This window comes from Sciurus carolinensis, chromosome 6 (genome assembly GCF_902686445.1).
Source record: "Sciurus carolinensis chromosome 6, mSciCar1.2, whole genome shotgun sequence".
In the NCBI taxonomy this organism is placed as follows: Eukaryota; Metazoa; Chordata; class Mammalia; order Rodentia; family Sciuridae; genus Sciurus; species Sciurus carolinensis.
Window position 1 is genome coordinate 111,463,129 of NC_062218.1, and position 272,379 is coordinate 111,735,507.

Genomic DNA, 272,379 nt, shown 5'->3' on the forward strand with positions numbered 1-272,379 from the left:
GAATCTCTGAAACCATGAAACAAAATAAACTTATCCTCTTCTAAATTATTCTTGTCAGGTATTTTGGTCACAGTGACAAAAAGCTGACTAACACAAGAATGAATCGTAAGATTGTATAAGCAAACAGGAAATATTATTCTGGTTTAATATGAGGAGGTCTATTGAGGGGATTTGCAGGTGCATGTTATCTGGGTCTCCTAGAAGATCAGGGGAAAATAAGACTAGTATTTCTAGTGTTAGGATTAGGAAATGAAAGCCAAGAATATCTTTAATTGTATTATAGGCATATCTGAATCCGAACTTATTCCTGGTGGATATTTTTATCTTGTTTCATGAAGGAATAGAAGGTGAATTATCACTAGCCTTGATACAATAAATGGAAAGAAGTGGAAAACAAAGATCATGTTAGAGTGTCTTTGTTGACTGAAAATCCTCTCAGATTCATTCTACCAGATTAGTACTAATGTAAGGAATAGCTGAGAGAACATTAGTAATGACAGTTGCTCCTCAGAAAGATACTTGTTCTCATGGTAGGACATAACTGACAAATGCTATGACTATAACTGCAAATTGTAGGGTGATTCCAGTATTTCTGGCTTCTAGAAAAGTATAGGAGTCATTATAGAGGCCTCTGCCTGTGTGTAAATATAAGCAGGTGAAAAATATGAAGGCTCCATTTGCATGGAAATATCTAGTACTTCCACAGTAATTTGCCTCAACAGGAATGTCTAACAGATGAGAATGCAATTATTGCATCTGATGTATAGTATGTAGCTAGGAATAACCCAGCAATGATTTGTAACACTAGGAATGCTCCCAATAGCCAAAATCTCACCATACTGGGATATTTGATGGGTCTGGTAGGTCAATGAATGAATGGTTAATAATTTTAATTAAGGGGTAGGTTTTTCAGATGTTGGTCACTAAAATTTCTATAGTTGAAATACAATGACCATTTTTCATGTCTTTTAGTTACCTCTGATGAATTTGGATTATCGTGGTGGGACTGGTGGTGAGATTGTTTTAAATTTTGATGGGTTGTTTTTGGTTTTGATGATGTTTCAGATTTATTTAAGAGGAATAGTTGTGGCATTTGTGTATACCATGGCAATAGTTACTGAAGAGTATCCTGAGACTTGGGGGTCTAGTGCAGTAATTTGAGGTGCAATTAATTTTGAATTTTTCCAAGGAATTATTTATGATTATATGGATAATGAATTATGATGAGGTAGAAATTATTGATTTTAAGAATATGGAGGATTGTTTTTGTGGGTGAACAGGTAGGTCATCTTTGTGAATTTTTCATAGATGTAGCTATGTTATACAGCTGTGGAAGTTGATTAGTGGTTGTAGTGATTGATTTTTGTTAGTATTGTGTTGTAATTGAAATCTCGTGTGCTAGCTAGGAGGAGTGAGATTAAGACACAGAAGAAATAAACCAGGAGCAGTGACACAGTTCTTTAATTCCAGCAACTTGGGAGGCTGAGGCAGGAGGATCCCAAGTTCAAAGCTAGCCTCAGCAACTTAATGAGGCCCTGTCTCAAAATAAAAAATAAAAAAAAAAGGGGGCTGGGAATGTGGGTCCAAGGTTAAGTGCCCTTGGGTTCAATCCCCCATATCAGAAAGAGAGGGAGGGAGGGAAGGAAGGAAGGGAGGGAGCGAGGGAGGAAGGGGTGCTTGCCTGTAATCCTAGCTGTATGGGATGATTGCAAATTTGAGGCCAACTTGGGTAATTTAGTGAGATGCTGTCTCAAAATATTACTATTACTACTGATGAAGAAAAGGGCTGAGGGGGTAGCTCAGTGGGTGGGTGGCAGAGCATCCCTAGATTCAATACCCAGTACCCCCCCACCCCACTCCCCAAACACAAAGTAATATAGTTTGACTAATCTCTTTTGGTCAGAAATAGTTGTCAAAACTGCTTTTGAAGGTGGGGGGATAATGTGGGGGACTTTTTCTAATCAGATTAGATCTAAAAGAGTAGATACTGTATTTTGAGTTGCTGATAATTTTGTGAATGGAAGTAAGGGGTGAACAATGGTTGGGAACAATTTTAAGGGGCTTGAGAATTTAGAGGTGAGGAGAATTAAACTTTAACGTTCCACCTCATTAGGTTAAGCTCAATTGCTAAAGTGAAGCCTAAATTAGTTACAGTAAAAGCTGGTATTTTTAGATAAAATGATACAGTTAATTGGGGCTTGTTTATAGGAATAAAGTTGTTGGAAATGAAAAATCCAGCAAAAGTGCTATCAATCACAAGATATTGATTGAATTTACTAGGAGGGGGTTGTTTCATTAATGTTAACTAAATCTAGAAATCAGGGTTGTCCTGAAAGTGCAAAGAGAATGTCTGTGCCAGCTGTTAGAGAAGTGGCAGTGAGGATCATTAATAGGGCTCAGGTGTTGCTTATGATGTATTTGTAGGTTCAATGATTAGATCTTTAGAATAAACATCTGTAAGAAAGGGTATACCTGTAAGTGCCAGGCTTTCAATTATTAATGAAGAAGCAGTAAATAGAATGGCTTTAAATAAATCTATTTTTGGAATATCTTGTTTGTTGTTAAGGTTGGGGATAATAGATTCTAAGCATACAAATAGTATAGCTTTAAAAAATGCATGTGTGCAGACATGGAGAAATGCTATATGTGGTTGATTGGTGCCAATAATTAATCCTAGTTGACTTGAGGTAAAAAAAAAAAAAAAAAAAGTGAACTGTTTTAATGTCATTTTGTTGAAGTGCAGGTGATTAGCATGGTAATAGTGGGTATGCATATTTACATTCAGATTGTTTTGTTATCTTATATTAATGGATAGAAGCAATTTAAAAAAAAAAATCCTGCTACTTCTGAAGTTCTGGAATGAAATACAGCCGATAACCAGAGTAGGCTCTTCCATTGCCAAGGGAATTCATGGGTGTAGGCAAAACTGGGCTGATTTACCAGTTGCTGTAGTATTAATAGTCCAATTAGAAGGAGAATATCAGGCTCATGGGTGAGTGTATTTGTTGAAGTTCTCATGTATTTTTGAGTATATTTAAAATCCTGCTATGGACAGAACAAATCCAGTATCTTCAATATAAAATATAAAATTGCTCAAAGAGCTGCTGTATTTGTATCTGGTCATATCATCATCCAATTATCAGGAATGATAATACCTTCTTCTCATTGGATAAAAAGTCAAGATTGTTGAGTGTAATGAATTAGTATGCCAATAAGGGAATATAAGTAGATACTTAAACAATTAGATAACATATAGATCTATGTAGAAAACTTTGACCATGTGACAAAAAGTTACTGGTATATTATTGAAAAGTAATCTAGTTTGTAATGGAAAGTTATTAAGAGTTTGAATAGTTATTCAGTGTCAAATAATGATTTCATGACAAATAAAAAATTAGAGTTGGAATTAGGTTAAACATAAAAGCATGAGATGGAAGTTTTTATGTAATGATGGTAAGATTATCTTTCTATTATAGTTGATAGGTAATGTTAGGATAATAAATGACAGTATAATAGAATACATTTATTACTTTTATTTGCAGCAGCACTAATTTTTTGGTTCCTAAAGCCAACGAATCATTTCCATTCTTTAAAAAGCCATATTGTGGGGAGATCCAAGATGGCAGACTAGAGGGAGGCTGCATTCCTTGTTGCTCCAGACTTGGGATTCAAGCAGAGGAAATACTGTTTCTTTGTGAGGCAGTTGTCCCTGCCCACTCATTCCCTTCTTTTTACCCCATTTGCCCACCATGATCACAGGCCCTCTGTCAGCACATCGCCTGTCTTTTGAGGGTAGATCACTCACTGACTTCCACCTATCATCTGCCATTTGCCCATTTGCCTGCCTCTTGCCTGCCCAATGCCCACTGCCCAATGTCCACATGCCAATACTCTGCCATTAACCTGCAGACCACCTGCAGATTGCCTGCTGCCCACTGTTGCCTGGAAGTCCATTGTCACTGTACCTGCAGGTTTGGTTACATGTGACTGCCACCATTTGGGGACAACAGTCAGGACCTGTAGGTTTACCACCACGGCCACTGCCATCTCAAGGCACGGCCACCTTGGTCTCAGGACTCAGGCCAGGGCCTGGAGATATATTGGGGCACCTGCAGGTCTGGTTGCACCTGAGGTCTTTCTGCTGGGTGTGCTAGTGGCTGCCATCTGGCTGCCTCCTTGCAGGGTCACTACTTTGAGTGCATGCTTGGTGGTCTCTCTGCAAGTTGAAAGGGCATTTGTATCTTGGCATTCGTATCTGCACAAGATAGGGTCTGGGGAAGCCGAAGCCCAGGTCCACCAGATTGCAGCTGGGTTTGCATGGGCTACTATGGGTCTGGCAAGTCTGAGGAAAGTTGGACAGGGGGCAGTTCCCTGGGGGAAGGGAGGTTGAAGAAACGAGAAAACCGGGCTCTCTACAGCTCAGTGAGTCCTGAAGAATGCAGGGACAGAAGGGGCCAGCAACAACTGGTGGGAAGACTGTAAGAGGCTGTGAGGGTATCTTGCTTGGCTCGCCCACCAGTGGTCCCACCGGACTGGAACTAAGATCAAACTTCAGACAACCCTGCCTATCTGTGGAGAAGGGAAGCTGAGAAAATGTTTGAAAGTCAACAGAAGCAATCAATTTTTGACTGAGACCTTCCTCCTTTTTTTTTTTTTTTTTTTCACCCTCTCTCTCACACTTCTACCATCTTTGAATTCAAATATTTTTTTATGCATCAGTTTGTCGAGGAATGGGATATTTGAATAGTATATGATAGTTTTCTTGTGTATTCCTGTATTTTTATTTTTTAAAAAATATATACATATTTTTTTCTCTCATCTGTCTCCCTGGATTCTCTTTCTCACATCTCTCATACTAACAGCCAACCTCTTATTAATTTCTCCCTCACTCTTACTATCAATTTTTACCTCTATCTTCTCTCCCTCTCCCTCATAAACATCACATCTTACACTACTGTTCCCTCATTGTCCATCATTTGAAACGGTAAACCCTGTTGGGGGCTGTGCCATGTGGGCTGTGCAAGGATGGCGCCTGGCAGCCAGCCAGACGTTGTTTTCATCACATTGGCGGTATGCGTGCACAGGTGTTCCCGAGTGCTCCTGCTCACGCCTACTCGTGATTGGGCAGCTGGCTCCTCGCCTGATCTCAACTGGCGTGGCCCTGCCCTCCGCCTCCTGGAGGGAATATAAGCAGGCAGTAGGTAGAAGGTAGAGAGCAGCAACTAGCAGAAAGAAGCGGAGAGAAGCGACTAGCAGAAAGGAAGAAGAAGCAGCAGCAAGCAGATAGAAGCAGCTAGCAGAGAGAAGCAGCAGGCAGTGGCGAAAGGCAGATCGCAGAGCAGAGAATTGAGAACACACCTCTAGATCACAGATAGGCAGATCGCAGTACGTGGGACACATCACCAAGAAGCAGCTCAGATAGATGCACCCTTAGTTCACAGGATGCAGGACGCACCTCTAAGAAGCAGCAAACCTTTAAGAAAGCGTAGCAAGCCTGTCTTTCTCTAAAACTTCCTCTCAAAGCAAATAAGTCTCATTTCCTCTATCCTCTATAAACAAGCAAGCAAGGAAGGAAGCAGCACAGAAATAGAAGTAGCTCAGTTAACAGTCCACCACCCATAAAGACCCGTGCAATTGTTGCTACGGGCGGTGACAAAACCCTTTAGCAAACTTACTGTTTCTATTGTAAGTAATAATTGAACACTCCATTTCTGTCTATTGTGACAAAACTGTAAACACCTTAATAGGAATCACTTGGTTTAAGGTGGCATATTGTTTGCATTGGGTGCTGTTAATATTGGTCTCCCCCTTAAAAGTGAGGTACTGGAAGCCTTCAGGGACACTAAAAGACTACAGAGTAGAATCTGTACCGCCTCAGCTCCATACCGCCAAATGAGAAGACACACAAACTACATGAATAAACAACAGAACAAAGTTCCTCAAACAAAGATGTTCCAACCATAGACTCCATTGACAACACAGTAGAAGAAATATCAGAGGAGTTAAGAAAACACATATTTGGATTGTCTTTGAAATAAAGGATGGTATTGGAGAGAAAATATAGGATATGAAAGATCACTTCAATAAAGAGGCAGAGATTATAAAAAGGTATCAAGCAGAAATCCTCAAAATGAAGAAAAACAATAAACCAAATTAAAAATTCAATGGAAAATATCACCAAAGACTACTTAAAGACAGAACCTCATAAAATGAAGGCAAAATATATACTCTTAAAAATAAAGTTGACCATACAGAGAAGATGTAAGAAATCATGAACAAGACTTCCAAGAAATATGGGATAACATGAAAAGACCAAATATAAGATTTATTGGAATAGACAAAGGTGTGGAGATACAAACCAAAGGAATGAACAATCTTTTCAATGACATGATATCAGAAAACTTCCTAAATCTACAGAATGAAATGGAAAATCAAATACAGAGGCTTCCAGGACTCCAAATGTACAAAATTACAGCAGATCCACACCAAGGCACATTATAATGGGAATGACTAACATATAGAATAAGGATAAAATTTTAAAGGCTATAAGAGAAAAAAAATCAAATTACATATAGGGGGAAACCAATTAGGATCTAAGCTGATTTCTCAACCTAGACCCTCAACACCAGGAGTTCCTGGAATAACATATCAATCTCTCAAAGAAAATGGATGTTGGGGGTGATCCAAGATGGCAGACTAGAGGGTGACTGCATCTCTTGTTGCTCCAGAACCCAGGATTCAAGAAGGGGAGGCATTGAGAGACTCGGACTAAAATAGAGCCACGTGGTGAGTCTCCCCCACTGGGTGAAGCTCCGCCTGGGCGGCAGGCATGGATGGGGCGGCTTATCAGAACCTGGCAGGGCAGCTAGAGTCTTCCCCAGGTAGCCCTGCTCACTCCAGCGATGGCCTCCTCCCACACCCAGCTTCTCAGAGCAGGACCCCCAGTGAGAGCCTTTCCACAAAGAGCCAGCTCCAAGCCCTGGAACCAGTAGCGGGCTAGAGGCAGCTTTCTTCAGAAGCACTGCATTATCAAGTTCCTCCAAGACTTCAGGCTACTGAAGGCTGGGAGGTGATATACTGGAAATCTACAGGAACACTATAAGCCAATAGAGGAAATCTGCAATATCTCAGATTCCCACTGGCATCTGACCAATATGAGAAAAGAAGGGAAGAAAATGTCCCAAAAAAACCTAGATACTATATCAATAAAACCCAATGACAGCACAGCAGAAGAAATGTCAGAAAGGGAGTTCATAATGTACATAATTAAAATAATCAGGGAAGCAAACAAGGAGCAAATGCAGGCATTAAATGATCACACCAATCAACAGTTAAAAGAGCAAATACGGGAAGCAAGAGATCACTTCAATAAAGAGCTAGAGATACTGAAAAAAAACAAACAGAAATCCTTGAAATGAAGTAAACAATAAACCAAGTTAAAAACTGAAAGCATAACCAATGGGATAGAACACCTGGAAGACAGAACCTCAGACATTGAAGACAAAATATTTAATCTTGAAAACAAAGTTGACCAAACAGAGAAGATGGTAAGAAATCATGAACAGAATCTACAAGAATTATGGGATATCATGAAAAGGCCAAATTTAAGAATTATTGGGATTGAGGAAGGCTTAGAGAAACAAACCAAAGGAATGAACAATCTATTCAATGACATAATATCAGAAAATTTCCCAAATCTGAAGAACGAAATGGAAAACCAAGTACAAGAGGCTTATAGGACTCCAAATATACAAAATTACAACATATCTACACCAAGGCACATTATTATGAAAATACCTAACATACAAAATAAAGACAGAATTTTAAAGGCCACGAGAGAAAAGAATCAAATTACATTCAGGGGGAAACCAATAAGAATATCAGCAGATTTTTCAATCCAGACCCTAAAAGCTAGAAGGGCCTGGAACAACACTTACCAAGCCCTGAAAGAAAACGGATGCCAACAAAGAATTTTATACCCAGCAAAACTTACTGTCAGATTTGACGATGAAATAAGATCCTTCCATGATAAACAAAAGCTAAAGGAATTTGCAAAAAGAAAGCCGGCATTACAGAACATTCTCAGCAAAATATTCCATGAGGAAGAGATGAAAAACAACGATGCAAATCAGCAACAGGAGGCGCTAGCCTAAAGGAATAGCCAAATAAAGGAGAAACCAAATCATGTCAAAAAACAAAAATGAGTCAAATGACTGGGAACACAAATCATATCACAATAATAACCCTGAATGTTATGGCCTGAACTCATCAATCAAAAGACACAGACTGGCAGATTGGATTACAAAGAAAAATCCAACAATATGCTGCCTGCAAGAGACTCATCTCATAGAAAGAGATACCCATAGACTAAAGGTGAAAGGATGGGAAAAAACATACCATGCACATGGACACAGCAAAAAAGCTGGAGTATCCATCCTCATTTCAGATAATGTGAACTTCAAGCCAAAACTAGTCAGAAGAGATAAAGAAGGACATTACATACTGCTTAAGGGAAGCATAAATCAGCAAGACATAGCAATCATAAATATCTATGCCCCGAACATTGGCTCATCCATGTACATCAAACAAATCCTTCTCAATTCTAGAAATCAAATAGACCACAACACAATAATACTAGGCGATTTTAACACACCTCTCTCACCACTGGATAGATCCTCCAAACAAAAATTGAATAAAGAAACCATAGATCTCAATAACACAATCAACAATTTAGACTTAACGGACATATATAGAATATACCATCCAACAAAGAACGAATACACTTTCTTCTCAGCAGCACATGGATCCTTCTCTAAAATAGACCATATTTTATGCCACAAAGCTACTGTTAGCAAATACAAGAAGATAGAGATACTACCTTGTACTCTATCAGATCATAATGGATTGAAATTAGAAATAAATGACAGAATAAAAAACAGAAACTTCTCCAATACCTGGAGATTAAATAATACATTATTATATGATGAATGGATAACAGAAGACATCAGGAGGGAAATAAAAAAATTCTTAGAAGTCAACGAGAACAAGGACACATCATATCAAAATCTCTGGGACACTATGAAAGCAGTACTTAGAGGAAGATTTATTTCATGGGGCGCATTCAACAAAAGAAGTAGAAATCAACAAATAAACGACTTAACACTACAGCTCAAAGCCCTCGAAAAAGAAGAGCAGACCAACACCAAAATTAGTAGAAGACAGGAAATAGTTAAAATCAGAGGCAAAATAAATGAAATTGGAACAAAGGAAACAATCGGAAATTATTAACAAAATAAATAGTTGGTTCTTTGAAAAAATAAACAAAATTTATAAACCCTTAGCCATACTAACAAAGAGAAAGAGGGAGAAAACTCAAATTACTAAAATTTGGAATGAACAAGGAAATATCACAACAGACACGAGTGGAATACAAAACATAATTAGAAGCTATTTTGAAAATCTATATTCCAACAAAACAGAAAAACCTCGAAGACATCAACAAGTTTCTAGAGACATATGAATTACCTAAACTGAACGAGGAGGATATACACAACTTAAAGAAATCAATTTCAAGCAATGAAATAGAAGAGGTCATCAAAAGCCTACCAAAAAAGAAAAGTCCGGGACAAGATGGGTTCTTAGCCGAGTTCTACAAAACCTTTAAAGAAGAGCTCATCCCAATACTCCTCAAAGTGTTCCATGAAGTAGAAGAGGAGGGAACCCTCCCAAACTCATTCTATGAAGCCAATATCACCCTGATACCTAAACCAGACAGAGACATATCGAGGAAAGAAAATTTCAGACCAATATCCTTAATGAACATCGATGCAAAAATTCTCAACAAAATTTTAGCAAATCACATACAAAAATATATTAAAAAGATAGTGCACCACGATCAAGTGGGTTTCATGCCAGGGATGCAAGGTTGGTTCAACATCTGGAAATCAATAAATGTCATTCACCATATCAACAGACTTAAAGTTAAGAATCACATGATTATTTCGATAGATGCAGAAAAAGCATTCGATAAAATACAGCATCCCTTCATGCTCAAAACACTAGAAAAAGTTGGGGTAGTGGGAACATTCCTTAACATTGTAAAGGCCATCTACGCTAAGCCCATGGCCAATATCATTCTAAATGGTGAAAAATTGAAAACATTCCCCCTAAAAACTGGAACAAGGCAGGGATGCCTTCTTTTACCACTTCTATTCAACATCATCCTTGAAACTCTAGCCAGAGCAATTAGACAAACCAAAGAAATTAAAGGGATACAAATAGGAAAGGAAGAACTCACACTATCCCTATTTGCTGATGACATGATTATATATTTAGAGGAACCTGGAAATTCCACTAGAAAACTTTTAGAACTCAAAAGTGAATTCAGTAAAGTAGCAGGTTACAAGATCAATGCACATAAATCCAATGCATTTTTATACATAAGTGATGAATCTTCAGAAAGACAAGTTAGGAAAACTACCCCATTCACAATAGCCTCGAAAAAAATAAAATACTTGGGAATCAATCTCATAAAAGAGGTGAAAGACCTCTACAATGAGAACTACAGAACACTAAAGAAAGAAATTAAAGAAAACCTTAGAAGATGGAAAGATCTCCCATGTTCTTAGATAGGCAGAATTAATATTGTCAAAATGGCATACTACCGAAAGTGCTATACAGATTTAACACAATTCCAATTAAAATCCCAATGATGTACCTTACAGAAATAGAGCAAGCAATCATGAAATTCATCTGGAAGAATAAAAAACCCAGAAGAGCTAAAGCAATCCTCAGTAGAAAGAGCGAAGTAGGGGGTATCGCAATACCAGATCTTCAACTCTACCACAAAGGAATAGTAACAAAAACGGCATGGTATTGGTACCAAAATAGACAGGTAGATCAATGGTACAGAATAGAGGACATGGACACAAACCCAAATAAATACAATTTTCTCATAGTAGACAAAGGGACCAAAAACATGTAATGGAGAAAAGATAGCCTCTTCAACAAATGGTGCTGGGAAAACTGGAAATCCATATGCAACAGAATGAAATTAAACCCCTATCTCTCACCCTACACAAAACTCAAATCAAAATGGATCAAGGACCTTGGAATCAGACCAGAGACCCTACATCTCATAGAAGAAAAAGTCGGTCCAAATCTTCAACTTGTTGGCTTAGGATCAGACTTCCTTAACAGGACTCCCATAGCACAAGAAATAAAAGCAAGAATCAATAACTGGGATAGATTCAAACTAAAAAGCTTTCTCTCAGCAAAGGAAACTATCAGCAATGTGAAGAGAGAACCTACAGAGTGGGAGAAAATCTTTGCCACTCATACTTCAGATAGAGCGCTAATTTCCAGAATATATAAAGAACTCAAAAAACTCTACACCAAGAATACAAATAACCCAATCATCAAATGGGCTAAGGAAATGAACAGACACTTCACAGAAGAAGATCTACAAGCAATAAACAGATATATGAAAAAAAGTTCAATATCTCTAGTAATAAGAGAAATGCAAATCAAAACTACCCTAAGATTCCATCTCAACCCAATTAGAATGGCGATTATCAAGAACACAAGCAACAATAGGTGTTGGCAAGGATATGGGGAAAAAGGTACACTCATACATTGCTGGTGGGGTTGCAAATTAGTGCAGCCACTCTGGAAAGCAGTATGGAGATTCCTCAGAAAGCTTGGAATGGAACCACCATTTGTCCCAGCTATCCCACTCCTTGGCCTATACCCAAAGGACTTAAAATCAGCATACTACAGAGATACAGCCACATCAGTGTTCATAGTTGCTCAATTCACCATAGCCAGATTGTGGAACCAACCTAGATGTCCTTCAATTGATGAATGGTTAAAGAAACTGTGGCATATATATACATTGAATTATTACTCTGCCATAAAGAATGATAAAATTATGGCATTTGCAGGCAAATGGATGAAACTGGAGAATATCATGCTAAGTGAGATAAGCCAATCTCAAAAAACTAAAGGACAAATGATCTTGCTGATAAGCGGATGATGACACATAATGGGGGGTGGGGGGGTTAGCGTTAGGGTTAGGGTTAGGTTTAGGGTTAGGGTTAAGGAGGATGGCAAGAATGGAGGAAGGAAGGACTGTATAGAGGGAAAAGAGGGGTGGGAGGGGTGGGGGGGAAGGAAAAAAATGACAGAATGAATCAAACAACATTACCCTATGTAAATTTATGATTACACAAATGGTATGCCTTGGCTCCATGTACAGAGAAACAACATGTATCCCATTTGTTTACAATAAAAAAAAAAGAAAATGGATATCAATCACAAATTTTATATCCAGCAAAAATAAGCTTCAGATTTGAAGATTAAATAAAAACCTTCCATGATAAACAAAAGTTAAAAGAATTCACAACTAGAAAGTCTGCATTACAGAACATTCTCAGCAAAATATTCCATGAGGAGGAAATGAAAAGAAAAAAAAAATCACCAAAGGGAGGAACTACACTAAAGGAAAGTTCAATCGAAGGAGAAACTAAGTAGAGTTAAAAACCAAAAATAAACCAAAATGACAGGGAATACAAATCATATATCAATAATGACCCTGAATGTTAATGACCTAAACTCGTTAATCAAAAGGTATAGACTGGCAGATTTGATTTTTAAAAAGGACCCAACAATATGCTGTCTTCAAGAGACTCCCCTCCTAGGAAAAGACATCCACAGACTGAAGTGAAAGGTTGGGAAAAAACATCACTCTCATGGACTGCATAAACAATCAGCAGTTTCCATCCTCCTATTAGTAAAAATGGACTTCAAACCAAAGTTAGAAGGGCTAAAGAAGGACATGTCATATTGCTTAAGGGAGTCATACACAAGAAGACATAACAATTGTAATATATATGTCCCAAACAATGGAGCATCTACGTACATCAAACAAACCTTCTCAATTTCAAGAATCAAATAGACCACAACACCAGAGACCCCTCATCTTACAGAAGAAAAAGTAGGTCCAAATCTTAGGATCAGACTTCCTTAACAGGACTCCCATAGCACAAGAAATAAAAGCAAGAATCAATAACTGGGATAGATTCAAACTAAAAAGCTTTCTCTCAGCAAAGGAAACTATCAGCAATGTGAAGAGAGAACCTACAGAGTGGGAGAAAATCTTTGTCACTCATACTTCAGATAGAGCGCTAATTTCCAGAATATATAAAGAACTCAAAAAACTCTACACCAAGAATACAAATAACCCAATCAACAAATGGGCTAAGGAAATGAACAGACACTTCACAGAAGAAGATCTACAAGCAATCAACAAATATATGAAAAAAATATTCAACATCTCTAGTAATAAGAGAAATGCAAATCAAAACTACCCTAAGATTCCATCTCACCCCAATTAGAATGGCGATTATCAAGAATACTAGCAACAATAAGTGTTGGCGAGGATGTGGGGAAAAAGATACACTCATACATTGCTGGTGGGGTTGCAAATTAGTGCAGCCACTCTGGAAAGTAGTGTGGAGGTTTCTCAGAAGATTTGGAATGGAACCACCATTTGACCTAGCTATCCCACTCCTTGGCCTATACCCAAAAGACTTAAAATCAGCACACTACAGAGATACAGCCACTTCAGTGTTCATAGTTGCTCAATTCACCATAGCCAGATTGTGGAACCAACCTAGATGTCCTTCAATTGATGAATCGATAAAGAAACTGTGATATATATATATATATATATATCACATATCCATAAAGAATAAAATTATGGCATTTGCAGGCAAATGGATGAAACTGGAGAATAAATATCATGCTGAGATAAGCCAATCTCAAAAAACCAAAGGACAAATGATCTCGATGATAAGCGGATGATGACACATAATGGGGGGGTGGGAAGGGGGCAAGAATGGAGGAGGGAGGGATTGTATAGAGGGAAAAGAAGGGTGGAAGGGGTGGGGGGGAAGGAAAAACTTATAGAATGAATCAAACACCATTATGTAAATGTATGATTACACAAATGGTGTGCCTTTACTTCATGTACAAACAGAAACAACAGGTATCCCATTTGCTTACAATAAAAATAAATTTAAAAAAAAGACAAGGGAATAAAAATTGCTTAGAAATTAAAAAATACAAATTAAAAAATACAAGTAACAAAATTGTTGGCGAGGATGTGGGAAAAAACGTACTCTCATACATTGCTGGCAGGACTACAGATTGGTGCAACCACTTTGAAAGCAGTATGGAGATTCCTCAGAAAACTTGGAATGGAACCACCATTTGACCCAGTTATCCCACTCCTCGGTTTATACCCAAAGGACTTAAAATCAACATACTACAGTGAAGCAGCCACATCAATGTTTATAGTAGTTCAATTCAGAATAGCTAAACTGTGGAAGCAATGTAGATGCCCTTCAACAGATGAATGGATAAAGAAATGTGGTACATATAAACAATGGAATAATAGCCTTAAAGAATGAAATTACCACATTTGCAGGTAAATGGATGGACCTGGAGAATATAATGCTAAGTGACATAAGCCAATCCCCAAAAACCAAAGGTCAAATATTTTCTCTTATAAGCAGATGCTGATCCATAATGGGGGGATGGGTAGGGAAGAATGAAGGAACTTTGGATTGTTCAGAGGGGAGCGAGGGAGGGTTGGGCCAGGTGGGGATGGGTGGATTGAGATGGACATTATTACCCTACATACATGTATGAAGAAAAAATTTTTAAACAAACAAAAAAAGAAACCATATTGTTATATATGGAGGAATGAGGTAGCAGTTCTTGTATCTTTTCTCAGTAAATAAGGAGTTTTTAGCTTCTATTGTTAGATTTACCATCTAATGTTTTGTTTAAACATTAATATTTATATTGTATATTTATTGTATATGGCCCTAAAATAATTTTTTATTAACTGATGGGGAAGGTGTATAAAGTTATTTTCTTGTGAGAAGGATGGAATATTGTTAATGTGATATGTAAAATTTCCATCTTGTGTTGTAATTGGTATATAATGAGTACAAGGCTGTCATAAGTACGTTAAGTCCTATTAGAATAATTGTGAGGTTAAAGATCAAGGATCAGGATTCAAAGTTGCTGGAGTTGCTTATTAGTCCTAAAAATACCCAGTCAAGCAAGTGGATAGTTGGTTAGTGGAGACTTTGTTTACCAGAAAAAACTCTAGCTTGGAGGGAACAAGATTCTAGGACTTTTTAGAGAAGTCTCAGACCTCTGGACCATAGTAATAGCCAGTTTGAACCCCAGGGAAGGAATCCTTTCTACTACACTCAGCTGTAGAAGACAATGGTGAGGGATGACCACAGAGTAGAATCTGGGTAGGCAGTAACTGATCATGAACTCACTTTAAGGCCAAGTTTCATTTTTCCTACTGAGTGTCCATATAATGACTTTCATTTGTTGCGCTCCCTAATTCTACATAAGCTGGAGGCAGTCCAGCTGAGTGGTTAAGAACACAGGGCCAGGTATATTCCCTAAATCTGGATCCTAGCTTTCCACTGTGATCTGAATTCACGTAATCTACCTCATAGTTATGAGGATTAAATGCCAGATATCTGGTACTAAGAGGCATTTTATAAACACTAATCATTATAAGATGTATTGTTGTGAAAATATTCAGCATTCACAGGATTACCAAGAGGCATATTTGGATTTGAACATCATAAATTCTGAATTCAGGCAAGTGTCTGTAACTATACTTCAAAGGAGATAGACAACTGAAGTTTTCTCCAACATTCAGTTGAAACTGGAGCAGCATTTAGAGCAAACCCAGGAGTAACAGGTCACAACTATCTATGAGTTTAGTCTTCCCAGTCTCTCTTTCTTTTCAACAATTAAATTCTCATTTTTATAGGGTTCACTGTATATCAAGTGAGCACAAGATTTGTGCTTAATCAGTGACATGACTGAATCCAAGGGATCAGTCCTAAACTGAGTCCATTGGGAAGCTTCCCTAGTCTTTTTCTGCCAAAATTTATTGAGACACATCAACTTTTGACTTCATTTGTTGCTAAACTCCTGGGACTGAGTTTGGTTCAGAAACCATCAAGCAAGCTGTGTGGTTGAGTTTACTTTGAGAATTAAGTGAAGCCTTGAAGTGCAAACTAGAGGAGAAGGATAGTTGAGACAGAGCCCTAGTGAAGTGGTGCTGCGTTCCTTCTTCTACTAGCTGGAGTCCCTGGAATCATTTGCCCCCCTGGACTTCCTTGTTCTGTTAGCCTGCTTTGGGTTCCGTTCTTGCCATTGACAAAAGCCTAATTAATAAAAAAAAAACGAAAACAATACACAATCAGAATTCACAGTTACTATAAGTGATGAAAAACATCTGAAAGGAAAATGAGGAAAACAACTCCGTTCACTGTAGCCTCAAAAAAAAATAAAATACTTGGGAATCAATCTAAGAAAAGAGGTGAAAGACCTCTACAATGAAAACTACTGAACATTAAAGAAAGAAATTGAAGAAGACCTTAGAAGATGGAACGATCTCCCATGTTCTAGGATAGGCAGAATTAATATTGTCAAAATGGCCAGACTTCCGAAGGTGCTATACAGATTTAACGCAATTCCAATTAAAATCCCAATGGCATTTCTCACAGAAATAGAGAAAGCAATCATGAAATTCATCTGGGAGAACAAAAGACCCAGAATAGCCAAAGCAATCCTGGGCAGGAAGAGTGATGCAGGAGGTATCACAATACCAGACCTTAAACTCTACTATAGAGCAATAGTAACAAAAATGGCATAGTATTGGCACCAAAATAGAAAGGTAGATCACTGGTACAGGACAGAAGACACAGAGACAAACCCACATGAGTACAGTTATCTCATACTAGACAAAGATGCCAAAAACATACAACGGAGAAAGGACAGCCTCTTCAACAAATGGTGCTGGCAAAGCTGGAAATCCATATGCAGTAAAATAAAATTAAACCCCTATCTCTCACCCTGCACAAAACTCAACTCAAAATGGATCAAGGATCTAGGAATTAGACCTGAGACCCTTCAAACAGAAGAAAAAGTAGGCCCAAATCTCCATCACGTTGGCTTAGGACCAGATTTCCTTAACAAGACCCCCATAGCGCAAGAAATAAAAGCAAGAATCAATAAATGGGATAGATTCAAACTAAAGAGCTTTTTCTCAACAAAGGAAACAATCAATAATGTGAAAAGAGAACCTACAGAGTGGGAGAAAATCTTTTCCACACACACCTCAGACAGAGCACTAATCTCCAAAGTTTATAAAGAACTTAAAAAACTTCACACCAAAAATACAAAGAACCCAATCAATAAATGGGCTAAGGAACTGGGCAGACATCACAGAAGATATACAGGTGATCAACAGATATATGAAAAAGTGCTCATCATCCCTAGTAATTAGAGAAATGTAAATTAAAACCACCCTAAGATTTCATCTAACTCCTATTAGAATGGCTATTATCAAGAACACAAACAATAAGTGTTGGCATGGATGTGGGGGAAAAGGCACACTCATACAATGCTGGTGGAGTTGCAATTTGGTGCAGCCACTCTAGAAAGTATGGAGATTCCTCAGAAAACTAGGAATGGACCCACTATTTGACCCAGCTATCCCACTCCTCAGTTTATACACAAAGGACTTAAAATCAACATACTACAGTGATGTAGCCATGTCTATGTTCATAGCAGCTCAATTCACAATAGCTAGATTGTGGAACCAACCCAGATGCCCTTCAATTGATGAATGGATAAAGAAACTGTGGTATATATACACAATGGAATATTATTCAGCCATAAAGAATAATAAAATTATGGCATTTGCTGGTAAATGGATGAAGTTGGAAAATATCAGGCTAAGTGAAACAGGTCAAGCCCTAAACACCAAAGGTTGAATGTTTCTGATAAGCGAATGAAGATATAAAATGAGGCGGGGGGGGGGGCCGCTGGTGTGTGGGGGGAGGGAAGAATAAAGGAATTTTGGATGGTGTAGATGAAAATGGGGTGGTAGGGGGTGGGGGACAGAAAGATAGTAGAATGAAACAGACAATATTACCCTATGTATATGTATGATTACATGAATGGTGTGAATCTACATTGTGTACAACCATAGAAATGAAAAGTTGTACCGCATTTGTGTACGATGAATCAAAATGCAGTCTGTAAAAATTTTTAAAAAATTAAATAATAAAAAAAAAGAATTCACAGTTGCTGTTAAGGAAGATGGAAATATAGGTATACCATGGAAAAAAGAGCAAAAGCAACCCCAAAGAAGGGGTTATATTGAAAAACAGCAAAGGTGATGACTTTCACTTAGCACAGAGATTATATGACAAAAATAAAGTATGTTTTGCTTTTTGCAGTGCTGGGGATTGAATTCAGCTTCTTGCACATGCTAGGCAAGCAATCTACCACTAAGACACACCACTAGTACTAAAGTGTTTGAACGTGCTTTCCAGTTAATTCTGATGTACACTAGTATTTGAAAACCTTGTTCTAGTCCATGTTTCAATACATAACACACCTGTGCTTCCTCACCATCACTTTTCCAAAAAAAAAAAAAAAAAAAAAAAAACCATGTGTGAAATCTATGTCAACAATGCAAACCTCACAGGTGCATAAAAGGCAAACAAGGGATTACCGTTACAGATAGAAAAACCATAGAAAGATAGACTAGATGTAGGTTATAGTTCTGAGATTGGGACATGTAGCTAAAAGATCCTGACTGGGTCAATAGATTTTAAAAATTCAGGAGGAAGAAGTAACTTGCTTCTTCAACTTGCTGTTCCCCAAAAGGAAATATGTCTGAGACTTTTAATTAGAGACAAAATTTTTTAAGATCCACGAACCTCGTTTGGAGGTTCTAGCAGAGGAGCGTAGTCACTTGTATACCCTTGACTGAAGAATGGTGCTCCTCCATCAGGGAAGGTGGTCCTCTCCCACACAGCATGCAGCTTCTGGAGGGATGCGCACAGAGCCGTGAGGGAGGAAGGGGACAACCACCTAGCCAGCCAGATCAGCTGAATTGACCCTGGCATCAATGGGGTGACATATGTTACAGTCAGGTCACCCTCACATCCCATGAACCTCTTCTTGGAGCATAACTTTTCATCCCATGGCCACTAGCCTTCTCCCTCACTCCTAATTTTTTTTTTCTGAATTTCTTAATCAGTAACATATTTTAAGAACCCAAAGCATTTTCGTGGATTAAGCAAAATTATTATAGACTTAATCTGTAGCTTACTGTTTATTCAGAAAAACTCCTATGGATTGTTGCTAAGTCATGACTACCTCTTTTAAAAATCCTCTTCATGCACCTGTAAGTTTAGAGGTGTTGATATAAATTTCAAGTGGTTAATTGGAGCTTAATTTTAAAATTTAAGAACACAGAGTTATAACTTCCAGTAGTTATATGCTATTATATGTACCTATGTAAATATGAATACTGCTTGTGTAATTTTAAAACTGTCTTTTTGGGTATTATCCAATATTAAAGATAAAAGAGCTGAATATAAAGTTACTCCATAAATTGCTTTTCTTTAAATTAAGTTTTCCCAGACAAAATCTTAACAATTCTCTACCACTTCAGTAGTATTCTAAAGAAATTCTGATAAGTACTGAGTCAAGTTTTCATATCCAATATCCATGGAGCACTGACCCGATTTCTGGATTTTAAAAAGTAAGTTTATTTTCATTTTAGCTCTGGGTAGAATATATTGGTAATTTGTATACCAACTTTGTAACAAACAATGTATGTTGACAAGATATTATTTCAGGGAAGGCTCCTCACCTACTGTAAGGACCATAGCTAGAGGTAAGGCCACAAATTGAGGCAGTCACATTTTCCCTACAAGTTTCTAATCCTTTGTCTAACACAAAATTCAATGTTAGATATAAGGAGTGGGAAATGGGCTGAAGTTCTTTAGCTAACATTTAATAGACTTATCTGAAATGCCTACCACACATTTGAGACAGGTCTGTGATCACTGCCACCAGATCTATAAAAGGCAACAAGCTAGATATCTGAGTACTCTTGCCCTCAAAATATTAAATTGGCTACCACACCAACATGTTTTGTAAATCGAGCTTTCTATTAGTGTATCCCAGGATGTTTGTACTATCTTTACCTAAAGAGCTAAATATCACTATCTATTCTTTTGACCCTACAAATATCCTGTTGCTACAAAAACATAGGGACACATACATTTTTTCTTCCTAGTGAATGAATAAAAAAACCCTGTTGGTTCAAAGATGTATTTCTGTTTTGAAAACTGCTGGATGGTCTGAAATTTGGAAATGTAAATTTCACAGCTGCCTTTGAATTCTTTTAGGTACCCATAAAAGGGAATAAACTGACCTGAAAAGAAGTTTAAAAGTAAGTAAGAACAAAGACCATACAATGGACATTTACATTTGGTTTCATATCTCTTAAGGCAGTATGTACTGTTATTTGCAGTACTTAGTGCAGACTTGGTGGGCAGATGGGGCGAGTAGTTGGGAAATGACCAATCTACCCCAATCATCTACCACAGATCAGAAAGCAATGAAAACATACTGGCGGAATCTCTGGAAATGAGAGATCTGTGTTCTTTGTTGATTTACCATGTCCTTGGAAAACTTCCTAAATTGCTCTAACCTGCTTTCTCCAGGGTAAGATAAATAACTGTCCTGTATACATAACAGCTATTGAAGGGTTCAAATGAAAAAGGGAAAATGCTTTGCAGAACTATAAATCAGCTTAGCAAAGAAATCTTAGGAAGAAAAGAATGAGATTAAATTCAGGGACTATGAATCCCTTTTAATCTTTTCGTTTCCTCATTCATAAATGAGGGATTTAGCCCAAAGATAAAGCAGAATTAGAAAAGCTAAGTCATTTTTTGAAAAATCATAATGAACTGTACCTTATACAGTTCACATTATCAATAGTGATTATTCCAAAGGCTTAAGGAGAGAGAATGAACACAAACTTTTCCAAGGCATAAACATTAAGGTAAAAACCATTTAAAAAATTCAGACGTTAATGAAATAATGCTTATCTAAATGAGATGAAATCACAAAGCTGGCACCGATTTATAAAACTGGTAAAATACAAGAGTAGACAGTAAATAGTTTTAATGAATCCACTTCCTTTATTGCAGTAACCTCTTTACAAAGCAGCAACTGCAATACTCAAGGTTAAAACATTAGAAAAGCATTTGTGTGACAGTTATAGTACAGTGTTATCAAAATATTACATTTTCAAACTTAGTAGATAATCATCCACCAGAGCTCAAATCTTTAAATTATTTATTTCCATAGTCTTAAAAAACATGTAATATCAGAAATCAATATAAAAAGGATGTAAAAGGAAACCTAAAATACAGAGGAAACAATGTAACAAATAAATATTTGATTTTAATTAACTGTTAATAAATCAGCTTAACACCAACATTCTCTCTAAACCCATTGCATTCTTACCTATAGGAATAATTAATTCCAATGCCCCTGTATAATTATCACCAATGATTAGACTAAAAAAAAATTTGGCATTCAAATAATCAAATTCAGCATAAATAAAGTAGAACAGTGTTAACACTAGCAAGCATCTCAAGAATTGCTGAAATTTTTTAGAGCACTACAATAATCTTGAAAATTTTTGACCTGATGTTTAGTGTTAAGTGAAAGTAATGAATTCTTTTAAGTGAAAAGCTTCTTACATTATTTCACAGACAATATTACCCTCCCCACATTATGCATATTTAGATATATTTTATGTACTTTATACACACATGTATGATGCATGACATTTGGTTCCTGTAGTACAGATCACAATGTTGTTTTCCTGAATGGGAAAAACAAAACAAAACAAAACAAAACAAAACAAAATAAGTGTACCTGTGCATATTTCAAAATAGCAGCACTCAGGCCATGCCCTATTATCCATTTAAAAAGTTCACACATGATATTATTTACTGAATAATGTGACAATTCTACTGTCTCCCCCGCAACACTGTGAAACTTGAAATAAATGGAACAATGTTGGGAGTTATAATAATGTAGGAAATAATTTTTAGAAAATTGATTACTTCCTTTTCTTAATATTCTGAATTTAAATTATCAGACTTCAATTTCTGTTTAGTTTACACTTAAGCAGTAAAAATACTGCACCACAGAAAATAATTTTATAGATTTCTAACAAGATTCACAAGAACCTGCAAAAATTCTCCACCACTGAAACTTGACAATGAACCCACTGAAAAGTACTTTAGATGAAATGTTCTCCATTTTCTAACTGGATGATAATTGTGTGAAGTTACACTATGCCCCTCAAATGATCACCTCTGTTCTTTATGAAACCTGTAATCTGTCAACTTGTTTTTCAACACGTTTACTAAAACCAGAAGTTTAATATAATGAATATTGATCACTTTAAAATGCAAAACACCAGCAACATAAATTTCATTACATATACACATATGTATCTGTGTATGCATACACATATACACACACACATACAGATATGTAGACATAAATCCCTTGAAATGTTTTTAGGAAATCCTTCCTTGAATAAAAAACAAATGAAAAAAATTCACATTAATAACTATATATAAAGCTTTTAGTAACAGTACATATGCACTGTCAAATTGTACTAGTAGACTACAATGTCAAGAGGCATTTCAAATGCACAAACTGGCAGTTTTTCTTAACACAAAAAGTTTTAAAGTATTAAGAATGGATTAAATTTCAATGTTCAGAATAATCTGTTCAAACCTGAGTGTATTAAGACTAAGTGTACTTGACAATCGAATGAATTAAGCCTAAAAACATTTCACTAAGAAACCAGTGGTCCATTTAACCATTTGGCGAAAAATTATTTTAATGATTTATAAAGGATGGTACAGTATAGTAAAATTCCACATAGTGTTTATTGAAATATTCTACTAAATGACATTGCTGTGTCTAAATTTCCTCCAGAAAAATCTGTTAGCATTTCTTAAAAGCCCCTCAGATTTGAGGGAAATTTTTAAATTAGGACAGATCTCTCTTAAATACAAATGATCTTGAGGATTTTTATTTAAAGGATAACGTGAATTTTCATCATGGTATATAGAACTACTGGGTAAATCTTCAACCTTTCCCAAGGTTTCAAAAAACAAAGATAGAAACAACATTCAACTGGAAACTAAACAAGGTGTTTTGGGCCTTTTTTTCCCTAGCTCTACATTTACATATACTCATATAAACCCAATGCTGGAGTCTACTTTTTGGTTATCAACCCCACTTTTTCCCATTTTTTATTAGCCTGCCCTAATTCTCACATTTAATATCTAACAGATACTTTTACAAAAGTAATAGAAAACATACAGTACTCAACATTAATTGGTCAATGGAAGATGAAAAGCAGTGTCCATTTTGTTTTAAGGTGGAAGAGACTAGAAATAAAATAATATCCAAAGGCAAAGTTTGACATTCTATAAATTTATAAAAGAGGATATATATGGATGAAATTTGGTTAATTTCAGAAGGCACCTCAAGGCTAAAGGCTTTTTGTACTCCTTTTATCAATCAAAAATAACACACTTTTATTGCTATTCAAGTAGCAAGGGAAAACTTTACTTTCATATGAACTTCAGTCCAATAAGAATCATCATTAAGACTGAGATACAGAACTGACTACAACTGAAGTCTTCATATACTTATCAATGGAGCAACTTTCCTGTGTGCTTTCAAATTAATGAAATAGTGAAAGAAAAGTCACAGTTTGCCATTGTGATGTTAATGTGTCATTGAAGATTTCAGTCACTTCACTAGGCACTGAAGTACCATTCTGGAGGGCAGTCCACTGTGTAGAACACTTAAGAATAGAAGGTAAGGACACTCTGATGATTCCCACGAACTAGTAGGATTGGTGGGAGGTCCTTCGATAGAGCTTCTAACCATGCCATGTAAAGGGCGCTAGACACAGCACCTTTGCGAGCAACTGGGAGACTCCTAGGATCAAAAAGAAAAAGAATGTTGAGTGATGCTTTTAAGTTGAAAAGAAAATGTAACAAATATCATACATTAACATAATAACTGTAACTAGAGCTGGGTGTGATGGTGCGCACTGTAATTTCAGTGACTCTGGAGTCTGATGCAGGGGGATCTACAGTTTGAGGCCAGTCTTAGCAATTCATTTGGCTGAATTGAAGTTCATATGAAAGTAAAGTTTTCCCTTGCTACTTGAATAGCAATAAAAATGTGTTATTTTTGATTGATAAAAGGAGTACAAAAAGCCTTTAGCCTTGAGGTGCCTTCTGAAATTAACCAAATTTCATCCATATATATCCTCTTGCAACTTAGCAAGACCCTGTCTCAAAGTAAAAAATAAAAAGGGCTGGTGGTGTGGCTCAGGGGTTAAGTACCCCTGGATTCAAATCCTGGTACCCAAAACAGTAACAATCACAAAAAAAACCCAGTAACTAGAAATTACTATAATTTCAGAATAATTCTGAGTACAGGGAAATTCTGTATATGGAATACCAACTATGTTCTCATGTTACCATTCTCATGTTTTCAGGTTTCAATAAAAGATTTTTAAATATGTATTCATAAGGATTGGGAATAATGATTTGCAGAAACTACTACTACTATATAAAAACTGTCTTTGAATCTCAAATTTACCCTTCTTTAATAAAGACAGAATTATTTCAGAAGAAATGGATGTTTCTATCAGAACTTAGAATATGGAAGTTACCTATAGATAATGAAATTCATACATCATTAATGCTACATATTTTTGTCATGAATTTTAATTTCTATTTATACATCGTGTAGTAATGACCAGTTGATCTGTCAGTTTCTCTCCAAATTTCTATGTTTTAGCATCCTCCAATATAGTATTTGCTCATCAGTAATAAAACTTGAACTTAATGAAATAATAAGTATTTGTTTTTTTGGTACTGGGGATTGAACTCAGGGCATTCAACCACTAAGCCACATCCCCAGCCCTATATTGTATTTTATTTAGAGACAGGGTCTCACTGAGTTGCTTAGCATATTGTTTTTGCTGAGGCTGACTTTGAACTCTTAATCCTCCTGCCTCAGCCTCCCAAGCTGCTGGGATTACAGGCGTGCACCACCATGCCTGGCAATAATAAGTGTTTCTTATTAATCAAACTAACAATCTTTTGGTACTACTTCCTTTCAGTTGGCATGATTTTTGGAGATATGAGTTTTCCCAGGTTCCAGGACTAAGAAAATTTGGGGTCAAGTATTATCTCACTAACCTATTGCAGTAGAGAAGCCAAAGTAAGATTCAATGCAAAACAATGTGTCCATATATCAAGTTTATGTGTGAGACTTGTGAGTTTGGAGAGGAATCATTATTCTAATTTTAATCCTCATAACATTATGGGGTTATTTTCATGAGGAAGCTGCCCAGGTTTGAATTTTAGTGTGGGGCCATTCTATCCCACAAATGTTTAATGGCTAGACTATAATGTTTTCAAAACTAAGGAATTTTGAAAGAAAAAATATTCCAGAATTGCTCATTATGATAAAGGATTACTTAGATTCATATAAGCTTAACATTAAGGTTTTGTCTCTCCTCCGAACTTCATTGACTTCTCAATTAAAGTACATTCAAAAGTTTGTTTTTCCTTTGTATAACTATTATGTCATTAAGGAGCACTATATAGAAAAGTGCTTATAATAGAAATAAATCAAATACATTATCATAAAATGAAGAGCCAAGGAAATCTTAATACAAATATTACTTACATGACAATAATGTTAGCTGTGCTTGAATGTTCCTTTAATAGTTCGTTTAACCTAATCTGCCGGTATGTCTGAAATGAAACAGGACAATCTAGCATAGTTCATAAAACAATAAGTAAACAACAACAAACCAAAGTGAACCATGGAGTGATAAAAATATCTGTTCCCTGTTTAGAAATAAAATTGATGCCTCCCACTATTCACATATAAATCTACTAAGATTTAATTTACACAACTGGTTTCTCTCATGTCAAAATGTAGGCTTTTATGTTTATGTTTTAAGCATTTTTTTAAAAAAAATCACATGAAAGATTAATGAAGAAAGAAGAGAAAGAATACCTTGGTCTTATAAAGCTCAAGCTCATTGTCTGTTATTCGCCAAGGTTCATCTTCTTTCATTTTATCTGCAATGTCTTGTTCTTTATCATCTTCATGAAGTCTGTATGGCTCAATCATTTCATCAAAAGCTACAATACTTAAGAGAACCAAATTTTAAATTACAGAAAGATCTTAAATAGTAAATTATAACTTGAGAAGTTAGTGTTTATTTCTTATGCTTTCCTCCATACCCCAATTACATTATCTTGACAATTTATTTAGAAAGCAGTTTCTGGTCTCTAGAACTACAATGACAATAATAAAATTGCAGCTAAAGCTGATCCCCCTGTTTCTACCCTTGTCCCTGTGCCCACACTGCAACCTAAAATTCTATCACAGTGGCCAAAATGATTCTTTTGACTAATAAGACAAATTATTTTACTACTCTGCTCAAAATACCAAAAACTTTCCCAACTACCAATAAATACAAGTAGTCTTACAAAATGTAGCAGAACATTCTGAAGGAAGGAAAGGGTGGAAAGTAAAAATTTAAGAATTTCTACATTCAAAGATACTTATTAGGACAAAAGACAGTGAAAGAATATGAATGACATTTTAATGCCCCATATATATGAAACATTTTCAGTATCAAATGTGGTGTATATTATTCTGTAAGAGGAAGTGATCTCTCCCTGATTAAAACTTGACAATATATATCTTGCTATTTTCTATTAAGATGAAATCTTGGACTGGGGAGATAGCTCAGTTGGTGGAGTGCTTGCCTTACAAGCACAAGGCCCTGGGTTCAATCCCCAGCACCGCAAAAAAAAAAAAAAAAAAAAAAAAAAAGATGAAATCTTTTTAACAGCTTCATCATTTATTCAACATTTACCTAAGAATAATCTGATGAAATAAACACAATCCATTGTAACAACCTCTATATATACCATTTCCAGGGAGAATATCCCAAGAATAGAAATTTTCTGCACTAAAAGAAGAATTTTGAACCAACTATTGTAGGCAAATCTTTAGATTCTCCTATTTAGCAATAAAGCGAAACAGTGGAAAATGATAGGTATGAAAAGAGGGCACAGAATTGCTACATGTGGGCAGAAAAAAATGGAAATTTAAAAAAACATCTAGAGTCATTTCTGTGGTACTAACAATTTTCAGAAAGCATATGTAAAGCAGTAATTAAAATACTCTATGAAAATTGAAAACTCTAGGACATTACTTCAATATCTGCTACTGGCATGCCAATTACCAGTTGGCTTCACATGTAACTAACAGCAGGGAAAATAATTAGTTGAAGTTGAATTATTTGTCTAGTTCATCCATAAAATGATTGGATGTTTGTACAGAGTAATTTATCCAATAACTTACTTTTCTTTCTTTGGTTTGGTATTGATATCGCCTAGGACCATGATATCTGAGAAGTCTATTCGGAACTTGCTGAGCAAAGTAGCCATCCTAGAACAAAAATAAATAGCATTCAGGTATGTGAAGGATGTATATATGTCCTTTTATTATACATAGGGCTGAATTTATATTTGAACAGGATGACTTATTGAGGATCCAGTGTTTTTAAAAAGAAAAATTCATCTGGCCCACTGCAGAGGCACACACCTATAATCCCAGTGGTTTGGGAGGCTGAGGCAGACTCAGCAACTAAGCAAAACCCTTTCTCAAAATAAAAAATAAAAATGGTTGGGGATGCAGCTCAGTGATTCAGTACCTCTGGGTTCAATCTCTACTCCTACCCCACCAAATCTGAATTAATTCATACTATTCATCCCCAAAGAAGACATTTAAATTGCCTGAGTAGAGCCTCCTGTTGTTTTTTTTTTTTTTTTACATTCTCTTATTCTCTTTTTAGTACCCAAATTATAGGTAGACAGAGAAAAACACTAATGATGTAATCTGAATGGCAACCAGTTTTTTAAAAATGGTTAATTTTATTCTAATTACATTGTTCAGTATATAGATTTAAGTAAAAACTAGTGAACACTTCAATGAGATTTTATGTTTAATAAAATAACATTTTTAAAAATCAGGATGAGACATTAGAAAACTGATGACCTACAGGTTTAAGTAATAAATTCATTAATAGCATTTCTTGCATAATTCACTGTTGGAAATGAAGAAACAGTTGACTGGATTTTGGTATTTCCTAAGTGCCCACTATTATACTATATGGTAAACATTATAGGGTCCACAAAACTCAAATTTAAGAAAATAAATACAAGCTGGAAAGTGATGAGCAGTATCAAATTTACAGTGATTCAGGAAGAAAGCATAATAAGTTGGGGTGGGGGAAAGGGGGCAAAAATAGGGCCCTGCATTCTGAAGAACAGAACTCAGTTTTGATGAATGGAGTATTTTAAAAGAAGAGTGGTGGAAACAAGTGAAGAGCTACAACAGTAGAGGTGACAATAAGCAAAGCAGTAAAAGCCTGAAATCAAATATGTTTGGCAAAGGTGCAAAAGTGTACTTCAAAGTACAGGGCCTATATGGAGGAAAAGGAGATAAGGACAGAAAAGGAACAATGGGCAGATCTTTAAGGTCCTTGAATGCCACATCAGGATAATTATACATACTATGATAGTTCATGGAGAAATTGTTAAAATATTTTGGGTAGAGGAGTCAGATGGTCAAAATTTTGCTTTCCACATAAACCTGGTGCATGGTGTGCAAAATACAGAAGAAAGGTCAACACAAGTGTACTAGAGTGCAGGAGAAGAGAAGTGAAACCGGAACCGGAATTGTGGCAGTGCAGACAGATGACAATGGCATCCTGCATTTATTGTCTAGAAGTCTACAAAATATATCCCATATAAGAATAAGTAAATTTTGTGTATTTGCAACCCTGATTAAAAGAAAAATAAGCTACTTAACACTTTACTGTTGCAAGTATTTAATAAAGACCTTCTAAAATATCAATGTTAAAAAACATATCTAAGTCTATGAAAAAACAAAGTAAAATTGTTTATAACTTGAATATGAAGACCAAATTAAAGAGAATGAAATTTTAATTACCTAGAATATTTAGCTTCAGTGTAAAAGCAATATAATGGAAATGTTCTGGAATGTCTAATTTTTTATCCCATCAAATCTACCAATTGTGGTAATGAGGTACTATTAGGTTAATGCCCTTTAAATTAAACTTACGCTCTTCGGTCGTGGTCTATTCTGTTTATTTTTCCACCAATGAATACTCTGATCTTACAGTCTTTCCACTTTTTCTTGGTAGTCAGAAGATAAGGTATCAATAAGGTCAAACCTGAATTATAAAAAATAACATCATTTATTAAATGCCAATTTCTCAAAACTTGTTAATAAAACTTAGTTTCTAAAGGAATATTTACTGTCTTTTGAGCTGTTATTTACTACAACTCAATGTAAAACAAAATTCTTCCTCTGTTCTTTTTTGATAATTCAGTGAAAAAGCCATTAGGCAGGCCTGAGCAAGAAGGGAGGCCCATTACTGATAGTTCTTTGAGGCAGGCAATAAAATGGGACAGTAGCTTGGCAGTCAGAAAATTGGTTACATTCAGAAGGACTGAGGAATGAATTTATTCCTAATCCTAATGGGAACCAGGATTCACAGTGAAATGAGAAATGAGGGAGAAGCTGGACTGGACTTGGTTTTCAATTTCTACCTATATATACAAAAATATACACACACAAAATATATATACTTCCACCTCTGTCCACTAAGAGGGCCTGGGAGCAGTGACACCCTCATAGCCACAAGTATCTAATGCCCTTATTTATTTAAATTTCCACTCCAAGAAACCAGGGATCCTTAGATAAAAGGTCCCATCTGTGGCTAGTATAGGGAAAATACAAAACTACAAAACTGAACCTGAAACATCATCTTATGTCAGAAAGTGACTCCACAAATGACTGGGGCAGGCAAATGGCACAAAAGTTAGCCTAATAATTTTTGCTGGATAAATATGGAAATAATAAATTATATCTGCTGAGTAAAATAAGAACCAATGAGCCTACACTAATAGAAATTAAAAAAAACAAGGAAAACTCATCCTTAAAGTAAAATGGCAACTAATAAATGAGGAAGAAATACGTGATTGGGAAATTGTCATTTGACAATCACAACAAAAATAACAATAACTTTAGGCAGAAAAATCAGTGATAGCTAAAAATATTGATAAAGGCTACATAGCCTCAAAGTAATCCCCCAACATCTGTAATTATAAAGCAGGGGGCAACTTTTCAGTGGATAAACCTGGTGGAAAACACTCTAAAGTTAACTCCACCAATGGTGGGATAAATCAATATCATATGCCACCTGAGAAGATGTAGCCTAAAAAGAACAAAGTATCAAATCTGTGATATTTCTGCTAACATATAACTTGGGACTAATTTTGGTGAAACATCAAATATCATTCCAAACTGAGTGGCATTATACAAAATGGCCCAATATTAAAATAAATGTTATGGTCATGAGGCTCAGGGAGGTACTGAGCAATTCTACACTGAAGGACAATGAAGAGACAAGACAACTATGCCCGATTCTGAAACTAATCTGTTCGTTGTGTGAGAATGTTGGCAAAACTTGGAATGGGTGAAAACTGCATGCCCCTTCTTGGCACTATTTTTGGATCTTCAGTAAATTTTAAATATTTAAAAAATATATTAATGATCTTACCTCCATCATCGAAAAGCCACCAGACATCAATAGTATTCTTTCCTTGTTTTTTCTGAAACTGTGTACTAGCTTCAAGAAGTTTTTGGTCAGCCACATTTAAAGGTGCAACAGGGCCTTTGGATTCTAAAAAATTAAGGTTAAAAAAAAAAAAGTGTAAGGAAGTAAATATTGTTAGTTCTTTTAGCTGAATTCCTATAACTTCCTTTTTCATAAACAAATAATGCAGATAGGGCATATATACGGCATTTCTATTAGTTGTTTATAATTTAAATATACTTAAGAATGGCTATGAATAAATAATTCCTTATAATAAACTCATCCAACTTTCCTTGTCTAATTTCTAATATTTTGAAGCATTCTGATGAATGTAAGAGAATCATAAGTACCAATCAAAATATACTTGAGTGCTAGATTTCCCCCCGCCAGACCCCCTGGAAAACATCTGTTCTGTGAAAATATTTCTTCTGTAATCTGGTAACTGAATAATTTAAAGCTCAAAAAAATTTTTAAATAAAAAACTGTCTGCAACAAATGACAGAGGGGAGTTGAAGACATACAAATAACAATCTTACAATTATCAGAATGAAATCTTAGCCTAAGGTAAATCCCTGATCTATAATCTTTTATATTCTCAATAAGTGATGCACAATTCTAAGGACCACCATATCTTTCTCTGAACACAAAAGAGGAGGGAACTCCTTGGAAGGGCAACCATTTGCAATAGGTTTATAGGGCAAGAAATCAAAAGTAGTTCCCATTTTTCCCCAAGAATTAAAAAAATAATAAATTAGCATTGGCTCAGTGAACAAGGAAATGACTATTATGAAACTCCTATCCTAAAATTTTAAAAGCAGAAATCCATAAGAGGAAATCTGATCACTTCTGAAAAATGTCTCTCACTCACTTTTCATGCTGCCATGATGTATGCAAACATGACAAATGATTCTGCATGATGAAATATGGCTACCAAACCACACTGCTCCATAACTCTCACCTCTATCTCCTCCTCATAAAATTCATGTATGTTGACATGACTGTATCTCCCAAACGCAGCACGACTGTGAGAAATATTATAATTTTTGAAATGAAAAATATATTAGTATCAAAATTTAGGACTTGGTTGGGTACAACTGATGGTAAAGAACGCAAGCAATACCATTTCAGTGTCCCTACATATCATCTAAACCATGCAGTTTAAATTAAAAAAAAAATGCCAACTTTTCATGTTCGAGTATTTTAGAAATGCTATAATGATCTAAATTCTTATAGTAATAAGAATTTATTTGAAATATTTCACTTTGTCCCAGAAAGATTTAATTCTTTAGTTGGACCAATAACTTCTAATCTGTGTTTAATAGGTATCTCACCATGGAAATAAAACTTAACATGGAAAAAAAAAAGAAAATAATAAGGTTAGAGTTAGAGTTAATAGTATGAAAAAAGGGATTAAAATAAAATGATGAGAAATGCCTGCCTTTTTTCAACAGTGGTTGAGTTGGAGTCTTGCCATCCTCTTCCTCATCTAGATTATGTTTAAAAAACACAAAATATTAAGTTAATTGCTTTTATATTAATAAAATGTAAATAGAGCACATTTTAAACAAAATAGCATGAAGCAACAGTCCATGAAAAGTGATCAAGACTGAAGATTAATATTTTCTACACTAATGTTCAGGTTTTTAAAATGCCAACATATTTTAGACCCTATAGGGTAAATAATTAACACTAACCCTGAAATTTTATTCTAATAAATTTATGTAAAAAAACTTCAGCAGAATTTTTAAGCTTTTACACTTGCAATCAATTGAGAAGATATAAAACTAAAGCTTGCAGAGTAGAAAATAAGACATTACAAAATTAATTTTGCAGATAACATATTAAATATGCCACCGCACCTACTGTGCAAATGACTAACAATTTTAGAACTAATTAGTAGATATTTGGTGTATGTGAAAGTTAATCACTATTTGAAATGTTAAGAAATTTGAGCAGTGATGGGGTCTTTTGCTTTATATAAATATCAAGTTATACAAGAATGGTTTTCTTCAATTTACATATAAATGCATGTATATGTGCATGTATTCATCCATTTATATTTAAGTATTCATCAGTTTTTTCCCCCAAGGGTTTAGTTTTCCTAAACCCATGTCTCTTCTAAGTGTAAGCTTATATTATTTGTTTAAGGTTCATAAAAGTTTGTAATTGGACAAATACTGGAGTATACTGCAATGGCCTCTTGAGTTAGACGTCCAGGATTCTAGTATTACCTCTACTTCTTTCCTAGCTGTGTGAGTTTGAGTTGATTATCTAACTCTTAGGTTTCATCATTTGTAGAGTTAGGAGTACCTACCTCTTAAGGTTGTTATATTGCAAGTACTGATGCAATGAGCTCAGGGTTTGGTACAAAGCAAGCATTAAAAGGGTGTTGTCTCCTTGCACACTGTATGCCTCAATAATCAAAACAGACATCACCAAATGCTGTGACTATACAATAATTACACCAGAATGTTTCCAACTCTTAAGACTTTTTACATTGTATAAACTTCTCAGTAGTTTGCTGATTCTGAGACTTGACCAAATAAAAAGCAAACACAAAATAAATCTAATATTGTATCTGAATGCTATCTTTATGCATATTATAGAATGAACCAATTATTACATTTAATTTTATAGTATTAAATATTACTGTTCTTATAAAGTAGATATTTAATAGTATCTACATTTGATAATTAAAAAATCATAACTATGATATTCTGTATTCACTTACAAGAGCTCAGAAATGTCAAGAAAATCTTGACATTTAAAATGATTTAAACTAAGCATGTAGGTTTTAACAAAAAAAGAGGAGTAGAGATGTACTGATCCAGTTTCCTAGTTTACAAAAATAATGATTTCATAAGACTAACTCACATTAATAAACTAATGCATGGATAACATAGATTAAAAGACTCTGGAGAGAAAGGATCTATTTTAGGCAAGAGAGATGAACAACAACAAAAATAAAAGGAGGAGGAAATTAAAGAATGTACACCATAAATTAAAATAAATGTAGGAGCAAAAGTACAGTTATCAGAATCAATTCATGGAGTGTTGAGGCAAAATAGAAAATTATAATCAAACCAGCAAAGAACTGAAAGGGAAAATGGGTGTTGACTACACTTTCAACTACTGTTTCTCTAAGTAAACAAGGTACATAAGAACGGATTTAAAAGCAACACTAATACTTCTAAAGTAATCTAGAAGAGATAAACTGCATAAACACAATGTTTCTAATGTTTCAATTTCAGAAAAGGTAATCATTTTATAGAAATCAAAAGTATACTATGTTTAGATGATTTACAGTGAAGATTTTTCTTTTTCTTATATCAGCTAGGAATAGGACAGATGGAGATACTAGTCTGAAGAGAGGTAGGAGAGTGAGGGTGGGAGAGTAAGATTTGGAAGTCATCCCTTGTCCCTTCTCCCAAATGAGATATATGGGCTTGTAGATAAAATTTTCTGAAAGTCTTCTCTGTTATTCTAAAATTACCATGCTCCTTCAAAGGTCATATTTAACCTATGCTTCAAATTAAAATGATTAATTTAAAGCAAATATAAATGAAAACACACAAGACCATGTTAGTAAATAATTCATTAGCATAGTTTTTGTTCTATGATCCTCTTTAACACCTCAAAACAGCTAGTCATTCTACAGCCATTTTTGAAAGTCATAAATTTTATCTAATTAGAAATGAATGGTGGCAAGTTTGAGAACAGGCTGTTTTATAGTATATAACAAAAATCACTTCCCCCCAAATTGAAACATTACCATTAATAAATTTTCTTGTTTGAGTGCAAATTACCTTTATGTGCAACAGATTTTTCACCAGATGTTTTGGAAGTATCTAAATCCGATTTTTTACTATATTCCACATTTAGTACCACATCCTTGGTGCCAGGAGATTTCTCTTGAGATGACAATAATTCTTCTGTAGACATGAAAGCATTTAAATAGTATCTAAAATATTTTAACAGGTCAAGAAGGCATCAGGGTTTAATAATTAAATGACATTTTAAAGCAATGTTAATTATGGAACAGCAAATTTATTATAAATGATTTCTTATGTCAACATTTGGTAATGTTTTATGTGATAATCTGTTTCATTAATCACATAAATTTATTTTGACTATTCACTTAAATACAGAAGCTCAACCACATAGCTAAGGTATCTCAATTAGGTGCTAGAGAACAAGTAATGAGTGAAATTCACATAACAGTATAACCTAGAAGAAAAAAGAATGATATATAGTATGGGAAACAAAACCTATTCTCAATGTTACAAATATTTAAAAAAATTCATCATTCAAATATGAGATTGATAATCTGCCCATAATCCTCATCACTTATTTGTATGAATGAAGAAAAGCAACAATAGAACTATGGAGTCCACTGACCAGTGCTATGCCAGGAGCTCACAGGCCTTATCTCTTCTTTAATCTTTATGATACCCCTGTAGGGTAACTCTGTTCTAACAGACAAGGAAAAGGGATCTGGAATTCAGCAAACTTGCCCAGACCACAAAACTAAGGGAAAAGGTTGGGTTTAAGAAATCTATTTGGTGGAATATTACTCAGTCATAAAGAATAATAAAATTATGGCATTTGCAGGCAAATGGATGCAGTTGGAGAATATCATGCTAAGTGAGATAAGCCAATCTCAAAAAACCAAAGGACAAATGATCTCACTGATAAGCGGATGATGACACATACAGGAGGTGGAAAGGGGGCAAGAATAGAGGAAGGAGGGACGCTATAGAGGGATAAGAGGGGTGGAAGGGGTGGGGGGGAGAAAAAAAATAACAGAATGAATCAAAAACTATTACCTTAGGTAAATGTATGATTACACAAATGGTAAGCCTCTACTTCTTGTACAGAGAAACAAGATGTATCTCATTTGTTTACAATAAAAATGAATTAAAAAAACAACAAAACAAAACAAAACAAAAAAGAAATCTGTTTGGTTTCAACACCTGTGCTCTTAATTCCTACGCCAAATCATGTTCCTATGTGCAAATCTCAATGATGAATCAAATTCTCAAAAAAAATGTAAAAAGTATAAATCCATGAAAAGTACTTTGAAAAAACTTTTGATCACATTCAAACCTCAGCCAATTATAGAACTATGTAACTTAATAACCAAACTGTGATATTTCCTAGTGAAAGGGAATACTATATAATTACGTGGAGTTAACAGATGTTAAGTTGGGTACCCTAAACCTCAATCACTGTTAGAACAAGGGAAAATTGAGACAGTATCTTTGCCAGGCCTTCCACAGAATAAGATATACTCTTTTGTTACATGGCTAAAGAAGTCAAAGTGTTTCTTTCAAAACTGTAGAATACTCTTAAAGGGAAAGAAGGTGGGAAGATTAAAACAATTTCAATACAAAACAGGTGACAACAGTTCAATATATGCCTCTTGACTATTTAAAGTTAGTTAATTCTGATTTACTTAATTTACAAAGGGGAAATGCATATTAAGTTTATAGTATCTTTTAATCTATGAAGAAATTGTTGGAGGATATAGACAGTTTCATGGTTTTAATAAGTTGACAAAAGCAGCGATTACACCTTAGTTAGGTTTTAACCTTCACTTTAAAAATGCTATGAAAGTGACATATTCTATTATACATGTAATACTGTAGACATGACCAAATTACTAGTAATGAGGGTCAGGGAAGAAGTGTGGTGATGGTTATAAATAGGGAATGTGGGGGGAATCTTTATAGTGATAGAATACTTTGTATCTTGACTATGGTGGTAGCTGCACAAATAATGTGATAAATAAAACAGAATTACACACTTACACATGCATCCAAGTGAATGTAAAACTGGTAAAATTGGAATAAAATCTGTAAACTGTTTCTTGGTTGTGAGTTACTACTCCAGATATGCAAGATGATACCAATGGGGACGGGATTAGATGAAGAATATAAGAAGACTTCTCTGTACTACTTTCTGCAACTTCCTATGCATCTCAAATATTTTTAAATGGCAAGTTTCTTTTTATAAAATGGTTCCTTTTTGCAGACAGAAAAAACATTATGACATTTAATCTTTACTACTGTGGCTATGTATAAAACATTACTTTCATAAACATGAAAATATATAATGATTTAGTAATCATTTAAAAAAGTTTCTCACACATTACTTATGTACTTTCATAAATTTGGACCTACACAATCATAACTAACATCTGCTTCTGTTAACATTATGCAAATCAAATTTATTTTCTCCATTAATAATCAGTAAACATCATCCAAGCTGACACAAAGAAAAAACACACTTTGGTGGATTCTAAATAGATCTAATTTTAAAATGCCATACAATAAGTCTGTGACAAAATTGATGGTAATTATGAAAGTTAATGAAGAATGTAAGAATCATATACAATTTTCTAACAAAGTAATTTATATATTTGAAATAATAAAAACTTATTTCAAATGATATTTACCTTGTCCTTGAAGATGAGATATGTCCAGGCCTTCTTTTAGGCGGATAACCACTACTCCATATTGTATGTCAAAGGCATCACTATAAAATTTGGAGATCACAATTTATGTTCTCCATAAAATGAAGACAATCACATATCTCTAAAATCACTTTCAGTCTTAAATATGTTTTCTTTCATATATTTTAAAAATTAATTGGTAAGATATGAATGTTACTTTCAAATCCTCTATCTTCCCTTTCCTATCTTCCATAGTACCCTTGAAAACTACTTAAGTGTAGATCTTCAAAGCAGAGGCATGTGCCACACAACATTTTGGTCAATGACAGACTGCATATACCAAGTACATATATAACTACATATACTAAGTAGCCTAAATGTGTAGTAAGCGATGCTACCTGGATTTGTGTACATATGGTCTGTGGTGTTCACACAACAACAAAATCAGCTAACAATACATTCTTCAGTGTGTATCCCTGTCACTGTGACACATGTACTTACAGTAGCTGTTTAAAAAGTAATAGTATTTTTACCCTGCAAAGTAAAATTATGGAAAAACAACTTTCAGTAATCCTACTCTACTTATATTCAGGCTATACCCTTAAAGCCAAGAGAAACTTATGAAGAAATCTATGAATATATAAAGTCTACTGAGAATGATAGCAGATTGTAGAGTATGAAAAAATTTCTGAAAGGAGGGTATTTTAAAATAATTTCAAAAATTTTTACAAAATTGGCTTAAAAAGTAGTTCAGAGATTTTATATATACAAAAAACCCTGAAGATGGTTCTAAAAGTATAAAGTCTAGAAACTTGTTAAGACCATAAATCAACATTTTGACTTAAGTGTTCCCTTAAATCTTCTGTAAAGATAAATTTCAAAACTTAAGTTGTTTTCAATAAGTGGCAATGGGATTAGCCTTTATCTTTAATTAAGCATTGAGCAAAAAAAGTATAGCCCATAACTCATGGGTTTTATGGTTTATAGGTTACATGATTTATTCTTTGTTTCTGCTGTATTTTCTTCAGTCCCCCTATATATAGAGTTCAGAAGTATGAAGTTAGGATGAGATTTTACTTTTTAAAAAAGTAATAAACCCCAAGTCAAATTGCAGTCACAGCAAAACAAAATCAGCAGAGCTTTAATTTTAACTAAAAGCATTTAATAATTAGTTGAGAAATTTTGTTCATCATAAAATCAGTATAGAGATTTTTCAAAAATAGAGTAAGATCTGGATATTTCCTTAAAGACCTTTCAAATGCAGCTATGAAAATATGTGAGACAGGCACATAACCATGTTGTATCTATTGAAACAATAGGAGTTACAGTAAGGTAGATAATGCCAGTGTTGTTTGTTGTTTTTTAAATTTAAGGACAATTGTACATAAAGATATACTTTAAAGAAGGAGAGAAGAGCTCTATGTCATCAATAACTATGACCAAAAAAAAAAAAAAAAAAAAGACTACTCTTCTATCAACTCTGGCATATTGAGAAGGAATGCCTATCCTCAAGGTGAACAAGATAATAGATTTGCTTAGCAAATCCTAAAGTACTAGAGAAAGGAAGTACTTTACAAGATTTAAGAAGTAAATCTGGCAAAAAGAAGAAGTTCTAGTTTTTTAATTCAATGACTCAGTTCCAAAATCACAGGTAGCAGATTCCATAAAAAGGTACATACACAAAAATCCATGAACCTACAGTAAAAACAAAGACGAAGAAACAAAAGAATTTTAAAAACCCTATTAGACAACTCATCAGAGGAAAGTTACAGTGATATAAAACAGAACTAGGATATAGGATAAGATGATTGAAAATACCACTGAAAAAGGAACAGTAAACTCAGAACTTAATGCTGCAAGGGGGTGAAACAATGAATGTGTACAATGAATCAAAATGCAATGAAAGAAGGAAACATGTAATATATTTAATAAAAGACGTTTAAAATAACTTCATGTATGAAACAAAAAACTACCTACAAAATTAGTTTGAGAGGGGAACAAAACTAAACCTGTGAAGTTGAGATTATGCTAGAATTATATTCCTCAGCACAGGACATCATAATGACATAGTTTAGAAGGCGATGGAACTGACAACATTTGAGAACTCTGTTCAGCAAGAGCTGGAGGGATAAGAAGTGGGAAGCCAGAGTACCACACACACACTCTCTTGAGTATGTTTATGTATATATATGTATATGTAGAAACACAAAGATAAAATTGAAATATTTCAAACAAATAGATCACCAATTTAAAACCCAGACCTTTTGTATGATTCCTTTTCACTCTTAAGCTTCTTTTAGAAGATACTATATAAAAAACAGTATTCAAAATTTTCAAACTTAGCATTTTCTAACCAACTAAATTACTTAATTGAAAAGATACTTACTGAAATAAGTTTATATACATATCCACATCCCTCATATCTGCTTGCAACCAATCTTTCTTAAATCCAAGAACAAGTGTGTTTGGTTTCATACGACCAAGGCCAGCAGCCTAAAATATACAAAAAATACAATTTCAAATATATACTACTCAACAAAATAGTTTTAAGAGATGAAAATCCTCCAAACTGACAGTCTCTAAATATTATATGGCCTTATCAACAAAAACTCTCCAGCATGCAATACATGGATACTGACTTATAAATTACATATAGGACAATGATCACATATTACACAAATATGTACTTCTATAATTTACCAAAATTTTTGTATGTATTTACTAAGAAAAATATTAAATTCACTTAATTCTTTAAAAATTCTAAAAATATAGTTGTATTCTCAATTGCATGTTAAAAGTCCAAATGGGGGTGGGGAGGTAGGAAAAATGATGGAATGAGACAGACATCATTACCCTACATACATGTATGATTACACAGAAGGTATGAATCTACATTGTGTACAACCAGAAACGGAAAGAAGATGTACCCTATTTGTGTACAATGAATCAAAATGCAGTCTGTAAAAATAAAAAAATAATTTAAAAAAAGTCCAATTGTAAACCACAATACTAAAACTTGAATTCCTTCTAATCAATCATGTAAGTTTCTGCTGAAATTTGGCTAATTTCTGTCCTCAACTTTTTCACTAATCACATTTTTTGCAATTTCATCAGGAGTTGCAATATGATATGTTAAACAAATTTGCCCAAAAATCCAACAAAATCTCTTGACTTACTGGAAAACTATGAGATTGTTAAAAGCAAGAATCAATAAATGGGATGGATTCAAACTAAAAAGCTTCTTCTCAGCAAAGGAAACAATCAATAATGTGAAGACAGAGTACAGAATGGGAGAAAAATCTTTACCACATGCACTTCAGACAGAGCACTAACCTCCAGAATTTATAAAGAACTCAAAAAACTTAACACCAAAAATACAAAGAACCCAATCAATAAATGGGCTAAGGACCTGAGCAGACATTTCACAGAAGATACATAATTGATTAACAAATACATGAAAAAATGTTCAACATCTCTAGTAATTAGAAAATGCAAATCAAAATTACTCTACGATTTCATCTCACTCCAATTTGGCTTTTATCAAAAATATAAGCAACAACAGGTGTTGGTGAGGATGTGGGGAAAAAAAGGTACACTCCTACATTGCTAGTGGGATTGCAACTTGGTTTAGCCACTCTGGAAAGCAGTATGGAGATTCCTCAGAAAATGGAACCACCATTTGACCCAGTTATCCCACTCCTCGGTTTGTACCCAAAGGACTTAAAATCAACATACTACAGTGACGCAGCCACATCAATGTTTACAGCAGCTCAATTCACAATAGCCAGATTGTGGAACCAACCTAGATGCCCTTCAACAGACGAATGGACAAAGAAACTGTGATTTTATATATATATATATATATATACACACACACACACACACACACACACACACACACACACACAAATGGAATATTACTCAGCCATAAAGAGTAAAAGAATGGCATTTGTAAGTAAATGTCTGGAGTTGGAGAATATCATGCTCAGTGAAATAAGCCAATCCCAAAATACCAAAGGCCGAATATTTTCCTTCATAAGTGGATGCTAACACATAACGGGGAGTGGGGGTTGGGGGGAAGTGGGCAACGGAAGAATGGAGGAATGTTGGGTTGTGTAGAGGTACATGAGGGGAGGGGAGGTTTGGGGGGAAAGAAAGGTGGTCGAATGACACAAACATCACTACCCTATGTACATGTATGATTACACAAATGGTGTGACTCTACGTTGTGTACAATGAATCAAAATGTATTCTGCTGTCATGTATAACTAAAGAGAATAATAATAATAAAAATAAAAGACTGAGTTGAATTTTGTAATTGAGCTGAGACAGAAAACTCAGGAAGGCCAGAGTAGCAATAGAGCAATTTTGGAGAGTTTTATTTATGATTTCAGTTGCTAAATTCTTTAAAATATGTAATAGCGCCCTGGCTTTCTCATCTGGAAATGTTATTAGAATAAATGATCCTTAGCAGCCCTTCAAAAAAAAAAAAATCAAGATAACAAGTTAAAAAAAAAAAAAAAACTGTCATTTTAGACCTTTTGTTTTGTTTGGTACCAGGGACTGAACAAAGGGGTGCTTAACCACTGAGTCAAATCCCTAGCCCATTTTTTAATTTTTTAGACAGAGTCTTGCCAGTTACTCAGGGTTTCCCTAAGTAGCTGAGGCTGACTTTGAATCTTTGACTCTCCTCCTTCAGTCTGCCACCAAGTTGCCAGGATTAACAGGTATGTGCTACTGAGTCTGGTTTAAAGCATTTTCAACAAGCATTAATTACGTTCAAAAAGATTTACATCTAATACCACTATTTATTCCCAAAATGTTTTCATCACTCCAACACAAATTCTGTAACTACCAAGTAATAACTACCTATTCACTCCTCCCACCAGCCACTGGTAACACTTAATCTGCTTTTATCTCTATTAATTTGCCCGTTTTATGAGTTGAATCACAGAATTTGTCCTTTTGTGCCTAGCTTTTTTCACTTAACAGAATGTCTTCTAGGTTAATCCATACTGTATCAAAATACCATTCCTTTTTATAGTTGAATAAATTTTATCTTATATATACAGATTTTATTTACGCATTTATCACATGATGGGCACTTGGGTAGTTTCTAATTTTGGTTATTGTGAATAATGCTGAAAAAAACACCAGCATACAAATCTGTCTGACTCCTTGTTCTTAATGTTTTAGGTAAAGATCAAGGAGAACTGCTAATCATGGTACTTTGCAGCTCAGCTTTTTAAGGAATCATTCTCATGAAGTATACTCACACTATTTGTAGGTTCTCATTTTTCCATGTTCTCCTCAAAACATTTTCCAGTTTTTTAAACTTGAATTACACTAGATAAATTAAGTGGTAGCTCATTGTGGTTTTGATTTGCATTTTCCTAATAACTAAAGATGTTGAACATTATCTCATGTACATACTGGCTATCTTTATATCTTTTGACAATTTTTAAATTGTTCTTTGTTACTATTTTAGAAGTTTTGTATATGTTCTGTATATTAAGCCTTTATCAGATGTTTCTGAATGAATATTCTCCCATTCTGTAGGCTGTCTTTCTACTTTCTGTATAACATTCTCTGTAGCACAAAACTGATTTTGACAATACCCAATCTTTTGTTGTTGTTGCTCATGATTTTGGTGCCATATCAAAGTCTACTGCCAAATCCAAGGTCATGAAGACTCACCTCTGTTTTCTTCTAAGAGTTTTATGGGTTTTTTCCCCATTTTTTATATAACAATTATTTTAGTTCTTTTTGTTTTTTTTCTAATTGAGTTTTATGGTTTTAACTCTTTTATGTTGCTGATCCATTTGAGATAATTTTTGTATATGGTTCTAAAGGACATAATAAAATCAATGTTTTGCATTTTTAAATTAATCCAAGTATTTGTCAAAGGCTGACTATGTGACATTGTTCCAAGTACTTGGAATAATTAAGGATAAGAAATACTTTTAATCCTGTAAAGCTTCCATTCATCTTCAAAATATACAATTCATGTACAAATTTCTTCAGAGATTTTTTTCTCTACTCAATGCTAAAAACAACATCTTTGCCTTGACGAAACAGCTAAAAACTTCGTGTTTTTTAACTAATAACCTGGTAGTCACTATCATATAGCACATTTTAAATTTCGAGTGAGATGGAGTGGAGATGGACCGTAAAAGAAAACCAAGAATTATATTTAGATTTTATAGCTCTTTAAAGAACTAAGTTACAAGACAACCATTAATTTTTTTAGTTATTCTTTTTAGTTATGGATGACAGTAGAGTGTGTTTTTTGACATATTTATACAAACATGGAATACATCTTATTCTAATTAGGATCTCATTCTTGTAGACGTATACAATGTTGAGATTTACTGTGGTGTATTCACATATGTACACAGGAAAGTTATGTCAGATTCATTCCACTGTCCTTCCTAACTTCCCTCCCTTCCCTTTATTCCCCTTTGTCTGATCCACTGAACTTCTGTTCCCTGCCACCCCTTGGTTGTATGGTTGTATGTTAGTATTCACAGAACAAAGATCATTCAACTTTTTTTTGGGGGGGGGCCCTGGTTTATTTCACTTAGTATGATAATCTCTAGATCCTTCCATTTACTAGCAAATGTCATAAAGTTATATCTCTTTACGGCTGAGTAATATTTCACTGTGTATATATACTGTATTTTTTTAATCCATTCATCTGCTGTGGGGAACCTAGGTTGGTTCCAAAGCTTAGTGACTGTGAATTGAGCTGCTATAAACATTGATGTGACTGTGTCACTGTAATAGGCTCATTTTAACTCTTTGGGTATATAGCTAGGAGTGGTATAACTGGGTCAAATGGTGGTTTCCTTCCACATTTTCTGAGGAATCTCCATACTGCTTCCTGGAGAGGTTGCACCAATTTGCAGTCCCATCAGCAATATATTAGTGTACCCTTGTCTCCAATCCTTGCCAACATTTATTATTGCTTGTATTCTTGATAATTGCCATTTTGACTTGAGTGAGATGGAATCTCAGTAGTTTTCATTTGCATTTGTCTAATTGCTAGAGTTGTTGAGCAATTTTCCATATATTTGTTGATCATTGTAATTCTTCTTTTGCGAAAAGTCTGTTCAATTCTTTGCCCCTTTAATCCTTTGGTTCTTTCGGTGGTGTTTTTTGAGTTCTTTATATATTCTGGAGATTAATGCTCTATTTGAGGTGCAGATGACAAAGATTTTCTCCCATTCTATAGACTCTCTCTTCATGTTCTTGTTTCCTCTGCAGTGAAGAAGTTTTTAGTTTGATATTATTCCATTTACTGATTTATTTTACTTCTTGCTTTACTTTCCATCATTATGGAAATTTGGGCCTACATTTTCTACCAGTAAAGAGCTGCAGGTCCAATGCCTAGGTCTTTGACCCACTTTGACTGACAGATAGGAATTAAATTTCATTTAACAGGATTTCAAGTTCTCCCAGCACCATTTGTTGAACAGGCTATCTTTTCTCCAATGTATGTTTATGGCACCTTTGTCTAGTATAAGTAAATGTATTTATAGGAGTTTGTCACTGTGTCTTCTATTCTGTTCCATTGGTCTTTGTATCTATTTTGGTGCCAATATCATGGTGTTTTTGTTAGTATATTGATCTTTAGTATAATTTAAGGTATGGTATTGTGATGACTCCAGTTTCACTTTTCTCACTAAGGATTGCTTTGGCTATTGAGTCTCTTATTTTTCCACATGAATTTCATGAGTGCTTTTTCTACTTCTATGAAGAATGTCACTGAAATTTTACTTTTGGTGGTATGGTCATTTTGACAATATTAATTCTGCCTGTCCAATAACATGGGAGATCTTTCCATCTTCTAAGGTCTTCTTCAATTTCTTTAGTGTTCTGTAGTTTTCACTGTAGAGGTCTTTCACCTCTTTTGTTAGATTGATTCCCAAATACTTTATTTTCTTTCAGGCTACTGTGAATAGGATAGTTTTCCTAATTTCTCTTTCAGTTGATTCATCACTGATGCATAGAAATGCATCCTGCTACTTTTCTGAATTCATTTATGAGTTCTAGAAGTTTTCTGGTAGAGTTTTTTGGTCCTCTAAATATAGAATCATGTCATTGGTAAATAGGGATAATTTGGGTTCCTCTTTTCCTATTTGTATCCTTTTAATGTCTTTCTTTTGTCTAATTGCTCTGGCTAGAGTTTCTAGAACTATGTTGAATAGAAATGATGAAAGAGGACATCCCTGTCTTGTTCCGGTTTTTAGAGGGAATGCTTCCAATTTTTCTTCAATTAGAATGATGTTGGCCTTTAAGCATTAACTTCCTGATGGGCCAAAATTTGCTATAATTCCATTATAATCCAAAGGTTTATTTGTGCATTTTGGGGGGGCTGGGATTGAGTCCAGGGCCATGCACACATTAGCTATACACGTCATCATTGAGCTACACACTCTTAACCCCCTAAAGATTTTATTTTTTATAAAATTAACAGTAACATTCTGTTTTACACTCTGTGCCACTTCTGCTTCCAACTTCATTACTAAGATAACCTTCCCCAGAATGAGTGAATGAAGAAATTTCACATGTATCACTCTCATACCTAAATCCTTCACAAATTCTAGTCAAAGTAGTTCGTTTGTTAAGAGGGTCATGTTTTCATAGTTTCCAATATAAAACAGGATGTGTATTAGGGAAATAATTTATTACAGAAAACATTTCTGCTCCAGAACATATTTCTCTAATGGTTGACAGAAAATCAGTTCTTCACGAATTCCTAATTGAATCTGACTTAGCGAAATGCAATCATTTGAACCTTATTACAAACACTCTTACCATATGTTTCCCCAAATCTCTAGCAATGTTTTCTGTGCATCTTAGGCCACAATTTATGGTAAGAAATGCATTTGTTATTATAATCTTCTATGTATCATTAACAAGAATTTTTACTATAGCAGGAAGAACAACTGTTTCCCCAAATGTGGTTTTTCATTTTGTCTTTCACTATTAAGTAAAAACATTTTCAAATATTATGGTTGCCTATTTAAAATTTAGTTAAGTTCTGATATGAGATTTCCATTACTTTAAAAATCACTGAAAAAACACCAGTTTTTGCTACATGATCTGGATGATTAGTTTTGAAAAGTTCAGTTAATAACAATGGTTTCAAATTATAATTAATAATCTCATGGCACCATCTATACCTAGATCCAGGCTATATGAATATAAATGTATATTTCAAATATTTTTATTGTCCATTTAGACTTCTTTTGGGTTCACTAATTTGAGAATTTTTTTTTAAATCACTGTTTATTTCAATATTTAATGAAGAAATGTCAGGAACACACAGTATATACCACCCAAGACAATTCTGGACCATTTTTCAGGAAAAAAAAAAAAAAAAGAGTTATGTCTCCATTGAAATACTACATAGGATTCATTTGATTTAATGGGCCATCAGTATATAATTCGGAATTTTCATTAAGAACATTTTCCTATTTAAAATAAAGGTATAAAATTGGGTTGATAATCAAGAGGCTGCTGTCTTGGAAAAAAAGAGAAAAAAAAATAAAAAGAAAACCCCAAATATGCAAATGAAGACATTAGCAGTGTTATGTCTCACTGCCTAAGGATTCTTTAAACAAGCTACTAATAAGACTCAGGATCTAAAAGTGAATCTTATTTTGTTGTGGAGGATGGATGTTCAAATGTATGTTGAATGGTAAATTATAATGGTATGTAGGGAGGATGGATGTTCAAATGTTTGTTGAATGGTAAAATATTATAATGATACATAGGGACAGATACAAGGTCTAGTAAAACAAATAAGAGAACCATATAAAAAACACCTTTAGGACTGTAGAATACTGCTGGACATGGTGGTGCACACCTGTAATCCCAGCAGCTTGGGAGGCAGAGGCAGGAGGATCGATAGTTCAAAGCCAGCCTCAGCAAAAGTGAGGCACTAAGCAATGCAGTGAGACCCTGTCTATAAATAAAATACAAAAAAGGGTTGGGGATGTGGTTCAGTGGTTGAGTGTTCGAGTTAAATCCCACATACATGTCATTTTATGTAGTAGGTTTCAAGAAGGTATAAGGTAAAAATAAATACTTTCAGTGAAAATTTATATTACAATATCAATTAGTCCTACAGGGGCAAACTGACACCTATTAGTAAGGACATTTCATACTGTTTCTCAGATAGCTCGCCCACTAGACTCTTCCCAGGGATCTTTGTAAAGGGGTTGAATTTGTAGGGTTTATAGGGCAATCTGAAGATGATGTTGTTCTATTTACCTTACTCTGCCCTTATTGATAAAATTTTCAGGATGCATGGAAGTTATGTTCGGTTGATGAAAATAATTAAGAGGATGGATTCTGATTCTTGCCAAATAAACAATATTGTCATTTATACCACAGAAAACCTTTAGGAGAGTGTCACCAATTAGCATGACATTCTGACAGGTGAGCAGTTCTCTAACTGTTCTCTGAACTGGACCACCATCAGCAACAGTATCTGGAACTTTATTAGAAATGTAAATTCTTGATACTTGCTACAAACCACCTGACTCATTCTGAGCTGGGACCCAGGAATTATTTTAACGAGTGATTCTCACGCTGAAGTTTAAGAACCACTATTTTATCAAAGAATTTTCCTTCATGCCCTTCATAAAATTTATTACATATACAGTAATCACAATGTTTTGATAAATTGTACAAAAGCAAGCAAGATTTACCCACTGGAAACAACCTTATGACCAGGGGTAGCATTATAGCTGAAATATTTAAATATATCATGTACAAAAAAGGATTAGTTTATAAAATCATGTATTCACCACTCAACTAAGAAAAAAACAAACAAACAAACAAACAACATACAGGAAGTACCCTATGTATCTTCATGCCCATTTTTCAGTACTGGGAATTGAATCCATGATTGTTTTACCATTAAGCTATATCCCCAGTTCTATTTATTTTTTACTTTGAGACAGGATCTTGCTAAATTGTCCAGAATGGCACCTCGAACACTCAATCCTCCTGTCTCAGCTTCCCAAGTTGCTGTGATAGAGGTACGTGCCATCATGCTTGGCTTCATGCCTGCTTTGTACTTTACATATTCTATTATTTAGGAACACATACCTATAAAAACTTATGTATTTAAAAATACATATCCTTCATATATTTAAGTTACTGTTTTTCCTTATTTTCTTTTTGATGTTTATCCTGTTGATAGAACAGTTTCTTTTCACCACTGTATAGAATTCCACTGAATAAAAATTATAGTATAATTTTCAGTTTTCTGATTGATGACTGTTAAAAGTTACTTTCAATTCTTTTTCAACTATTACAAATGATGTTGCTCAAGTTTCATATAGTCTTCACATGTGAAAAGTTTCTCTAAGATATATAATGAAGAATGAAATGTCCTAGAATGTTCATTGCTGGGTTGCTATCCAAAAGTGGTAGTTAAAAAAAAAAAAAAAAAAAAAAAAAAGTGGTTGTTCAATCTAAATTAGCACAGCAGTACCAAGATTTCTAATTGCTTTATATAATTTCTAATCTTATGTACTGACAAATATAATTTTTGGTCAATCTGATAGGTATGGAATTAAATCATATTGTGGTTTTAATTCTTATTTCTGTCATTTATTGCTCCTCCTCTATTCATATCTTTCACTTTTTGTTCTTTCTTTTACTCATTTACTAGTATTCTTTATATCCTCTGGACCATTCATAGCTGGTTACATGATAGGATTATTATCCTTCCTTGGTCTGTACCCTCCTTTTTAATTTTTTTCATATTTACTTTAAAAATTAATCTATTATTCATATTTCACCTGTTTCGTTAAAAAGACTTCCCTATATCATAAAATTATTTTATATATTAAATGTTTTAAAAAACTGTGTTTTGCATTTCAGTCCTTTAGTTGTCTGAAAATTATTTTTGTGTGGTCTTTGTAAGGATCTATTTTATTATTTTTTCCATGTGAATAATCAATTGTTCCAGCTCATTCTTTCAATTTCACCTCTGTCATTTGTTTAATTTCCTATGAGTAACTCCATTTTTTTTATTCCACTAGTCTAATTGTTTATTACTGCTTGAAGACCATAATGTCTTAATTACTTAGCACTCCCTAACTGCTGTTTTTCCTGAAGATTGTTTAACTATTCTTAAGTTTTAAGAAATGTACAAAACGAGCTCAGAGTACAATACTCTCAGCTTCCCATCTTTAACATAGTAGCTCCAAAATTAGAGTGAACAGAGGAAGCTTATGGTCGAGCTACTTTTTTTTTTTTTTTAAGATGGGGAATCCTGTGAAAATGATGGAAAACCCTATCTAAACCCATTTATTTCTCCCTACAAACTTTAGGATGAAAGGGACTGATATTCATAGAGGTTATTTGTTCAGTCTGAAATCATAATAAGGAAACAGTAGTGCTAGCATTTAAACCTAGGAGTGATTCTACATCCTCTATTCTGGTCAATCTACTACAAAACTGAAACAAATATAAATTTAGTACTAGCAAATACAGGAAGAAATATAAGGGACTGAGATTTTCAAAAAGTTAGATAAGGACTATATAAGTTAACATTCTTACAAAGAAAACCTATGGGATGCAGCAAGGAGTAGATGGAAACATTTTATAGGAGAGTAAGAGGCTAAGATAATTTTCAAATAGATTCTTGGCTGTCAGCCAAGAATATCTATAGTACCTTTGGTTCAAAATTATAAAATGTAGTCTGCCATAATTAAGATATTTAAAAAGATTTACCATTTGTATGACTTTGAAGAAAGAAATCTAGAATGAAAAATTTTTAAGAAGTTTATACAAAACTAAAATTTAGACACTTGAGGGGCTGACACATTTACCTGCATCAAATACTGTGCACCCTCTCTCAAGTCATCTGCATGAACTGGAGCATAAAAAGCCTTCATTTTGTTTTTAATAAGCCATCGTTGATATTTGGCTTGATCAATGGACATCTCTTTCATGGCTTGTCTTCGAGGACCCTTTATATAAAAAAAATTAACAATATATTTAATTAAAAGGTAATCCATTTCACATCTATAAAAACTAACCTATTATACAAGTTTGGAACAAGGTGTCTAAATGTTGGTGTGGAAGAAGTCTAATAAAAGCATTTTATTTTCATTTAACTAAATTCTTCCTAATACTTAAGAAGACAAAAAACCATAGTCAATGGCACAGGGTATACCAGTAGAAGGAAGAGAAGAGGAAGAAACAGATTTTAAAATAAACATATCAATTCAAAATTCATGAGATAAGTTACAAACTATTAAAAATGAGGAAGAGACTACACAGAGCAAAATAAGAGCTTTCCACTTTCATATAGAAAGTTTCCTAGTTTGTTTGGCCTAATTGTTTTTAATTTTTTGTCACACTTCTGTTAACAAAATAAGAATCTGTGACCTTAAAGTTATATTTTGATCCTTATAAGCAACACTAAAAATGTGTTATATACAAATACACAAAGCAAAAATCTAAAAATAGGGTTGGGGTTGTTTAGTGGTGGAGCACTCACCTAACATGTGAGGCACTGGGTTTGATTCTCAGCACCGTATATAAATACATTAATTAAATAAATAAAGAGGTCCATCGACAACTAAAAAAATTTAAAAAAAAATCTAAAAATATGTTTACTAGTATATACCTTAAAGAAGATTAAGAAAATATCTTCCCTGGTAGAAAAATTGCCTCATTTGTAATGTGGTATGCTTAAGAGTTTCAGACAAACTGGAAAACTCCACATATTCCAAGTGAGGTCAGTGTTTCAGTGTATCCTTCTACCCACGTATACACATACACACACCCTTGACTTTTCCACTATACAAGTAAAAGAGCAACTCTAGAAGAAGCTGGGACATGGGGGCATACAACACACATTTTCAGCACCAAAATAAGATGAACAATATAGCTCCGGAGAAAAGGAAATCTGACAAATATTTCAATTTCTTGTGCAGAACAAGTTAACCATCATCCAGTGATTGTTCTCAATATCCAAGATGCCAATAACAAAAAAACTACTTTGGCATGAACATTTTAAATTATTTTCTTATTCCTGTTTAGTAAAACAGTGAAGTTTCAAAATGTCCAAATTTTTCTAAAAATGTTATATTGATACTATTTACATGCAAAAACATTGTAAAGAAAACTACCTAAAAAAAAAAAAAACAACAAAAATTTGTCAAGTTGCTTTCAATCTAAAAAGTTCTACAAATTACAAGTTGTATACAAAATTAAAAATGTTTTAATTTAGAAAACAAAAATTGGTTCTTACCATGTGAACATGGCCACAAATCATCAATCCAACATTTTTCGTGAAATCATGAACAAGATGAAGTAAAGCTGGGCGTGAGTTTGGAGAACCTGTCATAACAAGACACTGTGGCCTAATTTAAGATTAAAAAGATAAAATTAGAGAAATTTGTGATTTGGACAACAAGAACATGATATTTAAGCTGTTTCTCTAAGAATAAAATATTACACTAGAACATTTATGCTATTATGGACACAGGTCAAAGGATTCTCTTAAGAGGTAACTCTTATCTAGACCTTTTTGGTAAATGCAAAAACCAACTCTTCTTGGAACATACATGATGCCAATGTCCCTCTAAGATAATAGGTAATATTTTACATGAAGTTTCTGGTAGTACAATAGGAGAAAATTATTAGACTAGTTAAAACTTAGGTTAACAACTTTTCATGTTCAAAATGTGATAAATATTCCAGTTCCTTCATAGAACTTGGAAAACTTAAGAGCACGGCTTGCCTTTAAATATAAAAAATGTAATTTCCTTCTTAGCTTGATCTCATCGTAATTACCTCTACTTCATGCTATCAGTCCTCTCTAGCTTAATTTTAATGACTTGCCATATAAGTAAAATCACCTATGGCAATTTGAACTAAAAATTGTTAATTGTAATTAATGATGTTGTGAAGGCCAAAAGTAAATTCACCTGTCCTTATAAACCTGAGAAATGGTGGTATGACTTTCACATAATAACTTGAATTTTCATTGACCAAAGAGGAAATCAATCTCAATTAATAACAACAAAAAAAATTCAGGTAACCATTTTATAAGTTAAAACAGATTAGCAAAAATTCTTGAGAATAAGAATTTCTATAATCAAAACAAATATTAACAGAAAGCAAAGAGTATACTATAATATTAACTTAAACATTATATCAACATTTAGAGTACTGCATAAAATAAGCATGATAACCTGAACAAAGACTTTTAAAAATATTTATTTATCATTTTAACAAACTAACTGAAAAATCAATTCTGTCTGGGAGAGTTGCTTTGGGGCAATTAAACAACATCATGTCCTATGGCCCAAAACACCAAGTGCCTTCCGTTTCTGAGCCTTAGCAGGTTACATGGTTCTCCAGCTACAAAGTACATTTCCTAGCATTCCTAGGAGCTAATCATGGTCCTATGGGTAACAGCCCAGAGATGTTCCTACTCCCAGGTCATGTCCTTTAAAAAAGAAGTTGGTATCCTTCCATACTTCTTTTTTTTTTTGCCCCTTTCCTGTAAGCTAGACCATGGGTATGGTCATGACTTTGACCACCTGACAAAAACATTTTTTAGGGAATGGCAGACTGACAAGACAAAAGTAATGTGGGTCTCCAATGACTAAATAGAGCAAGTCTTCTTACTTGCCACAAAAGATCCATTTAGACCATCACATGACACCAATGTCTCTCTTGTTTTAACTACTACATTTTTCAGTGTGTTGTTATGGTAATCTAGCCTATACCATAACTAACATAACCTATTACTGTGGGAAATTAACTTATTCCTATCTTTGCTAACTAGTAAACACATTGCAAAGGCATAATTTAGTGCAGTTTTATGACACAAAAAAGTATAGTACAAAATATATCATGGATGACTAACAGCGTTACAGCAAACATTTGCCTTGATTTAAATTCCTCAAAAATCCCACGTTACATATTTTTTAAAAGCACAAAACCACAAACATGAAGAACAAAAGAGAAAACAGCATTGAAATATTGAAAGCTAGAAACCAACTGGAAGAACAGTAAAGGATAGATAGGTAAATCCCACAAAGGCATGAGAAAACTGTGAAGCTCTCTGATTTTATACCTAAAAATCATTAAAATGCCTAGGAAATGTATTAGATATCTCTAGAAGTGGCAGGAACATTGTGATAAAGAAACAAAAGTAAGGAGAATTGGTTTCCAGTCTGCATAAGAAGCAACTAGAAAGACTCAAACACTTCTATTAGTATGATGGGCAACTGTCCCTGTTATCTCCCCAGTCCTAATTGGCATATTTGCTAGAGAGAGAACTTCACGTCTGGAGATATCAGAAACAACTAAGGGCAGATGTAGGATATTTGAAATAGAGTAGTTAGAACATTTATACATTGAGCTGGGTGTAATGGTGCATGCTTTATATCCCAGCGACTTAGGATGCTGAGGAAGGAGGATCACAAGTTCAAAGCCAGCCTCAGCAATTTAGTGAGGCCCTAAGCAACTTTGCAAGATGCTGTCTTAAATTAAAAAATAAAAAAGGGCTAAGGGTGTGGTTCAGTTGTTAAGCGCCCCTGGGTTCAATCTCTAATACCAAAAAGACAAACAAAATAAAATAAAACAAACAAACCACATTTATATATTGAAACCTGAGAGTCCCAAACCACTTCCCTTTCTGGCTCTCACAATTTTGGTAGCAAGGCAAGCAGAAGATTAAAAGATTCATTTCTGGGAAATCTAATCAGATCAAAAAGAAAGCCTTTAAGATGACTTAAATTCCTCAAAGAACAAGCAAAGCCACCTTAATCTACATTAAGGATTTAACCAACAAGACCCACTCACCAATACAGAGCTTCCTTGCCAAGAATTACAAATACTTTACTTCAGACAAAGCTTAATTCAAAAACCCAACTTAAAGAAACAGAAAAAAATGAGAAGGAAACTTCAAGGAAACAGTAACTACAAGATGAATAAACAAAATCTGGCAAGTTTGGTGAAGGCTGAGATATTAATAAATACAAAGTTTAATAAGAAAAAAATAAATTCAGGGAAAACAGAAAAACCATACAGCCAAGAAAACTGTGCAGCCAAGAAAAAGTTATTATAATATACTACATGGCTCAGCTGTGTCTCATGTTTGGAGTCCCCCGTCCCCTGCCAAATATCCAAATATAATCTAATCAAAATGAGAACATAAAAATATATTCGAAGGTAGGGTAAAGAGAAGGGAGCATGCAAGTATTGGTCTCGGGTAGATAAAAGACATTGATAAAGGCTAAAATTTAAAATGAGGTTTATGAAATAAATACTAAAAAATCTGCCTAAGTTGAAAGTGGTTGCTTGTGGTGTACAGGGATACCAAGAGTAAGGCAATCATTGATTTTGATGACAAACCTTAAAAATCCTATATACTAATTTCTCCTCAGAGTGCTCATATGCAATTCTAACAAAAAATTAAGTGAAAATTGGATTCAATATTTTAAAAATGTTCCCATTACTATAAGGCAAAGCAACAGGTATTTTTCTGATGGGAAATTAACTTTGACTCATTCATACCCTCATTTATGAGATACATTTTACATAAAAGGATAGTTTGTATTTTTCTGTCATAGTTGACATCAACTATTCAAAATATGCTAACTAAACTTGTCTTCCCAGGTTCTCATTCCTGGCACTTTCCCTTTCGTTACTGACAAACATGGACTTCTGTGTTAATTATACAGAAGTCATTAAGAAATGAGTATTTATGACTGAAGAAAGTCACCTGTTCACAGCCAGAGTTAATTTGAAGAATTTAAATATCACTAATGTTCTGTTTTTGAAAACAACAAACTTAGTTTTAACCAAGTACACATAATAACCTATAATTTTTTAAAATCCATTGTAAGTAAATAATATTTACAGATTGAACTGATTCTTTATTACAACAGGTTTTCAGTCACTTATGTGAGTAAATAACACAAACATATTTAGTGTTTTAAAAGTAAAATTACAAAATAATGTCAAAAATCTATGAATTTTTTATATATAAAATAATATAATATTCAAATGGCCATAGAAAAATTTTCACTCTATTAAAATTATCACTTAGAAGTTTTCAAATAAGGAACCTCCAAAACTTTCATAACCCTAAGGTAGATAATTTTTCTTTTCAGACAATTTGGTTTTAAAGAATTAAATTGCCCAAGACTGACAAAAACAAAAATGATATCCTATTCTTTTGGAGAACTTTTTATGGAATAACAACATATGAACATGTTACTGAATTTAAGACCAGGCTGGTCAGCTAACATAAAATGTTTCCATGTTAACATATTACCTACCTAAAGTTTTTCACATGGTCTTCTACTCCAGAAAGACGGATTGAATGCTGCAGTGCATTCAGATAAGTCAAGGCCTGTGTGGAGGATCCCCAGTTCACATCTATAAAAAGACAACGTTCATGCAACATAATGCCAATGATAACTTCTCAACAACCAATTTGAGACTCACACAGAAACATGCTTTCATATTTTAAAAAGGCAATTGCTAAAATAAACTACTGTACTCATAACTTTTAATAATTCAAGTATATAGCATGACACTACTACTATAAGCACCTTAACTATAATTGCATTTAAAGTATAATTTTAAAAAGACCGATTGATAGTACTGTAGGTATTGGTCTCAGGTAGGTAAAGAGTCTTTCAATAAAGAAAACAGTTTTAGAATTACTGTTTATGTAGCCAAAGGTCTAAACTTTCCAAATCTTCTCAGATCTTTTTCTGGATCCTGGAGCAATTCCAGTATATCTTAGATATCATCATCTTGTGCAGAGACATACATAACCATTACCAATATGGAACACATATAATCATTAATTTCCCAGTTAAAACATGTCTGTCCATTTTTCCTTGCCACATAGTAATCTAATGGGAAAGATACTATGTCTTCTAATATTTTGTGAATTCTGTCTTACTTCCTATAGTTCTAAGATCAATACAGGAAATATGTATGCTTAATAGGCTAAAAGGTACTACAGTTCTACAAACCTGAATTCTTTCAGAGTAATTTTAACATAGAGTGCAACAGAATGTTAATGATATTGATTTATTATTAATAGGATTAAATTGATTTACTCCTATTAGGATTAAATTTAATTTATAGGTAAGAATAAAATTGCACAGAAATAGGCTTAGGTAATTATTTCATTACAACTCCACATGTACGTGCCTGCCTCTATCCCAGATACTTTGGAGTCTGAGGCAGGAGGATTGCAAGTTCGAGGACCAACTGAGCAACTTAGACCTTGTCTCATAAAACAAAAAGGGCTAGGGGAGTAGCTTTGTAAAGCACCATTGGTTTCAATACCTGGTTCAAATAAAAACAAAAATGTAAACAAAAACAAAAACCCTATAACAGAACAGAACAAAAATGCTATGTATTTGAAAAATTACAGCAAAAAACTGTGCATACTGGGAAACAATTTTAGAGTTTACATGAAATAATTTTCAAATATACAAATACTAAATAGGAAAGGCTACTAACCTGGTTTTTTGTAGGTAACATAAATATATAGTCCAAGAACTATCACATATGTTAGCAATGCAGCCCACCAGTTAATGACAAACATTACTATGCAACAAAGAATTGCTCCAAGAAGTGATATCCACATGTTGTAGTATTTGAATGCAGGACGCCATCCTAATGATAAAGATGAATAAAAGTCATTCGAATTCCTCATCAACTTTATATAATGGTACATATGTATGTTTGTACAAAAATTACTGTAGCTGCCTCACTGAGAGAATTGTTTAGTGATAGTAATAAAATCAGGTGATACCTACTGAGAAATAGTATCTGTAGTACTTTATACATTCATCTGATTAGAAAGAAACTAATAGTATACCAAGCAAAGTAACATTCTGTTAATTTAATAATTCAATGTTTAGAACTAAGACTACAAATGCGCCAAGTTCTACATTAACACATCTTTATTATTCCTATTCTACGACACTTAGATCCTCTGAAGAAACAATATTTTTGTTCTATTAGTTCTATACCTGATTTCAAACTGTTATCACAGTTTATAACAAAAGTTTCATACACTTTTTCAGTTGTTAGAATTCCACCAAACTCATTGTGTTAAAAACATCTCAGGGGCTGCGGATAAAGCTCAGTGGTAGAGTGCATGCTTGACATGCGTGAGGACTTGGGTTCAATCCCCAGCACCAAGAAAAACAATTTTTTTTTTTTTTTTTTTGTAAAAGGTAAACTATATCATAAAAATGTTCTTAGAACTGAAACAGAATCAGTTCAACAGTACAAAAGACTTGAAAAAATAGAACTCACAAAATATTTTAAATGCTTTGAAAATAATAAACAAAATATTATCAAGGACTGGGTTTGTAGCTCAGTGGCAGAGCACTTGCCTAGCACAAGTGAAGCACTGTGTCTGATCCTCAGCACCACATAAAAATAAATAAATAAAATAAAGGTACTGTGTTCATCCACAACTCAAAAAAATTTTTTAAAAAAGGAATACTATCAGTAAACTTCAAGACAAAAAGATATTTGAAGGCTTAACTTGATTTAACTGTAAAGTACAACTGAGTATTAATAAGCTAATACCACACATGCCAACTTTAAAACTATGCTTAAGTTTTGTTTTCTCTGAAATCAAAGACATTAATATATTTACAAAACAGTTTTTAAAAACATAATTATCACCTGGAGATTTTGCAAGTGATGCGTGGAATACTGAAAAATTGATCAATGCATATGATGCAAGGAAGAAGTTAGAGATAATTGGAGCAATAACATTTAATTCAGCTGCAAAAGAGACATAAGTAAATTTAATGAGATATTTTTAAATGTAATATTATGAAATATTTCAACATTTAGATATTAGCATAATGAACACTCCATAGTCACTATCTAGATTGCGTAAGTAGTTACTTTTTGCCAAAATGCAAAATAAACTTTACTTTCAGGAATCCAACTTTATGTACACAGTTGAAACCCTGTTTATAGCTCACTATTCCAAACTTGGTACATTCCTTCCAATCATAATTATATATGTGTGTGTATATATATGTGTATATGTATATATATGGTATATATTAACTATGTATTAAACTATATATATAGTTTTACTACATATGTATAGTCTTGTATTACACAGGACTGTTTGGGGTATTTTGAAAGTATTTTACATAAATAATATACTGTATCTATCACTCTTCAATCTAATCTTTTAGAAAACTCTGCAGTCCTATATTTATTTCTTCTGGGAAAATCTAGGAGCTTCCTCTAGCCCCAATAAGGACTTTTTAGCAGAGGTAATAAATTCAGGAGCTATCTATTGAGAAATAATATCTGCAGTACTTTATACACTAATTCATTTGATTAGAAAGAAATTATTGGTATGTACCATGCAAAGTGACACTTTGTTAGTAATTTAATTATTCAATGATAAAAGCTAATACTACAAATGGGCCAAGCTCTACATTAGCACATCACTTATGTAACTAACCAATTAAGATGAATCCAAGTGCAATTAAAAATGTTAAGATATAACCACGAAGAGGTTCATTATTTTTTCCATAACCTTTAGCAAACATCTGGAAAGCTGGGTAGATGTTGTCCTTACAAAGAGCCTAATGAAAAAATGCAACATTAGAATATATAAAAATTAGATATACAATTTGCTTATAGCTACAATAGGTTAATAAGGAATGGAGCCCAAGTTTCTAATTCCCAATTCTCTTTCTTTCCTTTCTCATGGTGCTTCCTTCACCTACTAACTGTTTAAGTGATTAAGACATTTCAAATATTGGAAATGATAGGTAGTTTAGAAAACCTCTTAAATTTTCTCTGTTTTATCCCATTCCTATGTTGAAATCCTTGTATTTATGAAGAATCAGAGAAGCAGGTATAAAAATAAAAATATAGGGCTGGGGTTGCAGCTCAGTGGTAGAGCACTTGCCTAGCATGTGTGAGGCACTGGGTTCAAGTCTCAGCACCGCATATAAATAAATGAATAAAATAAAGGTACATCAGCAACTTAAAAAATTTTTTTAAATATAATAAAACAGAAATTGGAATCTTGATAAGTATAACTTAGGGGTAACCTACGTTAAGAAAACCAAGTCCAAACCCTAAACTTCAGATAAAAATCCTAATTATGGCATTTCTGTTAACCTGGACATGACATTTCACTGCTACTTTTTTTTCCCCCCTCCATGTTTGTAGTACTGAGGGTTAAACAGGCCTTGAATGTGCTAGGCACAATGTGCTACCATTGAGCTACTCTCCAAGCCCTGTACTTTACTACCACTGATTTATGATTTATTACATTCCTAATTCTTGGTAAAGATCATAAAAATTTATGCTAGGTATGTCAAAAAGCAAAACCCATCATCATTTCTTAAAAAAACAACTCAGACTACTATATCTTGATAGTGAGTAAATGCACAAAATGTATACGTATGTGCATCTTATACATAAAATGTACACCATGTTATGTGCACATGTATATATCATATACTTGAGGTTGATAGATGCAACTAATTTAAAAATAATAACAATCCCAAACTGAAAAATATCATCTTAACTCCCTCTTCAATAAGGCTTGCAATATGAAATACTTACCTGAAATATTTTGGGAGCACTCACAAGAGATGCTAATGCTGAAGAAAGAGTGGCTGAAAAGATACCTGCAGAAATTAATGGTGCAAATCCTGACACCATGCTCATTACCTTAAATAAAAGTGACAAAAAATGGGAAATAAGTCTGAAAAATAATTTGGAAAAGGACATAATATATAGTCACAATTTTACTCTTATAAATGTAACAGTTCTGGGTATAATTTAATGATAGTAAACAATAACAATGTGCAATAACAATTTGCATTATGAATTTGTGAATTGGATTTACAACTAGTCACCTTTTCATTTTGTAAAATTTCAAATGACACACAGAAGTTCATAATGAATCACCATTTATCCATTACCAGGTTTCATCAGTGATCAATATAAAGCCAATCTTTGAATTATTTTACAAAAAAAATCACAGATACTTAATGCATAAATGTTTCGGTGAGTATCTCGAACAGGTAAAGAATTCTGAAAACTGTAATGACAATGACACTATTCTGGCTTAAAAAATTAATTTCTTAACAGTACTACATATCTAGTCAGCATTCAAATTCATCTCTTTTTTCTTGACCCCTTAAAACAGTTAATTTGAATTAGGATTCAAAAAAGGATTACATTTATTGGGTCGATGTATCTCAGGTTTTTTTCAATCTACAAGTTCATACTTCCTTTTCATTTTGTTCGTTTGCTTTATGCCATTTCTCCTCTAGAGAGCCCACACCCTGGCATTTGCTGACTACATCTCCATTGGGTTTAATCTGTTTGTCATCTCTATATTTTCAGTAAACTGATTGTTAGATGTAGACAGCTATACTGAGGCATAAGAACTTCCATCAGTAAAATCATTTCTTTTTGTGATGTTAAGACAGCATTGTGGTTATTATTTAAAAAAAATAAGTCCTTAAGAGTTAAACATGGAAATATTTCCAGCTGAATGGATATAATATAAAGTCTTCAGTTTGCTCCCAAATAAACTGGGATGTGGAGAGAAAAATGAACAAAAACTAGGCATGCATTAATAACTGATGCAGTCAGGCAATGTGTACATTAGGTTCATTATATTGCTTTCTGTGTTCAAATATTTCTTGGTGAGCACCTTTTTAAATTTTTTAAACAATGACAAAAAGGACTGATCCTTTGGCTTATGAGAAGACAACCAGATAAATTCAAACGAGGGGTACAATACAAAGCATCTTTGCTCCATTGTTCAAAATGTAATGTCACAAAGATTAAGACAGGCTAGGAACTGCCATAGATTAAGTGACATACCAAATGTTGGAAAAAATAAAGTACATTACTGGAACAAGTGAAATAATAGTATATCATCAATGCTAACTTTCTTAAGTGGGAGAAATGTACTATGCATACACAGAATGTCTTACTTCAAACTGATTATTATGTTGTGATGTCTATAACTTATTCTCGTAATTGAGAAGAAAAATATACAGAGAAAGATAAAACATTCATCAAAATATAAACAACTAGTAAAAGACTGTTATTCAAATATTCAAGGTGGATTCAAGTATTGTCAGTCTGATCCATCCATTCTAAAATTTCCCAGCAATGAATGGTGATCATCACTTAGATTCATTACTTCACTAGTGAAAATTCTACCTTTTGTTTAAATGCACAAAGAATATGCCAGCTGAGGCCAAGGAGATTAAGGAAATTGAATAATCAAGTTAAAGTTGTTTGTGACCTTCATAAACTTGACTGTAATACTGTAAGAGCACGGTTCCTGGTCATGAGGCATAATTATGATTTCATGTATACATAAACCACCTTGTTTTACTTAAAATATCTTTCCCTGTATCTTACAGTAGACTTGAAGAATTTTATAAGAATATAAAGAATTCTTATCTTAACATTTCAAGACTTAATTAGTATTGACTTGTCTGAGAAGCCTGGGGAGGAAAAAACTTGAAAAGATGATTCTTCTGTTCTGCCCTCTAGTAACAATTTAGCAGTTTCACATATGCCATCCATTCTGCATAAGTACTATTTATTATGGCAATTATTAAAGCTAGATTATGTAGCATTGTCAACCCTACCTTTAAGAAAGAGGTTGTAAAAGACACAGAAGACAAGCAACAATTAAAAATGAAGAGCCATAACTTCAACTATGTATACAAGATTTTACACATCTATAATGATCTCAAAGTTAAATTAAGTGCAAATACAGGACATAAATGAAGGAAAAAAGTAAGGAATAGAGAATACAGCACATACAATGTTGCTGAGCTAAGGCAAAACTGATACCACCAACATCACATCATAATAACCTCCAGCTTTCAATGTGAAAGAAACTGCATTTTCCCAGCTCTGCATTGAGGCAAATAATGTTCTATGCTTAGCATCTGGAAATATTATGCTACACAGCCTGCTAGGTTTCTGGTTTTCCAGTTAAATATTTACCCAATACCCTCTGCATTTCCCAAAATTTAATGTTGAAATATGAGTAAGGATAATGATGTTGAAAGCAAATAATGGTACTATCAGTGCTGCCCACAATATATAGTAGAATCAAAGATGAAAAACAAGATGGTTTTGTCTCTAATAAGGGAAAAAAGACAAAAGCATAATAAAAGGTGAAAGGTAAAAAGAAAATGAATGGCTAAGTGGGGTGTGTGTATTAGTGCATGGCAAGCAGAGTGAGGTACTGAATAAAGGAAGAAAGTGCAGTAAACCCTTGAGCATGCACATGTATACAGACACACACCATGACTGAAATTGACTAAACAGATGGAAGTGGGACTTAGGAGATAAAGGGTTTTGACTAAGAAGTGTACATTTTGTTATTAGGCAATGGTAAGTAAAAGTTTTAGAGGACATTAAAAAGTGAAAACAGAAAAACATAAAACTACATATAAAATCAATAATTGAAGACAAAATATCCCAAATTACTCCCTTAAAGTACAGAAAGTCTATTATATGTAAAACAGTACTATAAAGTGTGGCCTGTATATATTTTATGATGGAGACTCCAATTAATATACTTCTTCGTTGTAGTCTTCCATCATCTTTATATTCTAAAAGACAAGTGATCTATATTTTTACAGGATTTTTTTTCATCATTTTGTATCATTTTGCCAGTTTTTTTTTTTTTTAAATATTTACTTAAATTAAAAAGCTTGGGCTGGGGATGTAGCTCAGTGGCATACTAGCACGTATGAAATTCCTGGATTCAATCCCCACCACAACAAAAATATTTTCAAAGAAAAAAAAATTAAAAAGCTTTACTTACACCAAACTCCTCTTTGCCTGAATGAGTTCAAAGTAGATTTGATAATGACAACACACTTTTGTATTTTAAGGCAACAATGTACAAATCTGACTGGCATTCTCACTCACTGGCAAAGGCTAGCATTTGTGCCTTTCATACAGAAAATTAATGTCAGAACTGGCCTGAATCATTAGTTGGACATGAATACTTTCTTTCATTCCTATAACTTTGCCTAGTCTTATGACTAGAAAACACAAACTCTATTACATAATTGGGTCCAATATTTATAATTACTGAAAGAGTGGTCAATTGATTGAAATCTTACAGTAAAATTTACATATTCTACATAATAAAGAATTCTACATATATTCAGATTCTCAATTATTCTGTTTATTATGCTTACATAATACTGGAAAGAACTAGTGGACTGGTATGGTACTGGTGGTAGGACAAACACAAAACTCAATGCAACAGAATACAGAGAATCCAGAAACAAGACTGCTCTAGTATGATTACATGTGAGATGCTTCAGATGCTTGTTTTCTAAAATAGTGTACTTATAAACTACATATACACACACTATAAATTATACTTAGTTAGAAAAGTGTTACCCTCAGGGTCTTTTTATTCATGAAGAGTCTTGAATTTTTTCACCTTTTCATATTTTTCTGTATGCCCAGTTAATAATTTAGGGTGTATAAGGTAACAACATCCCTGCCTTCTAATTTATAGCTATACTATGAGTAGTCATATTTGACAGCAGTCTAATTCCTAGGTAAGTGCAGATTGTCTACATAATATAAATTCAATGCTTACCTGAAAGTTGTTCATTAGTCCATAGGGACAAGGATTGATTTTACAAGAAGAAAAGTCAAAGTTTAATTTGCAGGCTGCAGAAGTACAGTTTGTCAGTTCAGTTACAATGGTGTCATTAATATTTCCGGTGGCATCCCGAACAACACAAGAACCTGAAGCACAAGTGACAATGAGAATAATATAGCTAAAATCTATACTGATTTTAGAATTACCTATACTCAAAAAGAAATAAGAATATTGACAACATATATGGCATATGCTGCATTTACAGTTAAGACACTTTACTTTGAACAAATTTGGAAGGTATCACGGTCATCAGTGTGCAAGTAATGAAACTGAACCTTTTATAAATAGTATTTATACATAAATACTTAAAAATCTTATAACTCGAGTTGTGGAAAATAGTACATTAGCAAAATTATCTCACAGCCTATTTGGTTAAGATGTCCTTAAGTAAATATAAAGACATTGTGCTCAACCAAATAGAAAAATGTTTTCCTATATTCCAAATACTTTACTTTTGAAGCATGGTCAAAGGTGAGACCAGTAATATTAGTTTTCTGTGAGAGAAAACAATTTGAATATTACTGAATTAAAATTTTATTTAAACCTTTGTCTCAAATATGATTACCCTGAACTGGGTACAGTGGCACACACCTATAATCTCAGTGGCATAGGAAATTGAGGCAGGAGGATCACAAGTTCAAAGACAGCCTCAGCAATTTAGCAAGGCCCTAAGCAACTTAGGGAGGACCTATCTCAATATAAAAAAGAATATTTTTATAAAAAACATAAAAATATAAATTTTTTTTATTTTTATAAAAATATTAAAAGTGATGTGGCTCAGTGGTTAAGTACTCCTGGGTTCAATCCCCGGTACTACATAATTCTTTATCCTTCAGTTTCTTGCTCTACCATTTGACCAACATTGCAAACCAGGTTTCCTAGTGGTCCCTCTGAAACTTCTGGGGGATGGGGAGCCCTGTGATTCCTGTTAGCCCTATGGCAGCCTATGCTTTCATGTGCTTCATGTTCCAATGTTCTGTACCTGTAATTGTCAGAGTGAAAAAGGTTCCATTGCTTTAAATCAGTTATATAATCATCGAGACAGAAACCGTCTTTACTGGTCCAACTACTGAACATCAGGGAGAAGGGGCTACCTTTGTTCCAAGGGCTAGTATACACAGTATGAAATAAATACAAGCGCTCGTAGCAGTTTTAGGGGGTCAGATAAAAAAAGAAAATGTTCATCTGTGGTAAAAAATTATTTAAAAAGTTGAAACAAGCAGTTATATCATTCTTTAAAACTAAATTTATTAAGCTAGCTTACATATAATGGAAATAAGCAAGCTTGGAACTTTAAGGAAAACAAATCTTGCTGTGTGTGTGTGAGTGTGTGCGCACGTGCACACACGCATTTCTATACAGAGAGACATATGTCTTATCTATCAATCTATACAAATATATGAATTCATTTTTTTCAAAAGGAAATTCAGAGATTTATTTATGGATTGTTAATGATAAATGAAATCCAAAATTCTTAAATGCCAATTCAGCCCACCATGATAATGATTAAGCATTTCTAACTTTTGTTTAGTGAAATTTCAAAGTTATATTAAATAACAAAGTTTGTAAATATAGATGTTGTTATGTCACAATATATCAGTAACATAAGGCAAAATTAAAATATTCTTACTGAAATACAATGAAAACTTCATATTATAAAGTCAATGAGTTTGGAGTTTCTATTGTTTTTATTCCCCCTGATGCTGGGAATTGAACTCAAGACCTCATCCACACTAAGCATGCACTATACCACTGAGCCATATCCTAAACTTGAATATAAAATGTCACCACTAGTTTTCCTAGAACTGTTTTAGAATTATAACAGGCAATTCTTTTTATTGAAATACTTCTGAATTAGAAGTCAGAAAATATTATGAAAATATTTATACAATGTATTATGAAACTTAAAACATAAAAAATAGAAGGTTATTTACCTACAGATACTGCAATTCCTATGTAAACCACTGTAGTAATTAAAATGGCTAAGAGTGTTCCTTTGGGAATGGCTGACTGAGGATCCTAGAAGACAATAATAATTTTTTAAAATTTATCTTTTAAAATACATATACCAATTTTTTAAAATATATGATACTGTATTTTAAAATACTTACTGCAAGGTCACCTGAGATGTTTGCTCCAGCTAAAATACCAGTTGCAGCAGGAAAAAAGATGGCAAATACAGAAAAGAAAGTCTCTTCATCTCGAAAATCTGGTCCAAAGTTTTCATTAAATATTTCAGCTACAGAGAACAAAATATTTTTGGAAAATGATAGCAGATTAGACAGTAATATTTTATGGTCAAAAGTAAAACTGATACATATGATCCCCAACTTTTCTTTAAGAAACTGGCAGTTTATGTATATTTCCCAATTCAAGTATTAGTATTCCTCTGTTCTTGTATGAGGGAATTATGTACAGTCAAAATGATGATGTGACTTGGGTCATGTCCTACTTTTGTATACCTTACCAATAATTTTTTAAGAGTCTCTGACTTGTTATCACTAGTCAAAATCAAAGTGTGGAGAACTCCTCCCTCTCAGAGGTCAAAGAAACATGAAAGAAAGTAAGGAAACAAAATAAATTTCATACTAATCTGGAATCAGTACCCCTGCCCCTTACTTTCAACTTATGTTAGCATCTGTGTGGGTTTGGGTCCATATCTTTACCTATTTTGTAGTGGTGACCTGTGCCAGATAATTTAGCTATGGTACCTTAAGTAAAGGTTCTTTTTTTTTTTTTTAATTTATTTTTATTGTAAACAAATGGGATACATGTTGTTTGTACATGGAGTAACAGCATACCATTTGCGTAATCATACATTTACATAGGGTAATGATGTTTGATTCATTCCGTTATTTTTTCCTTCCCCCCATTCCTCTTTTCCCTCTATATAGTCCCTCCTTCCTCCATTCTTGCCCCCCTCCAACCCCCCCATTATGTGTCATCATCCACTTATCAGTGAGATCACTCATCCTTTGGTTTTTTGAGATTGGCTTATCTCACTTAGCATGATATTCTCCAATTTCATCCATTTGCCTGCAAATGCCATGATTTTATTATTCTTTATAGCTGAGTAATATTCCATTGTGTGTGTGTGTGTGTGTATATATATATATATATATATATATATATATATATACACATATACATACATACCACAGTTTCTTTATTCATTCAGCAATTAAAGGACATCTAGGTTGGTTCCACAGTCTGGCTATTGTGAATTGAGCAGTTATGAACATTGATGTGGCTGTAGCTCTGTAGTATGCTGATTTTAAGTCCTTTGGGTATAGGCTGAGGAGTGGGATAGCTGGGTCAAATGGTGGGTCCATTCCAAGTTTTCTAAGGAGTCTCCACACTGCTTTCCAGAGTGGCTGCACTAATTTGCAGCCCCACCAGCAATGTATAAGTGTACCTTTTCCCCCACATCCTCTCCAACACCTATTGTTGCTTGTATTCTTGATAATCGCCATTCTAATTGGGGTGAGATGGAATCTTAGTGTAGTTTTGATTTGCATTTCTCTTATTACTAAAGATGTTGAACATTTTTTCATATATCTGTTGATTGCTTGTAGATCTCCTTCTGTGAAGTGTCTGTTCATATCCTTAGCCCATTTGTTGACTGAGTTATTTGTATTCTTGGTATAGAGTTTTTTGGGTTCTTTACATATTCTGGAAATTAGTGCTCTATCTAAGTATGAGTGGCAAAGATATTCTCCCACTCTGTAGGCTCTCTCTTTGCATTGCTGATAGTTTCCTTTGCCGAGAGAAAACTATTTAGTTTGAATCTATCCCAGTTATTGATTCTTGCTTTTATTTCTTGTGCTATGGGAGTCCTGTTAAGGAAGTCTGATCCTAAGCCAACAAGTTGAAGATATGTTACTACCTATTTTACATATAATAAAATAAATGTGGAAAAAAGATAAGAATAAAAGTGTTCATCATTGAATCCAGGTGAAAGGTATAAAGAATTCATTTTATTATTTTTGCAAGTTTTCTACAGGTTTGTCTTTTTTTTTTTTTTTAAATAACAAGGAATAAGTGGGAAGCGAAGATGTGAGAAATTTGTATATGAATGGTAATTAGAAAAGAGAGGATGTAAGAAGAGGGACTAAAAGATAACTATGTGATATAAAAAAAATGATGTGAAAAAACCTCTCATTACTAGAAAAAAAATCTAATATATTTAAAAGAGCACAAAATTTAGAAAAATTATCTAATTGATGTTACTAATTTTCATTTCTGGCATGCCTCTTCCACTAACTTAGGAAAAAATTTAAAGCCCAGTTTGAATTAGTCATACACACTAGCAATCAGAACAGAAACCACAACAGTCACAAATATTGGGTGTCCCTGGTTGAGGTAAAAGCCTAGAAACAATGTGTATCAGAAAACTGCTCAGCCAACTAAGTTAGTGTTAGGTACAAGTCACACCAGTACTATGTTCTAGTCAGTAACAAAATTAGGGAGCTTACCTTAGATTATAAACCAACAAGATCTCTAAGCTCCAATTTAGTTAGCTAATTTTATCTATCTATCTATCTATCTATCTATCTATCTATCTATCTATCTATCTATCTAATTTGGGTTCCAGTAAGGCTTTATGAAGGAAGAAGTGCATTTATTCATATTCTGTATGTTTTCACAGATCTGCATAAGTAGTTCTGGGGAAAAAAACTCAGGGAAACTGAACAAGGTCTTTGCTTCTAAGGTTTAAAAATGAGGGTTTTAGCCAACTAGAGATAAGCCTCTTGGATACTACAGCAACTAATCTTTCCTACTACCTTAGAAACAGGTCCAGAGTTAATTAGGTCAACAGAGGATGGAGAGGACACTGATATCATGTTAGGAAAGAATAAAGTACTAGACAAGTTTATGTCACCAGCAGTTAAAAATAAAAAGTTTATAAAATATAAAAATTAAGGAAAATTCTCACATAATTAATATAAATTGCAGGGAAACTTAAATGACACTTATACCAAGAAACCAAGATATTTTAGTTGCTTTCACAATCTTAGGCACTTTTAAATTGCTGTGTTTGTAAATAGGTGCCAAATAATGAGATTTTGGTCAACAATGGAACACAAATAGACAATGGTTCCATAAGATTATGTTGCCTACCAACACAGTATGTACCTTAATTATATTTTGATATCTGCACAACAATGAATTCAATTCACAACAAATTGAATGCATGCAATTGATTTACATGTCAATGAATGATGTTTCTCACAAAGTGTTCCCATATTAAGGGACACATAAGTTTACATCTAACATAATGAAAAGTTGGGCAGGGGGATGTGGCTCAGTGGTAGAGCATTGGGTTTGATCCCTAGGGCTACAGAAAAAGAAAAAGTCATGTTAGTTACAAATTGCCTTGAAAGTAGATATCAAAAGCACCTTTTCTCAGTACATCTACATTCTATCACCTTTTGTTGCTAATGCTGAAAAATAAAAGATGTAAATGGAAGTGATTTTATTCTAATTGTACAGACTATATGAAGGGGACAAAAAATGAATTAAGAATGAGTGTGAATCAACAGACCAAACTCAAGTTACATTACAAAATACTTAAAATGACTTAAATTTATTTAACAGTAGAATGCTATAATACACATCCTTTAAAAAAGTAGTCAATCTTTTTAACTTACATTTATAACCAAAGAATCCTTTGGGCTTCTTGCTCTCCAATGAGATAAATGTTCCTATGACAAAGTCAGCAATGGCAAGAAGTAGAATCACCAAAAGAACAATCTGAGCCTGTAATTTTAAACATTAAAAATCAAATGAAGTATCTCGTGTCTATATTTTCAGGTGTTCCACTAGAATATATCTTTCATTAGGGAAAGGATTTTTTGTTCTATTTTGTCTGCTTCCCCAGTGCCTCAGAGTGCCAACCACAAAGTATGTGCTCAATAAGCTTTCGTTAAATGAGTAAATGCCTCTTTAAAAAACTGTTTCAGAATATTCAATATACTGGGTGTTAGTGGACAGCAAAAGTAGGATTATGCCATACATATCAAACTCTAAAGCACTAAAAATTTTACACACTGTAGGCTTTACCCCCTATGTAATTCTTTCTTGTTTCCTTCAGCTTTGGATGACATTCTTTAAACGGAGAACAAATTTAACATACAAGTTTTATACCAGGTCCAAACATATGTTAAACATGTGACTTCTATAGGAAAAGAAGAAAAAGTAAACAATGTAGAGAATATGGAGGAGGAGAACTCAAGAGGCAATAAAACTTGAAGGAAAGAATTTTTCTCCAATTTTGACTGTCAATAAAACTGAACAAATACTCATAGAAAAGTATATTATCAGCTGGGCACAGTGGTGCACACCTATAATCCCAGGGGCTCAGGAGGCTGAGGCAGGAGAACCACAAATTCACAGCTAGTCTCAGCAACTTAGCAATATCCTAAGCAACTTAGTGAGACGCTATCTCAAAATAAAATATAAATAGGGCTAGGGGTGTGGTTCATTGGTAAAGTGTGTCTGGGTTCAATCCCTGGTACAAAAACAAAATAAAACTACATTACCAGTGGGAACAAGAACTACTTATATGCTAATCAAGTCCTATGTAGAAAGAAATACTATTCCTTTCAATAAAGTCAACGTGTTAAAAGTACAAATAAATGAGGGGTTGGGAGTGTAGCCCAGTATGAGAGCACCTGCTTAGCCTGAACAAATCCCTGGATTTGACTCCCAGCACTAAAATATATAATTATATAGATAAGATTTAATTTTATTGTAGTATGACTTAAATGCTTAGAAAAAATATTCTTCCACTTCTCTAATTTTCAGTTCAGTAACTATTATCACTTACAGAATAAATATACAACTTTTACAGAATCTATAAAAGTAAACATGAAAAACTTGGAACTTCTGAGTTCCTGAACATCTTTGTGGATATCCACGACTCAGGAAACTAGAATAGTACTATAACCTATCTGATCCTCAAAGATCCAGTAACATTTCTGTATGCTTTGCTATTAAGTTTAATGTGTGACTTCAGTAACACTGGCACTAGTTGATTTCTGAAGATTCCAATAGCAAGGAGTAAGAATAGCTTCTCTAATCTAATGTGGACACTTTTTAGTCATTGCCCCAGGTTTATTGTTAAACTGAACTTTTAAATAAATTATAAAGTCATTTATTAAACTGTGGTTACCTGATATTGACCTGAATATTTCCATGTAAATAAGACTGAAACATAAGTGAGGAAGTAAGAAGTTCAAAACTTAGGACAAAATGAAATAAAACAAAACATAAAATGGGCTGGGAATGCAGTTTAGTGGTATAGTGTATCATGCTTATTATGTATGAAGCCCTAGGTTCAATTTCCAATACCACAAACAACAACAAATTCTTTCAAAGTGTTGTGTTTAACTGAATCCTAAACTGGTTATCCTCAAATATGCCCCCACCTTAACTAGGGAATTTCCTTATACATAAACTTTTGTGAAAATGGCCAGATAGATACCACTAGAATCTGAAAATATTTCTACACTTTAGAGAATTCTCAAGACAACCTCTAAACCAGGTGTGGTGGTGGGGCACACCAGTAATTCTGGCTGCTCAAGAGGCTGAGACAGAAAGAACATGAGTTCAAGGCCAGCCTCAGCAACTTAGCAAGGCCCCAAGCAATTTAACAAGAGCCCGTCTCGAAATCAAATAAAAAAAAGAGTTGGGGATGTAGTTTGGTAGTTAGGCATCTCCGGGTTCAATCCTTGGTCCAAAACAAAAAGCAACAAAAAAGACAACCTCTAAAAGTCTGCATATTAAACATATATAGATACCCCTAACATGACTTACTTTTGCTTCCCACTCCATTCCAGCTACTGAGATTCCTAAAAGAATCACCACTGTAATGGCTCCAATAATTCGGATATCATTGATTTCATCTATCATAAGTATAGAATGTTCCTAGAAAAGAAAATTATAAAGAGCAACATTGCATTACATGTAGATGGTGAATAAATGCTTATTAAACGAACCTATGAGAGACATAAGGAAAGGAATGAATTACTGCTAAGATGTCATTTAAGCATCTGATAATCTAATATCAAATGTATGATTAAATTATTAATACTTGAATATGTGATATAGATTCAATGATCAAAAAAACCAAATATTGACCAAGTGATCTGCTAATTAGATTTTTTAAATGACATAGCAGAGATATAGTTCATATTCAATCTCACTAGGGAACTCATACTTTTGATGGTCTTTTATGCTGTGTGAGGAAAAGAGATGAACACTCCTTCATGTAGTTTTGAAAACCACATATTATTCCCATTATACAAGCAAAAATTATTTGAATTTAATATTCATACATTTTTTAAAAAGTTTCCCTGTAGATTAAAATAAAAAACTATGATACCTTAATCAACCTAATAGCTAAGTATGAATTACCACTTCTCAAATAGGTTATAAAAAAGACTTAAATACCCAAAATATCTATTTATTTTGATAACTTAGAATGACTACATTATGATTGAAAAAAATTATAAAAGATTATAATTTTCTTATGAAGTTGCTTTTTAAAAAAAAAAGCCTTCTTATTAAAGCTTCTTTAAAACTCCTTCATAAAAATCAACAAGGGAAAAATCTGTTTGGATTTTAGATAGATGAGCTTAATATAAAAATTAGGGACAAAAATATCCCAGGCTCCAAAGAGATTTTTGCCAACCAAAGGCATAATAAGTGTTAATATTGAACCAATAAAACAGAAAAAAAAAATTCAACTTTTTTTAAAGGACCCCATTTGATTTCATAAAATGATACCTATTTTTTTACTTTGTGAAAAAATTTTAGCTATAGATTTTAAATTTTAGTTTGATATAACTTAACTTAATCTGATATTTCCTATAGCATCTGGATAATCACACCTGAGAATTACTTATAGAAGGAAAAAAAATGATAGGAGTGCAAATATATATCTATTGGGTCTGTTTTTACATTTTAGATTCATGGTCCATGAGTACAACAGAATAACAATATTTTATATATTAAATCAATTTATATATGTTTCAATTTTGCTTGGATCTAACTTTTCACAAAACAAAATCATTTCTAAACTCTAATTAAATACTCTGATATTTAATTTATTTTCACAAGATAAACCTTAAACTGAGTGGAAAATAAGAACATAAACTAAATTAAACATTAAAAGATTATGAACTTCAATGACTATATTGCTTCTTTACTTTATAGCCTTCCTTTTCTCCATCTTATTGGCCTATGTAGGCAGAAGTCAATGCAATGTAGTATCAGTCTTTTTCAGATTTTATGCTTTCTAATTTGCCATAAACAACTGTAGAAGAACACCTACAACCTAACATAAATAACTACATGTGTCATTGGAGGTTATACTCAGTTAATAACATGAAGGAATCCTACTTCATTCTTATTTCTTTAATGGCACATATTTCCATAACTTTTCTAACAAATTCTCTTCTGAACTCCAGAGCACTACTATTGACTGCCTTCTAACCAGTGCAATCTGGATATTTAGATACCAGCTCTATTTGGTTCCTCAAATTAGCACATCCAAAATTAGGTTGTCCTGTATTCTGTGTCTCACAATGAGTGGATGGCATTGCCTTCCAACTAAATCCATTAGTCAGACATCTGTGTATAAACCTGAAATCCTCATTTATCTTTCTTGAATTTCCCACATAGCATTAATCATGAAGTCTTCATTCAACTACATTAAAATATCTCAAGATCACCTCCATCTCTCCAACTCCACTGGTCATTATTACAATAAAAGTCACCATCTCCACTCCCAGGACAGCTACAATAAACTTTGAAATGGTCTCCGTTCCAACCTGTGATCCTTCAAATCCATTCTCCATACTGTGGTCAGATATTTCTCTAGGCCCCAAATCTAATCTTAAGGCCCACTTTAAGACAAACAAGACTCTTCTTGATTTGATCCTTTGATTTAAATGTCTTGCCACTTTGTGCTTCAACCACAGTGAAATGTTTAGTTTAACAAACCATACTCAACACTTTCCAGGTCTTTATTTCCTTTTCTTCCCTGTTCCCTCATAGCAGACCTTACCTTTCCTATTTGCCTTCAAATGCTAACTCTCTCCCTCTAAGAACCTTTCTCAATACTTCTACTATGCCTATTCCCAGAGGATCACGTAAATGCACCCCCTTGCCCCCAATTTGGGTTGCCAATGCCTCCTACAGTATTCCACAGCTGGCATTCTAGCATAATTTTTTTCTTTGTCTATCTCTCATACTAAATTTCTTGAAGGGTGAGTTTCTAGGTTATTACATCACAAACTTACTAATTCCTAACGTGATGAGGGGCACACAGCACTCAATAAAGACTTCGCAAATGGATGACCAAAAGAAAGGTGAATTACCTTGAGCAACTCTACCACAGTTTCTGCAAATCCAACCACATACATAGCAACTGCAACAGCATTGGCAAAAGCAAATATCAGGCCAATTGCACCACCAAACTCTGGCCCTAGACTTCTTGATATTAAATAATATGCTCCCCCTAAGGAAAAGAAAAGAAAGAAAAAGAAAGGATTTAAAATGTCAACCAAACCTTTTAAATACATGAAGAATTCACAAAACAGATGCCTCTAGTAAGCACAGCAGTTGAATTAACAAATGGGTGAATATATTTTCAGGAACACTCAAAGAATTCTTCACAATCCACTTCACTCATTAAAAATACCCCAAATTAGAAGAATTCTCCCACACCAAATATAAAATCATCCTATTTTAAGTCTCTACTCTCTCTTTTCAAGCTTAGATTAAAATGGGCAATAGCCTTCTCCCCATATTCACAGATATCAAAATCATTTCCCAATGATTTTCCAAGTAATATATTAACTTAAAAAAAACAGTTGACATGATTTCAATCGCTTAACTATTATGACCATTTGCACGTGGTGTGAATATCAAGGCAAAACAAAAGAAGCCGCATAACAAACTGCAAAGAAAAGCATATAATGGCATCCCAAAGAAGTAATTTGTACTCTAGTAAATTCTGCCTAAAAGACAGAATAAACAAGACACTACATGGACTATCACAAAGCAAGTATCTTTCTAATCTAAAATAAGCAGTACTATGATTTGGAGTCAATCTAATGTAGTCCTGAAATCTCTAAAGAACTCTTCTTAAATTCTGGTTTAAATCTGGTCTCTAGGTCATAACCAAATTATTAGTGTTAATTATTCTGAAGCTTCATAATATAATTTTTGTATACTAAAGAAAGGCTTAATTTTAAGACCATTTAATGAAATGCTATTAAAAAGAGGAATATTTGTTTCTATTATTCACCCAGTATAAAGATGATAAATGGAAACGACAAAATTCTACCATTTGATAAGATACTAAAAATATAAATTTCATTTTGGAAATACCTGTAACAAGTTTTACAGTTCATTTCTATTTATTCTCTCAAAATATTCTACACTTTAAATCTATCCAACCAAAATTTCCTTAGGTACCCTTTTTACCAATTACTTATAGAAATCCTAAAGGAAAAAAAAATAAGCAATCTTACAATTTAATGTCTCATAATTCGGAATGAAAATGACTTAAAAATCTTCCCAGAAATATTTCTGAACACTAAAATGTCCAATAAATTTATATAATAATAATTTTTAAGTCAAATTAAGATCTTATAAATCATAAAGAGTTAAATCACATGAAAATTAACCACAAGGAAAATCCCTGGAATATATTATGTCATAGCCTATAAACATGTATGCTTTCAAAATTAATAGTTTTTCCCTTATTTTCAATACCAAAAATGAATTGACAAGTGTTATTCTGATTTTATAAACAAAAAAATTAAGTCACAAAGAAAGGCTAATTGCAATCACTTAACCATTTATGTGTTTCCATAGTTGAAAAAATAAACTTTAGAATGAGAACTATCACCAACAAGAATTCATTTGTTATGTGCTCTAGAATCTTGATTATATAAAATGTCAATTTTGACATTCCAAAATGATTTCAAAATCTTCCACAAACCTAAAACTTAAAACCCAGTTTGTTACGTGAGAGAGAGAGAAAGAAAAAGATAAAAGCATCTATTTATCCTCTTCTATTTTTACTCCTGACAAGCAAAAGTTGTACCCTCTAGTCCTCTCCATTTCCATTCTTGCTTCCTAAAGGTAATGTAATTTATGAATTGCTTCCTTCCTTCTTCTACTAGAATTACCCATTCTAGTAAAGTACTATCTTTGTCTTCATTTTATCTATGAGAAATAAGGCTTAGAAAAGTTAAGTAACTTGGTCAAGGACATAACTTTGGGTGCTTACCCAATACAATATTTATAATGAAATCTTGAAACTCAGTCTGTTATGGAAAATGCTAAAGAGTATAATAAAGAACTATGTTCAATTAATAGGTATCAAAACAAAAATTAACTACTTTCTTTCAAAAAAATAACCTATTACTCAAACAACCACAGAAGTCAATATTGGGGAAAAATCCTCATGAGGTCTCATAATCTAGCCATAAACAACCTCAATTCCCAAGTATAGAAAATGTATTCATTTGCCAGGCACCGCAGTGCACACCTGCACTCCCAATGACTTGGGAGACTGAGGCAGGAGAATCTTGAGTTCAAAGCTAGCCTCAGCAATTTAGCAAGGCCCTAAGCAACTTAACAAGACCCTATCTAAATAAAATTTAAAAAGGGACTGGTGATGTAGTTCAATGGTTAAGTATGGGGAAAAAAAAAAAAGAAAGTAAAAAATAATAAGATGTCAGAAATGATATGTAGTGATAATACCACACTGAGTTCTCTTATTATTCTGTATGGATTTACAGATCTGTAGCTCTTAATAAATCCCAAATCAGAGCTGGGTTTGTGGCTCAGCAGTAGTGTGCTCACCTAGTATGCGTGAGGCCCTGGGTTTGATCCTCTGCACCACATAAAAATAAAGGTATTGTGCCCACCTATAACTAAATATATATATATATATATATATATATATATATATATATATATATAAATCCCACATCAACCATAAATTCTAACTAGGTTAATCAAAGGCCTAAGAATTAGTGTTAACAAATAAATTTCATAAAACTGAAATGACATAGAAAGCATTGTTGACCACAGCAGAATTTCATTGTAGAAGATCCTTAAATATCTGTATTATGTAACACATGTCTAAATAACCTGGTGGTTAAATGGGAGATCATTAAGTAAAAAAATCTAAAAACTAATTATAAAGCTCCTAGAAGAACACATAGTTAACTTTATGACCTTAGGAGAGGCAAAGATTTCACCAAATGAAATAAAAGACATGGATAAATCTACCATAAAAGAAAATAGGAAAAACTGGACTTCATCAAAGTGGTAAACTTCTGTTCTTTAAAGACGATCAAGAAACTGTCAAGGCAGACCACTAACTGGGAAAAATTACATATAATACAACACATGACATGGTGCTGTGGGCGTACTGTGTTAGATCTCTTGCCTAACACACACAAAAGTCCTGGTTTTGATCCCTAGCACTGCAAAAGAAAAACTGAGGAGGAGTATGGGGGTAGGAAGGATAGCAAAATGAATCAGACATCATTACCCCACATATAACTATATGACTGGTGGTATTCTACATCAGGTATAACCAGAAGAATGAGAAATTATACCCCATTATATATAATGTATCAAAGTACACTCTACTGTCATGTATGTCTCATTAAAACAAATTTTTAAAAAGGCAATTAAATCTATGTTTTTGAAAAAACAAACAAACAAAAATTTTCAATTCAAGACCAGCATCTAACATCTACAATGTGAAACAGGTATGGTTATGACCCACATTTCTCACTGCTACAGCACTCTCGCCATACACTTCTACAGTGGTTAGTGTGCGTCATTTCATGGAATCCCAGTACTAGAAGAGATCTCAGAGCTTATCAGATCAAACTCCTCATTTACATACAGTAAGCTGAGATTCCCAGAGAGCTGCAACTTCAAGCAATAGGTGAGTAGAAAAGCTGTTAAAAGACTTGTTAAACATTATAAGAGATTATTGGTTTGGTCTACGCTTCTATACTGGGGCCTAACAGACCAGATATCAAAATTATTAAATTAAATATCAAAATTGAGTTGCTCATGGTAAAGTTCCATGTCATCAAAACAAAGCTTAAACTATTCATCCTACCTTCTAAGAAACCAGGGTAAATGAGATACAAATTTCCCAAACAGGTCAGTTTCAAATTTTTTTTTGCCCAGACAAGTGTAATGGTGCATGTCTAATTCCAGAGGATATGGGAGGCTGAGTCAGAAGGATTGCAAGTTCAAAACCAGCCTCAGTAACTTAGCAAGGCCTTAAGCAACTTAGTGAGACTCTGTCTCAAAATAAAAAATAAAAAAAGGTCTGGGGATGTGGCTCAGTGGTAAAGCACCCCTGGGTTCAATACCCAGTACAAAAAAAAAAAAAATTATATATACATTTTTATGTATCTGTATATTTCTGCATTAATCCTTACACAAGGAAAGGTAACATGTACTAACTTCATGTGAGTTAGTTATTTTTCTGTTGCTGTCTGTCTGCCCTCTCCTAAGAGGAAATTACTCTGAAATGACCAACCTGCTTTTTGATCTTTGTTTCTGCTTTTTTTCAGCCTATGTCTATAAAACCACCTTCCTCTTCATGGCTCATTAGAACACGTTTTCTATTTTGTGTAATGAAGTGTTGCCTGATTCTGGAAATGAAAATAAAGCCAATTAAGATCTTCAAATCATTGAATTTTGTCATTTGAAAGAATTAAGTGATCTGTTACTTAGTTCCATAACTAAAATCCAAACTAAAATGACTACCTTGCCTAGCTCTTACTATTGTTGAAAAGTTAAATTATTTAAAACTTGTTAGAAAAAAAAAAGTCTTTATTACAATTACATTCAATACTCAGAGAAAATACTAAAAATCTTTTCTTTGCCATGATGCTATGGTATTTAAAAAAAAAAAAAAAAAAAAACTTGGTCCTTGTCCCAGTTTCCTGGAACAGAACTTCTAAAACCCTTGGCACTTCCTGAGTGATAAAGTGAGGTAAGAGGCATTTTTTGTTATTCATAATAAGTCCCTTTCCACCATAACTGAGTTTATGCCAACAAGGCAACTCTTTGTAGTTCTCCAGATAGCTTCAAAATGAGAGCTGGTTGCCAAAGAAATAAGAGGATTGGAGCTTTCAGCTCCAGTCCCTAAACTCAAGGGAAGGGACAGGAAAGGAACTGAAGATCGATCCAATCACAAGTGACTAACGATTTAATCACTCATCCCCATATAATGGGACTTCCAGGAAAACCCCAAACAATGGGATTCAGACAGGTTCCAGGTTGATGAACACAGAAGTGCCAGGAAGGTTGCATCTGTAGAGGACATGAAAGCTGTTATACCTTCCCCTATACTATGCTCTATGGATCTCTTCTATATAGCTATTTCTGAGTTGCAGCCTTTATAATAAAGGTGATATAAAGTGAACTGTTTTCCTAAGTTCTATGAACTGTTTTAACAAATCATCAAGCCTGAGAAAGAGGTTGTGAAAGCCTCCAATGTACAGTAGGTCAGTCAGAAGTACAGAATGCCTGAACTTGCAATTGGCATCTAAAGGGAGGATGAATAACCCCATCCTGTGGGGTCTGCACTAACTCCAGATATTTAGTATCAGAATTTAAATTAAATCACTCAGCATGTAATGATATCTAGAGATTTGGAGAGCTGGTTGTTGATGTGCAAAATCTGACACATTTGGTCAAAACTTCTGCTACGTAGAAACAGATCCTAGTAGTACTTTCTATTACCTAATGCACAAGAGTTACAAAGGTTTTTGCAAAGATGAATGGAATAATTTAGTGTCTAGAAATAGATCCACAGATGTAGGATCAATTAAATTTTGACAACAATCACAAAGATAATTAGAGAAGAGATAATCTTTCAACAAATGATACTGAAATAACTAGATATTCTGATTCATATTGTACACCATAAACAAAAGTTAACCAAAAATGAATGATGCATCTAACATACAGCCTGAAGCTAGAAAACTTAAAGAAGAAAATCTTTGTGACTTAGGCTAGGCAAAGATTTCTTAGATATGACATGAAAAACTGATCCAAAAAAGAAAAAGTGATAAACTGGACATAGTCAAAACTAAGAACTGCTCTTCAAATTAAGCCGTTGAGGGAAAACAAAGATAAGAGACATACTTAAAGTAACTGTGCATCCTGTCTGATGAATACTCTTTCTCTCTTTTCTTGAATTCTCAAAACTCAATAGTAAGAAGTCCAAACAAAAGGAAATAAATGACCCCACCCCCAAAATGGGCAAAAGATTTGAGTATACACTTACATATAAGGGAAGATGTCCAATATCTTTAGCCATTATGAAAGTGCAAATGAAAAACACCATGGACAATAATATACACACATTAGGATGACAAAAAAATTAAAAGACAATACTAAGTACAAGTGAGGATATCAATGTGGAACAACTGGAGCTCACTGGAGCTTATAATCAGTACTAAGGTAAAATGATACAGGCATTAGAAAATAGTCTGGCAGTTTCTTTTACAAAAGTTAAATTTGAGCCAGCAATTTTACTCCTTAGCATTTACCTGAATAATATAAAAATCTACATTCACACAAAACACTTCTATACTTGCACCAACTTTATGTGTAATACCTAAAACTTCCTTTGCAGGACATGGTCCATACACATAATAAGAATCATCTCTATATTTTATGATATCCACAGATACTTCGTAAAAATAAAGTTCAGCTGGTATACTGAAGAAGGAATCAAAGGGTGAAAATAACAAAAATGTAATAAAATTATCAGAAGAAAGAAAACTACTTAGATATTCTACTCAGAATTCATCTACTGTAATTAACACACATACTCAAAATCCTCTGCGAGAGAGGCAAACTACCTACTTTACTCTCCCCAGAAAAAAGCAACCTTGTGTACAATTCTGAGGAAAAACTCTGGACATACAAAAGGATTACAATGGACCTAACATTCATGTTGCATTAATCTTCTAGAAAATATATTCTAATGAGCTGATTTACAAAAAATTACTGTGCAGTGTTATTAAATCAAATAAGGAAAGGTGAAGTGACAAATATGACATCTTCAGACCAGAACTGGATGCTATCTATCATTGCAAATGAGCACCAGAATAATTCAATTAAATTCTGAAACCAAGTTAAAATATTGCTAATATTACAGAAAAAACCTATGTCAAAAATTATTCACATAGAAGAAAAAGTAAGCCCGAATCTCCATCACATTGGCTTAGGAACAGACTTCCTTAACAAGACACCCATAGTGCAAGAAATAAAAGCAAGAATCAATAAATGGGATAGATTCAAACTAAAGAGCTTTTTCTCAGCAAAGGAAACAATTAATAATGTGAAAAGAGAGCCTGCAGAGTGGGAGAAAATCTTTTGCACACACACCTCAGACAGAGCACTAATCCCCAGAGTTTATAAAGAACTTAAAAAACTTTACATCAAAAATACAAAAAACCCGCGGGCTGGGGATATAGCTCAATTGGTAGAGTGCTTGCCTTACAAGCAGAAGGTTCTGGGTTCAATCCCCAGCACTGCCAAAAAAAAAAAAAAAAAAAAAAAAAAAAAAAAAATCAATACATGGGCTAAGGAACTGGGCAGACATTTCACAGAAGATATACAGGTGATCAAGAGATATATGAAAAAGTGCTCATCATCCCTAATAATTACAGAAATGCAAATTAAAACTACCCTAAGATTTCATCTAACTCCTATAAGAATGGCTATTATCAAGAACACAAGCAATAGTAAGTGTTGGTGTGGATGTGGGGAAAAAGGTACACTCATACATTGCTGGTGGAGTTGCAAATTGGTGCAGCTACTCTGGAAAGTAGTATGGAAATTCCTCAAAAAACTGGGAATGGACCCACCATTTTACCCAGCTATCCCACTCCTTGGTTTATACCCAAAGGACTTTAAAATCAGCAAACTACAATGATGCAGCTACATCAATATTCACAGCAGCTCAATTCATAATAACTAGATTGTGGAACCAACCGAGATGCCCTTCAATTGATGAAGTCATAAAGAAAAATAAAATTATAGCATTTGCTGGTAAATGGATGAAGTTGGAAAATATCATGCTAAGTGAAATAAGCCAATCCCAGAAAAATCAAAGGCCGAATGTTTTCTCTTGATAAGTGGATGACGATATATAATGAGAGTGGATGGTGGGGGGTGGAGGGGGTGGTGATGAAGAGAATAATGAAGGAACTTTGGATGGTGTAGAGGAAAATAGGGTGGTAGGGGGTGGGGGGACAGAAAGATAGTAGAATGTAACAGACAGTATTAGCCTATGTATATTTATGATTACATGAATGGTGTGAATCTACATTGTGTACAACCATAGAAATGAAAAGTTGTACCCCATTTGTGTACAACGGACCAAACTGCAGTCTGTAAAAATAAAAAATTTTAATTAAAAGAAAAAAAAGAAAGAAAAATTATTCACTTGCCAGGAATGGTGGGGCACGCCTATAATCCTAGCAGCTGGGCGGCTAAGGCAGGAAGATCATGAGTTCAAAGCCAACCTCGGCAACTTAGTGAGGCCCTAAGCAACTCAGTGAGACCCTGTCTCTAAATAAAATACAAAAAAGGACTGTGGATGTGGTTCAGTGGTTAAATTTCCCTGGGTTCAATACCTGGTACAAAATGTGTGTGTGTATGTGTGTGTCTGAGTTACCTATAACCTACAAGTAGTGTTTTACTGAATCGAAAACATGCTATATGTAAAACTAAGAAAATCTCATGAAACTGTTGTAGAACTACCTCTTGCAGCCTTTTCAAACATTTCAACAATCTGAAAAGTTACAATTTCAAATGAATTACTTTTAACAGACAAGAAGTTTAAAAAAAAAAAAAGAACTATGAAGCTGAATTATAACAGAGCTTCTTGCTTGGGAATGCTAGAAATTAACAGTTAATAGTTTTGGATGAAACAAAAAAAAAAACAGTGATAACCTGTTTTTACCAATATTAAAAGCACTTTTTGTCAAAATGTGAAAAATGTTTTTCCTCACTTCCAATGTTTTGCAACAAAAATGAGGAGGTCTTCAATTATTTTGGAAAAAGGAAAAAGATGTAGACATTTAAAAAGGATTCACAAGCAGAATATGCATAACATTTACTTTTACTGGAAAAAAAAGATGTAATTTTCATTTTTGCTCTCATCTATATATGTGATAACATTTATCAAAGCAACATTGCAGAGAGCCTTTCTGACCAGAACAAGCTCCGAGTCCCAGAGCCACCGCAGCGCAGCGTACTCCGGCAACGAACCAGCAGAGAGCCTCGATCCGCAAGCAGCCTCTGGGATTAGGGCAGGGCAGCCAGAGACCTCTTCAGGCGGCTCTGCCCACTCCGGCTGCAGGCTCTCTTCACGGGGCGATCCAAGATGGCGGCCTAGAGGGAGACTGCACCCCCAGTCGCTCCAGAACCCAGGAGGTAAGAAGGGGAGGCATTGAGAGACTCGGACTGAAATAGAGCCACGGGTGAGTCTGCCCACTGGGTAAAGCTCGGCCCGGGTGGCAGGCCCAGATAGAGGTGGCTTATTGGAGCCGGGCAGGGCAGCTAGAGTCTTCCCAAGGTAGCCTTCCACACTCCGGCAGTGGGCTCCTCCCACACGGCCAGCTGCACGGTGCAGGCCCACAGTGAGAGCATTTCCGCACAGAGCCAGTTCCAAACCGTGGAACCAGTAGGGGGCTAGGGGCAGTTTTCTTCTGATGAGCTGCTTTATCAGATTCCTCCAAGACATCAGGCTACTGAAGGAGGTGATACACTGGAAATCTACTGGGACACTATAAGCCAATAGTGGAAAACTGCAATATCTCAGGGTCCCACTGACAACTGACCAATATGAGAAAACAAGGGAAGAAAATGTCCCAAACAAACCTAGATACTACATCAATAAAACCCAATGACAGCACAGCAGAAGAAATGTCAGAAAGGGAGTTCAGAATGTACGTAATTAAAACGATCAGGGAAGCTAATGAGGAGATGAAAGAGCAAATGCAGGCATTAAATGATCGCACCAATCAACAGTTAAAAGACCAAATATGGGAAGCAAGAGATCATTTCAATAAAGAGTTAGAAATACTGAAAAAAAAACCAAACTGAAATCCTTGAAATGAAGGAAACAATAAACCAAGTTAAAAACTCCATAGAAAGCATAACCAATAGGATAGAACACCTGGAAGACAGAACCTCAGACATTGAAGACAAATTATTTAATCTTGAAAGCAAAGTTGGCCAAACAGAAAAAGATGGTAAGAAATCATGAACAGAATCTACAAGAATTATGGGATATCATGAAAAGGCCAAATTTAAGAATTATTGGGATTGAGGAAGGCTTAGAGAAACAAACCAAAGGAATGAACAATCTATTCAATGAAATAATAACAGAAAATTTCCCAAATCTGAAGAATGAAATGGAAAACCAAGTACAAGAGGCTTATAGAACTCCAAACATACAAAATTACAACAGACCCACACCAAGGCACATTATTATGAAAATACCTAACATACAAAATAAAGACAGACTTTTAAAGGCCGCGAGAGAAAAGAATCAAATTACATTCAGAGGGAAACCAACAAGAATATCAGCAGATTTTTCAATCCAGACCCTAAAAGCTAGAAGGGCCTGGAACAACATATACCAAGCCCTGAAAGAAAACGGATGCCAACCAAGAATCTTATGCCCAGCAAAACTTACCTTCAAATTTGACGATAAGATCCTTCCATGATAAAAGCTAAAGGAATTTACAAAAAGAAAGCCAGCATTACAGAACATTCTCAGCAAAATATTCCATGAGGAAGAGATGAAAAACAACGATGCAAATCAGCAACAGGAGGCGCTAGCCTAAAGGAATAGTCAAATAAAGGAGAAACCAAATCATGTCAAAAACAAATATGAGTCAATTGACTGGGAACACAAATCATATCTCAATAATAACCCTGAATGTTAATGGCCTGAATTCATCAATCAAAAGACACAGACTGGCAGATTGGATTAAAAAGAAAAATCCAACAATATGCTGCCTGCAAGAGACTCATCTCATAGAAAGGGACACCCATAGACTAAAGGTGAAAGGATGGGGAAAAACATACCATGCACACGGACACAGCAAAAAAGCTGGAGTATCCATCCTCATCTCAGATAATGTGGACTTCAAACCAAAACTAGTCAGAAGGGATAAAGAAGGACATTACATGCTGCTTAAGGGAAGCATAAATCAGCAAGACATAACAATCATAAATATCTATGCCCCGAACATTGGCTCATCCACGTACGTCAAACAAATCCTTCTCAATTCCAGAAATCAAATAGACCACAACACAATAATACTAGGCGATTTTAACACACCTCTCTCACCACTGGATAGATCGTCCAAACAAAAATTGAATAAAGAAACTATAGATCTCAACAACACAATCAGCAATTTAGACTTAACGGACATATATAGAATATACCATCCAACAAAGAACGAATACACTTTCTTCTCAGCAGCACATGGATCCTTCTCTAAAATAGACCATATTTTATGCCACAAAGCTACTGTTAGCAAATACAAGAAGATAGAGATACTACCTTGTACTCTATCAGATCATAATGGATTGAAATTAGAAATAAATGACAGAATAAAAAACAGAAACTTCTCCAATACCTGGAGACTAAATAATACACTATTATATGATGAATGGATAACAGAAGACATCAGGAGGGAAATAAAAAAATTCTTAGAAGTGAACGAGAACAAAGACACATCATATCAAAATCTCTGGGACACTATGAAAGCAGTACTTAGAGGAAGATTTATTTCATGGGGTGCATTCAAAAAAAGAAGTAGAAATCAACAAATAAACGACTTAACACTACAGCTCAAAGCACTAGAAAAAGAAGAGCAGACCAATACCAAAAGTAGTAGAAGACAGGAAATAGTTAAAATCAGAGCCGAAATCAACGAAATCGAAACAAAAGAAACAATCGGAAAAATTAATAAAATAAATAGTTGGTTCTTTGAAAAAATAAATAAAATTGATAAACCCTTAGCCACACTAACAAAGAGAAAGAGGGAGAAAACTCAAATTACTAAAATTCGGAATGAACAAGGAAACATCACAACAGACACGAGTGAAATACAAAACATAATTAGAAGCTATTTCGAAAATCTATACTCCAACAAAACAGAAAACCTTGAAGACATCAACAAATTTCTAGAGACATATGAACTACCTAAACTGAACGAGGAGGACATACACAACTTAAATAAACCAATTTCAAGCAATGAAATAGAAGAGGTCATCAAAAGCCTACCAACAAAGAAAAGTCCAGGACCAGATGGGTTCTCAGCCGAGTTCTACAAAACCTTTAAAGAAGAGCTCATTCCAATACTCCTCAAACTATTCCATGAAATAGAAGAGGAGGGAACCCTACCAAACTCGTTCTATGAAGCCAATATCACCCTGATACCTAAACCAGACAGAGACACATCAAGGAAAGAAAATTTCAGACCAATATCCTTAATGAACATCGATGCAAAAATTCTCAACAAAATTTTAGCAAATCGCATACAAATATATATTAAAAAGATAGTGCACCACGATCAAGTGGGTTTTATCCCAGGGATGCAAGGTTGGTTCAACATTCGGAAATCAATAAATGTCATTCACCATATCAACAGACTTAAAGTTAAGAATCACATGATTATTTCAATAGATGCAGAAAAAGCATTTGATAAAATACAGCATCCCTTCATGCTCAAAACACTAGAAAAAATTGGGGTAATGGGAACATTCCTAAACATTATAAAGGCCATCTACGCTAAGCCCATGGCTAATATCATTCTAAATGGTGAAAAACTGAAAGCGTTCCCCCTAAAAACTGGAACAAGGCAGGGATGCCCTCTTTCACCGCTTCTATTCAACATCGTCCTTGAGACTCTAGCCAAAGCAATCAGACAAACCAAAGAAATTAAAGGGATACGAATAGGAAAAGAAGAACTCAAACTATCCCTGTTCGCTGATGACATGATTATATATTTAGAGGAACCTGGAAATTCCACCAGAAAACTTTTAGAACTCATAAGTGAATTCAGTAAAGTAGCAGGTTACAAGATCAATGCTCATAAATCCAATGCATTTTTATACATAAGTGATGAATCTTCAGAAAGAGAAATTAGGAAAACTACTCCATTCACAATAGCATCGAAAAAAATAAAATACTTGGGAATCAATCTCACAAAAGAGGTGAAAGACCTCTACAATGAGAACTACAGAACACTAAAGAAAGAAATTCAAGAAAACCTTAGAAGATGGAAAGATCTCCCATGTTCCTGGATAGGCAGAATTAATATCGTCAAAATGGCTATACTACCTAAAGTTCTATACAGATTCAATGCAATTCCAATTAAAATCCCAATGATGTACCTCGCAGAAATAGAGCAAGCAATTATGAAATTCATCTGGAAGAATAAAAAACCTAGAATAGCTAAAGCAATCCTCAGTAGCAAGAGCGAAGCAGGGGGTATTGCAATACCAGATCTTCAACTCTACTACAAAGCAATAGTAACAAAAACGGCATGGTATTGGTACCAAAATAGACAGGTAGATCAATGGTACAGAATAGAGGACATGGACACAAACCCAAATAAATACAATTTTCTCATACTAGACAAAGGTTCCAACAATATGCAATGGAGAAAAGATAGCCTCTTCAACAAATGGTGCTGGGAAAACTGGAAAACTATATGCAATAGAATGAAACTAAATCCCTATCTCTCACCCTACACAAAACTCAACTCAAAATGGATCAAGGACCTCGGAATCAGACCAGAGACCCTGCATCTTATAGAAGAAAAAGTAGGTCCAAATCTTCAACTTGTTGGCTCAGGATCAGATTTCCTTAACAGGACTCCCATAGCACAAGAAATAAAAGCAAGAATCAACAACTGGGATAGATTCAAACTCAAAAGCTTTCTCTCAGCAAAGGAAACTATCAGAAATGTGAAGAGAGAGCCTACAGAGTAGGAGAATATCTTTGCCAACCATACCTCAGATAGAGCGCTAATTTCCAGAATCTATAAAGAACTCAAAAAACTCTACACGAAGAATACAAATAATCCAATCAACAAATGGGCTAAGGAAATGAACAGACACTTCACAGAAGAAGATGTACAAGTAATCACCAGATATATGAAAAAATGTTCAACATCCCTAGTAATAAGGGAAATGCAAATCAAAACTACCCTAAGATTTCATCTCACCCCAATTAGAATGGCGATTATCAAGAATACAAGCAACAATAGGTGTTGGCGAGGATGTGGTGAAAAAGGAACACTCATACATTGCTGGTGGGGTTGCAAATTAGTGCAGCCACTCTGGAAAGCAGTGTGGAGATTCCTCAGAAAGCTTGGAATGGAAACACCATTTGACCCAGCTATCCCACTCCTTGGCCTATACCCAAAGAACTTAAAATCAGCATACTACAGAGATACAGCCACATCAATGTTCATTGCTGCTCAATTCACCATAGCCAGATTGTGGAACCAACCTAGATGCCCTTCAGTTGATGAATGGATAAAGAAACTGTGGCATATTTATACAATGGAATATTACTCCGCAATGAAGAATGATAAAATTATGGCATTTGTAGGCAAATGGTCGAAATTGGAGAATATCATGCTAAGTGAGATAAGCCAATCTCAAAAAACTAAAGGACGAATGATCTCGCTGATAAGCGGATGAGGACATATAATGGGGGGTGGGAGGGGCTAGCATTAGGTTTAGGGTTAGGTTTAGAGTTAGGCTAAGGAGAGCGGTAAGAATGAAGGAAAGAAGGACTGTGTAGAGGGAAAAGAGGGGTGGGAGGGGTGGGGGGAGGAGAAAAATAAACATCATTACCCTATGTAAACTTAAAAAAAAAAAAGCAACATTGCATTTGACAAGTTACTGTTTATGTCAAAACCATGGAATGATCCTAGCAGCTAGGTCTTAGAAAATAACAGTACTATTATTATCAGAACAAAAGCTCAAGAAAACTGGATCTTATTTGACTTACACTGTTATAAACCCAGTGTCTATCACAAAGTGCTCAAAAATTATCTGCTGACTGACTGAAGTACAGGTAATATAAAACTTCACCTTAGTCATATACGAGGCAGGTTCATACTGATTGGAGATTTTTCAGAACTACATGTCTGAAATTTGATGTAATTTGGGTTTTTAATTGAAATGGCACTGATCTGTTGTTAAATTAGTTAAATGTACCAAAACACAGTGGTTGAAGAATCTTTTCCTTCCATTGCTAATTTATTCATTCATTAATATAGTATGACTCAAAAATCAGAATTCATACTATGTTCATCTTATACGTGTTCAGTTCCCTGAGGCTATCCTCTACTCTCTTTAAGTGGGTCTATATGCACATTATTAGTTGAGGATGAGAGTGTTGGTTTGTGTAATCTAGGAACTGTTGATATGAATAGTCAGTACCATCTAATTATAGAACCACAGCAGGATTCATACAAATTATGTAAAACAGAAGCTCTCAAGAACACTGACTGATTTGCAGAACAAGAAAAACTCTTAGACACCCAGCAGGCTGAAATAATTTAAAAAGTATGAATGTATCTTTCAGGCAAAGCAGTATGCCAGAGATGAAGGCCAATTCCATCAGTTAACTAACTGGCACTAGTCTTCTTACCCTGTAGGAGGCAAAAAACTGAAGGGATGATTTTCTAACCTGCTGCCAGTGACTTTAAACAGCATTCCAATTGCAATTACAATCTAATCAGTCTGAAACTAAGTATTTTTTATTTCCTAAATTTTGACTTTTCCAGAAACCATGTTTCCATATTAATTGAACATTATTATAGTTGTTTGCAAGTTGGCAGTATAAATTCATTGTAAAGAAACAACTACAACTTTTCTAGACATCTGTTTAATCTCTAAAATGTATTATTTAAGCCAATGCTAAAATTAACCAAAAATATAAAATCTCTATGGTAAAAAGTATACAACCCTAGGAAAAGTAAAGATTTCACCTATTTCCAGAGTTAGAAACAACCCTTTTACAAAAAGAATAAGATATTCACTATTAATAAAATACAAATAGATGTCATAATTCAGTTAAGAATCAAGATAACTAAAACTGTTGAGCACTGCCTCAAAATAGTTGTTAATTTTTTATAAAAGTAAGAGTAAGCATCCAGTTTAAGCAGGGACTCTTCAATTTAAAAATACTAAGAGTGTTTCCCAATCTTTGAATAATATTTTAGGTATAACATTTCCTTATCAATTAACTTAAAAGTTTACAGAAAAGCTTAGATGGGTCCCCAGATATCACTATTACCATAGCATTCCTCCATTTCTTTCTTAACATCTTGATTCTCTGGATTGTTTCAGTTCTATCACCCTCCACTAGTAACCCTTACAAAGCAGGCAGTCAAATCAAGTATCCAGTGGCTGGGCTGTAGGAGATCCATTCCAGGTACTCTTGATAACACCCTAAAGTACTGTTTATGGTTAATGACCAACAGAACTCTTACCTATAGACTGAGTCTCTTCAGTTTTACACCTTCATATTTTTTGTCCCTTGAAAATTCTGTTGAACAAAAAGCATTCCTTTTTCCATAGAGATTCTCAGGGTAGACCTGCTATTATCATCCTGTATTGTCATTTAACTCCCGTGAGTATTCTACTAAATGTTTTTTGGAGTTATCATCATGTAATTCAGATTCAATTTGTTAGGAAATAGTACAGGTACTTTTATCAAGTAAAGAATTTACAGAGTTAAAATTTTCTCATTCTCTTCCATTCTTCACTTGCTGTTGTAGAATTACTACCAAATGAACAAATCTCTTATCAATTTCTTTGTTACTTTACATTTTGGTAAGAAAACTTTCATTCAGGAAAGTTTGATTGAACACAAAACCATTCAACTTTATCAAATTTCAAGCTGGTTCCCTAGTGTTTCTCAAAGGTAAGACATGAGGTTTTTTATGTTTTTTTGTGAACTTATGGATTTTTATCATATAGTGTTTTTATTCAAATTGGTTATTTCAAATATTAGTGTTGTTCAAATTATCCAAACTTCAGCCAGTGTTAGCTTCTTAAAGAAGAAGCTGGTTCCTTAAGCTGGCTCCTAGGTACTTTTGATATAACTAGTAGCTTCTGTTATCTTCCTTACTTTTGGATATGAAGTGACTAAGACCATTTCCTGTCCACATCTGGAATTAGTCATGCCTCTAAGGTTCCCTCATTCTTTTCAGGGGAAATTCACAACATGAGACTAGGGATGCTTGCTGCTACTGGGTTAGTCATTTATTACAAAGTCATTTTAGTGGAGAGAGTTAAAAATTATATACTTGTGGGATAAAAATGCATGATACTACATATATAGTATTTCCAATCATGCATATGGGGTGCAGGTTACCTTGGTTTTATAATCTACTATCTCCCATGTGGGGAATACTAGTTTTCCATGATACCAAGACACTTTGTTGGAGAGCTACAAGTCTATGAGTCAGAAACTCAGGAAACAGAAGGTCTTACAGTAACTGAAAGAATCTTGAGGAAATACTACAGGTGAAGCAGCTCAATTTCTATTTTGTAAAGACCAGTCAGGTGTCTAAAGTCACTAACAAGAAGTGAAAAATAAATGCCTTCTAATGTGTCATATCATTTGGTCCTCTCTTAACTTTTTCTTTTATCTTCTTTAGGACTATTTCAGCAAATGTGCTAAATTTTTATTTATACAACTATCTGGTAATAGAAGAATTCCAAATTTTATGATATAATGGTCTTTCTCTCTAAAGGGTCTTCCTTTGTAAACTTCCATTTTGAGTAAACATTAGTAAAATTATAAAACATATGAATTTGTTGGAACAGAGCTTCACTGTTTTTCACACTTTCCCTGGTATCCAATATAGAAAACATTGGATAGTCTCCAAGGTAGATAAATTTGTGACTATCTGTATATATGTAAAGTATTAGTAGTAAAGAAAAATGAAACGAATTTTGGGCACAATCCAGGAAAATCTATACTTTCCAAGATTCAGATTCAAATGTAAAACGGTCCAGGGTTCATGCTGCCGGTGGTTTCAAGGTCCATTCTCATAAAGGCTCACAAACTAGATGCTAAGGTTTGAGGATATGGAGAAATTCTTTGATGACTTGCTGATGCCCTGCAAATACCCAACACCACACCCTTTTCTCCTCCTACTTTTAAACCCAATAATGTCAGATAGAAATGAAGCATTTAGTGTTGTCTGATTAACTCTGTTGGATAGATCCACATTTTGCACTCTCGTATACTTCAATAAGACTAATACAAACATAAAAATTCAGGAAACAATGATGCTTGCTCAACATAGTGATAATTATATCGATATGAGCTACCAGCTTCCCAGGGCTTACTGATTTGAATCCTCTGGTGTCTAAAATAGATGAAAATTATGGTAAAAATGAAAAGCTCAATGTGGCTCTCTGCCTCCCTCACAAAAAATCTAATGCAGCTAAAGCACAAATTTTGTTCACATAATGTCAAATAGGTATATTCAAATAAACAAGTCAGATGGAACAGGTGGATTCTATTCTAAGTCGATTTGCTATGGACTTCACAGGTGCTGGTTAACATTCTCTGCCCTTCCTCCAGGGTTCTCCTCACTTCAACTGGATGGTAAGTTTGATTTGGAAAATAGAATTCTTTTCTTTTCTCAGGGGTTTCAAGGTCATTCTCTTGTTTTCTGAGGTGCATTCTCTGGGAAAGGCAAAATCACATAAGGCAAATCTTGCAGACTCCAATGAAAGAGGCCTCAGGGTGTTCACAGAAGACAGCTAGACTTGAAGATATAAATTCAAAGTCCCAGGCACAACTCTCACAAGCTCTTAGAACATGGGGAAGGTACTCTATATCAGTTTCAATGAATGGGAAAATAAGATTATACTTGTACAATATTGACCAAATACCAGGATGCATGGTTTCTGATCCAACGGCTAAAGCTTAGGAGAAAGTAACAAGGTGCAGCCCAGTTTAAAAAAAAAAAAAAGGCTACTTAGAAGCTCCATCTTGCTACCAGACTCACTGAACGTTTTAGATATTTCAAATCATACATGTATTGTAAGAAAATGGTTCAATATAAAACTTTATATTCAAATATAATAGGTAGTGCTCAGTAACAACTTCCTTGCCTATATACACCTGGTATATTCCTTCTATTAAGGCAAAAATAATTAAAAATAAGATTTAAATCTAAATCTATTTAACAATTATAATATAATGAAGTGAAAATGACTGAATTTACCTCCTCTTACAAATCCATTAGTAGCTATTGCTGATGTAGACAATCCTGTGATTGTTGTCACAATAGTGGCCATTGTTATTACAAGGACTGACAGACCTTTAGGGAGAAAGGAAAGAAATTGAGAATACATGTACTCTTAATTAAACTTGCCACTGGCCTGAATATTTTAATTTACAAGTTAAAAATTAGCTACTTTTAATCCCATTTTTGAAAAATCAAATCAGAATTATGAAAAAGTAAAATTAATTTAAGAATCTTGATAATAAAGGAAAATATCACTCAGAAGGACTACTTTGAATTTTATGAGATTGAGAACTCATAGGAATGTGCTATTTTATTTATTGATTATGCTCAAATCATGTAAGTAAGTAACTTCACTTACCTATTCCAGCTTGACCCACAATCCATGACAACCTAATAAAGAGCATCACACCCCAAATGTTCAACATACAACGTACCTGGGAGGAAAAAAGAGACCACATCACAGATGAAGGAAGTAATCAAGAATATAAAGTAGAAGAACATACCCTGGAAACTATAGAAGATGTATACATTTTAAATCTAACTTCTCCTTTGTAAAAGCTTAATGAGAAAGCTTACTGTTTAGTTAAATATAATGTAACATATAAATGCATATGTATAAACATATGTGCTCATCACAAATATCAGAAGCAGGAGAAGCAACACAAGAAAGGTACCAAAAATGCTATGACTTAGCAATTAAAAATAGTTCACATTCCCTTTAACATAAGTTTAAATTTTGCTTATTTTTTTTACAACATCCTTATTTCATGAGTAGTTAGCAGATTAAACTATTACATTGTTTTAATACAAAATGTCAATTGTTCACACGTTTTTTAAAAATTTATAGTCTAATTATTCCACCATGCTTTAGGTTTTTTTTTTTCTGTTTAAATTACTTCTGAAAGTTTCCTCATTATCAAGAAAAATTTGGTTAAATTAATAAGTATCCTATCTCCTCTATGGAATATCAAAAAAGAAAGGAGGCACATAAGATAGGAGGCACATTAATTTGGTCTTCTATAGACTCATATACATAGTTAAAACAGAAAACAATTCTCTTGAGAATCGATGATAATATTAGGTAGGTTTTATAAACAACAGAAATGCTGTAACTCTCAAATTAAGTCTATTAATACATACTAAAACACCCTTGATCCAACCAAACTTCACGACTCCTTTACTTTCTGCAGTGTATGTGACCACAGCATCTCTGGTTGGAGTACTTTCTTCCCCATTTGCAAAGCCATCCTCAAAAGGTTCCTAGTCATAAAGAGAAATGTACATTATACTTAAGAATTATTAACTGTGACTGATATATGCATACCTATTTTATAGCAGCACAATTTACAACAGCCAAACTACGGAAACAACATAGATGTCCATCAAAAGATGAATGGACAAAGAAAATGTGGTATATGTACACAAAAGAATTTCATCTAGCCATAAAGAAAAATGAAATTATGGCATTTGCAGCAATATGAATGGAACTAGAGACCATCATGTTAAGTGAAATAAGTCAAACTCAGAAGATCAAAAGTTGTATGTATTCTCTCATATGCAGAAGCTGGAGAGGAAAAAGGAAAAGGAAGGTGATGGATCTCCTAAAATTAAAGGGAGATCAGGAGAGGAAAGGGACCAAGAGGTGAGAGGTGGAAAGGGATGTGCCAGGGAGTGATATTGGCCAAATTATATTGCTATACTGTGTGCACGTACAAATATGTAACCACAAATTCCATCATTATGTATGACTATGATGCACCAATTAAAAAAAAAAGTGGGAAGGGGTTGTGTACTTCCCTCACACACCTGAGACACTGGGTTCAATCCTCAGTATCACATAAAAATAAATAAAATAAAGGTATTGTGTCCATCTAGAACTAAAAATGTTTTTTAAAAAGTAGGGTAAAGAAGGAATTATTAACTATGAGTTAAAGAAACTTATTTTCTTCCTAAGTAGCCTGGCTCTAGGTATTTTTGCTATGGTAATAAAAAACTGACAAATACATAAAGTTTCTGAATATTTCCCCTGACAAAAATGTAAAGCAATGAACTCAAAGTTTTAATCACTCAGATTTCTTAAAATTTAAACTTTGTCATGATAAACCAATTTTAATAATTTAAATTTTACAGCACTTGGTGAATACTGTCTGCAGAGTACAAGTCAGCTAGGTCAATCAATTCAAATCTTGTCTCTCAAGTCACAAATCCATATTACCTACTTGTCACCTTTCCTACATATGAAATTCAACATCTGCAATTTAAAATTCTTCCTCATCATCTATCATAGTCCACGACAGCAGGATTCACAATATTCATTCATATCTTGGTGTTTTCCTTTGTTAATTTTTAAAAATTTCTGACATGAATTGGTTGAAACAATACATTTTCACAACCAAATAGGTAATGTTTCAGGTCTAATTCTGTAATTCTTAGTGTTCGTTCCCTACCTTCTCTCTTTCTCAGTTGTTTTCAACTTTCCTTCCGTCCCAAAACACCAAAGGAATATGACATGTTTCCGAAGCAGAACACAAAGGGAGGAGGGAGATGGCTTAAGATTCAGAAGATGTTCTAAATATTATTCCCATGATTCCTCCTCTATTCATATTCTCAAGAAGAAGGAACAAATTACAACTATAGTTTGGACTTTCTTTAAATGCAAAAGAGTCAATAAAAATTTTAAAACCAATTTCAGAGCAAACCCATAATGAATTCTGAATATAATTATTTTAAAAGAAATGAACTGTAGCATTACCACAGGTCAAAATCTACTTAATAATACAAACTTACCTTTGTCTTTAGGTAGTCTATTGCTATTCCTTGCTTTGCTTAGAATCTCCTATGAACATGATAACCACTAAACATTAAAGTTGTTCGAAATATATATAAGTAACAAAGAAAACCAAAAAAAGCCTGAAAAAACTGACCATAGGTTTATATAACTCAATCACAAGAGCAACCCTACTTTGGTTTTACTTAGATTGTTAAATGTATTCCACACAATAAATAGTCAATAAATATCCCAAATAATAAAAATGATTCCTAAAAGGAATTGAAGACTCAAATGTTCAATTATTTAAATAAAGTAGAACAGAAAAAGTTTGCCTGTTAATTCAATTAACTTTGAAGTAGACAAAAGTGTCCTAGTTTTTACTCTAGGATGTATAGTCTCTTTAATTAATTTATGAAAGAAGACTTTAAAATATTACATAACTTCCAAGTGTTACAAGAAAATATAATGTTTATAATATGCACAGAAAATATCTCTCTTTCCAACTCTATTTAAAAAAACTAAAGATGTGTGCAACCTTATGAGTTACTTTTTCCAAGGCTAAGTATCAATGTGGGTGTCTTTTTAGCAATGCAAAAGTATGCAGGCACCCTAAAATTTCTGCTGTGGGTGTTTATCAGCATTCCACCTCAAAGTTGAAGATCTAGCAATTCTACTAGTTTCCACCATTACTACAACTATGTTCAAAAACAGACTTTCCAGAGGCTGCGATTGTGGCTCAGTAGTAGAGCATATGCATAGCATGTGTAAAGGGCACTGAGTTCTATCCTCAGCACCACATAAAAATAAATACAATAAAGATATTATGGTCATCTACAACTACAACAACAAAGATTTCCACAGTGTATGAAATGAAGATGCAACTACACCAAATTAAAAAAAAAAAATTCTAATCATCTTCTGTTAGCTTTAAGAAGTTTTAGTTAATCTCTAAAATACAATAAATACAATAAAAGTTAAAAAATCAAATAAGTATGCTATTTGTAGTTCAATTATCAAACTTAAATATAATGAAATTGAGGTCATAATTGAATTAATTTCCTGAAATATCAGGAAACTAAAATGAATACCCATATTAATCTTTTTGTTGTTTCTCTTGTGTTTTGTTGGTGCTGGGGATTGAATCCAGGGCCTCATACAAGGTGGGCAAGTCACTCTACCACAGAAGCACACATATATTCAGCTATTTCTTTAAATATATTAGCTTCAGAAGAATAAACCATCCAATATGTTCACTCCCACCCGAAAAAAGAAATTATATAAAAATCTCATTAAGAAAAAGGTCAAATATGCCAAATACTGTCAAATATTTACATATGAACTATAAATTAGGCTAATACAAAGGTACATAAATGAAAATCTTCAATTTACCTGACATTTATATAGAAATGGGATTATGTTTCACACTGTTTTTCTACACTAGTACATAAAATGTAAAGAACATAAATGTTTTTATGGATAATGCCATTTAAATGAAGTAGACCAAATTAATTCAGGAAAATAATCTTCCAAAAAGTATCACAGTGATCTTGAGTCTACCAAGTTGGGACTAAGGGTGGGGATGAGAATAGAACTAGAAAAAGAGGGAAAGACAGGAAAACATTTGGAAGACCCAGATAAAGCAGACCTTCAGTAAATAAAGATACTCGTAAATTATGTCATCCTGAAAAGAATATATTGAATTTGAGGAGCCAGAAGACAATTAAAGACCCTATAAAGCAGCTGAAAAATTCATGAGAGGACCTTAGTACAGGGGCTGAGGATAAGGAGTCAGTGGGTAAAACTATGGAAACAAAATTGAGAGAAACTTAGAGAAAAAACATGGGAACTCAACATTTCCCCAAGTATTATGTAAATTACAAGAAGAGAATTCTGGTTTCCATGATTATTATTTCTTTACAGAGGGTTAAGAAAAGGAAGTTTTTATACTGTGGATGACGTCTTCTGTCCCCTTCATATTCAAAGCACTACCTCAACTCGATTATTCTTTCTCCTTTGATCATGGTCAACTTTTTATTGCTTCCTGCCCCCAGCCAAAGTCAATAAATGAGTAGTACAACACAATCTTACATTAAATGCAAGTCAACCTGGTTTTGCCCCACTACCACATCAAAAATTTTTATTAAGACATGCAGTGACTTCTCTGCTTCCAAATCTAATATACATTTTTGCTGGACTTCTCAAGCTGTATTTGATAGTATAGACCATTCCCACTTTCTTGAAACACCACTCTTTCCCAGTTGCTTCTATCTTATAAGTAAATGTTAAAAGAGTCTTTTTTCAGTGTTTAGTCCTAGACTTGTATCCTTTTCTCATGCTATATTTTCTTTCTATGGTTATCTCACCAGACTCATAGTTTTAAATACCATCTACATGTGACAAGTCAAAAGTGATGGCTCAGTTTCCAGATCAGACTTCCCCACTAAGTTTCAACCCTCTGTAAATACTGACAATAGCACTTGGATGCTTCAACATTTACTAATTTTTTTAACTAGTTGTGGCAAGCTTTTATTTTTTTGAAGGTCAAGGCAAATTAGGAAGATGAAAATATATGCTAACTTGAATAGCCAGCTAGTACAAGACACAATATGAAAATTCCCTTTCTGATATCCTCTAAGAGTTGGATTCCATTTATATGCATCTTTTTTTTTTTTTTTTTTTTTTTTTTTTAAATAAAAGTTCTCTGGCAAGTTTTTTTTAAGGAAAAGTCTTACATGGTTTACCTGTCACCAGTCTGTTCTGGCATGCTTCTAATGATATCAGAATTATCTGGATCAATGACAGCTAGTTTGCATACTTTGTAGTATCTGCTGCATGCTAGGCCCAATTCAATATTATTGTCACCAGCATCAGACATCAGTCTGTGTAAGGTGTTTATTCTATCTCAAATTTCCTCAAAGCTGCGCAGTCATTAGGGTGGGCAATTTCATTTTGCCCTGTCTAATCACCTTCAGAGTCTGCTTGTACTCCAGCACATACTTTCCACTTTTCCTAACAAGTTGGAGCCTAAAGCTGATCCACTCCAGACACTTAATCTTCTTTGCAGTCATCATCTTCCTGCCTTAAATTCGGGATAGCTCCACTATGCTTACTATTCTAATCCTTACCAAAGGAGAAAAAGAAATGGTCGATGTGCTATAGTAGTGACTTTCTAAGTGAAAAGAAAAGAGTTTTTCTTTTTTGGATATAATTTTTAGTTCCTGAAGGTTTCAGTAAAAACTAAGAACTGTCAAAAAAAAAAAAAATACTGGATCAAAAAGGCAGAAAGATTTAAATCCTTTTTACAAAAATTAACTTCTTTTTGGATCTACTAATTTATATTTTACATATTAATGGTCACATTTCAATTCTGCTAGACCTAAAACACTGCTCATGAAACATTTGCTTATTAGCTTAATATTGATTTTTTTTTTTTCCAGTGAAACAATTTTGTTGTTGTTGTTTTGTTTTGTACTGGGGATTGAATTAAAAAATGCTGTACCACTGAGCTACATCCCCAGCCCTTTTGTTTTTTATTTTTGAAACAGGGTCTCACTAAGGTACTTAGGTTCTTGTTAAATTGACCAAGCTGGGCTGAACTTGCAATCCTGCCCAGCATCCCAAGTTACTGGAATTATAGGATGCCACCATGCCCAGTTCAGTGAAACAAGTCTTTAAATATCAAGTTATTAATTCTTACTTAATACTAAATTTTTTTTGGTATTTTAGAGCAAACTATTGTGTAACCAGATTTCTTTCTAAAACAATTACATTTTTCAAGTTTTGAAGGAAAAAGTATTATTTATTTTTTTAAAAAATCATAAAAAAAAACCTTGGCTTTAACTAGCTCTGTAACATAGACTGTTGGATTGTCTCCAATGTGTATTCTTATCAGTACAAAAATATGCATATCAATGCACTTCACATTTTTAAATATGCATGACATTAATAAATTATAGTTCCTTCTCTTTCTTTGGTTTTCACATCACATGTACAATGTAACAAATATAGTCTTTATGTTGTCACTGGACAAGGATGGCAATACCCAGAAAAGTGACTGTGCTATATCACCAGAATGATTTTGGATCATGTGTTTTTTTCTAGAGTAGGCTGATAAAGTGTTTTTCTCTATGTGAAGAAAAATCAAGATGTTTAAACAATCAAACTTTGCAGTACAGTGAAAATACCAATAAAACACATTTCTGGTAATTTATTATCAATCTATTCACTTTTAATACAAACTTATTTTCCTTTTACAATTAACCTGGTAAAGGCTTGGTAAAGTGTCTTTGCTCAGTGATTTCAGGCATAATAGGCAAAACAACAACCTACTAATGTTGGGAGGAGGGGTATATCTTGTTGTTTTATTGGGATTTTAAAATCAACTGAACAGAGTTGTACTAAAATTTCTCTTTAGGTTCTTCTAGGTTGACACAATATTGTGTCCAGGGAAACTGAAGAATGCCCAAAATAGCAGTATCTTTAAACAGGAAAATGTTCCAATCCCTTAACCATATTTATAAAAAGTCTAAAGTAAAAAAAAAAAAAAAAAAAGTCTAAAGTAACTTCTGATGTTGTTCTACTGTTTGAAGATGCTGCATTTAATTCTGGGCATAAGACAGAATCAATGCTTATTCATTAAGCAAATATTTATTTAATTCATTTTATCAAGCACGATGTTAGGCACATTATAGCCCTCAGCGTTGCTATTTTTTCAGTAGAGGCTAAAGATAAAAGACAAGTGTTCTACCATAAGTCAGGATATTTTTCATTATATAAAGCAGACTCTATTAAATTAGATATTTAATCCAGTCAAATGCTGCATGAAAATCACTTTATCTTAGTGTGGTAGCATGCACCTGTAGTCCCAGCTGCTCAAGAGTCTGAGGCAGGAAGATCACTAAATCCCAGGAGTTCAAGACCAGCCTGAGTAACAGAGCAAGGCCCTATCTCAAAGTAGCAATGATAATAACAATAGTACCCATTTTACTTTTCAAGTTATAATCCCACTCTAAGAATCAGTTTATTCTTCTGTAAAATAGAGATAATCCCTTCCCACCAATATTATTCCCTTGGGGGGGTCTTAAGGGTTTCTAAATAAAGACCAATAAAACAGCTATCTAAAGCTTCTAGCTCTTGGCTATTAAACTAACTGATACTAGATTATAAGACAGCAGTTTAAATTCAAGTGCCAGTGTCAAATTTGGAATATGAGACAGTGACACATTTATTCAAAAGAATTAATGGGAAACTTACTCTACGGTGGCCTGACTTTTCAATTCCTGGACACTCTTTGGTAAGAACAAGGTTGTTCCACCAGCTGACCCTGTAAGAGCAAAGGTAGCAGTTTCCCTGGGATTACATCTACATTCAGTGCCCAGTCAATTTTATACCTGCTCTAACTGTTCAGAAGTTCTGACCTATCACAGTATGAGAAGGCAGGTACACATACTTAACTACTATTGCAACTGGGATCCTCTTATTTTAATACTCTCAAAAAAGTCTCTGAAATACCCACAGTGTAAAGTTTTTTTGTTCTTTCCCAATTAAAATCACATTTTGGTTTATTTCCTACCAGGCTTTATTCTATGCATATATTAAGAAACATTTATTTTAAAAAAAGATGTATACACACATACAAATACAATTATTCAGCTCAATATCATACTGCATATACTATTATGTGACCTATTTTTTCAATTAAACATTTTCTTGTCAAATCAAAAAATTTTTCAAATATACCCTTGCTTTAATTTTTTTTCTTTTTCTGTTATTTTTTCCTCCCTCCCACCCCCCACCCCTCTTTTCCCTCTATACAGTCCCTCCTTCCTCCATTCTTGCCCCCCCTCCACCCCCCATTATGTGTCATCATCTGCTTATCAGCAAGATCATTCGTTCTTTGGTTTTTTGAGATTGGCTTATCTCACTTAGCATGATATTCTCTAATTTCATCCATTTCCCTGCAAATGCCGTAATTTTATTATTCTTCATGGCTGAGTAATATTCCATTGTTTAAATATACCACAGTTTCTTTATCCATTCATCAATTGAAGGACATCTAGGTTGGTTCCACAGTCTGGCTATTGTGAATTGAGCAGCTATGAACATTGATGTGGCTGCATCTCTGTAGTATGCTGATTTTAAGTCCTTTGGGTATAGGCCAAGGAGTGGGATAGCTGGGTCAAATGGTGGGACCATTCCAAGTTTTCTAAGGAATCTCCACACTGTTTTCCCAGTGTCTGCACTAATTTGCATCCCCACCAGCAATGTATGAGTGTACCTTTTTCCCCACATCCTCGCCAACACCTATTGTTGCTTTGTCAATACAAAATTTAAAGCAAAGGTTGTAAAGTAGTGGCCAATGAACAGGTTTGATTGGATTAGTATTCAATGGTGTGAAATTGAGAAACAGGGGATCCTGTGATATGGCCTGTGGTCTGTTTTCACATAGTGTAAAGTTCTGACCATGTTTCATGAACCAAATGCAAATCTGCTTTTATGTAAATGTCCACTTATTTAAGAACAAATGTGCTTTTAGCATCATCTCTGGAAAATTATCCTTAAATAAGCTAATTTACATGATTAACAAGGAGACCATATAAGGCATCTGCTTATCAAAAGAGCAAGGATGTTGCCAGGAATGTGGCACAAGCCTGTAATCACAGCAGCTTGGGAGGCTAAGGCAGGAACACCGTGAGTTCAAAGTCAGCCTCAGCAACTTAGCAAGACCCTGTCTCAAAAGAAAAAAGAAAAAAAGGGCTAAGGATGTGGCTCAGTGGTTAAGCATCTGTGAATTCAATCCCTGGTACCAAGGTGCCAGGGAGGGAAGCAAGGATATTTATTATAGATGAAGAAAACTGAATAGAAAGAAAGCTGAATATGAGAGAGTTTTAGTTTTACAATAAGACAAAGTTATGTACACTAGAATGTGTTGTCACAAAATATGTCAAATAGTCATGTACCCTGCAAGATGAAGACTAAAGAATTATATGGAAAAGCTTTCTCATATTTTGACCTATGAAATAAAAATTCTATCCCAAATACAAATGATGTACCCTTTTATATTGTAAATCAAACCTTAACAAATAGTCTAAAGAGTCAGAAAAGAAACATGAAAAGAGATAGAAGAGAGGGGAGATGCATCACTATAAAGATTTTATTCATTTAGGGCTGGGGATATAGCAAGCACAAGGCCCTGGGTTCAATCCTCAGCACTGAAAAAAAAAAAAAAAAAAGATTTTTTTCATTTAATAAGTTACTTCTTAAGATGATGGTGCTATGTACTGGGCAGTAGTTATGGCAGAGAAGGTAGAAATTTTAAAAACAGAAAACTGTTTACCTGGATTCAGGTTAACAAAGTTTAAGTTATTCTGGCTCCCTGTATCATCTAAATGCTAAAAACTTCTGGTAAATAGAAGTCACCAAAAAAGTCACAAGTCCAACATTAAAGGAGATGACACATAGATAAAACCAAAACAATAATTCTTCTAGGAGTTAAGTTTTAAATTACATCCCAAATTATAATATCTGCTAAAGAAAATGAGATGAAAACATTTATTTAGTAGTGTAACAAGCTGCCTTCCTAGTTAAATATTTTGTTTTCATGTTTCTGAGATATTCGTTTAATATTTCCTATAAACAAATACTTGGAATAATGTAAGAGGAACAGATACAAATTTTTCTGTATTACTCTTAAAGATTCCAATTCTAGATAAGAGTTTGTTTGTAGGGTGAAGAATAGCTCAGCTTCTCATATTTGGGTTGGGGTAAATCATGGCATAAAATCCAACCAGACAAAAAAATTTGTGTAATGAGATATATACCAGATTTTTTTGTGTTAAGCAATACTGCAAGATACAAAGAAATAGCTTTCAAAAAAAAAGATCCTTATAAATATCATGCACATAATCTAGGTGATTACTTGTGACCTATGGGATAAACTAGTAATTCTTAGTATATAAGACCCTCATAATCCAGCTGGCTAACTTTAATGACAATCACCATTTTCTGAATGCCCACTGTGTCAGACATATCCCTAAGTGCTATTCCCTAAATCGGCATATCTTAGAGACATAGGTGGTATTATCCCAATTCACAAATGGGGAATAGCCTTTTGAGAGGTTAACTTGCCAAAATCATGAAGCTTATATTAACATGGCAGAGAAGATAATCTTCTAAACGGACAAGAATTCTACATATTCCAGGGAGTCAAGGTAAATTATTTTAGGAATCTACTTTGGACATGGGAATGAAAGACAAGCAACTCAGAAATCTATTCTGCTCAAACTTCCCAATTCCCCAGCTATTTTTGCTCTTCTACTTGCTTCATCTTTCCCTCATTCTTTTGTTCCACAGAAAGTCAGGGCTTTTAGCATGGTTCTCATAAAAAGAATAACAGAAATTCTGTACTGGATGGTCCCACGGGAAGTTTTTTGTTTGTTTTTAACTTTTCACACTTTTTAGAAAGGTTCCCCAGGGTATGGGTACAGTGTCTATGAAATCCCCTCCCAGACAATGGTAGCAGACAACTGTACTATATCACCTGTGGAGTAGAAAGAATTGCTTTAGTACATAGAAATCCATCTGCGAAGATATATAATGTTTAAGTATGAAATGGAGTTATATATATTAATTATCTTTGGAAGTTTATTTGGAAGCTATTGCAATAGAGATGGTGGTTAAAATATACCCATCATTCAATTTCTATGTTATCTAGGATTTTCTTTTTCCAATGAAAAATCCTCATTAGCACCTCAAGCCAATGTTTCAAATCATACAAGGTTTTTTTTTTTTTTTTAATATACTTTCCCTCTGCAATTTCTGAAACCCAAGGCCCAACTATACACTTATGCCTTTTTTAGGAAAGCTTGAAAAATAAAAATTATCCACATAAAAATCTTTGGATTTATTAGCATTTTGTTATCATAAATAGTTAAGTCTTGACAGGATTATAGAAAAGAAAAACATTAGTCTGCTTGTTCCAGATATAAAGTTCCTTTGTTTTTCCAACCATAGATCACTTTTCTATTTCTATTAAATTTTCTTGAAACTTCTTATGCCCCCTCAAACTGATACTTTAATTTGGAAAATCACTGAGTTCTAATTACAGCATTCAATTTGATAAAATTTTACTTTTTTTTTTTTTTTCAAAAAAAAAAAGCTATTTTTCTCGTAACGGACTTTTGGTTTGCTGTCCCCTCTGCCTGTAACGCACTTTGAAGAAGGCTGATTTCTTCTCATCCTTCAGTCTTGGTGTAGCCTCCTCCTTCTCATACAACCCTACACAGTTTCTTATCAGTGTCCTTTTCTCACCTTCATGACACATATAATTATCTTTTTAATGTAGTTTTAAAAATTTTATTGGTAATCTACATAACTCACCTTCACTCCAGTAATATATATTAAATGGAGGCTCTAAAGCAGCACAGACCTTTCCTGTCGCTTTTATCAAAGATATAGTAAATGGCTGGGTGCTGTGGCCCATGCCTATAATCTCAGCAACTCGGTAGGCTGAAGCAGGGGATCACCAAGTTCAAGGCCAGCCTCAGAAACTTAGCAAGGCCCCAAGCAACTTAGCAAGACCCTGACTCAAAATAAAAAATAAATAAACAAAATAAAATAAAAAGGGTTGGGGATATGGATCAGTGGTTAGGCGCCCCTGGGTCCAATCCCCAGTACTACCCCAAAAAAGGGCAACATAGAAATATGAAATATACTAAATGTGGTAAATGAATATTCAGTTTTTATTGTTACTTCTTCATTTTCTAAATATTGCCCTGAAACAGTAGAGTGAAATGAGAAGTATTAGCTCCCAAGTCAGATCTAGGTTCAAGTCCCAGCTGCTATCACTCACTAAGCTATGTTATTTAACTTCTCTGGCCCTCCTTTTCTAAAACCATGAAATGGGGATATTACTTACCTTATACTGTTTCAGAAGACAAAGTGAGAAAATGATTATATAGAATACAAAAATTCTTGTATATTGCTGGTATGAATATCAATTGGTAAAAAAAAAAAAAACTGGGGGGATAAAATGGGCATTATTTGCAACTTGAACAGATGTATACCATTTAACCTAGCAATTCTATTCACAGGTACATCACTAGAGATATATAATACTTCTATAAAGCAGCATACTTATATAAAAATATTCATATCAGCACTGTTTAAAATTATTCCAAACTAAGAACAATCTAAATACCCACAAATGCAGAATAAAGAAAGTATAGTATATTCATACAATGAAAGATAAATGGCAACAAAAATGGATGAGTTACAAATACAGTATAACTGAACGTCATAAGCTAAGAGAGAATAAAAGATAACAGTTGTCAGGCATTGACACAGTAGTCCCAGTTACTCTGGAGGCTGAGGCAGGATGATTGCCTGAGCACTAGTTCAAGACCAAACTGGGCAACAGAGCAAGACACTGTCTCAAACAACAAAACAAAACAATAAATATTTCAGGGCTGAGGATATAGCTCAGTTGGTAAAGTGCATGCCTCACTACACAAAGCCCTGGGTTCAATCTCCAGCACCACAAAAATAAAGAATTAATTAATTAATAAAAAATGAATATTCCATTTATGTAAAGTTTTAAAGGAAGCCAAACTAAATTAATAGCCTTCAGGAATATACAAAAAATGTTAAAAAAAAAAAAAAAATCAAAACCAAGACCCAAAGATGTGATCACCATTAAGTCAGGGCAGTGGCTACGTTGAGGGACAATTAGAAAGGGGTGCATAGAGGTACCAGCAAGTATAGTTCTTGATCTGGATGGTGATTACATATGTTTCCACTAAAAAAGTTATACATTTATGCTTCATGTTCTGTTTTTATTCCCAATAAAAGAAGATTCTTTAAAAATTAAGAGAGAATGTTTTAAATACATAGTACATTACCTGACATTAACCTAGTGTTTAGTCAGCTTTTTCACTGCTGTGACAAAAAGATCTGACCAGAAAAATTTTAAAGGAGGAAAGTTTATTTGAGGGCTTATAGTTTCAGAGGTCTTAGTCCATAGAAGCCTGGCTCCATTCCTTGGGGCTCAAGTTAGGTAGAATATCATGAGGGAGGTGTGCAAAGGGAAGCAGCTCACATCATCAGAAAGCAGAGTCTCCACTCAACAGATACAAATATATACCCAAAGTCATGCCCTAATTCCCACCTCCTCCAGCCATACCCTACTGCTTTGGTTACCACTCAGAGGATTAAATCACTGAGTGGATTAAAACTTTTACAGTCCAATTACTGCTCCTCTGAACCTTCCTGCATTGTCTCGTGAGCTTTTGGGGGACACCTCACATCCAAACCATAACACCTAGTAAGAGCTTAAAAACCTTTGGCTATCACTACAAGCAACTAATGAATGATGAATTAGTGCAACTGACCATGTGAGTTTAAAACTGGATGTTAAACAAATTTATAAAAACGAACACTGTAAAACATCATTAATGTAGACTCTACTATACAGCTTCTATATTATAATTTGATACTGGCAAAATTTAAAATTATCTGTATGAATAAAACAAAAGCACTGTTTTTCACATATAAATATGATGTCAACTTCTGCATGGTAGTAATAAAGAACTTATCACTCATGTCATCAGCAAGTTACAGGGTACAGTGCAATGTATGTGGCTTTGAAAACCAATGACTGCACAGCTAGAAATACTTTGCAATTTTTGGGGCACAAAAATATGTACTCAACAAATGATAAACTCCTTCCTTCCCCATTTACCTTAGTGGCAAATGACATATACTTTTATGGAAGCATCTATACTAATGCATTAATACATTTATTTTAAGAATGATTAAGAAATACTAGTCAAAACTTCTGAGCTCAGCATTATTGAAGCAAATTGAATCAGTTTCTGATTGTAAGAAGAGTAGAAAACTTTACTCCAGGGTACTGTTAATATACAAAAATGTATTACTATTTTTGACTGGGAGCTTATTGTTGATTTAAATAAACCCCAAAATCATACACAAAAAATGCAAAAGTTCGCTGAAAAAGCTATTTACATCCTAAAAGCAAACTTTTTGACTAAAACATTAATAAAAAATACTTTATCAAAATTTCTCATAGTTTAATAACAACTGCCATAGTAAGGTAAGCCAGAAATTAATATCCTGAAATACTTGATTGAGCAACTAAGAATATGTGTGCATACATATGTAAATTTGGATGACAAATTGGTGGGCTTATTCTAACAATTGTTCTAACAATTTTTTTTTTTTATCAAGTACTAGCAAATTATATCATCCCAAAACTACCAACATTTCCTATCCGTGCTGTCGGTGATTGGTGTATTCAGTGTAATGCTCCCCATACAGACCACTCTTTCAAAACAAAGTATTGTTTTACAGGAATCCAATCTGCTCTGGTTAACAATGCTCTATTAATATCCAGTGGCATTAATGCAAAGCTCAAAACTCAAGTACCAGAGATAAAAGTGGATGGTGTGACCATGTGACTTTACAATGAACCAAGTCAGAACTGCTGATTGCAGTCAAAGAATTCAGTCCTCTACCTAGCCTATCATGCTCTTTACTAACCATTCAAGAATGAATTACAATAGGATGCATTAAGAGTAACATAATTTGTGCTTTGCTTCAAACTCCACACAACTTCCTAATGCCGACAAAGTAAAAGTTTGAAACATTTTCATTCAAATTGCCAGAAAATTTATACATTCTGGTTCCAATTAATAATACAGCTGTGTGATTTACATTTCAAATCATTGTATTTTAAAATAATAAGAAAAACAAAGTGGGGAAAGAGAAATACATTACTAGCAGCATCTGAAATAGAAGCACCATTTCTAGCATCAGTAGTGGAAAAACAATATGCATGGAAAAACTGATAACAAAAACTACATGTAGTATAAATCTGATACTACCATGCACTTGGTATTTCATGTATTTCTGGTAGGAATAGATAATACATCTCAATAAGTATATCATCTTTCCTGTTTTCAATTAAGGGAACTAAAGTCAGAGATGGGAAGTTCTTCTCCTACATGTCACAGACTATTAAATGGAATAGCCAAGTTTAAAATCCCTAGTTGACAGCTCAACTACATGTGCATGGATACCCAGGACAAATGGAAAATGCAGGAAAAGAGAGAAAATACAAAAGATTTACCTGCATTTGAGTGAGAACATCAGTTAGCTGCTTTTTAACCAAGTATCTTCCCCAATTGTGTGTAGCTTAGATGGCTGACAGTAAAGCCTTACTAGCTTCAACTACCAGAGATCAGAGCCCAAAGTCAGGAGAGGAACTGGAAATTAAGAAGGAACTTCTGGAAAAAGTATAGGGTACATCATCCCTCCCACCCTGCCCCCAGACTGGGGACTGAACCCAGGGAAACTTTACCACAGAACCTTAACCTCAGCCCTTTTTATTTTTTATTTTGAGACAAGGTCTAAGTTGCTTAGGGCTTTACTTTATAAATTGCTGAAGCTGGCTTTGACCATGTAATCCTCTTGCCTCAGCCTCCCAAATTCCTGTGATTACAGGCTTGTGCCACTGAGGCCAGCAAGTTCCCAAATCTTAAGTGGCCACTAAAATGCACAAATGCAGGGAGACCCTCAGGGGCCAGACTAAAAAAGAAGTAGCCAGAAGAATTTCAGAAGGATATATTTTTAAAAACCAACTGAAAGTTACTACAATATGTTAGCTGCATATATAGCTTACTTCCAAACTATTACTAGTTATGCAAATAAGCAGGAAAATGTAACCTATATTCAGGAAAATTGGTTATTAGTAATAAATTCCAAGTGGGCCCTGATATTGATTTCTGGAGACAAAGACTTCATGATAGACACAACAAAATAGGCCCAGTAGAACATGCCTGTGGTCCCAGCTATGGAGGAGAGAGTTGGGAGGATTAGTTAAGCCCAGGAGTTTAACTCCAGCCTGGGACAATATAGCAAGATCCCATCAACATATATACATACATACATAAATACATACATATATACAAACGTATGTAAACACATACACATTCATAAATTTAAATATAAATATAAAGCACTATGACAAGTATGTTCAATAGTCAAAGCTAAATATGATTACCAATGAGTAACAGAGAGGTTATCTCAACAGAGAAATGGAAGATACATTTTAAAAATTAGAAATTCTAGCCAGGCAAGGTGGTGCATGCCTGTAATCCCAGTGGCTAGAGAGGCTGAGGCAGGAGGATTTCAATTTCAAAGTCTCAGTAATTTAATGAGGCTTTAAGCAACTTAGTAAGACAGTAACTCCAAATAAAAAATAAAAAAGGCTGGAGATTTGGCTCAGCAGTTAAGCATCTCTAGGTTCAATCCCTGGTACCAAAAAGAAAACCACATATCTGAAGTGAAGAATTCAGGGCTGAGGCAAGTAGCTCTGTGGTATAGCAATCGCCTACCATGCATGAGACCCTATGTTCAATCCCCCAGAACCACAAACAGAAAAAATGAAATATTTACTAGATGAACTTAACAAAATGGAAAAGGCAGAAGATAAAAGTAGTAAAAAACATTAACTTAAACATCCTAGAAATTTAAATGTAAATCGGACACATGTAAAAAAAAAAAAAACCCTAAGTACAAACTGCTAAGTCAAAGACAATGAGAAAATCTTGAAACAGAAAAAGAACACATCATGTACAACTGTCTGACTTCATACCAGAAATGAGGGAGGCTAGAAGACCCTGGAACAATATGCTCAAAGGGCTGGAAAAAAAAACAAAACACTGTCAACTAATAAGTTTATATCCAGCAAAACTACCCTTCAAAACAGTTGGGTGCAGACTTGTAATCCCAGAGATGGGGAAGGCTGAGGCAGGACAAGTTCAAAGCCAGCCTCAGCAACTTAGTGAGGCCCTAATCAACTTACGAAGATCCTGTCTCAAAATAGAAAACAAAAAGGGCTGGTGATGTGGCTGAGGGATAAAGCAACCCTGAGTTTAATAGTTCAAATCCCAGTTAAAAAAAAAAAAAACAAGTAAAATTAAGACATGTTCAGAGAAATAAAAATTAAGAGAATTTGTCAGCAGCTCACCTCTATCACAAGAATTTAAGGAAGCAGTATCAAATGGAAACACAAATCCCTAGGAAATGAAAAGACATGTGTATGTGTTTATACGTACATATATTCTTTTCTCTCTTTTTTAAAGCTATATGACTGCTTAAGTCAAAGAATACATAAAAAGTATTACTGGGTTTACCATTTACACAACAAGGGTACTAAGGAAAGTTTTCTGCTTTAAGATTCCTATATTTTAGCCAAAGAAATTCAATATTCTCTATTTTATATATAAAATTTGAATTTTTGGAAACTTTAGCTGTGTCATCAACTTCGGAAAAAGTATCCCAGTTGACCGTGTTGAGTTGGCATTGTACAGAAATTAGCAGCCATATTGGTCTAGAAATGTTAAACTTAATTTTTTCCCATTTGTAGAAGGGTAACCCATTGTATTAAGTATGTAAGGTCTTATCTACATGGGTCTGATTACAGAACCTAATAAAGCATTCCCTAAATAATGAAAAAAAATTTATATTCTCTCTAGTAGAGTAAGCACTAAAAAGAAAAATGCAAAGAGATCACTAGGAAGTCAATAGAACTAAATGGAATACTTATAAATTGATCAGCACAAAAGATGGCAGGAAAAGGATTAGAGAAACAAACAGATGAGATAGCTAACTTAATTGTAAGTAAATCACAACAAATGTAAATGAACTAAACAGTATACAGAGGAAAAGGCAAGTTACGGAACATGTACTTGAGAGTAGTTTACAAATATTCACCTAAAGAGAAGATTACTATAGGTGATATACAAAACTTTCATTACTTATTTACTACTGAGTGCATATTTAGTGCTTGATGGGAAAAGTGGGATATAAAATTATAGTTTAAAAATTTACACAAAGGAGCTGGGGATGTAGTTCAGTGGTTCAGTGCTTGTATCCATAAGGCCCTGAGATTTATCCCTCAATCCACAAAAACAAATATACATAAAAATGCTAAAATGTTAAGGGTTTGATGTTATTTTCTCTATTTTCCAAACTCGCTCTATTATTTTTCTCTCCATAATAAAAAAACAATAATCATCTTCTTATGGTCTGGATTCAGAATGTCCCCCAAAGTTTCATGTGTTACAGACTTGGTCCCCAGTGCAGCAATGTTCAGAAGTGGGCTTTTGGGGAAGGAATTAGGATACAAAGAGTGTTAACTTCTCTAACCTCATCAATGGATTATTCACTGACAGATTCACAGATGAATACACTATTGGGAAGTGATGGAAAATAAGGGAGGTGGGATCTTGGGGGTGTGCCTTTGGGAACTATATCTTGTCCCTGGCCACTTCCCACCCCCACTCCCTAGCTACATTACATGTGGTTTCCTATACTATGCCTTTCTGCCATGCTATTCTACATCACCTCACATGCAAAGTAATGGCGTCAGTTGACCATGGATTAAAATCTCTGAAACCAGGAGCCAAAATAACTCTCCTCCTTTGTTTCCTCAGCTGTTTTGTCACAGTGACAAAAGGCTAATTTACACATTTTAAGTACATTTCCCCTTTAAGACACATCTTTGCAAATGCTTTAAGCATACAATCTTTGTGATATTTTTAATTTAAACTAAAATTCTGAGACTAAAACTGTGGACTAAAGAAAATCAAATTGATATTTTAATTTCCAAAGAAATTCTTCCTATGAAATCGAGAATAATTTATTATAAAACTTGATTTCTAAAACAGTAAAGCTGAAATGTTTATGCCTGTAACCATTAAGCTGTGTATGACACATGTATCAATACACAATAATTTCAAATGAGTTCATCAGGAGTTAAACTCAACAATTATTACTTGTAAGTCTGACTTCTATAAGGGATTTTAATAGGCCACTTTTTAAAAAAATACATGTTTTCCTTAATACCTCACCTTCCCTAATATCCTATGTCTGCCACTTACGTGCTATGAAACTTCAGTTAAATTGCTTCTAATCTGGGTTTGTCTATTTGTAAAATACCTGGTTTGCAAGGTTGTGCCTAGCCTAGAGAGAGCTTCTGAACATGGCACATATTTAATAATTAGTAACAATTCAATTCAGGATATAGTTATCTAAAAGTTAAAACCAGATCTCTAATAGTTATTACTTGTCTATTGCCTGTCTATATTAGAGTATCTCAAATTTGAAATCAACACAAAGAAAACAATGATGTACTTCTTCTATCATAGGGACAAAATTCTACATTTTTATCATGTATTACAAAGTTCTACACTACTAAGTCCTCACTACTCTCCCATCACCTGTCTCATCACTTCAGTTTTGATGACCTTTAACACAAACATATTCCCATCTCAGTGTCTTAGTGTATACTCCCGTGTCTTGAATGGTCTTCCTGATTTTTGCATGATGTTGTGGTTTAGACAGTAGTCACCTTCCCAAAAGTTCATAGGTAAGACTATACAAGAACAGTCAGAGGTAAAATGATCAAGTTATGAGTCTTAACAATCAATGTATTAAACTACTTGAATGGGTTAACTGGTGGTAACTGTAGGAAGGTAGGGTGTGGCTGGAGGAGATGGGTCACCAGGGCTATGCCTTTGGGGCTCATATTATTGAGTGTGTTGAGCTGAGTGCTATTGTGCTTCCTGATTGCCATGTCCTAAGCTGCCTTCCTCTGCCACATCCTTCTGCCATGATGTTCTACCTTGCCTTGGGCTCAGAGTAAAGGTCCTGGTCATCTATAAACTGACATTTCTGAAACCCTGAGCCCCAAATAAACTTTCCCTCCTCTAAAATTGTTCTTGTCAGGTCTTTTGGTCAAAATGATGAAAAAGTTGACTAAAACACATGGGATGATCTCTCACTCCCTTCTAGTATCTGCTCCCATGTCAAAGAGGCCTTCCTCAACTACTCTAAAACACCACCATCACAGTCATTTCTATCCTAGCCATCTTTTTCTTTATCCTGCTTTAATTTCTTCACAGTACTACATCTGATCTATTTGTTTATTGTCTCCTACAACTAGAATGAAAGCCCCATGACTTTGTTTTGTTCACTGCTATATCCCCCAACTTCTAACAGTGCTGCTGTTGATGATCAGGAAGGATTTGATGAATAAGAGAATTCACATTCATCTCAATTCAGCATGGAACCAACTTGATTAGTACTATGGACTTCCCAAACACACATATGAAACATAATTAAGAATCACTGAAAGCAAAGACACTTAATCTATAAAAACCAAGAAATTCAATTTTGGTGCTTTAAGTTCCAGTCTCATAGGACTGGAACGCAAGTACATATAACGAAGACATCGATTATGATTAGAAGCATAAAGATATTTTTGCCATATTTTATATTCCCAATTTTTAAAAAATTGATTATTTATATGCAGTGCTGAGGCTTGAACCATAGATGGGCCTCACACATGCCAGGCAAGCACTCTACCACTGAGCCCCATACCCCCAAATTTATTTTTCCTTCTACCCAAGCAGTCAGTTGGTATGTATTTAGGGAATGTATCTGGTTTGTGTTAAGACAGACTTCAGTGGCCACTGGCATGGATTTAGCAGCCTGTAACAAAACTGTAAAACAAGACAAATCTGACTTTGCCCCACACAAATATTTCTTATAAGGGTCCCAGCTTTACTAAGTCTGGAAACTACTCCTAGACACCTCCCCATATGTGACATATTCTTATTCCTCTAGGGTGACCTTCAAGGAATCAAGCCATATCCTGAAGTAATTAGTAGGGTGTAGAATTTCTTCTCCAGAATCAACACCACCCACCCAGAGAAGGTGTTACCACAATTGTTTAGTGTTAAGAAAGGCCAACCCTGATCCCTTCAGGGAACAAATCTTTTAAGTGCCTATTCTCCATATGGAAATAAATGAGGCAAAAGCTCAGATTCCAGTTAAAGAGTTAGTTGCAGTATCAATTACATCACCCTAGGTATTCCTTATTTCTGTTATGTAATCATTCAACTCAGGGTGTGGAGGTGAAGGGGTGTTGGTGACATCTCCACCTCAACATCCCTGCCAGACTTACAGCAAGTCTGGGTAGTAGGAAAATAAGAAAGAAGAATCTGGAGACATACTCTTTTTGCCTTAGAGTCAGAAAACTCAAGAGTGAAATCCAGCTCTACTACTTTTAATGAGTGGCTATTAAGCAACATCTTCAGTTTCCATGAGACCACTTACTTTATCATAAGCAAAATGTGTCATAAGTAATTAAATGAAAAACACCAACAACCTCAAAGAAACATTAAAAATAATACAGTTGCCTTCTTTACCTTTCCCCTTTATTAATGAGAAAGGCAAAAACAGGCCATGTACAATGACTCGATATAACATTAGCAAAAGATTCCCAAGTCTAGGCCTAAGAACAAATGCAAAAGCAGTGCAACCTTTAAATAAAAGAAAGCTTTAATAATGCTTTAGGGTTGGGGTATAGTTCAGTGGTAGAGCACTTTAAATCTAGTAAGAGCTAGTATGGATGTTCATCACTCCACTCTTCCATGCTTGATAATCACACATGTTAAAGTCGTTCATCAAATACTTCACTGTTACTCCCCACTTTTTTATTTCTTCCTATAGAAGCAGAAATCGCTACTTTGGTTTTACTTTTTGCAGTTTTGAAGAATTTCTACCTTCTTTAAAACTCTCTTCTCTCTAGGCATGGTAGTGCATCCCTATAATCTCAGTAGCTGGAGAAGTGAGGCAGGAGGAGGGTAGCAAGTTCGAGATCAGCCTCAGCAACTTAAGAGGGCCCTAAGCAACTTAGTAAGGCACTGTCTCAAAATAATTTTTTTTTTTTTTTTTTTTTTTTTTTTTTTTTTTTTAAAAAGGGCCGGGATGTGGCTCAGTGGTTAAGTGCCCCTGGTTTCAATCTCCAGACAGCTATTTGTCACAAGTCTGGCAACTCAATATCACACCTTTAAGTGTTCTGAATATCCAGTCCCTATTCTCTTTCCTACCCATTTTCCCTAAACACTTTTGTCTATGACTGTTAAATCTATATACATACACACACACACACACACTCTATATAGACACCTATATGTACATAATTTTTTTTGTCCTCCTCCCAATGACTCTTTAGAATAAGAATGTCCTACAGTCTATTCAAACAATTCCTTCTCTCCATCACTCCAAATCTATTATTCCTCCTCCCATCTTTCCTACCTCAGGCAACAGTACCACTACCTATTCAGTTACTCAAGTTCAAAAAACCTGGGAGTCAGTTTCTCTCTCTCCTGCATTCAATTCAGTCACATCCAATTGGTTCTGTCAACAACTCTTATTATCTCTCAATGAGTCCTCTGTGACAGTTTTGACTCTCCCTGCTTTCATTTTTCCCTTACCAATCCACTCTACTCCCAGCAGCCAGCAAAGTGGATCATGGTGCTCCCTCACACATAATCCTTCATAGCTTCCCATTACATTTATAATTACACTAGCTTTTTGTTAGGTCTTTGAACATATCACAATTTTTTACCTCACTATCTTTACATATGCTGTTTGTCTAGTCTTTTCACCCTATCATCAGGTTCATTCAGGTTCCAGCACCAATGTCACACTTATACCTTCCCAAAACCCAACTGAAATTAGGTTCTACTATATCTTCACTAGCAAAGTTTACTGTTCTTTCATAGTACTGAAAAAAATAAGTTTGTAACTATGTTATTTGTTCAACTACTTGGTTAATGTCTGTCTAGGCAGAAGCCCTATTTGTTTTGCTAATCACTGCATTATCCTTCATCCCATGATATCATAGCCATGTAGACAACATCTAAGACATCCCTTCTCCCACAAAATATTTGATAAAATAGAGACCTCATGAATCTTGTCCTACGATGGCTGCCTAACACAGTAAGATACACCAAGGATATTTGTTCCTACAGCTGAACATTTAGGCAAAGTACTTTTAAAAGATCAGTGCTGAGTAACAAAAGAAATTCAAGTGAAAGACAATATAAATCTTTTTCCTAACAAGTTTTTGGAGCACTTACCTTTGCCTTCTTCCATAGTTCCTAGCAGAGTTAGATCCATGATAGAAACTAAAGCATTTAGTGACCAAAGAAGAGTATTAACAATCAAATGCTAGAATTAAATGTTACAGAAATTCTCAATATTTTAACTTGCTAAGGAATAGAAACATTAGAGAACGTTTTACAGAGTTAGAAGTCAATCTAGTTGTTGGAACAACTTTTGGGAATCTAGACAACCCATTTTATCACCACTCCCTTGCCTGCCCCTCCTTCAACAATGGTGTTCAGCCATATTTGTACTACTTAACATCACATCTATTTCTTTAACCCATATGCTAAAATTCTAAGCAACTTATTTTTAATATGTGTTTATTAGTTTGCCCAACCAAACTCTTCCAGCGTCCAGAAAGAATCTAAGTGAGGACTGAGGATGTAGCTAGTGGTAGAATGCTTGCCTAGCATATGCAAAAGAAGGTAAAAAAAACTAAAACATTAGCCAGGCAGGATGACTCATGTCTGTTAATTCCAGTGGATCTGGAGGCTGAATCAGAAGGATCTAAAGTTCAAAACCAGCTTCAGCAACTTAGTGAAGTCCTAAGCAACTTAGCAAGACCCTGTCTCAAACCAAAAAAGAGATGGGATGTGCTCAGTGGTTAAGCACCTATGGATTCAATCCCTGGTACCAAAAAAGGAAAGAAAGAAAACTAAAGAATTCATTACACCACCTGTTGCATAAAGCAAACTCTAACATTTTAGATAATATATTCATCCCAATGACTTGGAAGGCTGAGCAGGAGAATTACAAAGTTCAAGACCAGTTCCAATCTGTCTCCAAGAAAAGAAAAAAAAAAATCTACGTCTAGCTATATGATATGAATATACATATTCATCTAAAAATGTAGGAATTAAGATAATATAAAATTGATGTCTTAGAGTTTAAATTTTGCCCTTTCTGAAGGGACAATATAAGAGAACAATAACTGCACTAGCCATTATTTTCAGGTGCTGAACATGGCCCTCTATTTTCATTGCACCTTTTCCCTAGTTGAGAAAGCAGAGGCTGAGGGGTTGGATGACTTCTTAAACTATCATACAGCTAACAATACCAATACAAATGCTCTGTTTTTTAGATGCTCTAAATTGAATAAAAACACCAAAAACAAAAATGCAAATACAATCTCAAAATAAATCTAAATTCTTGAAGAATCTGAAATGCTTTGTTACTGACAGAATTTTAAATGAAAAAAAAAAAAAAAAAAAAAAAAAAAACTTCCGGAGCTGAAGAAATGGCTTCTTTTGGAGAGCGCTCGCCTAGCATGCCGAAAGACCGAAGGACCGCGGTTCAAATCCCCTGCCCAGAAGATGACAGAAAAAAAAAAAAAAAAAAAAAAACTAGGAAAAAATTAAAAAAAAAAACTTCCAATTTTAAAGTCTTCCTATAACTTACAGTTTAAATAAGATGGGTCTGATTACTAAACTACTTGCATTTAGTGAAATAAATCTGAAACATAATTGTATTACATTTTCAATAGCAAAAATGCTCCAAGAAAAGGAAAATTACCAACCCCCATATCTACTTTCATTAACACAGATGTGAAGTGCTGAAAAAATATCTGAAACGCCAGAAGTTAAAATGAAAGAAGTGTTAAGAAATTGTTTTGCTTTTGATATGACAAAATACCACAATGGAACAACAGAAGTAGTATTATCTAAAGCTAAATGATGTCAGGCTTTTAAATAATCAATAAGCTGTCAGAGATGGGACCTATGCAATTATGTCAAACTGAATATTACTTTAACTTTAGGACAAGTACAGTCTTGTATAAAATGAACATATGCAATCAAATAATAAAATCCAAAAAGAAATCACATACTTAATAGATTTAAAGTTTTCCACACTATGATCATTTCAATCTATGTGGTATCAACTCTGCCCAAACCAAATTCCATCAATGCAGTCATTATACACTTGTAAAGCAGACTTCAAGTAATTCCCACCCATAAAAAAGTTAAACATTAACCTAGTCTCAAAAGCATCAATGTTATTTCAAAATAATGTGAACCCTGAACAAATGTCTAATGGGCTCTTAAAAAATATAATTACTGAAGTCACCAACAAGTGTAAGGGCATGGTTTTTGCTTTATAAAGTATGACTGCTTGTGCAAAAACTCTAGACGGTCTTTCTGAACATTCTCTAGAGAAAATCAATTCTCCTGTCCCCTCTCCTTTTTTTTTTCTTTAATGACTCGTTCGTTTGCCAATTTTTTCTGATAAAGCCCTCTCCCAAAAGGTTAACAAAAAAATTAATTTGCGCCATTATCAGGAATGTCATATCCCAAGATTCAAGATTCCTATAATCCTTTGAACATTCAAGATTGCAAAATTTTGAGCTTAATAATTCATAGACCACAAACACAACCTATTAAGATTTTCCTTCAAACACCACCAACTCAAGGGATCTCTAATGGGTGTACATAAGCCTTACACTGCAATCTAAAAGGACAGATGGTAGGTGCTCTCCGCCCTCTCCCCAGAGAAATCCTCACCTAAACCTCCTGCACACTCCCTTCTCAGGGCCTACAAACACAACTGTAAACTCGGAGAGGTGGTAATTGTCCAGCGTGGGTGAGAAAGACAGTGTACACGGTGTAACTGGACGGGGAAGGCTGTTAAATGCAGCCTCTCCAGTATCACGTAACCAGCCTAACCCGCTGCAAACTTTTAAGAGATTAAGTTACATTCCACTGCAATTCCACCCTTGACAGCTGAATCCAGAGATGCCAGAGGGCCAGGCGGTCCATTCCCGCCACCTCACCCAGGAGAGTCAGTGGCCACATCCTGCGGTCAGCACGCACCAGAGGATGGGAGGTGGGGAGAGCTCACCTTTTCCAGCTCGTCGTGGAGCTCTGCCAGGCTGGGCCGGAGCAGCTTCTCGCCCAACTGCGCGGCTGTGTGCCGGTAGTGGTCGATCCTGGGCACAGCGTCCATGGTGTTGTGGCCGAAGGTGCGCAGGTAGTAGGTGTTGGTGTGGGTATCATAGTAGTAGTGCTGGTGGTGCCCACTACCGCCACCCGAGTGCAGACTGCTGCCCTCGCTCAGCACTGTGTCCCCGCCGTTCTGGAAGCTCACGTTGGGCCCATCGCCTCCGACCCCCGCCGCATCCGACAGGCTGTCGTCCGCAGACGAGGAGGCAGCCGGGTCCACGAAGTTCACGCGGAAGCGGCCCTTGGCTTCCTCGCTGCCCTTAGCCGGCCCGCTCTCACCGCTGGCTTTCCCGTCCGCTGGGGTCTCCTTGCCCCCTGCCCCAGCTCCAGCCGCTGCGGCTGCGGCTGCTGCGGCCGCGGCCGCCGCCGCGGCCCGCCCAGCGTTCTCGGAAACTAGGTCCACCTGGAAGCGGCTCTGGCTCGGGGTGGGCCCCAGGGGTCTCCCCAGCCCGTCCCCGGCCGCGGCAGCGCCCTCACCGCGGACCCCGCCGCCGCCCCGGCTCGCAGCCGCAGCATCCTCCGGCACCGAGGGCACCGCTGTGCCCGGCAAGTCCACCACGGCCGCGGCCAGCGGCGTCTCCCCGACCCCCGCCAGCCTCGGGGCGCCGGAGGAGGGCGCCGTGGGCCCCGGCTCCATCGCCGCCCGACCCTCGGCGGACCTGAAGAGTCTGGCGAATGTCGCGGGCTGTTGCGCGCCTCCGCGACCCTGACCCGCAGTGGCTGCGGCTGCAAGGTAAGGCGAGGAAGCTGCTCTCCCAGCCAGCCACTCGCCCGGGCGGGAACGTCAGCCGCCAGCACCCGAGCCAGGCGCGAGTGCTGGGGCGCTGGGCGGTCCGCTGTTTAAAGGCTCGGCGGGGCCGCAGCGGCGGCTCCGGCTGCAGCACGCGGGAGGCGGGGCCCGAGGCTCCTCCGCCCCTCAGCCCGCCCACCCGCGGTCCCGCAGTGGCGCGCGGCAGACGCTCCCTCAGCGCCGCGGCCCTCCCGGGTTCCCGCGCGACCCCACGCGAGAGCCGCCCTCGTGAGGGTGGCTTTTGGCCTCTCGGCGTCGGCCTCCGGCAGCGCTAGCAGCGCGACAACGGGGCAGGCGGAGCTACACGCCGCCTCACCGCGGTGGCCGGGAAGATCTCCGCGCCGCTACCTCCTCTTCCGTCGCCCTCCTCCCACCTCTCCACCCTCCCCCGCCGCGCTCGGCGAGGAAGAGGAGCGGGCCCCCCGGCCGCCTCCCTCTCCCCGCCCCAGAGCTGCGCGTCAGCGGGCCGGCAACTCAGGCCAGAGGCCACGGACGGCGTGCGGGCCCCGGAACGTTGGTCGCGGATGCTACCTCGGCAGCTGCCACCACAGCGACGGCTTCAGGGATTCTTCTCGTTTTTCTTTTTCCTTTTTTTTTTTTTTTTTTCTTTTAATTCTGAGCTCGCAGTACTTGGGCTAGGCTAGCGAAATCTCGCGAGATGCTGCAGGGCTACTGAGCCGCTTCCCCTCAGGCGCATGGTACCCGAGGCCCGGCTGCTGCTGCTGCCGCTGCCCGCCGGCGCGGTTCCCGCGGTGATGCTGGGGACTTTCCTGTGGGGCCCGCGGGCGCTTCCGGAGGCACTAGCCAGTGCGTCCCTGGCGAGGCCTGCTCGGGGCTTTGACCGCCCGCTGCTCCCTGCTCTCACTTGGGCCCTGAGCCTGAGGAAAGACAGCTTCCCTCCTTGCGGCCTCTTAGCCTGACAACCAGGCAACCAGGCAGTGAGATTTGCATTATCAGAGATTAATTCCAGTCGTGATGCAGCGGGTGTGTCCAAACTTCCAACTACACTTTTATTTTAAAGACTGATATTTGAAGGTGAGAAAGGAGCTTAGTTGTAATATTGTTTAAAGACGATTCTTAATTTAAATGATAGGCACTTAGTTCTCAATACCGGGGTGACTGCAGTAATTAACAGTGGGACTTTCATGGTTTGGGTAGTAAAGAATTACTCGGTTTTAACAAACAATATGGTACTCTTATGCTCTGGAATCCTCAATTTTTTTTTCTTATGTAAAAAATAGGGGAAAATAACTATTTTCCAACTTCTTTTAGCTTTGGAATCAACAAAACCAATATAGTTCTACCCAAACCCCAAGTAAAAACAGTGAATGGCAAAAGAGGCTTCCTCTGATTGCTTGCCTTTTTATTATATTATTACTACACTTATGGATTTTTAGATTTTAGTTATGGGGAGTAATACCCATCTCGTTGGACCCTTGAAGCATGATCCTCATTAGTCTCAGACTTTGCAAAACTGAAAATACTGCGAATAAAAGCAGCCAGGTAATTTGCAAAACATTGTCATGGTCATGATCTTATTTGACCTTGATAACTTATCAGATCATTTTATTGTCTGTATTTTAAAGAGGGAAATAGAAAAGAAGAGCTCTTGGATTGTGGTGACAGGCTTCTAAAGCCCATCCCAGAAGAGGCAGAAGATCAGTGTCCTTTTAGCAGTGCAGTTTTCTACTAGGGTAATTGTTACCCTAGTTGGTCTGTATGGTAGCATTCAGCTCTAAAGCTAATTGCTGGCTGTTGGAATTCAACATTAATTAAGCTGAACAAAAGTTGAGTGCCTACTATGAGCTGTTCTGTGTTTGAGGGATTTGGAGGTAAGCAAAACAAACAGTCCCTTCTCCTGGAGCTCATTCCAGTGAGAGAAAACATAAGGTAAATATATTAAAAAAAAAAAAAAAAAAAAAAAAAAAAAAAAAAAACCTGTATCAGAGGAATGAGTTCTAAGGAAAAGAAAATGGGATATGTGTGAGATAGAGAGTGGTAAAATTTTAAATAGGATGGTTTCATTGAGAAGGTGACATTTGAGTAAGGATGTTAATGATATAAATATTTGGGAAGGATTGTTCCCAAGCAAAGGAAGAGTAAAGTCCCAAAGGTGGGAATATGTCTGAAATGTTCATGGAATTGCATGTAGGCCAGCCTGACAGGAGCTGCTTTAAAAAATGGGAAGAATCAAAGGCAATTATGTCAAAGTTTGGGGATGTGGAACATGATAGACTAAGATGTGTAGGACCTTTTTGGCTATTGGATATACTTTGACTTTCTCTGAGTGAAATAATGTTTTAGTGAACTCAGGTTTCCCTGACAAAAGACCAGAGACTGAGTAGCTTACACAAGGGAAATTTATTTTCTCACAAGTCTTGAGGCTGAAAAGTCCAAGATTGGGGTCCCACCATGGCTGGCTTCAGGTTAGTTCTCTGGTTTGTAAACAGCCTTCTCAGGGTATCCTTACCTAATGGACTCTGGTGCCTCTTCCCTTTCTCATAAGGGCACTAGTTCCATTGGATCAGGGCTCCACTCTTATAACTTCATTCAACTTTAGTCACCTCTTTAAAATGGCTGCCCCCAACAGTACCTATCTGGAAATGTATGGCTTCAATATGTTTAGGTGACCCAATTCAGTCCAGAGCAGATGGCAAGTCCAAGATTTTCAGTAGAGAAATGAAATGAACTGACAGTTTTGTGCTGGATAATGACATTTTAGGAAGATATTCCCACAAGATCATAATGGAACCAGAAAAAATTCCTAATATTTTCACTTTAGTTTTTCTGTATTTACATATGTTTATGTAAACAGACACCATTGTATTAACAATTGCCTTAAGTATTTAGTACACTGATAATGCTGTACAGGTTTTTAGCCTAGGAGCAAAAGGCTGTACCACATAGTGTAGGTGTGTAATAGATAAACCATCTAGGTTTTGGTAATTATACTTTGGTGATTGCATGTGACAAAATAACCTAACAATGTATTTCTCCTATTGAATCTCTGTTGGTAAGTGACACATGATTGTATTTAAAGGATCTAACGGCCATGTTGCAAATAGGCAAGAGAGTAAGTGGCAAGGAAAGAAGCAAGATTTGTTAAGAGGTATTGCAACAATCCAGAAAGTGATGGTATGGCTTATACTATAGAACGTCCAGTGGGAAGGGCACTGAGTGGTTGAATTCTGGGGAGACTAGAATTTGGGGATGGATGTGGAGTGTGAAAGATTTCAAGGGAAGAATAGTGTTGCTCTTTTCTGAAATGAAAGAGAAGGTGAAAGGAACACATTTGGGATGAGTGACAGGAACTCAGTTGGCAATGTCTTTTGGCGGAACCACTTTTTGGCATTGATCTGAAGGACACTTAGCACCAAACTGTAACTTGCAGGAGGTTTCAAACAAGGGAAATACTGTGGATAAAAGCCCTCATGGAGTGAATATGGCATATAAGGATCTCGAAGTCACTTTGGTTAAAGCATAGGGATTACAGGGCAAGATTTATTCTAAAAACCCCATAAAACTATTAATGGGTTTCAAGGGAGACAGAGGGGTACATGTTCAGATTTACTTTTACTGAAACTCTCTCTAGTTAAATTGTATACAGAAGAGTGGAGGAGGAAGACTAAGCAAGATAAGGCATGACACAATTTTAGTAATCTAGTCATAAGATGATAATAATAGCTAACATTTGCAGAGAATTTATGTCCTGGATACTGAGCAAAACTGTAGATTCATAATCTTACTTAATTCTTATAACACTATGAAGAAAATCGAGGATCACCCCTATTTGTAGGATGAAAACCTTGGCTAAGTAAAAATGTAATTCCAACATTTCATGACTTAAGACCTACAAAGGACAGATAAAAGGAGTAGCCTGAAAGATGAGGAAACCACTGGGTATGGTGGGGCATGCCTGTAATCCCAGTAGCTCTGGAGATTGTGGCAGGAGGATTGCAAACTTGAGGCCAGCCTCAGCAACTTAGCAAGAACCTGTCTAAATAAAAAGGCATGGGAATATAGCTCAGCGGTAAAGTACCCCTGTGATCAATTTCTGGGACCAAAGGAAAAAAAATAAGAAAACCATATAAAGGCATGTGGAAGTAGAATCAGCAGTGTTATATTGGGCCAAGAAGCATAAAAAGATGAGAGTTGAAGACATATTGAATTTAGTAACATATATAAGTCAATAGAATGGGAGAGGGTGGAAAGACAGGACCAGAAGAACTAATTAAAATATACTCAAGAAACTTGTAGAAACACTGTTAGGAGGTCTTCTTTACTTAATGATTAGCACTCATTTGGTTATCAGATGCCAATTTAAAAACTAACCATCATGAGAACAAACTCATTGTCAGTATTGTGGTGGAGGACCCCATTTATTTTTCTCTTTTACCAAAAGATCAGCTTTAGACAGTGTATGTATTGATGAATTTAATACTGTGTACTGAATATACTTAGATTTTAGTACTAGACAGGACTTAGGTTGTTGTTATTCTAAGACTCTTATTTCACTGATAAAATATCGTAAAGATGTAAATTAAGTTAGATCTACAGTTTCTCATATCTGTAGCATTAGAACATGTAAGGTTCAAAACCAGGTAGAACTTTTTGTTTAAAATCAGTATTTTTAATTCTTTTTAGTTATACATGACAGTAGAATGTATTTTGACATATCATACATACATGGAGTATAACTTCCCATTTTTGTGATTGTTTAGATGTGGAATTACACTGTTCATATCTTCATATATGAACATAGGAAAGTTATGTCCAGTTCATTCTATCTTTCCCATTCCCATCCCCTACCCCCCCCCCTGCTTTGTCCAATCTGGTGTGCATTTTTTGGTTTGTTTATTAAAGCAGTATGTTAAGACATGCAGTGTACAGTGCTGCCATTCTGCCAGGTTATGGTTTTGCATTTATTTAGGTACTGGGGATTGGACACAGGGACGCTTTACCACTGATCTATATCCCCAGGCCTTTTTATTTTCCATTTTAAGACAAGGTCTTGCTAAGTTACTGAGGACCTTGCTAAATTTCTGGGGCAGGCCTGAAACTTAGGACTTTCCTGCTTCAGCCTCCGAAGTCACTGAGATTCTCCTGCCACAGAGCCTAGCTAGTAACCATTTACATTTTTACTAACTGACATTCATCATGAATTAAGTCAGTGGTATTTCCCTTGAGACATTAAGTGATCATCTATCATGGAAAAAAGTTCCTTGGAGAAACTTGTTTTCTTACCTGTCCCAATTACTTTCTTCTTTAATTAAAAATCACAGATTTTAAAGTCAGTGGTGGTATCAATCATTAATTAAAACCTTACTATGCTTTTTTCACTACACAATATTTAAACTCATGTTTCTAATTACGTCTTTATAAAAGACAACCTGAGTTTGTTTTTAATTTAAATTTTTTATGTATTGCTTATCCAAATTGTAAGTTCATGAAAATGCTTTTAAAATAAACCTAGTTTCTTTCCTCATTCCCCATTTCCACCTACACATGATTTGTCATAGAGCTAGTCAAGGAAATCTCTTCCAACTTACGGTCTGTATTTGGAAAGTTATTTTCCTTCTGTACTGATTTATTTTTGTACTTCTAACTATAGGCTGTGAACGTTGAGAAATTTTAGAGTTCACAATTTATCAAATATTAATATATGAAGTAAATACTTTTACATAGTAGCTCTTGAGTACAAACTTGAACACAACCACCAGACTAGATTTAAATCTCAGCTCCACTATTTACTAGTTATGTGACTGTGGGCTAGTGTGATTTCTGTGCCTCAGTTCCCACATCTATAAAATGGAGGATAACAGCAGTAGGGGCCTTGTAGAGTTATAAGATTACATGATTATTATCCTCAAAGTTTAGTGTCTGACACATGGTAAGACCTACTGTTTATAACATTAAATAAATATTTAAAACATTAAATATTTAATTCACAAAAGAAATAGTGCTAAGACAAAACTTTTAAGTAGCTCAGTGGTAGAGTGCCCCTAGGTTCAATGCCTAGTATCCAAAAAAAAAAAAAAAAAAAAAAATTAGTTGTTCTACTTTTGACTCTTTATTTTTAAGAAGAGAATTTTTTCCCTTGTAATAGTCTAATGGTTACATGTTTTTACACCCATAGCATTGGATATGTAATGATCACTCAGATACTTAAAGAATGTGACATTCTTCCTAATGGCTAACCTAAATTATTCTTAAAACAGTTAAAAATTTCTTCTTATTCTTCAGAGATTATGATAACCCATAAAATGTAGGGTAATTTTCAATTTTATTTTATTAATCATTTCCTCTTGCATGTCATTATGGAGCCCAATTTCTAAGTACATAATTATTTTTATTACTTTCTTCTGGACCTTTTCCAAGTAATTTAATCTTCCTTTAAATGTGGGCCAAAACTATTAGGTTCAATATTCCAGTTAAAAAAAAAAAAAACAAACATACTGATGATTAAACAGGTAAAGACAGGTTTTCACAGTTCAAATAATTGTTTTTATTTAACACTTGGCTAACAGATTGGTGGTATAGCTCAGTGGTAGAGCTGCTTGCCTGGCACGTATCAGTCCCTGGGTTCAATTCCCAATGCCACGTACCAAAACAAAACAAAAACAAAAACAAAAAACCCTTAAATAAAAATTTGAGTAGCTCCCTGAGTATTAGCTCTTCTGATTACTCATAAAAAGTTTTTTTTTTTTATATTAACAGGTTTTAATTAAAAGTCCACCTTTTGCAACCAGTGTCTGAAAAAAAATTCTAGAATCTTTATAAAAAATTTCATATCTATAAGTAATTAGATATTTATTTATAATATTTTTCTAATTATAAAAGTAATACATGTTTAATGTAGAAGTCAGGAAAAAAAATGCTGTCACCTCAAAATAACATTTAACTTTTGGTCCTGCTATTATGAAATTATTATATGTTTTGTAATTTTTAAAACATCAATAACATCTTTTCATATATAAAGCTAATGATTATAATGGCTTCATAATATTGCATCATTTAAAATTATAGTTTTACTGAATATATCACATTTTTAAACATTTCTTTCCTTATAAATAAAATCAAGCAATGCATTGTGTATCTCTGTAGGTACATATAAAAATATAATTTTATTTATTTATTTATTTTGAGGAATCTTACTCTGTTGCCCAGCTGGTTTCAAACTCCTGAACTCAAGAAATCCTTTTCTCTCAGTCTCCCCAGTGCTTGAATGGAAATATACCACCATGCCTCATTCTTATGTCTCTCTTCTCAATTGATTTTTCCTTAGAATGAATTCCTAGAGGTGAAATTGCAGGGTATGTATGAACTGAAACTTGGCATATGTTACAAAATGGATTTTCAGAAAAATTACATCAGCTTATCCTATCGGCACTGTTTTTGAAGTACCGGTCTTCTAACCTCATAGAATTGAGTAAGACCTTTCTTGCTTTTTCATCAATTTGTTGTTGTTGTTGTTGTTTTGGTTTTTTTTTTTTAGGTACTAGAGATTGAACCCAGTGAAACTGGAGTTTCTCTGCTTCTGCTGGCAGGTGGGGTCTGCACTAGCTGCAAGCTTTTGAAGCCAAGAAATGTGTTATATCTCTTAACACTCAGGTCATGCCCTCCAGTATTACAGCAAACCCCAGCAACTCACCATCAATTTATTCTTTCTCCTCTGTTCTTATCTAATGAATTCAAAAGATGGATTCCACAGACCTGGATGAATGAGTGTGAGAGTAGGATTTATTCATGTGTGCATAGAAACAGAATTCTCATAGGGCAGGAAGGAACCCAAGAGGGGTTGCATCTGAATGTGCTATCCTAGGGGTTTATATAGCACATGGGTCAGTGTTATTTGTCCAAATGTATACTAATCAGGGTTTGACAAAAATACCAATGCTATTGGTCCAAAAGTATGCTAATTAGTGTTTAGAAAAATACAAACAGTGTTAGCCCTGAATCCTATTTAAGTTTGCCTTCTGTTTTCTCCCAGCTTCTTGGTTAGCTGGAGGTTGAAATCAGTGAATCCCACATACTAGGTTGAATATCTGCAGCTGAAGCAGTGCAAGAAGCAGGTGTATGCACTGGGCTGGGCCAAGCCATGCCTGCATGACAGTTTGGTGTACCTTGGCTCAACTGCAGTGCTGGCCCACTGTGCCTCAGGCCTACACTCCAGCCTACCCAGGTTGTTGCTCTGCTGCTCTACCAATTATTCGGATGCCACTTCTTGGCAGGGTTGATTGAACTGGCTGCGTGGGTTGGCAACCAGGGAGCCATGTCACTAGGGGCATTTTACCAGTGAGTTAAATACATTCCAGTCCTTTTTATTTTTTTATTTGGAGACACATTGTCACTAAGTTGAGGAACCTGACTTCAAACTTAATCCTCCTGCCTCAGCTTCCCCAGTGACTGTAATTATACATGTGTGTGCCACAATTGGGTTGTCCTTTTAGATTTTATTATCCAAAGAAAGTTTCATTTTCAGACCTTTGCTAGTGAACATATACTTTTAAAAGTTTATTAGCAAAGCTCAGTGGTACACCTGTAGTCACAGCTATTCAAAAAGCTGAGATGGGAAGATTGCTTGAGTCCAGGAGTTTGAGGCCAACCTGGGAAACAGTAAGAACTTGTCTCAAAAAATAAAAATAAAAAGTTTATTATTCATTTACATACCTTTATTTCTGAATTGCCTGTTGATGCTTATTGTAGACCTTTACTGTATTGTGGAAGGCTGACTTGTATTCTGTCTTGATTTGGTAAGAAAGTGCAATTATTTATTTATTTATTTATTTGTTGCTTTTACTGTTTTTTTCAGTAGGATGGAGAATTACCTCTTTGTACTTGCCTGCCCCAGCCAAATTGTGAGCACATGACCAAATGAACCAATCTGGCTCTCTGAAGCATTTTGAATTTCAAGTGTTATAAAGAAAAGTTCAAAATTTTTGTTGAAACTATTAGCTTCTTATGTCTCACAAAGGAACTGCCTGCCTGGGGGTAACCCAAGGCCATTGACTGGTTGACGGTAAATACAATTTAGGATCACTCTAAAGGGCCATTCCAGCATAAGCACCCTATAAGAGCAACTGAGGTTTCATCTGCGTTCTCATCATGCATCTGCTTCTCCCTCTATCCAATCCTGCCTTCCTTCCTTCCTTCCTCAGAGATGTATCTCCTGAGAACACTTCCCACCAAACTTGCTGTCCATCACTGTCTACCTCAGTCTATTTCCAAGGTGCTATTTATTTCCAGAAGCAACATTCAGAAAAGATTACACAGTTTTTTCTGCTACTAGGACCCTCTGAAACTACTCTTGCCCTTTCTGCATCTGGTGGTTCTTTTAGCTTTTCCATGTAATCCTAGTAATTCACTTAAACAGTTGGGATCTTTGGCTTACAATCAGGGATTGGTGTTGACATAATGTTCTTTACCGCTTTTCTGGTGTTTTCTATTTAACCATTTTTAAGAACATTTTATGTATTGTAAACATAAACCTTAAACTGAATTGGTTTTCTCCAGTTTGTCAGTCGCATTGTAAGTTTGTTCATCATAATATTGACATACAGTTATTTAGAAAATGCCATAAATTTTCTAGGTATTTTTCCTTGTGATTCTTAACCTTTGATAAATGCTTAGAGAGGCTTTTGTTATCACAAGATCATATAAATAAAAATATCTACATATTTTATGGTTTTATTTTTATCCCTAATTCTTATGACAAAAATGGAAGCCTTCATTTGTTGTTGTTTTCCAATCAGTGGGAAAGGGTAACTAGGAAGTAGAAAACAAACAGCTTCCTTAACTCTCTGTTTCCCTCCATCCCCCACTCTTTCTCTCCCTCCCTCCCTCTCCTTCCTTCTCTCTCTCTCTCTCTCTCTCTCTCACACACACACACACACACACACACACACATACACACACACAGGAATAGACGTGCAAAGACATTCTATCTTATATGCCATACATAAGACACTTGGGGTATGCATAGCAGATTGGGAAATAAAATGTGTTTGTTGTTATTGCTGCTATTGTTTTGGTGCTAAGAATTGAACCCAGGGCCTTGGACAGAAAATACAAGTTTCTCCCTAATAATCCTTTGGCCAGCCAAAATGCATAGAGTTAAGGAATCCCCCATAGTCATGAGGCCTGCCAGTGGGTAGAAACCTCTGTTTTAAAGGATTATAAAATATTTTAAAATGGTAATTGTGTTGAACATGGAACTAAAAATGTTTCTACATAAGTAAAAAGTAACACATACATAACGTTTTACAAGAATTTTCTCCTTAGAAAATGGGGTGTATTGTATGTGTATATTATAACAAATCTAAAATTATCTTCTCCACCATCACTACCATATGTTTGTTTTTTAAGTAGACTCTTGATAGTCTTATACTTTTTTAAATCTTTCTTTCTTTCTGCATAGGTGACATAAATATGAGTAATGAGGATAAGGATGTATTAATATGATTTCTTAAGATCATTTGTGATTTATGAAATTTATCATGAAATGTAATATTCTTTAAAATGAATGACCCATATCTAATTTAGGAATGAATGTTAAAGATTTAATAGTGAAATAAGAATTATAAATTCCATTTTCTTATCTAAATATAAAATCTGTTCCTGGAACTGGTACTTGATCTGTTTCATGATCATTTGGACAGAGTTCCATATTTAGTCTCTCTCTATCTTATTTTTGGATTATAAATGCCCAAACCTTAGAATTTATTCTGCAAGCCTGCTAATGACTCCTTGGAAAATTTCCTTGGAATTATAGAATATTTTCTTTGTGAACCATTGGTATTGACTTTTTAAATTTTTATTGATATATACATATAAACACTATACATATCTTATGTTTATATATAAAATATATTTTATATGTAACAAAAAATATATATCATATATATATGATATATATGTATATTTTGTAGGTGTGGGTGTGGTGCTGGGCTTTGAACCAGGGCTTTGCATGTACTAGGCACATACTCTACCACTAGGCTATTACCCCCGCCCTATTTTTTATTTTTTTCCTATGATATGTAACATATACACAGAGACTGATATAGAACAGATAAATGTGTTTTGGTGGAAATTAGAAAGCAAACACCCATGTAAATCACCATTTAGTTCTCAAAATTTTTGGGAACTCACAAAAGTCCCTACTTTTCTCTACTTATGGAAAGTTTATGATGGTTGTGCCTTGATTTTACTGCTCATCCCAAAACATAGTAAATAAATGGATTCATATTGCATGAAACATATGTTCAGCATATGTTTATACATTTAACTCAGGTATATGTGTTGTAGTGTTCTATTTTCATGATAAAGCATTGCCTTGTATTCCTATACCACACAATCAATACTTTTATAGTTTCCGGAGTACATTTTGTGTTTATTTTAGTTTTTCATAGGGATGAGTTCAAACCCTTTACCATTGAACTCTACCTTTAACCCCTCATCCCCTGTGAACTTTTGTTTTTGTTGTGAAGCTGTGAACATTTTTGTGCAAGTGATATGGTGAATATGTTTTTGTAGGATATGTATCTAAGAAGGAAGGTTTTACTGGTTTTTAGGGCACGTATACAGTCCCTTTCAATATATGGTGACACATTGTTTTCCCAAATGATCATAAGCATAATGTTATTTCAAAGGTTTTTTACCGTGCCTTCAAGCTTTTGCTAAAAGTTTTTTGAAAGTAAAAAAGTAGTTATACTATGGTATTGGATTTTATTTTAAATATTACTTTAAAAATTACATCAAGATATAAAAGATGAAAACCCATTCTTTTTTAATCATTGGTTTGAAATAATCATTTCATCTCCATGGTGGATGATAAGAATTCTGTACCATACTTACTATTGAGTGATTGAACTTAATAAGCAATTTTTCATGTGGTTTCATTTCTCCAAAATATCATTTGACAGTACCACAGAACTTTTTAAAGATATGTTATGGGGCAGAAAGTGTAGCTTGGTGGTTAGAGGCTCTTGGCTCAAATGTTATTAGCACCTCCCAAATGCACGCGTGCACACACACACGTATGTGTGCGTATATAAAAATAGTATATATACATGGTAAAATTAAATTGAAATTAGGCATAAAGGTGTAAAAATGTCTCTACTAATTCCTCTGTCTAATGTTCTGCTTTAAATACCTAATTAACAGTTTCTTTTGTTTGCTTATTGAAATAAACTATAATTTCCTTATGTACATAAATGGATCATAACATTTTTTCACTTTAACATCATGTATGATTCTCTTTTTAATGCTAAATATTAAATGGAACCAGGCACCATAGCACATGCCAGTAATCCCAACTCAGGAGGCTGAGGTAGGAAGATCTCAGGTTTAAGGCCAGTCTCTGCAACTTAGCCAGACTCTGTTTCAAAAACAGCTGAGGATGTAGCTCAGTGGCAGAGTATCCCTGGGCTTGATCCCCAGTACTGCAAAATAATAAAAATAATAATATTGAATCAATTTGGTATTTAATAATTTATCATAGACTAAAGTAGATAGGTATTTGAATCACTTCCAAGTTATTGTTACTACTAATAATTGATCATTAAGTATTTTGAACATATACCTTGTTATTTTTCAGGTAGATTCCAAGCTATAGGCTATTTATATTTATTCCAAGCTATTTATAGCTCTTTTGTTTCCAGACTATACAAGCATAAATTTTAATAGTATTACAAAATTACCCTCCAAAAAGTTGATTGAATTAACATTCCTATCAAATACTCTTTTCCATCACTGAATTATCAGGATATTTTATCTTTACTGTTCTCATAGTTGAAAAACAGATTTGTTTATATTTATTTAATTATGAGTAAAGGTGTTTATATTTATTTAACTGTGAGTAAAGGTGAGTATGATTCCATTTTTTTTTTCATAAAACTGCCTGTTAATATGATTTGACCTATTTTTCTTTTACATTGTTATTTTATTTTTCCTTAATGATTTGTAAAACTTGTAAATTAAGCTACCTTTTCTATATGTTACAAATATTTTTCCATTTCATGATTAATTTTTACACTTGGTTTATAACTTTTTGTACATAAGTTTTAATATATGTTTTCTTCAGGTGTATATAACTTTAAAATTGCTTAGAAGATTATTTTGTGGTTGCCATTTATCTTGTAAATTTATGGCACATCAGTTTAGTTCTCATATTGAGTTCAGCCTTTTTTGTTTTTTTGCTTTTCCTCAAAGAAGTCTGTGAGAACTTCCCTAGAAGAAACCATTGAAACCATTATAGACCCATGAATATGTGAGTTTGAGTTGGCAAAAAATATATATATTTAACATTTAAATGACTTCTATTTCCTTCTTCCTTCAGTTGTCCAAAAAGTCAATGGTGTGCAAGTTTTATTTAAAAGACAGTATCTTATCAAAGATTTATCATCTAAGAAGACAGAAAATACATTCTGTTCAAACTCCTGTCCTCGTTTTACCTGAAACACTAATTAAAGGTTGACAGAATTTCTTATAAATGTATCCATGGCTAAATATCGAATTCCAATAAATTAATTTATCAATTTTTTCTGAATAGTGTATTTGCTGACCTTGAACTTGGGATCCTTCTGCCTCAGCCTTCTAAATTCTTGGGATTACAAGCACGTGCCACTGTTTTTTTTTTAAATATGCATTTCTCATTACATTCTGAAATAACTTGAAAACAACCATTTGGACTAAAGTATTAAAGTCGAGTGGGGAAAAAAAAAGTCAAGTGGGGCATTGGTATAGTGTGTGCCTCTACTGAAGAAAATGTAGAAGAATGAGATAAAAACTTGTGTAGTACAAAGAGCAGGTGTGTTTATTACTGATTATAAAAGATTCAGGCTTTCTGAGCTCAGGATTCTTCTTCCCCTATGACAATTCCTATGCATGCAGTTGTCATCTGACTCTCTACATATTGCCCTGTGGGAAATGAGATATAAGGAACTGTTGCAAAGACTGCTATTGCTGTAACAAGAGCAGCCTTTGATTCTGCTCTTGGAGTCTTCTTTCTTCTGCCAGTATCCATGTAAATGGTGGGCTAACTTGTTAGCTTGCAAGTAGGGTTAAAATCTTAGAACCTTCTCTATTTTTTGTACTAGGGATTGAACCCAGGAGCACTCAGCCACTGAGCCATGTCCCCCAGCCTTTGTATTTTTTTAATGTTTTTTGTTATTTTGAGACAAATTCTTATGAAGTTGCTTAGGACCTCACTAAGTTGCTGAAGCTGGCTTTGAATTTCTCTCCTGCCTCAACTTCCTGAGCCACTGGGATTACCAGTGTTTGCCACTGCACACAACACCTCTTTTTTTTTTGACTAGATGACATAGAGCAAGGGTCATCAAACTTTCTACAACAGGCCATACAGATAACACATGGTCTGTGTCATACACTTCATAAGCTTTGATTTATTTTTTCTTTTGTTTCAACCCTTCAAAAATGTAAACCATTCATAGCTTATAGGTCATATACAACCAACCAGTCTTTGGGCTAGATTTGACCTCTGGGCCATAGGTTGCTGGCATTTAATGTAGGTCATGGAATTAAATGACTGTTCTTTTCCAACAAGTTCTCCAGAATTTCTCTCCAAGCCATGAGAATTTGCTTTTCAAAATGCATTTCTCATGACTTGTAAAATGAAGCTTGTGCTGTTGCATAGCTGCATGGAAGTAGAATATGACTGAAAAATTAGATGATTAAAAAAACAGTACTTGCTAAATTGTCTTTTAGGAAATGTTCATCCTCACTATTGCTCTTGGAAATCAGTTGATCTGTTAGGCAAATAACTCTTAATTCATTTGACACTAACAGTAGGCTATAGGCAGCTTTTGTCTGTGTATTCCTTCTTCATTTAGCATACCGCTTAAAATAAAAACTTACGTTGAGATTTGGGGGAGGGACTAAAAAATCTATAAGGTATTCCTCATACTTTTATCCATAAGATTCTTATGGTTTGTGTGAACAGAATTTGTCAAGAAATAAACACTGGATCTAGATTGGCCATCTAGTATTGATGTGTTAGGCTATTTTAATCAATCTTCGTTCTGATAACTTAAAAACTGCTTAAAATAATGTCTGGTGTGTTGTGCATGTGCCTGTAACAGCTTTGGAGGCTGTGGCAGGAGGACCACAAGTTCAAAGCCAGCCCCAGCACTTAGACCTTGAGCAACTTGGTCAGACCCTGTCTCAAAATAAAAAATAAAAAAGGCTGGGGGTATAGTTCAGTCGTTAACCTCCCTCCCCCAGTACCAAAACAAAACAAACAGCATGAGGGCATCTCACAGTTAAGAATTATAGGCCAGGATTTGGAGGAGAGTGGAGACTTCAGGGAAGTGGCTTGGTAATTGGGACTGCTTTTCCCCTGGGAATAGAGATGAAGAGACTGGTCCGTGGTTTTCAGGCTGGAATAGAAAAATAGAGAGCATCCAGGGTCCATCAATTAGTGATCACCAGAAACTATTTGTCCAAAATTATATGTTAGGACCTTAAGGGTTATATTTTGGAAGCAATGGAAAAACCTGACACAGTGGTACATGCCTGTGGTCCTAGCAGCTCAGGAGACTGAGGCAGGAGGATCATGAGTTCAAAATCAGTCTCAGCAATTTAGTGAGGCCCTGTCTTTAAAGAAATTATAAAAAGGGCTAGGGATGTGACTCAGTGGTTAAGCATCCCTGGGTTCCATCCCTCTTGCAAAGAATGGAAGGACACACATTTTTAGGGACTGCCACTCTGCTTTAAGTCATCTTAGTCTCCTGTTTTGAGGTTATCCTAAGTTGTAGTACTGCCAGAAACTAGAATTAATTAATTATAAACCCTCTCTTGGGGAAGATAATAGCATCCTGAGTCTCAAATTATTTTTACAAGCAATTTTAAGTGAGGTGGCAAGACAACATGGTAATATATATGTAATAAAAAGCAATGGAAAGAGAAGAAACATACATGAGAGCTTTGCATAGTGGCGTTATCAGACACATACTATGTATATCAGATTATACTTTTGATTTTTCAGGAATAAAAAAGATGAGATTTTGTTTTAATTGACCCCAGGGATTGAACTCAGGGGTGCTTAGCCACTGAGCCATATACCCAGCCCTATTTATTTATTTATTTATTTATTCTTCTTGTCACAGATAGACACAATACCTTTATTTTATTTATTTATTTTTATGTGGTGCTGAGGATTGAACCCAGTGCCTCACACGTACTAAGCAAGTACTCTACCACTTAGCTATAACCCCTGTACCCTTTTTATTTTTCACTTTGAAACAGGGTCTCCCTAAGTTACTTAGGGACATTACTAAACTGCTGACACTGACTTTGAACCAGTGATCCTCCTGCCTCAGTCTTCCGAGCCACTGGGATTACAGGTGTGTGCCAATGTACCTGGCAAGATTGATATTTTTAAATTCAAATTTTAAAAAAAATGGAAATTTTAAAATTGAAAATAAAATAGCTGAGGTTAATTAGGGCTAGGGATGTAGCTCAGTGGTAGAGCACCTGCCTAGCATGCACAATCCTGTATTCAATCCTGACACAATAAAAAAAAAAATAAATAACAAAAAAGTAATTTGACAGATACATCATAGAAAATTAGTTAAGTGAAGTATAGGTCAGAATACTCAGAACAAAACATGGAAAACTAAATACACTGGAGAGAGACTGATAAAGTTTCTAGAACAAATTATAAAAGAATGGGGAAAAAAGTAAGAGAGGAAAAGAGATTTAAAATATAGTGAGAAGGTCTAAAATCCTTCGAGTCCCAGAAGAAAAGGAGAGGAAGAATGGGGTAAAAACAATGTTTAAAGAGATAATGATGGAGAACTTTTTGCAAATTAATAAAGATAAAGCCTCAGTTTGAAAGAATGTGTAAATTCTAGGCAAAATAAATAATAGGCCTATCTCGATGTAATATATTTACATATCAATGCTGAAACCAAAACCAAAAATTTTAGAGCACTCAGGAAAAAAAGTTGTACTTAAAAGTATAAGAGTTTGTCCAAGAGCTGACTTTTTTATTGTGGTAAAATATACATAACATACAAATTAGTATTTTAACTACTTTTAAGTATATTTGTTCAGTGGTATTAACCACATTCACAGTATTATGCAATTATTGCTACTTTTCCCAAAACAATTTATCATTCCATTTAAACAATAATGCTTCATTCCTTCTTTCCCCTTGTTCTGATAACCTGTTCTACTTTCTATCTTTATGAGTTTACCTATTTTAGATATTTCATGTGAGTAAAATCATACAATATTTGTCCTTTCGTGACTGACTTGTTTCAATTAGCATGATGTGTTCAAAGTCATCCATGCTATAGCATGTATCAGAACTTCATTCCTTTTGTGACAGAATAATATTTCATTTTATGTGTATACCATATTGGGTTTATCTGTTCACTTCTTTTTTTTTTTTTTTTTTTTTTTTTTGCAATTCTGGGGATTGAACCCAGGACCACATGCTTGCTAGGCAAGTGCTCTACCACTGAGTTTGTTCACTTTTGGGTGGGCACTTCCATAGTTTTCAGTTTTTGAATATCATGAATAATGCTATTATGAACACTGATGTGTAATATTTGTTTGAACCCTTGTTTTCAGGTCTTTGGCATATATACCTAGAAGTAGAATTGCTAATTTATAGGGTAATTCTATGTTTATCCTTTTGAAAACCTGCCAAACTGCTTTCCAAAAGCTGACTTCTTTTTTTTTGTCATAGGTGGACACAATACCTTTATTTTGTTTTCTGTTTTAAATCTCATTTTGGGGGGGGGGGGGGGGGTTCTTGGTTTTTTTTTTTTTCTGTCTTTTTTGGAACTGAGGGTTTAACCCAGAGATTTGAGAATGTGAGGCAGACACCTTGCCACTGAGCTACATCCCAGCCCACAGTTCCTTTATTTTATTGATTGATTTTCATGTGGTGATCAGGATCAAACCCAGTGTCTCTTATGTGTGAGGCAAGTACTCTACCATTGAGCTACAACTCCAGCCCCAAAAGATGACTTCTTAAAAAGAAAAAAAAAAAGGAATTATATCTCCTAAACGCTGAAGAAAAATAACTACAGAAGTAGAATTATGGGACTAGGCTAATGGGAGTAGAGCGCTTGCTTAATATGCATGATACCCTGGGTTTCAGCCCCCGCGCCATAAAAAGAAAGAAAAAGAGTAGAATTATATACACGATGAAAATATCCTTTAGAAATAATATTTTCAGATAAAAATTGAGATTTCACCACTATCCAAACTGAGCTAAAAGAAATACTAAAGGGAGTTTTTTAGAGAGTCTCAGATATAAGACAGGAAGGAAAGAAAAACAATGAAGTAAATGTGAGGAAGAAATCTAATATTGACAGTATAAAACAATAATAATGTTTTGGGATTAAATAAAGTGAGAACTGTAATACCTGATAAGAATGGCATATAAATCAGGAAGATGTTAAAAGTTTTTTAAGAACTTTGACTTATCTGGGAAGAAAGTGAAGCTACTAAATAACTAGAGTTTTTAAATCAAAGTGTGTTGTTATCTTTAGGAAAACTGTTAAAAGAATAGTAAGAATATATAACTGATGATAATTCATAGGCCAAAAGCAATAAAAATTCTAATAAAAAGAAAGAAAAGAAATAGAAAACTTCATCAATTGTAGATTTAAACACAAATATTACATTCAATATGAAACAATGAAATGCTTCATTAAACAACAAAATCAACATACAATTTGCAAGGATAATATTTATTCTGTTTATTTTTTTGGATTCTGAGGATTGAATCCATGACCTTATGCATATTAAGCCTGCACTGTCTGAGCTTCACCTCCAGCCTACAAGCATGATATTTAAAGTGTGAAGATGTAAGAAGAAAAATATATAAACACTAACCAAAGAGATGGGAGTTATATTAATTAATAACAAGGCAAACTTTAAGAAGAAAAACATTTGTAGAAACAAAATGTATGATTCCTAATGATAAAAGTGTTAATCTGCCATGAAAATGTGTTTATGTGTGTCTTGTACATGTGTCTTATGGGGTGAAGGGATATTTCCTCTCTTCCCTCTGAAGGGTCACTGAAATACACTGACCAAAAAAAAAAAAAAAAAAAGAAAGAAAAAAAGACATACAAGTATATTGATGTACAAAAAAGGAAAAATTATGTAACAATCATATTAGTCTAGGGTCCTTCAGAAGATTATATAATCTTATATAATAATATATAATAGGGGTGGTAGACAGTTTTGAGGGATTCTGAATGATAGTTGAGAGGAATAAGAGTTTAACTTGTAAAAAGATTCTTTTTGGAATTTGAACCCAAGGGACAGATGTTGTCATGTAAGAAAAGTCAGTCCAGGAGTGGTTACATTCTTCAGTCTTCTTTTCTGACATAGATAAAGGGATTTCAGAGGGGGTAGAAAGCAGTTTTGTTCCCTTCTGCAGTTTGGTCTTAATGTAGACCATTAAGGGAATTACAGAGCAATCTTTTCCCTTTACATCAAAATGCTCAGCATATAAAATATCCTCCATATTTGGGAGGATATCATTCTCTAAGTCCCAACAGTATCTATTATATAGCATCAAAATATATAAAGCGTAAATTGTTATAATACAGGAAAAACTGAACAAATTTAAAATCATAGTAGAATATTTCATTTCCCCTCTCTTGGCAACAGAAAAAGCAAATTTAAAACTGAGTGTTTGTGTGTGACTGTGTGTGTGTGAACACATGCATGTGTGTGATTAGCAAGGATTTAGAAGATTTGAACAAGATTAGCAAACTTGACCTAATAGAAATATATAGATCACTATACCCACCAACTGAAAAATCTAGGGCCAGATGACATACATTTAAGAATAAAAATAGGCTCACATAGGCTTTTTCAGAAAAGGAAAAAAGAAGAAACATTACTTAATTTGTTTTCTACGACGAGCATAATCTTAACACTTAAAACTGATAAGAAGTAGCTGGGTGTAGTGCACCACCCTGTAATCAAGCTAGCAAGACTGAGGCAGGAGGTTCAAAGCCAGCCTCTGCAACTTAGTGGGCCCCCTAAGCAACCTAACAAGACCCAATCTCAAAATAAAAAATAAAAAAGGGCTGGGAATATGGCACAGTGGTAAAGTGTCCCTGGGTTCAATCCCGATACCAAAAAAATAAAAACTGATGAGCAGATAATAAAAAGGAAATTAAAATTAATTCACACATGGTTAGTGTATAGATTTTGTTTATTTAAATTGATATAAAATTTTACACATTTCTGGGATACAATAATAGATGTATATTAATGTAAAGGATTATACAAGATGACAAAATTGGGTTTATTTCATGATTTAAAGATTGAGTTAGTATTAGAAACCCAATCAAGCCTGGCACACACATATAATCCCAGTGACTCAGGTGCCTGAGACAGGAGGATCTCAAGTTTGAGAATTGCCTTAGCAATTTAGCAAAACTTTGTCTCAAAACAAAAAAATAAAAAGAACTGGGGATATAGCTCAAAGGTAAAGCGCCCTTGGGTTCAGTCCCCAGTACCAAAAATATGAAATAAAAAGGGCTGAGAATGTTACTCAGTGGTAGAGCAACTTGCCTAGCATGCGTGAGGTCTTGGATTCATTCAATCCCTGTGCCATGTACAAAAAAGAAATGAACAAAAAACCCACAATCAATTATTTACCACATTAACAAGATAAAGAAAACATAATTGTATAATAATCTCAATATATCCTAAAAAGGTGTTTGATAAAGTTTAACATCCATTTTCTGATTAAAACACCAAAAACTACAAATAGAAGAAATATCTCCCATAATAAAACATGTAAAATGCTGTAGCAAACATTATAATTAAACATTATACCTAAAGTTTTGAACACTTTCCTCTTAAGATAGGATAAGAGATAGGAATATCACATCTCATTGTATGGTACTTCACTGGATTTTCACATGAAAAAGAAAATGTGATATTGTCTCACACTGTACATAAACATCTCAGTTGGATATTAGATTTCAGTATGAGAGTCATAACAAACCTTCCAGAAGATAATGAATAATTTTATAAGTTCCTGTTAAGGAGTGACTTCTTCAATAGGACTGAAAAATATATTACTGGCAAAGACATAAACTAGTAAAGTAGACTACATTAAAATTAAGAACTTCTGTCCACTGGGTGCAGTGGGGCACACTTGTAATCCAGCAGCTCGGGAGGCTGAGGCAGGAGGATCATGAGTTCAAAGCCAGAAGCTTAGTGAGACTCTGCCTCTGAACAAAAAATATTTTGACAAGGGCTTAGGATGTGGTTTAGTGGTTAAGTGTCCCTGGGTTCAATCCCCAGTACAAGAAAAAAAAAAAAAGTTGAGCATAATTATGTTTATGATCTGTGATTCTATTGCTAGGTAGGCACTGCAAAAGTGCTTGCAAATGTGTACCAAGAGAAATGTATAAGCATGTCTGTAGCAGTATATTCATAATAGTAAAAAACTAGAGACAATTCCCATGTCTAGCAACAGTACATTTATATAATAAAATATTTAACAGAAAAGATAATGAATTGAGTTACAGTTATATGCAAGAACATTGATACATATCACAAACACATTATGAGAAGCCAAAATTACACACATACTAAGTGATTCTCATCCTGTAAAATTCAAAAACAGGCAAAATTTTCTAGTGGTTAGGCATGCCTTTTTAAGTGGTAAAACCTTAAAGAAATGGAAGAAATTGATTACTTAAAATGTCAGTACAGTGGTTACCTTCAGTGAGCACAGAGAGATTAATGATCAGAAGACAACAAGCAGGCTTTTGGGTTGCTAATAATTTGTATTTCAGAGATACAATAATGGTTACACTCATTTTGTGTACTTTTTCTGTGTGTTGTATTTAACATGCACACAAAAAAGGTTTAAACTGTGATTGGAAGATGGAAGTGGGGAGAAACAAGCTATTCCAGATTTTAAAAATTGGTTCTGGTGTTACAAAAGTTTTAAATGCTCATTAAATTAGCCAGTGCATTTTGGTTGCAAGTAACAGAAATCCAACTCAAATTGGCATGAAATAACTTCTATAGAACATCTAATACAAACTCCAGTGATCCAGGGGCTCAATACCAGTTGTCTATTCCTAGCCAATGTATAATAAGTAAGTACTATTAAATGAAAATCAATGCTCTTTCTTCAACTCTATGTTTTGTTTTTCTTCATATGTTAGCTACCTTTCTTATAGTGAACAGTTCCTTCCTGCAGACAAAATGATACTATAAATCATTCTTGACATTGCCCTTTCCAGTTTACAGTCATAGAAGGGAATTGTCTTTCTATTTATTGGCGGGAATTTCTCAGGGAGGTCTCCATCAGGCTCTGCTTCAATCACATGTCTATGCCTGAACTAATGTTTATGAGGGTTTGTTGTAAAGGACGAATTACTCTGAACTTGGTCCAGTATACACACCTAGAACTGGTGATGGGTAGATAGAGACAGGGTCAGCCTCACCTGAAGAGAATGATTCTCCAAAGGGATATAGATCCTGGCAAACAAACTGAAGACCTGCATCATGAAATTATTTTCACTTCAATTGGATTTCTATAGTTGTACTTTTCAATTTAGGCCTTTTAAAACTACTGATGCAAATACCCATGTATATAATTAACAGCAGCCAAATTATGGAACCAACCTAGGTGTTCATAAGTGGATGAATGGATAAAGGAAATGTGGTGTACATACACGATGGAGTTTTATTTCTCCATAAAGAAGACTCAAAGTATTGCACTTGCAGGGAAACGAATGGAACTTGAGAGCATGTTAAATGAAATAAACTCAAAAAATCATATGTTAAAAAACAAACAAAAAAATAATTCATATGTTTTCTCTCATATGTGGAAAAAAGGCAGGGAAAAGGAAAAGAAATAGGGGATGGGGGATCTCATGAAAATAAAAGGGAGACCAGTAGAGAAAACGAACCAAGAAGATGGGAAGGGAGAAAAGGGGAAATAATGGGGAATGATATTGACCAAATTTTATTGTTATATCATGTGCATGTAAGAATATGTAACAACAAATCCCAATATTATGTATAATTATAATCTACCAATAAAAAATGAAAAACATTTTTTAAAAAGGAAAGAATAAGTGAGTTAAAAAATACTTCTATTCATATAAGTTTTTGTATACTTCTTCTTAATTCTTAAAACACACACACACACACACACACACACACACACACATACACAGAATGTTGATGCAGAGATACTATCCTAAACCAATCATGACAGAATTTCTTTGGGAGGGGGAAAGTCACCAATATTATTTAAGCTCTCCAAATGGTTTTAATGTGCTATTTCAATCACTATTCAGAAACACTGAGTTACTATGTAAATCATTTAAGTAATATTCAAGTTATAAAATATTTACATGGTATTAATCTATTTTATCATCTGAGATCTATAACTACCTAATATAAAATTAATATAAAAATTCATGTCACTACAACTTATGATTCCAATTAAAGATTTAAAAAACAGTTACTAAAAAAAAAAAAAAAAAAAAAAAAGTTACTTATTCAAGTACTGGTTTATACTACCTAAGCCAGAAGCAAATGTAACATTTTTATAAGCTCTTGATCAGCAAGATTATCAAAGTTAGGTTAGCTACATGAACTCATGAAAAAGAGTCAACTGGTTTATAACCTGCTTTAAACCTGTAGGAATTGAGTTCTTTAGCATCTCCTAGATTTGAAATTGGCAAACACCATTTAATCAGTAAAATGGGTAATAGATGGTGCTCTGAAAGGAATTATGTGAAAGAAACACAAAAGTTTTGTATTCTCCTATTTTCTCATTAGTTATAATTGTATTTTAAATGCTCTCAGTTTTAGCCAGCTTTTTCTCTGCTGTGACCAAAAGACCTGACAATAACAATTTTAAGGAGGAAAAGTTTATTTGGGTGCTCATGGTCTTGGAGGTCTCAGTCCTTAGATGATTGAATCCTTTACTTGGGGCATATGATAAGGCAGAACATCATGGCAGAAATGTGTGGCAGAAGAAAGCAACTGGTGACATGGCACCAGGAAGCAGAGAGAGAGAGAGAGCTCTGCCCAACAAGAACAAAATATATACCCTAGAGGCACACCCCCAGGGACCCACTTCCTCCAGTTATCATTCAGTTAATCCCTTTCAGGGGATTAATGTACTGATTAGGTTAAGACTCTCATAACCCAATCATTTCACCTCTAAATTTTCTTGCATTGTTTCCTACATGCACTTTTGGGGAACACCTAATAACTGAACTATAACACCATCTTTTCTTTTCAAAAGCCAAAATTTCCTTTCTGGAGGTGCAAAGGATCAAACTTGTAATAGTTCAGACAGGACTGTCATGTGATAGTTCTATAACTTTATACAAATCAGTTTGCAAAGGTATGAATATATCAATAGACAGATGTTAATATTGTGTTAATCCAAAGTGTCTATGCTCACCCTTTGTATGTGGTACAAATGCCCATTCTCTCTTTTAATATTAGTATGATTATGCTTTTGGAAGCAGTAACATGGCATGACAAAAGGTAACAATTAGGATCAGATATACCTGCAATTAAATTCTGTCTGCTATTATCAACTGTGTTCTTGGATAGGTTAACTTCTTAGTGACTCAGTATCCCCAACTGTAAAATAAGAATATGACCTATCTTGAAATGTTATGAGGATTAGGAATGACAACTACCATTCTTCTGCCATTTTGCTTCAGAATTTTACAAAATTATGCAAGTAAATTTTTTTTTAATTAAATAACAAATGTAGCTTTTCCTTACCATAATACCCCTTCCCATCTTGCCATTGATAACCACTAATATCAGTTTGGTGCATACTGAGAGACTAAATATACAGAAAAGGGACAGCACATATATGCAAATAGAACTCTGACACAAAAACCTCTGCAGCAACCAGCCTGGTAAAACAAATCACAAACTCTGAAGCAATGGATCCAGAATGTGAGAGCTTGGTCAATGAGTGTCTGCATCCAACTCAGGACTAACCAGAGAAGGTCAAGTTTGGTCCCCAAACCAATCACACGATATGCCCCATCTGGTCAGCCCACCTCTAGTTTCCTGGGCCAATCACAAAATACTTGAAATCTTCGCTTTTTTTCATGATAAAGCTTTTTTACACTACTCCCCTGCCTGCCTTTAAGTGTCTGACATACACAAGTGATGGTGTCTTATTCCCTTGTTATGGAAAGCCATGAATAACTAGCCTCTGATTATTCTCATTTGGGTGGTCTTTGTTTATTTCCATCATGTCCTTCCAGCCTTTTTACTACTCATAGACAGGTGGACATTTATACATACCCTTGAGAAATATGTACCATTTTGTAACTTTTTCACTTTATTTATTTTTTTTTTTCAGGGCCGGGATATGAACCCAGGATCTTCTGAATACTAGATAAGAACTCCCAATACTTCCAGTCCCATTTTATGGATTTTTAAAAACAAAAATAGGTATATATACTTTTCCATATCTTGATTTTTTTTTCCCCCTTAAGAATGTCCTGGAAATATATCCTTGTTAGTTTATTATATTCGTTTCTACAGGAGGGATGTGGTAATGTTTATCCTGGCTTCTTTGACACAGTCAGCTCTGTGATGCTACCTTTTCTAGTACTTCACAGGATACTTGTTATGTCTACCATGGGGCCTTTCTTTCTTCCTTTTGTAACTGAATCTCACTTCCCTTTTACTCTTATCCCCCTATCTTTTCCCCTCTAACCCTCATTTTCTGAGTTGAAGTTGATTCTCCATGACCCTGGCTAGTTGCCTTCATTCACAGCTGCTAATGATGTCTCTTCCAGGGCTATTTCTTGGAGCATGTTTGAGAGTTCAGAGGCTTGGTCTCCTGTTGATCTATGTCCTGTGTGTTGTCTGTTCAGCTTCCTCATTACTGACATGTGACAAAGTGCAAGTCTTACTCATGCTGAATTCTTTCACCTTGACTCAGTTTTGCAATTGTATTTAAAGAATTTCTTTTTCCAATGAATTATAAACATACTAACCTTAGAAACCAGTTTGTGAAGGAAGTACAATAAAGATAAATGCTTCATTTATCTTTGCTTTTACCAAATAATTTGGGTGTAACTTGCAGTCACCCATATAATGTTCCTCCTAGTAAATTATTAAAACAATCAGAATTAAGACACTTGATAGCAGAGTTTCTTTTGTTTGTTTTTTGTGATGCTGCAGATTGGACCCAGGGCTTCATGCATGCATGCTAAGCACACATTCTACCACTGAGCCATATACCTCCAGTCTCAGAAGACTTACCTTTAAGATCTGACAGTTTGCAGGAGTTACCAGAGGCTCTTACACTTAATATAAACAATTTAATGAAGTGATACTATCATACATTCTGGTGGAGCATAGCCCCCTGTGTTTGAATCCTAGCTCCTCTTGTTCGGTAAACTTGGGAAAGCATTCTAACTTCTATGAGTCTAACTCTATGATGAAGATGAGATTACTTACAGGGTTTGTTCAGAAGGAAAACTTTACCCTCTTACGTTCATTTCTTGGGGGCCTGTGATTGAAACTGACAAAAGACAAACTGGCAAGAGTAAAGGCATATTTTACTCACATAGGAGCACAGAGAAAATGTGATTCTCCAGAACAGCTGAAATTAGGCATTTCTATGCCTAATAGAGAAGAAGGAAAGAAAAGTTTTCTGTGAGAGGAAACTTTTCTAGTTCCTGGGGGGAACAAAGAAGAGAAAGTTTGTTCTAATGTCCCTTTATGCAGGTACAAGTTGTCATCTCTGCTTTCTTGCCAGCAAGACCTAGAGAAGATTTTATATATAAATGCACATAAACACACACACACACACACACACACATACACTCACCAGGGATTAAACCTAGGCGTGCTTAACCACAGAGCCACATCCCCAGCCCCCTTTTTAATTTTTTCATTTTGAGACAAGGTCTTGCTAAGTTCTTAGGGCCTTGCTAAATTGCTTAGGGTCTAGCCAAATAGCTGAGACTGGTTTTGAACTTATGATGTTCCTACTTCAGTATCCTCCCAGTCACTCAGATTATGAAGCTCTGCCACCTGGACCAGCTCAGAAGGGATATTTATAGCAATCTCATTCCCGTCAGATCAGAAAGAAACCTCTGAAAAGACTTTTTCTGTATTTGTTCAATCTCAAGTGTCTTTATTTTTTAGTACTGGGAATTTTACCCAGGGGCACTTTACTACTGAGTTACATCCCCAGCCCTTTTTATTTTTTTATTTTGAGACAGGGTCTCTCTAAATTGCTCATAGCATCACTAAGTTGCTGAAGCTGGCCTCTCACTTGAATAACAGTGGGCAGCTTTATGCTTTGAACATAGCCCTTGCTGCTCTGCCATTGTGACATTTTTAAAATAGACATGTTTCTTTCTCTGCCTCTCTCCTTCCTCTTTAATCTCTTCCCCTCACTAATCTTAGTGGGGTGACGGGGGCAGGATTACCTTTCTTCCCCATCCTAGGCACAGTTATCTGTCCTTAAGCACAACCACTACAGGAACCGAAGGTCTCAGAAATGACTGTCTCCCAAATTAACAAGTGAATTACAACTCTGGATAGAGAGCACATGGAATGTAGCTTTTGAATAAACTCTTAAAACCCACCCTATTCCCCTTGATGGAAAAATCACAGGCTTAGGGCCAGGAGTTCCTATGTTTCTGCTTTGCTAGCAAAGCAATAAAATTTCTTTTTCCTTTTTCTCTAAACCATGTTCCTATTATTGGATTGGCACTGGGGACAAGGACCAAGCTTTTAGTAACACTTGAAATCCTCCTGCCTCAGCCTCCTGAGTCCCTGGGATTTCAGGTGTACATACCACTCCTGGCTTCAGGCTTCAAGTGTCTTTAGTTTAAAATAATCTTGGCCAAGAGGACCCACACAAGAGTTTGTGACAATAATTAAAGTAATTTGGGAAAGCTCTTAACACAGCACTACATAAATATGTACTTTTTAGTCTTTCTACCGTGACACAATAGCAGATGGAAAATTATGGTGATTTTTATTTCTCTCTCTCTCTCTCTTTGACTAAACTAGGGATTGACCCCAGGGGTGTTCTATCACTGAGTTATATTCCTGGTCCTTTTTTTTTTTTTTTTTAACAATTTTTTTATTTCGAGACAGAATCTGGCTAAATTGTTGAGACTGGTCTCAAACTTGAGACCCTTCTTCCTCAGCCTCTCAAGTCCCTGGGATCACAGGCATGCACCACTGTACCCAGTGTGATAATTTTATAAATATAGTAAATATAGTCAGCCAGTTTCCCTATTTCCTGGATCAGCATTTCCTATCTAGCTATTCAATTTCTGATTCATCACTTTTTGCTATATTCAATTCAACATACCTAACTTTTCCAAATTAATTTCTTCCTCACTTAGAATTCATTACAGTTGTCCTAAATAATTTGAACAATTCCAGAAAACTGAAGGAAAGTGGAAATATTTGCTTTACGACTCAAGTGTACAATGATGGGGAAGGAATAGGTGTTCTTTCCTATAGATTTATTAGAATCTCCCTTTATTAGTCAAATAAAAGGAGAAAAATTCAATATTAAAATAGTTTAATTATTCATATCTGGCATATACATAGCTTCTGAAAAACAAATTTTTGGGAAGGAAAGTATTATGAAATTCCCAAACAGAAAAATAATGGACTTTATTCACACTCTTTTTTTCACTGGTTAGTTTTGCTAATTACTTGAGCCTTCTGGCAGGAATTTTAAAATGAGAATTTTATCAGTATAGTCACCTTTTGTCTTTTGTGAAAATTGAGTCATTGACATGATAAATCCATCTTTGCCTCACTCCTTTGGATGACATCATTAAATAAAAATTATAGGAGAAAAAAAAAAAATTATAGGAGGCCATTGCTTCAGACTCAGCTCCTGCACCACGACCCAACAGAGCAGGCTGAAAATCAAAGTGGAGGTCACTCAAACTAAAGTTCCACCAAGCTAAAACTAAGCTGTTTATCTGACCTTCATAGTACTAAGGATTAGAGAGATTAGGATTAGAGAACCCATATGTCCTAAAAGGGCCTATTTCAGTTGGTATGATAATGAAGTTCCCTCTGTCTTAATCCTTTAAAAAATAAAAACAAAAACCCCAAACCCTGATATTAACTGCTCAGTTATTTTTCTACTGTTCTGTCTCCCCGTCCTCAACTTAGTGAAAAGGAAAGTAATTTTGAAATTATCAGTAGGGGTTTTTGGTTTTTTGTTTTCTGCTTTCTTCTGCTTTCCCTGCTTTTTAAATCAACCTCCTTTGCTTGGTTCATTTGAGCAGTGATTCTGTTTTATGTAGTGAAGTGTTGTCAGATTCTAAAATAAAAAATGAAGCCAACTGAGATAGTTAAAGCGAATTGTTGGAATTTTTTCCTTTGACAAAGCGAACCAAAGGAGTACAGATATTCAAAACTATTGCCACCATATGTGCTTCAAATGATACCACATAGGCAATTTTCAGTAGTCAGGATAAGTATGAATGTTTTGCTTGTGCCACCAAATTCCATTTCTAATTAAACACCAAAGTGTATTGTCTTGTGGTGAATACAGAAAAACTCTTCGTGTGTGTATTTGTGTTACTGCTGATTGAATTCAGGGACACTTTACCATTGAGCAACATTCCCAACACTTTTTATTTTTTATTTTGAGACAAGGTCTCTAAATTGCTCCTGCAGGCCTGAAACTTGCAATATTTCTGTCTCAGCCTTTCTATTAGCTGGGATTGCAGGTGTGCATCACCATGCCTGGTTTGGTTCAGTTTTTATAGGGTTTCTTTGTTATCGTTGTTTATTTGTAATTGCAGATTGAATCCAGGGGCACTTTGCCACTGAACTCCATCCCATCCCTTTTTTACTTTTTAATTTGAGACAGAATCTTACTACATTACTGAGTGTCTTGCTAAATTGCTGTTGCTGAAGCTGGCCTCAACTTGTGATCCTTCTGCTGCAGCCTCTTGAGTCGCTGGGATTACAAATTGTGTCACCACCTATGGCTTGGTATAGTTTTTAATGAGGCTCATGAATTACACCCCTAAATATTTTTATTAGTGTTACTGAAATCTTGGTCCTTGTCCCCAATGCCAATGCAATAATGAGGACACCATTTTGAGAAAAAGGAAAAAGAAGGTTTTATTGCTTGCTACCAAAGGAGAAACACAGTCCATCAGGGGAAACAGGGGACTTTTAAAGAGGTGATTCGAAGGTTACATTCCATGTGTTCTCTTTCAGGAGTTGTTATTCACTTGTTAATTTGGTAGATAGTCATTTCTGAGATCTTCTGGTGCCATCCCTAAAGTCTGGATTACTTCATTCCTATAATGGGTGTGTGTCCAAGGATAGATAACTGCCCATGATGGGGAAGAAAGCTAATCCTATTTTCCTGAAGATTAGGGATGGGGAAAGAGTTTAAGGGGGAGGGAGAAGAAGAGAAAGAAACATGTCCCTTTGAAAAATAAATTCCTGTGGCACACTCCCAGAATCCCAGCAGTCTGGGAGGCTGAAGCAGGAGATTTGTGAGTTGAAAGCCAGCCTTAGCAATTTAGCAAGGCCCTAAGCAATTTAGTGGTACTCTGTAAATAAAATATTAAAAAGGCTGGAGATGTGGCTCCATGGTTAAGTGCCATTGTATCAAAAATAAATAAATAAATAAATAAATTGCAGTGGCAGAGTAGCAAGGGTCATATTCAAAGAATAAAGTGGACCATGATTACATTAGCACATGATATGTCATCTCTTAGGGTAGATACCATGAAGAGTGAAAAAAGAGGAAAGTCTACCTGAATTAAGACTCTTTAATTTTATTTTTTTAACCTCCAATTTGTTCCCATGGAAGGCATTTTTTGAGGGGATTCTACAGAGAAGCAATGGAGACATCCATTAAAGGTTAACAGTGTTTCCTTGAGTGATGTGATAACAGAAACTTTTATGTTTTCCAAATTTTCTGTTTGTTCTGCAGAGAATATTTTTAATTTTGTCTAAGAGGGAAAAAAAACTATTTTTGAAAGTAGTGAACAATTTATTATAGTGCCTTTTCACATAGAATGCTTAATAAATATTTGTTAAATGAATGAGTACATTCTTTTTTTCTAGTACCTTTAAAAATATTAAGGACATTTGTTTCAGATCAAAATAAATTCCCAAATTTTCCTGCCGGGGAGATATTCCGTTAACTTTATTTTCAACATTTGAAAACTCCTGACGAGGAAGGAAATAATTGATCAATTTTACGAATGTTATATTGTACTCAGAGGATAAAGAATTTGTTTGTCCCCTTCTAATTTTTAGAACATTATAAAAATCCTGTTCCCAGTAGGGCATAAGCATAATTTGAGTGTCATCATCTAACTTGTACTTAATAGCAATTTCTAGACTTTCAACCCATGGTAATAGAATAGATTACAGAAGAAAATGCAAAAAATGTTTATCTAGATCCTCAGAGTGGCGCGGGGAAGTGTGTACTAGGGATTGAACCCAATTGGTGCATGTGAGGCAAGGGCCATGCCACTCAGCTACATCCCTAACCTGAATCACCAGGATTAATGAGGTCATCTCCACCTTCTGACTGGAAAAAGATGGTCAACGTCTTGAAAAGAGTGCTTCTAGAATGCGATCCTGCCGTGAAGCAATTTCTACTATACTTGATGAATCCAATGCCCTGGGGAAGAAGTTCATCATTCACGATATCGATGATACTCATGTCTTTGTAATAGCAGAGTTGGTTAATGTCCTCCAGGAGCACGTAGGTGAATCAATGGACCAAAATGCTTTTTCTCTTACCTAGAAGTAAAATACTTGATATTGACTTTTTAGGAATTATAAGCAACAAATAGGAAAGACTGCCCCCCCATCCCCTTTGAGTACCTTATGTGGTGAGGAGCATGCTTTGGGAAAGACTGTAATCATTTGTTCAGACAAAAACCCCTGAACTAATTTTTGTTGTACTTCAGAATTTTTTAAAAAAAAGTTTTAACAATTGACTGTAATTTGACTTTTATTATCCTTTAATAAAATAAAAACATACATGTTTTTCCTAAAAAAAAAAAAAAGTCTATCTAAGCTATAAAATGTAAATGTAGATAAATAAATGTGATTAGAATAAACCTTAAATTCCTAGAACAATTTGATGTTAATCTAGGGGTAGAAGACTTTCAAACATGTTTGTAAGTTTAGCTTAGTTGGCTGAATTGAAAGGCTAATGAGCCTAGTACTCCAACTTTACATAGCCAACTTGCTTTAGCCAGTGATTGTGTTGCTAAACTGGTCAGGTTTTCTGCATAGATGTTTTATTCTCTTAAGGAAAACAGATAACAGGAACACAGCGCCATCATAAGAAAACAACTCAAGATACTATATTTAATATGAGTAGGAGGGGAATATTTTGATGTCAATATTAGGAGCAGAGTTGAAATAAGGTGGTAATTGTTGGTAGAATTCCAGGGAGGTGAATACATGGCCCAAATTCCATAAATCAATCAATATATTGGGAAAATGGAACTGAATTTAAGCTTTAACATCATGAGAAAATTGAATGTGAATAATTGAGTGATCTATTTAGCAAGTATTTTAATTATACTGAATAAATACATCACTGAGATATTTAGAGATTAGAAGAGACAAGACATACTGAAAATTAAATAACAAGGTATAGTATATGCCTTTTAAAAAATACTCTAGTCCTCTTTGTATTATATATTGCTCTGGTAGCAACTACAGTAATTTGGGACCAACATCTTGTAAATACAACTGGACAACAGTCACCTAAGCTCAAAATATTAACCTGTCACTTTCTGCAGAGTTTTTCTAATGTCATGGTAGAAGCTAGCAGAACTGCACAAAGTCATGCATGTTCAATCAGGAAGCACAAGGGAGTTCTTTTCAGTAGAGTCATCTATAATCAGTGGGAGACAGGAGCTCATAAATAAATATTTTCTCCTTTTATTGCCCAGGTAGATTGTCTGAGATGCATTTTAAGATCCTGGTAAGTATCACTTACTTAGCCATAAGGCATCTTTAAACTCATTCTCTTGCCCTCTCTTTCCCAATTCCTTGGGGTCTCCATCACACTTCTTGAGAATCACTGCCCAAATAAACTTCCAATATGCAATCCTATGTCTTAGCTCTTATTTTAAGAGATATGATGTCAGGGAAAGGCAGGGAAAACTCGATCAAGGACATAGTCAAAGAACAATTAGTACAAAGAGATATGAAGAGATGAATGTGAGAGAGACTCAAAAACTGAATTGATAGAATTTAGTAATTAAACAATGCAGAAATTCAACAGTCATCTTGGAGAGCCAGATGATAGGTTCTATTCTAGATAAGGCCATAACTTCATAGTAAGTTGGCATTTGGGAATAAGATACAGGAATCAAGTGAATGTTGAAATCTTGACAGAGAATGAGTTTAGGGCATGAGTAAGGGCAGTTGAGTGGGAAGAACATGTAATTCAATTCTACCATCATGTCAAGACCAGACTAAAGAGGCTCAAGACAGAAATAGATATTAGATGGGGTAGAGACAGAAACAGTTGTATAGATAGGTCACTATTCAAATTAATATAGAGGGAGACAGTTCATTACTGACAAGTAACAGACTTGCTAAGTGCCAACTAAAGGAGAAAAGTTGGAAATTTGTGGATCAAAATATATTAATTTTTTCAGGATCTAAGAAAAAGTAGAGGAAAACTAGTGGAAAGATTTATATTAAAAATTCAAAGTTTGTCCTATTTTCAAATACATTTTATTGAAATTAATCACTGACTACATATAAAATCTGATATTATCTTACTTTTACACTATAAAATTTTATACACTTTTTATACTTAAGATCATTCCTTAAAAAAAAAAAGAACATTCATGAGTACTTTCTCTAAGATGTTGGTCCACAGAACAGCATTATTGAAAAGTAACTCTCTTCCAGAAAATATTGGAAGAATTCTACTTGAATAAATATTGCATAACTCAGTGCCTACTTTTGCATACCCATATTTGTGGTAAGCTAATCCTAGTTTCCAAAAAAAGGTTTTTGTACAGTTGAAAAGCATTTCTGAAATACTGCCAGCTCCATCTTGTGATTAAAGTTGTGTGGTATAAAATAGGTTGTTAGAAGGAGTGAGATGCCAAACAGGTATTTAGAGAGTTCAATTTTTATTTTTTATATTTGAATGAGTCATTGTTTAAATAATCTGTTTTTGCAAAAACATTTTCAAAACTCAATCTGATCATTCTACTTTTCCATTGAATATTTTCTTTTTGAATATTTTCTTTTTGGTACTTTTTAACCATCTGCTTTAAATATAAATGACAGTCTATCATAGTGTGCTTAGATTTTAGTATACATTATCCCTTCAGGATATATTTGTTATCTGTTTGATTTGCACTTTGTATTAAACAGTTACTATATGAGTGATATTTGAGACAGTGACTAGTTGCCCACAAAGAATGAGTGAACCCTTTACAAACCACATCTTGTTTATCTAATTACTTGTTATAAGCCTGTTTATCTACATAATATAACTGTGACAATCAAATTATAATTCATTTGAAGCGTTGTTTTTTTTTTTTCTTGTTTCACATTCTCATGACCATCATACTATCTGGTTTCATTTAATGTTATTACTGAACTTTTTTTTTTTTTTTTTTTGATCAGTAATTTTTCCCCCTAGAAAGTGGGCTGAACTCTCTTTTTTAACTTTTGCATCTTTCAATTTTCTTACAACTATGGGTCAACAAATATTCCACCTATTATTTTAATGCTCATTTTGGTGTGAAACTTCATTTGTTTTTTAATAATTGGTAATGCATATTAATTGTACAAAGTAATGGGTTTCATAGTGATAATTTCATACATGCATATAATGCACTTTGATCATAACCATTCTCCCTTATAACCTCTGTTCCCTTAGTACCTTTCCCTTCCTTAATAGTCCCCCTTCTACTTTCATGTAGCTTTCATTTTTTTCTTTCTAGATTCTTCATGGGAGAGAAAACATGCAACACCTGTCTTTTTGAGTTTTATTTTGCTTGATGATCTTTAATTCCATCTATTTTCCTGCAAATGACATGCGTTCCTTCTTTTCTTTTTAAATTTACATATGGAATGCTTCACAAATTTGCACGTTATTCTTGTGCAGGGAACCATGTTAACTTTTTCTGTATCAGTTCAATTTTAGTATATGTACTGCTGAAGCAAACACAATTTCATTCTTCTTTATTGCTAAAGAATACTCTTATGTATATATATCATATTTTTTTTACCCATTCATTTATTGACAGGCATCTAGGCTGATCCCATAACTTGGTTATTGTAAATACCACTGCAACATGCATGTTTATCTACAGTGTGCTGACTTTGATTCCTTTGGATATATACCCAGGAGTGATAAAACTAGATTGCATGGTAGATCTATTTTTAGGTTTTTAAGGAACTTCCATACTGTTTTCCATAGTGGCTGTACTGATTTACAATACCACCAGCATTGTGTAAGGGTTCCTTTTTCCTTTTAACCTTTGTTTTTTTGTTGTTGTTGTTATCTGATAACAGCCATTCTGATTGGTTGGGTGAGATGTCTTGTGTGTGTGTGTTTTTTTTGGTGGGAGGAACCAGGGATTGAACTCAGGGGCACTGGGACACTGAGCCACATCCCCAGCCCTATTTTGTATTTTATTTAGAGACAGAGTCTCACTGAGTTACTTAGTGCCTCGTTTTTGCTGAGGCAGTCTTTGAACTTCAGATCCTCCTGCCTAAGCCTCCTGAGCCTGTGCTACCATGCCCAGCTCAATATAGTTTTGGTTTGCATTTCCTTGATGGCTGAAGATGTTGATCATTTTTTCATATTATTATTGGCCATTATGCTTCCTTTGAAAAGTGTTCATTCAACTTTTATAAGCATTAATTAATTGGATTACTTTTTAAGAATTTTTATTTTATTTTTTATATTTTTTGAAACAGGTCTTGAATCTTTGCTCAGGGCCTTGCTAAATTTCTGAGACTGGTTTTGAACATGAGGTTCTCCTGCCTCAGCCTATAGAGTTGCTGGGATTACAGGTATGCACCACAACACCCGGCCCTCCTTGATCCTTTTTAAGTTGATTTTTTTGGGAGTAGAACTAGGAATTGAAACCAGGGTCACTCTACCACTGAGCTACATCCTCAGCCCTTTTTATTTTTATTTATTTATTTTTATTTTAATTTATTTTTTAAAATATTTTTTAGTTGTAGATGGACCCTCTTTATTCATTCATTCATTTATTTACTTGTGATGCTGGGGATTGAACCCAGGGCCTTGTGCATGCAAGGCAAGCACTCTACCAACTGAGCTATATCCTCTGTCCAGCCCTTTTTATTTTTAATTTGAGATAGGGTCTCACTAAGTGGCTATGGCTGGCCTCAAACTTGTGATCCTCCTTCCTCAGCCTCCCAAGTTGCTGGGATTCCTACGATGTACCATCAGGCCCAGTTTAAATTGATTTTTGTGCAGGGTGAGAGTTAGGGATCTATTTTCAATCCTGTACCTGTGGAAGTTCAACTTTCCCAGCATCATTTGCTGAAGAGGCTCTCTTTCCTCCAATATGTTTCTGGCTCCTTGTGTTGAGAACCAGATGGCTGTAGATGTATGGGTTTATTCCTGGGTCATCTATTATATTCCATTAGCCTATGTATTTATTTTTATGCCAATACCATGCTGTTTTTGTTACTCTGGTTCTGGAGTATATTTTAAAGTCACATATTGTGATGCTTTTGGCCCTGTTCTTTTTGCTTAGAATTGCTTTGGCAGTATGGGGTCTTTTATGCTTCTGTATGAATTTTTAAATAGTTTTTTTCAAGTCCTGTAAAGAATGTCATTGACATTTGGATGGGGATTGCTTTGAATCTATAGATTGTTTTCAGTAGTATGGCCATTTTGCTATTAATTCCCCTAATCCATGAACATAGAATGTCTTTCCATCTTCTAGTGTCTTTTTCAATTTCTTCCTCTAGTATTGTATAACTTTCATTGTAGAGTTCTTATACCTCTATGGTTAGGTTTATTCCTAGGTTTTGATCGTTAGTTTTCTTTGTTTTGTTTGAGGCTATTGTGAATGGTTTCATTTTCCTGATTTTTTTTTTTTTCGGCAAGTTCAAGCTCATTATTGGTGTATAGGAAAGCCAACATTTTTTTTTTTTAAATGGTTCTAGGGATTGAACCCAAGAGTGCTTAACCACTGAGCAACATCCCCATTCCTTTCTGTTGTTGTTTTGGTTTGGATTTTTTAGTTTTTTTGAGATAGGGTCTCATTAAGTTGCTTAGAAACCATGAGTTTTTGTATGCTGATTTTGTATTTTGCTACTTTACTGAATTTATTTTTTAGTTCTAAAAGATTTTTGGTGAACTTGACATTTTACTAGGTATAAAATCATATCATCTATAAACTAGAATAATTTGACTTCCTCCTTTCCTATTTGAATTCCTTTTATTTCTTTCTCTTGTCTGAATGCTATGGCTAAAACTTCAAATACTATATTGAATAAGAGAGGTGAGAGTGAATACCCTTGACCCATTCCAGATTTAGAAAAAATGCTTTCATTTTTTTCTCATTCAGTATGTTGGCAGTGTTTGTATTATATAACCTTTACTATGTTGAGGCATGACCCTTCCATATCTGGTTTATTTAGAGTTTTTGTCATGAAGGAATGTTGGATTTTACCAAAGGCTTTTCTGCATCTATTGAAATGATGCTGTGATTTTTATTCTTTATTTATTTATGTGATGTATTACATATATTACATTTATTTATTTACATGCCTGAAGTGAAACCAACTTGATCATGGTGTATATTCTTTTTACTTCAATTTCATTTGCAGGTATTTTATTGATGATTTATTTATTTTTATTTATTTTTGCAGTGCTGGGAATTGAACCCAGAGCTTTGCATAAATTAGGCAAGTGCTATACCACTGAGCTACATTCCCAACCTTACTGAGGATTTCTTTTGCATCTATCTTCATCAGAGATATTGGTCTACAATTTCCCTCCCTCCTTCCCTCCCTCCCTCCCTTCCTTCCTTCCTTCCTTCCTTCCTTCCTTCCTTCCTTCATCTTTCCTTCAGTTCTTCCTTCCTATCTTTTTTTTTTTTCTTTTTATTATGTCTTCATCAGGTTTCATTACCTGGGTAGTACTGGCTTCTTAGTATGAGTTTGGAAGGGTTAATTCCCTTTGTATTATATGGAATAGTTTGAGGAGTATTGGTATTAGTTCTTTTAAAGTATGGTAAAATTCAACTGTGAATCTATCCAGTCCTGAGCTTTCCTTGTTTGGGAGACTTTTATTACTGCTTTGCTCTCATTGCTCATTATTAATATGTTTAAGCCTTTTATATCCTCTTGGTTCAATTTTTTAGGTCATATGTACCCAGAAAATTCTACATTTTCTAGATTTTCCAATTTATTGGCATATAAGTTTTCAAAATATTCCCTAATTATCCTGTGGATTTCAGTATCTGTTGTAATACCCCCGTTTTTGTCTCTAAACTTATTTATTTGGGGTCTTCTCTATCTCTTTCTTTTGATTAGTTTGGCTAAGGGTTTGTCAATTTTTGTTTGTGTTTTCAAGAATCAACTGTTGAACTTTCAGTCTCTATTTCATGTATTTCTGCTCTGATCTTTATTATTTCTTTCCTTCTGTTGATTTGGGATCTTGTTTGTTCTTGTGTTTCTAAGGTCTTGAGGTATATCATCAGGGTTTCTTTTTCTTTATCTCTTTGTTTTACTAATATAGACACTTATAGCTATAAACTCCCCTCTTATAACTGCTTTCACTATGTCTCATGAATTCTGGTAGGTTGTGTTTCCATTTTCATTTGATTCTAGGAATTATAAATATTTTTCCCTTGATTTCTTCACTGTTTGTTCAAAAGCCTATTGTTCAATCTCCATGTATTTCTATAAGATCTTCAGTTTTTCTTGCTATTGATTCCTAATCTCATTCTGTTATGGTCTAATAAGATGTAAAATTTTATTTACATTTTTCTCTATTTGTAAAGATTTATTTATAACCTAAAATGTGACCTATTCTGGAGAATATTTTTTTAAAATTTATTTTTATTGTGAACAAATGAGATACATGTTGTTTCTCTGTACATGGAGTAAAGGCATACCATTTGTGTAATCATACATTTACATATGGTAATATTGCTTGATTCATTCTGTTATTTTTTCCCTTCCCCCCACCCTCCCACCCCTCTTTTCCCTCTATACAGTCCCTCCTTCTTCCATTCTTGCCCTCTCCCACCCCCATTACGTGTCATCATCCACTTATCAGCAAGATCATTCGTCCTTTGGTTTTTTGAGATTGGCTTATCTCACTTAGCATGATATTCTCTAATTTCATCCATTTCCCTGCAAATGCCATAATTTTATTATTCTTTATGACTGAGTAATATTCCATTGTTTAAATATACCACAGTTTCTTTATCCATTCATCAATTGAAGGACATCTAGGTTGGTTCCACAATCTGGCTATTGTGAATTGAGCAGCTATGAACATTGATGTGGCTGCATCTCTGTAGTATGCTGATTTTAAGTCCTTTGGGTATAGGCTGAGGAGTGGGATAGCTGGGTCAAATGGTGGTTCCATTCCAAGTTTCCTGAGGAATCTCCACACTGCTTTCCAGAGTGGCTGCGCTGATTTGCAACCCTACCAGCAGTGTATGAGTGTACCTTTTTCCCCACATCCTCGCCAACACCTATTGTTGCTTGTATTCTTGATAATCACCATTCTTTGAAAACTGATGAAAAAAATGTGTATTCTGCAGCTGTCAGATGAAATATTCTGTAGATGTTTGTTAATTCCATTTGGTCTATAGTACAATTTTACTCTGATGTTTTTTGTTGATATTTTGGCTGGAAAATCTATCTACTGGTGAGAATGAAGTATTGAAGACACCCATTTGTCCCGACCTGCAGGAAATCAACGAGGACGGCGAACCTAAGAGAGAAGGAATGAAGGGACAAGAGACACAAGGAGTGACAGCAAGACAGGAGTTCTGATCAAGCTGCAAATTTTTATTGTTCACACAGGGGTATTTATGTGCTGAGGGAATGAGGGGTGTGACGAGGCGCAGGCTGGTTGGCTGTGTTCTGCTATTGGGCTCCTGATAGGGTGCAAGTTCGTGGGGGGGGGGTAAAATCCCGGAAGAGAAGCAGGGACGGGCGCCATATTGTCAAAACTATTAGCTGGGAGCGGGAGGGGGCGCGCCATATGAAACTGTCAGCTGCAGGATGTTCTAGGAAACTAGCCAACCACAAGATGTTCCTTAGACTATTTCTCTGTAAAGGTCAGGTTGTTCTTAAGAGAAGAATTTCCTTTTAGTCCCTGACACCTATTAGAATTATATTGGGACTTATTCCTCCCTTAAAGTTCTGTAGTATTTGTTTTATAAAATTAGGTTTTATAAAATGCTCTGACATTCAGTGCATATATATTTATAATCATTATATCTTCTTGATGGAATGTTCCCTTTATTCATATGTAGTGACCTTCTTTGTCTCTTCTGATTGATTTTAACTTGAAGTCATATTTGTTGAATATGAGTATAGCTTCTCCTGCTTGTTTTCAGATTCCATTTCATCAGAATATCATTCTCCCTCCCTTCAGTTTTAGTCTGTGTATGTGTTTGAAGGTAAAGTGAGTTTCCTGCAATCAGTAAACAGTTGGGTCTTTTTGAATTTTTGTTTTATTATTATTATTATTTGCTACTAGGAATTGAAATCAAGGGTGTTTAATCACTGAGTCACATCCCCAGCCCCTTTTTATTTTTTATTTTGAGACAGGGTCTCACTAAGTTGTTTAGGGCCTTGCTAATTTGCTTAGACTGACTTTGAACTTGTGATCCTCCTGCCTCAGCCTCCCAGCTCACTAAGGTTACAAGTGTGTGCCAATGAACCTGGCATGGGTCTTGTTTTTAAATGCAGTCATCCAGTCTACATTTTAACTGGAGAATTAAGAATATTTACATTTGGATTATTGAAAAGTAGTTATTTGCTCCTGTCATTTTGTTGTTTTTCTTTTGGTTGTTTTGAATATTCTGTTTCCTCCTTTCATTCATCTTAGAGGTTTAATGTTTTTCTATATTAATAATGTTTGATTCTTTGCTAATTCTCATTTGCTTATGTATTCTTCTAGTAGATTTGTTCTTTCCTGTGCTCTTGACATCATGTTTCTTCGTCTTTTGGGTGTAGAATTTCTTCAAGTATCTTCTATAATGCCAGTTTAGGTGACATGAATTCTATTTGTTTAAGTTTATCATAGCAGTCTTTATTTCTTCTTCAATTCTGAAGATTACTTTGCTGAGTATAGTAATCTAGGTTGGCAATTGTTTCCTTTTAGGACTTGAAATACATCATTCCATATTCTCCTGAACTTCAGAATTTCTTCTAAAAGAAAGCTGCTGTTAATCTGATGGGTTTGCCTTTTAAGTGTGACTTGGTACTCTTGCAGCCCCACCCCATGGGGCACTTTACCACTGAGCTACATCTCCCACCCTTTTTATTTATTTATTTTTTTAATTTTTGAGATAGGGTCTTGCTAAGTTGCTGAGGATCTTGCTAAGTTGCCCAGGGTGGTCTAGAATTTGTGGTCCTCCTTTCTCAGTCTCTGGAGTTGCTGGGATTACAGGAATGCAACATTTGCCCAGCTTCTTGCAGCTTTTAATATTCTTTCTTTGTTCTGTAGTAGTGGCAGTTTAATAAGTTATGGAGAGTTTCTTTTCTATTCATGTCTATTTGGGGTTCTAAACTCTTTTAGTCCTTAGATTTCATTCATTCCCAAGATTTGGGAAATTTTCTATTATTATTTCACTGAATAGATTTTGTATGCTTTTAGTCTTTTCCTTTTCTCCTTCTTCTATACCCATGATTCATATGTTTGTTTTCTTTCTAATCATGTCCTTTTGTTCATGTATGTTTTGTTCATTCTTACTTTCTTTTTTAAAAAAATATTTTGTTTTAGTTGTAGATGGACACAATACCTTTATTTTATTTTTATGTGGTGCTGAGGGTTGAACCCAGGGCCTCACACATGCTAGGCAAGCACTGTATCACTGAGCCACAACCCCAGCCCATTCTTACTTTCTTTTTATTCCTGTCCAGATGTGCTACTTTATACATACCTTCTTCAAGTACTGATAGTTTTTCTTAATAGTCTATTGGTGAGGCATTCAACTTAGTTTTTTACTTGACTTATTGAACTTTTTATTTATAAGATATTGTTCTTTTTCATAATCTCTCTTTATTGTCTTGCTTTTTCTTTTTTCTTTTTTTATCTTTTGGTAGTACCAGCAATGAAACCCAAGGATGCTTTACCACTGAGTTGTATTCCCAGCCCTTTTTATTTTTTGTTTTGTGACAAAGTCTCATGAAATTGCTGAGGCTGGCCTTGAACTTGCCATCCTCCTAACTCAGCTTCCCAAGTCACTGGGATTATAAGTATGCATCACTGTGTCCAGTTTATTGACTTGTTCTTTAATATTCTGCTTCATTTTCCTTAACTTAGTCAGTTCTTTATTTGTGTCTTTTTTGAATTCATTGATCACCTTTATGATCAGTTTTTTCAATTTCTTTTCCAGCATTTTATCTCTTTGATGAGTTCTATGAACTCAGTTACATGAGAGTTATGAACTTTTGGAGGAGTCATGCTGCCTTGTTTTTTCATGTTTCTTGTGTTTCTCTGTTGGAATTTGTGCATCCATTGCAAAGGATGTCTCTTCCACTGTTATGTGGAATATTGGTTTGTTGTGTAGTGTTGAGTTTAATTCTTGGTGGACTACATATTATACAGTTCTCCTGTGGCTTCTAGGGCTATGCTTAGTGGATTTTGACTCTCTGTGACCTGTGTCAGAACCTGAGGTACTTGCTTCCTCTGCAGGACTTGTATAAGTGGAACCCTTTTGCTTGTTCAGGTAGGCATGACAGTGGAGTATATGAGGTATACTCACTGGGGTTATTCTCATAGTCTATAGTCTTGTCAGCATTGTGCAGTCTGAGATAATTTGAGAGCAACCTATACTAGGGCTCTTTGGGGGCAACAGTTCTGTTATTTTTCTCTGTTGTTGTTGAGGGAGGTGATTGTTTGGGAGTGGATCTTTAGACCTTTTGTGCCTATTTGGGCTGAACCATCAGCTAGGAGTCTTTTTCCTCCCCTATTTAAGTTAAGTTATCCATCAAAATTTGAGCAAGACTAGGTTTTGGATGGAGTAAGGTACAATTTCTTTCAAGTGTGTTGGAGATAGAGCTCAACATCAAAGCACCCACCCAATATATTCAAAGTGCTGAGTTCAATTTCCAATACCACTTTCAGAGGAGTCAATAGGCCATCAGTGATAGTAACAACTTATAAGCAAACCAGATATAGATGTATTATAAAAACCTATTTAAGAATATCTACATTATTGACCATAGAGATGAAAGGGGCAATAGTAACATAAAACAGACTGAAAAGTTAAACATTTCATTAAAATTTAAAATCAAAATTAAAATTTCACTAAAATTTTAAAAGGTAGAAGGACAGAAAGACATAAGAAGAAATGAAGAGAGAAAGAAATAAAAGGAAATAAGATTGAGAAAGATGAAAAGAAAAAAAATTTTTAAAATAAAATTAAATTAAAACAAAATTTAAAAAATCAAAATGTTAGATAAAAGTATGCAAAAATAATGGAAAACAAAACAACATAGAACAAAACAGAAACAAATGGAAAAAACAAACAAATAAACAAACAAAATCCCACAAGGATTCTGTCTTGCTAAGATTTTTTTTTTTAAATGGAGACATTTATTTCCAGGAGCTCTAATTTTACTTTTGAAATTCACCAGGTATTGGGGGTAGGGGGACAGTTCAGTCAGCCTCAGCTGCAGTTGGTGTGCTCTTTCTCAGCTCCAGGTCAAACAAGGTACCAGTTAGGGTAGTTTGTAGGCTGAACTCTGCCCTCCTTGCCCACCTATGTGGGCTGAAGCAAAAATGTCCACAGCAGGTGCAACCATTCTTGCACATGGGACAGGGGCACAGCAAGAGTAGGAGCTGCCGACCAGCCACTTTCCTAGAGTCAGCAGAATGATCTAGTTTGTGCTCCCATGGTTCTGAGACCATGAGTCAGTGTTTGGAGGTGTGACAAGTGTCCCACCATGGCAGAGGAGCATATCCTCTGAATGCCTCTGAACAAGAGGGAGTGTCTGAGCCAATGGGATCTGTGCTAGGGTGGGGAGCGTAGGAACCAAGAGATCTGCTAGTTTCAGCCCAGTGCTTCTAGCCCCAGCCCCCATGAGAATCCACTCACAGCCGGTCTCTCTTAGTCACAGAAGCCAAACCACCAAGCACCTTCTACTTCCCTCCCACTCCAGGACCAAACTTCCCACTGCCTAGACTACTGAGTGGATTTGTGTTATAGTTATTTCCTTGGGACCAAACTGATGTTGGGGTGGGTGCCTGCTGAGCTAGGGAAGAGGTGACTGGATGTTGGAGATACAAAAAAAAAAAAAAAATGAAGTGGTCTGATCTCCCAAGCCGTAAGCACAGATGATAGGACCCTTCTTAAGATGGTTCCTCACCGGGGCACTGTATGAACACAGTGGGAAATGCTGAGAACTATTCCCCTGCACCAGCTTGCTATTCACCCAGGCTTCCTTGTCTGTTTCGCCTGCACATTTGTCAGGTGGCAGAATCTGCACTACTGGAGATCATAGGAATGAACTTTCAGCCAGCTGATAGGGCACTTCCTCTCCCCTGTGGAGCTGCCAAGTTAGTGTTGGTGTTCTATTTCTCCATCCACTATAAAAACCAATATGTCTGGGTTTCTTCTGGTCACTAACTCTCTATGGTGGCACTCCAGCACTTTCCTATGTCTCCCCCACCACCCACCTCAACATGCAGCTGCACAGTTGTTCGTTCAGATTAGTGCTGAGAGCCTCTAATGGGCCATCTTCCTCCTCTTAACTTCCAAATACTGAAAATATTCTTCATTTATTTTTAATGCACAAAAAGTGCAAATTCATTATTGCAAACAGATTTTTTTTTTTTTTTTTTTTTTTTGTACTGGCAGAGCTTCACACTTGTCTGTCTAGTACTTTGGCACTAAGCTACATTCCCAGACAGTCCTTTTTATTTTATTTTGAGATAGGGACTCCCAAGGCAACCTGGAACTTGCAGTCTTCCTGCCTCAGCACCTGGAGTGTAACACGGAGGGTATATGGGTGGGTTCTTTGTCTCAAAACTTCTAAGAATTAAATCCATGCACACAAAGTGAAATGAAAGTAATAGAACTTATTAGAGTAATAGAAAGAAAGCAGAGCTCCTCAGGAAGTAAGGGTCCCAAGAGTGGGATGCCAGTGGGTGTCTGTTGTCTAAGTTTTTGTGGGCTTGATCTGTCTCCATAGATGATTGGTGGGTATAAGATTTAGAAAGGGGGCCAACCAACTCTCTCTGTTTTGCCTTTTCCAGCAAATTTGGAGAAAAGTGATTTTTAAGCCTTAATCATCCCAAGAGTTGGGGTGAAGGTCTTTTGGCACAAGAGGAAGTAACTTTTGGGATGGTTGTGTCTAGGGGATGTTAAGGAACTGACCTTGTGGCTAGGAATAGCTGGGGTCATAAGTTTGATTTCCTAATCCACTCTTCCTCATTTTCTTCTTCAATACCCTTTTCCTAGCTGCCTATGGGTGATCTATCTTTTTGTCTCAACAGGTGTGCACCACCATACTTGGTGAGGTTTTTTGTTTTTTAAAGAGGAAATAAAATTTTTACAATTCCACCCTTCAGAGAGAAACACTGTTGACATTTTTGTTTATATAACATTATCATTGTTATGCCTGTATATAATTTAAATACAAACAGATCATATTGGACAGAACCTTCCCTGGGGAGTTTTTGTTTTTGTTTTTTCCTGGGCTAGGGATTAAACCTAGCTTCTGACATATGCTAGTGCTCTACCACTGAGCTACATTTCCAGCAGAACACAACCATCCCAAACTTGCTTTTTCATTCACATGTATTATATACATATCTTTTTTCCTTCCTTCCTTCCTTCCTTCCTTCCTTCCTTCCTTCCTTCCTTCCTTTATTCCCCTTTGTATTCAAGGTAATCAATTGTAGTTTCACCCTACATAGAGATTACTTTCTTCAAGCATTCCTAAAGCATTGGATTTCATCAGATTTCTTACATTTTGATCAGTGGTCTAAATCTTAAATTGTACATGTTTTATGTATTTAATTTTTTGTTTTTTAAACCAACAGGATGATTGACTCTCTATATTCAAGATTTCACTCATTTATTCATTCATTCAACAAGTACTTATTATAGCATTGTACTTTTTTTTTTTTTTTTTGGTACTGGGGATTAAACCCGGAGGCACTTTACCACTGAGCCTCATCCCGAGCCCTTTTTATTTTTTACTTTGAGACAGGGTCTTGCTAAATTGCTCAGGGCCTCACCAACTTGTGGGGCTGGCTTTGAACTCAGATCCTCCTGCCTCAGCCTCCTGAGCTACTGGGATTACAGGTGTGTGCCACAGAGCCCAGCATTCTTTCTTTATTCTACTATGTAACTCTTGGGTTCTATCCTCTTCACCTTTATTTTATTTTTTGCAGTGCTAGAGATGGAGCTGAGGGCCTTGTACATGGTAGGCAAGCGCTCTATGACTGCACTACATTCCTAGCCCTCCTACCTCCCTCTAAATAATAAAAAAGCTTTATCGAAATATATTGTTATATCATATAATTCACTCATTTATAGTATAAACTCTTTAGATTTTATTTTTCAAGACAGATATCCTTAAAATATCTAAAATTGGGAACTGTCTACATGAATCTAGATTCTGACCACCCTTTATATAGTTTAATAAGAAGATTCAATGCTAATTGTTTGTGGATATGTGTTCTGCTTCCAGAGCAAACAGTAGACACAGGTGCCTTCTTTTTTCTTTCTGTTACTGTTCTACAGAACTCCCAAAACCTGAAGCGTTGGTGTCTGTGTAGCAAACAGGACCAGACAAACAAATTTGGTGCCCTGATGAGCAATTTACCCAGAATAATTTCTCCAGTCACAGCTTTATCTTTTTATCCCCAAGCACAGATTACAAAAGCCCTGGTAGTAATTATCAAAGACTGCTTACCAAATTATTAGTACACACCCAAATGCTGCTTCTCTGGGTAACAAGTATAAGTTGTATTTTAACTCATGATATTTCAAAACATAAGGGACATTTACACTTTGGGTGTGTGTGTGTATGTGTGTGTGTGTGTGTGTGTGTTACTAGAAATTGAACCTAGGGCCTTGCACATGCTAGGAAAGTGCTTTACCAATGATCTACATTTCCAGTCCTTTTTAAACATTTATTTTGAGATAGAGCTCATTTAGTTGCCCAGTCTGACCTGGAACTTGTGATCCTCCTGCCTCACCTTCCCAAGCAGCTGAGATTATAGGCATGTACCATATCTGCTTATATTTATAAAACAATCATGTAAGCAAAAAGGAAGCAGATGTTGAACTTAAGGTAAATGCAGTTTATACTCTTTTATTTCTCTCCTTTGGAATAATTTGTTGTGGTGGTTGTGGTGCTGGGGAATCAAACCCAAGCCCTTGTGCTTACTAGGCCAGTACTCTACTACTGAGCTCTACCTCTGACCATTGAATAATTTTTAGTTATTTAAAAAACAATAACACTAATACATTTATACCTCAGAAAAATTTAAAAAGACACAATGGCAAAAGAATAAAAATTATTATAAACATTCATAATTCTGTTATCCAGAAATAGCCTGAATAAAGTTTTGGTGTTTGTCCTTCCAAATAATTTTTTGCACATATTGATATAAATTGAAACTGTGCTTTGAGGCTGCCAAGTATTTCATGGACCTCAAAGCAATATTGCCCGGGCTGTGACATTAAAGAAAACAGCTTCTTCAGTTTCGTGGAGCTCAGTTCCCAGTCTCCTGTCAGCAAGCCTGCAAAACACACATACTCTCTTTTATTTTTATTTTTATATATAGATTTTTTATTTTTTCACATACTCTTACCCACAAAAATAAGTGACATTTTTAGGATAGGGAGATCTTAAGCCAAACAAAATATTTCTCTCAGAATAAAATCTGTCACTCAGTAAGAACTCTTAGCTTCCTATATGGACAGGCAGCCTCTTACATTGTGAAACTCTCTGTACTAAAACATCCAAGTTTGGGGGATTCCATCCCGCATATTCAAATGAGGGATCAGTTCAATGCTTACATCAGAGATAGCCTCTTTAGAATGTTCAGATCAAAGGGGCAATCAGCCCTAGACATAGATTCAATAACTGCCAACAAACTTGTTGACAGATTCCTATGCTTTTATCTTCTCAATCTGGGTTTCAATTGCCAAATTTCAATAAAAATACAAGTTCAAGGTTCTTGCTTCTTGATTAGCAGTCTCAACTCCAAATCTGGTTCCTCTGAGGAGTGTCTAGAGAAGAGGAAGAGATTGGGGAGGGGGGACTTACCATTTCATTCTCTTTTCTTGTTTTAAGACAGAGTACAGATTTATTGAAGGTGAAGGTAGCACTCTGTTAGGTAGAACTGAGTGGGGTGAGTGAGCAAGAGAGGTTCAAGGGCCTCTATTTAAAAAATTCTTGAAACAAATATAAAATTTAAAGTTGTTGCAATAAGAATATATTCATACATTGGTCACATAACTTTTAAAAATAAAAACTACCAACATCATTATCAAAAAAATGACAGTAGAGACCCTGTCACAAATATGTTGAAGCATTCAGCACCAAAACTTTTTGTGGCAGCATGATACAGTGGGAAGACTAACCCACAAGGCAGCACACCTAGCTCTGTAACAACTGTGCAGCTCTTAGGTTCATCATTAAATCTCTGTTTTCTTTCCATCCAGTGTGGTTTGGAATGTGGCAGCATCTTGGAACTCCACCATTCTGTAGGCTATATACCTTTCACTTGAATGTTCTGATTGTAAGAATGTTATATTCTTTTATTTCTCCAAATAAAATCTAATCTTCTCTGAGTTCCCTTTTAATGGGTTGAGGTAAAAGTCAATTGTCATTTTCAGATTTTCCTTCCCTGCTTCAGGGTTTTATTATAGTCCCAGGGTCACTGTGTGGTCCAACTTCTAGGAATGGGCCCTCTGGTCTCTATTTGATACAAACCACTATTAACTTCTTCCCTGTCCAATCCTCAAGGTTTTTTGAAGGGAGTTAGTTCAACTTCTTTTTTTTTATTTATTTTTTTATTGTGAACAAATGGGATACATGTTGTTTCTCTGCTTGTACATAGAGTAAGGCATACCATTTGTGTAATCATAAATTTACATAGGGTAATATTGTTTGATTCATTCTGTTATTTTTCCCCTTCCCCCCCACCCCTCCCACCCCTCTTTTCCCTCTATACAGTCCTTCCTTCCTCCATTCTTGCCCCCCTTCCTAACCCTAACTCTAACCCTAACACTAACCCCTCCCACCCCCCATTATGTGTCATCATCCACTTATTAGCGATATCATTCATCCTTTGGTTTATTGAGATTGGCTTATCTCACTTAGCATGATATTCTCCAATTTCATCCATTTACCTGCAAATGCCATAATTTTATCATTCTTTATGGCTGAGTAATATTCCATTGTGTATATATATATATATATATATATATATATATATACCACAGTTTCTTTATCCATTCATCAATTGAAGGACATCTGGGTTGGTTCCACAATCTGGCTATTGTGAACTGAGCAGCTATGAACATTGATGTGGCTGTATCTCTGTAATATGCTGATTTTAAGTCCTTTGGGTATAGGCCAAGGAGTGGGATAGCTGGGTCAAATGGTGGTTACATTCCAAGTTTTCTAAGGAGTCTCCACACTGCTTTCCAGAGTGGCTGCACTAATTTGCAGCCCCACCAGCAATTGTATGAGTGTACCTTTCTCGACACATCCTCGCCAACACCTGTTGTTTCCTGTATTCTTGATAATCGCCATTCTAATTGGGGTGAGATGGAATCTTAGGGTGGTTTTGATTTGCATTTCTCTTATTACTAGAGATGTTGAACATTTTTCCATATGTTTGTTGATTGCTTGTAGATCTTCTTCTGTGAAGTGTCTATTCATTTCCTTAGCCCATTTGTCGATTGGATTATTTGCATTCTTGGTGTAGAGTTTTTTGAGTTCTTTATAGATTCTGGAGATTAGTGCTCTATCTGAAGTATGATTGGCAAAGATTTTCTCCCACTCTGTAGGCTCTTTCTTCACATTGCTGATAGTTTCCTTTGCTGAGAGAAAGCTTTTGAGTTTGAATCTATCCCAGTTATTGAATCCTGCTTTTATTTCTTGTGCTATGGGAGTCCTGTTGAGGAAGTCTGGTCCTAAGCCGACATGTTGAAGCTCTGGACCTACTTTTTCTTCTATAAGATGCAAGGTCTCTGGTCTGATTCCGAGGTACTTAATCCATTTGAGTTGAGTTTCGTGCATGGTAAGAGATATGGGTTTAGTTTCATTCTGTTGCATATGGATTTCCAATTCTCCCAGCACCATTTGTTGAAGAGGCTATCTTTTCTCCATTGCTTATTTTTGGCCCCTTTGTCTAGAATGAGAAAATTGTATTTATTTGGGTTTGTGTCCGTGTCCTCTATTCTGTACCATTGTTCCACCTTTCTATTTTGGTACCAATACCATGCCGTTTTTGTTACTATTGCTTTGTAGTAGAGTTGAAGATCTGGTATTGCAATACCCCCTGCTTCACTCTTTCTGCCAAGGATTGCTTTAGCTATTCTGGGTTTTTTATTCTTCCAGATGAATTTCATAAGTTCTTGCTCTATTTCTGTAAGGTACATCATTGGGATTTTAATTGGAATTGCATTGAATCTGTATAGCACTTTTGGTAGTATGGCCATTTTGACAATATTAATTCTTCCTATCCAAGAACATGGGAGATCTTTCCGTCTTCTAAGGTTTTCTTTAATTTCTTTCTTTAGTGTTCTGTAGTTCTCATTGTACAGGTCTTTCACCTCTTTTGTGAGATTGATTCCCAAGTATTTTATTTTTTTTGATGCTATTGTGAATGGGGTAGTTTTCCTAATTTCTCTTTCTGAAGATTCATCACTTATGTATAAAAATGCCTTAGATTTATGTGCATTGATCTTATATCCCGCTACTTTACTGAATTCACTTATGAGATCTAAAAGTTTTCTGGTGGAATTTCCTGGTTCCTCTAAGTATATAATCATATCATCAGCAAACAGGGATAGTTTGAGTTCTTCTTTTCCTATTCGTATCCCTTTAATTTCTTTGGTCTGTCTAATTGCTCTGGCTAGAGTTTCAAGGACGATATTGAATAGAAGTGGTGAAAGAGGGCATCCCTGCCTTGTTCCAGTTTTTAGGGGGAATGCTTTCAGTTTTTCACCATTTAGAATGATATTAGCCATGGGCTTAGCATAGATGGCCTTTAAATGTTAAGGAATGTTCCCACTATCCCTGTTTTTTCTAGTATTTTGGGCATGAAGGGGTGCTGTATTTTATCAAATGCTTTTTCTGCATCTATTGAAATAATCATGTGATTCTTGACTTTAAGTGTATTGATATGGTGAATTACATTTATTGATTTCCTGATGTTGAACCAACCTTGCATCCCTGGGATGAAACCCACTTGATCATGGTGCACTATCTTTTTAATATGTTTTGGGATGTGATTTGCTAAAATTTTGTTGAAAATTTTTGCATTGATGTTCATTAAGGATATTGGTCTGAAATTTTCTTTCCTCGATGTGTCTCTGTCTGGTTTAGGTATCAGGGTAATATTGGCTTCATAGAATGAGTTTGGGAGGGTTCCCTCCTCTTTTATTTTATGGAATACTTTGAGAAGTATTGGAATGAGCTCTTCTTTGAAGGTTTTGTAGAACTCAGCTGAGAACCCATCTGGTCCTGGACTTTTCTTTGTTGGTAGGCTTTTGATGACTTCTTCTATTTCATTACTTGAAATTGGTCTATTTAAATTGTGTATGTCCTCCTCGTTCAGTTTAGGCAATTCATATGTCTCTAGAAACCTGTTGATGTCTTTGAAATTTTCTATTTTGTTGGAGTATAGATTTTCAAAATAGCTTCTAATTATGTTTTGTATTTCAGTCGTGTCTGTTGTGATATTTCCTTGTTCATTCCGAATTTTAGTGATTTGGATTTTCTCTCATCTTCTCATTGTTAGTGTGGCTAAAGGTTTATCAATTTTGTTTATTTTTTCGAAGAACCAACTATTTATTTTGTCAATTTTTTGTATTGTTTCTTTTGTTTCAATTTCATTGATTTCAGCTCTGATTTTAACTATTTCCTGTCTTCTACTACTTTTGGTGTTGGTCTGTTCTTCTTTTTCTAGGGCTTTGAGCTGTAGTGTTAGGTTGTTTATTTGTTGAGTTTTACTTCTTTTAGTGAAAGCACTCCATGAAATAAATTTTCCTCTAAGTACTGCTTTCATAGTGTCCCAGAGATTTTGATATGATGTGTCTTTGTTCTCATTTACCTCTAAGAATTTTTTAAATTCCTTCCTAATATCTTCTGTTATCCATTCATCATATAATAGCATATTGTTTAATCTCCAGGTGTTGGAGTAGTTTCTGTTTTTTACTCTTTCATTTATTTCTAACTTCAATCTATTATGATCTGATAGAATACAAGGTAGTGTCTCTATCTTCTTGTATTTGCTAACATTAGCTTTGTGGCATAAAATATGGTCTATTTTAGAGAAGGATCCATGTGCTGCTGAGAAGAAAGTGTATTCGCTCTTGGTTGGATGGTATATTCTATAAATGTCTGTTAAGTCTAAATTATTGATTGTGTTATTGAGATCTATAGTTTCTTTGTTCAATTTTTGTTGGAAGATCTGTCCAGTGGTGAGAGAGGTGTGTTAAAATCACCTAGTATTATTGTGTTATGGTCTATTTGGTTTCTAAAATTGAGAAGGATATGTTTGACATACATGGATGAGCCACTGTTTGGGGCATAGATGTTTATGATTGTTATATCTTGCTGATTTATGCTTCCCTTAAGCAGCATGTAATGTCCTTCTTTATCCCTTCTGACTAACTTTGGCTTGAAGTCCACATTATCTGAAATGAGGATGGATACTCCAGCTTTTTTGTTGAGTCCATGTGCATGGTATGTTTTTCCCCATCCTTTCACCTTTAGTCTATGGGTGTCTCTTTCTATGAGATGAGTCTCTTGCAGGCAACATATTGTTGGATCTTTCTTTTTAATCCAATCTGCCAGTCTATGTCTTTTGATTGATGAATTAAGGCCATTAACATTCAGGGTTATTATTGAGATATGATTTGTATTCCCTGTCATTTGGTTCATTTTTTAATTTTATTTATTTATTTATTTTTTTGACACAACTTGGTTCCTCCTTTATTTGACAGTTCCTTTAGGATAATTCCTCCCTTTGCTGATTTGCTTCTTTGCTTTTTATCTCTTCCTCATGGAATATTTTGCTGAGAATGTTCTGTAATGCTGGCTTTCTGTTTGTAAATTCTTTTAGCTTTGTTTATCATGGAAAGATTTTATTTCATCGTCAAATTTGAAGGTAAGTTTTGCTGGGTATAAGATTCTTTGTTGGCATCCATTTTCTTTCAGAGCTTAAAAAATGTTGTTCCAGGCCCTTCTAGCTTTTAGGGTCTGGATTGAAAAATCTGCTGATATCTGTATTGGTTTCCCCCTGAATGTAATTTGGTTCTTTTCTCTCACAGCCTTTAAAATTCTGTCTTTATTTTGTATGTTAGGTATTTTCATTATAATGTGCCTTGGTGTGGGTCTGTTGTAATTTTGTGTATTTGGAGTCCTATAAGCCTCTTGAACTTGATTTTCCATTTCATTCTTCAGATTTGGGAAATTTTCTGATATTATTTCATTGAATAGATTGTTCATTCCTTTGGTTTGTTTCTCTAAGCCTTCCTCAATCCCAATAATTGTCAAATTTGGCCTTTTCATGATATCCCATAGTTCTTGGAGATTCTGTTCATGATTTCTTACCATCTTCTCTGTTCAACTTTGTTTTCAAGGTTAAATATTTTGTCTTCAATATCTGAGGTTCTGTCTTCCAGGTGTTCTATCCTATTGGTTATGCTTTCTATGGAGTTCTTAATTTGGTTTATTGTTTCCTTCATTTCAAGGATTTGTTTTTTTTTTTTTTTCAATATCTCTAACTCTTTATTGAAATGATCTTTTGCTTCCTGAATTTGCTCTGTTAACTGTCGATTGGTGCGATCATTCAATGCCTGCATTTCCTCTTTCATCTCATCATTCAATGCCTGCATTTGCTCTTTCATCTCATCGTTTGCTTCTCTGATCATTTTAGTTATGTACATTCTGAACTCCCTTTCTGTCATTTTTCTGCCATGCTGTCGTTGGATTCTATTGATGTAACATCTAGATTTGTTTGGGGCATTTTCTTCCCTTGTTTTCTCATATTGTTCAGGAATCAGTGGGTCATTAAGATATTGCAGATTTCCTCTTTTGACTTATAATGTCCCTGAAGATTGCTAGTATATCCCCTCTTATTCTTCAGTAGCCTGAAGTCTTGGAGGAAGTTGATAATGCGGTGCTCCACAAGGAAGCTGCCTCTCTAGGGCTGGTGACCCTCAGGTGGGGTATATCCCCTGATAGTGGGCAGAGGTGCCCCACTTGTTGACCAATGATCATTCAAAGGGGAACTAGGCTGCGGGCTGAGGCAAGGCCTGTTTGTGCCTGTGTCTCTGGTTTTACCATCCTTGTGGGAAAACCTCACCCGGCAGGGAAGACTCACCCAGTGGGGAGGTCTCGCTGGTCAGTTCCCCTCCTAGAGGTTCCCCTCAATCTACAACTACCGCCTGGGCTGGGCTACCTTCCTCTGCAATGTTCCCAGGGGCCTGGACCTACCTCCTGGGCCTGGGAGCCTCACCCTTCGCAGGCGAGTCTCCTTAGGCTGCCTCTCCTCAGAGAATCTGCCCGCAGTCCTGGAATCTTCACTCCGCCCTAAGCGTGTCTCTGTGCGGCTCTTTCACCAAGAAGCCGCCTAGGTCCTGGGACCCTGCTCTGCACCTAATCGCCTGGCTATGCGGCCCCTCCTCTGAGCTGCCACCTGGAGCCCCGTACAATAGCTCCGAGACCCAGAGACCCACCACACACCTCTTCCTCTGGACAGCTGCCCTGTATTCCGACGCAGTCACTAGGAGTCCAAGCAACTCACTTCGCGTCTCCTCCTCCCACCAACTGCCCGGAGCCCTAGGCAGTCACTCCGAGTCCAAGTGACCCACCCTGTTCCTCCTCCTCCTCGGGGTAGCCCCCCGGGTGTTCAGGAGTGGTTGCTCGGAGACCAAGCGACCCACCATGCTCCTCCTCCACGCAGGCCACCTGTGTTCAGTTGCGGTCGCTTTTAGTCCAAACAAATCACCACTCGCCTCCTCCTCTGGCAACCGCCTGTGACTCTGATGCAGTCACTCCTACACCAAGCGACCCGCCACGCTCTTCCTCTTCCTCTGGGCAACCTCCCAGTGTTCAGAAGCGGTCGCTGAGTCCAAACAACTCGCCATGCAGCTCCTCCTCAGGCAGCCGCCCGGAGCCCCAGTGGTTGCTCCGAGTCCAAGCGCTGTGCTGAGCCACCTCTTCTACAATGTTCCCAGTTGTCCGTGTTTACCGCTCCAGTGGGGGCAGGGGCGTCTCGCTGAGCAACTCCACTTCACAAAGTTCCCTGCGTTCTGGGGCTACCGCCCCATCCGGGATGCCTCCCCAACAGGAGAGACTCACCCGGTGGCTTTGAGTTGGTCCCAAGTCTCTCACTATCTCCTCTTTTGAATCCTGCGTCCTAGAGCAACATGAAATGCAGCCGCCCTCTAGTCCGCCATCTTGAAACCCCTCAACTTCTATTTACTTTATCTTGGCCATAGGATCCTTTAACAACCCTCCAAGTCACTTCACTTTAAGTTCAATTTGGAAATGAGTTCTCTTAAAGTTCATTACTGCTTTGCCTTTCTGTGCTCTGTTAATATTCTAAAGGCCTGGAAGCCTGCAAATTCCAGTTTCCAGACTCCCTCTCCAGCAGGCTCCTGGTTAGGCACTAATAGTGCTAATTGGCACTGGCAGAACTTTGACGACAGAAGTGGGGAGAGGGATTCACCTATGATTTCAGTTTCTGACTGTCTTGGGCAGCAATGATGACATTTGTTGCACTAACAGTGTTGCCAAAGTTCTATCCCTGTTTGGGGCGATACCTGATGAGAAGAGCCAGAGCAGACTCTTACAGTGTCTCCACCAGCACAGTGCCAGGTACAGGCTTCTGAACACCAACTCAGAGGCATCAGCAGTTTCTATTCTCTGGGTATCTCTCTTCTTGCTTTCTGTCATCCATCACCCCTGCCTTCCCTACTGTCTTTCTTCTGTTACTTTCATAACCAAATTCTTGAATCAAATTTTCTCCAAATGACACACTTAGCATATATATTTTTTTTCTTTTTTTTTTCTTTTTACTGGATCCTAAGTATCACCCACCCCTCATATTCCCTTGCCTAGCATCCTTAAGCCACCACATCATAGGTCTGCTTACTTCTTATAGGACTCTGTAAGGGTAAGAGGCTATCCCTGCTATTCTCAGATCCTATAAAACTCTAGTCAGGATTCTTGTGACTTCAAATACAAGAAATCCAATTGAAGACAAATAGAAAATGTATTATCAGACTACACAAATGTGAGTCATGGAACCCTATCTCTGGGATGTATCCAGGTCTTCAGAACTACCAATGGGAACATTGCAGGCATCTGTAATAGTTAGCTAACTATTGCATAACAACCCACCCTTATAACAAACATTTATTATTTTTCACAAGTTTATGTGTTGACTGGACAGTCCTGCACATCTAGGCTAGGTTTGGATGACCTCAAATAGGCTTCTTGTCTCTTTGGTCAGCTTGTGGGTTGGCTAGGATTGACTTGTTAGAACGACTTTGGTTGGGGCAACATGGCTGTGCTCCTATCCCTCCAACCAGCTAAGAAAGCATGATCTCATGGAATGGATAGGTCAAAAAGAAAAAGTGAACATGTATACTATAGTTGGGATCATGAATGTCCCCCAAAGACCCATGTGTTGAAGGCTTGGAACTTTTAGGAGGTGAGGCATAGATCACTGGGGGCATGTCATTGAAGGAGATGCTGTCACCTTGTCCCCTTTTCTCTATATTTTGCTTCCCAGCTACCTTGAGGTAGCAACTTTCTCTGCCAGATGATCCCTCCATGATGTATTTCCTCTCCGCATGACCCAAAGCAATGGGCCAACCAATCATGGACTGAAACTTCCAGTACTGTAAGCTAAAACAAAACTTTCCTCTTCTTAAGTTGTCTTAGGTATTTTGTTACAGTAATGGTAAGCTAACAGAAAATTGGTATCAGGATTAGGACTATTATTTGACTATATCTGAGATGATTGGAATTGGTTTGAGTTAGGAATTTGGAAAAGTTTGAAGGAATGAGCTAGAGAAAACCTAGAATATTGTAAGCATAGATTAATGCACAATTCTGGTGAGGACTCAGAAGACCAGGATGTTGTTAGAAATGCAGTTGTAAAGATTATGCTTATGAAATTTTAGTTGGAAATAAGAATGCTTGGGAATTTGACTAGAGGTCATCCATGTTACATTATGGCAAAGGATTTGACCTCCTTTCTCCTTTCATCTATGTCCTGAGTCTTTGTGGGAGACTGAATTTAAAACTGATAGACTAGTTAATCTGTCAGAGGACATTTCAAGGCAATTCAGCATTCAGTCAACAGCAGGCATACTTATTGGTTGTTTTTAATCTGGTTTATAGTGAAAATCAGAAGCAAAATGTACAGAAAGATTTGAAAAATTTGCAGTGTGGTAAGAAAAGGAGTGATTGAAGGTGTAGCCAAGGAAGATACAGTTGCTGAAGAGATTAGCACCATTAGATGGAACCCAAGCATTTTGTCATAAGGTATAAAGGTATGAGCTTGTTTCAGATATTTTCATTTGTGAAGAGAGTCCTAGGCACTTGAGGTACACAGAGTGCTGCATTGTTCAGCCATAAGGACACTCAGAGGCCCCTGAAACGATGGTTCAAACAGGTCCCAGGATAACTTGTCCTGACAGCAGATCTTGGTGTCATCCAATTGATGCTGGTTTTTTAGGCTTGCAGAATGCAAGATTTATAGGGTGATGGAGGTTTCCATTGAGATATCACTGACTTTCATTTGTTTTTCTTTTTCAGTACTGAGGTTTGAATCTAGAGTCTCACACATGCTAGGCAAGTGCTCTACCTTTGAGCTATATCTCCAGCCCTTTCCACTGAGATTTCAAAGGAAAGTCTGGAAGACCAGGAATTGTGTGGCAAGGTTGGAATACCTGCAAATAGAGCCTATCAGAATGATGCCTGAAGCTGTGGGAGTGAAGCTGAAGCAAGCAGTAGAGACTCTCGGAGGCTATAGATGCCAGAAAAATGGAATACTTGCTGAGGGAAGCCACATGCAGCTAGCAGAGGAAGCACAACAGAGTGGCCAGGTGGACTGTAACCAATAAGGCTGTAATGGATGCCCAAGGCCTTGGGAACCCACTTTCCATTATAGTGTACCCCAGATGCCAGACATGGAACATTAGTTCAACATTTTTTTTTTTTTTTTTTGCGGTACTGGGGATCGAACTCAGGGCCTTGTGCTTGCAAGACAAGCACTCTACCAGCTGAGCTATCTCCCCAGTCGACATGGAACATTAGGATTTGAAGTTTGTCCTGCCCTGCTTGCTTTCGGTCTTGTATTGGTCCTATCTTTCCTTTCTATGGCTCTATTCCTCCATTTTGGAATGGGAATGTTCATCCTGTATCATTGTATCTACAAGTAGGTAACTAGTTATTTTGATTCTTGCAAGGACTCACAGATATGAGTTTGCCTTTAATCTTAGATGAGATTTTGAATTTGGGGTTTTGAGCAATGTTAGAACTGTTAAGACTTCTGGGACTCTTTGAGATGGACTAAAATGTATTTTGCATTGTAAGAGGGACATGAGTCACTAGAGACCAGGGATGGGATGCTATAGTTTTGATTGTGAATGTCCCCCAAAGGTCCATGTGTTGATAGCTTGGTCCCCAGCCCATGATACTATTGGGTTGTGGTGGAACATTTTAGGAGTTAGGGCCTAGTGGGTTAGGCCACTGGGGGCATGTCCTTGAAGGAGATGTTAGGATGCTGGTGCCTCCCCTGCTCTCCTTTTGCTTCCCAATCACCATGAGGTGAGTAACTTCTTTTGCCAAATATTTCCACCATGATGTCCTGCCTCACCACAAGCCCAAAAGCAACGGGTCAACCAACCATAGACTCCAAAACTGTGAGTCATAATAAGCCTTTCCTCATTCTAAGTTACTTATCTCAGGTTTTTGTTATAGTAATAGAAAGCAAACTAACACAATGTTCAAGGTTTCTTGTGATCTAAGACTTGAATTGCTTCTCTTTCACTTTTGTCAAGTCAGAAGAGCAGCCCAGGTTCAAGTGACGGGACATTACACTTCACTTCTTGATGGGAAAGAGCTACAAAGTCATATTGTAAAGAGAATGGCATATAAGAAGAAGAGTAAAGAGGTGGAGTCCGTTATTCAATCTGTCTGCTATAGGATCATGGGGAATTGTGTATTCTTTTCTGGGAATCTTTGTTTTATTTTCCTTTCATTAAAGACAAATTTTCTCTTACCTGATGCCTGTGATAGAAAATGGCCATTACTACCAGCTTCCAAGTTATATTTTCAGTGTTTAGAAAGCTTGTCAGGCTAAAACTGAAAACTCAACCTGCCCCTTACATACTGGACAGGATCTTGGTGGCTAATCTGGAGAAAGAATTGATCCATTTGTGGATCAATAAACTATGGTCTAGAGAACAGCGTCAAATTGATCTTTCCACTCTTTGACACATGAATGCAAGATTAGAGAGTGCCTACTAGGGAAACAGAAACACAAAAGGTTATTCAGATAGTGCTACAAAATTTACAAGTGGTTTCAGTGTGTATTCAAATTTTTAAGGAGAAATATTCTTTTGTAACTGCAGCTTGGGTAATGAGCAAAGGAGGAATATTGGTTAGTATGATGAACAAGAGCATGAGAACAAGACTTCCTGTGTTGATATCTCCCATGTGCCACATTATGACTGTGTGACCTTGGTCAAATTTTTTGCCTCCTTTCGGTCCAGTTACCTTAGTAGAACTAGGAAGGAAATGATTTCTACTTTGTAGGTTGTTGTAAAGATTTAACTAGAAAAGACCTAAGATTTGTATTTGTGTGTGTGTGTGTGTGTGTGTATACACATAGATATAGATATAGATATTCATACACAGTAAATGTTTAAGTAGTGGTTCTGTTATTACCATTGAATAAAAAGTACAAACCACTGAGTTTAAAATTCAGTAGTATAACACTTGTGATTTCTATTAACCCTTAATAGAAATTAATAAAAATTATTAATTAATTTAATAAATTATTATTAAATAAAACTGTTAGGTTTATTTGCTAGATAATGCTAGAGATATCTTATATGAAATTAGCTTGAAATTAAATTTACCATAGACTGGGTTCAGCAACTCATGCCTGCAATCTCAGGGACCCAGGAGGCTGAGCCAGGAGGATCACAAGTTTGAGGCCAGCATCAGCAATTTAGGGACGTCCTCAGCGATTTAGTGAGACCCTGTCTCAGAATAAAAAATAAAAAGGACTGGGGTGTGGGGGTGTGGCTCAATGGTAAAGCACCCCTGGTTTAATACCCAGTACCAAAAAACAAAACAAAACAAAACAAAAAACCCAACGACCAACAAATAAACCCCACAGGATACCCCCATTGGAAATCTAGATACTTGTTTATCATCCTTTTAATCATCTTTTGAAGTCTTTCCCCTGGGTTTTTAATGTATGTTCACAAAAGTCACAAAAGTTTAAGTAAAAATATATAAAGACCAAGAAGGCCAATCTGTCAGGAATAGGAAAATGAAGTTATCAACCATCAGAAGAATAGGGACCAGAACATAATTCTGTCATAGGTTATTTTTTTTTTAATTTCTTTATAGTTTTAGATGGACAGAATGCCTTTAGTTTATTTATTTTCATGTGGTGCTGAGGATTGGACCCAGTACCTCACATGTGCTAGGCAAGCACTCTACCACTGAGCTATACAGACCCAGCCCATGCCATAGGTTATTATATGTCAGAAAAACATAGAATACTGCAGGAAAAAAAGTTATCTCTATTTTTATCTTCTAATTTCACTTAAACTGTCACACAAAGCCCAGAAACCTAGACAAGTTAGTAATTGTAAGCCCAATAGTCTTTGCCAAAATGGAAAAGAAAAATATTTAAATATTGAAGGATTCGTTATCACTAATTTAAGTCATACAACATAGAATCATATGGATAGTAGTTTAAAGAATGCCAGATCAGGAATGTATTTTAGAAAAAAAATAGAATTGTCTATTAAAAATATTAAATTTTTTTATTATACTATTTTTGAAGGTCATATTGTAGTAAACAGTTTCAAAGTACATGCAAGATGTTATTGAAATGTATTAAAATAACCTCTTCTGTTTTATTAACCACACCTACATTCTTTGTGCATATTCACATAGGAAGTAGCTAGAATTGAAGGCAGGCAATTCCCTTATAATCTTATCAAAAATAGAAGCCCATAGTTGTAATGACTCACTTGTTTCCTTCTGCTTTCAATCCTTATCTTGGGACCACAGATTGCATGAAGTTGGTAAGTCATTGTACATCTTTTGTGAAGCACCTTGAATTGTTATGGTGTGATAATAAACTGGTCATGTTTTAGAATTCCTAAACAAAGCTAAGTTTGACTGAGTCATTTAATGTAACACTTCATACTGTGGAGGACCTGCAATGAGTCACTCAAAAAAATCAGAGCCAAGCATTGAATAAAGAAAATAAATTAATTTAAAGAAGTGATTTCCCTATAGTAAAATCTATTTTTGCCATTCTTTTCTTCACTATAAAATATACAAGCTGGGCGTGGTGGCATATACCCATAATCCTGGTGGCTAGGGAGGCTGAGGCAGGAGGATTGCAAGTTCAAAGCCAGCCTCAACAATTTAGCGAGGGTCTAAGTAACTTAGTGAGACCCTGTCTCAAAATAAAAAATAAAACAGGTTGGTGATGTAGCTTAATGGTTAAGTGACCCTGGATTCAATTGCTGGAAACAAACACAAAAAAGATGAAATTACTATGAATACATAAATTCTAGGTAAACCTGATGCTTAGAGATTTTACTTTTTTTTTCTATACCATCCCTGATTCCCAGTTTATTTTTTCTCTGCATGTAGTCTAATTGAGTGGTTTAAAACTATGAATAATGTCAGTATGGGTGTGGTTCCAACTGATATTAAGCCTGGGACAACTGATTTGATCATTAATACAATGTTAAAATGTGTGCAGTGAGTGTGGCAGTAGACTACTTTTAGTTGTTCCCCAAATCTATTTTCCACATACTCTATGTTAATAAAGATAATGGTATTCATCTGGGCACAGAGCTTCCCCAAATCAAGGCTATTTTCTTAGCCTCCCCTGCAGATGGGTATGGCCAAATAATTCAGCTCTGGATGATAGGATTTAAGTAGAAGTATGTATGATTACCTCTGGATTTCCGTGTGAGAGAAATAACCCTTATTACCCCCAAACCCACCACCCGCCTGCATCTTAATCAATAAAGGGATAGTAGGAGGGACAATAAAGTGAATTCTTTGTCATTAGGTATGACAGAAATAAAAGTCCATAAGAGGGAACTGACCATATGTCAGTCTGTAATTAGAATGACAGTCCCGAGATGTCGGTAGCATACCAAATTGCAACAGAAACAAATTCATTCTTACAAGTACAAAACATATGGTGCTTGCTTGTCTACTGGGGGTTTCACATATTATAATCCCGTGTTCTACTTCTGTGAAGGTGAAAGATGAGAATTGAATCCAAACCATGGCAAAAGAGATTTGTATTATAAGGAAAAATTTAAATATACTAAAGATGATAAAAAGTGAAAAACCTAAATAAAAGAACTTACTTTGGGCTATATTTGAAGACAGAATAAACAGCTGCAACTTTAAATTCTAATGTCTTCAATTCTCTTCCTGATATAGAGTTATGTGCCTATTTAAAATTATAGAAGCACTTTTCTGTGAAAAAAATACAGTACTTATTCTTATATCTTGCTAGTGAGCATTAACTTGAAAAAATAGAATTCACATTCAGATGTAAGTAATTCTTAAGGGAAGCTAAAAACAAAAACCCACTGGCTTACATTTTCATTTTTGTCATGTAAAAGATAGTTAACTAGATGTATGTTCAATAATATCAAACCATCCAGTTAAACTGTAATTTCTAAGTCATTTTACAGGTCATGCATAGGACAAAGATTCTTCCTTGCATACTGTAAATATCTTGTTTAGATCATCAGATAAGATTGTCTATAATTATAGGTTTCTTTCTTAAATTTACAAGATTATCAGCCACAACACACATTCACCCCACCAGTCACGTTAATCAAGTCCGAAAACCTCAGGGCAAACATCATTGCAATCAGTTATCATGCAGGCCTCAGGGACAAATATGCTTAAGCAAGTCTTAATTCTCTTGGATATGAGAAAAGGAACAATTATGGCTTATGCAAATTCTTGACTATCACCATCTTCTTTCATTAGGAAAACAAAATGAGGCAATTGATGAATTTCTGCTAATCCTGCTAACCCTACAATGACAGCAAAATTGATCCTAAATTTTCTATTATTGCCTGAAAAATGTTTTCCAGAACAGCCATATTTCTTTAATAAACACTTATATCAGGGTAGCTAAATCCCAGAATTTTTCCTAAGTTTACAAACATATAATCAAGACCTGAGAACCATACTCTCATATGTTTTGACTCTTTTCTGTATTCTAATTTTATTTATAGTCCACTCACTGTGAATAAAATAAAATTAAACGGAATAAAATAGATCATCACTGTAGCATTTCTTCCAATATCTTAGCATTAAAGTATTTATTTATAAAAATTATTTCCTAGTAAAGTGTGATGCAGCAAAATGGAAGATGGACAAGGGGTTAGGAGATATGGATTCAATTTCTGCCTTTGACCAAATTTGCAGTGTGACTTGGGGGAGTCAGGGAGTTAACATGCATCCCTGTCTCACGTGTGCCAGGAGGAGGATTAGACTAAAAGATCTCTAGGATATTTTTCTCTAATTTACAATATGTTAAAGGTATAATTTAAACAACCGTTTAAAAATATTTACTGGTATACTCAATTTATGTAAACATCCCTGGTTTTTGTTTTAAAAACTATTAACCTTAGAAATGGTAGCACTTATGGGACATTATTAGTGGGAATGTAAAGTAGATATTTGCTGCTGTTTAAAAATATTAAATATATATATATATATATATATATATAATTTCTTTAAATGTATGTTTGGATTGAATGCTATTATTTTATACTTGAGAATTTAAATATAGTATTAGTAATTATAATGTAAAGTTACATGTGGAGTAAATTAAGCAAGTCTATAAATTCATTTCTAAAGCAATATTTTTGTGTAGTATTCTGTGTGTTTCACAAACTTCACTAGTATGTCCTCAGATTTACCAATGCTTCACTTTTTAGTGAAGAAATTTAGCATTATAAGAACCTTTATTCAGAGTATTGGAAACTGTAGAAATCAAAACATTACAAGGATGAGCTAGATTTCATTATAAAAGAAATTTGGACATTAGTCATTTTTGTAGCCCACTGTGTTATTTTTTGTGTTCAGAAACCATTAGTTTACCTTCTCAGAACCACTCTCCTTCTAATTTCTACTATTAGGTCCCTCCCCTGCCCCACAAGCCACTCATTCTGCCTCTGTACCATCGTTTAGTAGAGTAGTTCACTCTGACCTTTCACCAGCTGCCGCACTGAAACATCTCAAGGCAGCAGTCTGTCTGACTTCCACAAAATTTCTCTTTTGGTTGGTTTTACTGCAGAGCATTCATCCTTTGTCTATAATAGATGTTGTTATTTATGTTTTATAATTAGCATAGTTAATAGACTTTATACAAGTTTCAAATTTTCACGGATTTCATCCCAATCACATCATCAGTTCACATGTTTTCTTCCCGGACCCTCAAATAAAAGCAGTTACCTAAAAGCTGACATAAATCAAAATCAGGCGTAAGAGACCTATAATTCATTGAGTTTGCCTCAGGATTTTTATTAACACTTTCTTAATTCTCTGCTGATTTATATTGATTTTACAATTCTGCTGAGAAGTGTCAAATTATTTAGAAGACAGGGTACAGTTTCATCAGCTGCTAAGTGAATATGAATAAGGAAAGGAAGAACTGTAATTTAAGGAGAACCCTATTTTTATGCAGATTTTTATTCAGACTGACCACCCAACAGATTTCTTCACTATTCTGAGGAAAATCATAGGATCATAGTTGCCTGACTTTGGTTGATTGATATGGAAATCAGGGATAGGTAAACTTTAGGTAACCCAAAACTGTAGAGGGTTAATAATCTAGGGCATTCTGAGTCATGTGTAGCTTGAAACTAGAAGCTGAGCAATGATTAAAATAAGCAAAATTTTTGTGATGTAGAAAAATGTAGACAAGAAAAGAAAATTAGGTAAGCAGAAAATATGTAGACAAACATTGTTAGAAAGCATGCCTAAACTGACATCGATTAGCTGTTTTTGTTCCTACACTTACCAGATGTACTTGCAAAATATACTTCCAATTGGTATATATCATATTTTAGGTGAGACAATCATAGTTCAAACACTGTCTTGATTTAATCACATTCTGTTGGAGAAGCTGGAGAAAAATCAAATTTTGGGGTCTTTTCCTTTAAAAACAATGTCTAATCAATTCATAAAGAAGAGAATTCAAAATGTTGAAAATGATGTAATATGAACCATCTAATTTCCAGACTCGTCTTTAAATTATTTGATCACTCTGTTAGCAAATGTATCACATTTAATTTTAAGATAGATTTTTTGACACAGTACAGCTATATTCTGCTAGTGAAAGCAAATTATTTAATAACCTGTCACCAAATTCTTTAACCAATTCATCATTTAAGATTAAAGTGCTAAATGCTCATTCTATTGCTGGGTGGGTTTTCTCCAATATAACCTGAGAAATCTTACAGACAACAGACAAGATTCTTCTAGCTTTGTAAATGCGTCAGTGTGTCAGTATTAAAATTCCTTGCTTCCATTGAATTATTCATACTACTGTCATCCAATTAACAATTCTGCCTTCATTTTGTTACATCAATTCATTTTTATGTCACATGAAAAATTTGTAATAAATGAGTGATGTTGGATTAGTTTTATCTTTAAGGTCCTTTGTAATACAAAAGTTCTACAATAAAACGTTAGCATTTTTTTAAAAAAAACCTAACACTTTGGTGCCTATATCTTTTTGGGGGGTGCAGGTGGTACCAGGGTTTGAACCCAGGAGCGCTTAACCACTGAGCCACATCCCCAGCTCTAGTTATTTTTTATTTTGAGACAGGACCTCACTAAGTTGCTGAGACTGACCTTGAACTTGCACTCTTCCTGTCTCAGCCTCCCTAGCCACTGGGATTTCAGGTGTGTGCTGCCATACTTTGCTTGTTGCTTATATCTTAAAGAACACTGTTAATAACCACATACCTTCAGGGACTATATTATTTCAGTTCTTGTTACCGGCTGGAATTTAAAAAAAAATTTTTTTTTAGTTGTAGATGGACACAATATCTTTATTTATTTTTATATGGTGCTGAGGATGGAACCCAGTGCCTCTCACGTGCAAGGCAAGCGCTCTACCACTTGCTACAGGCCCAGCCCCACCAGCTGGAATTTTTGATGTTTCTGACATTGCTTGAAATGAAGGAACAGCTGGCCTGTTGCTTAGACATCCTTGGATTGCCCAGAATACTAATTAAAGAGGATTTCTTTTTAAATACAGAATTTTAGCTACCCCTGTAAGGTGATTGAAATTGGTTTGCAAGCTACACAAACTTGACACAGTTTGTACGAAGAAAGATTCAGTCCGTTTTGTGATTCCAGCAGAATCATGGAAAGTGTAGATCTCAAGTCCCACTCTCTGGTCTTATAATTTTGAATAATAAATAACTACCATGGTACTAGAATTTTGATTTAATGATTTTATTCTACCTCAGATGATAAATCTTCTTCACTAATTAAGTAAATGTCTGGATACTTAGGGAGGTTTAGGACTAAACATGGATATAATAAAATAAATCAAGCCCATGGTATTTAAGCTTACATAATCATTAGGGAAATGTGTTTGTTATTTAATGAGAAATTACACTTGTGATTTTCATTTGAAATATGTATTTGGTTTAGATGTGTGACATAAGCGAAAAAGTATAATAGAATTGAATAATTGTTAAAATTATTTTGGAAATTTAAGAAAATTATGGTTCACATTTTTATAGGTATAATGTATTAGATACATGAGAGTTATATTAGAAATGAGGAAGGCCTTATTTGGGTTGTGTATTTGTGCAAACATTTGAAATGCTTGCAAAAAAATACTACATTAAATTTATCATTTAAAATGTGGCAAAATGGAATTTTTTTTTTTTTTTTTTTTTTTTTTAATAGTTGGAATTGAACCCAAGTCCTTGTTTGCTGGGCAAGAACTCTACCATTAAGCTACATCCCAGTCCTATATATAACTAAATATTTAAATAGAAATACTTAAGTGATTTTAATCTATTCAAATGAGTTAATTGGATTCATGTTCAATTAAAAGAGCAAATAAAATAAAGTTTTAAAGTGAGTATTCTTTTCTTTTTGGTGTTGGGATCAAACCCAGGGCCTTCTTTTGTGTGTGTGTGTGTGCGCGCGCACACACACACACACACACAAAACATACTGCGATTATTTTTATTTTGTATAAAACAATAAGATTTTTAGGTGGAAGATGTGGATGTTGGACTCAAGGACTTAAAAAATCTCTAAAAACAGGGGATGTAGCTCAGTTTTAACCACTTGGCTAGTATACATGGGTGGTTTAATCTTAAGTACTGCAAGGAAAAAAAAAAAGTTAAAACACAAACTCTAGCTTTTCTAAACACAGACTAAAGCGTTCAATCCTTAAAATTGCACATTTTCCTTAAACTGTTCTTTACCAACTGTTCTTTACCAAACCCTTCCAAGCCTGGTGAATTTCAGAATTATCTTCCCCCAAATCCAGCTGTCAGTGATCCGTTGTTGCTTTGAGCTTTTAGGACTCTTTTTCTCTGCTTCATTCCTTTTAGACTTAACTGTAATGCTCTTTCATTCAGAACAATATCTCTTTTCCCACTTGAAAGGAATATCTTTGCATGTTTATACCTTCTGGTATAGTACTAGGCAGACAATTGTTTGCATCAAATCTTACACTGGGTGACTTAGTGTATTTCAATAACTCAATAAATTTTTTATTTGTAACAGCTTTATTGAGGTATAGTTTTCAAGCCATAAATTTTTTCCCATTAAAAGTGCACAATGCAGTAATTTTTTGTAAATTTATAGAGGTGTTCAACCCTTGCCATAATCCAGTTTCAAAACATTGCAATCACTGCCCCAAATTCCCTTGAGCCTGTTTGCAGTCCAACTCCATTCCTGATTTTTTTCCTCTATACATTTGCTTATTCTGAACACTTTGCATAAATGTAAACCTACATATCACACAATATGTAGTCTTTGTGTCTGTTTTCTTTCACTTAACATTCTTTAAATTTTCATCTATGTTATAGTATATACATAGTATATATATATATTTTTTATAGTATATACATAGTATACAAAGTATACGTAGTAATATATATCAGTATATTGTTCCTTTTTATTCAAATAATATTTCATTTTATGAATATTGTACCATTTTGTTTAGTCATTCACCAGATGAAGAGTATTTGGACTGATTCCATTGTTGGCTATTATTAATAAAGCTGCTAAGAACATTTGTGTATATGTGTGTGAATATGTGAATATGTTTTCATTTGCTTGGTTAGATTCTTAGGAATGAAAATGTTGGGTCATATGGTAAGCTTATGCTTAATTTTTAAAGAAACTGTCAAACTGTTCTCCCAAGTGTCCCTGCCATTATATTTCTACAACAATAAATATTCTGAGGCTTATTATTTTTTTCTCTAGACTGTGTTGGTTTCTGTAATTTATAACACAAATATTTTTATTTTTTATTTTTTATTGCTACTGGAGATTGAACACAGAGGTGCTTAACCACTGAGCTGCATCCCCAGCCTTTCTTTATTTATATTTTAAATTTTGATACATGTTCCCCTACGTTGTTTAGGGCCTTGCTAAGTTGCCGATGCTGACTTTGAACTTTTGATACTCCTGCCTCGGCCTCCTGAGCCGTTGGGATTACAGGCATGTGCCACCACACCTGGATAATCTTTGCATTCTTAAGAGCTCATAGTCTAATACAAATGTTTTGTATTGTCACAGACTTGTTTTCTTTGGCCCTATAGAAGATAGGAAGTTGTAATCACATAATTATATTATGTGATTATATTAATTATAAGTACATACTTATCATCAGTATTTTCATTATTTTGATTTTAAGAGACAATTATCCCATATGACAAGAATTCTAAATATAATTATTTTTACTTGGGGGGGCAGCAATTCAATGATATAATCAGTGACCATTGCTCTCTGAACCTATCCCTTCTGGTATCTTTTCATTAAACTTCATTCTGGCCAAGGAAGTTTTCAATATAGTTGTTGTAGCTCCAGGAATTGTATCTTCAACCTATTGTCTTTATAGTCAGAGAAGATGTAGTTCTCCTTACTGTTTCTCTTTTTTCTCAGGATCAAAATCCCTTCCCCAAATCATTCCCCACAGATACTTTCTCCTTTATATCTGGTTAACTGTTACTGGGTCATATGCCAATTCCTAACCCAATATGTATCAATAAGTGAGCTTAGACCAGTGATACTCTATACCTAGACTTCATCACTGTGACTGATTTGGTAATACAAGTCATATTATTTGGATCTCATTATTATCATGATTCCTTTGATAACCTTTAGAATCCATGTTGGGTGTATTACTTGAACTCTCAAAGCCTCAGTTTCCCAGTCTGTAAAACAAAGGGACTGGAGTTGAAGTAGGGTCAGAAAAATCTCTGAAGAATCTTCCAGTTCAAAAGACTCATCAAAGTGGAGTTTCTCAAAATTATTTCTTTTCCATTCCAATGGATCTTTTTCATTCCAATGACCTTAGTGCCATTCTTACTTGATTCCTACAACTGCAATCCAAATACAGAAGAGAAATAAAGAAGACATTTTTCTTCTCCTTTATCTTCAGTCAAATTCACTTTTTTCTCCATCTGACTGTCCTTGGAGTCAATTTTCTACTATTTTGGATCTGAATATACTCCTATTAAGAAGTATATTAATTATATTAATATATTAATGCACTAATTAAAATACTACTAATAATAGAAAAGATCAGTAGGGGATAGAGGAGGGGAGGGAAAGGAAAAGTAAAGGTGAAAGAGATTGATCAAATTATTATCTCTATGTATGAATATAGCATAATGAATTCAACTGTTATGCATTATTATACTGTACCAATTTAAAAATTCACCTGCTTGTGGTGGAGATGGGTGGGGTGCAGGGGACAATAGCATTGAAAAAATTGGAATTATGGTCTTCGATACCAAAACCTCCAGGTTTAAAATGTCATTGGGGTTGACTTATCTGCTATTTTTAAAGCACCATGATACTTAAATATTCAGCTGCTAATAGGACAGGTGTCTGATGATCCTTAGAACAGTCCTATAAAAATAGAACTTCAGCCTGGAATATATTCTCTAGCACAGTCTCAGGCAATAACCACAATAATTAAACAGATACCAGATAGTTTCTTTTCTGTCTTTTGTTCTTTTTTTTTTTTTTTTTTTTGGTGAATGCTAATGCAGCATGAGGAGACTTCCATTGCTTCAGAAAAAAATAAAAAAAAACTTGGTTAATTCTTTGGTATTAGAGCCTTGAGATCTAACTTTGGGGAAATTTTCCAGTCTACTGGAACAAGGGTAAGGCAAAAATACTGTAGCACTTGTAAACATTCCTCATTTAATAAATGATTTGAAAAAGACAATTTATTTAGCCAGTCCCATCCTGACGGACGTTGGGTTATATTCAGTTTTTTGTTTATTACCAACCATTTTGCAATGTGAAGTTACACTGCAGGTTAGCAAAGCTTCAGTACTTATGGGGTATATACAGTCTTCTTTTTAGTATTGTTAGATTAACTACATGTGTTTCTTGCTGTCAAAGGACTCATCACCTTGGTAAGTGTAGCTGACTGGTAGTGAGTTGCCTGCATACAAGAACCCAATGCAATCTCCTCTCCTTCTCCTCCTCCTTTGCATGTGTGTGTGTGTGTGTGTGTGTGTGTTGCTGGGGATTCAACCAAGGACCTTCCACATGCTGTATCACTGAGGCACATCCCAAGCCTCACCTTTTCCTATTTCCAAATTGCTACTTCACTTAAAAATTCAGTATTCTCTTTCTGATAGGTTTATGGATGGTAATCCCTTTGGTGGTCCCTTTATATCTCTTTTTTCCTTAATATATGTTTTTAATCTGTAATTGATACATAATAATTGCACATAGTTATGGGGTACAGTATGATATATAGACATACCTGTATGTCTGTATGTCATATATGCAATGTGTTATGATCAGAGGATAGTAATTGTCATACCAATCACCTCAAACATTTTTTATTTCTTTGTGATATTAGCATTCAAAATCCTATTAGTTATTTTGAAGTATCCAATTAATTATCATAAACCATAGTTACCCTACTATGCAACTGGAGACGATATGTGAGCTCTACCACCTTTGAAATAATGTATCACCAATATGAGAAAAAATTTGGAGGCACAAATATCATTATAATATGTAATGGGCAAATGAGGAAAGATATGCCCATGAATGAAAGTCCTGTGAATATAAACCAAATGTAGGTAAATATAATACAATATATAACAAATATAATCAAATAATGATAATGACACTAACAAGATTTCAAATGTACTCACTAATATATTTTAATACATAGTATCCAATCCACTTAGATTATTGGATAAATAAATAATGCTTTGGAAGGAAAACTTTCAATGCTTTGGAAGCAAAATTTTGTTAGTGTAATTTCAAGGAAATAAAGTTAAACCTGAAGGGTTAAGAATCACAGAATTTTAGTGCTAGGAGAAAATTGACTGTTGGATCAAGTGATTCTTAAAATTCATGGGTCTTAAATCCCTTTGAGAATCTGATAAAGGCAATAGTCCCTCTCCATAGGATATAAATATTTATAATATAATTTTGGAGGGTCCACTGATGCCCTGAAGCAAAAAAATGGCCCTCTCAAGCAGCCTTTTGTTGTATTTTTCAGCAGCTTTATTGGGATATAAATTACATACCATATACTTTAATGCTCAATTTAATAACATTTAGTAAATCTTCAGATTTATATAACCACCATCACAATCTAATTTTAGAACATTTCCATCACCCTACAAACCAGTCTTAACTCTATTTATAGTCACTCCTCATTGCTATCCCCAGCCTTAAGCAACCACTAATTTACTTTTTGTCTCTCTATATTTGTAGGGTAGTTTTAAAAACATTTTCCTTCTATCCACAATGAAAACAATATGTGAACACACAATTCATTAGGTGCATAACAGCCTCAACAGAAGTTTACAGAACAATACTCTCTTGTTCTGTGTAATGTTCTTACACATTCATTCATTATAAAAATTGATTTTATGACCAACCAGTGGGTTACAACCCCAGTTTGAAAAACTGTCCTACAGTGTCTACCGTAGATAAAAAACACACCAAACCCTAAAGTAGATGGCTCCTATTTAATGTCTGAAGAAAGAGGCCCAGAAACATGATTAGCCCCAAGACAGGTGCCAGGTGGTAACAGTCAGGATTAGAATTTAGTTCTGTTTTGTCCTAGGTCAGTTCATTACTTATTCTACTTCTGATTTCCATAACCTAAGAACACATACAAAAAACATTTATATAAGTCACAAAAAAATTGCTACATGATCAGGAAAAAAAATTATTTAATTTGTTAATATAGTTTCAGGCAGGAGAGAGAAACTTGATTCTTTCTGGGGAAGGTGGGAGCACGGACATCCCAGTGTTGTGGGGTTGCTCTGGATCACAGTATAAATGCCCTCTTGTTGCAAAGTGACCTAAAGCATGCTTTGAGTCACAGCCTGAGGCTAATTGCCCTTCACCGTGTTCAGGTTATTAGAGCTGAAGCCAAACAGCCTTTCCACGGAGACGTCTCCTGTGGCTCTGTTGCCCTGGAGGTTCTGGCATTAGCTAGGATGTTTATAATCTTCTGCAGTGACTCTGCAGCCAGGCTAGAGCTCCTTCATTTACTTTCCAGAGTGCCTGCAGACTGTCACCCCATCTGTATTCTGAGCACATGCCTACAAGTGCATCGTCATTCCTGTTTGCCTCTGCTGCAAGTTGAAATGTTAGCTCTCCATATAATGCTGAATATTCAGTGTGAAAACTGTGAAACCTATTACTCGCCATCCATACTTTGGGAAGCAAGTGGCAAATTGGAAGGTGACAGTAGATGCTAGTGCTAAGAATTCAGGTGTTCAGCAGACAATCACAAATAGCTGAGGACAATTGAGAAAAGGCTTTTCAAGGAATGATACAGTCCCCATTCTACACTCCTGATTGAAATTACTTAACAGGGCACCTGGTCATTCTCTGTTGAATGATGAAATTCAAACTTTTAATCATTATAGTTCACAAAATGAAAGAGAGAAGGGAATATTTTATATGTATGAAGGGCCCCTAAACACCTTCCTCCTGAGCTTTAAATGTGGTTATTTTCCAAAGTAGATGAATGAAAGACAGTGGGAAATTTTCAGAGCAGGTACCTGGTTCTTTGTCAGGAAAATGCATGACTAACCATTTTGTCAATCAAGGCAAGTAGGAGTCACAAAGATGAGATTCCAACTCAAATTCCAATTCTAGCAGGAAGAAAAATGGAGCTAAGGGGAAGTAGGACAATGTGTTCTATCTACTTGCCAGAGTGCAGAACCAGACATTTGGGAACTAAATGCAATCTAACTTGAGTGTGAAGGGACTTGGAGAATGGGGGTGGGGCAGCATGTAAAGCTCTCATAGAAAATTGAGTAAATAAGAAAACCAGGAAATAAAGGATTGAGACAAGGGGGAAGAAAATTGAAATGTGTCAGGGGAATAAAAAGTAGAGGAATGTGACAAGAGGAAGAGATGAAATCTATTCTAAAGAGAGGCAAACATAATAAATGTGAGCCTCTTCTTACAGAGCAGTGCGTTGTAGTTTGGTCTTCCTTGGAGAAGAAGTACTGTGCGCACTCCTGAGAATAGCAGTGAGCTCCCCCAGAGGAACCAATATCTGCCTCATGAGAAAAAAGAGTGGAAGAATGCACTTGGAGGAGAGAGAAAGAAACAATATGAGACAACAAGTAAAATGCTGACCTGAGGAGGTTTATGAATCATCGCAGAAGGCTTTAAGTTTTGGGAGAAATTAACCTTTTTTTCTTTTTCTTTCCTTTCCTTTCCTTTTCTTTTCCCTTTTCCCTTTTCTTTTCTTTTCTTCCGCTTTCCTGTCTATCCTTGTTGCTGGAGAAACAAGGATATAGGGAAGAAAAACTAACATATTTGATTCATAGGAAAATTGTCATTTGCATTTTTTTTTCTTTTAGTACTGGGTATTGAATCTAGGAGTACTCTACCACTGAGCTACATCCCCAACCCTTTATTTATTTATTTTTAAAATTTTCAGACAACCTCTTGATAAATTGCCTAGGCTTGTGATTATTCTCCCTCTGCTACCAACTAGCTGGGATTAAGGGTATGCCCTGCTGCACCTGGCTGTCATTTACTTTTTCCAATTAACTTCTGTGACTTTGGATTAGTGATTAGGATTTAAAACATAAATAGGGGTTACTAAGATGGAATCTGAGAATGGGGAGTCTCTAAATTGTGATTACAATTAATAATGAATTTTAAGCTAGGCATGGAGCACATCTTATTAAAACAGAAAAATGTATTTACACAATGTAGCATTGTATGATGTGAATATGTTGGCTATGAAGAGAGGAGGAAGAGAAACACCCAGATTCACCCTCTGGTGAAGGGTTTGGTGACATGAAGGTTATGGGAACTTCTTAGGCTTTGACAAGTTGAAATTGGCAGGGGAACTAAAAAACACTTTAAGCTTTAAACATTCATTCCTTATGTGATATGGATATAGAGAGTAACATGATGAGCCTAAAACCAAGAACAAGCCTGAATTTGGATGTATTAGTCTGTGCCAGAGATCCTGATTGGAGAAGTATACTGGCCAGGGCAGAGGAGGAGAGGTAATACGTGTCAAGATGCTACATATGTGGAAGGATTCCTTCTTTTCGCTGGTGCAAGCACACTGCAGAGCAGGAGAGGGGATGAAGAAAAAGAAAGGCATTCCATCATTTTACACGCAGAGTCAAAGTCATCTGGTGAGATGGATAAAATGAATAATGCATTCCAGATGCAGATTCTCAAGTTGTCACAGAGAAAATAACGGTGGTGCTGGAGAGTTTCAGCAAGCTAGTCATCACTCTGGATAACTTGACTGAGGTTAACCAACTCCAGCTTTGTTGACAATTACATTCAACAAAGCCAGGCAATTCTACAAGTCAGTGGTACTATTTGTCATTCAGCAAGGATAATTTGATGCCTTCAGCCCATTTGAACAGTATTTTCTATGTGGAGAATCATGGCTAATAAGAGGTTGCAACTCCCCCAAGCTCTCAATAAAATTTGTATCTGATAGTTAACTAAAACAATAGAAATAATCAAAATGTTATTTTCCTAATTTAGTAAATTCTCTTCTATCACTCAGCTTCTCGAGTCTGTTCTCCCCTTTTGCCCTAGTAAAGGAGGAAGAATTATGATTTTTCCATTCGCATTATATGAAATGCAGAAGATGGATGAGAGGAAAGGCAATGAAGGAAGGGGAAGGGTGTAGGTGACATGGCTCTTCAAAACAGTGTGATAATAAGGAGATGAAGTGCAGAGGTCAGTTTGACTGTAATTGGCGCTAGGTTGCCTTAAGAAGAGAAATATTTGGAAGTCAAAATGTGGATGCCCTGAGCACCAAGCTAAGTTGGCTGAATCTTATATTCAAGATGTTGGAAGTCTCGAAATGTTTGGGCAGGAAGTGTTACATGAGAATGATTTTTGGATGTCCTAATCTAGTTGTCATAGCTAGGGTCAATTAAAGGGCCAAAGGATTCTGCAAATAGGAATGCCAGATATAAGTAGCATAAGCACAAGATGAGAAAGGCCTGAGCTAGATGGATGTTAGTGGCAATGGAAAAGAGATTCTGCAAAGGAAGAATTGTTAGGATGTGGTAAAGGAGAAAAGGGAGAGGCGATATGCTAATGTTTTTAACCCAGGTGATCAGGGTAAGGAAAGAAAAAATGAAAAATGAAATCATTGATATACAACTTAATGGTGATGGCAGAAATTAGAAGTGTAGTAGTTCAGGAAACAATCTGAGTTGAGGGAGGGCAGAAGGGACCAAGATTTGGAACTAGAAATGTAAATTTAAAATTCATTTTCATAGAGTTAGTAGATGATGCTAGAGGAATATGAGTTTTTACTAAAACATTCGTGCTGTTAGAACTATTTTGCTATATTTTTTTCATTAAACAAACATGGTTTAAAGTAGTTTTCTTCATGTTCTCCATGCCTTTATTATAAATCAGGGTTCAATTGCAGTCAGCAGAGTCTAAACTGTTTAAGCAGAAATGCAGTTGTCTAAATTATCAATCTGCCAAAAAATTATGGAGGAGGGAGCTAAAGACTCTAAGTTGAGCTATAAGGAATGACCCTAAACCTCAGTACAGACATGCATCAGGTGGGCTGAGCAGCCCTTTCCACCAGAGCCAGGAAGTCCTGGTTCAGGAGATTCTAGTTATTTCTACTGACCACAGTACAATGCTGTCTCTGACACAGACCTCGCCAGGAAAATGTATACTGAATCCTGCCTTTCTCTCCATGTGAGTCATTCTGAATAAAAATCCAAAACCCTGAATTTAAATAGATCAGGATATATGTGCATATATATATATAACATACACATATAATATATAATATATATTAGCTTTCTAGCTTCTGCATGGTAGAAGGGATTTGGCATGAATGTTAAATAAACCATTGCACAATGTCCAACACAGTACCTCAGTTTTATTTTACAGTAAATATATAGGAATCAAGTTGAAATTTCAGTTTGTATTATTCTCTTAATCCCACAATGATACTGCAACCCTGATCTTTCTCACAATATTGTGTTCTTTGTTGCATTGTTAGTGTATTCACTATAAAGCTACTAGTTGAAGGCTGAGATTCTGAGGTTGTATCAAGGCTCAGTGGGAAAGCTTGCCATAATTGACTAATTATTTCCACTTGGGTGATGGACAGGGAGTGGACAATATACCATCTCCGTTGTAGATCTTTGCTTCATAAGTGATAAACTTATTGTTCTGTCACTATAAAATAGAAGAAATAGACACTCTAACATTTTGGTGAGTAGTTTTCTACCAGTAGATTTTTACTAGTAGAAAACTGCTAGTAGGATGCATATGGAATCCTAAGTACCCTGACTGTATTATGTTACCCTATTTTATTTTGTAACTCTAAGTTTATCCAGTAATTTCCCTCTACTTCCTCTGTGACTCATCTGCTGGTTTTACCCTTGCCTTTTCCTAAGCTGCTGTATAGAGGAATCGGGTCCCTTAGAACATGCTTTTGGCAATGGGAAGAAATGCCATCAGGACTGGCCAATGTGTGTGTGTGTGTGTGTGTGTGTGTGTGTGTGTGGCTGGGTATTGAAGCTACAATGCCTGCACTGAGCAAATTCCAGTTTTCAAGAACAGGAGAATTTCTGGCCTGAGGGAATGAGCTTTTTTACTGTTACTGGGAGGGATTTTCACTTTTCAGAGACTGATAGATTGAGTCTTAGCTTTTCTGCATGCTTTTCCCGGCCTCTTTACATTCATCCTTCAAAGTCACCTTCTCTCTGACATTTCTTTGATAACTTCCTCTCAACCCCACTCCAGACAGAATTGATTACTCTTTTCTCTGTACTCTCATATTACACAGTACATACTCTGTTGTGGCAAATGAATTTCAGTTTAGTTATTTACATACATATTTATATATTCAATATGATCTACTCAAAGGCAGAGATTGTCATTTAAAAATCATTATTTATTGGATATTTTACATATATTATTCATCCAGCTCTTAATAATAAATTTAAGAGGAAACAGAGGCTCAGAGAAGTCAAATATCCTGTTCCATTGTAATATAAATACCTGGCAGAAACAGGCTGCAAAATTTTATATCTATACCTAGCATGCTGCTTGGCAACAGGTACGTGAGGTCAATTAAATGAATAAACTGTATGCTACAAATTACAATAAATCCTTTTGTCCATGGGCTGCAGACAAGTCCTGTCAGTTACTCTCAAAACTCTGAGAATGCTGCAGACTTTAATTCAAACCAAATCTCAATACCTAGTAGAAGGATATATCACAAAACCAATTTAACAAGAACAATGCAGTAACCAATTCACTTAAGGTCATTCTTAGAGCCTGACCCTCAAAAAGATGTGATCGATTCACATCACAATGGTTAAAGATTCTACTTAAAATGTTAAAACCACAGTATCAGAAACATACAAAGAGTGAACAAGAAAGGCAGCTTTTCTTCAAGGTAAGAAGTCAGTTTGTCATACCCCATCTTCAGATAGAAGATTCTCTTTTACTTAAATGTTAAGACCTCCAGAATTAGCTACACCTTCTTTCGTATTCTCTTATTACATGGTACACACTCTCGACTAATCATTATTGATCATCAGTTTTGGGTACCACTATCTTTCATTTGCCAAAGGAGTTACATGTTATGATTGGAAAGAATAAAGACATTTTTACAGTTAGAATGGTTTTAGGTCAAATAATTTTTGTCTCTAGCTTTATTAATAAATGGTAGTCAGATGTCTGTTATTTTTTGCTGTTATTTTCTGCTCTGAAGTGGATTTTTCCATCACTAGGTCTTCCTCTACATTTACCTTCAATAGAGGTAGAGGCTGGGAGTGGCAAAGTGCTTTCAGGGTGCTGTGTTGGGAATGCTGGGCTTTTAATTCCCCTGAGTCCATGAGCTCACCCTGTTTCCATGTGTGGTGACACATGTGTTGGATCCTGATGGAAAAATAGTTGGGTTTAAGTGGAAATAGTAGGGAGTGGGACAGCTGCATTTCAAAGCTTTTCATTTCCTTTTCCTCCACATTCAGCAAGTGGCTCACAATAGGGTTACTGAGTATATAGTGCTGTATAATTTCCTCTTTCCTTTTCTTTTCTTTTTTTTCTTTTTTTTTCTCTTACTAATTTGCTGCACCATTCCTAATCTTAAACACCAACTAACATCCCAATGTCTTTTAGGTTATTAGTTTTACTTTGCTTAAAACATTTTTTTAAAAATATCTAAGCTCTTAGAAATTCTATTTATATATCCTTGTCTTTTTTTTAAGTTACTTTTTTTAAAAAAAAATTTGTTCTTTGGGACTACTTTCCAATGTGGTCGTCCATTGTGAAATTTATTTTCTTTTTCTGTTTTTGGGAGAGGGCAGAGAACTGGGGAGCAGCACTGTGATATGTGATGGTCTTGTGGCAGTGGGAGTGGAGAGATTTAGTTTCAGATTCTAGCTCTACTTCTAATTAAGTGACTGTTTCAGAAAGTTATTCAAACATCCAGAGTCTGTAGAAGAAGAAAACTGAAGGCTAACCAGATGATCTTAAAATTCTTCCCTGAAGAAACAAAAAATTCTGGAATTTTTATCCATCTAGTTTTAGAATTTTTTTTTCCTGGTTCCCCAGAAATTGAGGGAAACAGAATTTGGAGGAGGTACAAAGTGTGAACAGAACTATTTTTACATAAGAAGGATTTTTTTTTAACCATAAACACATTCTACATTGATTTGGGTTTCTGTACTTTGTGAATCAAATTCTTCAAAATTATCTGTAGTTCACAATGTATTTAGAACCATTGGAATATAATTAGAGCCACTTAAATGACTCAGATGCACCATTTAAATGTCTTTGGAATTATATTAGTGTATTGAAAATAGGGCCTTAGTGAATTCTTAAGAAGAAACAGAGTAACATTTTAGGAAGAAACTTTCTAGACTGGGTTAGTCTGGGAATTTGTGCTCAGGAGTCTAGTTTCTACTTCCCTTTCCTCTTTTATTTTTATACTTTACTACTTACCTTCAACAAATTGGTTCATTTCCTTGGGCCACAGGTTGACCTCCTTTAGGAGTGATACTAGTTCAGAATTACCTAGAATTCAAAGGTTACCAAGTTAAACTCTGTAACATGTTTTGAGGTGGTCTGATAAAAAGGAATAAGGATAATATCTTGTTTTGCTCTCATTTTCCTCTTTATGCTATTAAAAACACTTAATATGAGAAATGGTATTTCTGTTTTCTATGTAGACCTTTTGAAAATCTTGATAGCAATAGCAACATTTTTAAAAAGAAAAAATCCATCAGTCATTTATCAAGTATATGCATTAACATTATTATTAAATTTCAAATAATTAGCATTGTGGGTTTTTTTTCCTTCTTTTAGGCAGTATCTAATTTCTTTTTTGCATCTTGGCGATTAAAGATATCCCATATCCACTAACAAGAGGGTGACTTCACTTGGTGCCAGATAGAAACTCAAGTTTTCCCCAGAGAGTTTAGATTGTTTCATTTTGTGTAGCGTGGATCAGAGCCTTTCTCAGTTTTATAAATGTCCTTTTACCCTAGACATTTATTCCCTGGCCTAGCTGAACCATAGGCGTCCTCTAAAGTTGAACAGTATCCATAATTGATAAATATAATCTGCAAGTAGATATAACAAGTAATAATCTGGAGGTTCTGTTCTTTACTTTTGGCAGTGGAATTTCAAATCCACGTGTCTTTGCAGATTAAATATCTCTTGCAAAGAATAATTTAAAACATGAAAAACTTATTTTGCTTTGAAATGGTCAGCATGTGAACTAACCACATTATTGTCATCTAGATTCTTTGCTGTTTCATTTTTCATATTTTAATGCTGCATTATAATTGTACAAAATGTTGGGATTCGCTGTTACATATTTGTACATGCACACAATATAACAATATAATTTGGCCAATATCATTCGTCAGTATTTCCCCTTGTTTCTTTTTTTTAAAATGGTTTCAAATGTTGCATCAATGTTCTGCTAGGTCAGTAGGAAGGGCATTTTACCTGCTAATACATGCCAACACAAGGGTGGATCTTGGTTTTAAAGGGGCCTGCAGCTTACATAATATTGTGTGTGTGTGGGGGGGTGGGATTCCTTAAATAAAAGAACAGAAAGTAGGTATGATAGTGATCTATATTTAGAAAAAAAATCACACACACAAATTTGAAAAAGCTGACATTTACCCTTGGAAACAACAGAACATGTAAACTCAGAGAACAGGTATTGAGAGTACATTGCCCAAATACCTGGCTCCTGGGCTTCGTGCCTTCTGGACAGGGGTCCTGTCATTCTTTGTGGTTATTTCAGAATGATAAGTTGACTGAACTGTACTTTTCCCATCTCTTTTTCCTTTCCCATCCTAAGCCCCCTAGCCAAACTCTGACAAAGCTAGCTGTGCCTTCAGTGTTCTCAGTTGGGTTGTAAGTTACCAAATACCCTGCAGAGAAGGACCCACTGCAGGTCCCAAATGCCCTCCTTCACTTAAGTGTCTTCATTTGTAGATGAAGGGTTTGGGTTCTAGTAGCTTGCTATTATCCCCAATTCTCAGAAAACTGAAGCTCATGAACTTATCAAATTAATGCCTAGGAGATTTGGGAACCATGGAAAACCACTTTGCTCCTGGAATCCACACTCTCCTTTTCACAGGGTTCACAGTGAGTTCACAGTTGATTTAATTCCCGAATTCCCTTAACTTCAAAAATGACAATTTTAGTCCTAAATTAAAAAGGAATAAAAAAAAAGAAATAAAGACAGACTAGCCCACTTCCTCCTTCAGTCTGTGTTCCCCTCCCAGATGGGACTTTCTGGGGAGGTAGAAGAAGGGGGCCGCCTTTCTGGGCCAGCTCAGCCTGGCAGAGCAGGTTGCTGTGCTCACAATGCTCTGGTTCAGGTGTTCCAGATGTGTAGAGGACCCACAGCCAAGGAGCAGGAGGAGTGCTATCCAATTGACTCAGAGATCGGAGGCCAAATTGCTTAGGAGACTTCTCCTGGGTGCTGGTGACTGTGGGTGACTTTGAGGAGCTGCTGTTAAGTGGAGTGGAAGAGACTGAAGGAAGGAAAGCAGAATTTTCCCTGATTGTCCTTGACAATCCCACTAAAGAAAGATTCCATTCAGTGGCCAAGACCCCCTGGTTCCATGACACTCTGAGATTCTAAAGCAAAGTAAAGATAGTTCTACTGCAGTCAGAGCTGATCCCGATAGTGAGATAAAGAGGAGGAAAAGGAGCAATGGTATAATGTGAAGAGAGAGGCTCGTGGTCCCACAGAAGTCTGGTGTTACCTTTCCTCCAGATCTAACACGTCACAGAGCCCACGTCCTGTGACATCATCACCACAAATTCCAGGATGAAGAGCTAGGATGGCAACTTCCCTAAAGATGTTGCCCATGACCACACAGACCATGGCATCTGCAGTAAAGGCCAGAGCACAGGGCAAGAGGGGCTCAGTCAGCACCACTGCAAATGCACTGAAGACCCTAGCCAGGGGTTCGACCAAGCTGCTCAACTGCCAGTCAACAAGGTTTTCCAGGTGGAGAAGCCCCCCTTTGCAAGTGGAGGGTGACAGCCGGTCCCTCTGGGAAATTGTGGATCCCAATTCCAATGGTCAAATTCCTGGCACCCTCGAAGGTGGCAGATATCGTCTTTTCTACAGCCTCCAATCCAACTCCTACAGGAAGACCCTGGTTTAGAGGTCTCAGTCTGTAGATGGTCAACTCCATTCCTCAGGGCTCTAGACGAGTCAGAACAGCATTGTGGAAGAGGTGGTGGATGGCGATGGCTCACATGATGATCAGGATGCAGAGACTATTGTTTTGATAATGTTTTTGTCCTTGGAAATATGTGTATGTGTGTGTGTGTGTGTATTTAATCACTGGTTCAGTTGTGAACATTCCATAAGGCACCAGAGCTTGGTGCTGATGGCAGTGTTTGGTGGTGCCAAGTAAATAGAAGTAGACTCTCTCTTTCCCCTTCTCCATTCCTTTGACTTAATGGTATTTTCAAACCTAGCACTGCATGTGGTACACAGCATAGGACTAGCAAGAAGATAGGCCCTTCTTAGAATTCAAGTTCCAATAGTGGCATTTTTTTTAATTTAAAAAAATTATTTATTTATTTATTTTATTATCTTGTTTTCTGAGTAATAAATATTTTTTGAAAAAAATTTTTATACCTATATATAGGGTAATAATGTCTCTCTCAATCTACTGTCCTTCCCATTCCCCAACCACCCCAACCCTCCCTTTCTTCCCTCTGTATAATCCAAAGTTACTTCATTCTTCCCTATCAGCCCCCACACTGTGGATCAGCTTCTGCTTATCAGAGAAAACATTCAGCCTTTGGTTTTTTGGGATTAGATTATTTCACTTCTCCATGTACATCCATTTACCTGCAAATACCATAATTTCATTCTTCTTTAAGGCTGAGTATTATTCCATTATGTATAAGTACCACAATTTCTTTATTCATTCATCTGTTGAAGGGCATCTAGGTTGGTTCCATACTTTTGCTATTGTGAATTGAGCTGCTGTAAACATTGATGTGGCTGCTGTATTATGCTGATTTTAAGTCCTTTAAGTATAAACCGAGGAGTGAGTGGGAGAGCTGGGTCAAATAGTGGTTCCATTCCAAGTTTTCTAAGGAATCTCCATACTGCTTTCCAAAGTGGTTGCACCAATCTGCAGTCACACCAACAATGTATGAGTGTACCTTTTACCCTACATCCTTGCCAACACTTATTATTGCTTATATTCTTGATAACTGCAATTCTGACTGGAGTAACATGAAATCTTAGAGCAGCTCTTTGATTTGCCTTACTCTAATTGCAAGAGACGATGAACATTTTTTTCATATATTTGTTGATTGATAGTATTTCTTCTTCTGGGAAGTGTCTGTTTGTCGGGGTCTTAAGCCCCCTTGCTCTTCTCGACCAGCGACAAGGAAGGGGACACTCCCCAACAAGGTCAGACCAGGATAGGTAGGGCCGACTGACTACCCGCTCCCAACCCTCCCAGGTGGAGGACAATCAGACTTGTCAGGGAGACCCATCACAGCAGGAACTCGTTTATTGAGGAAATCGCACAGCTTTTATCTAGGGTGGGGGCTAGGCGGGAACCAATCAGCTTAAAGGTCAGCAAGGCAGGGGGGTTCACGCAGGCGAGAGTCCCATTGGACTATATGGCAAGTACGAGCTGATCATGTTCGCGGAACTGTTGTTAACCAATCCCTGATGGTGGTCCCATTCATCGTCACCAACCCTTGAAACTAAATGTCTTTGAGGCCCTGATCCTGCTCACTCACCAGGAAGTAAGGAGTCAGCCTGAGTTAGTTAATATGTCGTTAGTCCCAACATCTGTTCAGTTCCTTAGCCCATTTATTAATTGGGTTGTTTGTTTGGTGTTAAGTTTTTTGAATTCTTTTATATATTCTGGAGATCAGTGCTCTATCTGAGGTGTGTGTGGTGAAGATTTTTTTCCCATTCTGTAGACTCTGTATTCAAATTATCGATTGTTAACTTTGTTGAGAAGAAGTTTTTTAGTTTGAATCCATCCCATTTATTGATTATTAATTATGCTTCTTGCACTTTAGGAGTCTTGTTAAGGAAGTCAGGTACTAAGCCCACATGATGAAGATTTGGGCCTAATTTTTCTTCTATTAGGCACAGGGTCTCTGTCCTACTACCCAAGTCCTTGATCCACTTTGAGTTGATTTTTGTGCAGGGTGAGAAATAAAAGTTTAATTTCATTTTGTTACATATGAATTTCCAGTTTTGCCAGCACCATTTGTTGAAGAGGCTATCTTTTCTCCAATGTATGTTTTTGGCATCTTTGTCTAGTATAAGATAACTGTATTTATATGGGTTTGTCTCTATGTCTTCTATTTTGTACCATTGGTCTACATGTATATTTTGGTGCCAATACCATGCTGTTTTTGTTACTATTGCTCTGTAATATAGTTTTAAGGTCTGGTAGTGTGATGCCTCCTCTTCACTCTTCTTGCTAAGGATTGCTTTGGCTATTCTGGTCTCCTATTTTTCCAAATGAATTTCATGATTGCTTTTTCTATTTCTGTGAAGAATGTCATTGGGATTTTAATAGGAATTGCATTGAATCTGTATAGCACTTTTGGTAGTATGGCCATTTTGACAATATTAATTCTGCCTATCCAAGAGTATGGGAGATCTTTCCATCTTCTAAGATCTTCTTCAATTTCTTTCTTTAGTGTTCTGCAGTTTTTATTGTAGAGATCTTTCACCTCTTTTGGTAGTTTGATTCCCAAGTATTTTAATTTATTTTTTAGGTTGTTGTGAATGGGGTAGGTTTCCTAAATTCTGGATTCATCACTTATGTATGGGAATCCATTTGAATTATGGATGTTGATTGTATATCCTTCTACTTTGCTGAATTCATTTATTGGTTCTAGAAGTTTTCTGGTGGAGTTTTTTTGGATTTTCTAAATGTAGAATCATGTTATTGGCAAATGATGATTTGAGTTCTTTTATTATTCGTATCCCTTTAATTTATTTCATCTGTTTAATTGCTCTGGCATGGGTTTCAAGGACGATGTTGAATAGAAGTGGTGAAAGAGGGCATTCCTGTCTTGTTCCAATTTTTAGGGGAATGCTTTCAATTTTTCTCCATTTAGAAAGATGTTGGCCCTGGACTTAGCATAGATAGCTTTTACAATGTTGAGGTATGTTCCTAATATCCCCAGTTTTTCTAGTGTTTTGAAAATGAAGAGGTGGTGTATTTTGTCAATGCTTTTTCTGCATCTATTGAAATAAGCATATAATTCTTGTCTTTAAGTCTATTGATACGATGTATTACATTTATTGGTTTCCGTATGATGAACCAACCTTGCATTCCAGGGATGAACCCCACTTGATCATGGTGCACTATATTTTAAATTTATTTTTCTATGTGATTTGCCAGAATTTTTTGAGAATTTTGTCTCTATGTGCATGAGGAATATTGGTCTGAAGTTTTCTTTCCTTGATGTGTCTTTGTCTGGTTTTAGTATTAGGGTGATACTAGTCTCATAGAATGAGTTTGGAAGGGTTTCCTCCCTTTCTATTTCATGAAATAATTTGAGGAGTGCTGGTGGTAATTCTTTGAAGGTCTTGTGGAATTTGGCTGAGAATTCGTTTGTTCCTGGGCTTTTCTTTGTTGGTAGGCTTTTGATGGCATCTTCTATTTCACTGCTTGAAATTGATGTGTTTAAATTGTGTATGTCCTCCTGTATCGGTTTGGGTAGATCATATGTCTCTAGAAATTTGTCGATGTCTTCAAGTTTTTCTATTTTATTTGAGTTTAAAATTTCAAATAGTTTCTAATTATCTTCTGCGTTTCCATAGTATCCATCATGATATTACCTTTTTCATCACAAAGTTTAGTAATTTGAGTTTCCTCTCTCTCTCTATTAGTGTGGCTATAGGTTTATCAATTTTATTTATTTTTTCAAAGAACCAACTTTTTGGTTTGTCAAATTTTTGAATTGTTTCTTTTGTTTTATTGATTTCAGTTCTAATTTTAATTATTTCCTGTCTTCTGCTGATTTTGGTGTTGTTTTTATTTTTCTAGGGCTTTGAGATGTAATGTTAGGTCATTTATTTGTTGACCTTTTTTCTTTTAATGTATGAGCTCCATGCAATGAACTTTCCTCTTAGCATTGCCTTCATAGCATCCCAGAGATTTTGATATGTTGTATCTGTTTTCTCATTTACCTCTAAGTATTTTTTTACTTCCTCCTTGATTTCTTCTTTTATCCATTTGTCATTCAGTAACATGGTATTTAGTCACCAGGTGTTGGAGTAGCTTCTATTTTTAATTTTATCATTGATTTCTAGTTTCATTCCAATATGGTCTGATAGAATGCAGGGTAGTATTTCCATTTTGTTTGTATTTGCTGAGAGTCACTTTGTGGCATAACATATGGCCTATTTTAGAGAAGGATCCATGTGCTGCTGAGAAGAAAGTGTATTCACTGGATCCTGGATGAAATACTCTATATATGTCTGTTAAGTCTAAATCATTGATTGTATATTTTAAATCTATAGTTTCTTTGTTTAGTTTTTATTTGGAGGATCTATCCAGTGGAGAGAGAGGTGTGTTAAAGTTATCCAGTATTATTTTGTTGTGGTCCATTTGATTCTCAAAATTGAGAAGTGTTTGTTTGATGTATATTGATGCTTCATTGTTTGGGGCACATTTATTTACGATTATTATGTCTCGTTGGTGTATGATTCGCTTAAGCAGTATGAAATGTCCTTCTTTATCCCTTCTGACTTTGGTTTGAAGTCCACTTTGCCTGATATGAGAATGGAAACCACTGCTTGTTTACACAGTTCATGTGAGTGATATGTTCTTTCCCAACCTTTCAACTTCAGTCTGTGGATGTCTTTTCCTAGGAGGTGAGTCTCTTGAAGACAGTATATTGTTGGGTCCCTTTTTAAAATTTAATCTGCCAGTCTATGTCTTTTGATTGATGAGTTTAGGCCATTAACACTCAGGGTTATTATTGAGATATGATTTGTTCTGGTCATTTTGGCTTATTTTTGGTTTTTAACTTGACTTAGTTTCTCCTTGATTGAACTTTTCTTTAGAGTAATTCCTCCCTTTGCTGATTTCCATTTTTTTTTCATTTCCTTCTCATGGAATATTTGCTGAGCATGACTGTAGTGCAGGCTTTCTAGTTGTGAATTCTTTTAACTTTTGTTTATCGTGGAAGGTTTTTATTTCATCTTCAAATCTGAAGCTTAATTTTGCTGGATATAAAATTCTCAGTTAGCATCCATTTTCTTTCAGAGCTTGATATATATTATTCCTGAACCTTCTGGCATTGAGGGTCTGGGTTGAGAAATCAGCTGAGGTTCGAATTGTTTTCCCCTTATATGTAATTAGATTTTTTTTTCTTTCACAGTCTTTAAAATTCTATCCTTATTCTGTATGTTAGTCATTCTGATTATAATGTGTCTTGGTGTGGGTGTGCTGTAATTTGTACATTTGGGGTCCTGGAAGCCACTTGTAGTTGATTTTCCATTTCATTCTTTAGATTTGGGAAATTTTCTGATATTTTGTCATTGAAAAGATTGTGCATTCCTTTGGTTTGTATCTCCACACCTTTGTCTATTCTGATAAATCTTAAATTTGGTCTGTTCATGTTATCCCATATTTCTTGGAATTTCTGTTCATGGTTTCTTACCATCCTCTCTGTGTACTCAACTTTATTTTGAAGAGTCTATATTTTGTCTTCATTTTCTGAGGTTCTGTCTTCCAAGTGATCTAGTCTGTTGGTGATACTTTCCATTGAATTTTTAATTTGGTGTATTGTTTCCTTCATTTTGAGGATTTTTGCTTGATTTCTTCTTATAATCTCTGCCTCTTTATTGAAGTAATCTTTTGCTTTCTGTATTTTCTCTCCAGTACCATCCTTTATTTCAAAGATCAATTCAAATATGTATTTTCTTAACTCCTTCTCTTACATTCCTTCTCCTGTGTTGTCTATGGATTCTATGGTTGGAACATCTTTGTTTGAGGAACTTTGTTCCCTTGTTTTTTCATGTTGTTTGTGTGTCTTCTCATCTAGCGGTATGGAGTTGAGGCACTATAGATTGTGCCCTGTAGTCTTTTAGTGTCCCTGAAGGATTCCAGTATCTCACCTGTGGGTACTGTGACAACATACTTTCAGGCACCAGTGGGTGGTAGGTGATATGCTAAAGATCGTTAGTGGTTTTCAGGTGGTCTGCAGGCTAATGGCGGACGATCAGTGTGTGGCCTCGGGCGGTGGGCAATAGGTAAGTGAAAGGCAAGTGATGGGTGGGCAAAAGGTAGGCAAACAGGCAAATGGTGGATAATAGGTGGTGGTCAGTGAGCAATCTGCACTCAAAAAGTAGGTGATATGCTGACAGAAGGCGGGTGATCTTGGTAGACAAAGGTAAACAGGAGGTGATCGATGGGCAGCCACTACTGTCTCACAGAGAAACAGAATTTCCTCTGCTTGAGTTATGGACCAAAAAAGAATGAAGCCTCTCTCTTGTCTGCCATCTTGGATTTTCCCACTATTGGTATTTGATTTTTGAATAATTATGTTTATTAGTTTCAATTTTAAATTGAAGCTGATTACATATATATCTTTAAGGATTTTTTGTGAGAATTGGAGATAATTATGTAAATTAACATGAGATTTTATATATATATGTATATAATTTTTGTGTGTGTATGTGCATTAGGGATTGAACCCAGAGGCACTCACCACTAAGCTGTATACCCAGCCCTTTTAGTTTTTTTTATTTTGGACAGGCCCTCCCTAAATTGCTTAGGGCCTTGCTAAGTTGTTGAGGCTGACCTGGAACTTGGGATCCTCCTACCTCAGTCTGCCAAGTCATTGGGGTTTCAGGCATGCGCCATTGCACCCGGCTTCATACTAGTTTATAAAATGACATAAATAACACATATCATGAAAGGTTGTTTTAAGAATTTGAAACGTGTTAGTGCAGTGCTTGGGATATAGAGAACATTGATCAAGAAATCATTATTACTTGTGGGAAAGGCTCTTAGAATTTACCAGATTTTCTTGTGTTCTCCCACATGTCACAGCCTACCTTGCAGCTAGGTAAGTCACATGAATCATTCTGACAAATGAAATTTGAGGAGAAAGTGGCATTTCTGGGTATGACAGTTAAAAGCCTATGCATCTGCCTCTCTCTCTCTCAACCTCTTTAGCTAAATCCTCAGTAATAGTGTAGCTACAATATGCAAGGAGCATGGATTCCTGAGTCACTATCAAAGCGACTCAGAGTTTCTGGATTGTATTACTTTTTGTGTGAACATGAAAATAATTTGATTGTGCTGTGTGATGATGATTTAGTTCTTTTTGGTTACTGCATTTAGACTAACTGAAAGCACCCAGAAAACTACTCCAAATGCAGGAACTCATACAGAGATTTTAATAAGCAGATGAACAGAGGGTCTGGGGCAAAAGAGAAAGAGAGCAAATGTTAGGGGAACTACCCTTAAGTAGTGGAAGCCCGCGGGCTAATCAGACCAATGACTGACGAGGAAGTTAATAATCTAAATTGTAAAATGGTGTGTATGGCAGGCATAATCAGGGGAGAAATGGCTGCAGCCTTGTTCCCTTTACTAACATTACCCAAACATTATTGTTTGTTTGTTTGCTCATTTTACACCAAGGGCCACTTTCCCAGCACTTTTAAATATTTTATTTTAGAGACAGGTTTTCACCAACTTGCTTAGGGCCTCACTAAGCTGCTGAGGCTGATTTTGAACTGGCAATCATCCTGCCTTAGCCTATGGAGCCACTGCCTAGCTATTGTTTTTTTTTTTTTTTTTTTTTTTTTTTGGGGGGGTGTTTATTTTTACTATTGCCTTGAACAGAACTACTCACAAGCTTTGATACCTTTTAGTGATAAATGGAGCTAAAGTATTGGTTCCTACCCTCACTAATAGGGACAGAAAAATAATCCTGTTGCAAATAAAACCTCAATTTCTTCCACAAACATAGATTCCAAGAAGGTTAAATGAAAATAAAATAGGAAGGAGAGCCTAAGTGTATTAAATTTTCCATTGGCTCACTACTTAATCCTCTTTATTCAGGCTATCTTATTTCCTTGAAACTCTTAAGAGTCAATGCATATTATTATGATTTATTTAAAAATAAAGTTTATTTTGAAGTTTTAGAAATTACATTTTTCTCGTCTCTAAATTTCAGTGGCTTAACAATTCTTCAAGCCTTAAAAAAGTTCTAATTAGAATGTTGCTCATTTTTCCCCATTAGGAATAAATTCAATAATTGCTGGTTCTTGGATAGGTGACTGATAAGGTACATTCAGAGTTTAGACATTCGCAGCTTGGAACGAAAACGTGTGTTTTTACTTTGAGAGGAAGCACTACTTAAACTATATAGAAAACCCACTATTTTATCTACTTTTTGTTGTTTTGTTTTGTTTTTCATTTTTTGGTACTGGGAATTGAACCAGTGGTTGCTTTACCACTGAATTACATCTCCAGCTCCTTCTCCTCACTGCCCCAACACAGATCTTTTTAAATTTTAAGACAGAATCTGGCTAAGTTGCTGAGGCCGAGCTCAAACTTCTGATCCTCCTGACTCAGCCTCCCAAGTTGCTGAATTATAGGCATGCAACACCACATCTGGCATATTTAACCACTTTTTAAGTGTTGTAATTGAAAATATGGTTTCATTTGTTTAGCTCTCTTAGGGAAGAGTTATAGAAACACTGCCTTCATGGGATTTTTCCTGGGTCCTGCACAGTTGTTACCTAGAGCCTCCAGAAGTAGATGTAATTAAAGGAACCAGTGCAAATTATAACAAAAGGTTAGTGACAAAGATGTAACATAAATGTCAAGCTGGTGTGAATCTTCAGAGAAGTAACAAAACTACAGTTCAGGAAGTTGAGGAGTAATATGTAACACAAGATGGTTTGGGATGTAGGCCTGAATGAAGAATGATGCTGGACCTTGGGTTTTCTGAATGTTGGCAGTCTGCTTGATTGGAAATGGGTAGGGGCCTAAGGACAATAATTAGATAAAAGTGATAGTGCTTTGGACACAAAGGAAAAATGTCAGTATTCACTAAACTTGAGGATGTTACAAAAGAAATATATGTACATGGCTAAAAAAAGTAATATTTGATAGCATATCAAGGTGAAGGAAGTTTCATACCTGTAGCATAAATATGGACAGAGAGGTTTTACTACCAGTTTATACTGTGCCCAGATAATTAATGACAGAAAGAAAAAAAGATTTTAAAAAGAAGAAAAGAAAGAAAATACATTTAATCTCCATCTGAGCTATTTTGTTACAGAAACACCTGCATAGTGCTGTCAGGTAGGCTTGAGTTGGACAGTTTTCTTGGCAGAGGGAAGATACGAATATAAATTTTGAAAAATTTGAAGAAATCAACATCATAAATTGCAGATATGTTTCCAAAAAGTACAGAGGAAGGCAACAGGAAGTGGCCACTCAAAGCAGGAAGTCTCCATGCTGCTTCCAGAGCAGAGTTCTCTCTCAGGTTTCTTTAAAGCGCTAGTTTATTAGCAACAGACAGTAGTTCCTCTAAGTCAAATAAGAACCCCTCCTGGGCTGGGGTTGTAGTTCAGTGTTTGAGTGCTTGTCTAGCACATGTAAGGCACTGGGTTTGATCCACAGCATCACATAAAAATAAATAAAGTAAAGGTATTGTGCCCGTCTACAAATAAACTATTTTTAAAAAGAAAGAAAATCTCCTGGAAAAGGAGAAGACTATTCTCCCCTGTGGGCTTCAGAGCTGTTTTTACCTTCCAGAGTGCTGCCTCTGGCAATAGACCAACCAGCCTACAGCTTTCCCTAGGGCCGGTGGGGTCTGGTTAACACCTTGCAGACCTAACTAACTTCCTCCCTGATAATTCTTTCCTAACTGGTGACTCTCAAATTTTAGTTAGTATCAGATCACCTGGATAGTTGCTAAATCTGGGATTACCAGCCTGCTTCCCAGAGTTTCTGATTGAGTAGATAGGGGTGGAGCCCAGGGGTGAAGCCTAGGCGTGTGCATTTCTCACTTATACCCTGGAGATGCTGTTGCTGCTGGTCTGGGACCACCTTTGAAGACATGCTGCTCTAATAAATGCCATAGAGGCTTTTTATTTATTTATTTATTTATTTATTTTTTAAATAGTCACTTCCTAACAAAATTGTATTCTCTGCTATGTTCCTGGAGTACACTCACAGGTCATTTCTTAGTGCTAGATGCTGAGTATTTAAAATGCTTCTGAAGGTCAGGCATGGTGGCACATGCCTGTAATCTCCGTGGCTGGGGAGGTGAGTCATGAAGGATTGTGAGTTCAAAGCCAGCCTCAGCAACTTAAGGAGACCCTAAGCAACTTAGCAAGACCCTGTCCCCAATAAAATATAAAAAGGTCTGGGAATATGACTCAAAAAAATAAAAAAGTTTCTGAAGATCTGCGAATTATAGAATATCAGGATTTTAAGGGTTGGGAATTACCTTGTAGAGAAAGATCTCTTCTTCTTGTCTTTATCATGATGTAAATGCAACTTTGCCTTTGTGATCCAATCCAGTATCTCTGAACTTTGGAGAAGACTTAGTCTTCCTTTTTCATCATTTCTCAGTGGCACTGCCCTTCGCTTGCTTTTCTTCTTTCTTAAGTAAGGGTGCTGGTCAACAGAACACTTTAACTGAAGCACTGTAAACAGACAGGATATTAGTATAATCAGTTCTATTTATGGAGACCTCCCTTCTCAAAATTATCATTACTCAGTGCCAGGTATAGAATAGACTTTCTGTTCTATTGTTTTTTTTTTTTTTTTTTTTTAATTTTGTAGCTATAGATGGACCCAAAATCTTTTTATGTGTTTATTTTCATGTGGTGCTGAGGATTGAACCCAGTGCCTTACATATGTGAGGAAAGCACTCTACCAGTGAGCTGCAACCCCAGCCCCTGTTGCTTTTTGATCTTTTATTGTTTTCTCTTTTTTAATTCTATCGGTTACATAGTACAATTCTTACAGATAAGAATCTAGTTTATTCCTCCTTTTGTTATAGCATTCTTCTAAAAATTATTATATTTTCTCTTTTGCAGGTTTGTGACATATTGGCATCAGTCACTTTCTGTCACAGGATCTTCTGTATTTACTGGATTTGTTTTCATTATGTGATTTTTTTTTTCATTCGAGTAACATGTGCATAACATAAAGCTTATGCTTTCACTCTTTTGAAAGTATATGATTAGATAGCAGTAAGTGCATTTACAATGTTGTGCTCTCCATTTCCAGGACTGTTTCATCATCCCAAACAGAAACTTGATGTCCATTAAGAATAACTTTCTATGCATATTTCTATTCATACGAATTAAACCTACAATAACTGTCCTTTTGTCTCAGGCTTCTCTTACTTAATTTACCATAAGTTTCCAAGGTTCATCCCTGCTTGCTTTTATATTTCTTTTTAGAATATTTCAGGAATATAAGCCGAAATATTCATTTTCTGCATTTTTTTGTACTTAGATCTCTGCAATCATGCTTACATTTTCTCTAGAGTCCTTTTCCAAAAGAAAAGCTATCCTTTTTATTGCAAGACCATCTTCTTCTTCTGTTAAACCAAGTTTACCAATCATGAAGGTATAGGCTATAGAATCATTTGCTTGGCTTTACCAGCAGGTAAACAGAATTTTGTGTGTTTATGATTCACCCTGTGACTCATGTGCAGGGTGTCACTGAACTGTTTGGTGTTATCTTGTTCCATAACCAGCCATTGCAAGTAGAATTTTCCCAAAGCATTTTAGGTGTCTCTAATAATTTTTTCCAGATCCTTCCAGAATTAATCTTCACAACTGAGAGCTTTGAAGAAAAAAAAAAAAGTATCTTTTAGAAGTTGCATTCCTTGGATTCTGATGCGCAAATGTCTTTTTCACCTTTTATGCCATTAGCATAACTACTGGGTTTTCTCAGTAAAATAAATAGGTAGAGGCTAGGATTTTGAAAACATATAAAAATTTAATTCTTTAAATCACTTTCACTGCATTTGGTTTCATAAGCCCATGCCTCCTCTGAGAGGATGGCAGCACATAAATCACTGCTAAAGGAAAAAAAAAAAAAAATCAGCCATCTTCTGTAGATAAGGTTAGAACAGTGTGATAGCATCACTTTTGATTATGAGTTCAGGCTACACATCAATTTATTAAAGTTGTGGAGAAATTAAGGTTGCCTCCAAGTAAAGTAAACAGTACAGCCAAACCACTAGATCAAAAGAAATCCAGTGACAACCAATTCCATCTTCAGCACTGGAAAGTTACATTAAATTATACACTGCTCCAAAGAAAGGCTTGTGCTCAACTACTGGATCCAATTAATCAAAAACTGGTTTTTGTTCTTGATTATCTCATTAACATATATGCACTCTGCACACATGATTTTAAAAAGTCTAGGTAGGAAAATAGTGCTCTTGTCTTTTTCTTTTTTAAAAAAAATTGATTATTATTGGTACTAATAAGCAATGTGTTTTTTTGTGAATGATATTTTTAAAAATAGTATTCTTTTCTTTGATTTTGTAAACTCCATGAACTCGGAAAGAATGAAGACTGCGCGCGCAAGCTGATATTGGGGATTGAACCCAGCAGCGTTTTACCACCAAGTTACATCCTCAGCCCGCCTTTCTTTCTTTCTTTCTTTCTTTCTTTCTTTCTTTCTTTCTTTCTTTCTTTCTTTCTTTCTTTCTTTCTTTCTTTCTTTCTTTCTTTCTTTCTTTCTTTCTTTCTTTCTTTCTTTCTTTCTTTCTTTATTTTTGGTACTGGGGATTGAACTCAGGGGTGCTTAACCACTGAGCCACATCCCCAGCACTTTTTAAAAAGCCAGTCTCAGCAACTTATTGAGCCCTAAACAATTTAGTGAGATCCTGTCTCAAAATATAAATTGTTTAGGGCTCACTAAGTTGCTGAGATTGGCTTTGGACTTTCAATCCTCCTGCCTCAGCCTCCCCCTGTCACTGGGATTACAGGAATGTGTCAACAGGTCACCATGCCAATGTGTTTTTTTTTTTTTTTTTTACCGTATTCACAACTTAATGGGCCAAACTTCAATTCATTTCCAAGTTCAAACTTATTTAACCAAAATGGGAAACAGAAATAACATTGTTTATACCTATTGCAGGCAGATAAAATAGAAAATCCTTTTCTAGAACCATTGGCCTTACATATTTATTTTGTCTCAACCCTTGATAATAACATTCCCTGCCTGTCACTGTGCATTCAGAAAATTATGTTTTAAAAATGGCTTATAGTGATAGGATTGAAGAATGAAGAGATGATTTTAAGGATGACTCCTTTGCTTTTCTTGAACTCTGCTTCCAATTAAGAATGTGAAGCAGTCAATCCATATCACTACTAAATTTTCTAAATGGAAGCTTTTAATAAATATTAAAAAGAAAATTTTTGCTTTCTTGTTCTTTAGATTCTTCATTCAAATATAGTCAAACAAATACCTGAAAGAATTTAGTTAAGCCCAGCTTCCTACTTGAAAATTAATAAGCAAAGTTCCTTCTTGAAGTAACAATTCAGCAAGGACAAGAGGGAAAATAAGGTGAATATACACACATAGTTAAGGCAAAGCAGAAGAGACAAATGTTAAGGATGGTATTCGATGATGGGAAGGTTTCAGTGGGGAAAGAGATCAGGTGCCCTGGGAGGGAGAAGGAATAATTTTAGGTCATGGCACTTGAGATGGATGCTGATTCTCAAAGTTTAATGTGCATCAGAATTACATGGAAGTTTTCTGTTTCGTTTTGTTTTGTTTTGTTTGTATTAGAGATTAAACTCAGGGACGCTTAACCATTGAATCACATCCCCAATCCGTTTGTGTTTTATTTCACGAAACAGAGTCTTGCTAAGTTGCTTAGGGACTCGCTTAGTTGCTGAGGCTGGCTTTGATCTTGCAATCCTCCTGCCTCAGCTTTTTGAGACACTGAGAATACAGGCATGTGCCACTGCTCCTAGCACCTCGAGGACTTAAAGCACAGATTGCTAGTCCCCATACTCAATATTTCTGATTCAGTAGGTCTGGGATGAGGTCCCAAAGTCTGTATTTTTAACAAATTTCCAGGTAATTCTGATTCTGCTTTTTCAGAGACACCATTTGGAGAACAGCTGCTCTAGAGAGATTGAAAAGGAAGTGTTCGGCCCAGGGAAAGAGAAGGAGCAAGTTTGAGAGGCAAGAAACTGAAGGGCACTTTAAACAACAAATAAGTTTTCTAAATTAATGTCAATCTTGCCAACAGGAGATTAAGTTTCCAAGACTCTAAAGAACCTGATTAAATTTACAGAACTAAGCGTCAAAGTCGAGATTTAAACCCATGGAGTCCAGAACCTTATGTCTAACTGCCATGATTACTAGTAGGAGGCAGTACATTTTGACTGACACGAGCATTTTGTTTAGCAGTCATGGGAGTTAAGGCTTAGGATGCAGGTTGCAGTTATTTTCAGAGGGCTTAAATGCCACAGGAAGGAATTGTGCTCAGGATGTCAATAGAGAGGTAACGAAAATTTTGGAGCAGAATTAATCAGTGAATCCACTGAGTAGCAATATATATAGGGAAAGAGAGGGAAAAGGATAGAAGCCTCTTTAGAAGTCTTATAACAGTCCAAGTTAAAGGAAAGGAAGGAATAAATGAGGACCCTTTCAGATGGAATTGAGTGAAGTTTGTAGAGTTTAAGAGTTGTTTTATGGCCTGGTTGGAGTGGTGACTCCCAATCTTTCCACCAACTATGGCTCCATAATTCAAAAACTTTAATTAATGAGACAAACTAGATTTAAGAAAAAAAAAGATAAATGCCTGAGATTATTATATCTCTCATTATGACATGAATTCTTATTATAATGAATAGTTTGTAATCATTTGGGTGTTTAGAAATCATAGCACTGTCCTGGTTTGTGGTAAGAATAAGCATCAAACTTCAGCAAGTGAGCAGATATTTACAAATACTTTATTGCTTTTGGTATCAGATACTTGTCATTACGCCCATATCCAAGGTCAGTTGCTTGATGGACTTTAAAAATTTTTTGGTTTTGGCATTTTGCATCTTTCTTTCTTCCACATGACGAACATTTTAAAGTTAATCCCATTTACATTCATGTTTCATGTATTTTGATGCCATCAAAAACCTGTGGAACTTTATTCTGGGGATTGGCCACCATCATGAATGACACAGTAACTATCTGGACCAGGAAGTTCATGACCAACCAACTACTTCAGAGGAAACAAATGGTTGTTGATGTTCTTCACTCTGGGAAACCAACAGTATCTAAGACATAAATTTGAGAAAAAGTAGCCAAAATGTCCACAACCACACCAGATGTTATCTTTGTGTTTGAATTCAGAACCCATTTTGGAGGCGGCAAGACAAGTGGCTTTGGCATGATTTATAATTCCTCGGATTATGCAAAGAAAAATGAACCCAAAGACATGGCTTGTATGAAAAGAAAAAGACCTCAAGGAAAGAGTGAAAGGAACAAAAGAACAGGATGAAGAAAGTCAGGGGAACTGTGAAGGCAAATGTTGGGGCTGGCAAAAAGCCAAAGGAGTAAAGATTCTGCAGTGACTTTACTTTGAGGTGATTGTGTGAATTTTTCAGGAGGATTAATAAACTGTAAAAACTTTAAAAAGCTATGGAGGGCTGGGATGTGGCTCAGTGGTAGAGTGTGTGCTTGGCATGCATGAGACTCTGGGTTCAAACTCTGGGTTGAGGGGGAAGCATTGACCCTTTTGGGAGTACAGAAAAGCCACATTGATATTTCTCTCTAGAGTGAAATATTTTAACCTGATAAACTTTCAGAATGCAATTTTAGATCAGATGAAATTTTCCTAATATGATCTACAGATTCCACTTACACTTTCTGTTACTGACCTTACTACCAAACTTCCTTGGTTGAGGGTCAGGAACACAAAAGATCATGATTTCTTTTAGACCTAACAGTGGTAGTCTACAGATCTGCGGTCATGAGAGAGTTAAGAATCAGGCCACTGGTAGCTGTAGCAAGGAAAACACTGGATAAGGTGATCCAATATCTGCACAACAGGATCTGGTTTCTCCTTCACAGTAGCATTCAGCCTAGAAGTTCAGTCATTCTCACAGTATCAAAATCTAGGGCGCCAGAGAGAGGAGAGAGTCATTACAGAAGCAAGCAATTTTCAGAGGATTTGGGAAAGAAGCATGTCCTTCTCTATGCTTCGGTATAGATTCCACGGAAAATTTTAAGAATTGGTAGAGCCATAAATACAATTCATTATGTGTATTTGGAAATTGGATTTTGAGCAATTACCTTCAAAGATACTGAATATGCATTGAAAATTAGCCTGTCAACCTTGTTAAAGAAAATAATAGCTCTGACACATACTAAGGTAGGAAGTGGAACTACATAAAAACAAAGGAAAATCAGCAGATGACATATAAACCAGGATGAGGAAGAAGACACAAGAAGGATCACAGTGGCTATATGATTCTTAATATAAATGACCAAAGAAGTCACCATACTCTAATGAGGAAAAACTAGAAAGAATGCTGAGAAGGTGTAACTGTTTATCACTAACAGTAAATATATGTATGCATGCATATATTTGCATAAATTAACTAAGGAAGCTCAATTTATTCCTCACTGTGGACTGAGTCATCAACAATTACACTTTTAACTTTCTTCATAGGATCCAGGATGAGCAGAATCTTACAGCATTGCTAACCAGAACCACATGGACCCAAGCAGCAATTGCAGCCAAACCCTTTGTACCTCGCTTGGAGAGACTGACAAGAGCGTCCCTGCTGCTGGAGAATTTGGTGAGAGGCAGTACTGCTGGTGAAGCAAACCTGGGACAAATGGAAGCTTAGAAATGAACCAATAGGTCGAGGTTAACCAGAGAGAAAGCAACTGGTAATGCAAGCTCTTCTGTCTTATAATTAAAAGGATTTCCTGTGTGGTTACCTGGCAGAATTGCTAAATGGCTTGCATGAAATAACATGCAGCATTCTGCAGTTACTGTGCAATTACCTTAAATCATCACCATGCAGTCAAAGACAAAGAGAAAAAGGAGAAGCTTTTAACAGTAATTTGTAGCAAAGATGTTTGGAATAAGAATACATTGCTTGTTACCACTGGCTCTCGGATTAATCACCTAATTGCAAATTGGCTTTCCTTAATGTCTGAACAGTGTTGAAATAATCCTATACCTTCTCTGCTCTTATATCCCATTATTTAAATTTATGTAGAACATGCCTGCACTTACAGATTTTTTTCTTTCTCTTTTGAGAGGCATTCAAAGGGGCTATTTTTTCCTTTCTATTTGGAGTCAGGGAAATCAGACTAGCGAACCATGAGGCTGTATTGTGAACTCATGGCTCATAGGTACAATAAATATAAAAATGAAAGTGTTCTGAAAAACAATATATAGATCTTTAGACGCAGAAAAGCCTACCCCAAACTTCATGTTCTGGAGGAGATATTCACTGCCTTTGTATATCGCTTTTCACTCACCATTGTCTTTCTTGCACTCTGAACTTCTCTGTTTAAGGAATCAGACTTAAAGTGACACTTTGCTCACTATATTCTAAAGGTGACTGTCACTTTCCACTAATGATAAAGGACACCAGCTATTGGTTGGTTGTGGTACTTAGTGTACAAGATCAAGAGAACAGTCCATATGGTCATCCCTGGCCCCTAGGTATGTGCCATTCTAGATATAGGGATCTGCAGTACCATCACCTGAAGAAGTGGTGCTTAAGTAAATGGATCGAAGTCATTATTAGTGCAGTGTCCTACCAAAGGAAAACAACAAGAGCACACAGGGCCTGGGTAGGTACCTGCTTCCACCTCCTTCTTTTATAAAGTCCTTCCAATGCAAAATCTATTTGTTATTAAACATTATGTAATGATGAAAGGTATAAAGAAGAAAACAAAATTATCTTTTCCCTTATGATGAAATAAACAATGTAAAAACTTTGCAAATTTCTGACATTTTTCAAGATTTTAAAAATTTCCATTTTTCTATATTTCCAGATATATTTATCATTTCATTTTCTAAATGAATATATACGTTTGCCAATCAGGAAATGTTCTGAACCTGTAAGAACTAGTTTTGGAAAAGACAAATTTCAGGTTAATATGACATACACATTGTAGATGATCCTTTTAAAAACTATTGGAAAATAAAATGCAGAATTGGTCTTCTACTTCACTTGTTACTATAGGACCAGTATACATCTTCAATTTTTATATTTATTTATTTATTAAGTAAGATTGAAATACCATGTTCACCTCCATTTTGAATCTGTTCCCACAGTTTTCTTTTTAATAGCTTTGAGATATGTTTTGAATAATTATTTTAATAAATTTATCTGATCTTTCAGCATATTTAAATCAAAATTTATCTTTTTAAAAACCAAATTTTGTTATACAATGCAATCTATGAAGTCCCCTTTATTCTCTGAGTCACAAAAAAGGAACATCTTTGTTGTTTTAAATTCAAAGATGAAAGTAACATCAACTAACTGGTTTCATTCCTAGCAACTAAAACTTTTCGTTTCTCTGAACCAAAACTTTTCATCTTTCTTCCTCCTGATGGGATTGAACCTACCATTGTAGTGTAATTCAAAGACTTTCTAAAATGTAATCTTTTGAATGAATAAGGTAATAGACTCTGATTGAAAATTTAAAAACTGAAGTGAAAATGTTGAAGGCAGGAATTCAGATAGACTGGATGAATGAATTAAATTTTGGACTGTAGAAATTATATTGTTATATCGTATGCATGTACAATTATGTAACAAGGACTCCTACTGGTTTTTATGATAATGTTCAATAAAAAAATTTTGGTCTGTGTACTCTTTTTTTTTTTTTAAGGTTTTCCAGTCATTCAGGTGACTTTTAACACATAGCTATTATTCTGGAAGTACACTGGTTAATCTGGCTCACAAACTAGTTTTCCTGGAATATCCTTAAATAAAGAGTTTTAGCATAAGCCTGAGCCAAGCAAAAAAAAATTTGCAGAGGAGATAAGGTGTATGTTATATTCATGAGTTTTTGGAACAAAATTTTATTCCTGGAAAGATAAGGTTGAGTCAATACTAGAGAAATGGTGGTTGTCCTGTCAAATTAATCCATATTACCCAGACTAATCCTTGGTACAAATATGTAATTATTTCGATAACCTGACCAGGAATGGAGACCAGCAGCTACAGTGGATGCTGGCCTTGGTTCAGGGTGCGATGTTCTCAGCAAGAGCCACTGTGTCTTTAGTAGGCATTGATGGTGGCTGCTGCTTTTGGTGTCCACCCTGGGAGAAATATCAACTTATAACTAGGATGGGAGAAGAGAAGCCAGGCAGTGGTCACTAAGATCAGTTTGTGGAATAGAGAGGGAGCAGTTCTTGAGAAGCTTCATATTTCTTGAGAGAAACTGAGGCTAACTGGGGCAGAGTCAGGAAATACTCTTTTGTGATCCTTGTTTTGTCAACATATTCATTTTCTGACTGCAGTGATCTCAGAAACATGGATTTCCCCATAATTTCAAGTTTGTGATAGAATTAAGATAAGCCAAGGTGGGTGGGGAAACATTTGAGGAGTAGAAATATAATAATACAGGTATTTTAGGCAATGTATACTTAAGTGAATTGTTTGAATCTTACTAATTTTCATGATCCAGTTCCATGTTGAGCAGGAAATATCAACCTGGTGTATTGTTCAACTAATAGAATGTGATATATTAAAACTTCATAGTATGAGGAACACTGTTAAACACTGTGAAAGATATCATTATGGTGCTGTGATTTGAGTATGTCTCCAAAATTCATGTGTTGGAAACTTCTTTCCTCAATGACCAAGTGTTGGGAGGTGGGGTCTAGGAGGAAGCGTTTGGATCATAGGGATGGGGCCCCCATGAATGATTACTGCCTTTCTTTGTGAGTAAATTCTTACTTTCATAGGACAGGAGTAGTTGTCATGACAGTGGATTATAATAAAACAAGTCTGGCCCTCATGCTTGCTCTCTTTTGCATGTGCTTACTTGCCCTTCCACTTTCCTATATAGTTGAAGAAGCACAATACCCAGCTACAGTCATCTGAGCTTGGGCTTCCCAGCTTCCAGAACTATAAGCCTAAATAAACCTTTCTTTTTTTTTTTCTTTCAGTAAATTACCCAGGCTTGGGCATTCTGTTATAGCAATAGAAAGATAGAGTAAGATGTGCAAATTCCTCCCTCCATTGACTGTGCCCATGCTTTTAAACTAAGACCATGGAGTTATGCAGTTGTCTTGATTAGAGGCCAAACCACTACCAGAAATTGCTAAGCATTGTTGTAAATGGTAAGAATGTTTCTCAGGTTTCCAACGAAAAGGGTAGTGAGTGCTGTGTCCCCATAAGCAAGAGCTTAGATGGACATTCAAAGTCCAGGTAGCTGATAGAAGAGGTCAAAAGGACACTGCTGCAGCTTCAGGAAATAGTTTATTAAGACAATATGCATTGTCATGAGGCCAGGGGCTTTATTACTTTTGTTCACTGCTGTAGCCCCAGTACCTAGAGTAGTGGTAGTTATTAAGCATTTATTGAATGAATGAATACATGGACATGCAGTAGGGGCATATTAGTTAGCTCTGGCTATAGGGAATCAACCTAAAGCAAATTCAATGAGAATGACTCAATTTCCACTGACATTAGGAGTCACCAAACTAGAAGAGTCTATGCTGTCTTCCCCAGGAGGCAAGAAAGATGGTTTTGGTCCAGGATTAACTGGACAGAAGTATTTAGACCAAAGACGCAGAAAAATTAGCAATCCCACTGGACTCTTTATCAGCTATTTATGTCTGTTGCTGAGTAACAAAGTTACCCTAAAAACACAGCAATTTATTTGGCAGTCAGAAGCAGCTTAACTGTGTAGCTCCAGTTCAGGGTTTCTAATGAGAGTACTATCAAACTATTGATTGGGCTATACTGTCAAGGCTCAACTGGGGTTAGAAGTCTGCTTCTAAGTTCAGTCTCATGGCTATTTTTGGGTCTCAGTTCTGCACTGGCTGTTGGTAGGCTGGCATGTGAATCTGTCTATGAGGAAGGCTGTTTAAACATGGTTCATTGCTGAGTGAGAGAGAGAGAGAGAGAAAAAAAACACCTACCTTAATGGGAGTTACAGTCTTTTATAACCTAATTCCAGATATGACATCTTGTCACATCAGTACTCTATTGCTCATACAAATGAGTGAAAGGACTGTTAAATATGTGAATAATGGGAGGCAAGGTTCTTTGGGGGCCATTTCAGAGGCTGGCTACTGCAATAGTTATAGATTCTGTTCCAAAAAATTGTGCCCCAGTAGAACAAAAACTGGCATGAGCCCAATGCTCAAGGATTTTATAGTTATGTTGGGCTATAAAAATATTAATTTTTAAAATATTAAAAAAGAAGTTGTTTATAAGTTTGAAATAAAATTCAAATCTCTTTCCTGTAGACATCTGCTACCAGATTTGAAATGGATTGTAGAATGACCTTAAACCCATGTGCTTTTGGACCCAGGGTCAGAATTCTATTTTCAGTCTAGGCATATCTATTGAAACTGTCTAGAGGACAGAAAAGTTACCTTTTCAATTCAGCTTTTATTAGTTAATTTTCTGAGGGTAAATCTTTCCAGTTACTCCAAACTCATTTTCTGGCTTGCACAACCTCTTTTGGACATTAGGATCCTCTTCACTATAAGGGCCTCCTCAAATCTCCAGTAAAGTCTTAAAGAAAAAAGAAGGTGTATTTTTGTTTAGAGTGTTACATCCACTGCAGTGTCACTTTCTATACAAATAATTCAAGTCATCTGTTGCAAGAACATACAACCAAGTTCTGATGTGATTGGAGAGCTGTCTGCACTCAAATCAGCTGGGCTCTTCTGTGGGCTGGATGAAGTAAATCATCTCTGGTGTGGAGTGTTTTCGTCTTCTCAGGGCTGGGTGAGGTATTGCTCTTGTGGCTACATTCCACAAGGGAAAAGATGTACAAAGTAAACAGTTACCATATGTCCTGCTTAGCTCCTCTTCGGAGTGCACAATAGGCTTAGTCCAGGATTCATCCAGAGTAGGTTCCACTGTTTGGATGATGTGGGAAAGCTAGATGGGCGTCATCTCTCACCAGTACGGACCTGGCGACACCACAAGGAGTTAAAGCTTTCTGTCTGTACACAGAGAAGCAGAACCAGAGCAGGCAAAGTTCTAATTGCTTCTCTAGGACCGCAGAGGGATCAGTAGATGCAATGATCTAATAGTTTTTTTCCATAACTATTGTTCTGATCATATAGTGTGTATTAGTAGTCCTTATAATCCAAATTTTCCAGATTTTGGCAATTGTTATGATTAAGGTTGAATTAATCTTTAAGCTATTTTGTTCCTTAGATCCTTGAAACCACTGGACAATGAAAGTGCAGGTTGCTAAAGTTCAGTTCTTTTGTAAAACCACATGGTAGATAATCATTACAATAGTTCTTTTCCATTGCTTAGATAAATTCTGCTGGTACGGATTAATAAACTTGATCTCAGCATTCCAAAGAGGGAGTGGTTTTATTAAACCAATGAGTTTGACTCTAGCAACATAATTCTTTACAATAGAATTAATGCAGGAAAATCTGATTCTTAATTAAAGGGATCTTACCAAAATTTTACTCTGATCCAAACTGCAATTTACTTTATATGTATTCTTCAATAAATCTTATACAGATGTTGTCCGAACAATATACTCCAGTTATGTGAGCCTTTTCTGCCAACTTTCTGGGTGCTAAGAAAATTGTGTTCTATAAGACTATTCTTATTTAGGTTCTTGATGAGATAGGACTTCATTTAACAAATGGGAAAGAAAACAAGAGAGAATTTTTGATGACCATATTCTTCTAATTCTCTGTTCTTCTTTTTCTCCAACAGTTTATTTCTTGTGATTTTTCTCATGGGCATGAGCTAAAACTGCTTAACAAAATTCAGTCTACTAGATAGGTATAGTGGCACACACCTGTGATCCCAGTGACTCGGGAGACTGAGACAAGAGGGTTGTGAGTTCAAAGCCAGCCTCAGCAATGGTGAGGTGGTAAGCAACTCAGTGAGACCCTGTCTCTAAATAGAATACAAAATAGGACTGGGGATGTGGCTCAGTGGTCGAGTGCCCCTGAGTTCAATCCCTGGTATCCCCCCAAAAGAAAAAAATGTCAGTCTACTTAGCATAATCCAGTTTCCAAGGAAATTACACAAGAACTGTACTATCTTCTACAAAGCATACTTAGCCCTTGTATACAGTGCTCCAAGAACTCTAACCAGAGTGTGATGAATAGAGTGGGAGTATGGCTATAAAACATCCCCAGCAGGGGAACTCTTGTCCCATAGGCAGGTATCTCTACTACTCCCACGGGGACCTAAAAAAAAAAAAAAAAAAAAAAAAAAAAAAATATATATATATATATATATATATATGTATGTATATAAATCACTTGGTTTTTATCAATGCCTTCACAAAGATTGCTTTATATTCATCTGCTAACATTTAATAAGTGCTTGTTACTTTGAGCCAGGCGGAAAAGTAGGTACCCAGATATGTAGTATAGTTATTAAGAGCATGTGTTGTTGAACACTGCATGAGTTAGATTCTTCTTTCTGGCATGCTAATTGTGCAATTACTAGGCTTCTCTAGCTTTAGTTACTTCAACTTTAAAATGGTGATAATAAAAATAACATAGAGCCAGAGTGAAGATTCAATGAGCTAATAAGTACTACATTTTCAACAGTGCCCAGTCTTTAGTAATGCTATATATTTTAGTTATCATTGGTGTTATTGTTATTAAAAATAATCATAGTCTCCGTAGACTTTTTTCATCTAAATCTCTCCATAACCACTTATTGCATAGCCTTTCTCATAGATAAAAGACATCCCGGGAAAGGTTATATGAATGGCTCAGTGTGAACAACTTAGTTTGGTGTGATGTAAGGATTAGTATCATGCTTATGACTTCTGTGCCTTCACTATGGCTTGCAGGTCATATGGCATATGGGGGCTGCTCAGATTTAGGTCTAAGGGTCCAGACTCCCTATTCTCTTGATACCACTGTCCTGTGTACGCCCATTCATTCCCCCTCCACCACCAAAGTCGAGAGGTTGTGACCTTGAATCTCCCTTAGAGACAAGTTCTGGCCATGCTCCCAGCCCCAAACATTCCTTATAGCAAGTATTAACGCAAGAGCAAAGAAAATGTTTCCACCCTTTTCTGTGGAGCAGTCATCGAGTTGGTGACAGAAAGCAATCCAAATCAGCTTACACAAAAAATGAAATTTATTAGAACTGAAAGCAGACATGAGCAATAAGCCTTGAAAAGTGTCCAGAAGATTAGAAGGAGGAGTTCACATTCCATCAGAATTCTCTCTTATCTCTGCTAGTGAAGCTGAGAGTTGACTCAATTCTTCCAGAGAAGCTTTCTCCACCTGGTAGGGACATGATCACCATCGGTTCAAAACTCAAGATCTGAAAACTTTCTGATGATGTAACTCACACAGGCCTACCTTGGACTGTGTGCCCATCACTGTCAAGAGAGGGATGAAGTGTTATGATTGGCCCAGGCTGAGTCATGTGCTAATCCCTTGGGCTCTGGCTGTGAATGAGATCTACTTTGAGTAGAAAGAAGAGAGAAAGTGGTACTGGAAAGATAGGATGAACCTTCCGATTAGCTTCCTCTAGGCAAGGGGGCAATTCATATGATATACATGTATATAGAACATAGATCTCGAATTAGGTTGCAAATGAGGAAGGTTGAATGCATGCAAAATACTTTGTGTTTTATAGTTCACATCCTGAATTCTGAGATTTCTTTCATATTTTGAGTGTTTACTGAAATTGTGTGGGCAATAAAGCAAATAGGAAGATGGAATTATTAACAAACCCCTCCTTTGACAAACCTTTCTCTGATATCTGTCAGTCTGAGATGGAAGAACCCAACATAGCCCCCACATGGGAACTTGCCCAATATTGACCATTGTTTATGATTTTATAAGAGTTTTTATTTGGTCATACATGGAGCAGTAGTTCATATGCTACTTTACAAATGACAAAACCAAGGATTTAACTTGCTCTTGATTACATATTTAATTAATAGTAGAACATGAACTAGAACTAGATCTTTCAGTTTCCCTCTCAAAGATTCTTTCCACATATTTTGCCAAATTGAGGTAAGCAAGGCTATTGTTTTTCATTTTATAAGCAATAAAGACACTGGATACAGTATTCTAGGAAACTCAATCAGTATAAGCATTGGTACATATGTTTGAATGAATGATACTATCTTTGCTCACATCACAGAGTGAAGCCTTGACAAGGTGGGAAATAGAAATGAATATCTGTGCAGCCATGATGCCCCACTAGATCCTCTTGACAAGCAACCACCAGGACTGGCACTTAATTCTTGAGTACTGGCTGAGGGAAGGTTTTCCTTGTTTTCTTTCCTGATTCAGATTGCCAGAACCTTGTGCTTGATTTTAAATTGATATGACAGCACGTCCTGTTTACTTGGATTGGTTCACAATTATTCTTTTTGTCTTCTGTTCTATAACACAAGGGTTACTTTTTTCATACCTGACCGGATGCTAAATACATGTCCTTTATGTGTTTAAGTTTGTTTAATTCTTGCAAATATGTTTCGCAACTGTACTTAACAACCCAGTCAAGTCACAGGATTGGGGTAGAGGTGGTGAAGAGAATTAAATTCTACAAGCTCTTTTGCCTGGTTATTGATGAAATGATATATTCTAGACTAAATATTACTCAAAACAATTCTTGGGTTTAATTCACTAATTAGGTCAATATAGTGTTCTCAGTTTTTGATTTCCCAAATCAGAACTTGATGCAATAAATAAAAATTTGCAAAGAACTTACTTCTGTTTCAAAACTGGGAAACCGCTGACCAAGTCCCAGAGAAATTAGAACATAAACCTTATGCTCTATAGTTAGTTATCATTGAAACCAGTTTTTTTAAAAATGACACCCTACCACCAAATAGCTAACAATAGAAGTATTTCATAATTGGTAGCAACTAATCCTTTTTAACTTGGATGCTAGATGAGATTCAATCTGTAGTTTTCCTTTTGAAGTTCTAGGCCCTTTGCAAAGAAATGAATTTACTTTTCATAGAAGTGAGAGGCTGGTCTAATCTATAAGCAGTGGAAAATTCCCATGTGCTGTCCCATGGAGCTGTTTAACTTGTGATCAAAAAAAAATTTGACCTACACCTGCCAGCGTGGGTGACTCAAAGTGCCACCTTACATGTTATATAACCCTGTAAGTGCTGGACTTGTATCTAAAAAGGAAAGGAAAGTTAAGGTCTCATTCTTAGGTTCTCACTTATATTCTTCCATTTATAAACACCTTGACCCCTTTATTATCCTTTTGTTTGGGGAATTTGCTCCTAAAATCTTCACATAACATCAGTAGTCTTCTCAAAGCAGGCACCATGTTTAGGTTACTTTTTAGGTCCTTTTCCCCTTCCTTGTCTTCCTATATAATTTTACTGTGCATTTCTTTCTTTGTACTTACCAATTTTCTTTTCATGTATCATTTCTATAATTTCCACAAATTCTCTAGTGCTCTTGTTTTACTCTTTACATTCTTCTTCCTTGGGTTTTGTGGCCTCTCTAAATGACAAGTGGTGAAAAGCGGAAGCACTCCCATTGGCATGTTGGATTAGCATTTGATATCCAGAGTCATAGTTCTTCTTGTGTCCATTCTGATAATAGCACTGTATGTAGAGAAGAGCCTGTTTGGGATGATTCTCAAAACAATTTTGAGCTCTATAACCCATGTCACTGTCCTGAAACTTTTAAGAATCAATTACATTTTTCATGAGCCTGGATTTCTCTATGGACAAAGAAAAAGTTGCCCTTTGATCTTGTTACCAAGTCACAGAGTTAACTAAGCGAGTTCCTTAGAAGTGGAAGGTCCTAGTTAATGTCTGACTCTAGGGTCCATGTTGCTTGTTTGCCTATTTGACAGCAAGCAGATCTGGGTCTTAAACAACTCCAAGAATGAATATTCTGTCTGTTCACGATATTCTTCCCGAAACTCTCAACTAAAATTGTTTATTTCCTTTAGGTTCTATTTCCCTCTCTCTCTCTCTCTCTCTCTCTCTCTCTCTCTCTCTCATTCCCTCCCCCTCTCTCTCTCTCATTCCCTCCCTCTCTTTCCCTCTCTCTTTTTGGGGAGAGGGCCCAGGGATTGAACCCTGAGGCACATCCCTAGCCCTTTTTTGTATTTTATTTGGAGACAAGGTCTTGCTGAGTTACTTAAGGTCTTGCTGAGTTACTTAGGTTCTCACTGAGTTGCTTAGGGCCTCACTAAGTTGCTGAGGTGGGATTTGAATTCTCAATCCGCCTGTCTCAGCCTCCTGAGTTGTTGGAAGGTTCTTTTCTTTTTTAATGTCTTGGGTGAATTCCTCTATAATCTTGGTATGAAATTACCAAATACCATTCTAAAAATTCTTTTCAAATGATATTCTGAGCCTCATCCATCTTTCTTGCCTCTTTCAGGTCTCCATATATGCTGGGTATTTACACAAGTTAGGGAAAAAGGGAGAGTTAAAAGCCTGACTTTCACACCTCAGGAAGGAGAAGCTAAGTCTGCCCAGTGCCCATTACCTATGGCTGTCCCATCACTGTTGAAGATTGTTCTCAAGAGAGATAGTTTATCAAAGCTGTCTTAGCTCTTGGATTTTAGACTGACCAAGACCTGCCTGGACCAAAGAAATCTTTAGAGGAGCCCAGTATCACTCTCTCAGTGCTAAACTTTTTTGACCCTTTCGAATACAGTCACCTCTCAGTAAGATGGCCGGCCCCAGGTTTGATGGCCTGGTCTTGTCAGCTAGCAGCTTATAGACCCTGGATGACATCTCCCTTCTCTCCTTTGGGATCCACTCAGTCTGATGTCCCTTATACTGAGAAAGCTTGCTTGACCTCTCTGGGAGAGTACTTTCATCACTCAAAGGTTATTTTATGAAAAGGTTTCAATGATTCCTGGCTACTCACAGCTACTTTTTCTTCCTATGGGAGCAGGTGAAATCTTCATTGATATAAAGGGGAATTAATGACACTTTTCTAGATAACTATGTAGTTTTTTAAAACTTGTTTCCCAAAGTAGAACTCTGTTGAAAGGACACTATTAATATTTACACCAGGATTTTAGTCATTAACAAGGTGAAGTGAGATGTATGATCATTCTAAACTTTTTTCATTAGAGAAGGATCTAGAAATTAAATCTGTGGTAGGCTTTTCTGTGACAATGGACCAGAATCTACTACCTTTCAAACTTCAAAAGAAAATCAAACTTTGCCCTAAAACGAAAGTGGATATTATACTAATCACTCAAAGTCCCATAACTAAGCTTTATTATTTTCATAATAAACATTATTGAGCATCAACTATATACCAGGTCATACCAACCTTGGAGAATGAACATATGAATAGACAGTTCTTCTCTGCTGTTTTAAATAAAAAACTATTTCAACTTGTGTATCTGTGGTTTCCTATGGCATCATATTAGATGAGGTTAGAATTGAAATTGTGTTTGATGTCATAGAATTAAGATTGATGAATTCCTTTGTAATTATTTTAAATTTCCTTTTATACAAACAGCAATCAAATTAAATGGTTTGGGCTAAAAATGTGCTAATATTTTATCCTCTTAAAATTGGAGAATCTGATGAATTGGAAAAATGCATAGCATTAACATCAATCACTGGTTATTGTAGCTGTACTCAGTGTAAACTCACCTAATCTTCCAGATCAGAAGATGAAATGCTCTCAATTATTGATGGGATCTGAAGGCTTATGTTGTGCTTCAGTTGGTTCAGAATAACTTGTGGGCAGGTACCCTGTTCACATGGCATAATTTAATTCAACAGAGTATTAAAATATCTGGATTCATAATAAGAAGTCTTGGGAACTTTAATGAGTGGTGGAGTCCATTTTGTTTGCATTACACAGAGGATGACCTGTTTGTAAAGCTTGCTGTGCATGGTAGATTTTTGGGTCCTCTTCCAAGATGACTCAGCTCCTGTTGACTGTTCTATGAATTGGTTGCTTGGAAAATAATGCAAATAGCAATTGCGATGATAAGTTACAAGTAGGGACAACTGGCATGCAGGATGTCTAACATTCAGAAAAGTCCTGCCTAGTAAGGTAGGCATTTAGATCAATGGGTGATGGTGTGGAGGCAGAGGTGATGGGATCATTATAGTGTGCATGAGTAGGAGTATATCATGCTCACAGGAATCAGATACCCATTCTGTTGCCTTGTCTATAGCCATGTCCACCTCCCTGGCTCTGCCAGATTTTCAGAGAGGGTAGAATAAGAGTGGCATGAATGTATCATCAGTTCTGGAAAAAAACATTCAAATTTCCCCAAATTCTGGAATGTACATGTAGCTAAACAATCAATTACATGTTGCCTTATGTTTTCCTTGAATTATTTCACATATAGTCTTGGCTTTCCACACAGTGCCCAGCAGAGCACAGAAGTGTGAGGAACTGGTGTTGGAAGTCCTCTCACTTCCCCTCTCCTGCTGTCCTCCACCAGTGCCTTCAGCCTCTAGCAGTGCTCTTTTATCCCCTTTCTCCTAGTAGGAAACTACGCTCCAGCCTACCCAGTCAGCCTTTCCAGTTAAGCAAAGGGGTCAGAATTCCAGCTCAGTACTTATCCACCATGTGACCTATGGCAAGCTCCTTATCTCCTGGTTTTTTCATCTGTATCCAACTAAAAATACAGGGTGTTGTGAGGGATTAAACAAAGTAAGCTATTAAAGTGGCTTATGGAGTACCTCCCACATGTTGACAGTGTAATAAATGCTACTCTTTTCTGCTTCTGCCTCCCCATGTCCGTCAGCCAAATTCTTACTACACTTTTTACACTCACTGGGGCCTTCGTTTGGCCAACACTCATAAACTACATCTGTAAATGAGGATTGTGTACTTTCAGAGTAGAAAAAGCTTTAGAAATGAGCTAGACTGGAATTTTTTAAGGAGTGTTCTGCATGGCTTCAGGTTCCCTGGGGTATCCTGAGGAAGGCTGCAGAGTTGCTCAATCAGTGGAATGGGTAGGACTCTGACCCTTGACCTCCTTTGACCAAAGAAATGTTACTTTTATCAGTTTTGTGATATTTTCATATAGTTTTATTTTGGGAACACAAAACTGTTCCATTCCCTTCTCAACTCTTAAAAAAAGAAGTTTGGAATGCAGCTCTGGCCAATACTTCATTGTATGGATAAGGAAAACAAGACCCAGGGAAGTTCGAGATGAAGGCTTGTACCCTTTACCCTGCCAAGCTGCTGGACTTTCCCCCTTCTTCTTTTTTAAAATGTTCTTTTTTCATATTTTTTATTGGTGCATTATAGTTGTACGTAATGATGGGATTTGTTGTTAAATATTTATACATGCATACAATGTAACAGTATAATTTGACCAATATCACTCTCTGTCTCCCACCTGCTTGTCCTTTTCCTCTTCTCATCCCTCTTTGATTTTCATGAGATTCATCCCAACTTTCTTTTCCTTTTTCCTCTCTAGCTTCCATATGTGAGAGAAAGCATATGATCCTTGACCTTCTACATTTGGCTTATTTCTCCTAACCTGATGTTCTCTAGTTTCATCCATTTTCCTACAAATGACATAATTTCATTTTTCTTTATGGTTGAATAAAACTCCATTGTGTATACATACCATAGTTTCTTTATCCATTCATCAATTGATGGACACTGAGGCTAGGTTACACAGGTTAGTTATTGCAAATTGTGGTGCTATAAACATGAGTATACATATATTGCTGTAGTATGATGACTTTAATTCTTTAGGATAAATACTGAGAAGTGGTATAGCTGGGTCATATGGTAGTTCCCTGCCTTGTCTTTTGAGGCACCTCTATAATGATTTTTATGGTGATATGCTAATTTATAATCTGACTAACAGTATAAAAGTGTTCCTTTTTCTCAACATCCTCTCCAGCATTTATTAATATTTGTAATCTTGATGAGTGACATTCTGACTGGTGTAAGATAAAATCTGTGTCATTTTGATTTTCATTTCCTTAATTGCTAATGGTATTGAACATGTTTTAATATATTTGTTGGACATTATATATATTAGTTGTAGGTGGACACAATACCTTTATTTTATTTTTATGCAGTGCTGAGGATCAAACCCAGGGCCTCACACATGCTAGGCAGCACTCTCCCACTGAGCCACAACCCCAGCCCTGGCCATTTGTATTTCTTCTTTTGAGAAGTGTCTGTTTAATTCATTTGCACATTTATTAGTTGAGCTATTTGATTTTTTGGTGTAAAGTTTTTTTGAGTTCTTTATATATTCTAGATACTCATCTTCTGCTAGAAAAGATTTTATCCCACTTTTTAGGTCCTTTCTTCACATTCTGAATTGTTTACTTTGCAGTACTTTTTAAGAAGCTTTTTAATTTGATGCCATCCCATTGACTGACTCCTGGCATTATTTCCTGAGCTTTGGGGTTGCATTTTTGTCTTTCTTGAAGCATATCCTTTGGACTTCTTTAAAACTATCTGATTGTACTCCATGTTAGACTGTACTCTTAGGAGCTTTGTTCAGTAAAGATTTACAAAGTTTAAAGTTTCCCAGAAGTTTCCCAACTGCTTAGCTTTAAAGTCTTTCTATAAGTGTTGACATAATTATTCCTAAGGTATTGGGAATTGCCAATGCATTACCTAATGTATTTAAATTTCAAAAGTAAACAAATCCTTTAAAAAATATCTTCAGAAAATTACTCAAGTTATACAAAGCTCTGTGGTACTAGACTTTCAAACAGTGTACACAAAGAGAGTAAATCCATAAGTGCTTCTTCACATATTAGCCTTACCCTGAGCAAGACCAACTTCATACTTCCCTACTGAGCCACTTTAAAATTTTAACATATAGGTTTCCAGTAGTATTCTGTGTATCTGCAAACATTCACATACAATCGTAGTTTGCTACATATAAATGAAACCAAATTCTTCACAGTTTTGTGATTTGACTTTTATTCCAAAAACATCACAGAGATTTTCCCAAGTAAGTACATACATATCGATGTCACTCTTTTAAAAATCCTCATCTCATTTTTACATTATATGATTCAAATATCACTAAAAATGAACAAATAGCTATTTTCCTTTTTATTATTACATATGCATATGTGCATATATATTATTATGTATGCTTGCATATATATATATATATATATATATACACATATGCACATTTGAAAGTGTAACTTTTGAATAAATACCTGGAGAATTCTATAGTCATTTAAAATCATGACAGATGTAGACAAACTGTCCTCCAATTTCTATATTAATTATATTCATACTAGTAGTCTTGAACCAATACACAATTCTTAACCTTGTATTTTTTCTTTTTTATATTTTAAATTTTGCATCTATATAATTTTTCCAATCCAAAAGATTAAAGTAATTTATTATTATTTTATTTTGTAAGTCTTTATTTATTGATTGATGGTATTGAATGATTTTACACATATTATTTCCATTTGTTTCCCTGTAAATGATCTGCTTATATTATTACACATTTTTCTAGTGAATTGCCTTTTTTCTTATTTATTTATAGACTCTTATTTATATGTTCTAATGAGTTATACATGACAGCAGAATGCATTTTGACACATCACACATAAATGGAGTATAACTTTTAATTTATAGATTCTTTATGTATTTTATTTTATTTTGTTGCTGGGGATTAAGCCAGGGCCTCACATATACTAAGCACACAATGTCCCACCAAGCTGCAGCCCCTATATATTTTAGATATTAATTTTTTATATATGCTACATATATTTAATTTTATTTAATTCTTTGTTATGTATATTACCTATATGTTTTCTTCACTTGCTCTTTAACTTTTAACTTTATTTACTGTCCTTTTGTATATAAGGTATCACATAGCCACACAACCACATTTGTCAATCTTCCTTTATGACTTCTGCGAGTCCTTCCTTCCTAACACAAATAATTCTTCCCATGTTTCTTTCTATTATTCTTGGTTAAGACACTATCCTTCTTGCTAGGCCCACCACAGTAGTGTCATATCTGACCCGCCAAGTTCTACTCTTCCTTCTTCACAACTCATTCTTCATATCTCCCTCTTTTAAAAATATTTATTAGAACTTATTTGCTTAAAATTTTCTACTGTTTCACAGTAGAGTTAGGTTAAAATTTAAACTTCTAACTCTAGTTTACAAAGACAAATAGTCTGACCTATCTCTTAGACTGCATCTAATGTGAGTACAAACTTCAGCTACATAAGCATTTAAGTTACTCAGAAAAGCTAAATTTAGTCTTAGTGTATGGCCTTTGCAGTAGTTAGTCTCCCTAAACACAAATCATTCCTTTCACTTCTTTGAATGGCTTACTTCTTTTTGCCATTCAATTCTCAAATTTAATGTTGTCAGGAAAGATTTTCCTTTAAAAATAGCCAAAGTCACTAGCTCATCACAACTAATGTTTATTCTCAACACAACACACACCACTATTTGGTTCTTTTTTTCTTGGTTGATTGTTGGTTGAATGATTAATCTACTTCTGTGTGTGTGTTTAAAACCAGCTGCCTACTTATCCATACACACATCCACCTATTAATTCACCTACCTATGTTCTATTCATCATTCATCCTTTGTCTTGAACCTTGTGACTAGTATTTCAAAAACATATTTATTGCTATTTAAGTAGGGTTTCTATCAGATATACTGTGCATTTGTACTTATGGATTGCATTTTTCAAAGATGTTGGCAAGAGTATCTCCCATCCCACTTGCTCTTCTGAATGTAACATTGTTTTTTCTCCACTGAGAGTCCCCTTTCATTGAATCTGGGCTTGGTTACTCACTTGCAGCCAATAATAGAATACAGCATCAGGGTTGCTGTGTGACAGCTGAAAACAGTTATCAGATGTTGTGTTCTCTTGAAATATGCCCCTTCCAAATTCTCCCTCTGGGCATACTCCTCAGATGCCATGCTGTGAGGAACCTAGGCTGCACAGAGAAGCCACATGTTGGTGTTCTGGTTTATAGTCCCAGTTGAACATTCTGGTCAACCTTGCAGACATCAGATATCTTTAAGCCTCCAGATGATTCCAACTCCAATCATTTTAGTCACCCCCAGCCACTCTTCTTAACTGAAGCCTCAGACATTGAGGAGCAGAGATGCCCCACTGTGTCCCTTCCAAATTCCAAATGATCTAAATCCATGGGTGTTAGGTGTGGGCTTATTTGTTACACAGTAATAAGTAATCAGAACACTTGTGAATCAGCGGATAGACTAAGTAGTCAATACTTCTACTATTGGTTAGCCTTAAGACCTTCATCATATCAGTTAAGTTTTCTTGGTCTGAAGTTCTCTTATCTGTAATAGGAGGACAGTGTTATCTGACTTTCTAAAACCACAGGAATTGGTGAGAAGCAGATGAGAAAGTCATGTGAAAACTCTTTGTGAAAATGAATCTGAAATAAGTATGAAGAACTATATAAACACAAAGGTAACATTTGACTCAAATTATATATATTTTTTCCTAAGACAAAATAGGCTTAATGACTACCCTGATCAGAACTGGTTCCACATGGCAGGCAGGATGATCCTGGCCCCATGGTACATACGCTACATCTCCAACATGTGAAAAGAACTCTTTACTCTTGATAAATAACTGTCATTTTTTCTGAGAAAGGCAAGATTTGTATGGTTCCACTCAGAAATGAGGGAATACAGATATCTCAGATGGGACTGAGGTAAAACTAAAACTGCTACAAAGTATTTCACCCTTGTTGAGATTTTTCTTTATAACCCAAGGTAACCACATTAAAAATAGTTGAAACTGAGTGTGGAGAGGTGCTGTATTACTCCAAGGCAAACCAAGGCGTCAGCCAAGATGGCTTAGATCTCCATTGCGAAGTGCCAAAGCCATCAACCATTAAGCCAAGTTTACTGATTTCCATGCAACCCAAGGAAATCAGAGAGAGATAAAGAAGTCTTTGACCTTAGGAAGAGTACTGGGAGAGGGGCTCTCTCTCTTTCTGTCTCAGTATTTCCACCCTATTTTTTTTTTCAAACCTAAGAAAAAAAGTGTTCACACACAAATTATAAAATTTGAACTTCCTGATTTTTGATGCCTAGTGATTGGTTGATGCAAAACCAGTCTCTTCATACTTATTTCAGTTCTTCATACTTTTTGACTATTAATTCTGCTGTATCTAAGACAATCTGAGCATCTTTTTCAGTTATCTGTCTGGTTTTTTATTTCTTTAAGTATTTCACAACTGTAAATAGGCAAATGACCAGGATTTAATGCCTAAAGGAAGTATGATCTACTGGAAAGAATATTCACCTTTTTGTAAGACCTTGGTTCAAAGCTTATTACACACAGTTAATAACATTGACATCATCTACCTACCTAAACTTTCTGAAGCTCAGAAGTAAACAGGAATAATAATATTTACCTCCTTACGCTGCTATGAGGAGTAAATGACCTCTCATGTTTGGGCAAATCAAAGTCATGTTGACCTTTTTATCCCAATACCTCTGTGTTAAGGTCCTCCAAAAACATTCATTGCTATTGAACATTCCAGCATTCCATCTTGCCCAATTTTCTCCAGATATTTGTGGAACTTCCCATGTATTTTCACATTTGCTCATGTATGTGACTCAGGCTAAATAAAATTTGGAGTAAAATGGTCCTTTTGACTTTTGCTTCTGTCCCCCTGCCTCATGGGATTCAAGCTAGAGATTAGATATAATTTCCTTTTCCTGTTTTCCTTCTCCCTTCCCATCTACCTTTCTGCTTAAGTTCATAACTTCACCACCTCTTCATAGTATGCAAATAAATTCACAAAACAGACTTGGGAATCATGATGCCTCTGGTTCCTAGGCACAGCTGGACCCTGGATTCTGATTCACAAGAATTTCTCACATTATGTGAAATAAATTTACCCTAAGAGATCTAAGTGACATATTCAAGATCACAGAGTAGGGATTCAAACTGAGGCTCTGTGACATCAGAGAGCCTCAATTATGCCACAGTTGGAACTAAGATCTGGAGCTAGATTGCCTGGCCTCAGAGCCGAAACCAGCTGCTTTCCCTTCAGTGACTTTGGACAAGTCTACTCTGGAATAAGAGAATCAAAGGCTATTTTATGACTTAGTCCGGTAGCTGTCCTCCATGATACTGACCCTCTGAAGGTTACTCTGCAACATTGGCAATGCCTTTTTTCAGGGCAGGAAAGGCTACATCTTTATTTTTCATCCTTGGCAAATATGTGAATGTATTTTTCCTGAATAAATAGCAGTTCTTTGTGTTTAGTTTCTAACTTGTGTTGGGCAGAATTCATGGCCTAAATTAAGCCTTCCTCATAGGCTCATAGAATTTCAGATTCAATATCTTCCCTTTCCTTTTATATTTTGTTAAAGTCCTTGAGTATTTCCTGGGTGAATTAGCAGAGACAACTAGGTAGCACTGTCATATACACACCTATACAGAAAAATCCAGTGATTTAAAAAAATTTCCTTATCAAGGAACCAGCCACCTGGCATCCAGATCCATGTACAAGTGATGTAGTTAATGTTGATGGGAGTCAGCCTAGAAAGCTTGCTAATGACTCCTATAGCAATCCCTAAGTAACCTAGAAAACTGAGAAGTTACAAATCAACATTGATTTTTAGTCAAGGAACTAATAACTGCACTTGCATGGTTGAGAGAGATGTATAGTCTGTTAAGATGGTCCTTTAGAGCCCGTTTTATGAACAAGGGCTGCAAGTGTCCCCAAGACTCAACCAAACATTTTCTACCTCTTTCAGAGACTGACCTGCAGACTCAGAAAACTCGCTGAAGCTCTTGCCTCTGTTTTGGGGTCTCTTGAGCAGATATAGACAAGTTATTGTTCTATTATTAAGGTTAAAGGGAATTCCTTATGCCATGAATGGAAACATTATATAACTGTTAAATTATAACCAGGATTGGATTTTGTTTTTTCATGGAACTGGGGATTGAAGTTGGAGCCTTACACATGATAGGCAAGTGCTCTACCACTGAGCTATACCCCCTCAGTTCCCAGGATTTTTATTATCAGTTGTTTGCTAGAAAAACTTCTCCCAAAGAATTCTTTTCCTTTCTCCCTCATTGTCCTTATTTAATTTTCACTTCATTTCTATGTCTTTTTATACCTTTGGGGAAGGCATTTCAAGCTAATTGAGACGTGTATCAAAAACCATAACTGCCAGGCAAGCTTGCTACTCCTGAACTAAAGATAAATCAACAAATAAATATTTATTTAAAGCACAGGCTAAATGAAAAGATTTTTCCCTTTCTTTTCAAAATTCCAGTGAGTAGATTTGAAATAAAACAATTTTTAAAAAAATCAAAGTGTTCTCAGAAATTAATAAGAAAAACCTTATTATTATTATTTTTAATTCCAAGGTCTGCAAAGGAAGGAAGAAATTGATATCACTGCATTTATTACCTGAGATGATGAGCAAATTATTAAGCTTTTTATGACTGTGGCTCATTTCTTGCCACTCTCATCCCTCTATTCTCCCTTAACTTGAGGAAGGTGATGATTTAAAATTTGGACTGACACCTGTACTCTCCTGTGCTATCTGTATGGATCCAATGACTGGTAGAGTCTGGAAAGTCCTTGGATTGACTAGAAAACCATCAGCCAGTCAAGTCATTGTTCTGTGTACTCCCATTAGCTTTTGAAGTTTATAAATAGGTAGATGCAGCTCCAGCTTTCAGAACGAGAGAGAGGAAGGGGAAAAAAGTCTCTGACTTTCAAAAGGTATCGTAGAAAAGCTCTCTCTCTTACGCTTGAGTTATTTTAAGTAGTTGCTGTAACTCCGCACTTTGCTTTCTTCAAGGAGAACTTAATTGTCTGCAGTAGGCAAAAATAAGCTCCAGGACCATTGCACACTTTGAAATTTGCAGGGAAATAAGACTTTCAATCCATCTTGACATTTCCATTAGAGTTCAAATAAACAATAGCAAAGTGGCTCACTTTAGAACCCTCCAGGCTCAGCTAAGTGTGATAGAAAATTACTTCTGACACTTCAGGGGATAGCTGTTCTCCATCCCGACCCCATCTCTACATACCCTAAATCCTGCTCTTGTCACCTATATTGATTTTTAGCTCAATTTGTTCCCAGAGAGAAGGGTTTTCATTTTAAAATAACACGGATAACTGACTTTTATTGAGTGCTTACTACCTTCCTGATATTAAGGTAAGCAATGTGTATTTTAAGTGATTTAATTTCTTGGCACACCCCCATGAAAGAGACACTTTTATTTCCACTTCACATAGAAAAAAAGTAGTGGTATAGTGTTTTTCGTTCTCTGAGTATGTAGACTCTGTGATGGTCTGACTTGCTTCTCAAAATCTAGAAGAATGTTTATCACATAGTAGGCACTCAATAATTTCATGTACAATGACCATTCACAGGTACGTATCAATGAATGAATGCATAAATGATCCTTAAATCACACAGCAAGCTGGAACCCAGACAACTGTCTAACCCGACACCTGTGCCCCTCCTGGTTACAGTGCACTAGTGATTCAGGTGATATGCTTGCACTGGTAACATTGCTCTGCTCAAAAAGGAAAGGCATGGCTACCTTCTCATTGTCATAGTCTTTGTGAAACCACTAACTACAGCATGACAAGATTTAGGTACTCGTAGGTGGTCATTTCTACTTGTTTGGTTTAAGGTTAACCGTCTGGGGAACTAAAGGAGTAACTCTGCCATGGAATCTGACAGAACCTTAACTGCTTGACAGTTAACCTTTCTACGCTCCAGTTTCATAGTCTGTAAAGACTTTCCTTCTCCCATTGAATGTGACACAGTGTCACCCACTTTTGGATAAGCAACAAAATTCCTCTCTCATTTTGGTGCTTTCAAGTACAATATGGAAAGGAAAAACCCGAACCAAGGATGTTCACCCCAGGGCATAGACAATAAAAATGTACTCAATTTGTACTGACTATTCCCCTCTAGGTAAAATGTTCCCTTGCAGATATTTTAGCACGTGTGTTAATACTCTGAGATAATTCTGGCATTGGTTGATGTGGAAAAAAAGCCAAACTGACTGAGGGGTTGTGGACGCTGGAACCAAGCCTAAATTAAATAGGTTATGAAATGCTGTAGGTAATGGGTAGATATTTCGAGGTTAGGGAAGCCTGCCTTTTCAGAATTTTTATTAAAAGGAGGGATTAGAAGAATGAAGCTATACAAACTATTCAAATTTTAAGAAAATGCTGGATTTTCAAAAATGTATATATAGAGCTAAAAAATGTTAAATGAAAATATACCTTACTAAAAAAATAAAAAAAGAAAAAAGAAAAAGTAGCCTCCTAAATGTAATTCAGACACCTCTGAACTTTTTACTTGAATACAACATCAAATCCTTGGTTGGCCTGAAGAGGAAGGGAAACTGCTGGGGAATAAGAAGGTAAGTGGGGAGCAGGGAGGTAGCCCCCCAAACTGGGAGCTCACCTGGAGAGTGGAGTCACCTGTGTTGACAATCCTGAGTCTGATGCTCACCCCAGCTGGACCTTGCAACAAGATTTTTGGGGAAAGGAGAAAGAGAGGGCAGGAGGAGGTACTGGGGATTGAAATGCAACCAACTATATTCCACTCATGTGAGATTGTGTCAAAATGAATACCACTATTATATATAGGTATAATGCACTAATAAAAAAATAGGGATATAAATATTATTTATAAATATAGCAATAATTCTAACATTAAACACTTTAATGTTTGATTAAAATTTTAAAATAAAGATTAAAAAAGAAAAAACTTTTGAAATAAAACTATGTTAAAAACCGAACAAATAAATATAAAGAAAAGAAAAAGGGAAAGATGCGTGTTAAAGTGCATGCACCTCCACAAACAGAAGTCCCGAGTGCCTTGAGTTTAAGATCCAATGCTTATGCTACTTGTGCCTGTAGTGGGTTACTCTGAGCTCACAGTGTGTTGAAGTTTTAATTCAGAAGGACACTCAGTCAGAGCTGAGCAAAGTCCCCTAGTCGGGGAAACAAGCTGTACCGCATTCTGCTGTTTCCTAGACTACTGGTGACTTCATTTCTATAAAATATCTTAGTGATTTGAACAACTGAAAGAAGGTCTTTCGTGGAATGTTTTCCCCTTGAAAGAAAGGATAATAAAGGCAGATGGAGGCATGAGAGTTTAAAGATAAAGCAAATATGAAGTCCCATTTTTCTTCTCTTTCCTGACTCCTGCAGGGCCATGCTGGGAACCATGTGAGGAGGGCTGCTGGCCGTGTTTGTATTTCATTTCCATGGCAACTTTACATAGTTCTATTTTGCCTGTCATCTTTTCTTCTTGCCTTTATCTTTTTTCCTATTACTGCTGTTGTAATTTGTGTTCTGTTCAATTCTTCTCCTGTCTGCTCTCCTTCTTTCTTCTTGACTAGTATATCCCTGTGAGACTTTTTGAGGTCAATAGGTTTCAGGACACACCTCCTTCTCCATCTCTGATCTTCAGTGTTAAATGCAAGACATTTTTATTTAGGAGTTAAATTAAAAAGCTATTTCCCTGAAAACTTTTCTTAAAACTAGAATATCCTTGGAGATAATTTGAAAGAGATTGGAGCGTAACGAAATGAGGGCTGAGCATCTCATCACTGGAGATCTTTGTAGAGCCATAGTTCAAGGTCAGAGGGGGGCTGATGAAGCTCCTGAAAGCAAATGTGGTAATTGATGTTATAATCATCTGATTATGGGCAACCATATAACTTGAAGCTTGTGAACATTCTAATTTTCATGAGGATAAGAAATGCATTTTGAAATCATACCAGAAAAGCGTTCTAGGGTCCTATGGATCTCAAGTTTCTCTCTATTCTATCATATATAGGTCTAATGATTTTATAAGAATTCTATCAATATGCCTTAAGAAAGTGATACTTTCCTATTAGTCATCTAGCTCTTCTCTTTTAGAAAAATTATTCTGTGGTAACACTGGTGTTATACTTAGTATGGCTGAACCTGCATATTAAATTTACTTTTACCTTTAAGTAAAAGACATATTCCACAACTCTAAATGTCTTACAGAAAATGAGAAACTGGCTGGGCATGTTGGTGTATGCCTATCATCCCAGATGTGGGGAGCTGAGGCAGGAAAATTGCAAGTTGAAGACTAACCTCAGCAACACAGCAAGACCTGGTCTCAAAATAAAAAATAAAGAGATAGGAATGTAACTCTGTGGTAGAGCATTTGTGGGTTTGACCCTCCTCCCAATAAGGAAAGTGAGACACCAAAAATGCAAGGAAAAAGAGTGGGAGATAGAAAGCAAGACATGTGGGACCCTTGTGAGGATCTAGATTGGTAACACATCTCCATGAGGCTTTTGTTTTGTTTTTGCAGTGCTGGGAACGAAACCTAGGTAGAGCCTGCCAGTGCTCTACCATTGAGTCACATCCCCACCCTCAGTAACGTATCTCATAAGGAGCCCCTGCCAGGGGGCTGAGAAGGTTCATTCCCAAACTTTTGGTCTCTTTTATATCCTTCATGACTTCATGTCTTAACTAAAATGTGCCAATAATCCTTGAGCAAATTTCATCATCTGCTTGCAGATTCTAATTTCCCCTCAAGTTTGCAATAAACATGCTAAATTATTCTGCCAAAACTCAGTCTCTTGTGAGGATAAATTAAATAAGAGAAAAGTGAAAGGGGAAAATGAACTTACTCTAGCTTTGGCTTGCTTTGAAAGTAGGCCCCTCAATCTGATTAGCCTTCAAGTCAGTGGTTATTGCCACATTTTCTATTCTAATTTCTACTTGGCCTAGGGTGAGTGGATTGTCAATTGTACCTAATTTTAGAAACCTTTTTGAGTCTATTGTTATCTATTATTTATTATTATCCCCTAGAGTCTATTACTATCCCTTCAGCTTTGGTCATTCTTTCTTCAAATTGTTTCAGGCTATGTTGAAAGAACAAAATGTCTTTCTTCTGCTCTCATACAACCACAATAATCAAACCAGATTTCGATGACCTCCCAAAAGTATGGGGATTTCTTCCCACCAGCAAGCAAACAATCAGTTCTGCAAGGGACACTAGCTGGGTTCCCACAACCCCCTCCTTGGGTTTGACTAATTTGCTTAAGCAACTCACAGAACCCAGGAAAATACTTCTTTACATTTACTAGTTTCTTAAAAAGGGTATTATAAAGAATATAGACAAAGAGGTCAAGGTATGCAGAAAGGGCACTCTTTAGGCACACAACCTTCCAACAACTTACATGTGTTTAACTGTTTCAAAGTCCTCCAAACTCTGTCCTTTTGAGTGTTTGTGGAGAATCCATTGCACAGGTATGCTAGAAGCATGGAAAACCATGTAGAAATGTTATTGGACCAAAAGAGTATGATCTAAAACTAATAGACTGAGTGGGAAAACCCAGTGAGGCCTGTCTGTTCAGATTCTTCAGCATTCATTCCTTATATGTAGGGGCCAGGACACTTTCTGAAATGGAGGTCTGACATCTAGTATCAGGTAAGGTGGGCCCGAGAATTTCTTTATGGCAAACTCCAAGACAGAAAGGGGCAGGGGTGGGGAGATTAGAATTTCTATGACCTGCCTTATGGAGGGAGTTATGAACCAGAAACCAAGGACAAAATCCAAAAGACACATATATAACATCACTCATATCAATAGACAAACTCTTAATCTCCAGGGAGTCATACTCTTGCAATCTAATCCAGGACTAAGTAAATGGAATTTCTCAATTTAATAATAGTGAAGGGAAATGTGAGGTATAAGTTACTGCCTTCAAGACCGTAAGAATCCAGTTGGGGAGGTAAGACATGTGTGTATAAAAGCAGCTAAGATAGTAGGTTAAGTGTCTAATAGAACGTCTTAACAACGTGTGCCGTAAGAATTCAAAAGCAGGAAAAATCAGTGTGGGTTGGAGATCTCAGGAAAGATTTTTGAAAGGATAGATAATGGCATTAAAGTGGGATTTTAAGAGGAAGGCAGAAGTAGACAGGGCAACCCAACTGGAAGACACTTTATAAGTGAAGCACAGAGGTAGAAAGGCTCATGGGTACATGGGAAATGCCGGAGAGAAGAGAGTGGTTAGAGAAGAAGCATGGAGCTCAGAAATTGGAGATTGGAAATCTTGGGTGGGATAAATTGTGGTGGATCTTGATATTACCAGTCTAAGGGGTATATTGTGTGGCATGTTGGAAGCTGTGTTTAAGCAGGAGAGAAATGTAAGTTTACATCTGCTTCTTTTCCCTACATTTTTTATAGGTACATTATGGTTGTACATAATGATGGAATCTGTTGTTAAACCCACTTTGTGTTTGATTCTCTGTAGACAAAAGATTGCAGTTATCTTATATCTTCCCTGTGTTAAAATTTTAATTTATTAGATGCTAATTATTAAATTATATCATTATCCTGGAGCTGGATGCATCCCTAAATCCATCTCCCATTCTTTTAATTCACCATTCTTTTAATTCCCATCTCCCATTCACCATTCAGTACATTTTAACCACAATTCAGTCTCCAGAAGACATGCTAAGCCTTTCTTTTGCTGTTGGAGAAATTCAGATAAGAACTTCTAAACCAATGGTAGTTCTTTAACTGGCTCAACAGCTTAGGATCCTAATGCCCAATATTTTGTTTTCTTTTATTGTATTTCTTTCTTTCTTTTTTTTTTAAATATCTTTGGTTTGTTTATTTATTTTTCTATGTGGTACGGGGGATTGAACCCAGTGCCTCACATGTGCTAGGCAAGTCCTCTACCACTGAGCTATAACCCCAGCCCCCCCTTATTGTATTTCTATAGAGAACACTTTTATCTGCGTGCACTGGTGCATGTAATCCCATCATCTCTGGAGGCTGAGGGAGGAGGATCAAAGTTTGAGGCCAGGCTCAGCAACTTAGCTAGGCCTGGCCTCAAAATAAAAAGCAAAAAAGGGCTAAGGATGTGACTCAGTGTTAGAACGCCCCTGAGTTCAATCCTTAGTACCAAAACAAGTAAAACAACAACCACAAATTTTTAGATTTGACAAACTCTTGTTGGCATTTTTTTCGTGCTGTAAAATGCCTCTCAGAGAGATGATACTAGTAAAACTCAGATGGCCCTACTAAAAACTGCTCAAGTCTCAGAAAAATGGAATTGTCTGAGGCGATTGTTCATGGAAATAGAGGAAAAGCAAAAATAACCACATACACTCTTTGAATCTTCTCTCTTTCCGAGTGACTCGATAGTGGGAGTCACAGAGATAAGCAACCTCTTGGTCTCAGTGAGAGAAAGCTTCCCTTTTATTTTGACCAGCCCTATACAAACCAGGTCACTGCACGTTGTATTCACGGCTTTACAAAGCCCTGCTTTCATTCCAATTGGAGACTGATCTCTATTCAGGACCTTTGTTGTTCATGGCCACCAAATAAAAGAAAAGGGATCTGATGTTGGCTGGGCCAGGGTTGCAGAACTGCGAAGTGGAAGCCTCTTATTTTCAAAATGGGAGACTCTTCTGGGCCTTGCTTCTGTATCTCCAAGTCTGTACCAGCTTTAGGTCCCTGAAAATGTGTTAGTGAGGGTAGGATCCACTTGGGCAACTCGTGGAATTGAACCTTGGGGTTTTAAATACTATGCTTCATAGAAGTTAATATTCCTGTGCCCTAGGCATGTAATAAAATTTGCATGTTCTTTTCCCTGCTTAAAAAAAAATAAAAGATATTGTTATAAGAGGGGTGGGAGGGGTGGGGCGGAAGGGAAAAAAATAACAGAATGAATCAAACAGCATTACCCTATGTAAATTTATGATTACACAAATGGTATGCCTTTACGCCATGTACAGGCAGAGAAACAACATGTATCCCATTTGTTTACAATAAAAAAAAAGATATTGTTATAAAACAGGCAGTATATCTGAATTGGTCTTTTATTACAGCACAAATTGTGTAAGTGATCTCTCTCTAGAATTTTAGAGCTGACTGAGATTTTACTGATCATCTACTGCAGGCATTCCATTTATCAATGAGGAAATAAGGGTCAGGAATAGCAGCCAACAAGGTGACAAACCAGCTATCTGAGGAGATTTTCTGGTATGCAGTGTTTTCACTATTAAAACTGAGAAAGTCACAGGAAAATGGAGATAAGATGGTCACTTGAAGAACCAACTGACTAGCTCAGTTTCATAAGCAGTGATTGAAATGAGGCAGACTTTCAATTCAAGGCCTTTTCCACAACAGAACAATACAATCAAAATATTTCCTTGTTCATGAGCCACATGTTAAGAACCAAAAATATTATAATGGTCAGTTTGACATTATGCTCTAGATGTTTATGAAAGCTTTTTCTGCACTTTTGGATTTAAGCCATCTTATCTCTAAAAACTCAGCATTAGTATATAAATTTTTAAATGTATTTTAAGTTTAATAAATGTGGTAGGCTATTTCTTACTTTATTGGATGAGGGGATAGAAATCAATGAAGTATACTGAGAGTAGCCAAAGAAAGCATTTGTTCTGGAAATTAGTTTAGGTCCATAGTTAATGTGTCTAAAATTCATGAGGCTTGGAATAGGGCATAGGTAATGGACAGGAATTCTGTATTAATGAAAATTGAGGGCTGGGGCTCAGTGGCCACGTGTGCTTATCTAACATGTGTGAGTCACTGGGTTCAAACTCTTGTGCTGCAAAAAAAAAAAAAAAAAGAAACAATAAACCCAAACACTGTTGTTAACAGTTCTCCTTGTCCAAATTCTGTGGCTATAGCTATAAAATAGTGATCAATTGATACTAGAAGTTTTCAAATTGCCTCGCTACTTTTCAGGCACAATTCAGGCAACTCTGGATTCTTGATGAAAAGGGTGAAATGCTTAAAAACCTAGGTTGATAAAACTTGCTGAATTTATACACTCTGATGTTTTTGCAATCTACTTTTAAAATATATTGGTGATTGATTGGATTCCACTTAATCACTCTTTTCCTATGCTATTTGCTATCTGGGGGCAAAATCATCATCATCCATGACTTAACTGTTTAGAACAGGTCCTCCTATGACCTCCTGCCTGGGACCGCCCCTCCAGGTTGTGCCGATGGTACTCGTTGCCAATTTGTCCTGGTACTCATTCCTGCTCCACCCTGACTTGGCCTCATAGTACTCCTGAACATGTGCCTTCAATCTAATGCTACACACTGACCCAAATTGGTACCAAAGACAAAATCTATTTTGGCACCCATAATTAATTACTGTGGGACTCAAATCACCACCAAATTCATGAATTTAATCTGGACCTCCTCAAACTGCCTATTGAAATGTTTGATAGTCCACATGCCACCTCCATCTGCGTGCCTTAAGGGTACAATTTCGACATGTCTAAGCCTGAAATCCTCATCTCTACTCTCCAAATCTGTTTCCCCCTGCTATCCTGACTCATGCTATCCAGTTAGTCACTAAAGCCTGTATTTTAGTTGTTCTAAAATCTCTGAAATCCTTCTCCTGCTTTCTGTCCCTGCTGCCACTGCTGTAGTTGGGCTTTTGCAAGCTTGCTGGTATCTCTGACTACTTTCTCTTCTCTTCCACTCTGCTGCAAGAGGGGTTTCTCTCATAACCAAAAATCTGACCATGTCATCTTCTCCTTACAGATCCCTACTCTGGCTCCCCATGACCTTCAGAATACAGTTCCCACCACAAGGTTCAGCTTATGAGAACTTTTCATTTATCTGTGCTTATCATTCCAGAATTGCTGACTTCTTCCCCATATTTACTGAGAGTTTGGCTAACTTGTCTTTCAAAATTTCAGTGTTACACTGTTTAATAAATCTTTTTTAATACTTTCTTTAATTTTTAAATTCTTTTATTCTTAGTAAGTACCCATCAATTTCATTTGGGAACAGTAAAAATGTGAACATTTCAGAGTAATCTTAGACAACTATGTGGTATTGAAAATTTTTTTCATTATCTCTTTTTTGGACAGTGATAAATATTTAAAAAATGTTTTTCATACATGTATATAGGGTAAATGTCTGTCTCATTCTACTGTCCTTCCCCTCCCAACCCAACCCACCCCTCCCCTTACTCCCCTCTGTACAATCCAAAGTTCTTTTATTCTTCCCTACCCACCCCCCACTATGGATCAGCATCTGCTTATCAGAGAAAACATTCGGCCTTGTCAGGATTGGATTATTTCACTTAGCATGATATTCTCCAGTTTCATCCATTTACCTGCAAATGCCATAATTTCATTCTTCTTTAAGGATGAGTGATAGTCCATTGTGTGTATGTACCACAATTTCTTTATCCATTCATCTGAGAAGGGCATCTAGGTTGGTTCCATAGTTTTGCTATTGTGAATTAAGCTGCTGTAAACATTGATGTGGCTGTGTCACTGTAGTATTCTGAATTTAAGACCTTTGGTTATAAACCAAGGAGTGGGATAGCTGGGTCAAACGGTGATTCCATTCCAAGTTTTCTGAGGAATCTCCATACTGCTTTCCAAAGTGGTTGCACCAATGTGCAGTCCCACCAACAATGTATGAGTACACCTTTTATCCCACATCTTTGCCAACACTTATTATTGCTCGTGTTCTTGATAATTGCCATTTTGACTGTAGTGAGATGAAATCTTAGAGAAGTTTTTGATTTGCATTTCTCTAATTGCAAGAGATGATGAACATTTTTTCATATGTTTGGTGATCGATTGCATTTCTTCTTCTGGGAAGTGTCTGTTAAGTTCCTTAGCCCATTTATTGATTGGATTATTTGTTTGGTGTTAAGATTTTTGAGTTCTTTTCTATATCCTAGAGATTAGTGCTCTGTCTGAGGTGTGCTTTGTGAAGATATTTTCCCATTCTGTAGGCTCTCTCTTCAAATTATTGATTATTTCCTTTGCTGAAAGAAACTTTTTAGTTTGACTCCATCCCATTTATTGATTCTTAATTATGCTTCTTGCACTTTAGGAGTCTTGTTAAAGGAAGTCAGGTTGTAAGCCTACATGATGAAGATCTGGGCCTACTTTTTCTTCTATTAGGCACAGGGTCTCTGTCTTAGTGCCCAAGTCCTTGATCCACTTTGAGTTGATTTTTGTGCAGAGTGAGAGACAGAGGTTTAATTTCATTTTGTTACATATGGATTTCCATTTGCTGAATAAACTATCTTTTCTCCAATGTATATTTTTGGCACCTTTGTCTAGAATGAGATAACTATATTTATTTGACTTTGTCTCTGTGACTTCTATTTTGTACCGTTGGTCTACATGTTTATTTTGGTGCCAATACCATGCCATTTTGTTATAATTGCTCTGTAGTATAGTTTAAGATCTGGTACTGTGATGCTTCCTGCTTCACTCTTCTTGCTAAGGATTGCCTTGGCTATTCTGGGACTCTTATTTTTCCAAATGAATTTTATGATTGTTTTTTCTATTTCTATGAAGAATGTCATTGGGATTTTAATAGGAATTGCACTGAATCTGTATAATATTTTTGGTAGTATGGCCATTTTGACAATATTAATTTTGCCTATCCAGGTGCATGGGATGTCTTTCCATCTAGATCTTCATCAATTTCTTTCTTTAGTGTTCTGTAGTTTTCATTGTAGAGGTCTTTCACCTCTTTTCTTGGATTGATTCCCTAGTACTTTATTTTTGTTGAGGCAATTGTGAATAGGGTAGTTTTCCTAATTTCTCTTGCAATTTGAACTCATCACTTATGTATGGAAATACATTTGATTTATGGGTATTGATTTTATATCTTGCTACTTTGTTGAATTCATTTATAAGTTCTGAAAATTTTGGTGAAATTTTTTGGGTCTTCTAAATGTAGAATCATGTCATCAGTAAATACTGAAAGTTTAAGTTCTTTTCCTATTCATATCCCTTTAATTTCTTTCATCTGTCTAATTGCTCTGGCTAGAATTTCAAGGATGATGTTGAATAGAAGTGGTGAAAGAGGGCATCCCTGCCTTGTTCCAGGTTTTAGGGAATGCTTTCAATTTTTCTCCATTTAGAATGTTGTTGGCCTTGGGCTTAGCATAGATCGCTTTTACAATGTTGAGGTATGTTCCTATTATCCCTAGTTTTTCTATTGTTTTGAACATAAAGAAGTACTGTATTTTGTCAAATGCTTTCTCTGTGTCTTGAGATGATCATATGATTCTTCTCTTTAAGTCTACTGATGTGATGTATTATGTTAATTGATTTCCGTATTTTGAAACAATCTTGCATTTCAGGGATGAACCCCACTTGATCATGGTGCACTATTTTTTAAATATGTTTTTGTTTGCAATTTGCCAGAATTTTGTTAAAAATTTTTGTGTCTATGTTCATGAGAGATATTTGTCTGAAGTTTTCTTTCCTTGATGTGTCTTTGGCTTTGATATCAGGGTGATACGAGCCTCACAGAATGAGTTTGGAAGGGTTCTCTCCTTTTCTATTTCATGGAATAATTTGAGGAGTGTTGGTGTTAATTCTTCTTTGAAGGTCGTGTAGAACTTGGCTGAGAATCTTTCTGTTCCTGGGCTTTTCTTGGTTGGTAGGCTTTTGATGGCATCTTCTATTTCATTGCTTGAAATTGATGTGTTTAAATTGTGTATGTCCTCCTGCATCAGTTTGGCTAGATCATGTGTCTCTAGAAATTTGTCAATGTCTTCAAATTTTTCTATTTTATTTGAGTATAAATTTTCAAAATAGTTTCTAATTACCATCTGCATTTCAGTAGTATCCATCTTGATATTTCCTTTTTCATCATGAATTTAGTAATCTGAGTTTCCTCTCTTTTTCTCTTCATTAGTGTGGCTAAGGGTTTATCAATTTTATTTATTTTTTCAAAGAACCAGATTTTTAGTATGTCAAATTTTTGAATTGTTTCTTTTTTTTTCAGTTTCATTTATTTCAGTTCTGATTTTAATTATTTCCCGTCTTCTGCTGCTTTTGGTGTTGATATGTTCTTTTTGTAGGGTTTTGAGATGTAATGTTAGGTCATTTATTTGTTGACTTCGTATTGTTTTAATGTATGAGCTCCATGCAATGAACTTTCCTCTTAGAATTGCCTTCATAGCATCCCAGAGATTTTGATATGTTGTATCAGTGTTCTCATTTACCTCTAATTTTTTTTTTATTTCCTCCTTGATTTCTTCTTTTATCCATTCGTCATTCAATACCATGGTATTTAGTCTCCAGGTGTTGGAGTAGCTTTCATTTTTTATTTTATCTTTGATTTCTAGTTTCATTCCATCATGATAGAATGCAAGGTAGTATTTCTATTTTTTTATATTCTGAGAGTTGCTTTGTGGCATAACATATGATCTTTTCTAGAGAAGGATTCATGTGCTATTGAGAAGAAAGTGTATTTGCTCAATGCTGGATGAAATACTCTGTATATGTCCATTAAGTCTAAATCATTGATTGTGTCATTTAAATCTGTAGTTTCTTTGTTTAGCTTTTGTTTGGAGGATCTATCCAGTGGTGAGAGAGGTGTGTTAAAATCATCCAGTATTATTTTGTTGTGTGTGGTCCATTTGATTCTTGAAATTGAGAAGTGTTTATTTGATGTATATTGATGCTTCATTGTTTGGGGCACATTTATTTATGATTGTTATGTCTTGGTGTATGATTTCCTTAAGCAGTATGAAATACCCTTTTTGTAATCCCTTCATTCCTTTTTTATCCTATTCAAACTTTGTTTTGAAGTCCACTTTGTCTGATATGAGGATGGAAACCGCTGCTTGTTTACATAGTCCATGTGAGTGATATGTTCTTTCCCAACCTTTCACCTTCAGTCTGTAGATGTCTCTACCTAGGAGGTGAGTCTCTTGAAGACAGCATATTGTTGGGGCTTTTTAAAAATCCAATCTGCCAGTCTATGTCTTTTTTTTTTAATTTTTATTTTTACAGACTGCTTTTTGATTCACTGTACACAAATGGGGTATAACTTTTCATTTCTATGGCTGTACACAATGTAGATTCACACCATTCATGTAGTCATACATATACATAGGGTGATACTGTTTGTCTCAGTCTACTTTCTCTATCCTATGTCTTTTGATTGACAAGTTTAGGTCATTAACATTCAGGGTTATTATTGAGATATGATTTGTATTCTGGTCATTTTGGTTTATTTTTGGTTTTTAACTTGACTTAGTTTCTCCTTTGATTGAACTTTCCTTTAGTGTAGTTCCTCCCTTTGCTGGTTTTCATTTTTTTTTTTTCATTTCCTCCTAATGGAATATTTTGCTGAGCATGACTGTAGTGCAGGCTTTCTAGTTGTGAATTCTTTTAGCTTTTGTTTATCATGGAAGGTTTTTATTTCATCTTCAAATCTGAAGCTTAATTTTGCTGGATATAAAATTCTCAGTTGGTATCCATTTTCTTTCAGAGTTTGATATATGTTATTCCTGAACCTCCTGGCATGGAGGGTCTGGATTGAGAAATTAGCTAAGGTCTGAATTGGTTTACTCGTATATATAATTCAATTTTTTTCTCTCACAGTCTTTAAAATTCTATCCTTATTCTGAATGTTAGTCATTCTCATTATAATGTGTCTTGATGTGGGTCTACTGTAATTTTGTACATTTGGGGTCCTGGAAGCCTCTTGTAATTGATTTTCCATTTCATTCTTTAGATTTGGGAAGTTTTCTGATATTACATCATTGAAAAGATTGTGTATTCCTTTGGTTTGTATCTCCACAACTTTGTCTATTCCAATAAATCTTAAATTTGGTCTGTTCATGTTATCCCATATTTCTTGGAATTTCTGTTCATGGTGTCTTACCATTCTCTCTGTGTGTTCAACTTTATTTTCAAGAGTCTATATTTTGTCTTCATTTTCTGAGGTTCTGTCTTCCAAGTGGTCTTAGTCTGTTGGTGATACTTTCCACTGAATTTTTAATTTGGTGTATTGTTTCCTTCATTTTGAGGATTTCTACTTGATTCCTTTTTATAATCTCTTCCTCTTTATTGAAGTGACCTTTCACTTCCTCTATTTTCTCTCCAATGCAATCCCTTATTTCAAAGATCATTCTAACTATGTATTTTCTAAACTTTTCTGACATTTCTTCTACTGTATTGTCTGAGGATTTTATGTTTGGAACATCTTTGTTTGTTTGAGGCACTTTGTTCCCTTTTTGTTTTTTTCATGTTGTTTTTATGTCTTCTCATCTAATGATACGGAGCTGAGGTGCTATAGATTCTACTCTGTAGTCTTCTGGTGTCCCTGAAGGCTTTCAGTATCTCACCCTTAAGGGGGAGACCAATATTAGCATCATGTAATGCAAACAATATGCCACCTTAAACCAAATGGCTCCTATTAAGGTGTTTACAGTTTTGTCACAATGGACAGAAATGAAGTGTTCAATTATTATCTATAATATAAACAGTAAGTTTGCTAAAAGGGTTTACCATTTCAAATGATGGACAATGAAGGAACAGAGGTAGTGTCAGTTGTGATGTTTATGAAGGAGAAGGAGAGAAGACAAAGGTTAAAATTTATAGTAAGATCAAGGAAGGAATTAATAAAGGTTGACTGTTAGTATGAGAGGTGTGAGAAAGAAAATCCAGGGAGACAGATAGGTGAGAGAAAAAAATATGTACAGATTTTTTTAAAAAGTAAAAATACAAGAATACACTACAAAACTATCATACACTATTTAGATATCCCATTTCTCCAAAAATTGATGCATGAAAAATATTTGGATTCAAAGATGGTAGATGTGTGGAGAGAAGGCAAAAAAAGGGAAATAAAGGGGAGGAAGGTCTCAATGGAAAATTAAATGATTGCTTCCATTGACTTTCAAATATTTTCTCAGCTTCCCATCTCCACTGATAGGTGGAGTTGTCTGAAGTTCGATGTTAGCTCCAGTCCAGTGGGTGCTGAACTGGTTCTGTGGGTGAGCCTATAGTAAGATGCCCTCATGCCCTCCTACAGTCTTCCCAGCAGTTGTAGCTGTCCCCTTCTGTCCCTGCACACTTCAGGACTCACTGAGGTGGAGAGAGCCCAGTTTTCTCATTTCTTCAACCTCTCTTCCCCCAGGGAACTGCCCCTAGTCTGACTTTCCACAGGCTTGCCAAACCCAGACTGGTCCATGGAAACCCAGCTGCAATCTGATGGTCCTGGGCTTTAGCTTCCCCAGATCCTATCTTGCGCAGTTCCAAGATCTCAATTCCCTTTCAACTTGCACAGAAACCATCAGGTTGTGCTCACACAAAGGAGAAAGAGGCAGTCATGTGGCAGCCACTACCACACTGAGCAGAAAGACCTCTGGTGCAACCAGACTTGCAGGTACCCTAATATATCTCCAGGTCCTGGTCTGAGTCCCCAGACCAAGGTGGACATGTCCTGAGATGGCAGCAGCTTTGGTGGTTAAGCTGCAAGCCCAGGCTGTTGTCCCCAAGTGGTGGCAGCCACATGTAACCAAACCTGTGGGTACTATGACTATGGACTTGCAGGCAACAGTGGGCAGCAGGCGATCTGCTGGTAGTCTGCAGGTGGTCTGCAGGCGGTCTGCAGGCTAATGGCAGATGATTGAATGGGGTTAGTTGGCGGAGGACGATGGGTAGGTGAAAGGCACTTGATGGGCAGGCAAGAAGCAGGTAATGGGGCAAATGGCAGATGATAGGCGGCAATGAGTGAGCAATTCACACTCAAAAGGCAAGTGATATGCTGGTAGGAGGTGGGTGCTGGTGGTGGAGGAATAGGGTAAACAGCAGGGGATCACTGCGTAGGGACAACTTTCTTGCAGAGAAAAGTATTTCCTCTGCTTGAATCCCAAGTTATGTAGGGTCAAGGTATGCAGTCTCCCTCTAGTCTGCCATTTTGGATAAATCAATAAATAATAAATCTAATAAATCTTTTTAAAGTTTTTTTATTGTTTTTAATAAATGCTTAAGTTCTTTGCCTTTATTTTATTAAGCTAAATAAAATACTTAGATAATTTATTGTAAATTTTCATATTCTTGCTAGGCAGGTGGTAGACACCTATAAAACCAGTGACTTGGGAAGGTGAGGCAGGAGAATTCCAAGTTTGAGGTCAGTCTCAGCAAGGTAGCAAGGCTGTGTCTCCAAAAAAAAAAGGACCGGGGATATACCTCAGTGGTAAAGTACCCCTGGGTTCAATCCCTGGTTCAGAAAAAAAAATGTTTTCTTATCAATGTTTTTAAAACTGGATTTCCTTGTACATGTTGCTTTGATCATATTCTGTAGGTCTTATTCTACTTGTAATTCATCTCTAACTTGTTTACACTTTCAGTTTTTACTTTTGATTTTACTCAAGACTTATTATACAAAGATACTTAACAATTTTCAAGTGAATAAAATAGTTTTTACCCTTCCTTTGTTATCATTTTATGTATTAGAGTTCTAAAAATGTGGCCAAAATAATCTCTGTATTTTGAATTTTTTTGAGAATATGTGTGGTCTAACATATAACCAATTTTTATAAATATTTCATGGAGTTTAAGAATTTATATTCTCTTAGCTGTTAGGTCTACTGTTCTCTCAATATGTATTAAATGAAATGTATTAATTGTGATATGTACGTAGTTTTTTAGAAAGTTTTTTTCCTGGTAGATTTTCTGAGTAAGGATGCAAATATATATTGTCCCAGACCTAAGTGTATGTTCTTAACTTTTTTTGAGATTTTGGTGAGGTAAGTATTCTAGATTCACAACGGTTTTTCTTCAGAATTGTGACAATATCATTTCTTTGTTTGCTAGCAACCATATTTGCAAATATGAAGTTCCATGTTAATCTGATTCTCTTTCCTAGTTCACCCTTTGTCTCTCTCAAGTATTTTGGGACAGCTTATAGTCTGGGTTCTGAAATTTCATGAAGATGAACCTAGAGGGTTTGGTTTTTGTGTTTTTTTTTTTTTTTTTTATTGTAAACAAATGGGATACATGTTTTTTCTCTGTCTGTACATGGCGTAAAGGCATACCATTTGTGTAATCATAAATTTACATAGGGTAATGTTGTTTGATTCATTCTTGTGTTTGTTTTTAACTTGGGACTTTTCTTCTGGAAATCTGATAAGGATATTTAATTTTATTGTCATTTATTATTGCTTCCTCAACATCCCCTCACTTCTGTTTTTTTGGAAATGCAACTAAATGAATTTTAATTCTTCCAGATCTCTTTCTCATATTCTTTAGAATTCCCTCCACATTTTCCACCTCTCTGTCCTTCTGAACTCTAGTAGAAGAATCTCTGGGTTCTATCTTCTAACTTTTTGCCTCTTTAGCTATGTGCATTTTGCATTAACAGATGGTGATCGCCATTTTGACCTGAGATCTCTCCCTTGTTGCTTTTCCATTACAATTTGATCACAGAACCCTGTGGAGCTACTTTGAGGAAATCATGCTTATTTTTGCAGTTTATTTAGTTTCTTGTGCTTATACTCTTTTGTAGGTTTAGTTGCTGTGAATCCATCATTTCCCTAGGGGTTAATTCTACTTGTTCAGTTTAGAACTATATTTTTTTTTTTTTTTTTTTTTTTTTTTTTGGTGCTGGGGATCGAACCCAGGGCCTTGTGCCTTGCAAGGCAAGCACTCTACTGACTGAGCTATCTCCCCAGCCCATATTGTTATATTTTTGTTACTATATTTAGACATTCTGATTATCTGATCCTAGCTGTAGCTGTGAGACATACCCCAAATGATCATCAATGTTCATGTAATACCACAACAGGTTCTGATTACAGGGGACCTGGCTCTGTGGCATGTAGGGGCACATACTGTGCGTGTGTAGGGATTCCTGTGTCCCAGTTTCCCATGCCCCAACTCCACTTTAGAGAGCTGTCCTCATGGCTTAAATCTGGAGGTTAAGCAGGAGTTTGTAGCTCTAAGCAGCAGTCGCTTCTTTCATGACAACAGGGACGGGGGTGGACACTGATGTCAATATTTTGATATGGTGAGTTAATCACCTCATCAACTATCTTCATCCTGCTCTTTCCCCTAGTTCCCACTGTTTTTGTTCTTTGGATTATTTCGGGGCATAATTGGGAAAACAAATTCTGTTTGTCCTACTTCTTTGTGTGAGATTGTAGCTTCCTCAACTCTCTTGGGTTTTACTTTCCAAACTTCTACGTGTCCTCGAGAAATATGGTCACATCACTTTCCAAATTTACCACTCTGCTAAAATTTATTTATTATATCTTAAGTGCTTTTCTGATATTTTGATGAGATTTTTCCCCCCAATGTAAACCTTTGTATTCAATTAGCCAATGTGAACTAAAAAGCCACCTCTGCGTTTAGGACTTTAATATGTAACCAAGACTTTTCCTTTTTACTGTTCCCTCTGTTGAAGAATGTATGTCTCAAATCAAGTCAGAAGTATTCTGAGATATGCCACAAAGTGCTCTTTCCCACTTCGTAACCACCCAGAGCCCCTGGCTAGTGAACACATTAGATATCTGGTATCTCAGGGTAAGAACTTGGGGACCACCTTTATCTCACCTCTTAGAAAATATAATTACAAAAGGCCTAACTTTGAACATATTTATCAAAATCCAGTTTAGATTTATCTTGGGAAGTTTGGGGACTTTTATACACAGGGACTCCTGGTTATACAGATGAGTTCCCCTTGAATTCTCTCATGTTTGTGTAATACTTTTTCATTTAGACTTTCACACTGATATTTCATTTGAGTCTCTTGATAATTTTCTTCATAGCAGTCGAATACTATTCTCATTTGGCACACGAGGAAATGGACTAAGATTATTTGCCAAAGTATACAAATAAAATTTTGACTGGGGGTGGAGAGCACCAGTCCTCAAACCCTGACATTCCTTCTCTGAGTACAATGCTTTACTTGTATACCTCACATGGATTTCTTTAATGACTGAGGTGAGAGGAGTGTCCTTAGACCAAAGCAGATTTAAAAATCTAGATAAGAACCTATGAAGCTAGACAGGAATTGAACTAGACTGCAAGAGTTTGATTCGATATTTACTGAGAAGAACGTGTCTGATTGTGACAGATTAAACTTTTATATTATTTTGAAAATCATAGAACCAATTGCTCCTTAAAGAAGCTTCTCTGAGAAAAAAACAATTCCAAAGTGTCATTGTAGGAATGACTGCTTGAAGATACTTGGTGACCTGCATTAAAGCCATACTTTCATCTAGGTTCCTTTTTTGGGGTCTATCAATTATCTTTTATGTTTAATGAATGTGCTCCCCACTCCAAGCTTAGTGACTTAATACAGTTAACATTTATTATTGCTCCCAGGTCTATCAGTCAGCTGGGTAGTTCTGCTGAGCCAGCCAGGCTTAGCTGATCTCAGCTGGCTCACTCTTGTGTCTGTGGTCAGCCTGAGGATTCACTGGGAGCTGGCTGCTCTATTCATGTGTCTGGTGGTCGGCTGGCTGACTGTTGGTTGTCTGTCATCATTGAGCAGGCCAACCTAGCCTGATTCATGTGCTGGCATCAGAGTTCCAAGAGAGCAAGTGGAAGCTCTCCAGGCCAATTGAGGTCTAGGATTAGAACTGGCACAATGTCATTTCCACTGACACTTTGTTGGTCAAAATAATTCAAAAAGCCCGCCCAGATACTCAGAATAGAGAAGAAGTTAGTAAGTTATTTTGAAAGGGTGATGAATACAGAGAAGAGAATAACTGGCATCATTTTTGCAGAATCTACCACACCTGGCACAAAGTTGCTGTGTTGACTGCAAAAGAATCATAGCTGCCTCCCAGTATGGATTGAACTGTTTCTCCCCCAAATTCCTATGCTGAAGCCCTCATCCTCTATATGACTTTATCAGGATATAGAGTCTTAGGAGGTCTTCAATGAGGTCATAAATGTGGGGCCCTAATCTAGTTGTGACCTTATAAAACTGAGAAAGAGAGAGAAATCTTTGTTTCTTTCTTTTTGAAGGCTCAGTGAGAAGGCAGCCATGAAAACCAGGAAATGGGCCCTCAACAGAACTAACCCTACTTGTTCATGACTTGGGCCTTCCATCCTCCAGAATTGTGAGGAAATAATTTCTGTTGTATAAGTCAGGTAGTCCATGGTGTTTTATTATGGCAGCCCAGGCTGATAAATACACTTCCTCTTTTCTGGAGAATGGCCTAAGTGTAAGGAGACTGCCTTGCCCCAGATATTATGTCCTCAGCTTTCATGTGTCAGGGAAGGAGGTGTAGCTTATAGCAAAAGGCCAGTGGATTTGACAGAACAAAAGGCCCTTAACTCAAAGGACAACTACTCATGTCATATAGTTTAAGCTTCATGGTCTCTATGGATAGACTCAGTTGGAGACCACATCCTGTACCCCTTCCCTATCTTCCTTTCCTCTTCCTTTAACAGGTTCTTCCTGAAGATCACTCCTTCAGTAATTCACAGGCACTCAGTTCTGTTATTCAGGACCCACTTATAGGATCTCTACCCAAACAGATGTTATAGGATAATAAGATATTAAAAGCAGACACTTGCCATTAGCACATATTTATAAGCATAGTTTCATATTTTTAGCTTAGTTGTAATCTCTGTGAAATTTCAAAATGCCATTTTACACTTTGTTAAAAATAACAATGGTTAACATTTGCTAAGTGCTCGGGAGGCTGTGCACTGAGTGTGTAGCAAATATGATCTCATTTAATCCTCATCATGACCATTGGATAGCTGCTGTTACTATCAGTTTTTAACTCCGAGTGTTTTCTAAATCATTTTATATCTGGGATTTTGATCTACTATCCTTTGCCCTAGTAACAAAAGACTTCTAGGGGGGAGTGGTGCATAAAAATAGCCTTTGACACATGGCATTCAGGAAACACCTGAGTGTCACAGACAAGACAACTTGACCTTCCTTTGACTTGGGAGATCAGGCCTCTCTGGATGCATCATTGAACAGTCTTGATAGGGAAACCTAATGGCCAGGGGAGCAATCCTATTCAAAACACTGACACACTTTAGGGAAGTCAGCTGGTCATTGGGGTGTGCCTGTCTGTGTTTCAAAGTGCTCAGCTGAATAATGTACATGGATTCCAGGCATATTCTTCTTAGTTTTCTTAAAGTTTTATCCTCTCGCCTTTCTATTAAATTGCGTTAATTCATACAACAAAGCTTTGAGTTTTCATTACTGCTTTTTAAATACTTCTTTTTCGTTCTAATAAGTATGTGAGTGTCATAAGAAAAGGAGAAATGAGTCAATAGCAGCTGTTTAAGACAGTGAACCCCTAACTTCGGCAGCTGCAGCAGGAAATAGGAAATCTTATAGAGGGAGGGTCAAGGAACACCATCAACTCTTTGTTAGTTGCGTGGGGATGCTTTGTCTTTCTCAGTTTAGGTGGAAATGGCCTCTGACTCCAAGGGAAAATCCAGAAAGGAAGACCAGATAAGACTGTGTTTGGCATGGTACTAAGCCAGAAACCAAGGCTTAGAGAAGTGAAAAGAACTATCCCTGAGGTCACACAGCCAGGAAGTAGCACAATCAGAATTTGAACATGGGTGCTCCTCTCCCTGCTGAAATAGCAGGAAATGAGAGTGGGCAACATGATGGCGGTGCTTCCTGGAGAGACTCCTATGTGATGCAGTTTCTTCTATAGTGAGAGTAAAGAAAATTCTGATGGGTGGCAGTTTCATGATTCCACCTACCTGAGTTAAATTTCTGCAAGTGTATTTTAAGAAGATTTTAGCTGAGTTTATAAAATGTGTTAGTTACCAGGAAGTGGAACAGGCATTCGAAGAGAGGAGGGCTTAAGAGACAGACTGAATAATGAATGTGTTTCTCTGAGTTTGGCTGATTTGAAACCTCTCCTAAAACTGATGAGAAACTGCTAAGAGTTGGAAATGTTGGAGATTTATAAAGGAAGTTCCTCTGAAAAGTGAATAATTAAGGCACAATTCTTTCAATGAAAGAAAAGGAGTTCTAATTTACTAGGAGATTGGATACCTTGTTCGGCAAGGGACCAGAGATTAGAGGCTGCCATTGGTCATTCTACAAATTTCCTTTGGTGGGGACTCCCTGGCATAAAGCCCATGTGTTACCCACCTGTTTGTACAACACACAGGAAGGATCCACAGGAATAGCTCAAGTTCTCAAAGACCATCTGTTTCATCTGAGAGAAACACAATCCCCATGAATATAGTTGAGTCTCAGCTTTAGTGGATTATTATGTGTCCCTGTGTTCTAAAGACAAAGCCAACTGATTTCTACATCTGCTCGAGCTGTTCTTTCCCTGCTTTAAGCAGGCAGCCAGGGAATGCAGGTTGCCTGTATTATCTAAAGTGCAGGAGGTACATTAAAGACAGAGATGAGGAAAGAAGAAGTGAGAGTGTAAGGCAAAAGGTTTGGGTGAGATGAAAAAAAAAAAAAAGTGGGGTGTGTGTGGAGTAGGGGCCTGGTGAGTGATTCTTGGCAGGGTGCCCAGAGCAGCTATAGGCGAGGGAGAGAGCCCAGTAAGAGCATTTCCTGCTTTGGGTTAAAAAAATAAATCCCACTCTCCTCTAAGAGGTGGTCTATTCATCCTGTGCAGCATTAGGTCATTAATTTGAAAATTGCAGGTAGTAATAAAAACAGCAGTCATTTTCTTAACACCTAGATGAATGGGCCTCTCCCTGCTACACCTACTGCACACCTGGGTTATATTCTTATTATCTTATGTGTGGGAAGTTTCCCAGAAAGTTTCAGCCTGGATGAAAGTTTGAAGCTTGTTATTGCTTTTCTAAAACTTCTCCTACATTTCCTATCTACTTGTTTCTCTCAGCCCATAATCTTTGATAGAAAGTTAAATATAATTACCAAAAAGACTGGGAAGCAACCTTTTTTTGAAACTATATTTAGCCAAGTCCTTAGCTGCTATCACAGAATTCCACAGTGACCTCATGCTTTCCTCACCTTTGACGGGTCATCAGTTCCAGACCTCCATAGGACAGGAGACGTTTCCACAACACTCCAGGCTAGTTGGCCTTCCTTGGGAAAGTAGGTGAGTCTGGTTTTCTTTTCTCACTTTAAGAGCTCAAGAAACCCTGGACTTGGTGGGATTTGCCTTGGACATCCAGGTTTGTTACTATGAACCATTTGTCATGTGAAACTTTCCTAATGCTTATATGACCTGTAATAAGACCACAGTCTTTTGAACTCCCGGCAGGTGTATGGTTTTACAACACAATATTTTAAGATAGAATTTGTCTTAATCTTCCAGTTAAGTCTCTTTATACAAACAGAGCTGCCAAGAGAACAACTGCAATTCACTTACAAGTTGTTTGTCTAGTTAACAGTAAGTACGCAAATCAGTTTCCTGTTCACACAAAGGATTTTCTTGTGTTTGAAATCTTTGACCAAGGGTACGTTGGCTTGGATTTTTATAGAGAATTTACAGTGTTAATTATCTATAGTACTCCATGCACCAGGATGTGAGGAGACTTGGTAGGCAGCTGGTAATGGTCCCTTTCTGGAAAGAACCTTTGGATCTACATCAGGGAGGCATCACAGAGGGTTCATGTGGAAGTATATTCAGGCAGGGGCAGGCATTAGGAAGTGGGAGGACAGCACAGAGGAAGGGAAAAGGAAAGCTTTTGTTGTTGAGATAAAATTAAGAAGAGGGATTGTAAATGGCGGTTTCCTCCGGGTTTCTGTTCAAGGTTTTCCTCTTCACTTTCTTTTCTTCTTGTATGTGTGTATTTCTTACTTGAAGAAATATGAAAACATTCATGTGATTAGGTATTTTCAAAGAGATTCTTGTGCCTTAAGATCCATGTTTCATATTGATTGACAGTTCCGCTGTATGCAACATGGATGGCTGAAGGCCAACAGCCAAAGCCCTGCATGCCATGGGAGGGGTGGTGTCACCGGGACATTGTTAGTGTGCACACTGCTTACACACTAAGATGCTTCACAGGAGTGCTGTGATTACCCCGAGTTTCAATGTACTAATTTTGATGATTTGTCCTTTTTGCCAGGCTCTTTAAGTTTTTTCTCTTCACTAAGGTATGACCCTTCAGTCCAGATAAGTTACATGTAAATTGCACTTTGCCCTGGGGGAAAGAAAGATGCTATGGAAGCAGAATAACAAAAAGTAGCATGGTCTGGGTTCTTAAGTTCAAAACTGATAGCTCAGGTGGAAGACAGAAAAATTCAAAACATCCCTGTAGAAATAGTTTCTCTTGTTTCTCTTGTGGTCAAATCTAGGGTAATGTGAGTATGTCAGAACACTTTCTGAGTGTGCATTTTGGAAAACATGAATTTATAATCTGGGTTTGTAGAAGGGAACATCAGTATTCAGGGAAATGACTCATTCCCCCTGTCATCACCAAGTGGCATCCAGCAATTGTAGAGGAAAACTGGTGGCACAGTGGATTGAAGCAGGAGAGGGCCAGAGATAATCAGTTTGACATGCATTTGAAGCTGTGGGCAAAGGCATACCAAGTTTCCCCAAGTCTCTAGAGTAAGTCGCTTATATAAGCTGAGGACAGCCATGGACGATGAAGGTATCATGACAGGAGAAGGATTATATCATTGGCAGAGGTTGGGGCCACTGTTAGCAAATGGGTGCCAGGATGCTACATGGGGGCTAGGCCAAGATCTGTAGCCCACTATGCACATGGAGATAAGCACCATATTTTATCTCTGTCTAGGACCAGATAGGATGAATCACAACTGGAACAGGAAGCCAGTGTGAGTGGCACAGAAATGGACACCTGCTGCCCCACTGTTACAGGACTGCCATCTGCTTACATCCCATGACAGCTTATTAGCATCACCAACCTCAAGATAGAGAAGGAACAATTGCTATGGGTTGAATTCCTAGCACTACCACCACCACCACCACCACCACCACCACCACACACACACACACACAAAAGAAAAAGAAAGGAAGAAAGAAAAGATAAAAAGGAGAAGGAGATGCTGAAGAGGAAGGAGAAGGAGAAAGAGAAGGAGGAGGAGGAGGAGGAAGAGGAGAAAAAGAAATAATCCTGAATGCACTGGACTGGATTGTTTATTTTTTCTGTTGAACTTTGTATTTCAGATAATTGTAGAAGATTCACTTGCAGTTTTAAGAAATAATGCAGATATCTTGTATATTCAATTTCACCCAAGGATAATAGCTTGCAAAACTACAGAATAACAACCAGGATATTTTCAAGGTACAGAACATTTCCATCACCACAAGGAACTTCATGTTGTTCCTTCATATCCTTGTCCTTTGTCTTCCCAGCCCTTATACCTGACAATCAGACCTGTCTTCCATTTCCACGGTTTTGCTCCTCTGAGGAAGTTTATTTCTCACTCACCATTGAAGAATAACTTTGCTGATATAGATTCTAGGTATGCTTTCATTTGTTTGTTTGACACAGGGTCTTGCTATGTTGCATGAGGTGGCTTCTAACTCCAAACCCTGCCCCAGCCTCCCAAGTAGCTGTGATTACAGATTTGGTCCTACCCTCCACCCCAAATCAACACTTTAAATATTCCACTCTACTGTCTTCTTCCTTGTATTCTTTCTGGGAAGTCCAGTGAAATTCTTAGCCTTGCTTTTCTATAGATAAGATGTTTTTATCTTCCGGCTTCATTCAAGAATTTCACCTTGTGTCTGTTTTATTTTTCATTTTGAGTATTTTATATATATATATATATATATATATATATATATATATATAAACATATGAGGGATTTTTATGGATTTATTTTGGCATTATTCTACTAGGTATACTTTGAGTTTCCTGGATCTGTGAGTTGGTGCTTAATTTTGGAAAGTTGTTGTTTATTACTAAATTATTTCCAAATTATTTAGCCATTCTGATTACTTTGTCTTTACATATGTATTTTAGAATGATCTTGTCAATATATATATCAAAATCTTGCTGGGATTTTATAGGAATAGTGTTAAACATCTGTATTAATTTAAAAGAGTTGACACCCTCTTGGTTGAATCTTCTAATCCATGAGCATAAGTTTCTCCATTTATTTAGATCTTCTTTGATATCTTTTATGAGCATTTTGTAATTTTCAGCAGTCTTGTATATATTTTGTTAGATTTATACCTAAGAATAATTTTTTTAAAGAGATGGTAATATAGTACATTTTAAAAAAATGATATTTATATTACAGACTCATTTTTACTTTATAGAAATATAATTAGCTTTTTAATTTCTATCTTGTATCCTAAGAATTTGCTGAATTCATTTATTAGTCCTAGGATTTTTTTTTCTGGTGCATGCTTGGGATTTTCTACAAATTTTCAAATTTGTAGAAACAGTTTATTTTTCTTTTCCAATCTCCATGCCTTTTATTTCCTTTTCTTGCCTTAGTGCACTGGCTTTAACTTCTGACACTATATTGAGTAAGAATAATGAAACTGGGGCTGGGGAGATAGCTCAACTGGTAGAGTGCTTGCCTTGCAAGCACAAGGCCCTGAGTTTAATCCCCAGTACCGCAAAAAAAAAAAAAAAAAGAATAATGAAACTGAACGACCTTGACTTGTTCACAATTTAGGGGGAAGGCATAAAGGGAACACTTTATATGATTTCAATTCTTTTTAAGTTGTTGAGATTTGCTTTGTGGCCCAGGACATGGTCTATCTTGGTATATGTTCCACAGGCACTTATGGAGAAGATGTGTCCTTCCTTTATTGGATGGAGAATTCTATAAACATTGATTAAATCTTATTTATTAATGGTGTTGATGAGTTTTATCCTGGCTGATTTTCTTTCTAGTTGTTCTATGAATGGTTGAGAGAGAGTTGTTGAAATCTTCATCTGTAATTGAAGACATTTCTATTTCTCCTTTCAATTTTGTCAGGTTTTGCTTTGCATATTTTGCATTTCTGTTGTTTGGTGTGTGTAGTTTCAACATTGCTATGTCTTTTGGTGGATTGATTCTTTTATCATATATTATGACCTTCTCTAGCTCTGGTAATTTCCCCTACTTTGAAGTCTGCTTTATCTGATACTAATAGACATGCTTGCTTCCTTTGATCAGTGTTTGTAAAATATTTCTTCTTACATTTTTAAATTATCAACCTGCTTATTTTGTTATATTTGAAATGAGTTGCTTTTAGGCAGCATATGTAGTAATAGTTTCATATCTATTCTGTCACTTATATTTATATGTAATTACTGCTATGATGGGATTTAACTCCGTCATTTTATTTCTTAAGTTTTTTGTCCTCTCTGGGTTTCTCCCACTTCTCTGTATTCTTTTTCTTGCCTCTATTTGGGCCTAACATTTTTATAATTCAGTTTGGGCTTATCTATATCACATTTAGTATATTTCTGTATATGACTCTTCTAGTGGTTACTCCAGGTATTATATCATATATGCCTCTGTGTGTGTGTGTGTGTGTGTGTGTGTGTGTGTGTGTATATATATATATATATATAAAATTTACCAAAATCTACTATTAGAAATGAGAAAGTATTGCACATTTTCAAATGTATTTTCAAATGTATTTTTAGTGATAGTTCTCTTAATTAAGCGTGAGTTATTTTCAAGGTGAAATGTATATTATTATCATTTTATTATCCAACTCATGGTGATTCTGTAGAACTCTGTTGAAGAAACAGAATGTAGAGTTTTATAAAGTGCTCTCTGACAGGGAGGAAAATTAAGTTATTTATTTTATAAAGCTCCCACTCTACTCCCTTACTCTAAGTGCCAGAACATTTGCTTGCCTAGCATGCACAAGGCCCTGGGTCTAATCCCAGCACTTTGAAGAAGGAGAAGGTGAAGGAGGAGGAGGAGGATGAAGAGGAGGGGGAGGGGGTGGGGGAGGGGCAACATCTATTCTATGAACATCTGATGTGCTTTCCTAAATTGCTTCATTTTAGGGAAAATTCTAATCAATCTCATCACTGTGGGAAAAATTCCACTAAACTTATAACAAATCTATCATTAGTGCTGACTGGAAATAATACAGATGTTTAGTTCTCTTTTTTCCTTTACTTGAATGACAAAAAAAAAAGTTCAGATTGGCATTCCCTGTTTAATCTTTGTCATTGTTAATTGTGCCTACTTAAGACACATCTGAAAAATACCATAATTTATTCAATCTAGAAGGTTGACTAGAGAAGTACCAAGCAGGGGGGAAAAAACTACAAATCTTGTGTCTGTTTCTTGCTTAGTAACATAATATTTCTCATTTCATCCAAAGACTTACTCCTATAGAGAGTTCACTAAAGCAATAGAATGTTTGCTGGAACTTCGATTTACTATATCTTTCCCTGAATATGTGTGTGGGAGGGGGATCACAAATATTCCAGGCCTTGAGATGTTAACACAAGTACTAATGAGAACAGATGTTTCCTGGGGTTCATTCCCTGGAAGAGATTTTCCATGTGTTTGATTTGAAATGCAAATATTTTATTTTCTGATTTTAATTACTAAAGAAAAGAAATTTAAGCAGAAACAGCTCTCTTTTTAAATCTAGTTCCTTTATTTCAGTAAGCATTGAGTTCTTCAGTTGTTACTGAAAAAGTGGCAGATGCTTTCTCAAATTATACATCACTCCAGAGGCCTGTCCGGTTTCAGTGTTTGCTTCTGATTGCCAGTGTGGTCTGATGCTTGAGACAACTCCCTCCATTTCAGATGGCCCTTGCACAGCCTTAGGTTGACTCACACACATTCTGACATTTCAGGAGATAATTACTGTGTATCAAAATTGTGGAACAAACACCAAAGGAAGAAAAAAATTTTTTTTCTCTTTGGAATCTCAATTTATTAAGGATTGTAATGACAAGTCATCTAGAGAAGAACCTCATGAAATGGGTCCAAGTTTCTATGGTAAAATAGTAAGATTGAAAAACTCCCAGGGGATAATCAGAATTATTTACATTTTTGGCATCTTTGCTATTTTGGGGGTTAGGTGGAGAAGAATGGAACCCACAGCCCTCTTCTCCATCTCTAGACCTTCCTCTAGACATCTAAAACAAAAATCCTGCTAACTAATTCCAAATATATTTATAAAAGGAAAACCTCTCTGTCCTGGTTCTTTTTAAATCTACTATTTAACTAGTGTAAAAATTATAATAGGGCTGGGGATGTAGCTTAGCTCAGTGGCAGAATGCTTGCCTGGCATGCCAGAGGCCCTGGTTTGAATCCATAGCACCAGAAAATAACAAAGTTATAATAAACATCTCGGAGGCAATAATAAGAAACTCTATTTTTTATATAGAAACTGGTATAAATCTAGACATCTGACATGGGGACAGAGCACATAATGTGTACAATCCCATATTAAGGACTCAGTAAATATTTGTGAAGTAAATGAGGGTACCTATATTCTATCAACTTATTTTTAAAAAATAGAAAATTTCACCCAAAATGATCCTGCATCTGGATTTCTAAAGTTATCACTTTAATTCATCTTTGAAGAAGTCTTACTTCTCCAAAAGATAATCATTTAATAATGGGAATGCAAATACCTACTTCTTAAGGATGAAGTCACCATCTATCTGAATGCACATGCACAGACTGAGATTAAGTCTAGAAAGCAGTGCATATTGAGAACATTTGCTCCTAAATAGGAATATTTATAGGGTTGTTGGTATGCCACAGAAAGTGTTATTTAAGCCTGAATAACTCAGGTTCTAGGACATAAAGTTGGAGTCCATGAGGTCAGACCACACCCTGTGGACAGGGTGCAATTTCCTCCAGAAGGAGAATATTGTCACCATTAATCATCCTGGAATTCAACATCAACAGTTTTGGACTAGGGGAAGAGGAGACCTGCTTTTCTTTCTGGGGAAGGAATGTGGTATTTGTAGTAAAATGTCAAGGGTAGTAGCTGAGCTGGTACCTGCCACATGGAAATTCCCTGAGAACAGAGCAAGAATTTGAGATCTTAAATATAGGCCTCTGAGTAACTTGATCTAACTGTGAGTTTTTGCACCCTATCTTGATGATTCCCAAGCATTTAATAAAGTCTTACTAATACCATGGTGTGGGGTGGCTGTGCTTATGGGAGTTAGAAGGGAGGCTTTTGTTGAGGTCTGAACCCATCAGAGTAGGAGGGTAGAGGTGTTGGGGGAGGAGGTGGGCAGTCACAACATAACAGGAGGTGACCGTCATTCTCTGAGCGCAGTGGTTCAGGGTGAGAAGGATGGGCTGAGGTGTTGGCTCACCGACTTGGTGGATTTGTGAAATAAAACAATATTACCTCACTGCAGGGGAAGAAAACAGAAACAGCATGGGATAAATACAAGGAGAAGGATGCATTTTATAACTTGAAAAAGCATTGTTATAGAATAATAAAAGATCTCTGAACTTAGTTTTTTGTTTTTGTTTCTTTATTTTGGTACCAGGGATTGAACTCAGGGGCATTCAACCACTGAACCACATCCCCAGCTCTATTTTGCATTTTATTTAGAGACAGGGTCTCACTGAGTTGCTTGCTTAGTGTCTCAACATTGATGAGGCTGGCTTCGAACTTGCAATCCTCCTGTCTCAGCCTCATGAACCGCTGGAACTTAGTTTTTTAGTTAAAATTTGGTGAGATTTGGGGACTTCTGGGTACCTATATTTTTCTTATGATTTCATGT

The 272,379-nt window shown here is 35.8% G+C and overlaps 1 protein-coding gene, 1 long non-coding RNA gene, 2 other non-coding genes and 3 pseudogenes across 6 annotated transcripts; 4 read left to right on the top strand and 3 right to left on the bottom strand.

Annotated features, from left to right (window-relative positions):
• Window positions 1-21,099: 21,099 nt before the first annotated feature.
• On the bottom strand, window positions 21,100-120,879 carry Slc12a2 (solute carrier family 12 member 2). 3 transcript variants are annotated; one of them, XM_047556817.1, is made up of 27 exons: window positions 120,004-120,879; window positions 94,500-94,619; window positions 93,718-93,793; window positions 93,336-93,431; window positions 74,346-74,485; window positions 71,779-71,889; window positions 69,612-69,720; window positions 66,072-66,199; window positions 65,895-65,979; window positions 63,895-64,046; window positions 59,850-59,957; window positions 58,732-58,855; window positions 57,927-58,028; window positions 56,745-56,900; window positions 55,541-55,640; window positions 51,493-51,604; window positions 50,063-50,203; window positions 39,592-39,698; window positions 37,209-37,288; window positions 34,558-34,683; window positions 32,190-32,237; window positions 30,716-30,838; window positions 29,212-29,323; window positions 27,427-27,513; window positions 26,065-26,200; window positions 25,729-25,796; window positions 21,100-23,958 (listed from the first exon to the last, which is right to left on the bottom strand). In XM_047556817.1, exons 1-27 carry the CDS (start codon window positions 120,739-120,741, stop codon window positions 23,823-23,825), a joined length of 3,621 nt encoding a protein of 1,206 aa, XP_047412773.1. In that variant the 5' UTR covers window positions 120,742-120,879; the 3' UTR covers window positions 21,100-23,822. The 3 variants fall into 3 exon arrangements, with proteins under 3 accessions (XP_047412773.1, XP_047412774.1, XP_047412775.1); XM_047556818.1 differs by lacking the exon at window positions 32,190-32,237; XM_047556819.1 differs by lacking the exons at window positions 21,100-23,958; window positions 25,729-25,796; window positions 26,065-26,200; window positions 27,427-27,513; window positions 29,212-29,323 and adding an exon at window positions 31,710-31,773 and having other exon boundaries at window positions 30,738-30,838.
• On the top strand, window positions 81,503-81,575 carry Trnav-uac (transfer RNA valine (anticodon UAC)). Its single transcript has one exon. It is a non-coding gene; the product is annotated as a tRNA-Val (tRNA).
• On the bottom strand, window positions 97,532-99,788 carry LOC124987535 (60S ribosomal protein L30-like; annotated as a pseudogene).
• A 634-nt stretch (window positions 120,880-121,513) lies between the features above and the next one.
• On the top strand, window positions 121,514-222,649 carry LOC124987539 (uncharacterized). Its single transcript, XR_007109203.1, has 3 exons — window positions 121,514-121,929; window positions 146,273-146,364; window positions 220,561-222,649. It is a non-coding gene; the product is annotated as an uncharacterized LOC124987539 (long non-coding RNA).
• Window positions 152,487-152,695, top strand: LOC124987538 (general transcription factor IIH subunit 5-like; annotated as a pseudogene).
• LOC124987714 (U6 spliceosomal RNA) lies at window positions 156,002-156,107 on the bottom strand. Its single transcript, XR_007109237.1, has one exon. It is a non-coding gene; the product is annotated as a U6 spliceosomal RNA (small nuclear RNA).
• Window positions 219,058-219,446, top strand: LOC124987534 (40S ribosomal protein S24-like; annotated as a pseudogene).
• Window positions 222,650-272,379: the final 49,730 nt, after the last annotated feature.

Coding starts and splice junctions, on each gene's coding strand:
- Slc12a2 (XM_047556817.1), bottom strand. CDS start 120,741: ATGGAGCCGGGGCCCACGGCGCCCTCCTCCGGCGCCCCGAGGCTGGCG. Junction 93,794..94,499: donor GTTGGATCAAGGGTGTTTTA/GTATGTATTAAT, acceptor TTTTCCTCCCAG/GTACGTTGTATGTTGAACAT. Junction 25,797..26,064: donor TTGAGCTTTATAAGACCAAG/GTATTCTTTCTC, acceptor GTTTCATTTCAG/ACATACCGGCAGATTAGGTT.